This window comes from Microcaecilia unicolor, chromosome 4 (assembly GCF_901765095.1).
Source record: "Microcaecilia unicolor chromosome 4, aMicUni1.1, whole genome shotgun sequence".
Taxonomy (NCBI): domain Eukaryota; kingdom Metazoa; phylum Chordata; class Amphibia; order Gymnophiona; family Siphonopidae; genus Microcaecilia; species Microcaecilia unicolor.
The window spans coordinates 29,135,830-29,424,187 of NC_044034.1; the positions used below are offsets into that span (position 1 = coordinate 29,135,830).

Here is a 288,358-nt window from a genome sequence, read left to right on the forward strand (position 1 = left end):
GCTTCCACCACCGGCTCTGGCACAGACTGTATAAGTCTGCCCAGCCCTAGCCCCGCCTCCCAACCTCCAGCCCCGCCTCCCGATCTTGACTAAGCTCCTGAGGATCCATTCCTTCGGCACAGGATTCCTTTATGCTTATCCCACGCATGTTTGAATTCCGTTACCGTTTTCATTTCCACCACCTCCCGCGGGAGGGCATTCCAAGCATCCACTACTCTCTCCGTGAAAAAATACTTCCTGACATTTTTCTTGAGTCTGCCCCCCTTCAATCTCATTTCATGTCCTCTCGTTCTACCACCTTCCCATCTCCGGAAAAGATTCATTTGCGGGTTAATACCTTTCAAATATTTGAACGTCTGTATCATATCACCCCTGTTTCTCCTTTCCTCCAGAGTATACATGTTTAGTTCAGCAAGTCTCTCCTCATACGTCTTGTAACGCAAATCCCATACCATTTTCGTAGCTTTTCTTTGCACCGCTTTGAAAGGAATTCACTGAACCATTTGATCACAGCTCCTGTTACTCCTATCTGATCCATGCGTTCAAGTACCAATGTGTTGTTAACCACACTGAACACTGCCGTTCTATCGAACTGGAGAAGAATCACGTGGTTGCCTTTGTGTAGGTGTTGTTTGACATGTGTAGTTAAAACTAGCAGCAATGTTTCCATACTATGTGATAATCGGAAGCCAAATTGTGACCAGTGTAATATAGACAAATTTTCCAAATACAGAGTTGTTTACTGATGTAGGTTTCTAATACTTTAGTAAAAACAGGTATATAATATATTTATAAATGATTTAGAGATGGGAGTAACTAGCGAGGTAATTAAATTTGCTGATGACACAAAGTTATTCAAAGTCGTTAAATCACGACAGGATTGTGAAAAATTACAAGAGGACCTTACGAGACTGGGCGGCTAAATGGCAGATGATGTTTAATGTGAGCAAGTGCAAGGTGATGCATGTGGGAAAAAAAGAACCCGAATTATAGCTACGTCATGCAAGGTTCCACGTTAGGAGTTACGGACCAAGAAAGGGATCTGGGTGTCGTCGTCGATAACACACTGAAACCTTCTGCTCAGTGTGCTGCTGCGGCTAAGAAAGCGAATAGAATGTTGGGTATTATTAGGAAAGGTATGGAAAACAGGTGTGAGGATGTTATAATGCCGTTGTATCGCTCTATGGTGCGACCGCACCTTGAGTATTGTGTTCAATTCTGGTCGCCGCATCTCAAGAAAGATATAGTAGAATTGGAAAAGGTGCAGCAAAGGGCGACTAAAATGATAGCGGGGATGGGACGACTTCCCTATGAAGAAAGACTAAGGAGGCTAGGGCTATACAGCTTGGAGAAGAGACGGCTGAGGGGAGACATGATAGAGGTATATAAAATAATGAGTGGAGTGGAACAGGTGGATGTGAAGCTTCTATTCACGCTTTCCAAAAATACTAGGACTAGGGGGCATGCGATGAAACTACAGTGTAGTAAATTTAAAACAAATCGGAGAAAATTTTTCTTCACCCAACGTGTAATTAAACTCTGGAATTCGTTGCCGGAGAAAGTGGTGAAGGCGGTTAGCTTAGCAGAGTTTAAAAAGGGGTTGGACGGTTTCCTAAAGGACAAGTCCATAAACCGCTACTAAACGGACTTGGAAAGATCCAAGATTCCAGGAATAACATGTGTGGAATGTTTGTACGTTTGGGAAGCTTGCCAGGTGCCCTTGGCCTGGATTGGCCGCTGTCGTGGACAGTATGCTGGGCTCGATGGACCCTTGGTCTTTTCCCAGTGTGGCATTACTTATGTACTTATGTACTAGGTATGGGTATGGTCCCTATATCTAACTTTATTGCCCTGCCATTGAGTTTCCATATTGAACATACTCTTTGCCAATGTTTCCGCTAAGGAGTGGCCTGGTGTGAGCAAATTTTTTTTCATGTGAGCAAAAAGTTTTAAAAACCAACAATTTTTGAGCACCAGTATTATCAATGCAATTCCGTATATAGCACAAAAAAGCATTTTTGTAAGCAACCATGTAAAATCTGTAAGTGATGCTCCTACAGTGTATGAACAATCGCTCATGCACTCCGCTTAGAGAGAACATTAGACAAAGTCTTGAAACTCTTTCCATCTATTTCAGAAACCTGGTAATTTCCACCTCATTTTGGATGTGACCTGGAGTGTCTTGAGGTCCACACAAACCAGGGCATGGTCTCAGATTTCCCATGGACCAATCTCAAATCTTACCACTTTATAAAGTACTGACATTGATACAAAAATATAATTTATCCTAGACAAGCTGTCATGGACCTGAGACATGGGTTAATGGCTTTCCAGGGGATGCAAGACCCATCACGGATCTAACAGATCCACAACCATCCATTGGTAGGGCAATCCCCTCCCTGATGCATCAGCTTGGGTAGCCATACCTCCTAATCTACCTAGCTCAGGCCACATGACAGAATTAAAATCCCTGATAGAATTAGGGGGGGTGGGGGGGCTGAAGACCCACTGGATCTATAGCCTCCCCTGAACCTGTGTCGGGAGGACTGGAGGTCCACCGGACCTCCACCCCCCCCCCCCCCACGTCGCTGGGGGGTGGGGGTCTGCTGCACTGGGGGGAATGGGGGCCTGCTAGCAAGCAAATGTATGCTGGACAGGGCTCACCATTCCTCCCCAATGGTCTGAAAACCCTAATGCCAGCTCCGAGCTGGCGTAGGGTTTGCCACCGCCAGCAAGTCAATCTTTAGCGCACTGGTTGCTGATCATTGGGGAGGAATAGGTTTAGCGTGCATGTGCACGCTACTTGCGCTGAGCCCTGTTTTGCATGGATTTGCATGCTAGTTGCGTTCAGAGCCCACGAGCGCGTTGTTTCACGCACTCGGGACCTCAGATCATGGGGAGGTAGCAAACGCAGGTGCTAGTATGGCGCTAACAGCCTCTAGCGTCTGATTCTGATCAATATTAGCACGTGCTAAAAACGCTAGCGCAACTTAGTAGAAGAGGCCCTCAGTAAGGGTGATTGCTTCAATTCATGTCTACATAAACATTCTTAGTCAGACCAAGGTACATTGATCCTGGTATCCTTTCTCTAACAGTTGTCAGTCCGGGTCACAAATATCCAACAGATTCCAAAAAGCAGATGTATGTTGCTCATTTCCAGTGATAAACAACAGCTTTCCCAAGACTGAGGCAAATTTATTTAGGCACCGTTCCTCCAGGAATTTGCTCAAACCTTTTTTTGTATCCTGCTATATTAGTCATCTTGACCATGTCCTCCAGCCATATATTTTGCAGCTTAAATGTGCGCTGCATAAAAAGCAAAACAAAACAAAACTTTAATACGATTTGTTTTCAATCCACTGCCCATTAATTTATGGAGTGTCCTCTTGGCGGTCAGCAGCTGTCATTTTGAATCTAGAGCGGTCGATGCAGTAGAACTATCAGCAGTTTGATAATGCTGCTGGCTCAGACAATTCCTCCTTTTTGCCTCCCCCCTACCCCCTAATCAAGATCCTGCCATTGAGTACTACTTTAACTGTTCAGATCTTCTCACTGGAAAATATCTTTTTATTAAACTCTTCCTTCAAACAGCATTTTCCCTCCAAATACTATCCCTCTATACCTACAGATTGAGCTTAATTTTAACTACAATGAATTTACTGACAAATCCCATACATTTTAAAGAGTTTCTTCTGTTTCTCCTTTCTCTCTTGTGAACAAAAACGTAAAGGGGAGCCAGTGACTGCTTAGATTGCGACAGCTCTCCAAACTTGACCAGACTAGTTTCCAAAACGCAGTCAAAAATCCAATGCGGTACCATTCTCAGTGCATTATCAGGCGATTAGTTAATGATGTGCTAAGTTTTACACTGATTTATGCACATATGCAGCCATCCTCATGTAGCAGCAAAAGGCAGAATAATAATAATAATTTTATTTTCTTCCCATTAGGAAGACATAGAAGTTGGCAGTGGAGCTTTGAACAGGATTGATAGGGAATGAAGGCAGACAGACTTCCAGTCAATTCCCTGGAGATTTTAAAGCGGCATCTACGACGATTGCAGAAGAAAAGTTCATGGTGTTAAAGAAGACAGGAATGAGAGAACCTGGGGAAAGGAATAACGTCTTTGATATTGTCAACTCCTAAGATGCATTGTAGATAGCGTTCAAATCCCATTCCAAAACCTCCATGAGGGACTGTCCCAAACTGACGCAGTTCCAAATACCTGTTTTTGTAAAACACAAGGTGTAAATTAGTGCAATGGCAGGCATGGTATAACAAATATTCTCTCTGCTATTTAACATGTCAGCTTAACTATTAGGGGTGTATGGCCAGAAAATTTTTGTGCTCTTTATTTTCTTTGGGATTTCTTCATTATGTTATCAAGATTACGCACTATTCATAAAGGAGGTAATTCAATAATAAGTGCTCAAAATTTGACACGAAGCTCGATTCTATAAATGGGTGCGTGATCTTTATAGAATCACGCTTTGCGCCAATTCCCGCTCCTAACTCTGGGTGCCAGATCTACAACTGCTGAAACCTGTTGGAAATGCTGGCGCTTAAGTTAGGCGTGCTGAGGCAGTATTCTAACTACATGCGCAACTTTTCAGAACTCCCCTGACACGCCCAATATCCCTTTTTGAGTTATGTGCTAGCAGAGTTAGGAATCATGCCTTGTAGAACAGAATGCAGCCAAAAAGAATGCGCAAATTTTAATCGGTGCCAATTAAGGGGTCCTTTTACTAAGCCGCGGTAAAAAGTGGCTCGCAATAGTGTAGGTGCGGGTTTTGGGTACACGCAAAAATATTTTTCAGCGCACGTACCAAAAATGCAGTCGTCCCCCCCTCCCCCCGAAAATGGACGTGCGGCAAAATCAAAATTGCCGTACGTCCATTTTGGGTGTCTGACCTTACCACCAGCCATAGACCTAGCGGTAAGGAATCTGTGCGGTAAGGACCTGCGCGCATCAGATGGCACTTGGCGCACATCCGCTATGCGTGTCCAAAAATAAAAAATATTTTCCAGACTCGCGCCAAAAATTAAATTACTGCAAGAAGCACACGGTAGTCAGGTGGTAAGTTCATTTGGGTCGCGTACAGCCTAATGCGGCTTAGTAAAAGGGGACCTAAATTCGGTATTTAGTTGTTAGCACCCAATTATTGACATTAACCGGATCATTAGCCAATTCATTTACACACCTAAATTTCAGCATGCAAATCTAGGCAACATATATATAGATTGCTACAGCCAATCATATTTCTCATGACTTCTACCTCTTTCTTGCCTAGTTTTCCACTGTTAGTTAATGCTCCCCTTGTATATCCTTTGTTCACTTTATCTGTATCTTCACAATTTGTAATTTTTCCTAATTTTCTGTAAGCCACATTGTGCCTGCATGTGTGGGAAAATGTGGGATACAAATGAACCATAAATAGGAAAGGATAATGGATGATACTATCTTCAGAAACAGAGACCTGTTTTCATTTATTAATTGTGTAGTAAAAATCATAATGAGGAAGTGACTCTAGGATTTCTGATACCAAGGAAACAGACAGTATGGTATGATGTGTCTATTGCAGTCTGGTGCTAGCATGTTCCAGCTGACTGGTTAAGATACACAGATGAGGAACCCGTAGGCCCAAGTTCTAACCTCAAAATGTAAAGTCTGTGGGCAGGGCCCTTGAAAGCCAGGTGGCATTTCTAGCACAGCACTAGGTATGTTGGCAGTAGTAGAAAAACAGCAAGCTGATAACCAGAAGGGATCCAACATCTGAGTCAGTGTCACATAAATTTAGTTATAAAAGTTCTGATGCTAAATTTTTGTACTCCAGCTTTTCTCAGGAGTGGAGGAGTGGCCTAGTGGTTAGGGTGGTGGACTTTGGTCCTGGGGAACTGAGGAATTGAGTTCGATTCCTGGCACAGGCAGCTCCTTGTGACTCTGGGCAAGTCACTTAACCCTCCATTGCCTGCCGCATTGAGCCTGCCATGAGTGGGAAAGCACGGCGTACAAATGTAACAAAAAATAAAATGAATAGGTAAAGAACAACTACAGGTGATGCACCAGGCATGGAAAAAAAAATCTGAAGGCAGCTAGAAACCTTTGCGTGTATTAAATTGGTAGTAGTTATGTCTCTAGACTGTCACAGAATGGGTCTCCAGCACCTGTGAACTACTCACCCATGCGCTCTTTTACAGCCATAGGCATTGGAATGGAGGAGACACAGGTGCCAGGGCACCTCTAAAGTTTTCCTTCCCTCCCTCCCCCATGAGGTGTTATTTTTCTTAACGCTCTCCCTCAGGGCGGTGATGCTACAATCAGCATAACAGAAGAGATATCGCAGCCGGCCAGCGCACATGCTCAAGGCATGCCAGCTTCTGCCTCCTCTGAAACAGGAAGTTCGAAGACTGTGGGAGCCGGCAGGCTTTCAGCATGCATGGATGCTCAAGGCCCCTTGCTGGCTGGCTGTGCTGCCTCTTCTGTTGTTCTGATTGTAGTGTCACGGCCCTGGGGGAGGTAAGAAAATAAACACCTTGTTTGGGGGGGGGGGGGGTTGAAAGGAAGGAGAGAGATGCTGGAGACTATGGAGGGGAGGAAGGGTGGTAGGGAAAGAGAGAAATGCCGAACATCATGGGAGGGGGTGGGCGGGTACAGTTAGGAAGGTGAGAGATGCTGGATGCTATAGGATGGTAGGGGAAGAAATGGGTAATGGTGCGGCTGGGAGAAAACTGTCTGCCAAAAAAAAAAAAAAAAAAGGCGTCCCACTGCCCCTGTTTTTAGAACATCACAAAGTAAAAAGAATCGCAGCCAGAAATTTTCAACCTCACTACCTGGATCTGTCATCCACAGGGACAAAATGGGGACAAATCTTTGCTAAATTGGGGCCTCACTGTTCACTATTGCTCTCACTAATGGGATCAGCAGAACAGCAGAACATTCACATCTTACCATTGGTAGGTATCTAGGAGTCCTAACCTGTTAAAAAGATTAAAAAAACATTATTTCAGTGAATCAAGACAGCTGACTGCAATATATCTAAGCAATGCTATTTTACAAAGGGATAGATTTACAGGTTACCAAACATACACATTTTCCATTAACTCTATAAGAGAGAGCTCATTACAGGTGCTGGTTATGGGACCCATTTTAAGCCTATGGCTATAAAGAAAAGAAGGAACCTACTTTACTTTGTAGAATATTAGCCCAACTGGCTAATATTCTGCAATCACTTACACCAGCCCTATAATTGGTGTAAATATTCACACCTAGGTGTGCAACAGAATCCACCTAAATGACAGTATTCTATAATTTATACTGTACCAGTGCGCCCTGCCCACTGGCAAAGTATGCCCCCTCAAACCATGGGGTGTACCAAGCTGGTCGTCTAAAAGAGGCCATTTACGTGTGTAAAGGACTAGAATACTGTCACTTATGTACCTTTTTGTTGAGTACAATGAGGTAGCCCCTTATAAAATTACCTTCTTTGGGGGCGATTCTGTATAAGAGCACCCTAGAAAGAAAAAGCACATAGGCGCAAACTGAACTGGATAATAATATTCGATGCTTACACCCCCCCCCCTCAACGTTCAGGCCTGAAGCCTGCAGTAACCTCCCCCCACCTATAATTTTGATAATTAAACTCAACAATCATGATGATCACATAAGCATCCTGTAAACAAATGCAAGTTAAAGTGTGTTCCAGTGATTCTTTGAGTTTGTGTGACTGTCAGGATGTATCTGCAGCTGCTCTTCCCCCCCCCCCCCTCCCAAAAGAAGCTGTTGCCCTAGATAACTGCCTAGTCTTACCTGATGGTTAGGCCAAACCCGCTGACAGTGTAGCTCTAAATTCCTACTTTTCTAAATGACTTGAACGGGTAGAACAGCATTGTACATGCTCAAGTGTGTGCTTCTAAAACTCTCTCAGGAATATATATTTTATTTTTTATTTTTATTACATTTGTACCCTGCGCTTTCCCACTCATGACAGGCTCAATGCGGCTTACATGGGGCAATGGAGGGTTGAGTGACTTGCCCAGAGTCACACCAATGTGGCCGCACAGGCTTCTGCTTCTGTGAGTCTGACGTCCTGCACGTATCTGCAGGACGTCAGACTCACAGAAACAGAAGCCTGCGCAGCCTTCTACATGGAATGTTGCTTGTGGAATAGCAACATTCCATGTAGAATCTCCAATAGTTGCAACATTCCATGTAGAATCTCCAATTGTACCCCACACTTTCCCACTCATGGCAGGCTCAATGCGGCTTACATGGGGCAATGGAGGGTTAAGTGACTTGCCCAGAGTCACAAGGAGCTGCCTGTGCCTGAAGTGGGAATTGAACTCAGTTCCTCAGGCCCAAAGTCCACCACCCTAACCACTAGGCCACTGACATCCTGCACGTATGTGCAGGACGTCAGACTCACAGAAACAGAAGCCTGCACAGCCTTCTACATGGAATGTTGCTAGTGGAATAGCAACATTCCATGTAGAATCTCCAATAGTAGCAACATTCCATGTAGAATCTCCAATAGTCTCCAATAGTATCTATTTTATTTTTGTTACATTTGTACCCTACGCTTTCCCACTCATGGCAGGCTGAATGCGGCTTACATATTATATACAGGTACTTATTTGTACCTGGGGAATGGAGGGTTAAGTGACTTGCCCAGAGTCACAAGGAGCTGCCTGTGCCTGAAGTGGTAATCGAACCCAGTTCCCCAGGACCAAAGTCCACCACTCTAACCACTAGGCCACTCCTCCTACAGAATCGCCCCCAAAGGTAATTTTATAAGGGGCTACCTCATTGTAGTCAACAAAAAGGTTCATAAGTGACAATATTCTAGTCCTTTACACAAGTAAATGGCCTCTTTTAGACAACCAGCTTGGTACACCCCATGGTTTGAGGGGGCATACTTTGCCAGTGGGCAGGGCGCACTGGTACGGTATAAATTATAGAATACTGTCATTTAGGTGCATTCTGTTGCACACCTAGGTGTGAATATTTACAGGGCTGGTGTAAGTGATTGTAGAATATTAGCCAGTTCTTCTTCCCATTATTTGCATGACAATCAGAGCCGCAAGCCATTTTTCAGTGCACCGAAGTAAAAGGATCCCTTAGAATTCTCAGTCTCCACCTGCTGGTAGGAATGCGTAACCCATCAGTCTGGTCTGGTCTAGCAGGATGATAAGGAAACAAAACAAACAAACAAACAAAAAACCCTTTCCCCAAATAAAACAGTGACTTGGCATCAGATGATTTTCACAAAAACAGACACTCGACTAAATATATAATTTTTATTTTCACCTGTCCAGGCGTGACTGCAGTATGTGTAACCGCTCCTCTCTCAGGCTGCCTCCATACAATTCTCCTACCTCTGGCACCAGCAGATCAACAGCTGCAACCTTGTGATCATGTGTACCATTCGCAATATACACAGACAGTGAAAAAGAGAGACTCTGATCAAAAACTTCAAACACAAGTAGCCAGTATCACCAGCCGTTAACAGGTGAGTCACCATGTAAGTTGACAGTCAGTACCAACTCTGTCCTCAAATATTCCACCTAAATTGTCAGGTGATTTAATAGATTACTCATAGGACCCTTTTTTTTTTTCAAACAAGTGTATTATTACTATTATTAACACTTCACATTCTTACCTGTTGACCACTGTAATAAATTACACACTGGGGGACATAATTGACCAAGTTTTCCTGGGGCTGTCCTCGCAGGACGGCCCCGTGAAGGGGCAGGGAAACCCGTATTATCGAAACAAGATGGGCGTCCATCTTTCCTTTTGATAATACGGTCGGACACGCCCAAATCTCAACATTTAGGTCGACCTTAGAGATGGTCATCCCCGGTTTTTGGCGATAATGGAAACCAAGGACGCCCATCTCAGAAATGACCAAATCCAAGCCATTTGGTCGTGGGAGGAGCCAGCATTCTTAGTGCAGTGGGCCCCCTGACATGCCAGGACACCAACCGGGCACCTAGGGGGCACTGCAGTGGACTTCAGAAATTGCTCCCAGGTGCATAGCTCCCTTACCTTGTGTGCTGAGCCCCCCAAAAACCCACTCCCCACAACTGTACACCACTACCATAACCCTAAGGGGTGAAGGGGGGCACATACATGTGGGTACAGTGGGTTTCTGGTGGGTTTTGAAGGGCTCACATTTACCACCACAAGTGTAACAGGTGGGGGGGGGGGTGAGCCTGGGTCCGCCTGCGTGAAGTGTACTGCACCCACTAAAACTGCTCCAGGGACCTGCATACTGCTGTCATGGAGCTGGGTATGACATATGAGGCTGGCAAAAATTTTTAAGTTTTTTTTTTTTAGGGTGAGAGAGGATTGGTGACCAATGGGGGAGTAAGGGGAGGTCATCCCTAATTCCCTCCGGTGGTCATCTGGTCAGTTCGGGCACCTTTTTGAAGCTTGGTCGCAAGAAAAAATGGACCAAGTAAAGTCAGCCAAGTGCTCATTAGGGACACCCTTCTTTTTTCCATTTTAGGCCGAGGACGCCCATCTCTTAAGTACACCCCAGTCCTGCCTTCGCTACATTGCCGACACGCGCCCGGTGAACCTTGGTCGTCCCCGCGACGGAAAGCAGTTGAGGGCGCCCAAAATCGGCTTTCGATTATACTGATTTTGGCGACCCTAAGAGAAGGACGTCCATCTCCAGATTTGTGTGGGAAGATGGGCACCCTTCTCTTTCGAAAATAAGCCTGATAGTGGTTTATATCAATAACACCAAATACATTGATCAAATACCAAAGACAAAATAATAAGAGTACAATAAGCCCCCATTAAAAACCCCACCAGTAAACTAAGCAAATGCCTTCTGAAAAAAAAATTAGCCTTCATCATTCTATGAAAATGTTTTTTTAAAAATCTGTTGCCAATCTGAGGGGTCCTTTTACTAAGGTGCGCCAAAACGCAGCCTGCGCTGATGTAGATGCATGTATTGGATGCGCACAGTTCCATTTTTCAGCGCACTTGCAAAAAAAGGCCTTTTTTTTTTTAGCCGAAAATAGACGTGTGGCAAAATAAAAATTGGTGCGCGTCCATTTCGGGCCCGAGACCTTACCGCCACCCATTGATCTAGCGGTAAAGTCTCACGTGTTAACCGAGTGGTAATCGTCAGCGCGCGCCTACAATGCTGATTACCGCCCGGTTAGCGCCCTGCGCCAGAAAGTTTCCGGGGTGCGTAGAAAATGAAATTACCACCCGGGTCATGCGGTAGCCGGGCAGTAGTTTAAAACTGACGCACGTACGTGCCTGCGCAACTTAGTAAAAGGGCCCCTTAATCCCACAGGAACAACATTCCACAATTCTACAGCAGCCACTGAAAATACTTTCGAATGAAGACTTTCAAACGCTGAATTCAGATTACAATCTGTGTTGCCTTAGTCTTCCTCTAACGCTTGAAGAGGTTCATCCTATGGGAACTTCCAGCTTCAAGCAGGAATGTGAGCTAGATTCCTACAAGTGGATTCAGACGTAGGAAAAGCTGCATACTCGTACTTGTTGTGTGAACATTTCTCTTTACACTTTTATGTGCTAGTTGCTCTGTCAGTCACTTTCCAAAACTCGTATTTGTACTGACCTTTAGGAACTTTGACTGATTTTGTTTCCGTAGGGACCATTTTTGCTATCCCAGCAAAACCTCTCAACAACATTAACTGAACATAAAACACTATTAAAACGATGTTTTGGGTGGGATGTATAAAGGCAGTATATTTCTTTAACACTGTCTACCTTCAGTGTAAGTACTGTATTTCCCTATTCTGGGGGAAAGGGGGCACTAGGGAGTAGCAAAGTGCCATTGTACCCTGTCATTTTTGATGAACCCTTATCCCAGTAAGAAATAAAATATTCCACAATATTTGTGTTCAGTTTTAGAGGCCGTATCTTGCTAAAGATGTGAGAAGACTGGAAGTGGTGCAAAAAAAGCTACAAAAATGGTATGGGATTTGTGTTGCAAACTGTACGAGGAGAGACTTGCCGACCTGAACACGTGTACCTTGGAGGAAAGGAGAAACAGGGATGACATGATACAGACGTTCAAATATTTGAAAGGTATCTCCGGACTATATGATAAATCTGATCGACCTCCCAGCAAGAAACATGTCTGTATCCTCGCGAAAGTACCTCAACCTGCACTACCCCAACTGTAAAGGTCTCAAGTACAAAACTTATTATGGATCCAATTTCTCCTTCCTGGGCAGCCAACTCTGGAACGCTCTCCCTAGACCTCTCCGAGCAATCCATGACCACCTACCATTCAGGAAAGCACTAAAAACCCAATTATTCAAGCAAGCCTACCCAAAGGGCCCAGATTAATCTTATGAACCCATCTACCTTACATATACCAAAGAGAAAACGACATTGAGCCAGACTCTATCTCCCACCTTACCTTCCTCTCTATCACCTGTCTCTACCTACCCATCCATCCTATTACTACGTTATACTTAATTTCCTACTTTACATAACAAAATGTTTGAATTCCATTACCGTTTTCATCTCTATCACCTCCTGTGGAAGGGCATTCCACATATCTACCACCCTCTCCGTGAAAAAATACTTCCTGACATTCCTCCTGAGTATGCCCCCCTTCAACTTCATGTCCTCTAGTTCTACCACCTTCCCGTCTCCAAAAAAGGTTCGTTTGCGGATTAATACCTTTCAAATATTTGAACGTCTGTATCATGTTACCCCTGTTTCTCCTTTCCTCCAAGGTATACGTGTTCAGGTCAGCAAGTCTCTCCTCGTACGTATGGTTTGCAACGCAAATCCCATACCATTTTTGTAGCTTTTCTTTGCACCGCTTCCAGTCTTTTTACATCTTTAGATGGAAAACACATCTATGCCTTTACTTACAGTATGCTGAGGTCCATCTACATTGTCCCGTGCATAGAAGGGTTTGAGATCGTACGGATAATTAATAACAAACACAGGAATGTTAGCGCAGTGTTTCACCAGGTATTTTTCGTGTTCTTTTTGCAGATCACAGCCCCACTGTAAAATTTAATAGAGAAATACAGAAACTGATTCTATGTTCCATACAGATATGGTACAGGTTACTGGTAGGATGATCAAGGAAAACAATAAAGCTTTTGGGGTCGGGACCTGATTCACTGAACCATTATTGAGAAAGAGAGAGGGTGAAGAGTGGAGAGAGAGAGAAAGCTGGAGGAGGGTGAAGGTTGGGGGGGGGGGGGTTTGAGAGAGAGAGAGAGAGAGAGACCCATGAATCAGGCCCTTGGCGCTTAATTCAATATAAATATAAAGCCAGACATTTAGGGGAAGCTTTGAATGAGCCACTCCCTTATTAATGAAACTTCATTGGCTTCCCATCAAGGCCAGATCATCTTTCAAGTTGTGTATCCTCATTTACCAAATCCTACAGGGGATGTCTCCAGATTACATATAACAAAGTCACAGCGAAGGAGACAGAGAAGATGATGTCCAAAAAACTTCCACTGGACTCAAACAGGTTCACAGCAAACGTTTATTGAAACAATCTGGACTCGACACGAGTCGTGTTTCGGCCACTCTGGAGTATATCATCTAATAGAGATATCTTCTTTGCGAAAAGCCTCACTTCATGCCAGAGATTCCCTTCTACTCTGTCCACCAAATTTTTAAAAAGTAACATAGAAATCTATTCTTTCTACTGACTTCACCTATATTAGAACCAAATACTGGAATCCAATTCCCAAATCTATTAGATCTCATTCAGATTATCTACTATTTTGCAAATTATTGAATTCACGCTTCTTCTCAAACTCATTTCAAAATCCATCTCACTAAATTCTACACCAACAAACTTAATAGTTTTTAATCTTTGAAGTTCACTTACTATATATATATTTTTTTTTTTTTTCTTTCTATAAAGTGTCATTATCTCTCTACCACTGTAATATGTTCTTTATGTTCAATTCTGGTCACCGCATCTCAAGAAAGATATAGTAGAATTGGACAAGGTGCAGCGAAGGGTGAGTAAAATGATAGCGGGGATGGGACGACTTCCCTATGAAGAAAGACTAAGGAGGCTAGGGCTATTCAGCTTGGAGAAGAGAAGGCTGAGGGGAGACATGATAGAGGTATATAAAATAATGAGTGGAGTGGAACAGGTGGATGTGAAGCGTCCAAAAATACTAGGACTAGGGGGCATGCGATGAAACTACAGTGTAGTAAATTTAAAATAAATCGGAGAAAATTTTTCTTCACCCAACGTGTAATTAAACTCTGGAATTCGTTGCCGGAGAAAGTGGTGAAGGCGGTTAGCTTAGCAGAGTTTAAAAAGGGGTTGGACGGTTTCCTAAAGGACAAGTCCATAAACCGCTACTAAATGGACTTGGAAAAATCCAAAATTCCAGGAATAACATGTATAGAATGTTTGTACGTTTGGGAAGCTTGCCAGGTGCCCTTGGCCTGGATTGGCCGCTGTCGTGGACAAGATGCTGGGCTCGATGGACCCTTGGTCTTTTCCCAGTATGGCATTACTTATGTACTTTATTGTTTGTAATCATTGAGTGAATTCCTTCAAAAAGCCGGTAAATAAATCCTAATAGATAAATGAATAAATCTGAATCTCTAAACAAAATATGTAAGCCACATTGAACCTGAACATACTTTTGGGATAATGTGGGATTATAAATGTCATCATAAGAACATAAGAGTAGCTATACAGGGTTTTTGGGGGTTTTTTTTATTTGTACCCCGCGCTTTCCCACTCATGACAGGCTGAATGCGGCTTAGGTACTTATTTGTACCTGGGGCAATAAAGGGTTAAGTGACTTGCCCAGAGTCACAAGGAGCTGCAGGTGCCTGCAGTGGGAATTGAACCCAGTTCCCCAGGACCAAAATCCACCACTCTAACCACTAGGCCAGTCCTCCACTAGCCCAGTATCCTGTTTCCAACAATGGTCAATCCAGATCACAAGTATAATAATAATTTCTTTGGATTTTTCAGAGGAGTTTACCCCACCCCTTCACATTATTGCACATCCTCTACCTCAGATATTTGAGTAAAATGGTTCCCTATAAAATGCAGTACAAAGGTAATTTTTACCCTCTCTGTACTGGAGTAAAATTCACAGATACTTTTAACCCAAGGACTTTACATCTGTTTTAGAAAACACACGAGGATGCATTTACTTTGAAACTTTCCATGAATACATTTGGGTTTTTTTTTTTTTTTTATCTGTGGATACTTTTTTATTTCATGGAAAATAATGTGCAATCTACAAGCATTGCTTCACTCTCCTGACCTAAATACACCCACAGGAATGTTTAATCTCACACGTTTTGCTGCATTGAAAAAGAACTATTTTCAAACAATCAAGTAATGTAAGACATTTTTTTTATCCACATAAATCAATGGGGGCTCCTTTTACTAAGGCCAACACGGGTTTACCACTCACTATTTATGAAGTACCGCTTGGCTAACTGAGCAACCCGGCGGTACTTCCCACCCCTACTGTGCCGTTGTTTCTGGCACTACGCAAATTTGTAGCGCTAGATACTACCCGGCGGTAATCGGGCAGTGCCGCGTGCTGCCCATTACCACCGGGTTCGCATAGGAGCCCTTACCGTCACCTCAATGGGTGGCGGTAAGGGCTCCGCCCCCCCCCCCCCCCCCGAAATTGCCGCCGCCTGGCCATTTCCTGAAGGAAAGTGAGACTGGCCCTTTTACCAGCTTGGTAAAAGGGGGCCTATTTGATTTATTTATTTATAACATTTACAACTTGCTTATCACAAATTTAAGTGGGTAATAACCAAATTCACAATCAATGGCATATTAACATTAAAAAATTTAATAATAAAACAGTGCCAGTAACAGAATAAAACTACAAAACAGATTACATTTCTTGCACCCGAACTCCAGTTCTTCGTTCGGAACTGTCTTTTTCTCGATTCAAAGTTTTGTTAAAAACCCAGTTTTTTTCTTTGGCATTCGGCTTCCCACCCGTCCAACCTAAACTTGGCTGGCTGGTTAATGATTAGCTGTTATAGCTGTTAGTTTTGTTTGTGTTTACTCTTGTGTGACTGTTCTTTCCTATCGATTTATGGAGTACTTTTTCTGTTTTGCCACTTTTTTTGTTTGTTTGTTTTAATTGTAAACCGCTACGATCTTCTGTAGTAGCAGCGGTATATCTAGCTACTTATCATTTCTATAGAGCCACAAGGCATACGCAGCACCAAATATTTTAACAAACAAACATAAATGGCGCCTAAAAAAAAAAAATCTGTGCCAAAAAAAATAGCGCTCACTGCTATTCTATAAATGGCGCTTAAAGTTAGGCCAACGAAACCTTGGTGTAAATCCCCATTGCCTAAATTAGGCATGGATCCCCATTACTCTATATCATCGCCCATAAATTGTGGGAACACCCCCAATCTGCCCCAGTGGTGTAGCTACGTGGGGCCAGGGGGGCCTGGGCCCCTGTAGATTTGGCCCTGGACCCCCCTGTCGACGACCCTCTCGACCCCCCCTCCCACCCTCCCCCGCCATCGGCAACTTTGCTGGCGGGACACCCCAACCCCCGCCAGTCGAGGTCCTCTTCTTCTGGCGCAAGGCTTTGTTCTATTTCTGTGAGTCTGACGTTGCAAGGCTTCGGTCTGTTTCTGTGAGTCTGACGTCAGACTCACAGAAACAGAACGAAGCCTTGCACCGGAAGAGGAGGACCTCGGCTGGGGTTGGGGTCCCCCGCCAGCAAAGGTAGCCGACGGCGACGGTGGGGTCAATAGGGTCATCGGCAGGGGGGTCAAAGTTGTTGGTGGTGGTGGTGGCGGCGGTCAAAATGGCGCGGGGGGGCACCTCGGGCTTTGGACCCCCCTCCCGCCGAAGTCTGCCCCTGATCTGCCCATGAACCCTCTCCATGGTTGCGCCCTCTTTTCGGGCTCGCACTTAAAATTCTTAATGTCTCTCTTTATATGGAGAAAGCAGTATCGCTCTTTTTTCTTTTTTTTAAACATCTGTACTCATTTTGTTTCTGCAATCTTCTGAATAGGTTCAAACCTTTTCTTCAACAGACAAAATGCTGTTTTGACTACTTGTGATTTTACTGAATCACCACGGGGTCAAACACTCAGCCGTGACATTCAGTGCTTTTTAAGCTGCTTACACAGCCGCAGAGACTGATATTGAATGCCGGGCCATGTCCAGGCACCAGCACTGAATATCCGAGTTACAACGTTCATCTGGAAGGTAACCGATTATTGGCCGATATTCAGATTGGTGCAAAGTTAACTTGGTGGAAAAAGTTCTAACTTTATCTTCTTACTTAGGGGCCCTTTTAAAAAGCCGCGGGAGGGCACGTGCCAAATCGGCAGCACCACCAGGGTAGCGCATACACCAGTTGGTAATTCTGAGTTTGGCGTGCGCCGAATCCCGCGGTAGAAAATAATGTTTCTATTTACTACTGCGGGGGCATTCCCGGCGGTAGTTGGCTGCATGGTCACATTGGTAAGCAAGGGGGGAAACCCACCAATGGGAACAGAGCTTACCAACTGGCAACAGCTTAACCAATCATTTAACAGTTCTAAACAGTCAGGCAAGTGGAATCACACTGCCCTATAACTACACCCACCATAATGCATTGCTGATGTGATGTGACTTTACAGTGAGCATAACAGAAAAAGTGTCACACTCACCCCAGAGCCACATCACAACCAAGGAAAGGCTGTCAGAGGACAGAACACTCCAGTCTGGTTAAACCTTTTTGAATTTCAACACCTGTATGGATTTATGCAAACCACTGCAGGCACAAAACCCTCCATAGTAACAGCAGCTTTCAAAAAAATATTCCGCTGAGAACGCCCTTCACAGGAAAGGTGACGTACAGTCTTAACAACAAAAAACATAAGCCTATTGGTGCCTAAAGTTAATCCATGACAGATACTAACCTCTGGTTTAAACGAGAACACCTCTGGAGCTTTCTTCAAAACCTCGATGGCCTCGGAGTAAGACATTCTGAAAAATTATGGGAGAGTGTTGCTGAGGAAGGTGATTTCCTCACTTCTCACTATTACTATTTCTAAAATGCCATCAACGTACACAATGCTGTATACGGCATATTCAGGGAGTGCGAAGAGACAAAAATACAATACATTAGTTTAAACTATAGCAAACAATGAAAGAGGCAGGGCAGGGAGAAGCCCCCTCTCGAACCTGGTGGTCATTTAGCCACCTGGTACGTATTGGAAGAAAAAAGGCTCTACAATTTTCTTCTGCCACAGTACCACACAACTGTCATGTAGCCACCTGTTAACAGAACTGGTGGAGAAAATTGAGTGGTGGTCCTTAATCAAAGAATCCTTACTTCAGGAAGCCCAGCTTACACCATGTTAAAATTAGAGCAAAAAGGAATTTCTTTTATATAAATCTAGAATTTTGAGTCTAGGTGGCTTTTTTGTGTTAAAATTTCCTTGCAAATGTTATATATCTTTTGAATCTGTTAATTATGTGTTTTATACCCCAAAGAAGTTGTTGGAATTTATTGTAAGTAAAGAAAAAGAGAGAAGACCCTTGGAAACACTCCCATAGGAAGTGCTGTTAAGTCGGCTATCGGCTTCTGTTGTCCTCTCCAGCTCTGTATTTTTTTTTCTTCTAATTTTCCTCTATTTTTAATCTTAGTATCTTGATTCCAACCTGATATTGTGGACAAAATTAATAGAATATTTCAATAACATATTTACAATATGTAAAATATTTTATTTATATATTTCTTTATAGTTTTGCTGGATTACCAATGCATTTAAGTTTTGTATATATAAATGTAAAATTAATAAATATTAAAATTAAAAAAAAAAAATTAGAGCAAAAAAACAAAAAAGACTAGGGGCCCTGTTTATAGGCACGTTCGTTTATTTATTTATTGCATTTGTATCTCACATTTTCCCACCTTTTTGCGGGTTCAGTGTGGCTTACAATATGAGTTGAATGTTGGAAATACAATTTGTTATAGATTGGTTACAGATTACATTGTGCAGGGTTAAGCGGAACAATTGAGGCGTCGTTAAGGAATGTAATAATGGAACATAGACATTGCAACTTTGGAAGGAGACAATGGGAGCTCAGAGGGCGGTAAAAAGGCATGAAGGCGTATGGTATATATCTTTCTGTGAGTAAAGGTATGAGTGATGTGATAATACGGGAATGGGAGTTCCGAGGTGAATGTATGATGCATTAGTGATCAGTAAGTCTTTGCTTAAAGCCCACCTCTTCAATGCTGCGTTCGGCACCTAACCCTTACCGTTCAGTGAATCCAGACTGCCCCAATTTGACTGCCCCGATCGGACCGACCGTTCACTTGTCTATTAGATTGTAAGCTCTTTGAGCAGGGACTGTCTCTCTTTGTTAAATTGTACAGCGCTGCGTAACCCTAGTAGCGCTCTAGAAATGTTAAGTAGTAGTAGTAGTAGTAGTAGACTTTATGTGTTTTGTTTCTTTCCGTAAATTTTTTCAAAAAGATGGGTCTTCAATAATCTGCGGAAGGAAGCTTGCTCGTTGGTTGTTCTTAGGTTGTGCGGCAGTGTATTCCAAAACTGCGTGCTCATGTGAGAAAAGGTTGACGCGTGTAGCGCTTTCTATTTCACACCTTTGCTATTGGGGAAGTGGAGGTTAAGGAAGGTTCGGGATGATCTTTTGGCATTTCTGGGTGGTAAGTCTATCAACTCAGACATGTAGGCTGGGGCTTTGTATCCCACATTTTCCCACCCTATGGCAGGTTCAATGTGGCTTACATATTGCTAAAAAGGCAGTTACAAAATTTAGATTTGTAGAAGTCTAGTACAAATGTACATTCTCTTCTTATTTCCACTATCCATGATGTATTGTAAGCCACATTGAGCCTGCAAAGAGGTGGGAAAATGTAGGATACAAATGTAATACATAAATAAATAAATAGAACACAGAAGTATATTAGCATATTGTGAGAGAGGTTAATATTGTTTTCCATTTCTGAACTCCTATTCAATCAGGACAGCTCACACACTCAAAATTCTCTGCAGGACGCTGGAGGGCATTCCCAGGGTCTCAGGCTACAATCCAAGGGCCCTGTTTACTAAGCCACGTTATAGGCGCGTTAGAATCTTTAACACACATTAACCATGTACATGCATTAACCGTATGTGTGCCTACAATATCCTTATAGGCACCTACATGGTTAGCGCGCGCTAATTGTAGGCGCGTTAAAAATGCTAACAGTGCACTTAATGATAATCTAAAAAAAAAAAAAAAATAGTTACTTGATTTTTCTACTCGGATATCAGTAGAAAGCTGATTCCACAATTCCAGGTCTCGCCAAAAAAGGCACTCTCCCTAGTTGAGACCAATACGTTTCTGTGTGTCTACCTATTATACATATATACCCCTGAACAGTTGTTTAAGAACCATTTTCTGCATGTAAACATGCTTTAACATAGTAACATAGTAGATGACGGCAGAAAAAGACCTGCACGGTCCACCCAGTCTGCCCAACATAAACTCACATGTGCCATTTTTTATGTATACCTTACCTTGATTTGTACCTGTCTTTTTCAGGGCACAGACCTTTATATGCCAAGAATACTTCATAAAACTATCCCCATAAATTTATCATATAAATAATGCTCCTCAGCTCCTCTGACAACGACCAGAAAACTTTCCTAATGTGTAGACGCTTGGGGGGTAATTGTTTTATCTGCAAAAAAGTGCATGCATAAAATTACCCCAAGGATTCCACACGTATAACATAAGCGCAGAGAATGTTTACATCTCTTATGCCACCAAAGGGTAGGCTTGGTGAGGGAAGGAGTTTGGGTGGAGCATGGGTGAGGTCATGAAGCATGCCTGTAGTTTATAAAATATGTCCCTGCACACATTTATACCCAATCCTGAGCAGGTGAAAATAAACGCAGGCACATTTATTCCATAATAATGAGGTGCTTCGAATTCATTGTCAAGGTTTGAATCTCATTATTATGCACCCCGCGGTGACTTTATCATGCATTACATAAGAATAGCCATACTAGGTCAGACCGATGTTCCATCTAGCCCAGTATCCTGCTTCCAGCAGTGGCCAATCCAGGTCACAAGTACATGACAGAAACCTAATAAGTAGCAACATTCCATGCAGAATCCCAAAGAGTGACAAGATTCTGCAATCCCAAACAGAATTCCAAAGAGTAGCAACATTCCATGCAGAATCCCAAAGAATAGCAATATTCCGGAATACCAAAGAGTAACCAAGATTCCATACAGAATTCCAAAGAGTAGCAACATTCCATGCAGAATCCCAAAGAATAGCAATATTCCGGAATCCCAAAGAGTAACCAAGATTCCATACAGAATCCCAAAGAGTAGCAACATTCTATGCTACCAATGTCAGGGCAAGCAGTGGCTTCCCCCATGTCCATCTCAAGTTGGGCAGACTGGATGGACCGTACAGGTCTTTATCTGCCGTCATCTAATATATTTACTCGTGAGTGTTGCAGGTTTTGTATGAGGCTAACGATACAAAGAAGTCTATCCCCCTAATTCTATAAAGCATGTGCCCAAATTTGCGACTGGCATGCAAATTTATGCATGCAAGTTATAGAATAAGATCAACTGTGTGCATAAGTTAATGAGATGATAATTGGTGTTAATGAGCAATAGACTATAATTAGCACCAATTAGCAGTAACTTCCTAACTGCCCCTAATCAGAATTCTATTAGTTGCATGCTCAAATTCCAGAGTTGCATAGTAACTAAGTAAATGTAACTAGTTACTGTATTAAGCAAATGTTTTGCCACTTTTACTTATAAAGTAGTACAACACCGAGGTAATATACATTTTGCCAATTTTTACTACTTTTACTCAGTTACATCTAATGTTTGCAGGTAAAAGTAAAAGTGGAAGTGAGATGTAAATGCCTCAGCAAAACTGGAAACAGGATTTTGCAATTGCAAACCTCATCACACAAACAATGAATCTTCTTATCTTAAATTCTGATGCTTAGTGAAAACAGGCTATAAGAACAGTGGAGTTGCCTGTGTTTGTTGAACTGGTTACTGGTCTCTAACCAAACAGAACAGTGCTGAGTTGGGTCCTTTTAAACCAGAGATTAAGCTGAAGCTACCCTGTTTCCCCGAAAATAAGACCTAGTAGAGGTTTTGCTGAATTGCTAAATATAAGGCCTCCCCCGAAAGTAAGACCTAGCAAAGTTTTTGTTTGGTCCCGATGGGACATGGACACAGAAACCTTAATTTTTTTTCGCTGCAACCCAAAGACGAAATAACATTAAAGAAATGCAAGAAACAAGACTGAGGTGGAAAATCTATCGTCCAGCGGACTCCTACCATCCTCCTTCACGCTTTTGTGAAGATCAACTAAGTGAGCCCGGAAAGAAAAAAAACATCCCCCTTGCAGAAATAATAAAAGAAAAGAAAATGAGTAACCGAGCCCTTTTGGCGCTGCTCCATCGCCCAAGGGCTAAGTCAGACTAGAAGGATGGAAAGTGTTGCGAATGTACAGGAGGAGCACATAAAGCGCCACCAACGGGGAACGGAGCTACCGTAGAATTTCTTTTTTAACGTTTGTAATACAGTAGGGATGATCCTGCGCCCTAAGCCCTCTCACAACCTCCCGAGACCCCCAGCCAGAGCGGCCCATCCCCACATTCCATTACCTTCCCTAGTGCATACCCCTCCTCCATTCCCAGCCCAGCCAGGGTGGCTCTGCTCCACTCGAGTCCTGCGGTTACTGTGGGCAGATAGGCGAGCCACGGCCTACTCCTGCAGGACACCGCCCCCCACTTCAATACTGTTCCCGACCACCACAGTCCCCCTACTACTCCCGAATAAGACATCCCCTGAAAATAAGACCTAGCGCATCTTTGGGAGCAAAAATTAATATAAGACACTGTCTTATTTTCGGGGAATCACGGTAGTAGCAATTCTTGGTGAACAGACTTGTCTGTGCTACCACAACAGACTGATGGTTATCCAATGAAAAATTTTACATTGGGCCGACTGTCCACTGGATTGATAAGAGTCTTTAGAGAGGACGTCTGCTTGTCTGCCCTTAAGATTGATGGATTCCCACACATTTGAGATTCATGGATCAGTTCTTGAAGATATTCAAACAGCGTTTGCCATCAGATGAAAAATTGTTAGAACAACAACAGACAATGATTTCAACTTTGTGAAAGCCTTCTCTGTAATTGGACAGCATGACAGTGATAACAGATGAAGGTGCAAGTGATGAATTAGACAGAACTACTTTTAAAGCAGATGATTAATGATAAAGTATTCTTCGCTATACAGAAGTCAAGTGTTTTAGACAGAGATTCTCTTGATCAATACCTGCAGACCCAGTCAGAAGATATCTGTAATATTGCAGCCTGGCCTGATTTAAAAGGAACTTTTTATCGGACTGAACAATCCACTTCCTGCTAGTACGGTTGTTGAACACCGTTTTAGCTATGCTGGTTTTAATAATGACTCAAGCACATTCGCACGAGCGATAGTCATTTTCAAAATTTTAGTTTTACTACACGCAAAGTGGACTGAATTATAGAGCAATAAAAACATTAACAACGGTTGCATTCATTGTAGTTACGGTAGATACTCAAAAAGTATTATATCAGGCAATAACTTTTTTTACTTTCACTTAAGTACTTTTTTTGTGTGTGTTCTTCACTGTACTTTAACTTTTATTTAAATATTAAAATATACATTTATTTTCACTTTTACTTAAGTGCTTTGACCTAGTACTTTGAACAACGCCAGCAACTTCCAGGGGGATGTCGACCTAGGAGAGGCATGGGTGGATCAGGCAGTTACACATGTGGATTATAGAATACCAACATTTATTTATTACATTTGTATCCCGCACTTTCCCACTAAAAGCAGGCTCAATGCGGCTTACATAGTAATAGGTAACACAGAATTGTGTTATGTAAAGTAGGAAATTAAGTATAACATAGTAGTAGGATGGATGGGTAGGTAGAGACATGTAATAGAGAGAGGAAGGTAAGGTGGGAGATAGAGTCTGGGTCAATGTCGTTTTCTCTTCAGTATATGCACCTAACAGTCTACAATTAGGTACAACCATTTACGCCGGCCATACGGCAAATGTAAGTGCTCATGTCTAAGGTTAGGCACATAAACATTGACTTTGCTAGTACTCTATATAGCAGTTGTACCCTATATAATTCATGCTTCGGGCACATAAGTATTGCCATTCTGGGACAGACCAAAGGTCCATCAAGCCCAGTATCCTGTTTCCAACAGTGGCCAATCCAGGTCACAAGTACCTGGCAAGATCCCCCAAAAGTACAATACATTTTATGCTGCTTATCCTAGAAATAAGCAGTGGATTTCCCCCAAGTCCATTTTAATAATGGTCTATGGACTTGTCCTTTAGGAAGCCATCCAAACCCTGCTAACTGCTTTTACTACATTCTCTGGCAATGAGTTCCAGAGTTTAAATACAAGATGAATGAAGAAATATTTTCTCTGATTAGTTTTAAATTTACTACTTTGTAGCTTCATTGCGTGCCCCCTAGTCCTAGTATTTTTGGAAAGAGTAAGCAAGCGATTCACGTCTACCCGTTCCACTCCACTTATTATTTTATAGGCCTCTATCATGTCTCCCCTCAGCCGTCTTTTCTCCAAGCTGAAGAGCCCTAGCCGCTTTAGCCTTTCCTCATAGGCAAGTCATCCCATCCCCTTTATCATTTTCGTCGCCCTTTATCAAGCCACTCCTTAGTAGGCATACTGCTTCATATTGTACTACTACTTATTTCTATAGCACTACTATACCTCATTTACTGTATTATACTTGGTCATTTTACTATTGTTATGCTGTTAACTAAGTTTTATGTTAAACTGTACCTGCTGTACACCATCTTGGGTGAATCTCTTCATAAAGGCGGTTAATAAATCCCAATAAAATAAACAAATAAAAAAAATACTATAAGTTACATGCATTATCTCTGACATTTAGCACAAGCATGTACACCAGCTTTAAATTATAGACACATATTTTAGCAGTTATGCTACTATTCTATAAAGGAAATTAGGCTCCTACTTTCCATCAGAGAACAGGTGCCTAAATATAGACAAGAGTTATTGAATTACCCCCCTTTACTACTACTATATTGTCCTAATAGCTTTTATGTCTCACACCCTCTCCTTTTCGGCAGACAGCTTCACATCTCTAGTGCAGTTTTTTATCAATCTTTCTGTGGCTGTGACCCTGTTCACGAAGCCATAGAAAGCGCATGACCTTGGGCATTCTATGGAGGCCCCGCCCAGGATGTGACATAAAATGTAGGCTTCGTGGCCCCATTTGGGGCCCTGATGCACAGTTTTGGAAGTTCTGTTGTAGGGGATAAGCCTTCATTGCAGTCTTCCTTGAGACAGTTTGAAATACATTCCACGTTTGTATTTGAAGCTCTAACGAAAAGCTTTCCAAGCTGGCCTCAGGAAAGGCTAAAATGTGGGGCTAGCCTTGAGGGTCTAGATTTGGATATAAAGCTGGTAATTAAGACTGAAATAAAATAAATAAATAAGTGGAGGCACAGAGTGAGCAGCAGGGACAGAAAAATATTATAAAAATCACCACAAAGTGCTTTGAAATAAACAATTCACAGAAACACAAAATTCCAGCAATCAATGCAGTATGTCTCTCATTAATCTGATGAAACAGTCTTAAGCCAAATACCAAAAACTATTTGCTTTTAGTAGAAACGCAGTCCACTTTTTTTTTTTAACTGTCTTTTATTACATCTTTCATGCTTCTCTTTGTTGTGACTTTTTGATGTGAACACAGTACAGTGAGTGGGAGGAACGGGCAACCCAATCAAGCAGAAGTCATGAAGAGACTAAAAACTCAAAGCATATGTAGACAGCTACAACCACCACTCTCCCCTACAAAACGCACCGGGTGAAGTCAATAAATCAGCACGTTTCACGCCAGCCATCGGTGATTTCAAAGCTAATTGTTCACATCACTGCGAACAATGAAAACAGGGGAGGGGATGGAACACAATGCGTCAAGCCTGGCGCTGCTTTGCCAGTACAAGCTTATGGAGAAACAAAGAATATCCTTTTATGTTTGAAAGTCTGAAGCGCTTGGAAAAAGGAATCCAAACAGTTACCAAAAGGGATGTTCACTGTATGGATGGGTGTAGTGTGTCGTGATGAACTCGTTGGGATAAAAATAATTGCTAAAACTCAAGCCCAGTCATGGAATCAGGTCTTTGGTTAATGTAATGGATGTGGTGGATCCACTGCAAGCGGCGTGTCCCTCTCTTTATTCTCAAAGGAAAAGTAAGCCCTGGGTTTCAGAGCATCTCCAACTGTTAAAGGGGGGATGGGAACGATATACTGCAGTGGGAATTGAACCCAGTTCCCCAGGATCAAAGTCCGCTGCACTAACCACTAGGCTACTCCTCCACTCCTCCGTCAGCTTCATCATTGGGAGAGAAAATGGAAGAAAACCAAACTGGAGGATCATAGGGACAAAAATTTGGGGAGGCTTCTGTTCACTATAAGCAACAGATCTGTATTTCTAAGAAACAGTTTTATTTCAACTGTATTGCTAGGACTTCTAATACAAAACAATCATATACAGTTATCCAAGACTTAATTTCCCCTGACCCAGCTTATTCTGGTCCTTCAGCCCTCTCAGATGCCTTGGCTGGATTCTTCTCGGATAAGGTGACTTTCCTGCATTCTGCCCTGGTTCCAGTTCCTCCTTTTCCCCAGTCTGCTTGTTCAGATGTCCAGGTTCCTCTGCCATGCACCCTCTCCGACATCCCTGATTAGTCTGCTTGTTCAGATGTCCAGGTTCCTCTGCCGTGTACCCTCTCCGACATCCCCGATTAGTCTGCTTGTTCAGATGTCCAGGTTCCTCTGCCGTGTACCCTCTCCGACATCCCCGATTAGTCTGCTTGTTCAGATGTCCAGGTTCCTCTGCCGTGCACCCTCTCCGACATCCCCGATAAGTCTGCTTGTTCAGATGTCCAGGTTCCTCTGCCGTGCACCCTCTCCGACATCCCTGATTAGTCTGCTTGTTCAGATGTCCAGGTTCCTCTGCCGTGTACCCTCTCCGACATCCCCGATTAGTCTGCTTGTTCAGATGTCCAGGCTCCTCTGCCATGTACCCTCTCCGACATCCCTGATTAGTCTGCTTGTTCAGATGTCCAGGCTCCTCTGCCATGCACCCTCTCCGACATCCCTGATTAGTCTGCTTGTTCAGATGTCCAGGTTCCTCTGCCGTGCACCCTCTCCGACATCCCCGATAAGTCTGCTTGTTCAGATGTCCAGGTTCCTCTGCCGTGCACCCTCTCCGACATCCCTGATTAGTCTGCTTGTTCAGATGTCCAGGTTCCTCTGCCGTGTACCCTCTCCGACATCCCCGATTAGTCTGCTTGTTCAGATGTCCAGGCTCCTCTGCCATGCACCCTCTCCGACATCCCTGATTAGTCTGCTTGTTCAGATGTCCAGGCTCCTCTGCCATGCACCCTCTCCGACATCCCCGATTAGTCTGCTTGTTCAGATGTCCAGGCTCCTCTGCCGTGCACCCTCTCCGACATCCCTGATTAGTCTGCTTGTTCAGATGTCCAGGCTCCTCTGCCGTGCACCCTCTCCGACATCCCTGATTAGTCTGCTTGTTCAGATGTCCAGGCTCCTCTGCCGTGTACCCTCTCCGACATCCCTGATTAGTCTGCTTGTTCAGATGTCCAGGCTCCTCTGCCGTGTACCCTCTCCGACATCCCTGATTAGTCTGCTTGTTCAGATGTCCAGGTTCCTCTGCCGTGTACCCTCTCCGACATCCCCGATTAGTCTGCTTGTTCAGATGTCCAGGTTCCTCTGCCGTGCACCCTCTCCGACATCCCCGATTAGTCTGCTTGTTCAGATGTCCAGGTTCCTCTGCCGTGCACCCTCTCCGACATCCCTGATTAGTCTGCTTGATCAGATGTCCAGGTTCCTCTGCCGTGTACCCTCTCCGACATCCCTGATTAGTCTGCTTGTTCAGATGTCCAGGCTCCTCTGCCATGCACCCTCTCCGACATCCCCGATTAGTCTGCTTGTTCAGATGTCCAGGCTCCTCTGCCGTGCACCCTCTCCGACATCCCTGATTAGTCTGCTTGTTCAGATGTCCAGGCTCCTCTGCCGTGCACCCTCTCCGACATCCCTGATTAGTCTGCTTGTTCAGATGTCCAGGCTCCTCTGCCGTGTACCCTCTCCGACATCCCTGATTAGTCTGCTTGTTCAGATGTCCAGGCTCCTCTGCCGTGTACCCTCTCCGACATCCCTGATTAGTCTGCTTGTTCAGATGTCCAGGTTCCTCTGCCGTGTACCCTCTCCGACATCCCCGATTAGTCTGCTTGTTCAGATGTCCAGGTTCCTCTGCCGTGCACCCTCTCCGACATCCCCGATTAGTCTGCTTGTTCAGATGTCCAGGTTCCTCTGCCGTGCACCCTCTCCGACATCCCTGATTAGTCTGCTTGATCAGATGTCCAGGTTCCTCTGCCGTGTACCCTCTCCGACATCCCTGATTAGTCTGCTTGTTCAGATGTCCAGGCTCCTCTGCCGTGCACCCTCTCCGACATCCCTGATTAGTCTGCTTGATCAGATGTCCAGGTTCCTCTGCCGTGTACCCTCTCCGACATCCCTGATTAGTCTGCTTGTTCAGATGTCCAGGTTCCTCTGCCGTGCACCCTCTCCGACATCCCTGATTAGTCTGCTTGTTCAGATGTCCAGGCTCCTCTGCCGTGTACCCTCTCCGACATCCCTGATTAGTCTGCTTGTTCAGATGTCCAGGTTCCTCTGCCGTGCACCCTCTCCGACATCCCTGATTAGTCTGCTTGTTCAGATGTCCAGGCTCCTCTGCCGTGTACCCTCTCTACTATCCCTGATCTTTCTGCTTCTGCGGTGTCTCATGCTTTAAAAAAAAAGACTCGGCCCACTACAGCACCCCATGATCCATTTCCCACTCTGATACTGAAACGGAACAGTACACGTTTTCTTCATTTTCTCCATATTATGATCAAGGACAGTTGGTCCTCGGGACATGTGCCGCATGCCTGGAAAAGGGCAAATCATTAGACCACATCAGAAAGACCATAAAGATCAATAAAGATGTGCTTTCTAATTATCGACCTATCGCACACCTTTCCTTTTAGCATGAAGGTCACTGAATCTCTTTTAGCTATCTTAATTCCTTTATAGAGGAGCAGGCTATTTTTCACCCTCATCAGATGGGTTTCCGCCTAGGTCACCAAAATTCAAGAGGCTTTGCATACTGGGAAGATGGTCCTTTTGTTATATTTGGTCATCTCACCCCATGCTTGGAATAAACTCCCTGAGCCCATATGCCAGGCCCCCTCCCTGCCCATCTTCAAATCATTGCTGAAAGCCCACCTCTTCAATGTCGCCTTCGGCACCTAACCACTACACCTCTATTCAGGAAATCTAGGCTATCCCAACTTGACATTTCGTCCTTTAGATTGTAAGCTCCTTCGAGCAGGGACTGTCCTTCTTTGTTAAACTGTACAGCGCTGCGTAACCCTAGTAGCGCTCTAGAAATGTTAAGTAGTAGTAGTAGTAATCTCGGCTGTGTTCGATCTGGTAGACCACCATCTTCTTTTGGATTGGCTATGCAGTATAGGGGTTTCAGGCACTCTGCTCATATGATTTCAGTCTTATTTGTTTGACAGAACCTACCAGGTACTGTGGGATTCAGTATAGTCTCTCAGCCTTTTTCTCTACCAAATGGTCAGCCGCAGGGACCCCTGCTGGCCACCACTTTAACATCTTTTTGACACCTCTGGCAGCCTTGATCCAGTCACTGGGACTGGTTCCTTTCATCTATGCAGATGATACCTAGATGTTAGCTCTTTTTGATTCTTGAGATGCTGATACTTTGCATATTTTGGATTCTTATTTTTCACATTATTTATTTATTGCATTTGTACCCCACATTTTCCCACCTATTTGCAGGCTCAATGTGGCTGCCCTATTATATCCCTCAGCAATAGCTTCAAGGGAGTATCCTTTAGACTGGAACCGGTAGGTCATTTCTCTGGCCTGGTTTTCAAAGAAGCAATCCTTAGAGCACAGCAGGGGCGTAGCTACGGGTGGGCCTGGGTGGGCCCAGGCCCACCCAATTTCAGCCCAGGCCCGCCCAGCGCCAGCTCCCATTGCCGGCCACTGCTGCTTTTCCTGATGAGCAGCAGGGCCGGCGCTACAAAAAGAAGAAGCGCTCAGCTGACTGAGCTGAGTGCCAACGCAAACGACGACTCGACGAGAAAAAATGTTTTTAAAGAAATGCGGCACCGCAGGCAGCCTCGAAGCATTGGCTGCTGGCTCTGCAGGCTCTGCCCGTTTCTTACGTCACTGCCCCTGGAGCGAAGCAGGGGCAGTGACGTAAGAGACGGGAGAAGCCTGCAGAGCCAGCAGCCAATGCTTCGAGGCTGCCTGCGGTGCCGCTTTTTTAAAAAAAACATTTTTTCTCGTCGGGTTAGCGTTGGCGCTCAGCTCAGTCAGCTGAGCGCTTCTTCTTTTTGTAGCGCCGGCCCTGCTGCTCATCAGGAAAAGCAGCAGTGGCCGGCAATGGGAGCTGGGGCTGGTGGGCCTGAATGGGAGAGGGAAAATGGATGGCAGGATGGGGAGAAAGAGGAAAAATGGAAGGATGGGGAGAGAAAGAGGGAAAACAGATGGGAGGATGGCAGAGAAAGAGGGAAAATGGAAGGATGGGGAGAGAAAGAGGGAAAACAGATGGCAGGATGGGGAGAAAGAGGGAAAATGGAAGGATGGGGGGGAGAGAAAGAGGGAAAACAGATGGCAGGATGGGGAGAAAGAGGGAAAACAGATGGGAGGATGGCAGAGAAAGAGGGAAAATGGAAGGATGGGGAGAGAAAGAGGGAAAACAGATGGCAGGATGGGGAGAAAGAGAGAAAATGGAAGGATGGGGAGAGAGAGGGAAAATGGAAGGATGGGGAGAGAAAGAGGGAAAACAGATGGGAGGATGGCAGAGAAAGAGGGAAAACAGATGGGAGGATGGCAGAGAAAGAGGGAAAATGGAAGGATGGGGAGAGAAAGAGGGAAAACAGATGGGAGGATGGCAGAGAAAGAGGGAAAATGGAAGGATGTGGAGAGAAAGAGGGAAAACAGATGGCAGGATGGGGAGAAAGAGGGAAAATGGAAGGATGGGGAGAGAAAGAGGGAAAACAGATGGCAGGATGGGGAGAAAGAGGGAAAATGGAAGGATGGGGAGAGAAAGAGGGAAAACAGATGGGAGGATGGCAGAGAAAGAGGGAAAACAGATGGGAGGATGGCAGAGAAAGAGGGAAAATGGAAGGATGGGAGAGAAAGAGGGAAAACAGATGGGAGGATGGCAGAGAAAGAGGGAAAATGGAAGGATGTGGAGAGAAAGAGGGAAAACAGATGGCAGGATGGGGAGAAAGAGGGAAAATGGAAGGATGGGGAGAGAAAGAGGGAAAACAGATGGCAGGATGGGGAGAAAGAGGGAAAATGGAAGGATGGGGAGAGAAAGAGGGAAAACGGAGGACGGGGAGAGAAAGAGGGAAAACAGATGGGAGGATGGGGAGAGAAAGAGGGAAAACAGATGGGAGGATGGCAGAGAAAGAGGGGAGATGGATGAAAGGATGCAGAGAAAAAGGGGAGAGACTGGAAGGATGTGGAGAGAGAAGGGACACTAAACAGAAAAGGGTAGAAAGATAGACACTGGTTAGAAGGAGGGAGAGAGACATTAGATGGAAGGATCAGGAGAGAGGGTAGATGGGTGGAAGGATGGGGAGAGAAAGAGGGAAGACGCTGGATGGAAGGGTAGGGAGAAAGAGGTGACACGATGGAAGGATGCAGAAAGAAAAAGGGGAGACTATTGGAAGGATGGGGAGAGAGAGGAGAGAGACTGGAAGGATGGGGAGAGAGAGGGGAGAGACTGGAAGGATGGGGAGAGAAAGAGGAGAGCTGCTGCATGGAAAGGGGGAGTATTGAAAGATTGGAGAATAAGAGGAAGGGGCATGGGGAGAACAAGGGTGAGAAAAAGATGAAAAGCCATAAGTAGATGAAGGAAATTAAAGAATGGATAGTAAGAATGAATTAAATCTGGACACAGAGTGAGGCAGAAAAATATTGAAGAAAGCAAAGAAAAAGGAGAGAAAAATGACAAATGGCCAGGAAACCCTGGCAGAAGAGTCAAGCGAAAACGAAGGAAAGCAGAATCTAGAGACTGGGAGCAACACAATGAGAAAAAGTAAATGGCCATACAAGAAAGGTAAAGAAAATAATTTTATTTTTAATTTAGGATAAAGTAATATGGTACCTGTGTTAATGAAGTTTCAGAGACCAATACTTCCTTCCTTAGGTCAGGCGAGGATACCGTAACAGCATTACCTGAGGCAGGAGGTTTTGGCCTCTGAAAGCTCACTGAAAAGGATTAAGCTATTAAATAAATTGTCTGAAATCGGATGCACTGAAAAGCAGCACTTTACCCTGTATGACAAATGCATCTGAGTGTGACTAAATTTTGCTGGGGGGGGGGGGGGGGGTAGAGAGAAAATTTTGTGCCCACCCACTTTGGGTTCAGGCCCACCCAAAATTGGCAGTCTGGCTATGCCACTGGAGCACAGTCTTTTACTCCTTAAGAACTGACTACATGCGAGGTTCATTTTCAGTAATCATTTGTTCCAGCTTCTAAAATCTAAATACTTATTGATGTCTTGTTATTGATTGGCTGCAGAGTCATAAGCTGCAACTAAATATACAGAAGACAATGGTGCTATCTTTTTCAAAAATGACCCCCTTATTGGAGTCTGTTTCTCTCAATCCGTGGTCATCAGATTCCCCCTTTGTATGGAGCTCAGAGTGTTGGGTGTCCTGTTGGACTCTGATTTATCGTTCCACCCTTGTGTGTCAGTGGTGGTGAATGGTTTTTTTTTTTTTTTTTTTTTTTAGATTAAGCCAGATTTGTTCAAGTTACTAACCAGAGGTGTTTTGCGAATTTTGTTGCATGCTTTTTGTACATTCCTATTTAAACTATTGTAATTCCCTGCTCCGAGGTCTGAGACAGAGGGATCTTAGACGACTCCAGTTGATTCAGAATACAGTCGTGAAATACAATCACGTAACCCTGCTTTTGCAAGCTGAACGATGGCTGCCAGTATGGTACCATATTGCATTTAAGATTCTGACTCTAGTATTTGGCATTCACCAGAATGGCATTCCTTTTTTTTTTTTCTGGCACGCCTGCTTCTCCCCTACATCCCTCCAATCAGCCCAGAGATGCCGGCTGGTGGTGCTTTCATTTCAACGTGTCTCGCCAGTTTCCATGCGCAATTCTATGTTTAATAAAGTGGGCCCTAAGCTAAGGAACCAGTTGCCAACCACTCTGAGGTTAGAACCTTCTTTGGCAAATTTTAAGCGATTACTTAAAGTCCGTTATTTTCGGGACGCCCTTCTAGTTAACCTGTGATTTGGTTTTCCTGGGGGGAATACTGGCAGGAGGTTGGAACTATATACCGGGGTCTGGAATTTCAGGGGGGGTTTTTTTCTTCTTCTCCTTTCTCTTTTCTGTTCTCATATGACTTATTCTAAGGGGACAAGTTATCAGCGTAGGCTACTGTTAAGATGTGCTGTTTTACATTTGTGGGGAGTAGTGCGGAGACGATGGGGGAGGAGAGAGGGGGTATCCTCCTTAGCTTCCATTTGTTGGGAGCCTCGGTTTAGAGCAGGTAGAGAAAAAGCTACATTTGCCAGATGGGAACGGAAGGGGTTGGTGTGCTTTAGGGATGTGCTGCATGGGAGTCTGATGTGGCGTTTTGGGGAGCTGTGTGCTCGATATGGGATATCGGAGGGAGATAGTTTTGCCTACAGGCAATTAAAACATTTTGTAGCCACAACCGGATGGGAGAAGGGAGAACATACAAGATAGGGAAAGTTTAGAAAATCTGTGGGTTACTGTTGGGGAAAGTCCCGAAACCTATATCAGTGATATATATTTTCGGGGGGATGATCCTGGGCCTTAGCCATTTCAGGGGGCATGGGAAAAGGATTTGAACTGCCTATTCAGTGAGAGAGAATGGGAGGGGATCTGTGGGGAAGTTCAAAAAGCATCAGTCTGTGTGTTGGTACAAGAGAATGTATACAAGGTACTTACATGATGGTATTATACACCAGAGAGATTGAAAAGGATCTACCCGGGGACAAAGGATGTGTGTTGGAGGTGTAATATATAGGGGGGAGGGGCACTTTTATGCATATCTGGTGAACCTGCTCAGGAGTGGTGCCGTTTTGGCAACAGGTGATGAAAGCATTGGCTCGAATAATGGGAGTTTCTTTGGTGTGTAGTCCTCAGGTATGCCTATTGGGTATGCATAATGAACGGGAGTGCTGGGAAGAGAGTAAAATGATGAGATGGGGACTGGCGGCAGCTAAATGCCTTATAGCAAGCTGCTGGAAGGTAGCTGCTTCACTGAGTCTGGGAGATTGGAAACTTAAAGTGAGACAATTATGGTATATGGAACGCTTGACGGTGTATAGGAGAGAGGGAGAACTTCGGCATAAAAGGGGATGGACAAAACTTCAGCACATGGTGGAGGAGTTGTGGGGGGGGGGGGGTTGGGAATATAAATGGGGGGGTGGGAGGGAGGGGGGGAGATGAGTGCATAGAATAGGGGAGATTTTGGGGTGGGTGAAGACGGAATAGCATGGAGTTGCGAGATACGGAGGGTGGAAGGGGAGAAAGGGATGGGGTAACAGAAGGGTTTGGGGAGGAAATGCATTTTGAGGATCTAGGTCAGTTATTTTAGACAGGTATGAAATGGTTTTCAGTTAAAATGGGGAGATTTAGATTTGTGGAACATTTTGAGGGAAACTCGTGGGGGGGGGGGGAGTAGGGAAACTGTGCAACTGAAAAGTTATTCTTTTCTTATGTATGAGGATAAGCAATATATGCATTTTGATGTTACTGTTTTTGGATGGCTTAAGATACTCAATAAAAAAAAAAGATGTGCTGTTTTAGCACAGGTTCCATTTTATGCAGTGAGACCTAGTTACTAATAATTGGGGTTAACAGTAAAACAACAAGTCTTAAAGGTAACCCATATTAATAATTTCCCTCTTAAATTAAGAAGAAATGTCTCTAGAAATCGAAATCACTGCAGTATGTAATAAAAGTGAAAGCACGCTGAAACAAGCGAAGAACCAGTATGGAAAAACAGCATTTAATGGTCAACAACAGTCCCAGTGCGGCCACGCTTTGGCAGTTGCCTGCATTAGGGGGTAATCTCTGTAACCGACAGTTTGTGTAACTGCCGACTGAGCTGTTCATCACTACTGTTAAGACCGTGGTCTTGTTTAATCATCTAGCACGTTAAGTCCTTTCTGTGTGCAAAGCTGAAATTCTACCCCAATGATGGCAACTGCCAAAATGTGACCACGTCAAGTCTGTTGTTTATTTATTTTATTTTGGTACATTTATACCCCGCATTATCCCACAAGAGCGGGCTCAATGTGGCTTACAAAATTACAGATGGTTACAATTCCGGGAAAGTACAGATTCAATAAAGTCAAAGGGAGGGGTAAGTATATGTGGATAAGAGAGGGGATGAGGAAGACTAGGTTTTAGAATTGTCAGAGCGATAAGCAATCTTGAATAAAAATGTCTTTAAGGATGTCTTGAAGAGCTGGTGGTCAACAGTCTCTTTCAGCTGCCGTGGTAGAATATTCCAATATTTCGGGCTGACGTATGAGAAGGTTGATGCAAAAAGCAATTTATATTTTAACATGCTTGCAACTTGGGTAGTGTAAACTGAGGTAGGATCGAGCAGCCACAGAAGCATTTCTAGAAGGTAGATGTATCAAATCAAGCATGTAGGCAGGGGCTTCCCCATAAATAGTCTTGTGGGTTAACAAACAGATTTTGTAAGTAATACGGTCTTTAATGGGAAGCCAGTGTAGAATAAAACGAAGAGGGGAAGCATGGTTGACTATTAAACGCTATTTTGCTTTACCGGTTCTTCACTATTTTCAGTGTGCTTCTATTTCTCAACTGCTCTGGTATTTTTTGCCTCTCCTTTTGTTCATGTAATAAAAGTGAGCCAAGCATAGGGCAAATAAGCCATTTTGACATCACTAATGAGGTTGGCTCTTTCTTAGGCATTGATGGAATAAGGCACTATGACATCACAATATCAGCTCTGGTTACCAGAAACTCTTCCTACTAAGGGGGGGGGGGGGGAGGGAGAGTTATCAATATGGACTACTATTAAGATGGGTTATTTTAGCACAGGTCTCATTTTATGCAGTGAGACCTAGTTATTAATAACTGGGGTTAACAGTAAAATAACATGTCTTAATAGCAGCGCACTTTAATAACCCCCTCCCCCCATTACAAGTACTCTGGGGATAGGGCTATTTTTTCCAACTACAAAGTCATGGTGAGGTGAGTAATGCAATCCAGAGTTGGTTTGATTTGATCTACTGTACTTATATGCCAATTATATGCACTGAAAATTTCACTTACATTACAAACTTATTCTTCAGCATGTGATCCAACTTGTCCTTTGATTAAAAGATAAAGAAGACAATTAAAAAATAGCAGCTTAGCAAAAAGAAAAATGCTTTCAAAGGAAAAACCAGAAGCCTCCCTAATCCATACAGGAGATGCCAGTGAAACATATAGGTCTATATGGGCAGGAGACAGTGCAGAGATTCTTCAGGGCTGACCCTATGCACCAGTGGAAAGTGTTCTTTGCAGACAAGCCACTCTGCTGCCATTTCCAACTTCTTGTTGTAGCAGGTGTCGGCGTTTCCTCTCCCATGCAGTTCAAGTGTTTGAACCCGCAGTCCTCTGTAGCCGTACTGAACATATGCAGTAAAAACACGGTAAGAGGAAGCGCCACTGAACACTACAAGTTGTTAGGTTTTATTAGGATTTTTCCCCTTATAGTAACGTAGTATGGTCCATCCAGTCTGCCCAACAAGAGAAAACTCATAGCATAAGGTATAATACGATACTACATATGCATACTTGATCTCAATTTGTCCTTGCCATCTTCAGGGCACAGACTGTAGAAGTGTGTCCGGCACTGGCTTTGTTCTCCAATTACTGAAGCTCTCGACCCCCACCCCCTCCCGCCGCCAACCCGCCGCCACCTACCTTTGCTGGTGGGAGACCCCAACCCCCGCCAGCCGAGGTCCTCTTCTTCCTTCGTTCTGTTTCTGAGTCTGACGTCCTGCACGTACAAAGTGCAGGATGTCAGACTCAGAAACAGAACGAAGGAAGAGGACCTCGGCTGGTGGGGGTTGGGGTCCCCTGCCAGCAAAGGTAGGCGAAGGCGGGTTGGCGGTCCAGAGGGTCGGCGGCGGGTGGGGTCAAAGTTGGTGGTAGTGGTGACGGCGGGTCGGCAATGGCGGGAGGGGGGGGGGTTGGTGGCGCCGGGGGGGGGGGGCGCTAAAATGTGCCCCCTCGCCTCGGGCTCTGGACCCCCCTCCTGCCGAAGTCTGGCTATGCCCCTGCTGAAGCTGTCACCGAAGCCCCACTCCAGTCCATCCAAATCTCTCCAGCCACAATCAGGGCACAGACCGTAGAAGTCTGTCTGGCACTGGCCTTGCTTCCCAATTACTGGAGTTACTATCTAATCACCGCTAAGTTTGTTGAGTTCCATTCTTTCCATATAGGATTCCATTATGTTTACCCCACACATTTTTGAATTGTGTTCCCGTTTTCATCTCCAGCACCTCCCGATGTTCTTCCTGAGCTGGCCCCCTGCAACCTAAATTCATGTCCTCTGGTTCTACCACTTTCCCCATCTCTGGGAAGGCATACAAGTCTTCCCTTATTTGGTAGTTTGGGTGGAGACTACCAAATAAGGAGAAAAAAAAAGCCCACATTTTGCAGACTGGCCCTGCATGGGATCAGGAGCCACCATTTTGAACGATGGTGGCACCAAGGCAGGAGTGAATGGACATCGCTTCTGCTTCTGTCAAGGTACTGGGTTTGGGGAAGGGGTCTGGAGGAATGCACTAGACATCATGGAATATTTTTTTAAAGTATCATATTGGGGGCAGGGAAGAGGGGAGGGGGGTGGTGTCGGGGTCATCGGTTCAGGGGGAGGGGGTGAGGCTGCTCCAGGGTCAATACAAAAAAAAAAAAAAAAGCGGTGTGTTTTAAAAAGTCACCCTACAGATTGTTCATGCATTGACAGGTAGGGTGACATTTTGCAATGAGCTGTGCCAGTAATTTGCATGCCCACTGAACACTGCATTCTGTGGGTAATTTTTTCAGAAAACTCACGATAGAAGTCACCTGGTCAGTGGCTCTATCACGTAGCTTTCTGCATTGGCTCCTGGAGGACTAGGCGTGTGTTGGGTGAACAGCAGGACTGATCCCGACCTATGATGACATCCTGCACAAAGTCCCATTACCCCTGACAGACCATCTTTCCAGCCCGTGACAGAAAGTATGCATTCATGACTTTCAGGGCCCTGAACACAACAGATTTTGAGACATCTTTCTTAAAAAGATGTACAAATGCATTTCTTAAAACTGTAAGCAAACACCATGTGCAAAGCAGACTTTCTACTAACTTGGCTCTTCTGCACCTTCCTGTGTGGTTTGGGGAGGCCCTGTAGTAGATTCTATGCTTCTCTGCCCAAGTCGAATCAGTTAGAGACTTCCACCACTTCTAGGTAAGCAGAATTTGACAGGGAGTTGGTAAGACGATCTTCTGAAGGGAACTAGGTTGGGGCTAACCTGGAACCCTGGACAGCAGCCCATGGGGTCTTTTACTAAGGTGCGCTGAAAAATGGCCTGCGCTAGTGTAGGCACGTGTTTTGGGTGCGTGCAGATCAATTTTTCAGCGCACCTGTAAAAAATGCCTTTTTAAAATTTTTGCCAAAATTGGAACGTGTCCATTTTGGGTCTGAGACCTTACCCCCAGCCATTCACTTAGCAGTAAGGTCACTCACGTTAACCATGCAGTAATCACTTACATGTGTCAAAATCGGAGTTACCGCTCGATTTTTGTCGTGTGCCAGAAAATAAATTTTCTGGCACGCGTATCAGACGCGCATCAAAAATGAAATTACCGCACAGGCCACGCGGTAACTCAGAATCGATGCGCGTTGGGCAGGCGTAGGGTCTACGCGGCTTAGTAAAAGGGCCCCCATGTTTCTTAGAAGCTGCCCAAGACAGCATCGACGACTGAAAAATCTCTAGTGCCACTGGAAGCAAACTGGTGTGCGCCATCAGGAATCTCAAAGGTATTCCTGAACTCCAGTTTCTGATGTGGAAATGAAATTCTGGGAACATGGGAACCATAGAACCACTTATTTTTTCCAACAAAACTCAATACCTTGTGACCAGGAGCAACGTATTTATGAAAAAGTTCCACATCCTCATGACATCTGGACAAGATGGCAGCAGTTGCTACCTTGAAGAGATTCTCCATCTCCTAACAAAAGAAACATTAGAAGTGTAACAGGAGCAGAAACCATTTTAGTTAAAATTAAAAAAAAAAAATAAAATAACAAGCAATGTAATATGAATTACGCAATAGGTTGTAATCAGGTTTTAATGATTCTACAAAATTTTAATACTTGCCTTTAGGGGTAGATTCAAGAAAGTGCACGAAAAATATAGGTGCTAAGTGCCAATTCTACAATAGTAATTGCACGTGAAACTAATGTTATAGAGGGTACGAGCGACATGCGCGCATTTAACTTTAGGCTTCAGTGCTTATGCCATGTCAAGGACTTGTGTAAATCTTAGCACATAAAGTTGGCAGTTGTGTATGTAAGTGATAGCATTCTATAAATTACACATGCAACTGCAAGACACGCCCATGATCCACCCATGGACACGCCCACTTTGTGGTTGCATGCTATAGTATTTAGGCACTAAGAGCCCAATTCTATATATGGTGCCTAGAATCTAGGTGCATTCTCTAAGACACGCCCAGATTTAGGCGCGGTACGTAGAATACGCCTGGGCCGGATGGATGCGTCTAAATTTAGGTGCGTCCATTTACGCCAGTGAAAGCTGGGGTAAATGCGTGCGCCTCAATCTACGCGTGTTGGCCCAAATTCTGTAACCGTGAATGTAGATGTGATCGATAGGCCCGACATGTCCACCCCCCCCCCCCATGACCGCACCCCCTGTTTGGCTGCACGCATTGGAATTTATGTGCACCACTTTACAGAATACACATAGCAAAACGATTTAGCCAGCCGCTGACCGGTTAAATCATTTGGTTGGGGCTACCCACTGATATTCAGCAGCACCTAGAGGCCCTTTTACTAAGCCGGGCAGGCGTCTATGCGCGCTCAACGCGTGTCAATTTGATGTGCGTCCGCTACGCACACAGGAAAATAAACTTTATTTTCCAGCGTACTGCTGAAACCAGGCGGTATTAGTCATTCTACGCACGTAGACGATTACCTCACAGTTACCGCATGAGACCTTACCGCTAAGTCAATTGATGGTAAGGTCTCAGACCCAAAATGGATGAGTGCCAAATTTTCCCGTACGTCCATTTTAGTCAAAAATTTTAAAAATGACTTTTTTTTTTTTTACAGGCGCGCTGAAAAATGGATCTGCACGCGCCCAAAACATACGCCTACACTAGTGAAGCCCAATTTTTCGGTGCACCTTAGTAAAAGGACCCCTTAACTGGCTAAGTGCTGTTGAACATTGCGGTTAGTGCCGAACAAACACAAAGCCGGCTTTGTAGGAGGTGTTTCGTGGGTGAAGTCAGCCCCTGGCGCTTAAGTGCTGATAGGAGCAAAAAAAAGGAGTGGGAATGACCAAATCGATGAAGCAGGTTGTTGAATCAAATCCTGTTTTGTTTTTTGGCTCCTATGCCTTTTGTGAGATTGTTTTGTCTTTTTTTTTTTGGGGGGGGGGGGGGGGGGGTTGGGCTTAAGTGCTGATATTCAGCTCTTAAAGCTGTCAGATTTACCGCATAATTGGGACTGCATACAAGTCTGTCCTATTTTGATGCACTAGCCCATGGCCGCTTAAGTGATGAGTATCGACTTAAGCGGCTATGTGTTAGCCGGCTTAATAATAACCGGATTTTCCAAGCTGAAGACTACACAGGACGTGGCTTTGAATGACCGGGAATAATGCCATCAGTGGTGAGCAAAACACTCACTGCCGACGGCTGAATATTGATCCCCCTGATCCTTAAATTTCAATTCTGAATTAAGTCAAACGCCCAAGCCTCAGGCTAAGGACATTACCGGAATTTGAAAGGTGTCAAACTTAATAATAATATTTGCTTGCCTGTTCCCCCAATCCATAATGCCTCCATCTCCGTCAATGTTCAACTTTAATGTATGATTGCAAACCATTTCTCAACCGGCTCTACAACTACTATCATTTTATTCATTGGTAATGAATCACTACTAAAAAATCAGAAACAAGTCCAGGCACCATCTGTGAAAATATAAAATCACTAGTAAAAAAGGCCCGTTTCTGACACAAATGAAACGGGCGCTAGCAAGGTTTTCCTCGCAGTGTGTATGTTTGAGAGAGTGTGTGTAAGAGTGACTGTGAGAGAGAGAGAGAGAGTGAATGTGTGAGTGTGACAGAGAGTGTGTCTGTGAGAGAATGAGTGTGTGTGTGTTTGAATGAGAGTGTGTGCGAGTGCGTATGTGAGACAGTGAGTGTGAGAGTGTTTCACACACATGCACTGTGTGTGAGAGAGTGTGTGAGACCGAGAGTGTGTGAGAGTGACTGTGTGACACATAGAGTGAATGTGATACAGTGTGAGACATAGAGTGTGTGAGAGACATCGTGTGAGAGTGAGAGAAAAAGACACTAACTGTGAGAGTGTGTGTGTGTGACAGAGAGTGTGTCTGTGAGAGAATGAGTGTGTGTGTGTTTGAATGAGTGTGTGCGAGTGCGTATGTGAGACTGTGTGAGAGTGTTTCACACACATGCACTGTGTGTGAGTGTGAGACCGAGAGTGTGTGAGTGACTGTGTGAACATAGTGAATGTGATACAGTGTGAGACATAGTGTGTGAGAGAAAAAGACACTAACTGTGAGAGAGAGTGTGTGTGTGTGACAGATACCTCCCCCCCCTACCTCTGTAGTCTCAGGCCCCCCTCCCCCCTCCCTGGTATGAGGTCCCCCTCCCCCTCCCCACCCTCTCAGGTCTCAGGCCCCCCTCCCCCCCCCTCAGGTCTCAGGATCCCCTCCTCTCCCCTCTGGTTTCAGGATCCCCTCCCCCACCCAGCAACCTTCTGTTACTTTATAGGGGAGTCTGTCTTTATGGCGGCACAGGTGCCTGCAGGACCTTGTTTTTCTCTTGCTAGTATATGTGGAGAGGGTGGTTGCGATGTTTGAGGGTTGTTGTGGCAGCGTGGGAGTCGTGGAAGTTGTTTTTGCGGCATGGTTCTTGATAGTTTCGTTGTTATTTATTCTCTGTTGCTTTTCGCTCTCGTGTCTCGTCACTCATTAACCAGGAGGGCGGCTAATTCGCAAGGCAGGCAGGCTTGAGCCACACGGTAAGTCGGGAGGGCGGCTGTTAACCGCATGGTTTTTTTTTTTCCGTGGGTTCTGATGTTGACTTCATAATGGCTACAGTGACGTCAGCCTGTGCTACGGAGTCTAGCAAACCAACTCCGAAGAAGTCACAAACACAGGCAGCCAGACCCATAGAATGTTGGAGGTGAGAATTATTATATAGGAGAATCCCCTCTTGTAGGCAGCCCACCTAACACTGCAAAAATATTAAAAAGAATGAGAATGGCAGGTGGACACCACCGTTTTTTTTTGACTACAAGCACTTTATTCATGAATAATTGATTAAATGTATCAAAGGCAGCAGATATATGTTTTTTTAAAAACCCTCAAAACAAAAAAGCTATGATCGTCACTGCCTGACTTCCTCAACTCTCAATACAGGTTGTCCAAAACTGAAATCAACCATAAGTCTCTGTAGCATGTTGTTGCTGAAGGCCTGACTGGAATAAATCTAACTCCTTTCCATCTGCCAAAAAAATCTGCTAATTTGGTTGAGACAAAGTTTTCAAATCACTTTGCCCAAAAATGGCAAATTAGATGTTGGCCTACAAAAGAAAACAATCCTTGGAACGGAGTTGCATTCAAGATATAGAGACCTTTCCACTAAAGTGTGTTAAAATCTGGACTTAACTTGTTGTAACGCAGGAGTTTACCACACGCTCAGCCCAGATTTAACATGGCACTATTAAAAAAAAATTTTTTTTATTGCAGGCCGTGTGTTAATGTAACCATTAGTGCGTGGTAGATGCAGGACAGTAACCCAGGACCACTTACCACCTTCAAGTATTACTTGCTAGCTGGCTAATACCTTCCCATGTCAAGACCCTCGGAGAAAATTTCAGAAAAATGTAACAAGACTTTATTTAATGCATGGCAATGGGAAAAACACAGCGCAACCCCTTAATGTGTTTGTGGGGTACCTTGTTACCACGCGCTGACCACGCATTAAGTGCTTAATGCCCTTTAGTATAAGGGTCACAGAGTTTACATTTCAAACCTTCCTGAGCTACAAACTTCGATGATGACATGGATCCAACAAGGACATTGTGATACTCATAGTAGCCGACTCTGTGGGTGCTGTGGGTGCTTGAGCACCCCCAATATTGAGAAACTTCCTTGTATGTGTCCAGGGAGGGGTTATTTCCGCTGGGCTTAGCACCCCCAATAATTTTGAAAAGTTGGCTCCTTTGGTGATACTGACCCTCTGAATAATTTCCAAAAAACTTTCTCAACTGATATTGGCTCAAAATTTCATCCACATAGCCTGGCAGATTTTCTGCATTCTAGAAACTCCAGTTTGAGGCCTATCAGTAATCCTAACCTATAGCCTGTTCACAGTCTAGCCAAATGGTATTGGCCTTTATTTTAAAGAATTTAGAAGGCACTCAATCTCAGTCCTAAGTAAATGCATTACACATGAAAACAACTTAGGCCTATTTGCTGACTGATTTATTAACTGAGCCAAGTAATTTCAATTAGCTTCCTTAATCTTATTACCATATCACTTGGCAAGCGTCTTCAATTTCTCTTGTTTGCTAATTACTTATGCCTACGCCACTGGTTCTCCAAACACCAGTAGGTACATTTTCAGTCCCATGGCTGCTGTACAACTTTAAACGGTTAAGATTTCTGGGAAGATCGTCAGTAGTGCCGCATAAAGTCCACGTATAACTAAACAGGGAGCTCATCTGTTTAAAGTTACATCTACTATTTATGTATTTACTAGGAAAAAAGGCCCGTTTCTGACACAAATGAAACGGGCACTAGCAAGGTTTTTCTTGGAGTGTGTGTGTTTTACAGAGTGTGTGTGAGAGTGAGTGTGTGATACAGAGAGAGTGAATGTGTGAGTGTGTGTGACAGAGAGTGAATGTGTGAGTGTGTGTGACAGAGAGAGTGAGACTCTGTGCGAGAGTGTGTGTGTGTATGTGTGAGAATGAGAGTGTGTGCCAGGGGCCCCCTTCCTCCCTCCCAGTTTCATGATCCGCCCGCCCCCCCTCCAAGTCACATGGTCCACCCTCCCACCCAATTCCAGGGTCGTTCCCCCCTCTCCCCCTCCCTCCCAGTTTCAGGGTCACCCCCCTTCCTCCATCCCAGTTTCTTGTTCCGCCTGGCCCCCCTCCAAGTTCCAGGGCCTGGCCCCCTCCAAGTTCCAGGGGCCGCCCTCCCTCCCACCCACCCAGTTCCAGGGTCATTGCCCCCCCTTTGTCCCTCCCTCCCAGTTCCAAGGTAGTTGCCCCTTCTCTTTCCCTCCCCTCCAGCCACCCACCTGCAACGTTGTGAAGCTGACTCCTGGCTTCATTGAAGTGAAGGGTTCGTAAGTTTCGTCAGGTTCGTCGCTCTGTAACCATGTCTCAGCCCCGCCCTCGTGCTTCTGATAGGTCCGCTGCCCTCGACGTCAATTCGTTATGACGTCGAGGACGACGGACCTATCAGAGGCGCGAGGGCGGGGCCAAAAAAGATGGTTACAGAGCGACGGACCTAACGATCCTTACGAACCCTTCACTTCAGTGAAGCCACGGAGTCAGCTTCAGAACGTTGAAGGTGCCTTTTATTATAGTAGAGATGTATTTATTGGTAACCTTTATCTTGTCTTCCTCTCATCAGTAGTCCCTTATCCCTTTGTATCCTGTCTGTCTGTCCTACCCTTATCCCTTATTTGTCCTGTCTGTCTGTCCTGACTTAGATTGTAAGCTCTCTTGAGCAGGAACTGTCTCTTCTTCATGTTCAATTGTGAAGCGCTGCGTACGACTGGTAGCGCTACAGAAATGATTTGTAGTAGTAGTAGTAGTAGTAGTTATGTGACGCCAAGTTTTCTCAATATTGCCTGACCCCATGCTGCTGTTTCTAGCTTGAAACTTAAAATATTGCCCCTCAATGTTTTGGGACCATAACATGAAGATTTAAAAATGTAAAGCCGGCCACATATGCACATTCTTGTTTTTATCTTACAGAATTTGCTAAATCTTTTCAATGGATTATGATAGATGCTCTTTGAAAAAGCCCACTTAGCCAACCCATGGTCCACACTGGAGCTCACCTTTCTGGATGATTCCTGAGCTCCTGATTTGCAAAGATAAGTTATTAAAGACATTATTTTGATACTGATTACATGAATGCTTTTTTTTTTTTTTAGCATATAATGACTAAACAGCTCTGCTTCGAGTCTTGCATGGATTCACATTGCTCCTAATAAACAGCAGATAAATATATCAGTTTCAGTCCTCTAAAGTGATTCTTAGTTAGCCTGCCCTCTGGTAAATTATAAATAATAAAAGTGCAGGAGTGGCCTAGTGGTTAGGGTGGTGGGCTTTGGAACTGGGGAACTGAGGAACTGAGTTCGATTCCCGGCACAGGCAGCTCCTTGTGACTCTGGGCAAGTCACTTAACCCTCCATTGCCCCATGTAAGCCACATTGAGCCTGCCATGAGTGGGAAAGCGCAGGGTACAAATGTAACAAAAATAAAATAGATACTATTGGAGATTCTACACGGAATGTTGCTACTATTGGAGATTCTACATGGAATGTTACTACTATTAGAGATTCTGCATGGAATGTTGCTACTATTGGAGATTCTACGTGGAATGTTGCTATTCCACTAGCAACATTCTATGTAGAAGGCTGCGCAGGCTTCTGTTTCTGTGAGTCTGACGTCCTGCACGTACGTGCAGGACGTCAGACTCACAGAAGCAGAAGCCTGCATGGCCACATTGGTGATCTGCAAGGATCGACTTCTACATGGAATGTTGGAATAGCAACATTCCATGTAGAATCTCAAATAGTAGCAACAGTGGAGGAGTGGCCTAGTGGTTAGGGTGGTGGACTTTGGAACTGAGTTTGATTCCCACTTCAGGCACAGGCAGCTCCTTGTGACTCTGGGCAAGTCACTTAACCCTCCATTGCCCCATGTAAGCCGCATTGAGCCTGCCATGAGTGGGAAAGCGCGGGGTACAAATGTAACAAAAAAAAAATTTGTGTTTACTAGACTAACATTTCTGTCTAATGAATTTAGTCATTATTTTTACTTTCTGTTCTTTTCCTTGCATCAATAAATGATATGTCAAATCTATAGATAATCAAGTTCTCCCCCGAGATCAACATGGCTTATAGAACTCTGTATTTTTAAGCTGGACAAATTAATTTCTCCCCGCTAAATTCTAAACAGCAGCTTCGGTATCCTCATTCAAAAAAAAAAAAAAAAAGGGGACATCTGCACAAACCAGTTTCAAAATGTGCTTCCATTAGCTAAAAATACAGGATTAAAATGATACTTCCCTTTTCTTGGAAATGAGCTTGAACTCATGACAGAGAAATGCAAACTATCCAGTAAGCATTATTGTCAAACCTCAGCTAAACAGTCAAACAACCATCTGCAGATTTCACCTGCACCAAAACAGCTAGACAGTTTGAGAACAAGATGCCATTTTGCTCTGGGATTTATTTTTTGACTAGTAAATAAGGCCCGTTTCTGACACAAATGAAACGGGCGTTAGCAAGGTTTTCCAGGGAGTGTGTATGTTTGAGAGAGTGTGTGTGAGAGTGACTGTGTGAGAGAGAGAGTGAATGTGCGAGTGTGTGTGTGTGACACAGAGAGAGTCAGGGTGCGAGTGTGTCTGTGAGACACAGAGAGTGTGTGCGTGAGACAGAGAGTGTGTGCGAGTGCGTATGTGAGAAACAGTGACTCTGAGTGTATTTCACACAGATACACTGTGTGTAAGAGAGAGTGTGTGTGAGACAGTGTGAGAGAGTATGTGTGCAATACACAGACTCTCTGTGAGTCCGAGAGAGTGTATGAGAGCGAGCGTGTGAGACCGAGAGTGTGTGTGAGACCGACTGTGTGATACATAGAGAGTGAATGTGGTACAGTGCGAGACACAGTGTGAGAGACTGTGTGAGAGAGCGTATGTGACAGAAAAAGTGTGTGTGCAACAGAGATACCTGCTCCCTCCCTCTGTGGTCTTAGGACCCCCTCCGCCCCTCTCAGGTCTGAGGACCCCCTCCCCCTCCTGTGGTCTCAGGACTCCCTGCCTCTTCCCCCTTCTGCGTGGTTAAAAGCACCCTGCGAGTGTGTGTGACTGAGAGTGAGGCTGTGTGCGAGTGTGTGTGTGTGAGAGAGAGACTGTGTGTGATTGTCCTCTCTCCCCTGCCCCCCTCCAGCCACCCAGCGATTCTCCTCTCTCCCCTGCCCCCCCCGCCAGCCAGACAGTGATTCTCATCACCCCTGCCCCCCCTCCAGCCACCCAGCTATTCCTCTGGCCCGCCACCCAGCGATTCTGCTCTGCCCCCTGCCCCCCCTGCAGCCACCCAGCGATTCTGCTCTCTCCTCTGGCCCCCCCTTGCAGCCACCCAGCGATTCTGCTCTGCCCCCTGCCCCCCCCTGCAGCCACCCAGCTTTAAGCACCTCCAACGTTCCGAAGCAGCTGACTCCGTGGCTTCCTTGAAGGTTTCGTTAGTTCATAACGGTGTTTAACCCACCCTCGACATCATGACGTTTTGACACGAGGGCGGGGCCCGCCCTCGACGTCATCACGTTTAGACACGAGGGCGGGGCAGAGAGACATGGGCAGAGAGCGATCTACACCGTTACGAACCCACGAACCCTTGAGTGAAGCCACGGAGTCAGCTTCAGAACGTTGGAGGTGCCTTTTATTATAGTAGATTGTTCAGGAGGGCTTTCTTTCCTGTTTTTAACCATTATTCCACAGTGAGCAAGGATTTTTGTACTTCTACTAAGGGAGCATGTCATTCAAAAATGTATATTTTGTTAAAGCCTTTTCGTTGGTAGATTAAGGCGAGTTACATTCAAGAATTTTCCTGGGCCCGGAGGATTTACAATTGGTGTCCTATTTACTAAGCATTTTCCCCCACAGATATCAAATGGGAAAAACCCTTTGCAGGCCATGTTCAGTCTGTGACTGTCAGTCATAGGCTGACTTACTACTATTACATAGTAACATAGTAGATGACGGCAGAAAAAGACCTGCACGGTCCATCCAGATAAACTTATATGTATTACTTATCATTTCTATAGCGCTACTACTACTACTACTTAGCATTTCTATAGCGCTGCCAGGGTTACGCAGCGCTGTACAAGTTTAGACAAGGGGAAGGACAGTCCCTGCTCAAGAGAGCTTACAATCTAGACGTACGCAGCGCTGTACACTTGAACATGAAGAGATAGTCGCTGCTCGACAGAGCTTACAATCTAATTAGGACAAACAAGAGATAAGGGAATAACTAAGGTGGGAATGATAAAATACGGGTACTTAACAAGTGAGTAAGGGTTTAGGAGTTAAAAGCAGCATCAAAAAGGTGGGCTTTTAGCCTAGATTTGAAGACGGCCAGGGATGGAGCCGTCTTCAAATCTAGGCTAAAAGCAGTGGCCTGGATGGCCCCGGGCCGGAGTGCCGATGCGCCCCCCCCCCCCCGCTAGATGACACTCCCCCCCCCGGGTGCACGCCGCTGGGGGGGTGGGGGTGCCACGGCACACGCCTGCTCCTCCGAGCTCGCTAAACTTCGTTCGTTCACTGCAGCTTCCTCTGCCCTGCTGCAGCGAATGAACGAAGTTTAGCGAACTCGGAGGAGCAGGCGCGTGCCACAGCAACCCCCCCCCCCCGCGGCGTGCACCCGGGGCGGACCGCCCCCACCTTGGTACGCCACTGGCTAAAAGCTCACCTTTTTGATGCTGCTTTTAACTCCTAAACTCTTACTCACTTGTTCAGTACCCTTACTCACTTAAACCCAGATATCAGTGCTGGCCCACAGCTGGCTTCCAGCTCTAAATATCATGGACTTGAGAGGCTGCCAGAAGTTATCCGGGTACCACTGATATTCAGAACCCACACCTGCGTAGCTAATTGGGCAAATTAGGATTGCCGTTTATGCTGTCCTACCTGTTTGGATAGCTGTCCGGGCAGGCACTGGCACCGAATATCAGCTTGGCAGTAACCAGAGAGTCCCGAGGTGGTTAGACATTGCGGCAATTCTGCATTTCTCTCATTGTTTCGACCATGTTACTCCTCTTCTCCGACTGGAACGTTGGCTTCCAATCGTAGCCCATATAAAAGTTCAAGATTTTTTTTGCCTAACCGGGTCAATTTTAGTAGCCTAGTGGTTAGTGCAGCGGACTTTGATCCTGGGGAACTGGATTCAATTCCCACTGCAGCTCCTTGTGACTCTGGGCAAGTCACTTAATCCTCCATTGCCCTTGGTACAAAATAAGTACCTGAATATATGTAAACCGCTTTGAATGTTGTTGCAAAAACCTCAGAAAGGCGGTATATCAAGTCCCATTTCCCTTTCTCTATTTGAGATTCTACATGGAATGTTGCTACTATTGAGATTCTGTTGCTACTATTTGAGATTCTAGGTGGAATGTTGCTAGTGGAGGAGTAGCCTAGTGGTTAGTGCAGTGGACTTTGATCCTAGGGAACTGAGTTCGATTCCTACTGCAGCTCCTTGTGACTCTGGGCAAGTCACTTCACCCCCCTCCATTGCCACAGGTACAAATAAGGACCTGTATATACTATGTAAACTGCTTTGAATGCAGTTGCGAAAGCCACACAAAGGCGGTATATCAAGTCCCATTCCCTTTCCCCCTTCCCCTTTTATAAACTAGGTGCCTTCCTGCCTCAGCCTTTGTTATAAAATTACCTCCATGTCTCTATTACTGTATGTCATACAATATATGAGTACACTGGATAAAGAAAGGGCAGAGTTGCCCACACCTGACCTGCATATAATGCCCGGCAATTTTATAAAAAGCCTTTTCCTTGTGTTAAACAGCCTTTACAAGCAGAAAAAGCTTAAAAAAATTACTCTCTGGCAATGGAGAGAGAGAAGTGACTTGCTCAAAGTCACAAGGAGTATCATCCGTATATGAACCGCTGATTCCCCTGTTTGTACACTTCTATCACCAGGCAAAACCATTCGATTAAAACAAAATTAAAGTAAAACATTGTGCTCTGCTCTGCATGAGAGTAAGTTCGTTTCCTGATCTTGGCTTCTACTCCCTGGATGGGTGCGCAAGCAGACTGATGTGGGTTGGAAATGACGTGACCAACAGGCCAGACTTCTGTGCAGGGATGACCCTAGAAGGAATCAACTAGTGCAAGGCTCCCTTAGCATTTTTATATTTGACCCTTATGACCTTCTCTCCTCTCTCCCCACTCCCCCTGAAAAAGATACACTCATACCTACCTTCCTTTTCTATTCCACTATCCCCTATCCCTTGTCTTGCTATCCCACATTCCATCTTCATTCCTCAAGACCCCATTCTCCCTCTCCACCAGTCTCATCCCTCAGTCACCACTCTCCCTTTCTCCCAACCACTGTCCTCACCACTCCCCCCCCCAACCTCATCCCTCTGTCCTCCTATTTTTCTCCCCAATAACTGAAAGTTGCTCTATTTGTCTCCTGAGGGCTTCTCGTCCCTCCTCACTTTCTTCCTGCAGCTCGTTCAGTAGGACTCCAAAGTTGCTCTAGCTGCTCCAGGCTCTTCTGCTTCCCATATGGGTCAGATCAGCTATTTAACTGGTGTAGGGGAAAAGCCAGCAGCAGCAGGAGTGGGTCAGAAGTGCTGATCACCAGCCAGTCTCTCCTACTGACCAGACTGTGGAGGGAGGCAGTACCACCTCTCACGTTCCTGGCTCCAATGGGCCACAGCCCAAGAACACAGAGAACGGTGACAAGAAGTGGTTCTGAGGCCTTGAGGGGAGCTCGGAAGCTTTGTATTTGCACCCGGCCCTCATTGAGAGGAGGGGGCACTGCCCAATGATATCACGCCAAAGCAAACTCTTTCTCTTGCCTCTAAAATAAAAAAAAAAAAAAAAAGAAAGAAACCCCAGTACCTGCATAATATCTTGAATGCTCTCTGTGAAGGAAATTTCAGCTTCTACCATGTAAAACTCTGCTAGGTGTCTGCGACTCTGAGAGTTCTCAGCTCGAAACGTAGGACCAAATGTAAACACCCGTGAGAAAGCACTGCAACCGAAAGAGAAAAAAAACAAAAAACAGGAAAAAATGGCTTTCAGAAAAAAAAAACCAAACAAACAAAAAAAAAAACCCTGCTAGCAATGCATTTAAAAATCTCCCTTTCTTCCATTACACATTGTGCAGTGTTCTTATTTCAGTAGTCTCCAACATGCAGACCCAGAAGTCCTCTGTTGCAGCCCTTAAACAGCCGGGAGAAATGGTCTACACCCCCCCTCACTCTCAGCTCCATCTACCTGCCCATCTCAGCCCTCCAAACTTGCTTTTAACACTACCGCCCCCTAAAGGCATGCTATTTCTCTCACCCGCTCGAAGCCTCTCTCTGTAGCGTCCTACCCAGAAACAGGAAGTTCTGTCAGAGGAGGAGGGACGCTACAGAGAGAAGCTTGGGGCAGATGACAGCTGCAGCATGACTTCAGTGCGACAGTGCTAAAGACAAGTTTGGATGACCGAGACGAGCAGGTAAGATGGAGCTGAGAATGAGAGGACGTGAACCGCGGATTTGGTGTGAAGGAGTACCGGGACGTTTCTTTCGAAAATGCCCCTCCATGTAATTTAATGCACAGGTTTTTTGGTATAGTGAAATATTTTCTAGAGTTTTAACTACATTGCAAATAAAGTAGTATTGTCATATATACCCATTATAAAGTGAGCCTCTATAGTGAATTTTGGCTGAAAAATGGGTGCCAGAAAAGATCGGTGCCAAGCATGATTCTATAAAGGGTGTGCGCCCTTTATTGAATCTCGCTTAGCGCCGATTCCCGTGCCCTAGCTTTGGGCTCCAGACTTACGCCTACTGAAACTGGTGTAAACGCTGGCACCCAAGTTGGGTACGCTGACCCAATATTCTGTAACACGCGCAACATTTTGGGAAGTCCCTGACACACCCATGCCCCTTCCCATGGCCACCCACCCTTTTGGATTGCTCGCTATGGGATTTGGGTGCCAGATGCGCGAATAAATCCTAATTGGTGACAATTAACATCAGTAGTTGGTTGTTGGAATCAATCATTGCTTGATAGTCAATTAAGCAGCATGCAAATCTCGGGATCACACCCAAATCTGAGCGTCATATATAGAATCCATGGGTCTGCCACTTATTTGCACCCTTACAGAATAATGTTTAACTATTTTGCTGCCACTTGCATGTGTAAGTGTGCACTTTATCCACGAACATACAGGTATTCTATACATTCACGTGGGCAAATGGCACTAATATGTGGACAAACAAAAAAAGCAACACTAGGCCTTCAAGACTGGGACAACAGGAGTTCTTTATTGACAAGTGACCCGACACGGGCCATGTTTCGGCGTTATACAACGCCTGCCCCAGGGGTCCAAATTTCGCTTCTGCAGTATATAAGTTGTGTAAGTTGCTTATGAACTCAACACTTGAAAGGGTATCTGCAGAGAATGATAGCCGCAATGCGAAGATTAGGCTCCTGTAACAGCCTTCTCATTTGCAAAAATCAATGTGTTGGGTCACCTGTCAATAAAGAACCCCTTTTGTCCCAGTCTTGAAGGCTCAGTGTTGCTTTTTTTGTTTGTATACTTTCTATGTATGCTCTATTACCCTCTCTACTTGTTCTGTACTAATATGTGGACACCCATTTATACAATGTCCTCCGATATGGTCAAAATTACATCTAGTAATACAAAACACAGCGAAGGTGACGAATGATGCAAGGTCCAACACTAAGGTGTGAAAATACACTTTTACCGAGAGGCAGAATCAAGACGCTACATGAAACCGTGTTTCGGCCACAGGGCCTTCCTCAGGAGTCTCTGTGAAACCGCCACTGTCCTACTAAATGACAGCTTAGCGCAAACAGTGTCAACGTAAAATTAAGCGTTGCAAAGCAACGGTAGTTTAACGACTCAGTATAAATAGCTGAAGCCCATCGATCTAGACCAGAGGTTCTCAACCCAGTCCTCGGGACGCACCTAGCCAGTCAGGTTTACAGGATACTCACAATGAGTATGCATGAGATAGTGCATGCCAATTTATCTCGTGCATATCCACTGTGGGCATCCTGAAAACCTGACTGGCTAGGTGCGTCCTGAGGACTACTGAAGCTCTGCAGCAGGTGTAAACATTCAAACAAAATACCCTCGTTAATCATGACTCCATCTGTGCTTTACCCCAAATCCACCCCTGAGCATACCTACACCCAGGCTGCACAAAACTACGCACTTTTCATGTCCATTAAAATGCCCTCACTTTCAAAAATTCCTCTGAAAAATTACCCCCTTAAAAAAAAAAATCTTATGACTTATTTATAGAATTTCAAATCATAGAAAACAAGAGGAAAAACTCTTGCCAGGCAAGTGTATAAATAAACTGAAAAAAAAAAAATACTAATATCTCACAACTTAAAGAAATAAACTACCTTTCAACACCCCCAAAGTCATAGGGGGAGGGGGACAGGAACAGAAACAGATTTAGGAGCCAAATATTAAAAGGAAATTATAACTGTCAAAATAAGCTAGACAACACACATTAACTTCTAGGCAGCCTCAAACTTATTCCTGGAATACCAAAGTGTAAATTATACTGGAGTGGAAGTTCCAGTAGGAACTTTATCACTTAGGAAATTAGGTATCTGGGAGGCCTCAAAATAAAACTGAGCTAACATCTTTAAACTTAAGGAGATGTAGTGCCCCCTAGGTCTCAGCGATGTCCTATTCCTTGGCAGTAACCAGACTGGCCACCGGTCAGGGATGGACTGGTTTCTCCCAGGAACAGGACACACTTCCACCCCCGCACCACAGCTGCTAAAATGAGGCAATGTTGTAACTAGAGTGAGAGTGTCACCACCTTACAAGCAACAGACCACAAACTTCTTAAGAAAACTTAGTTTGCTTTATTGTACAATTTCTTTTGAAATCTTTAGAAACACTTCAAGTAATAGTGGACAAGGGTTCAAAGTGCTGGCAAAGTTTTAAAAAGACATGTTAAAACTCTTAAGAAAAGTTAGTTAAAAATCACAGCTGTGGTTATCTAAATGTGACATTAATGAATAGAGATCACTTTGCTATTTCTGGCTCCCCTTTAAACCAACCAGAAATAAGTGAAGGAAAAAACAACACTCACAACTCAAGGAGGAAAAAAGAAAAACAGATCTCCTCATACTGTGGCAATAAATATCAAAAAACACCGCTCTTTCTGCGGCTCTTTTTGCACACAGTGAAACAAGTAATCAAGGATCAAAAACCTCCTAAAAGATTATAGTAACATATTCAAAAGAACCTTCAAGAAAAATTTTTCAAAGACATTGCAATCCTTTTAAACAAGCACTACTCATTAACAGAAATCACATCAAGTGCTGACCATCAGGGCTGCCGAGAGGGGGGGGGGGGCAGGGGGGACACGGCGCCAGGGTCTCTCTCCTTCTCTCAGGCCGCCAGCGCTGCAGTCCCCCGTCTCACTTGCCTGCCCTCGGCTCTGTCGACAACCCCCCCCCCCTCAGTCTGCCACCGGGCCCCCTGCATTCAAATCAGAAGCGCCTCACCTCCGTGTGAAAGCTGCAGATCGCCTCCCTTCGGGCCTTCCCTCACTGTGTCCCACCCTCATCTAATGTATCTTCATGTTTCCGCGAGGGCGGGGCACAGTGAGGGAGGGCCCGAAGGGAGGCGATCTGCCACTTTTACACGGAGGTGAGGCGCTGCCGATTTGAATGCAGGGGGCCCGGTGGCGGACGGAGGGGGGATGGAGACTGCGGCGCCGGTGGCCTGAGAGCAGGAGAAGGAGGCGACAGTGGTAGCGATGGGGGAGGCGGCGGGAAGGGGGGGGGCAGCCTTGCCCCAGGCCCGGCTCAGTCTCTCGGTAACCCTGCTCACCATAAGGCACATAACATAAAAAGGCTGAAACTTATCCGAGTAGTGCTGCGTTTGTGTATTCCGTGACTCCACCCCAGCAGAAAAGCTAAAGCATTGTGGTCCCGATGAACCCGTTTCGCATTAGCATAATATCAGATAAGTCATCAGGAAACCACACTTGCAGTCGTGCTTATTTCAAGCCAGCTGGAGGGTAGTTGCTCCACTGTCAGCCTCAAGCAAACAGATCAATATGTTCCCTATAAACCATCCTGTAACAGTTAGCATGAGGTAAGTTATTAATTAAAGGTGTAACCCCCCCGAAGCTTAAAATGTACTGGCTGCTGAAATTCTTCTGCTTCCCTTTCAAGCGCCATGGAGTGGACTCTCCGCTAAGCTAACCGCCTTTACCACATTCTCTGGCAACGAATTCAAGTTTAATTACACGTTGAGTGAAGAAACATTTTCTCAGATTCGTTTTAAATTTACTACATTGTAGCTTCATCGCATGCCCCCTAGTCCTAGTATTTTTGGAAAGCGTAAACAGACACTTCACATCTACCCTTTCAACTCCACTCATTATTTTATAGACCTCTATCATATCTGCCCTCAGCCACCTTTTCTCCAAGCTGAAGAGCCCTAGCCGCTTTAGCCTTTCCTCATAGGGAAGTCGTCCCATCCCTTTTATCATTTTCGTCACCCTTCTCTGCACCTTTTCTAATTCCACTATATCTTTTTGAGATATGGTGACCAGAATTGAACACAATATTCGAGGTGCGGTCGCACCATGGAGCGATACAAAGGCATTATAACATTCTCATTTTTGTTTTCCATTCCTTTCCTAATAATACCTAACATTCTATTTGCTTTCTTAGCCGCCGCAGCACACTGAGCAGAAGGTTTCAACGTATCATCGACGACGACACCTAGATCCCTTTCTTGGTCCGTGACTCCTAACGCGGAACCTTGCATGACCTAGCTACTGTCAAAGTTACCATTTTTACCTCTGTATAAGGGGACTCTTGGACAGCTGGTGCAACAGTGGATGCGAATGAGCAACTGTTGTGGCCAACTTTCAGTGACAACGATGTCGAGCAGTTTTGGGCAACTGTATCAAATCACACGGATGCTTCAGGAGATCATGATTTCCTTCAGCTGCGGCATTTTGCACTACGTATGTTGGCTTTACCTTTTAGCAATGCAGCCATAAAAAGAACTTTTTCTCAGATGATCCTTATCAAGGCAAAGATGAGAAACAGGATGCGACAAGGCACTCTGGAAGCCTTGCTGCAAATTCGCAGCTACATGAGGCACAGAAGCATACGTTGCAATGAGTTTATACCGACAGCTGTGATGCCCAGTAAATTCAATGCAGATATTTAAGCATGTGCGAGCGATGGCAACTCTATAACCGAGGAGTATTTTGCAGCTTGCCGAGAGACGCCAGGATTCTATCATGCTCTGAAAAGTGAGTTTTGTGTATAATTGTTTGTTACTGTTCGCACACTGACTCAGAATTCCTGTTCCAGTGCTTCCTGCTCTACCCCCCAAGGGCTCTTTTCAGAGCCACCCGAGCCTCAGCATTCCTGCTCTACCCCAGGCCCTTGTTCACCAGTCAGACCTGCTCCCAAAGGCTCTCTTCAGAGCCACACCAGGTCCTGGGTGTGGAAAAAAAATAATTCAGTAATATCAAGGTTTTGTAAAGTGCTCCTGTTCCTGGCCTGCCACTTCAGGATGTCTACAGGATTGGTGGTAGGTAGTTCTTTTCTGAGGCTTATCCAAATGTCACTGAATTTACTTAAAAAGTAAAATGAGCAAAATAGTGTCAAGGGCAGGCCATTCTGAAAGGTGTAGGTAGTAACTGTCACATCCTTCGCTCCCTCAGGCTGCTCCTCTGCGGGAAGCAAGGGCCGGGAGGAGAGTTCTGCAGTCAGAGAGGACTTACCCGACGGTTCTTCGGATGGCCGGCTATCTCGAGTACAGTCGGGGCCGAGCCGGTATTCCTTGCGGCGATGGCCGGCCATTTTAGAACCGCGGCCAAAAGCCAGGACCCGTCCCGGCGATAGCCGCCCTGTCCGCGGCCGGGTCCGTAGGCCGGCGATCGCGGCTTCCAGGCTCTCAGTCGCCGGCTATGGAGTCCGCGCTTGCACTAGCAGGGAAGATGGCGCTGAGACGCGATGGCCGGCGTCTTCTCCATTTTTGGGCACGGGAACCCGAAGCTCCGCCTGAGAGGCTGAGCGGAACCAATCAGAGGGATCTATTCAGTAGCCGGGTTCCGATTGGCCGGCCATGTCGGCTGGGGCTGGGCGGCTGAATGCTGACAGTATTTAAGGAGCGGGGCTGAAACAGAACATTGCTTCAGGTTCTGTTTCCCGAGGCCAGTCTTCTTGTGCTCCTGTTCCTTGTGCGTTCTTGTTTTCCTGGTTTGACCTTTGGACTGTTACTGGACTACCCTGATTGCCGCCTACCTAGACCTGCTGCCTGTTCCTGGACTTCTCGGACTTTCCGCCTGCTCCCTCTGCTCCCAGTTCCAGTGCTGGGTCAGCCCGTCAACCCCGCGGTTCCGGAAGTCCCGTTGGTCGCCTGCAGCTGGGGGCTCAACCCTCGGTGAACGGCGGTCGCCGCGGGTGAAGACTTGGGGTCGCACGGCTGTCCTCTGAGGTCCTTCGGGGCCTTACGGGACCTAAGGGCTCATTTTCTTTCCAAGACAAGACAGTAACATGCTCTTGCAGTAAACTCAATATAGGAGTTTTCAGGTTTGGTGTGAGAACATCTTGGCTGTTTTTTGTGTAGGTTTAGCCAGGTCATAAACCTGTACAGCAGTATCTTGAAGATGGAAGAAACACTCCCCCACCCCTCCTACATAGTTGTTTTTGGTATCAAAATTGTTGGGCTATTTTTGGGCACAATTTGGGCCGAAACTTTTTTTCGCTATCTGGCAACTCTGACACTCACAGGTTTAAAGTAACAAAACAGGTTCTTATTCACTAAACGTCATGCATAGGTGAAACAAACCTCAACAAAAATAGTGAATATCACAGAACCTGAAAAAATTAAAAAGGAGGAAAAGACCCGATAAACTGTAGCAGCTACTTCTTACTTACCATTACTACTACTACTATTTAACATTTCTAAAGCGCTACCAGGGTTGCGCAGCGCTGTACAATTAACAAAGAAGGACAGTCCCTGCTCAAAGGAGCTTACAATCTAAACGACAAAAAATGCAGTCAATCAAGATTGAGCCAGTCTAGATTTCCTGGATAGGGGTACAATGGTTAGGTGCCGAAAGCTTTGAGCAAGGATTTGAAGATGGGTAGGGAGGGGGCTTGGCGTATGGACTCAGGGAGTTTATTCCAAGCATAGGGTGAGGCGAGGCAGAAAGGGCGGAGCCTGGAGTTGGCGGTGGTGGAGAAGGGTACTGAGAGGAGGGATTTGTCCTGTGAGCGGAGGTTACGGGTAGGAGCGTAAGGGGAGATGAGGGTAGTGAGGGGCTGCAGATTGAGTGCATTTGTAGGTTAGTAGGAGAAGCTTGAACTGTATGCGGTACCTGATCGGAAGCCAGTGAAGTGACTTAAGGAGAGGGGTGATATGAGCATATTGGTCTAGGTGGAAGATAAGACGCGCAGCAGAGTTCTGAACGGATTGAAGGGGGGATAGATGGTTAAGTGGGAGGCCAGTGAGGAGTAGGATGCAGTAGTCAAGGCGAGAGGTAATGAGAGAGTGGATGAGAGTTCGGGTGGTGTGCTTAGAGAGGAAAGGGCGAATTTTGCTGATGTTATAGAGAAAGAAGCGACAGGTCTTGGATGTCTGCTGGATATGGGCAGAGAAGGAGAGGGAGGAGTCGAAGATGACTCCGAGGTTGCGGGCAGGTGAGACGGGGAGGATGAGGGTGTTATCAACTGAAATAGAGAGTGGAGGGAGAGGAGAAGTGGGTTTGGGTGGAAAGACAATGAGCTCGGTCTTGGCCATGTTTAGTTTCAGGTGGCGGTTGGACATCCAGGCAGCAATGTTGGATAAGCAGGCCGATACTTTGACCTGGGTTTCCGCAGTGATGTCTGGTGTGGAGAGATAAAGCTGGGTGTCGTCATGAAACGTTTTAACAGTGGCTCACTGCTGCTCAGTTGAAAAAGTAATCATAGGTCAGAAAAACCTCCTTATAGTGAACTAATGTTTGAAGTCAGATAGCACTGAATGATGTACACATACAGTGAGGTCTCAAGAAGAAACCTGTAGCGAAACAGATCCTTGTTGGGACCTGCACTGTTCTGTTCCTGTACTCAAAATTGTGGCAAGATATAGCAAGTGAAGAATCTGTTTGATGATGAACTACCGTAAGATAAGTGCAAGTTTGTGATATTGGGAACATTTTTTCAAATTATATGTGATGCTTTTGTTATATAGAGAAAAACAGAAAAGATAATTTTTCATGGACATTAATTCACTATAAGGAGGTTTTTATTTATTTGCTGCACTTGTATCCCACATTTTCCCACCTATTTGCAGGCTCAATGTGGCTCACAAAATGTTATAGCAACATGTACACATTAAAAGATAAGAATTTCAAAATATAGGTACAGATGGGTACGTAGAATATCAAACCAATCATAGTAATGGAATAATAATTTTACAATTATTACAAATAAGAGTGCATAAGTAAATCATATTGGATTGGAAGTGGATTGAAAGATCAACATTACATAACATAATGATATCAGGACAAGATATAATATTCAGTCGTGAGGAAGTAATCAGGGTGGACAGATAGGAGGGTTCCTTACTAGTAGTGATTGGAATAATTAGGAAGTCAGATCGTTATGGGGAATCTTTATTGTACGCCTTTATGAATAAGTAGGTCTTTAATAACTTTCGGAAGGTTGTCAGGTCTGTTGTTTTTATGGCCTTTGATTACTTTTTCAACTGTGAGCAGCAGTGAACACTGTTAAAAGGGTTCATGATAAGTAAGAAGTAGCTGCTACAGTTTTATGAGGTCTTTTCCTCCTTTTTAATTATTTCAAGTTCTGTGATAGTCACTATTTGTGTTGAACTCAGACACTCACACAGGCACACATGCGGAGCTCTGCCATACATACAAAGTAAACCCTGCAGCCACAGCTGCCACCAGCAGAACTCATCATAGCAGCTTGGCACCAGAACTGCTTTCCAGCTCTTTCAGCCAGCACTCTCTCATCTCTCAGCAGTACCACTGACAATTAGCCTCCCAATTTGCACCAGGGCTACAATAAAGCCATGGGGACTTTAAACAAATTCAGCTGCAAATGGAGTGCGACTAAGATACAGCCTGCACTCTCACCCTGTGCGCCCATGCATGCGCTCACACAGTGAGCTGCACAGCAGGCTCAACTCCTGACCCACCCCTTGTTGCTGGGTTCCCACTGGGCCAATCAGTGGCTGCTTTCCTTGGCGCTTTTACGCCACGGCACATCCGGGGTCTTTCCCTGCCCCCTCCTCACTTCAGGGTGCTTTCGCGCCCTTTACATTCAGGCAGTCCGAACGCTCTCTTCTCCCCCTCTTCTAACTCTAATCTCACATGCTCGAATGTTGCACTCGCCTGCAGCTCCAAGGCCTTTTGCAGCAATGGCACCAGACCTACTGCTGCTGCCTCATTTCTGCCCCTCACGCACTGCAAAAACTGCCTCTCTGTGATGGGGAATGGGTCCTGCAAGCCCCGAAGCGCTTCCTCTTGACAGCTCGGGAGCACTTCCAGGTTGTGGGCACCCGCGAAGCCGCCCCCAGGCCGGCTCTGACATTGTCTGGACCCCCAGGGCTCAGGTGAGTACTTTCCTTTTTCCCATCGCCTTACACATACATTTCCAAGGGTATAACTAGCAGGTATTTCAAGAGGAACAAATCTAAGGTAAGAATCTGTCAGAGGAGGGAAGCTCAAAAGCAGCCGAAAACCAGGAGGTATTTAAAGAGAGTCATCCTTATTATTCCTTATTACTGAATTGGTTATATTAGAAAAGATTAGGACTGTGTTTTGATTAAATTTTAATCGTGCGATCAAGCATGATTACAAATTTTAATTGACATGCAACCCTAAAAATATTAAGAAAAATTAATGAAAAGATAAAAAATGCAAAATACAAATTGAAAAATTACTAATTAAAGAATCTAAAACAGCAGACAGAATAGTCAAAGGCTTAAGCTGCTACTTTTCAAAGCAAGTTGAAAATCTCTTCCCTTTTATGTGACTTCATATCTTCTGGACACTATTAACTATTCAACGCTTGAAACAATTGTTCCCGTGGGAAACATTTCGCAACCTGGTACAATCAATGGTACTAAGCCACTTAGACTACTGCAATGGAATTTATGCAGGATGCAAGGAACAGACCTTAAAGAAGATTCAGACCGCTCAGAACACGGCAGCTAGGCTTATATTTGGAAAAACACGATATGAAAGCGCAAAACCCCTCCGTGAAAAGCTACACTGGCTCCCAATCAAAGAACGCATTGCCTTCAAAATCTGCACCCTGGTTCACAAAATTATCTTACGGTGAAGCCCCTGGATACATGACAGACTTGATCGACTTACCAACTAGAAACACATCAGAATCACCACGAACGTATCTAAATCTGCACTACCCAAGCTGCAAAGGCCTCAAATACAAATCAACTTACGCATCCAGCTTTTCCTACATAAGCACACAACTGTGGAACGCCTTACCAAAAGCCTTGAAAACGACACACGACCACCTAAACTTCCAGAATTCGCTAAAAACTAACCTATTCAAAAAGGCATACCCTGCCGATCCAACCTAAATGCCTGATCTCTGCGACACAACAAAACTAAAGTACGTAATGGACATAACTCAACTCTTCCGTTGTACAATTCCCTAATTGTGGCTGTGCCACAAGAACTTTATCCTACCACAACATCACTTTGTATTTGTTCTCACCGTGGCCGGCAAACGCCTCTCCGGTACTATGTAAGCCACACTGAGACTACAAATATGTGGGAGAACGTGGGATACAAATGAAACAAATAAATAAATAAAATAAATAAATATAAACAGCCTTACACTCTAGCGTACCTAGGGCGGGGTGGTGGGGGCGGTCTGCCCTGGGTGCCGGCAGTGAAGGGGTGTGAGGCAAGCGTGTGCAGTCAGCTCTGCCGGTCCCCTGTCCCGGAACAGGAAGTTGACATCTGAGGGGGCAGCGGACCGGCTGAGCTGACAATGCGCACTTACTTCGCACACCTCCATACTTGGAGAAGGGGGTGCACTGCCAGCGCTCCAGCCGGGGGGGGGGGGGGGGGGGGAGATGTGCTCTACCCCAGGTGCCATATAAGGTAGGTATGTTGTTACAGGTGTTCTCAGCCTACTTCAGAAAAGCAAGCCTAGAACAGATACACAAGATACATCTTCTTCTTTCTTTGCATTTAAAATAGTCTAAATAAATACTTTGCATTTAAAAAAAAATTAAACAGAAACCAGGCTAATAAAGGACAGGTGTAACAAGAACTGGAACCGTGAAAACGAAACTGCAGTGTCTGACCCGGTCAGGTAAGAGCACATTCCTGAAACATGATGTTCTGTGAGTAAGAGAAGGAAGAAAAATGGCCATTGAGATGAGGAGAGAGAGAGAAAAAAAAAGTGGAAAACACAGTCTTGAATAGAAGTCAATTTATAAAAAAAGAAAAAAAATCTTCAAGGAGGATTTGATGGTAAAGGTATGTTTATTAAGAAAATGAACTATGACTTTGTGACAATACAAGAAGGAATTGTGCCCCAGTATCTACCCACCAGATAGGAAAAAGGAAGTACAGAATTTAAATGTGTGTGTGTGGGGGGGGGGGGGGGGGGGGGGGGGGGGGGGACTGAGATGGAACACTTAGAGCAGGCTGGTAACAAGTATACAAGGAACCTTCTAGAAACAGCCAGGAGGGGCAGTGGAAACAGGAAAAAAAAATCCATAAAACCTTCATAACTCAAGAGAGCAGTGCATATCCAACAGCCTTAAGAAATCCCAGTAACTTCTTCAATGGTCACAACTATTCTCTTTCCAGAATGTCTAGATTACTGGACATTCCCACTATATATGTTACTAAAAATTTTTTTATCAATTTAGCCACGACAACACACATCAAGAATATTCAGGCAAATCTTACTTTATTTAGACTATCTGGTATCCAATATAATTGCTAAAAAATATTATTATATTTTTGGCAATTAATACTAGGGTTGGGCTGTGTTCCTGTTGCAAATGGTCCACACATCAGGTTCCAGCTGGCTATGTTCACTGTTCTCCAGGAGACCTAATCCCATACCTCACTGCCCTATGTATTCATGTGCCATGTTTCAATCTACTTACTGGACTCATAGACTTGTATGGATGACTGAAGTAAGCTTGCCCACTGATCCTTAACTCAGTTTGTCTCGATTTTGTGTCTTGCCAAGTCTAAGTGAAACAGAGGCTGTTTTGGTTTCAACCGAAACTGAATCCATGGCCAAAATTTGTTGCTCGGTTTCAGCTGGCACTGAAGCTGAAACTGTAATCCCCCTCTCCCCCGCAGAGGAGAGGTCCCTCTGGCAAAGACTTGGCCACCTGAGAATCCATAGCGGGCTTACCTTAAGAAGCCCTTGTGGTCTAGTGCCCTCTTTGGGGACAGGAACAAAGGTAAAATTATGTATAATCATACCTGATAATTTTCTTTCCATTAATCATAGCTGATCAATCCATAGACTGGTGGGTTGTGTCCATCTACCAGCAGGTGGAGATAGAGAGCAAACTTTTGCCTCCCTATATGTGGTCATGTGCTGCCGGAAACTCCTCAGTATGTCGATATCAAAGCTCCATCCGCAGGACTCAGCACTTAGAGAATTACACCCACGAAGGGACACTCTGCCCAGCTCACCACCGCCGAAACGGGGGAGGGGAATTAACCCAGCTCATCCCCACACAAGTGGGGGAGGGGAATCCGTCCAGCTCATCCCCGCGGAGCGGGGGAGGGACACCACACCCGCCGATGCGGGGGGATCTGGCTTATCCTGCAACCGCGGGAGGAGCTGACTGACCCTAACACCGCCGAAGCGGGAGGGGTACAAAGCTGCCCTACAGCCGCACGAAGCGGGAGGGAGTGCCGGCAGAATTTATGTCTCAATCCAGCCCCGTAAACGGAGGGGAGAGGAATGCAGCAGCTCACTGTAACACAAACTCGTCTCAACTCTTGAAGAATCCAAGTGAAAGAAGAACTTGAACACGAAGTCCTCCTGAAGTAACTGAAGGCTAAACTTGAACCTAAAATTCAACCAGAATATAAACAGTACAGATATCTGGGAGGGGCTATGGATTGATCAGCTATGATTAATGGAAAGAAAATTATCAGGTATGATTATACATAATTTTACCTTCCATATCATCAAGCTGATCAATCCATAGACTGGTGGGATGTACCGAAGCAGTACTCACCCAGGGCGGGACATAGAAATCCCTGACCTCAACACTGAAGCTCCAAACCGGGCCTCCGCCCGTGAAGCCACAGTCAAACGGTAATGCTTGGAGAATGTATGAGCCGAAGCCCCCGTTGCCGCCTTGCATATCTCTTCCAAGGAGACGGATCCGGCCTCTGCCATCGAGGCCGCCTGAGCTCTCGTGGAGCGAGCCTTCAGCTGGATAGGCGGCACCTTCCCCGCGGCCACATAAGCCGCTGCAATGGCTTCCTTGACCCATCTTGCCACTGTAGGCTTAGCAGCCTGCAGACCCTTACGAGGACCTGCAAACAGGACAAACAGATGATCCGATTTCCGGAAATCATTGGTCACTTCCAAGTATCTGATGATGACTCGTCTCACATCCAGATATTCAAGAGCGGAGTACTCCTCTGGGTAGTCCTCCCTACGAAAGGAAGGGAGACAGAGCTGCTGATTCACCTGGAAGCGAGAAACAATCTTGGGCAGGAAGGAAGGCACTGTGCGAATAGTCACTCCTGCCTCAGTGAACTGCAGAAAAGGCTCTCGACATGAGAGCGCCTGGAGCTCGGAAACTCTTCTGGCTGAAGTGATAGCCACCAAAAAGACTGCTTTCAACGTCAGGTCTTTCAGAGATGCCCTCGACAAGGGTTCAAAAGGCGGCTTCTGCAATGCTCTTAGCACCAGGTTGAGATTCCACGCAGGCACCACTGAGTGCAGAGGAGGGCGCAGGTGATTAACTCCCTTGAGAAAGCGCACCACATCTGGCTGCGAAGCCAGGGAAGCACCCTTCAGGCGGCCCCTGAAGCAAGCCAGAGCCGCTACCTAGACTTTAAGGGAACTGAGCGACAGGCCTTTCTCCAGACCTTCTTGCAGGAACGCCAACACTGAAGAAATTGGAGCAGTGAAGGGAGAAAGTGAGCCTGCTTCACACCATGCTGCAAAGATACGCCAAACCCTGGCGTAAGCAGTAGAAGTAGAGCGCTTCCTCGCTCTCAGCATAGTGGCGATGACCTTGTCTGAGAAGCCCTTCTTCCTCAGACGCTGCCGCTCAATAGCCAGGCCGTAAGACCAAAGGGAGAGGGATCCTCCATCACCATGGGACCCTGATGTAACAGGCCCTGCTCCACTGACAGCCGCAGAGGATCGTCGACTGAGAGCCTGATCAAGTCCGCATACCAGGGACGTCTGGGCCAATCCGGACCCACCAGGATTACCCTGCCGGGATGCTTTGCCACCCGGTCTAGCACCCTGCCCAACATGGGCCAGGGCGGGAACACATAGAGGAGCTCTTGTGTCGGCCACTGTTGGAGAAGAGCATCTACTCCCAGGGATCGAGGGTCCCGTTGTAGGTGGTTATATATATATTTTGTAAGAGGCCAATTCCTACCTATGTACTCGCTTATGTCTAGGGGGCGTGGCCTCTGCCCAACCTTAGCTGCATGGAAAATAACGGACAGACCAATGGAATATATTAGTTTATTTATACAGCGTTATATACAAAAATATAGAAAACTCTTATCAGCCTATAGCATCAGCAATTCCTGATTGCATGCACAATGATACCAAAATATAGAGAATAACTATGATTATCCTATGGGCTAAAATCTGTAATAACAGATAAACACAATACCAAGATCCTAATGATTACCACACAAATCTTATACTAGGCTAACAGCAACTAGATCATAAATCCTGACGTCACACATCTGATGGGTCCGAGCACAGACTAATTATCTAACCCAGCCTGAAGGAAGTAAACTATGATCTCACCGTCCCGGTCACCAGATCAGATTCCTTCCGATTCCTCAGCCGAATGTCTCAGCGAGGTCCCACAAGCTCAGGTGATGCACTTGTCTTGATCAGCCACAGATGATACAGACGCAGTATAGATCCTGTAGACAGCTGTAACCTGGGGAAAAGCTTTGCCAGGTATTATCAGTAAGTCTCTCAGGTAAATCAGGTGCTTGCAGAAAGGCAAGTGTTCTCCTCTTCTGTTCTTCTGTTCGGTTCTTCAGCAACTAACTTGTTTCTGTTCCCGCTTCTCAGACCAATCAGTTTTCTGGGAGCCAATCAGAAATAATTCCCCCATGTACTCCCAGCATCTGTATGAAGCTTCCTTTGTCCGTCTTATCTCGTACGCTCTCTCTCTCTCTCTCCCTCAGGGACATGCATTCTCCCCCGATACAGAGTGACCTTGGAGGTGGTGCAGGCTTCAGTAAATCTATTACAAGCTGAAATGCTGACTTCTGCACAGTTGGTAGTCAGACATATAGGTGAAAGGTTGCAGCGTCCATTTTGGCTGTAAAGGTGCTCTCATATGCACACAGGGTGGGTGAGATCACAGCAAATACTCCTACACCGTCCTCTGCTGAAAAAGCGCGGCACTTGGCAATTGGCCGATGACGCCATCAGATCTAGGCTCGGCTGGCCCCAGCGCTTCGTGATGTCCAAGAACGCCTGAGCAGATAGTTGCCACTCTCCGGACTCCAAGGTATGGCGACTGAGAAAGTCCGCCTTGACATTCATGACTCCGGCAATGTGGGCCGCTGAAAGCTGCTCCAGGTTCGCTTCCGCCCACTGGCAAAGACTCATAGCCTCCTTGGCTAGAGGGGCGCTCTTGGTACCTCCCTGGCGGTTGATATAGGCCACAGCCGTGGCATTGTCCGACAGGACCCGTACAGGCTACAACACCAGTACCGGGATGAACTCCAATAACACCAACCGAATGGCTCTGAGTTCCAGGAGGTTGATAGACCACTTGCCTCTGCAGGAGACTAGAGCCCCTGCGCTGTCCTTCCCAAGCAGTGGGCTCCCCAGCCCATCAAAGAGGCGTCTGTCGTGACGACAATCCACTCCGGGGTCACCAGAGGCAATCCTGCAGACAACTTGTCTGTCTGCGTCCACCAGCTCAGCGCCTTGCGCACTGCTGGGTCCACGGGAAGGCGCACAGCATAATCCTCCGACATCGGAGTCCAGCGCAGCAGCAGAGATAGCTGTAGTGGTCTCATATGAGCCCTGGCCCAGGGCACTACTTCCATCGTGGCCGTCATAGAGCCCAACAGCTGCACGTAGTCCCAAGCCCGAATAGGAGAGGCTACTAGGAACTAGTCCACCTGAGCCTGAAGCTTGACAATCCGATTGTCTGGCAGGAACACTCTGCCCACTTGGGTGTCGAATCGAACTCCCAGATACTCCAGGGACTGAGTCGGGCGCAGCTGGCTCTTCTTCCAGTTGATGATCCATCCCAGGGAGCTCAAAAAAGCAATCACCCGGTCCACAGCTTTGCCGCACTCTGCATAAGAGGGGGCTCGGATCAACCAGTCGTCCAGATAAGGATGGACTTGTACTCCTTCCTTTAGCAGGAAGGCCGCTATGACCCCCATTACTTGGAAAAGGTCCGCGGAGCAGTAGCCAACCCGAAAGGGAGGGCTCTGAACTGGAAGTGTCGTCTCAGGACTGTAAAACGCAGAAAGCGTTGGAGAGGAGGCCAGATGGGAATATGCAGGTACGCTTCCTTGATGTCCAAGGAAGCCAAGAACTCTCCTGCCTTCACTGCCGCTATAACAGAGCGGAGAGTCTCCATGCGAAAGTGCCTCACTTTCCAGGCCCGATTGACCCCTTTGAGGTCGAGGATAGGCCGGACAGAACCTCCTTTCTTTGGAACCACAAAGTAAATGGAGTAACGTCCCTTGCCAATCTGATTTTTTGGCACCGGAACGACCGCACCCAGGCGGATCAGGTTGTCCAAGGTCTGCTGCACTGCCACAGCTTGACCGGAGACTTGCAGGGAGAGAGTACAAACCCATCTCTTAAGGGTTGGCAGAACTCTAGCTTGTAGCCGTCTCTGATGACTTCCAGCACCCACGCGTCTGAAGTTATAGTGGTCCACTCGCCCAGAAACGAGGACAGCCGTCCTCCAATCTGCACTGGGGCGTGGACCAAGGCCCCGTCATTGGGTACGAGACCCTGGGGGAGGACCGGAGGGAGCACCTCCGGGACGGCGGTCTCTGCGAAAGGAATGCTGCTTGGGGGAGAAATTCCTCTTGAAGGAAGAGGGGGCAGAGGAACCCGACTTGCCCGGGCGGTACCGACGGGCTTCCAGCAACCGTCCTCTGGAGGTACCGGGACGAGTACTAGCCCGAGCCCTGACCTCTGGTAATTTCTTGCCCTTAGACGTGCCGAGATCGGTCACGATTTTGTCCAGCTCGACCCCAAAGAGCAGCTTGCCTTTAAAAGGCAATCTAGCCAGGCGGGATTTAGAGGCGTGGTCAGCAGACCAATGTTTCAGCCAAAGCCACCGCCGCGCAGAGACTGTCTGAGCCATGCCTTTAGCTGAGGCTCTCAAGACATCATACAGCAAGTCTGCCAAATAGGCTAAGCCCGATTCCAGGGCCGGCCAATCAGCCCTCAAGGAAAGATCCGAGGGGGAAGCCCGCTGCACCATAGTCAGGCACGCCCTGGCCACATAGGAGCCGCAAACTGAGGCCTGCAAACTTAAAGCAGCTGCCTCAAAGGACGACCTTAAGGCCGCCTCCAATCTTCTGTCTTGGGCGTCCTTTAGGGCCGTGCCACCTTCCACCGGCAACGCCGTTTTCTTAGTCACCGCAATGATTAAAGAATCCACGGTAGGCCACAGATAGGCCTCACATTCACTCACAGCCAAAGGATAGAGGCGGGACATAGCCCTAGCCACTTTAAGGCTCGTTTCCGGGACATCCCATTGAGCCGCAATTAAGGTGTGCATGGCATCATGCACGTGGAAGGATCTAGGCGGGCGCTTCGTCCCCAGCATAATGGCAGAGCCAACAGGGGCTGAGGGAGAGACGTCCTCCGGAGAGGAAATCTTCAAAGTGTCCATGGCCTGTAACAACAGGTTGGGCAAATCCTCTGGGCTAAAAAGCCGCGCTGCAGAGGGGTCATCCGCTCCATCCGAGCGGGGATCTATCTCCTCCAAGGAATCCGCAAAGGACCGTTGGGAGACCTCAGACACGCTGCCCTCATCTACATCGGAGGAGACAAAGTCCTCCAAGGCCTGGAAATCAACCCGAGGGCGTTTACCTCTGGGAACCTCAACCTCTTTATCAGAAGAGGGAGCAGGGGCAGCGTTTGCATGAGGAAAGCCTGATGCAGCAGCAAAACAAACTCGGGGGAGAAACCCCCCAGACTGTGCACTTCCGCAGCCTGGGCAACAGCCCTAGACGCACTCTCAACCGGCGCTCGCAATAGCGGGGGAGAGACATGCTGCGCATCCAAAATGGCGTCCGGCGCGAAACTCCGCGAAGGAGCCGCGCGGGAAGAACGGCGCTTAACTTTAGCCGCTTGGTGCCGTCGCCCAAATTAAGGGCGTTCATGGCATTAATGTCTCCAACCTCAAGGGCGGCCCACGAAGAAGCCGTCCGAGCCGCGTGGCCGGCCAAGATGGCGGAGGCGAGGAGCGGGGGATGGGCGTTTATGGCGGGAAAAAACCGCCACGCCGGAGGAACGACCGGGGACATTCATCGGTCACTAAACTGTCACCCATCAAGGGCGAATCAGGTTGTAAAACCCCCGCATCCCCTCTAGAAGCGCTCCAGCGATCCGGGGAGCGACCCTTTGCGCCCTCGCCCTCCGACGCCATATGCCACGAGGAGAAGAATCGGGGAACCCCCTGCCCGCTATAAAAAGGTAAAATTACCTGCTTGCCGCTCCGAGCTGTAACGAACTGGTGTCCCAGTGAGTAGCTGCAATGAACGTTTAAAGAAACGTCGAATTAAACGCCTCTAAAGACGTTTAAAATTTTTTTTTTTTTTTTTTTTAAACGTAGCCAGCGGGAGGGGGGAGAAAAGGAGGGACCTGGCACCACCAGGTTTGCACTTGCTCAAAAGAGCCCTCAACCCCAGGCCTCAACAAAACCTAAGGATTAGGCTTGGAGGCCTAGCCAGAGCTGCTGCTGTGTGTGACCACCACCTGCTGAGATAGAGAACATACTGAGGAGTTTCCGGCAGCACATGACCACATATAGGGAGGCAAAAGTTTGCTCTCTATCTCCACCTGCTGGTAGATGGACACAACCCACCAGTCTATGGATTGATCAGCTTGATGATATGGAACCCCACTTGTTCCTGCCTGGTGCTACTGCTCAGTCACAATGGGTTCCGAGACTGCTGCTGGAGTTCCCGGCAGCCATGTTGAGACTAGAACTGGCATAAGCAGGAGCAAATCTCAAAATGGCTGCCGGGACCTCCTGCGGCAGTCTCGCAAGACTGCCACGGGAAGTCTCAGCAGTCATTTCTACTGAGTAGCGGCATGAGTGGGCCTTGTTCCTGCACCTGAAGACACCACTAGATCACCATGGTTTCTTAAGGTAGGCTTGGGGAGGGCGCTTGGGGAGGGCCTATGGGTGGTGGGTGGTCTGAGGGGGGTGGGGAGCAGAGAGTGATCACAGGTGGGGAGGGGGAGAGCTTCAGTTTCAGTTAAAAACGCACTAGCATTTTCAGGGAGGAGGAAAGAGGGTAGAAGCAGAAATATAAATTAACCAAATTTGATCCTTGGTTAAGTGCTGGAGGTTAACACTGCCTCTGGAAATGCTACGTGTGAGAACAGGTATATACGTGGATAAAATGTAAGAGATGAATCATATAAAACAAGCCCCTAAAGGGACAGGATAGCCAAAATGTTATAACTAAAATTTTAAATACTGCTATCTCTGAGCAAATGACATCCAACGTTTACAACACATTAATTGATTCAAGAAGCAGGGAAATTTGTATAATTTGGCTACCTGGAAAACCCGATCTGCTTGAGGAACTTTAAACCTAGCATACAGGATCCCTTGTTGGCTGCTAAATGTACTTCCTGGTTTCTGAGAATCTATTTACTCATTCCTGATGACATGCATAAACTTCAGGCAAGGTTTAAAGGCAATCAAGACTAGAGGAGGGTCATTATGAGTTTTTATCTTGGAGATACCTACTGTACTTGAATGTAACGTGCCTTGAGATACCAATAAAAAAAGCATGAGTTAAATCTAAACAATAAAATAAATGCATAACCCAACTTCTCCTATCCCACCCAGATGTGCATATAGCTTAAAAAACAAAACACTAATTAGAACGACAGAACACTTGCAGCTACGTGCTGGTAATTAAATTACACACATCTCGGGGGGGGGGGACTGTGGCACCCACCCCTGGGGTGCAAGTAATTACACCTCACACACTCATATCCTGTCTAATTGCATAATTAGTCCTCTGCCAGGTTCCTATGGTCGCAAAACATGTTAATGTAACTGTAGTCTAGTCTAGTCTAATAAACAGTCATCAGTTGACGCTACATGAAATCATTCCAATTCCTCTCGTAATACTGACTTGTCTTTATTCCAGAGAAGAAATAAGTAGTACAGTTCCTAAAAGGATCTCCACGTGCCTTACTTTGGACTGGTTTGATCTCCTTCTGAACTATGCTTGCTCCTTCTGTTCTTCCATGAGAACAATGAAAGGACGATGCAGAATATTAGTTCAAGGCTAAAAGCAGCTAACCCTGATGCTGGTAGCAGTTTAAAACTGTTATTCCAGTTTGATCCTTGAGGATCACAAATGCGAATACTACAAATATTTATCAAACAAAATAAAACATGGAAAAGAAAATAAGATGATACCATTTTTATTAGACATAACTTAATACATTTCTTGATTAGCTTTCCAAGGTTGCCCTTCTTCGTCAGATCGGAAATAAGCAAATGTGGTAGATGACAGTATATATAAGTAAAACATCCAAGCGTTTCATTGACAGTCTAACAGGGTGGGGATGGGTAGGTGAGAGGAGGGTGATAAACATAGCAATACAACTTTATGGTTTATAATGGGCTAGAAAACCCAGATCTTTGTTAAGTCCTGTCTGTTGGGTGTCAAAATATTCAATCATTCTGACTTCAAAGGTCTTACGTTCCTGTATTGTTTTAAAGTTACCTTTCAGGATTCTTATTATGAAGTCACTGGTACAGTGATCTGGTTTTGTAAAGTGCTGACCCACAGGGGTGGGAACCAGGCTGGCACTACACTACCCACCCCCACCCTGTTAGACTATCAATGAAATACTTGGATGTTTTACTTATATATACTGTCATCTACCACATTTGCTTATTTCCGATCTGACGAAGAAGGGCAACCTTCGAAAGCTAATCAAAAAAATGTATTATGTCCAATAAAAAAGGTATCATCTTATTTTCTTTTCCATGTTTTATTTTGTTTGATTTCTATTGATTACCTTTAAAAGTGGACTAACACGGCTACCACACCTCTCTACAAATATTTACGTCGTCACATCTGGACATTGTTCACGGTATCTGGACCAGCTCTTTGGAATACATTGTTGAAATTAGCTTCATTTCTTCTTTGTTGACCTTTCAGAAACACCTGAAAGATTATACTACTACTAATAATCATTTCCACAACGCTATTAGACATACGCAGCGCTGTACACGTTATATGCAAGTGCTTTCTCTGTCCCTAGAGGGATCACAATCTAAGTTTTGGGGTTTTTTGTACTTGGGGCAATGGAGGGTTAAGGGCTCCTTTTACTATGTGGGTAAGCCCAACGCGGGCTTACCACTCGCTATACAAGAAGTACTGCCGGGCTACCGCAGCAGCCCGGCGGTACTTCCCACCCCTAGCGAGCCGTCATTTCCGGCACTACAAAAATTAATTTTTGTAGCGCCAGAGTGTACCCGGCAGTAATCGGGAGGTACCATATGCTGCCCGGTTACCACCGGGTTAACGCGGGAGCCCATACCACCAACTCAATGGGTGGCAGTAAGGGCTTCCCCCCTGAAATGGCCGCACGGCAAGTGATTTACTTGCCGCGCGTCTATTTCCTGCAGGAAGGCGAGACTTCCCTTTTACCAGCTGCGGTAAAAGGAAGCCTCGGCGTGCGTGTAAAACATGCACCAACGCCAGCAACAGCCCCCTTTTGCCACAGCTTGGTAAAAGGGGCCCTAAGTGACTTGCCCAAGGTCACAAGGAGCTGCAGTGGGAATCGAACCCAGGTTACCAAGATCAAAGCCTACTACACTAACCATTAGGCTACTCCTCCATATCTTTTTTTAATTAGCTTTTTTTTTTTTTTTTTAAAGCGATGTCCAGTGATTGTCTATTTATAGTATATTTTTATTTTATTCTTGGTTTACAGGTGTGATAATTTATGATGCTTGTGTAATTATTTGTGTATATTGTAAGCCATATGTAAAATTTTAAAATAAACAACAAAACAAAACAGCTATTCCATTTTGATCTCTGAGGACCACCAATGTGAATACTTCTACAGAAAGCTACAATGACACATCTGGCCCAGAAGCCAAATTAATGGACTTTTAACATCATTTTTGAAGAAGAGACCTATTTGGGGCCCTCAAGGGTCTGAACACCACAAAGTAGTGGTAGACTATTCTGGCCTTCAAGGGCAGTAAAAAAATGGGAAGAGATAGATGGATAAACACGGAACAGGAAAGGGACCTCATGGTAATGGTGTCCGAGGACCTGAAGGTGGAGAAGCAATCTAAAAGGCTGTGGCCAAGGCCATACGGATGCTAAGCTTCACAGAGAGAGACATAACCAGAAGGGAGGAATTGATAATGCCCATGTTCAAGTCGTTGGTGAGGCCTTATTTGGAGGTCATTATTTTGCTAAGGATATAAAAGACTTGATGCGGTTCAGAGGAAGGCGATCAAAAATGTATTGGGTCTGTGTCAGAAGATGCATGAGAAGAGGTTGGAAGACCTGAATATGTATACCCTAGAGGACAGGAGAGACAGGGGTGATATGATACAGATGTTTAAATAGTTGAACGTTATTAATGAGCAAACACGGAGAGGGTGGTGGACACATGGAATACCCTCCTGCGGGAGGTGGTGGAGATGAAAACGGTAACGGAATTCAAACATGCATGGGATAAACACAAACGAATCCTGCTTAGAAGGAAAGGATCCATGGAATCAGCGGAGATTGGGTGGCAACACCGGTAATTGAGAAGCAAAACCAGTGATGGGCAGACTCCTACAGTCTGTGCCCTAATTGTGACTGAACAGATATAGATGGGCTGGCTGGAGTGTAAATTTTAAGGGGCTTCGATGTTAACTTCAAAAAATTTTAGTACAAGAACAGTGTTGGGCTTATTTTGTTGGGCAGACTGGACCGTAGAGGTCTTTATCTGCTGTCATTTACTATGTATGTTACTATGAGACTGCTCAGCGGCAATTCTTGGCTCCTCAGCAGGCGTGCGAGAGATGGCTCACCCCCATCATGCACTTGATGCCATGGATTTCTGTCCCCGAAGGCAGGACTGCACTTTATTTCTGCTTTTTATCTTAAATTGTCAGATTCTTAACCAGTATCTCTAAGGAAAACTTTCAAATGTATCCAGTCTCAAATGTGATGATCATTATCAGTGCAAAATCTGTTTTACTAGGGTGATTTTTTGTTTGTTTGCTTGTTTAGAAAATACAGCTGAATTAAGGGGCACTTTTACTAAGGTGCGTAGGCACCTAAGCAACCAAGGGCTGCGGAACCCCTTTTTCTATAGGGACGTCCAAGCTCTGTTCCCCAACCCCAGCCCTCCCCCTATAGTGTCCAGTATCTATCTCCCTCTCAGCCACCCCCCTCCCCCATAGTGTCTAGCATTTCTCTCCTTCCTTACTGCCTCCCCTCTTTGGCCTTCGGCACCTTTCTTCTTTCCCTCCTTCAGCATCTCTCTCCTTCCTTCCCCCCCCCCCCCCCCATAGTCTCCAGCATTTCTCTCTTCCCCACCTCCCTTACCCATAACCCATGGTCTCCAGCATCTCTCTCCATTCCTTCCTCCCTCCCTCCACTCTTCAGCATCTCTCTTTGCCTCCCCATTTCTGATCTTCAGCACCTCTTTCCTTCTTTCACTCCCCCTTCAACATCTACTACTACTACTAATCATTTCTATAGCGCTACTAGATGTACGCAGCGCTGTACACATTATATGTAGGTCCCTAGAGGGCTCACAATCTAAGTTTTTGTACCTGAGGCAATGGAGGGTTAAGTGACTTGTCCAGGGACACAAAGAGCTGCAGTGGGAATCCAACCCAGTTCCCAAGGATCAAAGTCCACTGCACTAATCACTAAACTACTCCTCCACTCCATCTCTCTCCTGCCCTCACCCTCACGGTCTCCAGGAGAAGATGCTGGCACATGAGGACTCCGAGGTGGTGGTGGGGGAGAAGAGGAAGTAAAAAGGGTGAGATTCGGCCAGCAATGTGAAAAAAACAAACAAAAAAAACTTTGGTATAGTGTGCTCATGCAATATAGTTCACAAGGGGGGGGGGGGGAGGGTGTCTCTGGTTCTGTAAAAATACATATCACGTGTGTGTCATACCCCAGATTCTATACAGCATTACTTTATTTATTTATTTATTAGGATTTACCGCCTTTTTGAAGGAATTCACTCAAGTTGCACGCGCAAATCTGGTCATATTCTGGATTTGCACAAACTTAATTAGCCAACAAGCCCTCAGCGCTAATTGCCAATTAACAAGCAATTATTGACTAGCATTAATTAGAATTTACGCGCAAAACTGTCTAAGTGCATTCTGTAAAGTGATGCGCGTAAATTTTAAGGTGCACAGCTGAAAAGAGGGCATGACCATGGGTGGGTCGTGGGTGTTTCTAAAATCAATGCACGTCGTTACAGAATACACCTAGTCTGCGCCAAATTTAGGCGTCAGCATTTATACCAAGCTTTACTTGGCGTAACTGCCTGTGACTAAATTTAGTCACGTAGACGGGCACTCGGCGTATTCTATAAACCACGCTGAAATTTAGGCGTATTCTACAAAGTACATCTAAATTTAGGTGTACTTTCCAGAATACGTCTAGGCATATTTTTTTCGGTGTCGATTTTTTTTTTTAGGCACGATACATAGAATCTAGCCCTATGTGTGTGAAAATACATCCATGCATGGCTCTACCATTGGCGCCAGAAAGAGAAGACAATAGAGAAGGGTGTTTACCCTGCTACCACTTCCAAATGGAGCTGTCCGGACACAGTCAGGAATGCAGGAACATCGAAGAAATGCGAGTTTCCACCAGGTTCACTGGGTTTGCTTGGAGTCTGTTAAACAAAAAATAAAACAGTAATTACCACATATACATCTGTGAGATAATTCAGGAGGGAAAACACTTCTCCGGGTTTTTATTCAGCCTTAACCCTCATCTGACCAACATGTTTTGCATACAGAAGTGACCATGAGGACCCCCTAGGGACCTCACAATCAGTGCTTGCATAAACTATCAAAAGTGTATGAGAAAGAAATCACAATCTTAATTTTGCACAACTTATTGAGTGTCTGAGTCAACTGCTGTTTTAGTATCACTGTCTAGAGACTCTTCTGACACACAGGACTCGATATTCAGACCACAGTAGTTGACCCAGCTAAATCCCACAGTTGGCACTGAGACCGGATATTCAATGCTGGACCATTTCCAGTGACCAGAATTGAGTATCCGGTTTATTTTTGACAGGTTTAAACTTAACCGGCCAAGCCAATATTCAGCACTGGCCAGTTAAGTTTGAATATTCACACGGCCAAACATGGCCACCAAACTTGTGCTGAAAATCGGCGGATAGCCAGTCATGTTGTGCGATATAACCAGCTATCTGCTAGCCACTAACTTTCAGTCACTTTATCAGCTGAGCTCTTCCTGGACTCCATGCTTCGGCTTCTACTTTGGTAGGCGTTACTTGCTCAGTAGTTTGCTTCTTCTCTACTTTGTCCCTCGTTGTGACTTTGCCTGTACCTGGATTACTCTCTTGACCGGCTGCCTGCCTACTGACTTTGCCTGTACCTGGATTACTCTCTTGACCTGCTGCCTGCCTACTGACTTTGCCTATACCTGGATTACTCTCTTGACCTGCTGCCTGCCTGGCCGATACGTTCACCACCCCGCTTCCAGCTCCGTCTCATAGGTCCTGCAGGCCGCCCGCACCTAGGGGCTCAACATCTGGGGAACAGCAGTCAGTGCAGGTGAAACCCGGAGTTGTCCGGCTGCCAAGCAGAACCTGGTCTGAGTACCGGGCTCGGCAGCGCTCTAGTTGGTACAAGAACTCACAAGTCTGACATAGTCTGCCCAATGCTGGCTTTGCTTCCCAATTACTGGTGTTGCCACCTAATCACGGCTAAGCTTTTTTGGTTCCAGCTTTCTATACAGTATTCCTTTGTGTTTATCCCACATATTTTTGAATTCCATTACCACTTTCATCTCCATCACCTCCCATGGGGAGGGCATTCCAGGTATCTACCACCCTCTCTGTGAAAACGTACTTCCTGACATTGTTCCTGAGCCAGCCTCTCCCCCCCTCCCCCCGCAACCTCAAGTCATGTCCATTAATTCCACTTTTCCATCTCTTGAGTGTCTTATAATTTTGAAAGTGTATAGACTTGTGCTTTTTTGAGAGTATTTTCCTTTTGTAATAGTTCCTAGTTATACGACACTTTCCTAAGCAAGATGTTTCTTGTAAATATTGTTTAAATGAATAAATAATAAATAAAATAAATAAATAAATAAAAAAAAGGTTTGTTTGTAGATTTATACCTTTCAAACATTTGAATGTCTGTTACATCATTTAAATATCTTGGAATCATTATAGATTCAGCATTATCTTTCTCTCCTCAAATTTCCCATGTAGCCAAAAGTAGTTTCTTTTTTCTACACAGAAACGCCCACGACCCACCCATGGTCATGCCCTCTTTTCAGCTATGCACCTTAAAATGTACGCGCATCACTTTATAGAATACGCTTAGACAGTTGTGCGCGTAAATTCTACTTAATGCTAGTCAATAATTGCTTGTTAATTGGCAATTAGCGCTGAGGGCTTGTTGGCTAACTCAGTTCATGCAAATCCAGAATATGACTAGATTTGCGCGTGCAACTTGAGTGAATTCCTCAAAAAGGCGGTAAATAAATCCTAATAAATAAATAGGCATGCTGTATAGAATCTGAGGTGTGCACGTGATATGTATTTTTACATAACCAGAGGCACCCTCCCCACCCCCCCCCACCCTTGTGAACTATATTGCATGAGCACACTATACCAAAGTTTTTTTTTGTTTTTTTTCACGTTGCTGGCCGAATCTCACCCTTTCCCTTCCTCTTCTCCCCCACCACCACCACCTTGGAGTCCTCATGTGCCAGCATCTTCTTCTGGAGACCATGAGGATGAGGGCAGGAGAGAGATGGAGTGGAGGAGTAGCTTAGTGATTAGTGCAGTGGACTTTGATCCTGGGGAACTGGGTTCGATTCCCACTGCAGCTCCTTGTGTCTCTGGACAAGTCAGTTAACCCTTCATTGCCTCTGGTACAAAATAAGTACCTGAATATATGTAAACCACTTTGAATGTAGTTGCAAAAACCTCAGAAAGGTGGTATATCAAGTCCCATTTCCCTTTCCCTATTTGAGATTCTACATGGAATGTTGAGATTCTGTTGCTACTGTTGGAGATTCTACATGGAATGCTGCTATTCCACTAGCAACATTCCATGTAGAAGCCTGCCCTTGCAGATCAGCAACATGGCTATGCAGGCTTCTGTTTCTGTGAGTCTACGTGCAGGACGTCAGACTCACAGAAACAGAAGCCTGCGCGGCCGCATTGCTGAACTGCAAGGGCAGGCTTCTACATGGAATGTTGCTAGTGGAGGAGTAGCCTAGTGGTTAGTGCAGTGGACTTTGATCCTGGGGAACTGAGTTCAATTCCCACTGCAGCTCCTTGTGACTCTAGGCAAGTCACTTAACCCTCCATTGCCCCTGGTACAAAATAAGTACCTGAATATATGTAAACCACTTTGAATGTAGTTGCAAAAACCTCAGAAAGGTGGTATATCAAGTCCCATTTCCCTTTCTTAGAACAAAAGGTCTAGAGTACGATTTGGACTTGGAAGACCACCTGTGAACTAACAAGCTAGTTTGGGATCAGAAAGCCATTTAGAAACTAAATTTAGGCATCTCGAAGAGGCCCAATAGTATGAGAATATGGGTTGGTGGGAAAAACAAAAATCGACAATATATCATCCGCATAAAAATGAAATGAAATGCCAGTAGACGGAATGACAGTAGTGAGAGGACTCAGAATAGAGCCCTGGGGAGCACCATAAGTTAAGGAGCGAGGGGAAGACAGAGAAGAAGTTGTGATGGAAATTTAATGACTTGAGTTTTAAATCACGTTGGGATTTAGTTTGTGATTTACTTTGAAAGAAAGGTAGGACAGGAGAGATATGCTAATGACATTTAAACACTTTCAAGCAGTAAGTGCAAATGAGGTGGGCCTCTTTCAGTGAAAAGCAAGCTCTGGACCAAGGGACTTTGCCAGTGGTGTGGTACAGGAATCAGCCTTTCTGCAGTATTGTTTATAGAAAGGTTGAATAGAACTGGCAAGGAACTATTAGGAAAAGATTTGTCTGTGTATGGATAAAGCCAAAGCCTGCAATAGGGTAGACAACCTGGAAAGCAGTTTAGAACAAGGGGGTCACAGTAAAGGGGAGAGGCTCAGGAGTAACTCAAGGAAACATTCCTCTACAGAAAGATTGGTGCATGCATGGAACAGTCTTCCAGAAGAGGATGAGGAAGAGAGGGAGGCAGTATCCAAATTAAAGAAAGCACTGGACAAGCACAGAGGATGTCAAAGAAATTGTACAGCTTAGTGATCAGTTTGAACAGACTGGATAGGCTGTAAAGGTTTCTAAGCGTCTATATAATGTTTTCAAATCTTAACATAGTAAATGACAGCAGATAAAGATGTGTACAGTCCAGCCAGTCTGCCCAACAAAATAACTCATTTTACATGGTATGTGATACTTTATATGTATACCAGAGTTTGATTTGTCCTTGCCTTTCTCAGGGCACAGACCGTAAACGTCTGCCAAACGCTGTTCTTGAACTTTCCATATCTATTCAGTTACGTTCAGGGCGTAGACCGTAGAAGTCTGCCCAGCACCGGTTTTGCTTCCCAATTACCGTAGTTGCTACACAATCTCCGCTAAGATTCCGTAGATCCAGTCATTCTAAACAGGATTCCTTTGTGTTTATCCCACACGTGTGTTTGAATTCCATTGCCGTTTTCATCTCCACCACCTCCCGAGGGAGGGCATTCCACGTATCTACCACCCTTTCTGTGAAAAAATAGTTCCCGACATTACCGAGTCTGCTTTCTTAATGAACTGCTGATGTTATGCTACCTTGCATGACTTCCAAAATTGCTTTCATTCTTTAAGAGTGTGGAGTCAACTCCTATTCAGAACAGAAAAGGCTACACTGTCAAATTTACACTTGTACGCCTTCTTCTCCTGCTTTCAAATACATACTTTCATAGATAAGCACCAGCAATGACATTCCCAGTCTAGGCTGCTAATCTGTCATTTTCCTGTCCACAATGAAATGCAGGCATCTACAATTATCAGCAAACACCCAGGCCAGAGATAGAAACAGTTTGCTTTTCACATGCTTTACCTTGAAAGGAGATGCTCTGGCAAGATTTGGGTACAGTTGTAAAGTCTATCATTAGCATTTGAGATTATAACATAATGGAAAAAGCATGCAGTTTTGTTTTTCTTTGGTTGAGAGGATTTCTTTCCCCACCACTACTGGAAAAAGGCAACGACTCACAAGGTACTCGGAAACATCATTTGTGCTCCAAGTAACTACTGTGAATATCAAGGTTAATGGAGATTATGTAGAAGGACATGATTTTGAAAGAATGGGTGCCCAAGAACACGGGAGGTAGAAAATCCCTGACAGATCTGTTAAAAAAACACACACACACAAATTGCTTGTCATGCACAGGGTAGTTATCCATTAGCTGACACCAAAAAAAAGAAAAGCATGTGGAGCATGGTCCATGGAATTCCTTCTAAGCCCTGTGACTGTATGTCTCTCTGACCTGGAACCGAACTCTTGTCACTTGAATGACTAACCTCATTGCTATTAATGAACAAGCACTAACACGTTAATCCTTATGCCGAAAATGATTTCTCTATAATTGATGACCTAACGAATGTTACAATCCAATCTATCACTCAGGAACCTACATGCAATACCATAATGTATTCTTCTTTACCATGTATGCATGCACCTTAATGCAATACCATTTGTACAGTGGCGTAGCTAGGGTAGTTGACACCCGGGGCCGGTCATTTTTTAACACCCCCCCCCCCCCCAAATCCAGTACTAGGCAAACCGAGAATACAAAACACTCAGGACCTATAGCGCAATTCTACCATACCATAAGCAGTAATTTCTACAAGTCACACAAGCATCTTAAACGCTACAGTGAGCCACATTGAGCCTGCAAATTGATGGGAAAATGTGGGATACAAATGCTACAAATAAAATCTATATATATAAAAGGCAACCCCAACGTTCTGAAGCCTCCACGGAAGTTGAGGCGCCCGAGATATCCGGTGTGCCCTGGAGTGTCTGCACCACCCTCACGTCAAAACGTCATGATGTCGAGGGCAGAGCTATTGACACTCGAGGGCCAAAACGGCCCACAGCGAACAAGGCAGCAAGTAGCTTCGAGGGACAGAGGGAGGGCGAACAAGGCAAGTACCTTCGACGGACAGAGGAGGGACGGAGGGAGGGCGAACAAGGCAAGTACCTTCGAGGGACGGAGGGAGGGCGAACAAGGCAAGTACCTTCGACGGACGGAGGGAGGGGGCCCCTTGCTAGCGCCCGTTTCATTCCGCTCAGAAACGGGCATTTTTTCCTAGTAAATAAATAAATAAATAAATGGAGATTGAATGGAACAGTGTCCATCCATCCTGTTGGTTTGGAAAGATAATAAAATAAAACAAAGTGTGATAAGATATCTAGCCATTACATAGCATTGTCCACAGATTTCAAATAACGCACTGTACATTTAAAGCACAGGGTGCAAAATAAAAGGTATTGCTGTGCTTCACCAATAGGAGGCAGTATTCACAGGTTCTCATAGCAATCGGTTCAATCACCGAGTGTCATCTACATATCAATCATTAAGAAAGTATTATGGTTTGGCCACCAGTTTTCACAGTAGAATTTACAACAACAAAAAGAAATACAAATCTGAATCACTAAGAGCCGGCTCATTGGTGATAGGGGTGAGGGCAGCAGGGGTGAGTAGTGGAGAAAACACGTGGACCATGTTTCATGGAGTTATTTCAGTTCCACGTATGTCTGTGCATGTACCCATGTGTGTGTGTTTTGTTTGCACCTGTGTCGGTTCTCTGTTTCCGTGACCAGGAGAATGCAGAAGATGGTGGGGGGGGGGGGGGGGGGTGGAGGTAGTAATTCCTTAACTGCTTTGTTTCACTATATCAAGTTCCTATACTGTAGAACAGGGGTGGGCAACCTCGGTCCTTGAGGGCCGCAACCCAGTCGGTTTTTCAGGATTTCCCCAATGAATATGCATGAGATCTATTTGTATACAAGGTAGGTAGTCCATGTAAATACATCTCATGCATATTCAATGGGGAAATCCTGAAAACACGACTGGGCTGTGGCCCTCGAGGACCGAGGTTGCCCACCCTGCTGTAGAATCTGAAACTGCTTCTCCTAAAGAAATGCATTGGAGCTTTTCCTTTTTTTTGGGGGGGGGGGGGATTTATTTATCTGGAACCGTCTGACTGATCTGGCTCAATCTGGAAGTGCATCTTTTCATTGGTTTAAACCCCATGCCAAATTTGGCCCTATTCTATTAAATTTTTGAACAGTTATATTGCTTCCGACAGTCATTCATTTTCCTCCAATCATACAGCTTAAATCGCTAAGGGCCCCTTTTACTAAGCGGCAGTAAGCCCAATGTGGGCTTACCGCTCGCTAAACAGGAAGTACCATGCGGCTACCGCAGCAGCCTGGTGGTATTTCCCACCCCATAGCGTGCCATCATATCTGGCACTACAAAAATATAGTTATTTTTGCCAGCGAGTGTACCCGGTGGTAATCGGGCAGTGCGGTTACAGCCGGGTTAGCGTGGGAGCCCTTACCGCCACCTCAGTGGGTGGCAGTAAAGGCTGGCACCCCCCCCCCCCCCCCCACCGAAACGGCCGCGAGGCAAATGCTTTACTTGCCGCACAGCCATTTCCTGCAGGAAGGCGAGACATCCCTTTTACCCGCTGCGGTGAAAGGGGGCCTCGGCGCGCATGTAAAACACACGCCGATGCCAGCTTGGTAAAAGGGTCCTTAAATATGTAAACTGTTCCTAACTCAGGTTTTAGTATTCTAACATTATATGATGTATTTTACTTTCTATTAATATATTTTGCACATGTTCATGCTTTTCTAATTGTTATGTAAGCCATATTGAACCCGAGTTCTACTCGGACTAATGCAGGATATAAATGTCATAAATAATAATAATAATTCTTGACCCCTTAGCTGTTGGAAAAAAACTCCCCCCCCCCACACACACACTTATTCAGTTCTCATCAAGTGCTAAACACATAAGTGCTTTTCAATATTGACCTGACGGGTGATGTAAAGGAGAAACAACATCATAGTTGCCAGCTGTCACTCACAGATGATCGATGATGATTAACAAGGAGTAGCCCAGTAGTTAGAGCAGCAGACTGAGAACCAGGGAAGCTAGGGTTCAAATCCCCGATGACACTCTCAGGCTCATTTTCGAAAGAGAAGGACGTCCATCTTTCGACATAAATCGGAACATGGACGTCCTTCTCCCAGAGACGTCCAAATCGGTATAATCGAAACCCAATTTTGGATGTCTCCAACTGCAGTCCGTCGCAAGGACATCCAAATTTCAAGGGGGCGTGTCGGAGGCATGGTGAAGGCGGGACTTGGGCGTGCCTAAGACTTGAACGTCTTTGAGCCATAATCGAAAAAAGCAGGGACGTAACTTGGACGTTTTCACCCGGACGTGTTTTTATTACGAATAAGGCACAAAAAGGTGCCCGAAATGACCAGATGACCACCGAAGGGAATCAGGGATGACCTCCCGTTACTCCCCCAGTGGTCACTAACCCCCTCCCACCCTCAAAAAACATCTTTAATAATATTACGTGCCAGATTCTATGCCAGCCTCAGATGTCATACTCAGGTCCATGATAGCGCATGCAGGTCCCTGGAGCAGTTTTAGTGGGTGCAGTGCACTTCAGACAGGTGGACCCAGCCCCATACCCCCCTCCCCCACCTGTTACATTTGTGGAGGAAACAGCAAGCTCTCCAAAACCCACCACAAACCCACTGTACCCACATCTAGGTGCCCCCCTTCACCCGTAAGGGCTATGGTAGTGGTGTACAGTTGGGGGCAGTGGGTTTTGGGGGGGCTCAGCACACACGGTAAGGAAGCTATGTACTTGGGAGCAATTTATGAAGTCCACTGCAGTGCCCAGTTGGTGTCCTGGCATGTCAGGGGGACCAGTGCACTACAAATGCTGGCTCCTCCCACGTCCAAATGGCTTGCATTTGGACGTTTTTGACATGGACGTCTTTGGTTTCGAAAATCGCCAAAGTCAGACATCCATCTCTAGGGATAACCAAATCCAAGGACTTCCTTGGTATTTTCGAAATCAAAGATGGACATCCATCTTGTTTCGAAAATACGGTTTTCCCCGCCCCCAGATTTGGACGTTTTACAAAGACGTCCAAATCGCAACTTGGATGTTTCATTCGAAAATGCCCCTCCACATGACCATGGGGCAAATCACTTCATCCTCCATTTGAGGGCAAAACTTGTTACTGCAGAAACGAGCACAGTAACTGTTACCATGACGGCATGACACCACGGGCTAATTTGTGCGTTAAATTCATGCCGTATTGGGGGTGGGAACTGAGTGGGTTATGGACGTAGACTGCATTGAAGATATTACTGTTAGTTTTTAAGGTACTGAATTGTCTTGTATTCCCATCACTAGCTCCCACTTTGAGACTATAATAACTACATCAACCATCATGGGACTTGAGATCTGCACAGAAGGGTTTATTGGATGTTCTATCTTTCCACAGTGTGAGGCTTGATATGTTTAGGGTCACTGTCTTTTGCATTTCAAGCCCAAAAACTGTGGAATAGCCTACCCTCTGAGGTACACAACTTAAGAAGGCCTTGAAAACCTTACATGTTTTCACAAGCCTTTAATCCAGTGGTTCCCAAAGCTGGTCTTGGAGGCAGCCCAGCCAGTGGAAGTTTTCAGAGTATCCACAATGAGATAAATTTGCATTCAAGCTATATTTCCACATATTTTTTGTTATATCAGTGGGTCATTGTTTTTGATTTATTTTCTGATATGTAGTATACTATGCCATACTTTCCTTTGCATTGTTGTTTGAATATCTTTACTGCTGTAAATTATCTATTTCTTATGCTTGACTACTTCTTCTTCTCGACTTCTTGTACACCGCCTTGAGTGAATTCCTTCAAAAAGGTGGTAAATAAATGCTAATAAATATCCATATCATACTAGATTTATGTCTATCATGCCCAGACAGCATATCACTTCCTGTCCTAACAGTTTTTGAAATACGTTTCATGATAGCAGAAATTACCTATGACTCAAAAGCTTTTGCAGAAAGATAACAATCAGACCACAGCACTCCTTTCTGCCTGCTTGGGGCCTTCTTCCAGTGGTAGAAAACAGAATCGCTTTAATTTAGCTCTCCGCTCTGACAGTACACTCATGAACTGCTGCTAAGTGAAGTACTGAGAGACAGACAGCCAGTGCTTGATATACCGTCAGGGAGCAGAAAGGCCATAAAAAAAGCTACTGGGGGGGAGAAGGGAAAGATGAAATTTTTGTTTTCTGAACTAGACACTGTGAAATTGCGCTTTAATTAAATAACTGCTGTTGAGATCATCTTAGGATTGGAACGTTCAATGGTAATCAGAAGCACTGAGATCAAGGTACTGTCCGCTGCCAAACAGACTGGGTAGATGACTTTGCTAGCAGAAATCATGTACTAAATACTGTCCGTTCTAAAGCCAATTTATTTAAACTGAATGACTTAAAGAAAAAACTGCATTTACCTAATACAGGTATTTTTTTTAATTAAACAAGGAGTGGCAACTGGATCAGGCTCTTCAAAAACAGACTCAGGACGCCGGAATGGAATTATAGATGTTTACTTAAGTTGACTCGACATGGAACCATGTTTCGGCACATGCGTGCCTGCTTCAGGAGTCTTGATGCGTATACTTGATCACATTTATCGTTGATGAAGCTTCTTGTGAAAAGAGCATGAGCTGGTCTTTAGAAAGACCGGTGGTGTTGAGTAGCATGTAAAATGCCAATATTGCCCTTTTTTATTTATTTTATTTATTTATTTATTTTCAGGACAATATTGGCATTTTACATGCTACTCAACACCACCGGTCTTTCTAAAGACCAGCTCATGCTCTTTTCACAAGAAGCATCATCAACGATAAACTTGATCATCAACTATACGCATCAAGACTCCTGAGGCAGGCACGCAACATGGTTCCATGCCACAGCTTAAATAAGCATCTATAATTCCATTCCGGTGTCCTGAGTCTTTTTTTTTTTTTTTTTTAACAGCCTGATCCAGTTCCCTCTCCTTGTTGTTTGATTCTATCCACCTCGTGGGATCTTTGTGCTCTTTCCACTTTTTGTGGTTGTTTTGTTAATTGGTATTTTTTAATCAACCATTTTTTCCCCCATCACAAAAGACAAGGAAACATACAGGAGCATTTTCGAAAAGGGACGTCCAAAGTGATTTGGACATCCTTGCAAAACATCCAAATCTAGGGGCGGGGAAACCCGTATTTTCGAAAAAAGATGGTCGTCCATCTTTCGTTTCGAAAATACCGTTAGACGTCCAAATCCTTAAATTTGGCCGGCCCTAGATTTGGACGTCCCTAGACATGGACGTTTCTGACTTTCGGCGATTTTCGAAACCAACGACATCCATGTCAAAAACGTCCAAATGCAAGCCATTTGGTCATGGGAGGAGCCAGCATTTGTAGTGCATTGGTCCCCCTGACATGCCAGGACACCAACCGGGCACCCTAGGGAGCACTGCAGTGGACTTTATAAATTGCTCCCAGGTACATAGCTCCCTTACGTTGTGTGCTGAGCCCCCCAACCCCCTCCCCCCAAAACCCACTACCCCCAACTGTACACCACTACCATAGCCCTTACGGGTGAAGGGGGGGACCCAGATGTGCATACAGTGGGTTTGTGGTGGGTTTTGGAGGGCTCGCTGTTTCCTCCACAAATGTAACAGGTGGAGGGGTATGGGGCTGGGTCCACCTGTCTGAAGTGCACTGCACCCACTAAAACTGCTCCAGGGACCTGCATGCGCTGTCATGGACCTGAGTATGACATCTGAGGCTGGCACAACATATTTTTAAAGATGTTTTTTAAGGGTGGGAGGAGGTTAGTGACCACTGGGGGAGTAATGGGAGGTCATCTGGTCATTTCAGGCACCTTTTTGTGCCTTATTCGTAATAAAAACACGTCCGGGTGAAAACGTCCAAGTGTTCATCAGGGACGTCCTTGTTCTTTTCGACTATGGGTTAACGACGTCCAAAGTGTTAGGCATGCCCAAGTCCCACCTTTGCTACGCCTCCGACACACCCCCTTGAAATTTGACCGTCCTTGCGTCGGACTGCAGTTGGAGACGTCCAAAATCGGGTTTCGATTATACCGATTTGGACGTCTCTGGGAGAAGGACGTCCATCTTCCGTTTTATGTCGCAAGATGGACGTCCTTCTCTTTCAAAAATGAGCCCAATAACGACCTGAGAGAAATAAAAGCCTAGTTTGTACTCTATACTTGCGCTGCAATAAAACATTTAAAGGATGAGGAAAGCAGAACTAAGTATTAGTCCAGGGTATACTATGCAGATGAATCCAATATAAACAGGAGCAGTAGACTGCAATCACTTTAAGGGAAACTTGGGTTCTGCTGTTCTCAGCTCCATTTACTGCTCCCAGTTCTACATATTAAAGAGAGGTCAAACTTCTTTAAGAGAAATGAGCAGGCAGCAGGTCACAGCCTCCCAGCGGCTGAAGCAAGATGTAAGCCGACCTGTTCACTTCGGATTCTCATTATTTTCCTCAACAAATCCAGGGTTGCCTGTAAACGCTGTAAGCCAAGGTATCAGAAGCTGTAAAAGTGATACTTACTGGAAAGTATCCCCTCTTCCATCACCATCTGTTAAAAACTATACGAAAACCGTTCTTTTACAAGAAGCTTCCCGTATAGAGAGCCTACTGTCTGGGACGTGCACACAAATGGATAATTAATCAAAACAAAAATGGTAACTCACCATATGTTTAAAACGCTTATTTTAATTATTTATAATATATTTTATAAAAAGGTCATATTATATAATACTGGTTATAACTAAATTTCCAAATTTTTTTTGTCCAAAAGTAAGGAATAATATATTGTAGAGGAATATATTCGAGTTATTCCCCAAGGTTTCCACGTCATCACTGTGGTGAGTTACCATTTTTGTTTTGATTAATTATCCATTTATTTTCAAATTACTATATAATAATATATGAGAATGTTAAAATATTAAATGCTTTAGCTGTTTATATAGGCTTATATATGTATGCTTGATGAGTCTAAATATTAATTTTTGGTTTTATTCATTACTAGTAAAAAAGGCCCGTTTCTGACACAAATGAAACGGGCGCTAGCAAGGTTTTCCTTGGAGTGTGTATGTTTGGGAGAGTGTATGTGAGAGTGACTGTTTGAGAGTCAGAGTGAAAGTGTGAGTGTGTGAGAGAGAGTGAGTCTGGGTGTGAGTGTGTTTGTGAGAGAGTGTGTGTGAGAATGAGAGTGTGTGCAAGTCTGTATGTGAGACACAGTGTGAGAGAGTGTGTGTGTGTGGGCAAGAGAGAGAGTGTGTGTGTGAGACACAGATTCTCTGTGAGAGTGAGTGTATGACACCAAGCGAGTGTGTGTGTGAGCCGTGCCCTCCCAATCCATGGCCATCTGTCCCCTGCCCCCTCCATTCATCCTTTTCCAGCAATTCCCCTCTGTCCCTGAGTCGTGCCCTCCCAATCCATGGCCATCCATGTTTGTCTGTCACCTGCCCCCTCCATTCATCCCTATCCAGCATTTCCCCTCTCTGCCTGAGGCCTGCCCTGCAATCCATATCCATCCATGCCCATCTGTGCCCTCCATTCATCCCTATGCAGCAATTCCCCTCTCCCTGAGTCCTGCCCTTCCAATCCATGCCCATCCATGCTCATCTGTCACCTGGCCCCTCCATTTTTTCCTATCCAGCATTTCCCCTCTCTGCCTGAGGCCTGCTCTGCAATCCATATCCATCCATGCCCATCTGTCCCCTCCATTCATCCCTATCCAGCAATTCCCCTCTCCCTGAGTCCTGCCCTTCCAATCCATGCCCATCCATGCTCCTCTGTCACCTGGCCCCTCCATTTTTCCCTATCCTGCATTTCCCCTCTATGCCTGAGGCCTGCTGTGCAATCCATATCCATCCATGCCCATCTGTCCCATCCATTCATCCCTATCCAGCAATTCCCCTCTCCCTGTGTCCTGCCCCTTCCAATCCATGCCCATCCATGCTCATCTGTCACCTGGCCCCTCCATTTTTCCCTATCCAGCAATTTCCCTCTCTCCCTGAGTCCTGCCCTCCCAATCCATGCCCCTCTTTCCCCTGCCCCCTCCATTCATCCATTTCTAGTAATTCCCCTCTCTCCCTGTGCCCTGCCCTCCTAATCCATACCCATCCATGCTCCTCTGTCCCCTGCCGCCTCCATTCATCCTTTTCCAGCAATTCCCCTCTGTCCCTGAGTCGTGCCCTCCCAATCCATGCCCATCCATGCTCCTCTGTCCCCTGCCGCCTCCATTCATCCTTTTCCAGCAAGTCCCCTCTTGCCCTTCCATGCCCCCCCCCTCGCATCCATGCTACTCTCTCTCCCATGTCCCAGCCTGGCCCGCCCTCTTCTCCCCCCCCCCCTTCGCATCCATGCCTCGCATCCATGCCCCCCCCTTCGCATCCATGCATCCCCCCCCCCCGTTCGCATCCATGCTTCCTTTTTTTTTTTTCTTCTTCGTTTTAACTTTACCTCCGTGGCGGTTCGTGCAGCGAAGCGTCAGGGAAGGAGGCGGCGCTCCCGACGTCTAGCTTTACGTCGGGAGCGCCGCCTCCTTCCCTGACGCTTCGCTTCCCGATTTGTTTGGTTTGAGGCGAGGGCGGGGCAGAGACGGCTGGCTGGCTTGAAGGCTTCACTGGGAGTGACGTCAGATGGCTTCAAGGCTTCAAGGCTTCAGCTTGAAGCTTCCGGCTTCAAACTTCCGGCTTCACAGAACGTTGTCTTCAGAACGTTCACGGTGCGTTTTATTATATTAGATATGTTAAAAAAGTTTTTAAAATATATTATTTTTGTGTTTTGTATTCTATGTAGACCCCTGACGCAGGTGCTAGTCACCGAAACACAGCCCGTGTCGGGTCTTTTTGTCAAGGCTCATTCATTAAAGAACTGTGTTCCACTGGTGCTGTTTTTTTGTTTGGTCCTTTAGGTCCACAATCCAGTTGGGTGTTCAGGATTTCCCCAATCAATATGCATGAGATCTATTCCTCAATCTTCACTTCCCAAATTCCTCAATCACTTCACATTCCTCAATCTTCACTTCCCAAATTGCAAAAGGCCTAAAATATAAACTAATGCACGCATCTACCTTTTCCTATATGAGTACGCAATTCTGGAACGCATTGCCATGTAACCTAAAAGCGACCTATGAACTGACCAACTTCCGAAAACTGCTGAAGACACATCTTTTCGAGAAGACATACCACAATGACTAAAACATATGAAAAACCCACTTATATCTAAGTAAGCACTGTTAACATGCCCCATATCATATCTTCATCATACTTTCCATTACCCAATATACTTCTGTTACACTAATATTAACTCTCCTCTCATTTCCACTTTCCACTATATATTGTAAGCCACATTGAGCCTGCAAAGAGGTGGGATAATGTGGGATACAAATGCAATAAATAAATAAATAATAAATAAATAAATATTTGCATACATTGAGGCTCGACCTTGAGGACTGACATTGAGCATCCCTGACCTACAGTATGGACCAAATACTATAAATAGCGCTGAAAAAAAATAATGCCCTAACTGCTATTCTATAGATGGAGCTGAAAGTTATGCGCCGCGTCTAACTTTAAACATGAGGATTTACAGCAAGTAAACCCCGTTGTCAATCCTTGCGGATCCCCCTTATTCTCTAACAACGAGCATAAATTCTAGGAAAGCCCCTAATCTGCCCATGACCCTCCCACGGCCGCCCATAAATTTTGTGCACGGATCCGCTTCTAAAAATGCGCATGTAAATTTCAATTAAAGCCAATTACCGCAGATTAAGCATCCAATTATCGGTCCTAATTGGCTTGTTAATTAAATTGCGCACACAAATTGGGTGCACAATTTTAAGTGTCATTTATAGAATTTCGGGGTATGTGTGTAAGAAGTAGGCATGTATTTTTACATGATCTGGGGTGTAGTCTGAGCTAAGTATAGGCACAGTTGCAATAAATGTGCCTATTTTATAAAACAAGTGGGTACGTAAGTACCTAAAAATATAAAAGAGAAGCCATACTGGGTCAGACCAATGCTCCATCTAGCCCACTATCCTGTTTCCAACAGTGGCCAATCCAGATCACTTGTGCCTTGGCAGAAACCCAAATTGTGGCAACATTGTGGTTCTGAGATTTTGATAACATATCGTTTCAGGTTTGGCAAAACTGTTCTTCTAATTCCTGGTCTGTATGCTAATTTAGTTTGTGTCATTTTGGGTATACTGGAGCTGTAACAGCTTACAGAAATTATTTATAATGAAAACAAAAAAAACCACAAGTTATTTTTCTTCTCCTATACTGGTGTAATATTTTCAATGATGCCTGTTTATATGTGCCGTGGCTGGTAAACGGGGTGTGGCTACTGTGGGTGTGACTACTGTAGGGGCAGAGCCATAGTGATCCCGCCCCTGGATGGGTAGGGGTGCCAACTAATAGGCTGCAGGAGGGCGCCAGAAACCCTGAAATCCATTTTTTTTACTCATTCCAAAATCTTTTATTTTACCTCATCACAGTGGCGCCAGTGAAAGCAGCAGGCTCTGGGTCGCCTCTAGCTTTCCCTTCCCTCTCAATGTCCCATCTCCCGCACTTGCGGAAAGAGGAAATTACATCAGAGGAGGGCGGGACACTGAAAGGGAAGGGAAGGCTAGAGGCGAGCCGGAGCCTGCTGCTTTCATTGGCGCCGCTGCAACTTGAGGTAAAATAAAAGATCTATTTAAAATGAAAAAAACTTTATTGTGACTGTTGTTTGTCCAATGTTCATGCTCATGTTATTGGGATTAATGGTTGGAGAAAGACATTTTGTATGTTTGTTGGTTGTATTATTTGACCAATAAAAATTATAAATAAATAAAAAAAAGATCTAAACCCCCCCCCCCCCCCAGGGCGGCAGGAACGAAAGGAGGGCTGTCGGGGAGCTGAGGGCAGTCAGGTGGGATCTGAGAAATGCCTGCAGGTGAGCGGCGGTAAGTATGGCTTGTGGCGCCCTCTAGAGGTCCACGCTTACCGGGTTCCACCGGCCCCGATCGATTTACTTCTACTTGTTCTACACCACTCAGGATTTTGTAGACCTCAATCATGTCTCTCCTCATCTGTCTCGTTTCCAAGCTGAAGAGCTCTAACCTCTTCAGCCTTTCTTCATATGAAAGGAGTTCCATCCCCTTTATCATTTTGGTCGCTCTTCTTTAAGCCTTTCTAATTCTGCTATATCTTTCTTGAGATATGACAACCAGCACTAAATGCAATACTCAAGGTGTGGTCGCACTATGGAGCGGTACAGATGCATTATAGTATTTTCATTCTTATTCACCATCCCTTTCTTAATAATTGCTAGCATCCTGTTTGCTTCTCTTGGCTGCCACCGCACACTGAGCAGAAGATTTCAGCGTATTATCTACAATGACATCTAGAGCTTTTTCTGGAGTGCTAACCCCCAAGGTGGACCCTAACATTCAGATTATTCTTTCCAATGTGCATCACTTTGCATTTGTCCACATTAAATTTTATCTGCCATTTGGATGTCCAGTCTTCCAATTTCCTAAGGTCTTCCTGTAATATTTCACAGTCCACAAGTGTTTTAACAACCTTGAATAGTTTTGTGTTATCTGCAAATTTAATCACCTCACTCGCTGTTCCGATTTCCATGTCATTTATAAACTAGTAAAAAAGGCCCGTTTCTGACACAAATGAAACAAGAGCTAGCAAGGTTTTCCTCGGAGTGTGTATGTTTGAGAGAATGTGTGTGAGAGTGAATGTGCGACTGTGTGTGTGTGACAGAGAGAGTGAGACTGGGTGCGAGTGTATATGTGAGAGAGTGTGTGTGTGAGAATGAGAGTGTGTGCGACTGCGTATCTGAGACACAGTGAGTGTGAGAGAGAGAAAGTGTGTGTGAGAAAGAGAGTGTGAGAGAGTATGTGTGCAATACGCAGACTCTCTGTGAGACCAAGAGAGTGTATGAGACCGAGAGAGTGTGTGAGAGGGACTATGTGACACATAGTGAATGAGATACAATGTGAGACATAGAGTGTGTGAGAGTGAGAAAGAGAAAGACACCAACTGAGAGAGAGAGAGAGAGAGTGTGTGTGTGTGTGGAAGACAGAGTGTGTGCGTGACAGAGATGCCCCCTCCCTCTCTGGTCTCGGGACCCCCTCCCCCTCTCTCTGATCTCAGCACCCCCTTCCCCCCCACTCTCTGGTCTCAGGTCCCCCTCCCTCTCTCCCCCTCCCCTCTGGTCTCAGGACCCCCTCCCCGGACCCCCTCCACCCCCCCTCTCTGGTCTCAGGACCCCCTCCCCCGCTCTGGTCTCAGGACTCCCTCGCCCCCTGTCTGCTCTGGACCCCCTCCAACTCCCCCCTCTCTGGTCTCAGGACCCCCTCCACCTCCCGCCCTCCGTCGTTGACTGTCTGCCCTCTGCAATGAAATCGCAGTCTCACCTCCATGAAAGCAGCAGTGCAGGCAACATAACGCCTTCCTTCGGGCCTCCTTCCCTTCCTGTGTCCCGCCCTCGTCTGACGCAACTTCCGCGAGAGCGCTGCTTTTGCGGAGGTGAGACTGCGATTTCAATGCAGGGGGCCCGGCCGGGTGGCGGACGGAGGGGGGGGGAGCGGTGGCGACCTCGGGGGGGGGGGGGGCGTGGTGAGGGCGGGGCCTCATGCTGCTGTCGTGCGGTTGGTCAGTGCTGCGTGTGACGTCAACCTGTGCTACAGAGCCTAGCAGACCAACTCCGAAGAAGTCACGAACACAGGCAGCAAGACCAACAGAACACTGGAGGTGAGAATTATTATATAGGATATGTTAAACAGCAGCGGACCCAGTGGCACTCCACTGTTCACCCTCCTACATACAGAAGTGTAATTTTATAATGGGAGAGGAGGGGAAAGACACCTATTTCCATGCGTACATAACTTTATGAAATACTAGGAGGCAGACATTGTGGCTAGATTGAAGGTGTTGACATTTATGTGCGCTCAAGAATAAGCACAAAATGTTTAGTGTGTTAAGTACTTGTGTTATTTTGTAAACTACCTGCGTAAATCGCACATCCCCCCATTCTCCACCCCAGAAACGGGCCTACACGGGTTGTGTAAAAGTTGTCTTTGCTGTCACCGCACACGTTTTATAAAATCACCCTATGAGTTACAGCCATAAAAGTTGTTTTACACCCCGAAAAAGCTCATAAAATTACCATCTTGGAGGGTAATCCTACAACTGGGTGCCTGATAGAAGTCTATTCTACAAAGATGCCACACTCATCAAGTCATGATTAAATCAACAGTGAACATGAGATTATATACTTTTGATCATGGTCTTTCTTTGGTGTTTCTGAGATATGGAACCTAAGGTCAGAGCCGGGTGGACTTCTACTACTGGCGTTTGCCATCAAAACCCACTCCAGCCTATCCAAATCCATCTCATCATCTGTGGGACCCAGACCATAAAAGTCTGCCCTCGGTTCCGGATACTGAAGTTGTCAATGAAGCCCTTCCAAGCCCATCTTAAAATGGACTGCCATATACAAACACAAACCTACAAAGTCTGCCCGGCATCGGCCTTAGTTCTTCACAGCTGGAAATGGGAGGGAGAGATACTGGACCCACAGGAGAGGGGGGGGGGGGGGGGGAAGAGAAGGGAGACGGAGATTCCAGCGGGCGGGAGCGGGGAGAGAACAGAGGAGGTGGCCTAATGCATGTTTCTGCCGCATCTGCACCACCTGCTCTTCCCCCTCCCCAACTGTACTGCCCTATTGGGTGGAAGAGCCGGTGGGGGGGGGGGGGGGGCTGGTGGTTGGGAGGCGGGGCTAGTTCTGGGCACACTTCTACGGTCTGTGCCGTGAAAATGGCAGATACTAATCAAGGTCAGGTATACACAAAACGTAGCACATATGAGTTATCTTGTTGGGCAGACTGGATGGACCGTGCAAGTCTTTCTCTGCCGTCATCTACTATGTTATTGGTCAGGCTGGCACTGGATGCACTGCCTGAAACTAAAGGGGAGGAACAAAGGGGCGGCCACCCCTTAGTGATGCTTATGGTTTGTGCTGTGGTGTCTTGTCCTCCCCTCCCTGCAGCTGTCAAGCACAATATTCTTGCGGCATGTTTGCATCTCACAGGCCTCAGCAGACCTCAAAGCTAGGTTTTCTGAGGCATCAGGCAGCGTTTCCACCGAGCTACACGGCTGGCCCAAATCTTTGACAGTACCAACTGTTTCCAGTGATGTTAAATTTTAAACACATACCTCCACCTGGAACAGCTCCCCAGCGCCTTCGCAGTCATTTGAGCTGATTACAGGGGTGTGGATGTGCACATACCCATTATCCTACGAGAAAGCAGGTCAGAATGAGCTGAGAAAGGCACAGACTTAAATTCAGAGAATAAAATTCAGGTTTGGATTTGTTGGGAGGAGGGGGGGAAGGTAAATACTTATGCAATCTATGTGTGTAAACACAGACCCCCCTCCCCCGATATTTAGCACTATGTAACTAGTCAGAACGGCTGGCGACCAGTTAAACAGCACTTAACCAGCTATCTGCCAATATACAGCAGGGGATAACCGATTATCCTCCGCTGGATATCAAGTGATAAGCGGCTACCGTGCCGGTTATATTGCTTGACAAAACAGCTATCTGCGGATTTTTAAACTGGGTTTCGCAGTCATATTTGGCTGTGTGAAAACCTGGTATATCTTTGGTCAATTTAAAAATAACCAGCTAAGCCTTAATATCGACCTAGCTGGTTATCTTTAAACTGTCCAAAAATAAACCGGTGCCCAAAAATGGCCCGGCAATCTGGGTTGGCGCTGACTGCAGCATTGGCGGGTCTAACTCCCACAGTCTGAATATCGGCCCCAGAATCACCAAACATAGCACAGGGGTGTGCTTCCACGGGCACGCACTCTGCCCTCAAGAAGCAGTGAAGACATGAAAAGAGAGGCTTAAAACTCTCAAAATGCGCAGACTGGATGAAAGGAAACAGGGAACCGTCAAATTATAGCAAATTAAAATTTTACACTGGAATGGAAATGCAGGACTGAAGGGTCGCACTGAGGAAGACTGAGATAAAACATGAGAAAATACTTTCTTCCTGAGGTCTGGACATTATATTGGGCTTTACATGTAAACATTTGTCCACCCTTCCTAGGACACTTATTTACTTTTCTCTGTTTCCCCCTTCCAAAAAAAAGTCACATTCACTCTCTCTCTGCGGCCACCTCTCCAGGATTTTTATTTCATGGTCCTCCTCCCACACAACTCTCCAGAAGCAGTATGGGGAAAACTGAGGGGAGACGTTCCGAGTGTGGCAGGGGTTGCGACGTGGAGGAGCATTTTCGAAAGGGACGGCGAAATCCAGGGTCAGGGAAACCCGTATTTTCGAAACAAGATGGACGTCCATCTTTCATTTCGAAAACACCGCCAGGGACATCCAAACCCTTAAATTTGGACGTCCCTAGACATGGACGTTTCTGACTTTCGGCGATTTTCGAAACCACACACGTTCATGTCAAAAACGTCCAAATGCAAGCCATTTGGAAGTGGGAGGAGCCAGCATTTGTAGTGCACTGGTCCCCCTAACAAGCCAGGACACCAACCGGGCACCCTAGCGGGCACTGCAGTGGACTTCATAAATTGCTCCCAGGTACACAGCTCCTTACCGTAAGTGCTGAGCCCCCGAAAATCCACTACCATAGCCCTTACGGGTGAAGGGGCACAACATATTTTGAAAGATGTTTTTTTGAGGGTGGGAGGGGGTTAGTGACCACTGGGGGAGTAATGAGAGGTCATCCCCGATTCTCTCCGGTGGTCATCTGATCATTTCGGGCACCTTTTTGTGCCTTATTCGTAATAAAAACACGTCCGGGTGAAAACATCCAAGTGTTCATCAGGGATGTCCTTGTTTTTTTCGAATATGGGTCAGACATCCAAGTGTTAGGCACGCCCAAATCCCACCTTCGCTATGCCTCCGACACACCCCTTGAACTTTGGCCGTCATTGCAACAGACTGCAGTTGGAGACGTCCTAAATCGGGTTTCGATTATACCGATTTGGACGTCCCTGGGAGAAGGACGACCATCTTCCGATTTATGTCAAAAGATGGACGTCCTTCTCTTTCGAAAATGAGCGCAAAGGTGACCTAAATCTGCTTTGGAGGGAATATTAAACGCTGGAGAGTACTGGTTGGAACAGTTACTGTATTTGATGTAATGGAAGGAAGTTGTAGTGGGTGAGTCAAGGAAAAAAAGTTACCCTGTAACAGACAGACTGTATTCAAAAAGTGGTTAGCTAATAGTTGTGACAAAGAGGCTTGTGTTCGATTCGCTTTCTCCGGTTAAAAGTGGTTAAGGATTTCAGTCTTATAAAGAATTGGGTGCTTTTTGAATTATATTCGAATAGTCATTTCTTTTTGCCGTAGAAATGGCGTGTTTGTAAGAGTGTGTTGTACTCCTATAGAGAGATAAAGTGGTAGAGGAAGGATAATGTCGCCATTTCCTTTCTGCTTGACGTACATGTCATTGGTGATGGTGAAGATTGTAAGTGTACCAAGGGTTGTAGGCGTTGCGTTTTGTACAGATTGTACAGAACTGTAACGGCGCCACTATTTCAAGTGCCGAGATCATCTCATTGTTCCATGTCCGATTTTGGTCGGTTAAAGAAAGATCCTTAAAAGAATGTAAGTTTAAGTTGTAATTAGATAGTAATGACGTTAGCTTAAAATTGGCGAAGTCTCAGTAGGGAATACGTTTAGGTAATAGCAAAGAGGGTGCCGAGTGGATATAATAATTAAAAAGAATTAGAAAGTGGTTGAACCGTAGTAAAGGAAGAACTGCAGAAATTTAAATTATATGTAGTGGGCTAGGGATGGTCACAATAAGATCAAGAGTGTGGCCCCCTTTGTGGGTCGGGCGGGAGACATATTGAGTGAGCTGTAAGTTCAGATGTAAGAAAGGAGGTGTTGATGCCCCTGTACAGGTCGTTGGTGAGGCCCCACCTGGAGTATTGTGTTCAGTTTTGGAGGCCATATCTTGCTAAGGATGTAAAAAAAAAAAATTGAAGCGATGCAAAGAAAAGCTACAAAAATCGTATGGGGTTTGCGTTACAAAACGTATGAGAAGAGACTTGCTGACCTGAACATGTATACCCTGGAGGAAAGGAGAAACGGGTGATATGATACAGATGTTCAAATATTTGAAAGGTATTAATCTGCAACCGAACCTGTTCCGCAGACGGGAAGGTGGTAGAACTAGAGGACATGAAATGAGATTGAAGGGGAGAAGACTCAAGAAAAATGTCAGGAAGTATTTTTTCACAGAGAGAGTGGTGGATACTTGGAATGCCCTCCCGCGGGAGGTGGTGGAGATGAAAACGGTAACGGAATTCAAACATGCGTGGGATAAACATAAAGGAATTCTGTTCAGAAGGAATGGATCCTCAGAAGCTTAGCAGAGATTGGGTGGCAGCGCCGGTGGTTGGGAGGCGGGGCTAGTACTGGGCATATGAGTTTATGTTGTTGGGCAGACTGGATGGACCGTACAGGTCTTTTTCTGCCGTCACCTACTATGTATGTTACTAGTCAGAGAAAAGGTCTGAAAGATCCTGTGAAAAAGGGGCCACCAGAGAATCTAAATGGAGGTTGAAATCTCCTAAGATGATTGGATGAGATGAATGGAGGCAAAAATCTGTAATCAGTGACTGCAGAAAATAATAGGGCATTGAGGAGGGAGGAGGAAGTCTAGTGTTGGTGAGGTATTAATGCAAAATTTAAGGAATTCTAATAAAGATTGGGAGGAAGGGGTAAAGTTGGATATTGATTAGGTTGCTGAGTAACAATTGACTCTGAAGAAAGGAAGAACACCAACTGAAAATCAGTGCCAGAGAAAGAGGGAAAGAGAGACAGACATTCTCAAACCCTTTTGCATAATCCTTTCCAACTTCCTTTAGGATGAAAAGACTGATTCTATTTAGGGAATGATACAATGATTCTCTGTATGGAAACAGCGCCATCAAGTGGTCAGGATGAAGTAAGTTTCAGAATGAAGTCAGTGGATTGGTACTGCACAAAAAAAAAAGAGAAGCTGGTGATGCGGTAGAGACTAACAGATTTATTAAAAGTATAAGCTTTTGAGGACAATATTTCAACATACATTTATTAAACATTAATGAAATCTTCAACGAAATCAATCAAAGTCTACACATCATGAACACATGGGCAGATGCATTTCGTCTGAAATTAAAAGCAGAAAAAACTCAATGCCTGATACTCACCTCCCAATACAACACAAAGGAATTAACCGCTATAAACACACCAAACCTAAACCTTCAAATCTCAGAAATGCTAAAAATCCTTGGAATCACTATCGACCGCCACCTAACGCTCAAAACTCACGCTAACAACACAACTAAAAAGATGTTTTACAGCATGTGGAAACTGAAAAGGATAAGACCATACTTCCCAAGATCCGTCTTTCGCAGCCTAGTGCAATCCCTCGTACTCAGCCATCTGGATTACTGCAACTCACTATACGCAGGTTGCAAAGAGCAAACACTGAGGAAACTTCAAACAGCCCAGAATACGGCAGCCAGACTCATCTTTGGAAAGCCAAAATATGAAAGTGCAAAACCATTACGAGAGAAACTGCACTGGCTTCCACTCAAGGAACGCGTCACTTTTAAAGTATGCACATTAGTCCACAAAATCATTCACGGCGAAGCCCTAGCCTACATGTCTGAGTTAATAGACTTACCACCCAGAAACGCCAAAAGATCATCCCGAACCTTCCTTAACCTCCACTTCCCCAATTGCAAGGGCTTGAAATACAAGGCGCTACACGCGTCAACCTTTTCTCACATGAGCACGCAGTTTTGGAATACACTGCCGCACAACTTAAGAACGATCCACGAGCAAGCTTCCTTCTGCAGATTATTGAAGACCCATCTTTTTGAAAAAATTTACGGAAAGAACCAAAACACATAAAGTCCATACTTACTGTTCATTAATGCATCATACATCCACTTCTGAACTCTCATTCCCGTAATATCACATCACCCATACCTTTACTCACAGAAAGATATATACCATATGTCTTCATGCCTTATTATCGCCCTCTAAGCTCCCATTGTCTCCTTCCAATGTTTCAATGTTTGTGTTCCATTGTTACATTCCTTAACGACACCTCGATTGTCTCACATAACTCTGCACAATGTAATCCATAACCAATCTGTAACAAATTGTATTTCCATCATTTAACTCATATTGTAAGCCACACTGAACCCGCAAAAAGGTGGGAAAATGTGGGATACAAATGCAATAAATAAATAAATAAAGAGTATGTTTTACCTTGAAAGTACATGCCTTAATAAATCTGTTAGTTTATAAAGGTACTATCAGCTTTTATATCTTTTTTTTTTTTTACTACAGACTAATATGACTATCCCCCCTCTGGAAGTTTTACCACAAAGGGTAAAAATATTTCTCCGTACATAGCAGCAATCATGAAGCATAAGCCAATGCCGGGTGAAGGAATGACAGAGACTGCAAAAATAAAAAATATTAGGTCTCAGTGGTTTACAGCTTAACCAATTTAAAAGAAAATTAGCAAGATGAATTATAGGTACAGAAGAAGTCCAAAAATCTGGACTGCACGGGGATTGGGTTAGGCCAGTTTTTTTGGATTCTCCGGCAGTACTTTTAAATTCAAATTTAAGGAAGAATAAAGAGATGAACAGGTAAATTTTGTTGATTTATGCTTCATCCAGCGTGCCTCTCTCTCTCTCTGAATGTCTCTCTTCCCCATCCATCCAGCTTCTCTCTCTCCGTCTTTCTTCCCCATCCAGCTTAATTTTTCTGTAATGTTTTAATTTTGTTAGCCGCTTTGAACCACCATCTGGTGGGAGCTGGAGGTATACAAGCAAACATATCGTCATCATCAATAAGAAATTTAATTTAAAAGCAATCTTAATGTTACTGGAACTGATGGGAATTGTTTAGACTCATTTCCTGCAGAACCTTTCTGAAATGCCTTTGCTCAACAGCTGATTTTGTTCAGGCCAAGCTCCCTACGGCTGAGAGTAGAGAATCTGGCTGTATGAGTACTGGAATCAGACACAATGCACAAATTATAAAGACTGCCAGGCCAGAGGTGTAGCAAGATGGCCGATTGTGAGAGGGTACAGAATTCATCCCCCCACCCAAAATATTAAATATCTGAGATGGTGGGGATCCTCATATCCTACCAGCTGAAGACTTCCTCTTCCTTGGCAGCAAGCACTCTTCCCAACAGCGGCTGTAGCATTTATCCCAAGCCGACGCCACCGCTGTCAGTGCTTGCACACGTATGAAAACTGACGATGCGCAGAGGGACTGGTGTCGCCATCAGCTAGAGGCAAGTGCTGCTGACTGCTGTTTGGAACAGCGCTCCCTGTCCGAGGAGATCTTCAGCTGGCAAGGTTTTGGGATCCCTGACAGCCACAAGAGTGCTACAATTCTGGGTAGGCCCGAGTCCAAATTGGGTGGGCTCCGGCCTACCCACGGCTATGCCACTGAAGACCTCAGCACAAGATCAAGACAGAAAACCATGAACAAAGAGCAAAAGTAACCCTGAAGATGTGGTGAGGGCTCCAGACAGAATCATTTAAGAACACTAAGGGACAAGTTCATTTTTAATGCCTCTGTTTCACTAGAGTTTTCAGCTCAGGATTGTAGAGATAGTACTGGGTCAGCTGCACCCCGGGTGAGAACATCCAAAGGGGGGGGTCTAGAGGAAGGTTTGGGAACATATGAAGTCATTCTGATCAACTGATAAGAACCAAGAGCCCTGGTGAGAAAGACTGGGGTCCATTGAAATGAATAGGGCCAAAATTGTATATAAGCAGCAGTTTGAGGGGTATTAGATCAGACGAGAGGAGAAGAAGACCAGAGAAGGAAGACTCCAGAAGGCTAGAGAGAGAGAGGACGTGCCATGATGTGCTGCTCCATTATGTGAATGTTTAACTTGCCTGTACTACCATTGGTAAGATTGTAATAAACTATCTTATTATATCTACTACATACTGGGTTCCTTTCTAATTACAAGGCTCTATACTGCCTTGACGGTGTAAGCCTGTCATGAGCAGATTTAAGGTTGGGGTAATTAAGCATCTAGAAGGGATTTGCAGTTCTCTCTAGGATAGTACAGAGAGCCCATGGCTTCCGCTGCCCAAATGGGTGAGGCAGACCTAATTATATACAGGATCTGTCAGAATGACAACTGTAAAAGTAACCTGTGGTAAGTGCACCCAGGGCCATTAATATGTCACTAATGTAACCTAAGCCACCTTTTGCAGGGGGCATGGGAGCTGGAAAGGGGAAGAAGATCCAGGTCACAGGAACCTGGAAGTTACCCATTTGTCCTAGACTTTCCATTACATTTGTCTGAACACCCATTTTGCTGCTCACCCTCACACCCCTATCATTCCAGCAGCTGTCATCTGACCAACCCCCAGAATACCACTCCTTTAGCCATAGCTTTGATGCCTGTTTTTCATTTTCTCTTACTACTACTACTACTACTACTACTACTATTTAGCATTTCTATAGCGCTACAAGGCGTACGCAGCGCTGCACAAACATAGAAGAAAGACAGTCCCTGCTCAAAGAGCTATGTAATAAAAGTGAGCCAAGTATAGGACAATCAAGCCATTGTGACATCACTGATGAGGTTGGCTCTTATTGGTGGCCTGAGGCATTATGACATCACAATATCACCTCTGATTACAAGAGACTACTACTACTACTATTTAGCATTTCTATAGCGCTACAAGGCGTACGCAGCGCTGCACAAACATAGAAGAAGGACAGTCCCTGCTCAAACAGCTTACAATCTAATAGATGAAATCATCTACATTCTCCATTAGGATCTTTAACTTCCGCACTGTGTAAGGAGATTGGAGGGTCTAAGCAGCTCAGGAGGAGGTATGGGGCCAGACTACATTCCCCACAAGGCCCTGAGAGAAGGGAGCGGGGTGGTAGGTCCCAAAACCCGGTATGGCCCCCACGTGGAAGGGAGGGGGAAAAGGACTGGAGAGAGCAGCTGCGATGGCAGGCGAGGGCCAGAAGGGGGAGCCGTGATGACAAAGCTCAATTCTCTTGGGTTAGAAATCAGTACAAGATTCCTTCCACCTGGGAGGGGGAGAAGGTCTCTAACCAACAGCCTAGCAGAGAAGCAGAGTTAATGGAGTGTTTGGAGGAAGGGGAGGCTGGAGAGACCAACACACCAGGTTTGGAGGAACCAGTGGACATGGACTGTAATTGTACTTTGGGGCAGAGTTGCAGGGACTGAAGGCAGTGGGTGGTCACAGGAGTCAATTAGCTGTGTTGTGGGCAGTGTACTGCCATTCTGCAACCACCCCAGCGGAAAGACTTTTAAAACTGAAACCCAGGCTGTTGAACTGGGGGAGAACTTGGATTTAAAGGGAAGTTTTTTTTCTTGTTGCTTTATTTTGGAAACTGAATGGGACTTTAACCCCTTGAACTGAGATTTTGTGGAGGCGGGAAAATAAACTGTTTGGAACTAAAAGCTGTGTTGTCTGGAAGGACTTTGTTTATGGACTGCTAAAGGGAGCCTACCACCCCTGAAGGTTTGCTACCGGGATTACAGTTATTACAACTGATGACCCCCCTCTCACTCTCACGCCTTAAGTTGTTTGCCAAAATCTTCTTATTTGATATCCAAATCGCACCCACTCTCAAGAAGAGACACCACCGTGATCTACTCTTAATTGCTCTGTCAACGTTTTTCTCTCTCAGTTGTTCCCTTCTCTGACCTTCATCTCATTAACTTCTACATTTAAATCCACATACGTAAAAGCCGAAAACGGTTCACAAAAATAGTCCGAACAAAAACAAAGAATCTTCTAAGAACACATTGATGTCAAGTTTTCAGTAATGAGGTATTAAAGAGTTGGTGGTGGGAGTTGGTGGGGGAGGGGTAATTTCCTTAAAGGGCACAGACACTTAGGGGAAACTTCTATGTATGGCGTTGAACGTTAGGCGCTACTTCTGCACCGAATTTTCAGGACAAAGTGTTCTAACAGATGCAAGGTGCCAAAACGGGGCAGAAACAGTTCAGACTCCTCTTATTGACCTATAAGTGCATTCACTCTGCAGCTCCTCAGTACCTCTCCACTCTCATCAATCCCTACATTCCTCCCCAGGAACTCCGTTCACTCGGTAAATCTCTCTTATCTGCACCCTTCTCCTCCACCGCTAACTCCAGACTCCGTTCCTTTTATCTTGCTGCACCATATGCCTGGAATAGACTTCCTGAGCCGGTACGTCAAGCTCCATCTCTGGCCGTCTTCAAATCTAAGCTAAAAACCCACCTTTTTGATGCTGCTTTTAACTCCTAACCCTTATTCACTTGTTCAGAACCCTTATTTCATCATCCTCACTTTAATATTCCCTTATCTCTTGTTTGTCCTGTTTGTCTGTCCTAATTAAATTGTAAGCTCTGTGGAGCAGGGACTGTCTCTTCATGTTCAAGTGTACAGCACTGTGTATGTCTAGTAGCGCTATAGAAATGATAAGTAGTAGTAAGTAGTAGTAGTAGAAACGGCATTTCCACATGAAAACACACTCACCCGCCCATTTATAGAATAGCGTGCAAATGTTTCCGTGAGGATTTGAAAAAGGGGTTATGGCCATGGGAGGGCCAGGGCAGTCCCTTAGATTGAATGCAGTGTTATAGAATTCTGGGCATCCGCACCCAACTTGTGCGCTGGGATTTACATGTGGTTTCAGTTTGTGTAACTCCTCGCGCCCAAAGTTGAGCGTGAATCATAGAAACATGACGGCGGGGGAGAGCCAAATGGCCCGTCCAGTTTCCCCATCCTCAGCAACCACTATCTCCCTCTTTCCCCGAGAGATCCTACGTGCCTGTCCCAAGCTTTACATAAGTACATAAGTATTGCCACACTGGGACAGACCAAAGGTCCATCAAGCCCAGTATCCTGTTTCCAACAGTGGACAATCCAGGTCACAAATACATGGCAAGATCCCGAAAAAGTTCAACACATTTTATGCTGCTCATTCTAGAAATAAGCAGTGGATTTTCCCAAGTCAATTTAATAACAGTCTATGGACTTTTCCTTTAGGAAGCTGTCCAGACCGTTTTTAAACCCCCCCTAAGCTAACTACCTTTACCACATTCTCTGGCAACAAATTCCAGAGTTTAATTACACGATCAGTGAAGAAAAAGTTTCTCCAATTAGTTTTTCATTTACTACTTTATAGCTTCATCACATGCCCTCTAGTCCTAGTATTTTTGGAAAGAGTAAACAAACGATTCACTTCTAACCATTCTACTCCATTCATTATTTTATAGACCTCTATCATATCTCCCCTCAGCCGTCTTTTCTCCAAGCTGAAGAGCCCTAGCTGCTTCAGCCTTTCCTCATAGGGACGTCATCCCATCCTCTTTATCATTTTCGTCACCCATCTCTGTACCTTTTCTAATTCCACTATATCTTTTTTGAGATGCAGTGACCAGAATTGAGCACAATATTCGAGGTGCAGTCGTACCATGGACTGATACAAAGGCATTATAACATCCTCACTTTTGTTTTCCACTCCTTTCCTAATAATACTTAACCTTCTATTTGCTTTCTTAGCTGCCGCCGCAGCACACTGAGCAGAAGGTTTCAACATTATCATCAACAGCAACGCCAAGATCCCTCTCTTGGTCGGTGACTCCTAACGTGGAACCTTGCATTCAGACAACATCCTCGTCTCCACCACCTTCACCAGGAGGCAATTCCACGTGTCCACCGCCCTTTCCGTAAAAAACTATTTCTTTAGATTACTCCTGAGCCTAAAATCTCTTAACTGTTAATCCTGGAGCTATGCGCTATTCTATAAAAGGGACCGATCCTGGAACACCCGTTATAGAATACGGTTCAGTGCCAGATTTTGAGGGCGGTTTATAGAACTTTCCCCCATAGGGTGTAATTAACTGTGCACCGCAAACAAAATGAAACAAATCCTCCCATAAGGAGCCAAACTCCACACGTCAGGATGTCATTGATTGGCTCAATTTATTAACAAAGCGTCTACAATATCTAATTTACATATACAATGGTCTGAATTGATGGAGAAGGAAGTCCTGTACATCTTGTATTCTCCTACCAACCAGGAATTCTACTAAATTATCACGTACGTTCCTGAATCTCCATTACCCCAACTGCAAAGGACTAAACTATAAATCAACATATGCAACCAGTTTCTCTTATATAAGCACGCAAATATGGAATGAATCACCAAAATCAATAAAAACAACACACAATATAAATAATTTCCGAAAACTACTTAGAACTAACTTATTCAAGAAGGCTAACCACAAAGATCCAGCCTAAATACCAATAACAAAATTTACACCAGAACTACACAGAACGTAACTCTTTAATCCTGATTGTTCAAGTCTAATCTACTACGATTGAAGTTTTATCCGATTATCTTTTTTCTTATTACGAAATGAACTTTATTTATTTGAATAACTAATTCCACTCTGTCACCTCCATATTTTAACTATGTATTTCTCTTTTCCGGAATTGGTGATCACCATTACGGAACAATTGTAAGCCACATTGAGCCTGCAAATAGGTGGGAAAATGTGGGATACAAATAATAATAATTATTCCTCTCCCTTGCAGTCATCTCCTCCATCTGTCACATTCTCGAATCAATCGCTTCCCACCACTGCCTTCATATATGCTGTGATTAAGTTCCAAAATATTAGGACTACGGGGCACACAATGAAGATACAAAGTAGTAAATTTAAGATGAATGGGAGAAAATATTTCTTCACTCAACGTGTAATTAAGACTCTGGAATTCACTGCCAGAGAATGTGGTAAAAGCAGTTAGCTTAGCAGGGTTTTAAAAAGTTTTGGATGGCTTCCTAAAGGAAAAGTCCATTGACTATTATTAAAATGGGGAAAATGCACTGCTTATTTCTGGGATAAGCAGCATAAAATGTATTGTACTTTTTTGGGATTTTGCCAGGTATTTGTGACCTGGATTGGCCACTGTTGGAAACAGGATGCTGGGCTTGATGGGCCTTCAGTCTGTCCCAGTATAGCAATACTTATGTACATCACTCCTCAAAAAAACAAATATTCACTGGTCCCTGATTTACACCTAGCTTATTCGACCATAACATAACCTGACTTGGCGAACGCCTTTACTGTACAATGTAAGCCACATTGAGCCTGCAAATAGGTGGGAAAATGTGGGATACAACTGTAACAAAAAAATAAAAAAAAGAAATAACTATCTTCTCATCTCTCGCCTCCTTTTTGCATCCAGGCTACTTGAATATGTCCTTTAGTACTGCAACATATTACTTCCTTATCACATATCTGTAAAACAACATAGTCTGTAATCCCTTATTAAAGACATCATAACTGGATGTAAGTCTTAGTTTAAAAGGAAGGGAATTCCATAAACTAATTGTGTGATTATATGCAAATAAACAAGTAAACAGTTTCTTTCAAAATAATCCCTCGAGGACTGGAGAAAGAAAATGAGATCATTTCAAGTACTGTAACTAGGGGCGACCCACGGCAAGATGCCACCTGAGGCAGGGCTGAGACGCCACACCCCCGGGCCAGGGTCTGGAATCACCCCCCCCCCCTTCCTTCCTCCACATCCTTCCCCAACTTCACCTTCTTTTCCCATTTTCCAAAAGGTGACAGCAGCCTCTTCTCTACTGCGGCCCACCTCTGAGGAAATAGGAAGTTACATCAGAGAGATGGGCCACGGTAAAAGAGAAGAGGCCGGTGCCGGCAGAAGGGCAGGGCATGGGAATCACTGCCGCCGCCACCTTTTGAAAAATAGACAAAAGAAGGTAAACTCGGGGAAGGGGGGTGGAGGAAGGAAGGGGGAGATGCCGCACCAGGAAGAGTGCCGCCTCAGGTGGCCTAATGTTAGGGCCGCCACGGACTATAATGTCGTCCTGATAAGTGACTACAACAGATCCCCCATCTCCTCACATACGAAGTTCAAGCTTCCCTTACTCACCTCAGTGGCGTAGCCAAGGGTGGGCCCGGGTGGGCCTAGGCCCACCCACTTTGGGCTGAGGCCCACCAAGTAGCAGCACACCTATGATGGGACTGGCAGGGATTCCCAAGCCCCATCAGCTGAAAACTCCCAACGACTGTTCCTCCTTCATACCTTGTAAATACCAGATCTTTGCCTGCAGCAACTGATATATACTGCTCACACCGGCCCCACAGCCTTCCCTCTAATGTATTCCCACCTGTGCAAAACAGGAAGTTGGATAAGTGGGAAGGCTGTGGAGCCAACATGAGCAGTGTGTATTACTTGATGCTTGCTGCATGCAAAGATCTGCTATTTACAAGGTATGCGGGAGAGGGGGGATGTTTGAAAGACCATATGGCATGCAGGCGAGAAAAGGAGAGCCCAAATCACCTGTGGGATGGGGGGGGGGGGGTTCTTCTGCCCACCCATCTTGGGCCCAGGCCCACCCAAAATTGGGTGTCTGGCTACGCCCGACTCACCTACAAATGTGTTGAACCTCCCAAACAGTAACGCGTGGCCGACACACGCAGATGTGAAAAGCTGAAGTGCGCTACCTGGAAATATGAGTGGATAGCCGCCGTGGCTTCGCTGCGTATCCTCAACAGAGAGCTGAACCTGTTGGTCTTGCATCGCAAATGAGGGAACTGCCTGACATAGTCTGCGGCATGTCTCTCTTTTAATTTAAAAGGAAAAGCCTGCAATTAAGAAAAATACCTATTAAATGTTTTGAAATCAGGAGATCTGGTGGGCGGTTTTATAACAGGGTTCCTAAATAAAGGGGGAAATTCTATATATGGCGCCTTAAAAATTGGTACCGTAAAACCATGCAGTTAGCGTGATTCTATAAACCATGCCTAAAGTTCAGCGTAGTTTATAGAATATGCTCATGCACTGTTCTTATGTCTGGAATAGACTTCCTGAGCCGCTACATCAAGCTCCATCTCTGGCCGTCTTCAAATCTAGGCTAAAAGCCCACCTTTTTAATGCTGCTTTTAACTCCTAACCCTACTTGTTCAGAAGCCTTATTTTATCATCCTCACTTTAATATTCCCTTATCTCTTATTTGTCCTGTTTGTCTGTCCTAATTAGATTGTAAGCTCTGTCGAGCAGGGACTGTCTCTTCATGTTCAAGTGTACAGCGCTGCGTATGTCTAGTAGTGCTATAGAAATGATAAGTAGTAGTAGTCTTTGGGATTCCGGAATCTTGCTGCTCTTTGGGATTCCGGAATCTTGCTACTCTTTGTCCTTATCCCTTATTTGTCCTGTTTGTCTGTCCTAATTAGATTGTAAGCTCTGTGGAGCAGGAACTGTCTCTTCACGTTCAAGTGTACAGCGTTGCGTACGTCTAGTAGCGCTACAGAAATAAGTAGTAGTAGTAGTAAAATTTAGGTGCACCCATTTAGGAAACCTAAAACCAGGACTAAGTCAGACGCCTAAGTCAGACACAGATCGGGTGTATTCCATAATAGTGTGCATAATGTTTTGAATCCCACAACCCACCCATTCCACGCCCACAGTTGTATACACCTAGAATGTTGTGTGATTAATTCTAATTAAAGCCAATTAGTCACTAATTGGTTAAGTAAATTAATGGCACTGATTGGCTTGTTAATCAATTAAGCTGTGTGCACAATTTGGCCATGCGGCCAAATTAGCACGCACCACTTAAGGCACCATATATAGAATTTGGGGGAAAGGGCATATGTTGCTTTATAAAAGAAGAAAACACCCAGAGCCAGCTCCAACCGTGCACAAATTCTCACATACAAATGTACATATACATTAAGACAGGTGTCAATGTGTACACACAGTGTCCGATATTCAGCTGGCGGCGGGCAGCACCTTTGCTGTCTGCTGGCGGTGTTAAACCCAGATATTGAATGTCAGACTCCAGTGGAGGAGTGGCCTAGTGGTTAGGGTGGTGGACTTTGGTCCTGAGGAACTGAGTTCGATTCCCACTTCAGGCACAGGCAGCTCCTTGTGACTCTGGGCAAGTCACTTAATCCTCCATTGCCCCATGTAAGTCGCATTGAGCCTGCCATGAGTGGGAAAGCGCGGGGTACAAATATAACAAAAAAAAATATATATATATCTACCTAATGACCGGCACTGAATATCTGAATTTATTCTGACCACTAAAAGGTTAACCGGCTATGCTGATATTCAGCGTTAACTGGTTAATTTTTTAACGGTCAAAGATAGGCCTGCTATTTAAGTGGCCTATTTTGACCGCTCAACATAGCCAGCTAGGCACTAACCGGCTATATCACATGATATAGCAGCGAATCAGGATATTCAGCAGGAGAAAGTCGATCATCTCCCACTGACTATCCACGGTTAGCCGCTTAAATGCACTTATATGGAGTTAAGTTAACCCATGCATTTATTTAAACTGAAGTGCAAAGAAATATTTAGTTCACTGGAGGTTTTTCAGGATCAAGGGGAAGAGAAAGCAGGGCAGGCGATGTAGCAGCGGCGCCAGAGACCTGCGTTGGACAAAGGCTTCAGCTGGCGAGGGTTGGGGACCCCTGCCAGCCAAACCAGGGGCCCAGAGCAAATTTGGGGGGGCCCAGGCCACTGTGACTACACTCTGTAGCTACACCACTGACATGGACACTTTGAGCATTCACAGTGACTGCGAAATTTTGACACATTGTTAACTGTATCGTGAACAGCAGAGTCTGACGGTTATTCTTTGTGATTTCCTTAAGAAACGAAAACCTGTTTCTTCACTTTGTATATTGTTACTTTGCAACACTGTCCATTTCCCTATGTGTAGGATCGGATGAACAATATACATTAGCATACACCAGGGGTAGGCAACTCCGGTCCTCGAGAGCCGCAGGCAGGTCAGGTTTTCAGGAAATCCACAATGAATATGCCGGAGATAGATTTGCATACCATGGAGGCAGTGTATGCAAATCAAGTTCATGCATATTCATTGTGGATATCCTGAAAACATGACCTGCCTGCGGCTCTCGAGGACCGGAGTTGCCTACCCCTGGGCATACACCATACTCTCAGACACCTGAGGCATGCACCTATGTGCCGAAACACAGCCACCGTGTTGAGTCTTTCGGTGTAAAGAGCCTACCCACCCTACTCTTCGGTGTTCAGCCCAGACACCTTTCAAGGAACTGTAGTGTGAGAATTATTGGGACAGCACGCAGGGAGCATGGGTACCGGGCCCTGCTTTATCCCCTCACCTCTGAAAGGCCAGTGTGAACAGACATTTTACAGAGTGTCTGAACAATCTGAATGATTCACTACTCCAGTGAAACAGACCTGCATATATGTAAAGGCTTTTATGTCACTATTAAGCAACCACACTTTTTGAGAAGGTTCTAGCAGAAGCAGTTATGAAAAATGAAGTGAATGGCCAGGAACGCAAGACTGCAGGTGTTGTGCCAAAAACAGCTCACCCCAAAAGCCTGCTGCCCAGAAATTTCTGCCAACCATCAACGTTAAAGTAGTAGGTTAACGTACTATGGAGTCACAAGAGCCCACGACTCTAATATCTTCAGCTTGCAGCTCCACATTTTGCTTCCTGTGGTGGCTCTTCACCAGCTTTCCTTGAACGTCCACAGAGCTGCCGAAACACAAATCCCTGAAACAAAACCATTAGCAAAGGGTTACCGTCTAGTCAGAATATGCCTCCAAATTGTCTGGAATTCACGCGAGAAAACACGCGCTTGGAAATTCTTTGAACAGCTGCATCCGTTTGATGAGGACCTTGTGCGCAGAGGGTGCAGCAAGAAACATTACAGCATTCACTGGTGATGACCCATCACATTACACTGTCACCCTTAAAGTGTATCAAACCTGCAGAAGCAGACTGGAAAGATTTTTTTTTTAATATATAGTTTATTTATTAGTTTATAACAAGTTTCAGCAAGTTTAACAACTCTCTTCCCTCACCCCTTCCTCAGTGCTACACATTACTAATTGTATCCGATATCCTGTTAAGACAATGTTATCAAATCTATGTAAGTGATCAGTCACCACATCAAGGCAAGATGCTCCGAAAGAAGCCTTTATTGGGACCCAACACGGTCCGTGTTTCGGCTAAAACGCCTTCATCAGGGGTCTGAAGTCGCCGACAAACAATCCCACAGCTTTCCTTCTCATACAACTTCTGTCCCTCTATATCGCGCGGCCGCCCCTTGCTGGAAGCAGGAAGTTGTTTCCAGCAAGGGGCGGCCGCGCGATATAGAGGGAGGAGTGGCCTAGTGGTTAGGGTGGTGGACTTTGGTCCTGGGGAACTGAGGAACTGAGTTTGATTCCCGGCACAGGCAGCTCCTTGTGACTCTGGGCAAGTCACTTAACCCTCCATTGCCCCATGTAAGCTGCATTGAGCCTGCCATGAGTAGGAAAGCACGGGGTACAAATGTAACAAAAATAAAATAGATACTATTGGAGATTCTACATGGAATGTTGCTACTATTGGTGATTCTACATGGAATGTTGCTATTCCACTAGCAACATTCCATGTAGAAGGCTGCGCAGGCTTCTTTCTGTGAGTCTGACGTCCTGCACGTATGTGCAGGACGTCAGACTCACAGAAGCAGAAGCCTGCGTGGCCACATTGGTGTGACTCTGGGCAAGTCACTTAACCCTCCATTGCCCCATGTAAGCCGCATTGAGCCTACCATGAGTGGGAAAGCGCGGAGTACAAATGTAACAAAAAAAAAAAAGAAACACGGACCGTGTTGGGTCCCAATAAAGGCTTCTTTCGGAGCATCTTACCTTGATGTGGTGACTGATCACTTGATACCGGTTTCCTTTCCACCCAATTTTTGTTTGTGTTCCGTTTCTGTGGAAAGTGTGAACCCCACCTGGTTGTCTGTCTATCAAATCTATGTGAGCCTGCAAATAGGTGGGGGAATGTGGGATACAAATGCAATAAATAAATAAATAAATAAATAAATAAATAAATAAATAAATAAATAAATAAAAAGTACAGAACTTGAATTAGGTAATAATACAGCAAAGAAAATTCTCCATCAAAATTGAAACAATAATATATCTAAGGAGAACAGTTATGCCCTCTTTAGACCACTAAAAAGTTTGGGGAGGGGCTACTGTAATCCGTTGGGTTGGTTGTGAGCCCTTGAGCCCTGGCCAAGGCCAGCAGGGCGCCGACCCAGGCCAAGGGGAGACCGACCCACCACCGCACACCACAGCTAAACAATGATTGAGTTTAAACTTGAACGTGTTAGCCCAATTGACCATGATGGCAAGACTGTCCTGAATTTCCGCTGAGATTTCGGCTATGGAAGACCGAAAGGGGATGTAGATGGTCACATCATCAGCATAAATGAAGGGATTCAGGCCACGGTTGTGAAGGGCCGTTGCTAGAGGCATCAGCATGATGTTGAACAGGGTAGGTGAGAGGGGTGAGCCTTGAGGAACCCCACAGCAAGATTTCCAGGAAGGTGAAAAAGAGGACTGGACTTTGACCCGATAGGATCGGCAAGACAGAAATTCCCGGAACCAATCCAAGACGGTACTACCAACACCATTTTCAGCTAGCAACATGAGGAGGAGATCGTGGTCAACCATGTCAAATGCACTTGACATATCAAACTGAGGAAGTAGGATGTTTTTTGCCATTATAGTAGACTTTTATCTGGTCAAGTTTGATATGACTTAATGTAACTATATTTAAAAATATTGTTATTTCCCATTAAGTATGTATGTGGTTTATGTTGATGCAGGGCCAGCTGTTGGGCAGACTACTTAGAAATCCATCATCAAGTGTATTCTAAGGCATTATTTTGTAGTATCCCAAGAAACACTACTCATACATAGTGCCCACCCATACTAGCTCGGAGCCCACCCAAAATGTCAGGTCTGGCTACGCCACTGCCCAGGACTCAAAATGGAACAAACTTATCCGTGAAAAGGCAGCACTGTAAATAGTACCCCGGGCCCTAAAACAACAGTACACCATCTAGTCAGAAAATAGAACAAATGGGACCACAATAAGATCTCTAACACATACACTACATGCTAGCAGAATATCTTGCTCACAAGCACAAATCAAAGACCCTCAACAAATATGAAACAAGAGACCACAGATCAGTAATAGAGATACGAAAGCATTAAAAACAGTGGAAACTTCAGGAAGTCAGATTCTGCATATACAGCAAACAAGAGAAACACAAACTGAAATGCAAAAGATATCACAGATGTGCATTCCCCAAAATTGACATATTCTAATGAATTCAAAATAAATATTTTTTCTACCTTTCTGTCTGAACATGGTAAGTTGCATGATAGGCATCTGTATGGTTTATTTTTTATTTTATTTTTGTTACATTTGTACCCCGCGCTTTCCCACTCATGGCAGGCTCAATGCGACTTACGTATTATATACAGGTACTTATTTGTACCTGGGGCAATAGAGGGTTAAGTGCCTTGCCTAGAGTCACAAGGAGCTGCCTGTGCCTGAAGTGGGAATCAAACTCAGTTCCTCAGTTCCCCAGGACCATAGTCCGCCACCCTAACCACTAGGCCACTCCTCCATTGTTGCTACTATTTGAGATTCTACGTGGAATGTTGCTATTCCACTAGCAACATTCCATGTAGAAGGCTGCGCAGGCTTCTGCGAGTCTGACGTCCTGCACGTACGTGCACAGAAACAGAAGCCTGCGCAGCCTTCTACATGGAATGTTGCTAGTGGAATAGCAACATTCCATGTAGAATCTCCAATAGTAGCTATTTTATTTTTGTTACATTTGTACCCTGTGCTTTCCCACTCATGGCAGGCTCAATGCAGCTTACATGGGGCAATGGAGTGTTAAGTGACTTGCCCAGAGTCACAAGGAGCTGCCTGTGCCTGAAGTGGGAATCAAACTCAGTTCCTTAGTTCCCCAGGACCAAAGTCCACCACTCTAACCACTAGGCCACTCCTTATAAGGGTATATGAAAATGGTACAGGAGTGAGTTACTCTTTCTATTTACCATTTGGTAATCGATTCTAAGTTTACAGTTTACTTTCATTGTAAGTTCATTTTGGTTCGTACTTTGTACCCAAAAAGATAGGTCTAGGATGGGATGACATCCTCCCAAGGGCCTTGAATAGATATCTGATCAGAGAAAAAAAATTCAGAATGATTTCACTAGGCATCCTGCTTCTCGTGATTCAGGCAAACGACTGGTTATGCTCTCTGGACTGACACCTACATTCAGACACATCCCAGTCACAAGAAGTGTCTAAGTGTCTATCACACATTAACCTTACTCGACCAGAACATCACTTTGTATTTGTTTCTCTACCGGAGATGGTGAACGCCTTTGCGGTACTATGTAAGCCACATGGAGCCTGCAAATAGGTGGGAAAATGTGGGGTACAAATGCAATAAATAAGTAAACATTAAGGGCCCCTTTTACTAAGTCACACTAGTGGCGCATTAGTGCTTTTAGCGTGTGTTAACTGTGTAGGCGCCCACAATATTCCTATGGGCGCCTATACAGTTAGCGTGTGCTAATTTTGTGCATGCGCTTAAAATGCGCTAACACACCTTAGTAAACAGGGCCCTTCATTTTGACATTTGCTTTGGTCCCTGTCTCTCAATTTCTGTTTTTTTCCTGTTTTTGCAGGGTCTCCTTCTATTTGACACTTCTTCTCTTTCTCCATGACCACCATCCTTCTTCACACTACACCCCCTATTTCTCTAGGGGACACAGGGGGGCAGACGCTCGACATCTTCTTCCCCCCCCCCTTTTCCAGCATTGTCCCTTGTGTCTCCCATCTCCCCCCTTTTCCAGCATTGCCCCTTGTGTCTCCATCTCTCCCGTCTCCTGTTCCAATGATCCTACCTGCCCAGCATCTCTCTGCCCTTGTTTCTCCTCATATTTATCTTCTCCCTTCCCTTCTTCCCGCACTATCCTGCCCTGCCCACTCTACCCAACTTCAGTGCCACATCTCTTTCTCCCTTCCCGGGCTGCCCATCCCCCCCCCCCCCCCCCCCAAGTACTCTGACAGCTCTCCTCTTCTCTTTTCTGTTGGAATGTAATTGTATTTTACATGCATTGCCTGTCACCTATTATTTCTCTGTGATTACTCTGTGACCTCTGATGTGAATTACTTAGAGAGGTCACACTGCTATGCAACTTCCTGTTGGGGGTTAGATGCAGCACATGCAGCACATGGAGCACATGGAGCTCATGATCTCTCCTAACCTGAGAGGATCTATGGTGGTGTGAGCATCCATTACCATCTAAGCACATGGAAGGAGCTGATAATACAAATGTATAGTAATATGTATATATAAGTCTGTCTGATTATAATCTAACTACAAACTGTGAGTAAACAGATGTTTTGTTACTTCAACTTTAAAGTGACTCAGCAGTGAATTATTCAGGGGTGAATGAGAGAGAGATGAAGAAAGAAATTAACATTTCTAAAGCTGAAGCTGTGTGTACTAAAATCTGCTAATTATTTACTACAAATAATCCAACAAAAGGGTTATGGGCCCAGGGCCAGGAATTGAAAAAGAAGAGAAATATTACCAGGCAGAAAAAAGGCCACATTTTTTCTCTTAAGTTTTAAAGGAAAGATTCAGTCTGTCTCTCTCTCCCCCCACACAGCAGACAGAAGGCTAAGAAAATGGCTGAGGGAGGAAATTCACCATTGTTCTATTCTCTCAAGGTGCCTAGATTAACTGAGTTTAATTATCACCAGTGGGAACTAAGATTCATATGTCTCCTTCGAGCAAAAAGATTAGATATATGCTTAGACCAAGACAGAACAGCTGAAAATATGGCTGAATGGGACAATGCAAACTATTATGTGAAGTGCATGCTTTTGGAAGCTCTCTCAGAGAAACAAGCCATATTAGTGGAGGGAAAAGATACACCAAAGGACATTTTATATAAACTGAGAACTATGTATGCAACTACATATGCAAAGCAGCAACCAATTTGGCTGGCAGAGTTGAATGAAACCAAATTAAGGGATAAAAGTAAATGTAATGATCACATTATGTATCTTATGTCTTCATTTCAAAAGCTAGAACTTTCTGGAATTCCCATGTGTGATGCATTGAAAAGAGCATTTCTTTTTACCTCACTATCAAAGAAGTTTGATGTTTTTAGGTCTGTAAATGAGGCCATTGAAGGGCAATCTTTTGAACAGGCAACATCAAAACTAAGGCAGGAATGCATAATAAATGATTCTGAGGAGATGTGTTCTCAAAGTCAGTCAGAGAGAAATGAAACAAATTTCTTGGCAAAGAACAGAGGAAGGCGGAGCTATGGGAAAACTCCACCCAAGGGCAAGCTGATTTGCTACTCATGTGGAAAGGAGGGACATGTATCTAAATGGTGTAAGGAAACACAAAACACTCCCTCTAGCTCACCTAAGCCAATGGAACTAAAGAATTTTCAAACCAGGAAATGTATGAAGGACAAAGATAAACACAAGGGTTTTCTAATGGCAGAAAAATCTTTGACTATGGTAAATAATAATTCAAATGAAAGTACTTGGATTTTGGATTCGGGGAGCACATGCCATTTAACCAATTGTAAGGATTTCTTTCAGGAAATGTGTCCAGAGGAAGGTATTCTTAAAACTGCAAACTCAGGGACTGCTAAGATCCAAGCAAAAGGTATTGGATTCTTAAAATGCAAAGTGTCTAATGAAGTTAAAGAAATTCCTGTAAGTGATGTCTTGTATATTCCCCAAGCAGTTTGCAATATGCTTAGTGTATCTACATTAGATAAGAAGGGATTTGTGATTCATTTTGAAAACAGTAAGTGCACAATCTCTAAAAATGATGAAGTGTATGCTGAAGCTTTTATGCATAATGATGTTTATAAGCTGAACATTTCAGGTGAAGCCTCACATATGGCGCAAGTAAGGAAGAATGCTGGTAAAATGGAGAAATGCATAGACTGTGTTACTCAAAAAGGTATGAGACCCTCATTTCCTGCATACACAGGAAATAGGAGTAATAAAGTGCTGGACTTAATACACAGTGACTTATGTGGACCGTTTAATATCCCATCATTGGGAAATAACAGATTTGTGCTGATATTCTTGGATGATTTCTCTAGATACTGTGTGGCCTATTTGCTGAAAGAGAAAAGTCAAGTCACAGACATGCTGAAGAAATACGTAGCCATGGTGAGCAATAAATTTGAAAGAAAACCAAAGGTTCTTCAGACCGACAATGGTGGTGAGTTCACTTCGCAAAGCATGCGCACATTTCTAGAACAAGAAGGCATTCAGCATATCACAACAGTAGCTTATACACCAGAGCAAAATTCTGTTGCAGAGAGAAAATTTAGGTCAATTGTGGAAATGACCAGATGTATGCTGTCAGATAGCAATCTCCCTAAAAGACTATGGGGGGAAGCCATTCTCACAGCAGTGTACCTACAAAACAGAATGCCAACTAAAGGCGCTGAGCGCACACCACATGAGACATGGCATGGTAGGAAGCCAAACCTGTCACACATAAGGACATTTGGAAGTACAGCATATGCTCATGTACCAAAGCAAAGAAGGCATAAGCTGGATTCCACAACAGAAAGGGGCATTTTAGTTGGCTATGCTCCAGGGCACAAAGGATATAGAATTTTGAATCTGAAAACTGGCATTGTTGGCATAAGACATGTTACATATTTTGATGAAAACAAAAGGGTTGATAAAGGCTGGATTATCCCAGATGAGCCTTATCATCCAGAATATGAAACTAGAACCATAATAGACATGCCAGTGTATATAAATGCCATACCAAGGCAGATGTCTGAAAGCAACTCATCTGTATCTAACGAGGAACAGGCAGAGGAAGCAGACACAGAAAGGATCATTGAAGAAGACAGTACAGTTGGAGAAGGGGAATCAATTGGAGAAGGACTCTCAGATTTAGAGGATGCGGAAAGGTCAGACCAATCTGTTGTCAGACGCTCATCCAGGGAAAACAAAGGTGTTCCACCCCCAAGACTGTCTTACCTAACAAAGTCAGCAGAAGCTCAAGAGCCCTTAACATGGGATGAGATTGAGAAAATGCCAGCAGAAGAAGCTGCTGAATGGCATAAAGCTGCACAAGAAGAAATTGATGCATTGGATAAAATAATACTTGGATTCTTACAAAATTACCTCCTGGCAAGAAAGCTATAGGATGCAAATGGGTATTCAAGTTAAAAAGGAATGCACAAGGAAAAGTGGAAAGGTATAAAGCCAGATTAGTGGCAAAGGGATATCTTCAAAAATATGGAGAAGATTTTGATGAAGTGTTTGCACCTGTAGTGAAACACACGACAATCAGAACACTTCTGAGCATTGCAGTCTCAAAAGGCATGCAAGTCAAACACATTGATGTGAAAACAGCATTTCTTCACGGAGATATAACTGAAGACTTGTACATGGAACAACCAACAGGTTTCATAAATACAAAACAAAGACAGCTAGTGTGTAAATTAAACAAAGGTCTTTATGGATTAAAGCAAAGTGCAAAATGTTGGAATGAAAAATTGCATGAAATATTGACAAATTTAGGATTTAAGCAAGGTGAAGCAGATAAATGTTTGTACACTAGGTGCACAAATGGACAATATGCATACATTTTAGCTTTTGTTGATGATCTGCTCATTGCAAGCAAAAGTGAGCAAGAGTACAAGGACATTGTAAAGTGTTTAAACCTCAATGTTGAGATAAAAGAACTGGGTAATGTGTCATACTATCTTGGTATAGAAATTGAGAAACAAAATGATGGTTCTTATCTTCTAAGCCAGAAGCAGAAAATAAATGAGCTTATTGAAAGTTTAGGTATGCAAGATGCCCAAGTTGTAAGCACTCCCATGATCACTGATTTTCTGAAGGATGAAACAGTAAGAGAACCTTTACCAGATAACATCCAATATAGATCAGCCATAGGTAAGCTTTTATATCTAGCTACCACATACAGAGCTGATATAGCAAATGCAGTAGGAATTTTGAGCAGAAGGGTCAGCTCACCTACCAAATCAGATTGGACTGCAGTTAAAAGGATGGTAAGGTATTTAAAGGGTACCATTGATTGTAAATTAAAGATTTCAGCCAATAGTAATCCAAAACTAATATGTTACTGTGATTCAGATTGGGCAGGGGATCATTCTGATTATAAATCCACAAGTGGATATGTGTTTATGTATGGAAATGTACAAATTTCATGGGCCAGTCATAAACAAAGTATTGTGAGTTTGTCTTCTACAGAAGCTGAATACGTGGCTGTATCGGAAGCGTGCAGAGAACTGATGTGGATTGAAAAACTTTTGCTGGATTTTGGAATAGCTGAACAGAGACCAATCCAGATAATGGAAGATAATCAGAGCTGCATCCGACTGTCACAGAATGACAAGGTTCAGTCACGCACCAAGCACATCGCAACGAAATACCACAACGTGCGAGAGTTGGCGAAAGAAGGGGTCATCAGTCTACACTATTGTCACACCAGTGAGATGACAGCTGACATCATGACCAAGCCGTTACCCAGAGAACATTTTGTGAATCTGCGTATAAAGCTTGGACTTTGTATGAATAAATAATTGCATGACAGTTATGCATGAGAAGGGGTTTGTTGGAATGTAATTGTATTTTACATGCATTGCCTGTCACCTATTATTTCTCTGTGATTACTCTGTGACCTCTGATGTGAATTACTTAGAGAGGTCACACTGCTATGCAACTTCCTGTTGGGGGTTAGATGCAGCACATGCAGCACATGGAGCACATGGAGCTCATGATCTCTCCTAACCTGAGAGGATCTATGGTGGTGTGAGCATCCATTACCATCTAAGCACATGGAAGGAGCTGATAATACAAATGTATAGTAATATGTATATATAAGTCTGTCTGATTATAATCTAACTACAAACTGTGAGTAAACAGATGTTTTGTTACTTCAACTTTAAAGTGACTCAGCAGTGAATTATTCAGGGGTGAATGAGAGAGAGATGAAGAAAGAAATTAACATTTCTAAAGCTGAAGCTGTGTGTACTAAAATCTGCTAATTATTTACTACAAATAATCCAACATTTTCCTCCTCCAGTCTAGTCTCTCTTTCTTCCCCCTGCAAGTCCTGCATCTCACCCTCTCCCTTCCGCCAGGTCCCTATGTACCTGTTCAGCAGCAGCAATTGAAACAGTTTTCTGCCAGCGTCAGGTCCTCTTCTCAGATGCATCCCGGCTATGCGGAAAACAGGAAGTTGCATCAGAGTAGGCGGGACATGCCTGAGAAGAGGCCCTGACATGGCTATGCCTGCAACGTAGGTGTGATCTCTGCAGAATTTATACTAGCACTAGCCGTTGAGCCCGTGAAAACGGGCTACTTTTGGAATGGGGGTGGGGGGTTCCGAGCCCCCCCCCCCGGAGTCGCCGCCACCCCTCCACCCAGGCCCGAGCAGCACTGTAAACTTGCATCAGCACGCAGCAGCAGGCACATCAGCAAAGCTGCCGTCGGGGCGGGCTTCCTTCTCTGCCTGTGTCCCGCCCTCGTGTGAGGTAACGTCGGCGAGGGCGGGACAAAGGCAGAAAAGGAAGCCCGCCCTGACGGCAGCTTTGCTGATGTGCCTGCTGCTGCGTGCAAGTTTACAGTGCTGCTCGGGCCGGGTGGAGGGGCGGCGGCGACTCCGGGGGGGGGGGGGGAGCAGTTCCGACGTCTGCAGCATGCCAGTAGAGACTTCCCTCTCTGTCCCGCCCCCATCATCACGTATTGAAGCGGGGGCGGGGCAGAGAGGGAAGTCTGTACTGCGCATTTGCGAGTGAGTACGGTCACTCGCCGTTTATATGTTTGATTTTACAATGATGCAGAGGTGCCTTCCAGCCCACTTAACCTAAGCACCCTCCTATAAAATTACCTTCTTTATAATTACACAACACAGCAATGATTTTGCTACTGACAGAAAAACATGTGATTTATACTAAATTGAACCCGCCGATTCCAAATATGAAATCCGAATTTCCCTGACACGTCTAGATTTTAAGTTATACATGCAAAGCCTATTCACTCATAATATTAATGCATTATATATTGGAAACATGGAGAGAGGTTTCATAAAGACATTTCTACAATGGAGAACAGATATCAAGGCCGCTGGAATCCCAACATGATGGGGGACCTACTGCTGGTTTTTGCAACAGGAAAACATGACCGGTCACAAACGCAAAAGCAGATGCCTGAAGCACTTTTAACAGTACTGGGCCTTTGCTGAAGTAAGACTTTTAAAGTGGAATACGAGACTTTTTGGAAATTTTGTTATTCCATTCCATTTTTATATACTGTTTACTACGAAAACTTTGATGTAGCTCAGGTAATTGTTGGAGTAAAACTCGTTCTGTAAAAAATTATTCAAATCTTTCCAAGCGCTTAATTCATTTGGGCAAACTTATGCATAACAAAATTTCCTGACGTGTTGCAAGAATTCTGACTTCGGATTTGGAATACGCACAGCGAATTTAGTATAGGACAACCGGTTTTTGCCCAGTAGCACACGGAAACTCCTGGAGAAGATTGTTGAAGTGGCTTTTTCTGCTGTTGATCCTATTTTATGGAATTTCTTGCCTGCTATCAGATGATTTCCGTTTCAGAAGCACCTTAAAGACCTATTTTTTCACCAAGGATTCTTATGGATGATGAGACAGCAGGTTTATAGATGCCTTTTTTTTTTTTTTTTTGCTCCAGCTTCTTCTGTTTTTGTGGGTGGGGTCTTTTAAGAGTGTTTTCATTTTTTTTTTTCTGTTTATTTTGTATGGATTCTATTGTACCTCGTCTAGGCATACAAATATTTAAATAAAGCCCACTAACCTGCTCTCTAACTTTGGGTCAGCAACAACCTGGAGATTTTGTAGTGAGGTACCATCATTGATATCCAGAAATAAAACTTCCTTCTGGGACCGAACGGAACGAACCCAACCCTGAAAGAAAATACAAAATTGTTCAAAACCTACTAAAAAAAAAAGTTGTGTTATTTGTCTGAAATGCACATTTGAACTGAAGCAGAAGTGTTAAGCTTTCTACCTCCAGCATATTTCTGATCACAGACAGTTTAAACATGGTTTTCATTGACACAGATATTGGCTAATGAGGACCCCCTTGGTCCACCCAGTCTACCCATTTGTATCTCACCATTGTATTACCAAAAAAATACTACTAAATCTAAGAACATAAGAAAAGACATGCAGAGTCAGACTACAGTCCATTGAGCCCAGCGTCCTGTTCCTGATAGTGGCCGTTATTTTTTTTTTTTTTGTTACATTTGTACCCTGCGCTTTCCCACTCATGGCAGGCTCAATGCGGCTTACATGGGGCAATGGAGGGTTAAGTGACTTGCCCAGAGTCACACCAATGTGGCCGCGCAGGCTTCTGCTTCTGTGAGTCTGACGTCCTGCAGGACGTCAGACTCACAGAAACAGAAGCCTGCGCAGCCTTCTACATGGAATGTTGCTAGTGGAATAGCAACATTCCATGTAGAATCTCCAATAGTAGCAACATTCTATGTAGAATCTCAAAGAGTAGCAACATTCCATGTAGAATCTCCAATAGTATCTATTTTATTTTTGTTACATTTGTACCCTGCACTTTCCCACTCATGGCAGGCTCAATGCGGCTTACATGGGGCAATGGAGGGTTAAGTGACTTGCCCAGAGTCACACCAATGTGGCCGCGCAGGCTTCTGCTTCTGTGAGTCTGACGTCCTCAGACTCACAGAAACAGAAGCCTGCGCAGCCTTCTACATGGAATGTTGCTAGTGGAATAGCAACATTCCATGTAGAATCTCCAATAGTAGCAACATTCCATGTAGAATCTTCAATAGTAGCAACATTCCATGGAGAATCTCAAATACTAGCAACAGAATCTCAATAGTAGCAACATTCCATCTAGAATCTCCAATAGTAGCAACATTCCACGTAGAATCTCCAATAGTATCTATTTTATTTTTGTTACATTTGTACCCTGCGCTTTCCCACTCATGGCAGGCTCAATGCGGCTTACATGGGGCAATGGAGGGTTAAGTGACTTGCCCAGAGTCACACCAATGTGGCCGCGCAGGCTTCTGCTTCTGTGAGTCTGACGTCCTCAGACTCACAGAAACAGAAGCCTGCGCAGCCTTCTACATGGAATGTTGCTAGTGGAATAGCAACATTCCATGTAGAATCTCCAATAGTAGCAACATTCCATGTAGAATCTTCAATAGTAGCAACATTCCATGGAGAATCTCAAATACTAGCAACAGAATCTCAATAGTAGCAACATTCCATCTAGAATCTCCAATAGTAGCAACATTCCACGTAGAATCTCCAATAGTATCTATTTTATTTTTGTTACATTTGTACCCTGCGCTTTCCCACTCATGGCAGGCTCAATGCGGCTTACATGGGGCAATGGAGGGTTAAGTGACTTGCCCAGAGTCACACCAATGTGGCCGCGCAGGCTTCTGCTTCTGTGAGTCTGACGTCCTCAGACTCACAGAAACAGAAGCCTGCGCAGCCTTCTACATGGAATGTTGCTAGTGGAATAGCAACATTCCATGTAGAATCTCCAATAGTAGCAACATTCCATGTAGAATCTTCAATAGTAGCAACATTCCATGGAGAATCTCAAATACTAGCAACAGAATCTCAATAGTAGCAACATTCCATCTAGAATCTCCAATAGTAGCAACATTCCACGTAGAATCTCCAATAGTATCTATTTTATTTTTGTTACATTTGTACCCTGCGCTTTCCCACTCATGGCAGGCTCAATGCGGCTTACATGGGGCAATGGAGGGTTAAGTGACTTGCCCAGAGTCACACCAATGTGGCCGCGCAGGCTTCTGCTTCTGTGAGTCTGACGTCCTGCACGTACGTGCAGGACGTCAGACTCGCAGAAACAGAAGCCTGCGCAGCCTTCTACATGGAATGTTGCTAGTGGAATAGCAACATTCCATGTAGAATCTCCAATAGTAGCAACATTCCATGTAGAATCTTCAATAGTAGCAACATTCCATGGAGAATCTCAAATACTAGCAACAGAATCTCAATAGTAGCAACATTCCATGTAGAATCTCCAATAGTATCTATTTTATTTTTGTTACCCCGCGCTTTCCCACTCATGGCAGGCTCAATGCGACTTACATGGGGCAATGGAGGGTTAAGTGACTTGCCCAGAGTCACAAGGAGCTGCCTGTGCCTGAAGTGGGAATCGAACTCGGTTCCTCAGTTCCCCAGGATCACGCAACAAATCACAAAAAGAAGATTTATTTTTCACAGTTACTTTCCAGGCTCTCCCGAGTCTAACTGGCCAATAATTCTTAATGGACTTTCCTCCAGGAACTTGTCTAATCCTTGTTTTGAATCCTGCTATGTTGGTTGCCTTGACCACATCCTTCAATAACCGATTCCACAGCTTAACTGTATAATGCATAAATTTAAAAAAAAAAAAAAAAAAAAAAACTTTGTATGATTTTTTTTCAGTCTGCTGGTCATTAGTTTTATGGAGTGTCTTCTTTTGTTTTGCTTTGTTTGACAAGTTGAACACGTTTCACTTCACTTATAATCTGCGGCTTTCTCCTTCCCTTCTTTCTCTATCAAGGTTTCTGTTTTTCAGATCCAAATCCTGCTGCCACTTTTGGTTTTTCATTACCTTCACTGGAAGTCTGTTCCAGGTGCCAAAAAGTATTTCCTTGCATGTCTATTGAATCTCTTTCCCTTCATCTTCATACGATGACCTCTTGCTCTTAAGCTTCTCATTCTAAGGTACCTTCCTGAAGCCTGCTGGATAACGGAATCTGGAATCATATCTCCTCTTTACTTCCCGTCTTCCAAAAAATGTATTTTCAGCTCCTTCAGCCTGGGCAGATCTTAAAGCAGAGTTTGTACACCATTTTGGTAGCCCTGCTTTGAACTGTCACCATCTTGTTAATGTCTTTGTATATTTATTTATTTATTACATTTGTACCCCTCGCTTTCCCACACACGGCAGGCTCAATGCGGCTTACATAGTAACAATATAAAGAATTACAAAAGTCGTAAAAAAGAATATACAATTTGTAGTAAACACAATATTAATGGGGTTAACGGATAAATAAATTGAACATAGGAGAATTGGGTGCAGAAGGAAATGAGCGTAAGGAGGTAGGCGTAGGAAGATGGAGAGGAATGGATATGGGATAGCAATAAGGATAACGGGAAACATGGTCAATGTATAACAATCGTCTGTAAGAATCATGTGGTCAGGCTTTGGTTGAATCGTTATACATCTCCAGAGTTGGCCACGGCCAGGGCTTTTTTTCAGGGGATGAGTACTGGCACTTTTTTTGATTGCCTGCTAAAATTAACTCATAGACAGTCCCCAAGTATTAATGAAACAGCCCAGGCTCTGCACACCAATTTTGCCTTGTCATAGATTCTGTGGCTGGTTGCAGGAGGCCTGGCTATTGTGGGGCAGATCCTTCATTGATTACCCCACACCTGACGGATGGCCTGACAGTACCGGCACCTTTTTGGTTAGAAAAAAAAAAATGCACTGGACATGGCAGAGTCTCTTCCAACTAGTGACCCGTCTTCTGATACATCCACACTTCCCCAATGGCTTTGTTCATGTTGAGGCAAACAAAAAAAAGTCTTCCAATATAGTGCAAAGGAAATGTCCAAACTTTATTCACAAAAACGGAAAAACGTCCACTTCTATATATATGAGAAATGCTATAGTGAACAACAAGTTTGATTCCCACTTCAGGCACAGGCAGCTCCTTGTGACTCTGGGCAAGTCACTTAACCCTCCATTGCCCCATGTAAGCCGCATTGAGCCTGCCATGAGTGGGAAAGCACAGGGTACAAATGTAACAAAAATAAAATAGATACTATTGGAGATTCTACATGGAATGTTGCTACTATTGGAGATTCTACATGGAATGTTGCTATTCCACTAGCAACATTCCATGTAGAAGGCTGAGCAGGCTTCTGTTTCTGTGAGTCTGACGTCCTGCACGTCAGACTCACAGAAGCAGAAGCCTGCGCGGCCACTTTGGTGATCTGCAAGGGCCGACTTCTACATGGAATGTTGCTAGTGGAATAGCAACATTCCATGTAGAATCTCAAATAGTAGCAACAGTGGAGTGGCCTAGTGGTTAGGGTGGTGGACTTTGGTCCTGGGGAACTAAGTTTGATTCCCACTTCAGGCAGCTCCTTGTGACTCTGGGCAAGTCACTTAACCCTCCATTGCCCATGTAAGCCGCATTGAGCCTGCCATGAGTGGGAAAGCGCGGGGTAGATAACAAAAACATAAAATAAATTTCCACAATGCATTCTTATCTATACGAGCACTATTTACACATGGATATAATTGCAATGTTTAATAAAAGCCCTCCACAGGATGTGAAACATTCTTACATATGGAAATTCTTTAATTGTCCTTCCCCCACCACCAAGTTCAATAATTAGCTCAAACATCCCCCCATACCCTAGAACTCACAATTGTTTACATTTTCAATGAATAATAGTAGTATTATTGTACAGAATGGGAGATGCATATTCTGAAGCATGACGGGAGTGCTAAAACATCATTACTGTATATACGCTTGCACTAAAACAAAGATTTTTAATAGAAATAAATGCGATGACCCGGAAAGGGGGGGGGGGATCTCTGTCGTATATGCCGGATGGTCAGATTAGCAAAGGTCAAATAACTGAGACTGTTTTATACTCAAATTAGAGCAGAATGAAAAAGGTTACATAAATACTGCATGAGGTTTTTGAACACAAACCTTAAACTGAGTACAGGGCAAAATGACAGGCCCTCATTTTTTTGTGCATAAAACTGGATGCCTCTGCATGCAGTTCTGGAGACCGCACCTATGGAAGGATATAAACAGGATGGAGTCGGTCCAGAGTTCGGCTACGAAATTAGTAAGCGGTCTTGAATGCAAAAAATATAGGGACAGGCTTATGAACCTCAACATGTATACGCTGGAAGAGAGAAGGGAGAGAGGAGACATGTTAGAGAAGTTTAAATATCTCAAGGGCATTTATGTACAGGAAGTGAGCCTTTTTCAACTGAAGGAAAACTCTGGAATGAGGGGGAATATGACGACGTTAAGAGGGAATAGACTTAGGAGTAATCTAAGGAAGTACTATTTCACAGAAAGGGTGGTAGAGGCATGCAATGGCATCCTGGTGGAGGTTGTGGAGTCAAGGACTGTTTCAGAATTTTGAAAGGCATGGGATAAGCATGTGGGATCACGTAGGAAAAGGAAGTTACGGGTTACAGACTGGATGGGTCATAAGGCCTTTATCTGCCGTCATGTTTCCATGTTTCTGGGCATAAATTTGTACATATCCTGTGAAATAGCACCAGAACAATCCTCTTCAATTTTCCTTCATTGTGCTAATCTCTGTCACCCCCATCTCTTTCTTCTCTAGCTCTAATTGTTGCCCTCAACTAGCAGTCAGGTAATGCAAAAGAGCAAGCATTGATAAATCACACTTGCAACAGAGGAACTAGCACACCAGCCTTTATAAATGCTAGCCACCAGAAATGAGTTAACTTTTTACTTCACCGCAGACCAATTCAATTCAAATCAATTCTTGTATAACCACTAATATCCCCTTTTCCACGGTTTACTGCAGTTTACATTTTAGGTGAGACAAAAGCAAATAGTGTTAGTGTGAGGCATGAGAAACATTAGAGACCATTGGTGTAATATGGTTCCCAGACTAATAAGAATTGCTCTTTACATTTGAGAGATGGAAAAATTTAGTGGTTGCCTATTAACATCAATTGACGCATTCTATTATGCCATTTCCAATATGCTAGAAAATCCCCAGATATGCATAACTCTAGTATTCTATAACATGCATCCAAACTTTGAGAACGCCTCTGACCCGCCCATGCCCCTCTCACGGCCAAAGTACCTTTTGAGATGCATACAAGACAATTTAGGTGCATGTTATAAAGTAGCATGTAAACAGATCCGCGAAGTCCTATTAGAGCCAATGTCAATAACTGAATTGTTAGCAGCTTGTTAACTAACTAGTTTACACAAAGATCTAGGCTGTACGCCCAAATTTGGGCGACCTATAAAGAATAAGAAATTTGATTCCCAGCATTAACAACATGCTACGCAGGACTTCCCAAAATTGAATATGCATGAGATGAATTTGCATATACTAAGCCTCCAGTGTATGCAAATTTATCTCATACATATTCTTTGCATAGACTAGCTGTGGGGTGCCCAGGTCAGGTTTGGGAGCCCTGCATTAGGAACTTGTGTGTACTTCCCTGCACTACGGAGCAATAGCTAATACCTTCATTTATATAAAATCTAAAAAGGGTAATAAGGTAGGCACACTTTTTCTGTATATGACATCTTGCACAGCCACGCATTATGGTCCGCACAAGCCTTAGCAGCCTTTTACAACCTCAAAGAATGTTAGGGATTATTTGGACATAAGAGAAAGAAAACTGAGGCTTTGAAGAAATCTATGATGCAAATTCATATGGCAGAACTAGGGTGGCAAAAATGGCAAAAGGAATGGAAGGGAGACAGGAATTTGGATGGGGCTCACACCTTTACAGCAGAAGTTCAAGCAAGTGACATTCAAGAATAGCAGGTAAGTCCCTGTGGAGGGTCTTTTTTTTTTTTGTTTTGTTTTGTTAAAGTGGGATATCGGTGCTACTTCTCTCTTTCATCCTCATTAACACGAATGCACAAGACGTCACCTCAAACCAGGGCTTTTTTAGAGGGGGGTACTTGGGGGTACTGAGTACCGGCACCTTTTCCACTGTCTGCTAAACTTGACCCATGGTTCTCGTATTTTAATGAAAGAGCTCAGGTTCTACATACAAATTCTGCCTTGTCATAGATTCTTGCAGGGGTCCTGGCTATTGAGGTGCGAGTCCCTCAATGATCATTCCACCCCTGAAGGGTGACCTGGCATTTGAGTACCGCCACCTTTTTTGCTAGACAAAATGCACTGCCTCATACTGACACCGAGTTAACAGACATCCAGTCCTGGCTTTACCCCAGGGACCTACGCTTCTCATGTCCCTATTTATTTCCCTGGCCTTGGGACATGGGAATAGCCAAGAAGAACCATCTACTGGGTTACAGTAGGCAGCAGCAGCAGCAGAAAAGTGACAGCGCAGCGCGAGCCCACCTGCACGCGGACGTCACAGCCCTGCGGCTGCGCAGACAGCGCCTCCCGCACGCGCAGCCTTCCGCCCCGCAGCAAGCGCTTCTGCAGGAACTGAGGCGGGTAACGCCGCAAAAGGCGTGAGAGCGAAGCGCCGGCTCCCAGCATTACGCGTTTCCCTCCGATAGCGGCGGCTCAGCAGCAAGAGACAGGGAACATAAAGACCAGGCGCTTCTTCTGACGCAATTCTTCCACCAACGATGCCGAAGCGCGAACTTCCGTCCGAGTCGAGAGCCAACAATCATTATCTAACCTCCTTGTCAGCCAATACAATAGCAAGGTTGTACCGACTCCTCCCTCCAATCTGTAGTCAAAGGTCATGAGAGGCGGGAGCTCTCCCATTAAGCCTTTCTATTGGCTGATTCTAAAACAAGTACTGTACCGTATGGCGGGAGACGAAGCAGCCGGTCATCACAGTCAGGGACAGGTGCTGCTGCTCTGCAGCTTCTGGAAGTGGAATATGTGATCTCTGTAATGTGTTGAAAAGCATGAGATGTAAAAAAAAATTTCCGTATATCGGTAGAAGGGTGGGGGGTTATTATATAATGAACATGACCTGAAATTGGACATGCTAACAGATCTTATGTATATAAAAATTACCAAGGACTTGCAGCCTCGTGGTTTAAGCTGGCTGCTTTGGTGTCGCATATTTTGTAAACTGATGGCACCTAACCACCACACCTATACTCAGAAATCTAGACTACACCAACTTGACATTTTGTCCTTTAGATTGTAAGCTCATCTGAGCAGGGACCGTCCTTCTTTGTTAAATTGTACAGCGCTGCGTAACCCTAGTAGCGCTCTAGAAATGTTAAGTAGTAGTAGAAAGGTACTGTTTTAGAAAGGTCTCTGATCATTTCTAATATCTTTTGAGTTTATTGTCTTCCCACCCAAACCCTGTTCTCCTCTCCCTCCACTCTTGAGAGACTGTGTGTGAGAGTGACTGTGTGACAGAGGAGTGAATGTGTGAGTGTGACAGAGAGTGAGACTGGGTGCGAGTGTGTCTGTGAGAGAGAGAGTGTGTGTGTGTGAGCATGAGAGTGTGTGCCAGGTCCCCCCTCCCTCCTGCCCTCTGAGTTCCAAGGTCATCCCCCCAAGTTCCAGGGTTGTTGTCCCCCTCCATCCCTCCAAGTTCCAGGGTCGTCCCCTCCCTTCCTCCCTGCCTCTGAGTTCCAGGGTCGTCCCCTCCCTGCCTTCCTCCGAGTTTTAGGGTCCCCTCACTCCCCTGCATTATGCTCTGTCCCCTGCATTCATTCTTATGCAGGCAATGTCCTCTGTGCCCTGCCCCATCCATCCATCCATGTGCAGCATCTCTCCCCTGCCTCCTCCACCGAGCTCCAGGCTCCCCTCCCTCCCCCCCCCCTCCGAGTTCCAGTGTCCCCCTCCCTCTGGCCCTCCGTCCCTCCCTCCCAGTTCCAGGGTCCCATGGAACTGGGAGGGAGGGGGGGGGGGCGGAGAACATTGGAGGAGTGACGTCAGCAGGTAGTTAGGATCCCAGTGAGACACATTGGAATGTTGGAGGAGCAAATTATTATATTAAATGCCCTGGTCCGTTTGGAGCTTGGTTTACTAAAATTCAGGACAGGGTTTGTGTTGGTCAGAAAGAGCAAATTTGGTGAGAAGATCAGAAATGGCCAAGTGTGCAGACAGAATCCAGTAAAGAAAGGAGTGCTGAACAAGCACATTAAATATTTACTGCACTTCCCTACTCAATAGAAATGTCTTCATAGCTTACTAAGCATATCGATCCGCATTTCTATTGTACTTGATGTATCCTAAATTAATCTCGGTGGAGAACAACATATTACAATACATACATTAATGGAGTGCTCCAAGGTAACTCCACTGCCTACTCTACACAACCATTCTTTTTCTCCAGGGAGAAATCCGGATCCCTGTCATAGTACTAGAGGAGTTCTTTTCAGAGAGAAATAGAGATGTCGTGGATCGTTCTTGTGAGGCTAAATGAACAATGTCAGTTTAATTGGGAACACGAGCCTTTAGTAAGTCTTTAACGGCCATGTAGAGAGGGTACAGTAATTTTATAAGTAGGCGCCTAAGTAGAAGAGCAACACAGATGCCTATATATTGCATCTTTTTCTTTTTAATGAAGAGAACATTATGTGGTCCTTTTACTAAGTCGTGCCAAAAAAATGGCCTGCGCTGGTGTAGGAGCGTGTATTGGACGCGCGCAGGTCCATTTTTCAGCACGCCTGGAAAAAGGCCCTTTTTTGTGGCTGAAAATGGACGTGCGACAAAATTATAATTAGCACGCGTCCATTTTCGGACTGAGACCTTACTGCCATCCACTGACAGCGGTAAGGTCTCGCGCGCTAACCAGGTGGTAACTGTCAGCACACGTACACTGCCAATTACCGGTTAGCACTGGTGGACTGGTAGTGCAGTGGTCCCCCTGACATGCCAGGACACCAACTGGGCACCCTAGGGGGCACTGCAGTGGACTTCATAAATTGCTCCCAGGTACATAGCTCCCTTACCTTGTGTGCTGAGCCCCCCCAAAACCCACTACCCACAACTGTACACCACTACCTTAGCTCTTACAGGTGAAGGGGGGCACCTATATTTGGGTACAGTGGGTTTGTGGTGGGTTTTGGACATCTCGCTGTTTCCTCCACAAATGTAATAGGTAGGGGAAGCATGGGCCTGGGTCCGCCTCTCTGAAGTGCACTGCAGTAGCCACTAAAACTGCTCCTGGGACCTGCATGCGCTGTCATGGACCTGAGTATGACATCTGAGGCTGGCACGAAATATTTTTAAAGATGTTTTTTTAGGGTGGGAGGGGGTTACTGACCACTGGGGGAGTAACGGGAGGTCATCCCCGATTGCCTCCAGTGATCATCTGGTCATTTCAGGCACCTTTTTGTGCCTTATTCGTAAAAAAAACCCCACATCTGGGTGAAAACGTCCAAGTGTTCATCAGGGATGTCCTTGCTTTTTCGATTATGGGTCAAAGACGTCCAGGGGTTAGGCACGCCCAAGTCCCGCCTTCGCTATGCCTCTGACACGCCCCCTTAAAATTTGGACGTCCTTGCGACGGACTGCAGTTGGAGACATCCAAAATCGGGTTTCGATTATACCGATTTGGACGTCTCTGTGAGAAGGACGTCCATCTTCCATTTTATGTCGAAAGATGGACGTCCTCTTTCGAAAATGAGCCCGCTGGTGTAAATTCTTGTGCTCAAAATCGGACATGGATCACAGCACTAAGCCGTTTATAGACTGGCGTTTAGGGGTGAATTCTATAAATCGCGTCTAAAACATCAGTGCCAAAAAAAATGCTTAAGTGCTATTGTATAAGCTACGCCTAAAGTTAGGCACAGTTTATAAAACAGCACGTAAGCAAAGGGATCCATGTGCACCAATGAAAATGTACAAATGCCTTAACCTAAATTTACATGCACAAAAATTGTGGAGTAACTGGAATCCACGCCCACACTCTGCCCTGAAATGCCCATGACCCTCCCATTTTTGTGCCCCTTTTTCCGGGACATGTGCAAAATTTAGGCGTGGATCCACATGCAGATCGTTCTGTGAGTCTGACGTCCTGCACATTGTACGTGCAGGATGTCAGAAACAGAAGGAAGCCTTTTGCAGGAAGAAGAGGACCTCGGCTGGCGGGGGTTTGGATCCCCCGCCAGCAAAGGTAGGCGACGGCGGGTTGGCGGCAGGAGGGGGGTTGAGAGGGTCGACGACGGGGGGGGGGGCAAAGTTGTTGGTGGCGGCGGGGTCGGCAATGGTGGGGGTGGGTTGGCAGCGCCAGGGGGGCTAAAATGTGCCCCCTCACCTCGGGCTCTGGACCCCCCTCCCGCCCAAGTCTGGCTACGCCCCTGGTTTAAGGGTGGAGAATGGGTGTGAACTGCACACTACAGTTACTGCACGGTGCCTTCTGTGCACTATCACACATGCAGTTAGCATGTGGTGCATTGACTGCCCCCTCAAGAGGAGGTGTAAAGCACATTTACGTTAATTACAAACAGTCTTAACGCATGGCGTAGAACTTTTCAGTGCAGTATCTGAGGCGGAGTATGCGCCCAACGATTATCACACAGCCTTTGCACTTACCATGCATTCATTTTTGCTCTTAAAATGTGGTACGTGCAAAAACCTACGCTGGTTGGGAAACTGCGATAGAGGCACAAGAAATAAAACACAAAATGAACTGTAAAACAGGTCCATTATTTATATACATTGATTATTCTAGAATGAACGCTTACTCCGTGTTGCTAATAAATAAATTAATTAAAGAAACACAATAGGACAAATCATTAATTTCCTTTCTTTTCTAGGTTGCCAGGAAGATTAGGGCTTGGACACTGCTAATTAACTTAATTGGAAGCTATATATGTTTCAAGTATTAGATTGACATTTTCAGTACTGTGCATGGAGAGTTTTCCAATTACACAGATCTCCCATGATTAAGTATTTCAACGATTTCTGACTTACAAGTGGCCAAAACAAGGGTAGTTTTATAAAGGGGGCATATACCTTAAGTGGTAAAGTATGCATGCACTTTGGAGTATTTTAGTCATTTTACATGTAATCACTCTTAATTATATATCTTTTTATCATTTTTATCTCTTATTTTCCTGATCCGCAGTGGATATCTCTATATATAAAAGGCACCACCAACGTTCTAAATGAAGCCTCCAGCCGGAAGTGTGAAGGGGGAGAGATATCCGGTTTCCCCATGAGTGTCTGCCCCGCCCTCGCTCTCTCTGTAACACAAACAGTGAAGGAAAACACAGGAAAGCACGAAATCAAATCGCTCTCTCTGTAACAGTGAAGGACTCAGAGGGGGAGGGGAGAGAGGGCAGAAGCCCTCACTATCTCTGTAACACAAACACAACACAGCAGGAAACAACACTGAAGGACTGGACTCCGAGGGGGGAGGGGACAGACAGCACAGGGTAAGGGAGAGAGGGCAGAGACACACACACTCCCACATGCACACAGAAGAAAACCTTGCTAGCCCCCGTTTCATTTGCATCAGAAACGGGGCTTTTTTACTAGTAGTATATAATTAAGAGTGAGTAAAATGATCTTTTGACCGATGAGGAGGCAAGACGAACCATGAGCAGAGTGGTTCATGTGAAAAAAAATTGCCACGGAGGTCAATTAATAGATGTTGTAGCCGTTGAGCGTGCAGAGCGAATCTTTGTTAGGTCATTATAATGTCACAAGCATCACCAGCACCAATACAAAGACATGAAGAGTAATTCTGTAACTGGGTATCTTCATTTACACACCCCTTGCACATATAAATTTATGGAGGACTGGCACTTATGCCTGTAGGTATATATTTACCCATGAGGCAGGGCACCTAAACACCAGGGCTGCTGACAGGGGAGGCGGGAGGGGGGGGGGGAGGGAAGATTCCCCAGGCCTGGTCTTCCAGGGGGGTCCAGCACCGGTCTCTGTCTATCTCCTGATCCTTTCAGGCATATTTTCAAAGCACTTAGCCTTCCAAAGTTCCATAGGTTTCTATGGAACTTTGGAAGGCTAAGTGCTTTCAAAATATGCCTCTATGTGTCAGGACCCGGGTGATTGCGTTATTGTGATAACCTGGGTCCCGGCACACAGAAGCAGAGAGAGAGACAGACCGAGGGAGGAGAAGAGAAGATACAAGACGTAAGGAGGATGCGACTGCCCGAGGGAGGGGGAGGAGCAGGGGATGGAGGCAGCCCGAGTAGGGGAACGGGGTGGGGGGGGGCGGCAGCCTTGCCCTGGGCCCAGCTCTGCCTCTCAGTGGTCCTGCTAAGCACTATTCTGTATTGGGGTGTGTACATGGCATACCACGTAAATGCAAGGGAGGCGTGCATGGATGGGCAGTACTACTACTTATCAGTTTCACTTACATGTTAGGTATTATTAGGAAAGGAATGGAAAACAAAAATGAGGACGTTATAATGCCTTTTTCCTCCACGACCCTCCAGACCGGTCAAGACGCGTGGGTTATGTCCTCCTACCAGCAGAGGGAGACTGAGAAACACTGAGCTTTTGAATGCTGTATATATAACCTGTGCAGTACATCCACTAGCCAGTATTTTCTCAGTCTCAGCAGAGGTAGAAGGACAGCCTGTGCAGTCTTCAATAGTCTGGTGAGGTACTTTGGATACTAGGTCACGGGGTCTGGTGGGTTTCCTGACCATTTTCTGTTTCTTGGCATACCCTGTACGTGTGATTAAAAAAAAAAAAAAAAGCAGAATAATAAGTGCTTCGGGGCCCTGGGTCCGGTGGGGCCCAGTGTTTTCTCCCTGGGGTGTCACACCTATTTTGGGTCCCTCCCCCTGTGCTGCTCTCTGTATGAGAACTTGGCAGCTTTGTGCCTCGGCTGCTTTCCTGGTACTGTAGCCTTGAGTGCCTCACAATTCTCAGCTGCCAATTAGATGTTACTGTCTCTTTAAGGGCAACAGTGAATTTTCTCCTGCTCAGAACGAACGGAGGTTCAGTTCGTTGGTAGAGCGTGAGAGCAGCGCGAGTGTGTTGAGTGAGTGAAAGTTTTTTGGATCCGGCTCACGCGACATTGTTTTTTGGTTTGCCCTCGTGTTTGGATGGCGGGTAAACTGCTCCGGTGTCGCGCGTGCGCCGCGGTGTGGAATCCCCGGGAGCTCAGTGCCGTCTTTGCGGCGAACCGAAGCAGGCGCCGGTGGCAGTGGCTCCCCCCGAGTTAACTGCGGAGGTCCCAGCAGTTTCGGGAGTTGCTGGGGCAGTGGGGACGTCGCTCGGGACAGCGTCGGCGGTTCCGGTTTTGGCGGGAACGGCCGCCATTTTGTCAGCGGCGCGCACTGCGGAATCAGCGGTTTTTGGGCCCGCTTCCCCCATTTTGGTCGCAAAAGGCCCGTCTGAGGCTCCTGGAGGGGTTGGTTTCCCCCCTGAGTTCGTGTGGACCCTCTATCAGGCATGGAGGACGGGACCCCCCCAATTGGAGGAGGGGGCTAGTACCTCGTTGGCTAAAAGACCACGGGTGGATTGGTCAGAGGACGGGGAGTTTTTTTCTCCGGGTGGTTCTGACGGAGCGCTTAGTGAATTGGGGGACCCAGAGGGGTTTGAAGGTTCGCAGGATGCGGAGTGCCTAATTCCTGGTGAGGATCCCTCGGTGGTTCATATTTTTCACAGGGATGAGCTGTCTGAGCTTATAGATCAGGTGTCGGCCACCCTTAAGTTTGATCAGCCAGAGGTAGCCATGGGGGAGGCTAGACAGGTGGATCCCTTAGTTAAAGGTATCCAGAGGAAAGCCCGGTCCTTCCCCATGAACAAGGACCTCCGGGATATGGTTTTTCAGGAGTGGAATGTTCCGGATGCGCCATGTAAAGTAGCGAAAGCCATGGCGAGGCTTTATCCTCTTCCGCAGGAAGATAGGGATTCCTTTAAGGCTCCCACTGTGGATGCCGTGGTGACAGCTGTTACTAAAGCCACGGCGATCCCGGTAGACGGAGGTACCGCTCTCCGTGACCCCCAGGATAGTAGGCTGGAATCATTTCTCAAGCGTAGTTTTGATCTGTCAGCTCTCGCCTTGCAGGCCTCGGTGTGTGGGGGCCTGGTAGCTCGGGCGTGTTTTCGCTGGGCCGAGAAGCTTCTGGATGATTCGGTGGATGTTGGTTCCTCGGGGGTCCAGGAGTTAGCCAAGCTGGAGATGGGATCGTCCTTTTTGTCGGATGCTCTTTATGATTTATTGCGGGCTTCGGCAAAGAATATGGCTATGGTAGTGGGAGCGCGTAGGGCCCTTTGCTTACGCGGTTGGGTCTCTTCCCTTCAAGGGGTCCATGCTTTTTGGTGAGGAATTGGATAAGTTGGTGAAAGGTCTCAGTGATGCCAAGGCCCCTAGGCTTCCAGATTTTCGTTCCAAGGCGGCTTCCAGGGGCACTTCCTCCCGAGGTCGGTTTAAGGAGGCTCGTCGGTATAGGCCAGGGAGGTCTAGTGGGGCTCCTAGGGGTCGTTTCTTCCAGCGCACCCAGTCCTTTCGTGGGAGTCGTCGCGGAGGGCGTGACTTTTCCACGGGAGGTCAGGTCTTGGGGCGTAATGCACAATGAAGGTGTGCGGGCCCAGGCTCTGGTTCGGGTCGGGGCTCGGTTGAGTCTTTTTTACCAGAACTGGGCCCAAATCACTTCAGATCAGTGGGTTCTCGAGGTGGTGCGAGACGGCTATGCCCTGGAGTTCGACAGTTCACCTCCCGAAAGGTTCTTGGAGTCCCCTTGTCATTCGAGGCTCAAGCGGGCAGCTGTGCGGGACACGTTGGCTCGTCTGATCAGGCTGGGAGCGGTGGTACCGGTTCCCCTCGCTCAGCGCGGCTCGGGCTGCTATTCGATCTATTTTGTGGTCCCAAAGAAGGAGGATGCCTTTCGGCCTATCTTAGATCTAAAGAGGGTCAATGCAGCTCTCATGGTTCCCTCGTTTCGCATGGAAACGTTGCGGTCGGTCATTGTCGCGGTTCAGGACGGAGAGTTTCTAACGTCTTTGGATTTGACGGAAGCTTATCTCCACATTCCTATTCGTGCTGCTCATCAGCGATTTCTTCGCTTTTCGGTGTTAGGGAAGCACTTTCAGTTCTGTGCTCTACCTTTCGGACTAGCAACGGCTCCCCGAACGTTTTCCAAAGTTATGGTAGTAGTGGCAGCGGCCTTGCGGAGGCAGGGTGTTCTGGTGCACCCGTACCTGGACGATTGGCTGATTCGGGCCAAGTCCAGGTCGGAGAGCGAGATGGCTACTGCTCGAGTGGTTCAGTTTCTTCAGTCTCTGGGCTGGGTAGTGAACTTCGGCAAGAGTCATCTGGTGCCGTCGCAGTCACTGGAATATCTGGGGGTGCTTTTCGATACCAAGAAGGGTCGAGTATTCTTGCCGGGTCCCTGGATTCGCAAGTTGCAGGGTCAGATTCGTCGGTTTCTGGCGGACTCAGCACCGACGGCCCGGGAGTATCTGCAAGTCCTGGGTTTGATGGCGGCCACCATAGAGGTAGTTCCGTGGGCCCGGGCACACATGCGGCAGTTGCAGTCAGCTCTTCTCAGTCGTTGGTCACCACTGAGTCAGGAGTTGGACAGTCGTCTTCAGCTGGCGGTAATCCCACGCCTCAGTCTCCGGTGGTGGCTAGACACAGACAATCTGGAAAAGGGAATGCCGTTGGAGGCCCCGCAGTGGGTGGTCCTCGTCACAGATGCCAGTCTACAAGGCTGGGGAGCTCATTGTCTCGGGCAAGTGGCTCAAGGTCGGTGGACTCAGTTAGAGGCTCAGTAGTCCATCAATCGTTTGGAAACTCGGGCCATTCGGCTCGCGCTTCAGGCTTTTCAGAGTCTCCTGTGCCGGAAAGCAGTCAGGGTGTTCTGCGACAACGCCACCGCCGTGGCTTATGTCAACCGTCAGGGGGGCACAAAGAGTCAGGCGGTCGCGGAGGAGGCGGCGCTCTTGTGCCAATGGGCGGAGAGTCATCTGCTAGCGCTCTCCGCGGCACATGTGGCCGGAGTGGACAATGTGGACGCAGATTACCTGAGCAGGCATACTCTAGACCCCGGAGAGTGGTCTCTGCATCGGTCGGTGTTCGAGCGCATTGTGTCGGTCTGGGGTCTTCCCGAGGTGGACCTGATGGCAACGGCCCACAATGCTCAAGTGCCGAGGTTTTTCAGTCGTTGGAGGGACCCTCGAGCGGAAGGGATCGACGCTCTGCTGGTGCCCTGGCCTCAGGAGTTGCTGTATGTTTTTCCTCCATGGCCGTTAGTCGGACGCGTAGTTCAACGCATAGCTCGGCATCCCGGATGGGTGATTTTGATAGCCCCGAATTGGCCGCGTCGGCCGTGGTTCGGAGATCTGGTACGGCTGGCGGTAGCAGACCCTCTTCCATTGTCAGATTCAGTGGTGTTGTGTCAGGGCCCAATAGTGATGCCAGATCCGGCTCGGTTCTCGCTTACGGCCTGGCTCTTGAGAGGCACAGGTTAAAGAAGAAGGGTTTTTCAGCCAGAGTTATCGCCACCATGTTGAGCTCTCGTAGGCAATCCACTTCGTTGGCTTACGTCCGGGTTTGGAGAGTTTTTGAGCATTGGTGCGCAGGTAGACAGGTTCTTCCTTTTCGTGCGTCTGTGACTGATGTATTGGAGTTCCTACAGGATGGTATGGACAGGGGTCTGGCCTTGTCCTCTTTAAAAGTACAAGTGGCAGCTTTGTCCTGTTTTCGGGGGAAGGTTCAGGGGAAGTCTTTAGCTTCTAGTCCTGATGTGGTTCGTTTTTTGAAGGGCGTGAAGTTGCTGCGACCGCCTCGGCGGCGGATGGTGCCTCCGTGGGATTTGAATCTCGTTCTGGATGCTTTGGTTAGGCCGCCGTTTGAGCCCTTGGTTGCTGTTTCAGACAAGGACCTTTCATTGAAGACGGTTTTCTTGGTGGCCATTACTTCAGCTCGGAGGGTGTCGGAGCTTCATGCTTTGTCTTGTAGAGAAAGATGTTTCTATAATAAGGATCATTAAATCCAAAGAACACTTGTTCAAGATAGAACACCACTGATTGAGGAAGTCCTCATCATCAGTAAAGAGCCTGGGTTCTTTCATAACTCTCAATCCCCTCGGGATCTTTTTATTTCTACAATATTGTAACAAAGTAGCATAATGCAATTCATTCTGTATAATGGATTTATTAACCTTAACCATATTCATCCACATATCTGTAAGAGATTCAGTAGGATCTTCTTCACCTTCTAGAGGTGTAAAGTCTTGCATTAACCTTTGTAATCTCTCTCCACTGAAGCTGAGGACATCGTCCCATGGCTCAAAAGCCATGTTGTACCTTCGATATCAAACACGCCAACACACACAGAAGGTGTTCTCTCCACGAAAGAGCAACGAAGCAAAGCAAACAGTGGATACAAAAAAGTCCTCTCTTAAGTGGTGTCTTCTGAAACAAGTTCTTTATTGCAAAACAATTAAAACAACGTTGTTTTAATTGTTTTGCAATAAAGAACTTGTTTCAGAAGACACCACTTGAGAGAGGACTTTTTTGTATCCACTGTTTGCTTTGCTTCGTTGCTCTTTCGTGGAGAGAACACCTTCTGTGTGTGTTGGCGTTGTCTTGTAGAGAACCCTTTTTGATTTTTTCCAAGGAAAAGGTTTCATTGCGGCCAGTACCGTCCTTTTTGCCCAAGGTGGTCTCAGAGTTTCATGTTAATCAAGTCATTTCCTTGCCAGTTTTGGGTAATTTGGCGGGGGATACGGAGCAGCGTCGTCTGGCAAAGCTAGATGTGCGGAGAGTCTTGCGCTGTTATATTTCCAGAACTCGGGAGTATAGAGTTTCTGATCGTTTGTTCGTTCTGCATGGTGGTGCAAAGAAGGGCGCGGCAGCTTCCAAGGCAACGATAGCAAGGTGGTTAAAGGAGGCGATTGTTTCGGCTTATTTGCTAAAAGGTCGCTTGGCTCCTAAGGAGTTTTCGGCCCATTCTACCAGGGGAATGGCGGCCTCTTGGGCGGAATGTAGCATGATTCCTCCGTTGGATATTTGTCGAGCGGCGGTTTGGTCTTCTTTGCATTCCTTTGTTAAGCATTATAGGATTGATGTGCATGCCAAGGAAGAGGCAGGATTTGGGGCTGCAGTGTTGACCTCTGGCCTTCGTGGATCCCGCCCGTAGGATATTTACTGCTTTGGTACGTCCCACGCGTCTTGACCGGTCTGGAGGGTCGTGGAGGAAGGTGAAATTAGATCTTACCTGCTAATTTTCTTTCCTCTTGACCCTCCAGACCGGTCAAGGCCCGCCCTGTCTATCTATCTGTCTGTCTGTATTTTAGGTCAGGAGGTATGGTTGGTCTGTTGTTATTTCTTGGCAGCTGTTGATTGTTGTGTCTATGGATTCAGACTCTGGTTTACCAGTTTTTTGTTGGTTGGAGTCTGGACAGGTGTGACAGTGTTTGGTAGTCCACCTGTGGAAGCACACACGAAAAAGGGACACAGTAAGAGAAATAAAGAAAGTGTCCAGTTGGCAGTGACCACGTACAGGGTTGCTCTTTATAGTTAGTGTTATGGTTTCTCTGCTTTGTTAGTATTATACTGGCTAGTGGATGTACTGCACAGGTTATATATACAGCATTCAAAAGCTCAGTGTTTCTCAGTCTCCCTCTGCTGGTAGGAGGACATAACCCACGCGTCTTGACCGGTCTGGAGGGTCTAGAGGAAAGAAAATTAGCAGGTAAGATCTAATTTCACCGTATCTCTCCATGGTGCGACCGCACCTCCATTATTGTGTTCAATTCTGGTCGCCGCATCTCAAAAGAGATATAGTGGAATTAGAAAAGGTACAGAGAAGGGTGACAAAAAATGATAAAGGGAATGGGACGACTTCCCTATGAGGAAACGCTAAAGCAGCTACAGCTCTTCAGCTTGGAGAAAAGGCGGCTTAGAGGAGATATGATAGAAGTCTATAAAATAATGAGTGGAGTTGAAGGGTAGATGTGAAGCGTCTGTTTACGCTTTCCAAAAATACTTAGGGGGCATGCGATGAAGCTACAATGTTGTAAATTTAAAATGAATCGGAGAAAATTTTTCTTCACTTAATGTGTAATTAAACTCTGGAATTCATTGCCAGAGAATGTGGTAAAGGCGGTTAGCTTAGCAGGGTTTTTAAAAGGTTTGGACGGCTTCCTAAAGGAAAAGTCCATAGACCATTATTAAATGGACTTGGGGAAAATCCACTATTTCTGGGATAAGCAGTATAAAATGTTTTGTACTTTTTTGGGATCTTGCCAGGTATTTGTGACCTGGATTGGCCACTGTTGGAAACAGGATGCTGGGCTTGATGGACCTTTGGTCTGCCCCAGTACTTACGTAGCTTGCAGAATACCATAAGTTACATGTATCTCTGCTGTATTTACATGACTGCAGGTCAATGGCTGGTGTAGCTTCGGACACATAGTATTCTATAACAAAATCTGTGGGGTCTTTTTACTAAGGTGAACTGAAAAATGGCCTGTGCTGTTGTAGGCGCATGTATTGGATATGCGCAGGTCCATTTTCCAGCATGCCTGCAAAAAAGGCCTTGGGGGGGGGGGGGCGAAAATGGATGTGCGGCAAAATAAAAATTGGTGTGCATCCATTTTGGGCTTCAGACCTTACCGCCACCCACTGACTTAGCGGTAAGGTCTCACATGTTAACCGGGCAGTAATCGTCATCACACGTACAGTGCCAATTGCCGCCAGGTTAGCGCCACGTAGTAGTAAATAAAAAATATTTTCTGCTGTGCGTATTGGACATACTTCAAAAATGGAATTACTGCCCAGGGCACACGGTAGCTGGGCGGTAGTTCCAAATTGAGGTGCGTTGGACCCGCATAGGCGCCTAAACGCCTTAGTAAAGGGCCCCTGAGTGCCCAGATGCCATTATACAGGGTGAGGCAAAAAAAAGTAACCCTCCTACAGTTTTTGTGGTTTTATCAGCAACTGCTTTGAATTTCAATGAGAAATTTTACATACTTATTTACTCATCATGCTCACATCCTGCTATATAAATGAGCTGTGACCGATGTGCCGCGCATGCGCAGAACAGTGCAGCTGTTCTGCGCATGTGTCACTTCACAGGTCTCTCCCGAGCCACCCAGCGATTCTCCTCTCTCCCCTGCCCCCCCCCCCAGCCACCCAGCGATTCTCCTCTCTCCCCTGCCCTCTCAAGACACCCAGCGATTCTCCTCGTTCCCTTGATTACCTCCGTCGACGCGGCCGTCATTGAAAGACCTGCCCGTCTCCAGCCTTCCCTTCGAGTTCGTTCCCTCAGAGTCCCGCCTTCTGACGTCATTTCCTCTTTCCGCGAGGGCGGGACTCTGAGGGAATGAACTCGAAGGGAAGGCTAGAGACGGGCAGGACTTTCAATAACGCGGCCGCTTCAACGGAGGTAATTAGGGGAGCGAGGAGAATCGCTGGGTGTCTTGAGGGGGAGAGGGGAGAGAGGAGAATCGCTGGGTGGCTGGAGGGGGGGGCAGGGGAGAGAGGAGACTCACTCACACTCTCTCTCTCACAGACACACTCGCACCCAGTCTCACTCTCTCTGTCACACTCACACATTCACTCTCTCTCTCACACAGTCACTCTCACACACACTCTCAAACATACACACTCTGAGGAAAACCTTGCTAGCGCCTGTTTCATTTGTGTCAGAAATGGGCTTTTTTTACTAGTATTATTAATAAACAACATTTAATTATCTTAAGCTGTGTTGATACTACTGACATTTTAATGTTACTACCTAGCTATTTTTGCGCGTTAAAAATATTTGAGCAAAAAAAAAACCACAGTAAAACAAAGTCATTCAAATGATATAATCAACAATTTACTAAGCTGTGTTGCAGGCGCGCTAGCGTTTTTGCACACCCTAAACATTAGCACACGCTAAACACAGCCGTAGGAATCTACGTAAGAAAAGCCTCTGAAGCGCGGTGTACGAGAAACCAGCTGGTTGCATCCAAGCTCATTTAGAACGTTCTGTCGTCCTTGCTGGCTAAGCTCGCCACCGATCTACAGCCTCTGTATTTCATCAAGATGGGTCTCAAAGGTTCAGTGACCAAATCTCTGGGCTCTTTCGGTATGGAATTTTGTTAATTACACATAATTGGAGATGCAATTAATGGACAGGGTTACACTCGTCTGCAGTTTCTGGAGCATCGTATCAACTCTTGCCAGATATAGTGGAGGGAAGAACAGATGTTCGATACCGACAAATGGAACTTTGAAATAATAACATGAATAATTGGTTGAAAAATAATAAGCACACGGTGCTGAACATACTGCCTCTCGTAAGATGTGGTATTCTGCACCATTGTATAGGAGGAAATTACTGGTAATATGCAATTTGAGCCAGCAAATTCACTTTAATTAATGTCCTATGTGCCTGATGCCAGACAATAGCTTTTATTATTTATCTGGCCCCTGGAGTAATAGCATCATCACAACAAGCACACACATCTTTCCGCTGCCCCCCCCCCCCCCCCCCCCCCCCCCCCCCACTCCCAATGCCCTTTTCTCATTTGGAAAGCCTGACTGCTGCTCTGCTGATAACAAGCAGTCTGGAGAAAGACTTTTTTCATGCAGGACAAGTGACAGAATTAACATACTTATAGGAAGGTTGGTTTTTTTTTATTTTTTTTAATCTTTTTACTTTAATTGGTTTTTTCATTTTTTTTAACCTGAGCCAATTTCTTTTGCTTGGTCTTGCTACTTTCATCTGCTTGTTGCACTAACTTTGGACTTCTCAGCTGGTCATCAGAGTAGCCCTTTATGGGAGTAATTTCCAAAAGGTCACCTAAAGATAGGCACCTAAAGTATCAAATTCTATAAAAGCAATTACAGAACACTAGCATAAGTCTGCAGCTATGAGCACTTATGACCTGCCCATGCCCCTCCCACATCCACACCCTCTGGCAGTCGGGCGCTAAAGGAATTACATACTAAGGGACCCTTTTACCAAGCCACGCTAAAAACTGGTTTATGCTAAGGCCACTTTTAGCACGGCAGTCCTTTGTGAAAGGACCCCAGTGTGCGTTAAATAACATTAATATATTGCTATAATGTACATTAATTTAAGCTACTGCAAAGAATGCAAAAGCATGCAAAACTCCTTGCTATTATATAAATAACTTTACCAGCAGAAATAGGAAAACTGGAGACCACAGCAAATCCAAGCATACAAAGAAAAGTCTCCAAGTAAAATGCAAAAACAAATGTGCAAATTGTATTCACCAGAATGAAGAAACTCATCCACATATATTCAAATAGGAAATTAGATAGTACACAACACTCCCACAATGCAAAATATAGCATCAGTTTTGAAAGCGCCTGTGGCATTTAAAATTCAAAGCACAAGCAGGAAAAACGCGTTTCGACAGCGCCAAGCCACTCCGAAAAAAACTGCATTGGCTACCAATCAAAGAACGTATCACTTTCAAAATCTGCACGACTGTTCATAAAATTATTTACGGCGAGGCACCGGGATACACGACAGACCTCATCGACCTGCCAACTAGAAACACCACAAAAATCTACACGATCATACCTAAACCTCCACTACCCAAGCAGCAAAGGACTCAAATACAAATCCACCTATGCATCCAGCTTCTCCTACTTAAGTGCACAACTATGGAACGCACTACCAAAAGCAATAAAAAACACGTTCGACTATCTAAATTTCCAGAAAGCACTAAAGACAGACCTGTTCAGAAGAGCATATCCCACTGACCCAACATAAAAATACCTAGATACCTGCGACACAATGTAACCAAAGACCGTAATGGACTCTTCCTTACCCTCTCTAAGTTCCCCCCAATTGTACCTACCATACATGTACCTCATTCTACCTAATATCATCTTGTATTGTTCATATCTTGTATTTGTTTCAGACCGGAATCAGCTAACGCCGTTTACGGTACTATGTAAGCCACATTGAGCCTGCAAAAAGATGGGAAAATGTGGGATACAAATGTAACAAATAAATAAATATATAAATATTCACAACACACTGCTGTGGAAATATCCTGCTTGCACTTTGCGCCTCTACCATGCACCTGTTATATAGCTAATGCGGAAATGTTATTTAGGGGGAGGGAACAGGAAGGGGGCTATTCATTACAGTTAGCACAGAGGTTTTTACTGAGTGTTAACTGTTTAATGCAGAACAGGTAATGCCACCTCAAGAGGTGCAGCTATAGTTAATGCAGAGATGCTGTTTCATATTGATTTAGTTCAGAAAAATCCGCAAACAAGTGGAGAACTCGAACGCCCCACGGGAAAACACAAATGCAGGTAAAAAGTGGGATGTTTGACCACGGAAATACAAATCCTGGAGACAATACCTTAAAAACTTCTTTATTGATGAAAAGACTCGACACAATTGTTGTGTTTCGGCCTACAGGCCTGCATCAGGAGTCTATAAAAACATATACATAATCAAATAAATCATTGAAACAAATACATATATATAATCAAATAATCAATGAGAGGTCAAAAATACAACAATAAAAAAAAATAATAAAAAATATATAATGATGAAAGTAAAATCTCTTAGTCACATATACGCAAATTATGTATATAAGGGATATAGTAATACATTACATTAAAAATCCGTATATTATTTCATTCGTTCTTCCTTCTGCTTTTTACTCTTCCTAGATATGATGTTGGTCTTATGATTTTTTTTCTATACATGAAGTTGGGTCAATGATTTTTTCTTAGATTATATGTATTTCAGTATGAAAACGTGTCTATGCAATACCTTATGGATTTTTAATTATCGATTTTTAATTATTGTCCTTTTCATTTGTATTCTTAAGACAGCATGTTTTGCCTCTATGTTTTTCCTTGTTTAAACATAAGCTATGTATGTTTTGTATGATGGTGTTTTAATGATATTTTTCAGTATACATAGGTTTCCATATTATGCCCCATGGTTTTTATCGTTCCTCATATATGCATGTATGTTAAGATAGCATTTTTACTTTTACATGTTTTGAATGTTTAGTCCCTCCTACAATTATTCATCTATACGACCATCTCATGTAATGTATTACTATATCCCTTATATACATAATTTGCGTATATGTGACTAAGAGATTTTACTTTCATCATTATATATTTTTTATTATTATTTTTTATTGTTGTATTTTTGACCTCTCATTGATTATTTGATTATGTATATGTATTTGTTTCAATGATTTATTTGATTATGTATATGTTTTTATAGACTCCTGATGCAGGCCTGTAGGCCGAAACATAACAGTTGTGTCGAGTCTTTTCATCAATAAAGAAGTTTTTAAGGTATTGTCTCCAGGATTTGTATTTCCGTGGTCAAACATCCCACTTTTCATTTTGATTTACCTCACATCTTTTCATTAGTAGCTCCGTGCATTAATATTTGCAATTACAGCATGATACCTGCAGAACCATTTTGGTAAAAAGGAGCCTTTGAATGAGTTAAAGAAAACTCCTGTGTACGTAGAAATACAAGGAGGTTCCATTCAGACACAGAGCACTGGTCTCGTGAACACAGGGTTTAAATCCAGTTTCTCACACTTATTCTCCTCGTGACCTTGGAAAAGCCACTTCACCCTTTAGTGCCAAAAGCACAGCTTCGATTATCCCCCGGATTCTATATATCACGCCTAGTGTTCCACTCTGAAATCCAAGCGTATTCTACAAAACCATGCATAACTTAATTGGCTTAACAAGCTAATCAGCAGGTCTTATTGAGCAGTAATGAGCACTGGAGGAAAGGAGAAACAGGGGTGATATGATACAGACGTTCAAATATTTGAAAGGTATTAATCCGCAAACAAACCTTTTCCGTAGATGGGAAGGCGGTAGAACTAGAGGACATGAAATGAGATTGAAGGGGAGGGGGGGGGGGGGCAGACTCAAGAAAAATGTCAGGAAGTATTTTTTCACGGAGAGAGTGGTGGATGCTTGGAACGCCCTCCCGCGGGAGGTGGTGGAGATGAAAACGGTAACGGAATTCAAACATGCGTGGGATAACATAAAGGAATCCTGTTCAGAAGGAATGGATCCTCAGAAGCTTAGCGGAGATTGGATGGAAGAGCCGGTGGTGGGAGGCGGAGCTAGTGGTTGGGAGGTGGGGCTAGTGCTGGGCAGACTTCTACGGTCTGTGCCCTGAAAATGGCAGATAAAAATCAAGGTCAGGTATATACATAAAGTAGCACATATGAGTTTATCTTGTTGGGCAGACTGGATGGACCGTACAGGTCTTTCTCTGCCGTCATTTACTATGTTACTATCAGGCTTATTTTCGAAAGAGAAGGACGCCCATCTTTCGACAAGAAAATGTGGTTTAGCATTAGAGGGGAAGCAGATGGTGTTGAAAGAAAACAGGATGATCTTTGAGGAAGATAACTTCTAAACCTATGTGAAGTGTTGTTTAAAATAAAGGTATATAAGCAGTTAAATCAGTACAATACTTTGGAGAGACAGTGGCAGAGAACACCTATGTGTAGCAGCGCTGTTCTCCCATGAGAAACTATTAATTGTATCTGGACACTGGTAAGTAATAAAAATTGATTTTCTCATATGTGGCCTTGGTATTTTATCACTCCAAATTGTGAGTGGCTGGTACCAAGGGCATAGCCAGACTTCGACGGGGGGGGGGGGGGTCCAGAGCCTGAGGTGAGGGGGCTCATTTTAGCCCCCCCCCCAGTGCCGCTGAACCCACCCCAGCCATTATTGACCCCCCCCCCCGCCGTCAACCCCCCCCGCCATTGCTGACCTCCCCCACTGCCAACTTTGACGACCCCTGCCGACGACCCTCTCGACCCCTCTCCCGCCGCCAACCCTCCCCCGCTGTCGCTTACCTTTTCTTCCTCTTCTTCCCGTGAAGTCTTCGTTCTGTTTCTCACGTCCTGCATGTTGTACATGCAGGACGTCAGACTCACAGAAACAGAACAAAGCCTTCATGGGAAGAAGAGGACCTCCTTGGCTGGTGGGGATTGGGATACCCCGCCAGCAAAGGTAGCCCATGGTGATGGCGGGGGAGGGTTGGCAGCAGGAGGGGGGTCGGGAGGGTCATCAGCAGGGGGTCCAGGACCAAATCTATGGGGGCCCATGCCCCCCTGGCCCCACGTAGCTACGCCACTGGCTGGTACATAATTAGTTTGGAGTGGTGGTAAAAGGACTAGAATATAACAAGAGGTAAAAGGAAAAAAAGATAAAAACATTTTTCAATATCTTCTCACAGTGGGGCAAGTGGAAAAAACAATTCAAATGGACAAAAAGTACTTTAACTCATAAAAATGGATTGAAAAATATATAAACTAAGAAAGCTGAAGAGCCAACAATAAAAATTATATTACAGAACTTTAAATTAAGTAATTTTACTAAAAATATAAGGACTAAATAAAGAACAAACCATAACCGACCGAAAAGTGAACAGGCAGCATTTCTAAATACTATCACTTCTATGCTCGAAAGAAGAGTGAGACTTCGGAGTGGTCGTTTCTGATGATCTTAAGGTGGCCAAACAGGTAGAAAAGGTGACGGCCAAAGTCAGAAGGATGCTTGGTTGTATAAGGAGAGGAATGGTCAGTAGGAAAGAAAGGAGGTGATAATGTCTCTTTATAAATACCTGGGGAGGTCCCATTTAGAATACTGTGTACAATTCTGGAGAGGCACCGACAAAAAGATACAAACAGGATGGAGTCAGTCCAGAGGGCAGCTACTGAAATGGTCACTGGTTTTCATCGTAAAGCATATAGACACAGACTCATTGACCTCAATATGTATACTTTGGCAGAAAAATGAGTGAGAGGAGATATGATTTAGATATTTAAATATCTCCACGGTATAATGCACAGGAGGCAGGTCTCTGTCAACTGAAAGGAAGCTCTGGAATGTGAGGGCATAAGATGAAGTTGAAGGGGGTGTAATAAAAGGATTTTAGAGATTGCTTTTCAACTCTATCTGCCTTGACTAACAAGTGCACTTGGGGTCTGTATTGTTGATTAGAAGTAATTCTGTTTAAAAATGATTGTTTAACTTTGATTGTGTGAAAATAAGTTGGAATGCAGAAGATAAGACACAGCTCTAATTAATTTGGTATGTGAAGAGGAGGATGGTGCTTGTTTTCGAAGTTCAGACTGGCCACTTGGACTTGGAAACATGTGACCACATTCCCACAGTATGGCTTGTTTACCTATTCTCAAGCATTCTGTAATTTTCCTTGGCTCTGAAAGTAAGCTTTAGCTTAATAAAAAGGGGGACTTGTTGCAGCAGAGCTTTGAGGCTCATCTGTGGGTGGACGCATCATGCAGAAAAGACTTGTTCCTGGTCATAAGGAGACTTCGGGCTTTTGTTGCAACGGGCCTCCCGGCTGATGAGATAAGGGCCTGAAATTCCTGACCAGTGATGTTGTATGTATAATATGTCTATATCTGTCTTATAGCTTTCTTTTAGTTCGATGATTTAACCACTGTATATACAAATATAATAAATAAATATCTTAATCATTGTAGATTTAGGACCTCTAACAAAGGTCTCATTTACCTAATACGAATCCAAAAGAATCCACAGTAATTATTGAGTAGCCTGTGTCAGTGAGACAGGCTGTAAATCCATAGCAGTACAGTGGGATAGACTCAAAAGAAATCTAAAGAAATACTTCTTTCTGGAAAGGGTGGTGGGTGTGTTGAACGACCTCCAGGTGGAAGTAGTGGAGACAAGTGCTATGGGGTCCCTGTACTAAGCCGCGTAGGCACCTATGTGCACCCAACGTGCGTCAATTCAGAGTTACCGCCCAGCTACCGTGGGGCCCGGGCAGTAATTTCAAATTTTTACATGCATCCGCTACGCGCACCAGAAAATAATTTTTATTTGCTGGCGCATGGTGGAAACCGGGTGGTAATCATCATTCTACATGCGTAGACCATTACCGCCCGGTTAACATGTGAGACCTTACCACTAAGTCAATGGGTGGCAGTAAGGTCTTGGTGGTAAGGTCTCAGGCCCAAAATGGATGCGGGCCAATTTTTATTTTGCCGCATGTCCATTTTTGGCAAAAAAGGCCTTTTTTGCAGGTGCGCTGAAAAATGGACCTGCACGCATCCAATACATGCATCTAATACACGCATCTGCACCAGCGCAGGCCATTTTTCAGTGCATCTTAGGAAAATGACCCCTGTATCTGAATTCAGGAAAGCCTGGGACAGGCATGTGGCAATGTAGCATCTCTTAGGGGGAGGAAAAGATAGAGGATGATATGGATAAGGTCAAATGGCCTTTATTTGACATCATTTTCTCTGTTTCTAAGAAAAGAGCTAAAAGTAATTCCACTCAAGAATTTAATCAATATGCTTAGAACTAGCATCTTAAATTTCCTGAAAAGAAATAACCAGTCCTTTAATTAACATGTCTCTAGTTTAATCATTTATCGTGTTGAAAAGTTAGCTACGAATTAAAAAAAAAAAAAAACCTCTACTAGTCTGTAAAAGAAAAGCATCTTCTGTTCATGAATTGAAGCAATAAAACAGCATAGGTTGTTGATTGTTAGACACGAGATTAAGGACTGTCTGTCTCTGTCGTACAATAACACCAAGATTTAATGGTTGCTACCTGCAGTGAAATATCTTTCCTGCTTTAATTTCCTAAGCCAAAATTGGTTGCTTTTTATTTTCTTTGCAAAATTAAAAGTCAAGTCAAATTCCCTCCAGTGGCGTGTTATGTAAATAGCTGATAGTCTTTTCTTGGTTTCTCTTTTTAATCAGCAAAATAAATGATTTTGTTTTCAGTTACCTGGAAATCATCTTGCTTGATAATTTAGCAACAGCCATTTTATAAAGATAGCCCTTAATATGAGAACAACAGGCTTTATTCACCTCTATTAGGGGCTTAGAAGAATTTCCAGGAAAGATATTTTCTGTGTTGGGTAGGTAAAAAGAATTCTACTGTATGGGGATCTTTTACACAGGCGAGCTAGCGTTTCTAGTGCACGCTACAAATTCATGTGCGCTAAACGCTAAGATACCCATAGGAATATAATGGGCATCTTAGCATTTAGAGCATTCTACGTTTTAACATGCACAAAACGCTAGCGTGTCTTTGTAGAAGGGACCCTATGTTTGGAAGCACTGGTGTTGATGCCCCTGTACAAGTCATTGGTGAGGCCCCACTTGGAGTATTGTGTTCAGTTTTGGAGGCCATACCTGGCTAAGGGTGTAAAAAGAATTGAGGCGGTGCAAAGAAAAGCTACAAAAATGGTATGGAATTTGCGTTACAAGATGTATGAGGAGAGACTTGCTGACCTGAACATGTATACCCTGGAGGAAAGGAGAAACAGGGGTGATATGGTACAGATGTTCAAATATTTGAAAGGTATTAATCCGCAAATGAACCTGTTCTGGAGACGGGAAGGCGTAGAACTAGAGGACATGAAATGAGGTTGAAGGGGGGCCGACTCAAGAAAAATGTCAGGAAGTATTTTTTCATGGAGAGAGTGGTGGATACTTGGAATGCCCTTCCGCGGGAGGTGGTGGAGATGAAAACGGTAACGGAATTTAAAAATGCGTGGGATAAAGATAAAGGAATCCTGTTCAGAAGGAATGGATCCTCAGAAGCTTAGCAGAGATTGGGTGGCAGCACCGGTGCTTGGGAGGCGGGGCAAGTACTAGGCAGAGTTCTACGGTCTATGCCCCGAAAATGGCAAGGATAAATCAAGGTCAGGTATACATATAAAGTAGCACATATGAGTTTATCTTGTTGGGCAGATTGGATGGACTGTACAGGTCTTTATCTGCCGTCATCTACTATGTTACTATCAGGCTTATTTTTGAAAGAGAAGGACGCCCATCTTTCGACATAAATCGCAAGATGGGCATCCTTCTCACAGGGTCGCCCAAATTGGCATAATCGAAAGTCGATTTTGGCCGTCCCCAACTGCTTTCCATTGCGGGGATGACCAAATTTCCCGGGGGCATGTCGGAGGTGTAGCGAAGGCGGGACTTGGGCATGCCTAACACATAGGCATCCTCGACCCATAATGGAATAAAAAAGGGTGTCCCTGACGAACACTTGGACGACTTTACCTGGTCCTTTTTTTCTTATGACCAAGTCACAAAAAAGTGCCCAGATGACAACTGGAAGGAATCGGGGATGACCTCCCCTTACTCCCCCAGTGGTCACTAACCCCCTCCCACTCTCAAAAAAAATATTTTTTGCCAGCCTCAAATATCATACCCAGCTCCATGACAGCAGTATGCAGGTCCCTGGAGCAGCTTTAGTGGGTGCAGTGCACTTCAGGCAGGCGGACCCAGGCCCATCCCCCCCACCTGTTACACTTGTGGTGGTAAATGTGAGCCCTTCAAAACCCACCAGAAACCCACTGTACCCACATGTAGGTACCCCCCCTTCATCCATAAAGGCTATGGTAGTGGTGTACAGTTGTGGGTAGTGGGTTTTGGGGGGCTCAGCACACAAGGTAAGGGAGCTATGTACCTGGAAGCTTTTTCTGAAGTCCACTGCAGTGCCCCCTAGGGTGCCCGGTTGGTGTCCTGGCATGTCGGGGACCAGTGCACTACGAATGCTGGCTCCTCCCACGACCAAAGGGCTTGCATTTGGTCATTTCTGAGATGGGCGTCCTTAGTTTCCATTATTGGCGAAAATCAGAAACGACCAAGTCTAAGGACGACCATCTCTAGGAGCGACCTAAATGTCAAGATTTGGGCATCCCTGACTGTATTATCGAAACGAAAGATGGACGCCCATCTTGTTTCGATAATACGGGTTTCCCCGCCCCTTCGCTGGGACGTCCTGCGAGGATGTTCTCAGGAAACCTTGGGCGCCCCTTTCAATTATGCCCCTCCAAGTTACCTCTAGGAAGTTCACCAAAACACCTTTTACATAGGGTTACCATACGTCCGGATTTACCCGGACATGTCCTCTTTTTGAGGACATGGCCGGGCGTGCGGTCGGATTTGGCCAGCCTGCCCTTTTGTCCGGATTGCTGGACAAACGGGCTGGCTGGCGGGGGCGGGTGCGGGACTCCCCTACTTTACTCTACTATCCCTGGTGGTCTAGAGGTACCTCTTCGGGGCAGGAAAGAGCCCCCTCTTTCCTGCCCGGAGCGCTGCTGCTAGCTGCCCTGCATCCTATGAGTCCGGCTCTCGGCGTTTCAAAATGGCTGCCGAGAGTTGAAGCAGCCTCGCAAGACCAACTCAGTTGGTAGTAGAGTAAGGGGAGGGGAGGTTGCGGGGGGGGGGGGGGGGGAGTGGAGATGACAGGGGGAGGGAAGGTGATGGGGGAGGAGGGGGTGACCGGGGGAGGGAAATATGCGTCAGGGTTGGGGCGAGGACGTGAAAGGGGCGGAGCAGGGGTGTGAAAGGGGCAGGGCAGGGGTGTGAAAGGGGCGGGGCAAGTGTCCTCTTTTTATGACAACCCTAATGGTAACCCTACTTTTACATAGATTTCTAGGTTAACTGTCATTGTCCAGCACACATGGCATTATTCAGCTCATTAGACAGTGCAATGGTTCTAGACATTCTAGGCAGTCAGCTTTGTGATCTCCCTGACCCACCATGATGTGATGCCCAAGATCAGCACAAGCCACAACCTTGCATTTTGAATGTGCTTTTAGTTCCAGTCTTAAGGAACAGGAAGGAGAGTTATGAGGAGCCACAGCGCAGGCTTACACTGCCCTCCCCCCTCTCTGAGGCTGACTCAATTGTCTTTTCAGCTGAGAGGGCATGGGGATCTTGCCAAGACTAAAGCACTGGCATGGAAACAGCATCCTCTGGATTCTATACAGGTTGCCCAAAGTCGGGCACTCAAATCTGGGCACCCAGGGCAGTTGTGTGCTCAAATTAATTAGTTAACGAGGCATCAACAATCAATTATTGAAGTTAATTGGCAACAATTTGCATTTTGTTGCCAGTTCTGGGGTTGTTGTATGTTTTCTGCTGTCTAGCTTGTTGTATTACTAGTAAAAAAAGGCCCGTTTCTGACACAAATGAAATGGGTGCTAGCAAGGTTTTCCTCGGAGTGTGTATGTTTGAGAGAGTGACTGTGTGTGTGAGAGAGAGTGAATGTGCAAGTGTGTGTGTGTGTGTGTGAGATAGAGAGAGTGAGTCTGGGTGCGAGTGTGTCTGTGAGAGAGAGAGAGAGTGTGTGTGTGAGAATGAGAGTGTGTGCAAGTGCATATGTGAGACAGTGTGAGAGAGAGAGTGTGTTTCACACAGATACAGTGTGTGCGAGAGAGAGTGTGTGTGTGAGACACAGACTTTCTGTGAGACTGAGTGTATGAGACTAAGAAAGTGTGTGAGTGACTGTGTGACACATAGAGAGTGAATGTGATACAGTGTGAGACATAGAGTGTGTGAGAGACAGTGTGTGAGAGACAGTGTGTGAGAGAGAAAGACATTGACTGTGAGAGAGAGAGTGTGTGACAGAGATACCTCCCCCCCTCTCTGGTGTCAGGCGCCCCTTCCCTCCCTCTCTCTGGTGTCAGCCCCCCCTCCCCCTCTCTCTCTGGTGTCTGAGCGTTACTGTGCAGGACGCTGAGCTCTGGCTGTGCTTCAAGGAACTGACCAATCCTATTTAATAGAATGCACCTCCAACATTCTGAAGCCGGGAAATCTCGTGTGGTTGGTCACTTCTGCTTGTGATGAACCCGGAAGTACGTGATGTCAATTCAGGAGATGGATACAGACAGCAGGAATGCCTCAGCCATGCAGTCAGCTTCAGAATGTTGGAGGTGCGTTTTATTATATAGGATATGTTTTCATTTTGTTTTATTTTGTGAGTGTATGTTTTAACCTGCTTAGATGTATTGGATAGGCGAGATATAAATTTGATAAATAAATAATCACTGTTCTATAACATTTGCACCTAAATTTCATAGCATGCAACTCAAAAGAGGTGTTGCCATGGGAGGAGCATGGGTAGATCAGGGGGCATTCCCAGAAATTAGGCACAGTGGTATACTAGTCCAATGTGGTAAATTTTATAGACCAGCAGTAGCACCCTGTTTGAAATACGAAATATGACAGGTAACCAGTGCTCCTCAGGAATGTTGTAATCTTTCCCTCTGCTGGTAAAGAACCCCTGCCCCCCTTTCTAACAGAAAAGAAGTGCGGGGGCTCATGTACCAAAAGGGACGGAGACTTAGAAACGTCAACTGATGAAAGAACTAAACCAAACAGTAGCAAAATGCGTTTTTCGGAGCATAGCTTTCAACATTTAAACGACAGAGTTAGGAAACAACTAAATACCTCTTACACATACATAGCTTTTAGGCTGGTTTGTTTACTGTGCAAAGTGCACAAATTACAATGTGGTTGATAGCAATACAAATCTGAACATTTGTATTGCTATCAACCACATTGTAATTTGTGCACTTTGCACAGTAAACAAACCAGCCTAAAAGCTATGTATGTGTAAGAGGTATTTAGTTGTTCAGAACGTATACAATGTGAGAGCCTGCTTAATGCATGACTGCATCCATTAAAACCTGAATATTGTTGCATCACTATAACCATATGACTTGTTCCTTCGCACACCCAGATAATAATCATAATCTATCGTAAAGCAAGTCACTCAGCAACTCATATTACAATGGAAAGAGCATTTCAGAGTGCACTGCCAGCATTGTTTGCAGTAGTCAAACCCAATGTGTTTTTCACTTGCCGCCTACAAGCTTTGTGTTACCGTTTCAGCTGCTGCCTTTACACTGTGTGATTGTGAAGGTCGTACTTTCTTCTAGGAAGGCAAATCCTGTTGCAGTTTATTTTTCCTGACTTTTTATTCCTGGGAAGGGTAGTTCCGTAACTGGGAGTCTGCATTTATGCACTGCGTTTGTGCGTAAATTTGCCGAATACTAGCATCTTCACAAGTGTACACTTACGTTGATGAGTGGTTGATGAGTGCTTGCTGGGTGCCTGGGTATGTAAACAGCATAGCAGGGAATTCAATAAACAGTGCCAAAACGTAGGTGCTGAAAAAAAATTCAACGCAATGCGCTATTCTCTAAAGGACACATGCCTTGTATTATTTAATCTTCAATCTTTATTCACATTTACTGTACTACACAAATCTGACAAGCAGGGGTTCCCAAACTTTTTCGGTTCGCGGCACACCCACCCCCAGCCACATGGGTCTTCGCAACCCCCACGTGGGTCTCCCTTTCCCTGAAGCCCCCTCCTTTCACACCAGCACACCTCTGCCTTCCCTAAATCGCTCGCTACTTTCCTTCCTGCAGGTCCAGGTCCAGGTCCAGGATCGCTGCCACTTTCTTCTCCTTCCCCCGTCGCCGCTGCAGTGCTTGCAGCTTACATTTTCAGGCTGTCCGCAATTCACACAGGCACTCCAAGGCCTTCCCATTCTACCATGTCCTGCCTTCTCTGATGCAACTTCCTGTTGTGAGGGCCGGACATGCAGAGAGAAGTCCCCGCAGTGCCTGGGTGAATCGTGGATGGCCCGAAAATATAAGCTGCAAACATCGCAGCGGTGACGGGGGAAAAAGCAGGAAGCGGCAGATGACGGACCTGTGGGAGGGGAAAGTAGGGAGCAATGCGCTGCGGTACCCCTGAGAGTTCACTGCGGCACACCAGGGTGTCGCGGCTCACAGTTTGGGAACCGCTGGCCTAAGGCACATAGGACTAGATTCTTATATGGCACCTGAAAAATCAATACAGAAAATATTTCCGCTTGGGCGTATTAGATTCAGGCATAGTTTATAGAATACACCCAGCTGGTTTAAAGAATATGCCTAGCGAAAGAATCTTAAGTTTATTCTTTGTAATTACTTACGTATTGTCACATGCCTCCCAAGTTGTGGACTATAGATGAATAATATACTGAGTTTGAAAAGAGAGAAAGTAAATGTTAACCTTTAAATATGTTATTTCTTCTTTTGAAGTTTTCCTCTATTCTCTTTTCAATGTAAGATGGGAAATTATAGAATTATGTTTCTAATTATTTTCTTCTGTTAATCATCTTTGCCAATCAAAATGTACTCTTGAAATTAATGTAAAATTGTAAAAAAAAAAAAAGAATATACCTAGTGGCCATGCCTGCGCCTAACTATAGGCGCGTCCATTTATGACAAGTAAAACTTGGTATTAATACCGGCACGTAACATAGGCACAGAGCAGGTGCATTCTATAACCATGCACAATAGATTTTCAGCAGGCCCACGGTCTGCCCATTCCATGCCTATGGCCATGCCCCCCTCTTGGCAGCATGCATTAGAATTTACGCGTACCATATTACAAGTGTGCGCGTAAATTCTAATTAATGCCAATTAGTGTCAATAAGATTGCTTGCTAAGTGGCAATTATCAGCACTGATTGGCTTATTAAGTAATTAAACTTCAGGTGCAAATCCAGAATACAGCCGGATTTGTGCACACAATTTCAGTCATGCGATTTAGAATCCGGGGGATAAATTGAAAGGAACTAAACGTTACGGATAGGAAATAAGTACAAACACTCAACCAGAAAATAAGTGGGAAAAAAAACTGGGAAGAGCAGAGGGAAAAGAGAGGGAAGGAATGAGGAGAGGAAGAACATGAGGAAAGTGTCAGATTCAGCCCACATACTACTACTACTATTTAAAATTTCTAGAGCGCTACTAGGGTTACGCAGCGCTGTACAAATTAACAAAGAAGGACGGTCCCTGCTCAAAGGAGCTTACAATCTAAGAGACGAAATGTCAAGTTGGGGTAGTCTAGCTTTCCTGAGTAGAGGTGTAGTGGTTATGGGGAGGGCGTTGAACAGGGCCGCCGAGAGGGGGGGGGGGCAAAATTCCCCGGGCCTCCATCATCTGCAGCGACGCCTGCAAGGCACCTGGGACAACAAACAGCAACCAGACGATAAACGAGCTTTGTACTCACGCAGAGTTCCCCTGAGGACGCATAGTGCGAAACATGCCGAGCATGTAGGGAACCAGGAACATCAAGTCAGGACTTCAGTCCCACATAAAGGAAATAAAGGAATTACAGTGGTGGAAATAAGTATTTGATCCCTTGCTGATTTTGTAAGTTTGCCCACTGACAAAGACATGAGCAGCCCATAATTGAAGGGTAGGTTATTGGTAACAGTGAGAGATAGCACATCACAAATTAAATCCGGAAAATCACATTGTGGAAAGTATATGAATTTATTTGCATTCTGCAGAGGGAAAATAAGTATTTAATCCCTCTGGCAAACAAGACCTAATACTTGGTGGCAAAACCCTTGTTGGCAAGCACAGCGGTCAGACATCTTCTGTAGTTGATGATGAGGTTTGCACACATGTCAGGAGGAATTTTGGTCCACTCCTCTTTGCAGATCATCTCTAAATCATTAAGAGTTCTGGGCTGTCGCTTGGCAACTCGCAGCTTCAGCTCCCTCCATAAGTTTTCAATGGGATTAAGGTCTGGTGACTGGCTAGGCCACTCCATGACCCTAATGTGCTTCTTCCTGAGCCACTCCTTTGTTGCCTTGGCTGTATGTTTTGGGTCATTGTCGTGCTGGAAGACCCAGCCACGACCCATTTTTAAGGCCCTGGCGGAGGGAAGGAGGTTGTCACTCAGAATTGTACGGTACATGGCCCCATCCATTCTCCCATTGATGCGGTGAAGTAGTCCTGTGCCCTTAGCAGAGAAACACCCCCAAAACATAACATTTCCACCTCCATGCTTGACAGTGGGGACGGTGTTCTTTGGGTCATAGGCAGCATTTCTCTTCCTCCAAACACGGCGAGTTGAGTTCATGCCAAAGAGCTCAATTTTTGTCTCATCTGACCACAGCACCTTCTCCCAATCACTCTCGGCATCATCCAGGTGTTCACTGGCAAACTTCAGACGGGCCGTCACATGTGCCTTCCGGAGCAGGGGGACCTTGCGGGCACTGCAGGATTGCAATCCGTTATGTCGTAATGTGTTACCAATGGTTTTCGTGGTGACAGTGGTCCCAGCTGCCTTGAGATCATTGACAAGTTCCCCCCTTGTAGTTGTAGGCTGATTTCTAACCTTCCTCATGATCAAGGATACCCCACGAGGTGAGATTTTGCGTGGAGCCCCAGATCTTTGTCGATTGACAGTCATTTTGTACTTCTTCCATTTTCTTACTATGGCACCAACAGTTGTCTCCTTCTCGCCCAGCGTCTTACTGATGGTTTTGTAGCCCATTCCAGCCTTGTGCAGGTGTATGATCTTGTCCCTGACATCCTTAGACAGCTCCTTGCTCTTGGCCATTTTGTAGAGGTTAGAGTCTGACTGATTCACTGAGTCTGTGGACAGGTGTCTTTCATACAGGTGACCATTGCCGACAGCTGTCTGTCATGCAGGTAACGAGTTGATTTGGAGCATCTACCTGGTCTGTAGGGGCCAGATCTCTTACTGGTTGGTGGGGGATCAAATACTTATTTCCCTCTGCAGAATGCAAATAAATTCATATACTTTCCACAATGTGATTTTCCGGATTTAATTTGTGATGTGCTATCTCTCACTGTTACCAATAACCTACCCTTCAATTATGGGCTGCTCATGTCTTTGTCAGTGGGCAAACTTACAAAATCAGCAAGGGATCAAATACTTATTTCCACCACTGTATGACTGAGATTTTAACTTCACCAAGGATGGGGATCCTCACAGGACATTAACATCTACAGAGTCGAGCAACACTGACTCCGGAACGAAGTTAAGTAGTAACATCTAGCATAAACACGTTATATGTTAACAATAATGAGATAGGGAGGAAGGAGGTGTGCAATGATGTTTACTAAGGGGTCTGAGCAGTGAACACTGCACGTGAGTCCTGTGGACGATACCCCCGCCACTGAGCACAGCATATTAAATATAAAAAAATCAGTTTTGTACAGTGCACTGAGATTAGGTATAGTTAGTTTTTTTTAGAAAAAAGTAAAAAAAGGTTTCATGATGTAGGTCTTAGAAACAAGTTGGTAGAAACCGGACAGCATTTAGCTACCCAGGAAGAGTGTATTTGAGTTAAAATGTAATGCCAAGAAGTGTGGAGTGATGCACGTGGGGTGCAGAACACCAAACGAGAGATACCGGATAGGAGGGGAGGAATTAGTAAGCTCGACTCAGGAGAGAGACCTTGGGGTGTTGGTGTCTGAGGATCTAAAGGTGAAGAGACAATGTGACAAGGCAACGGCCCTGGCCAGAAGGATGCTAGGCTACGTAGAGAGGGGCCTAACCAGCAGAAGACAGGAGGTGTTGATGCCCCTCTACAAGTCGTTGGTGAGGCCCCACTTGGAGTATTGTGTTCATTCTTGGAGGCTGTATCTTGCTAAAGATGTAAAAAGACTGGAAGCGGTGCAAAGAAAAGCTACAAAAATGGTATGAGATTTGCGTTGCAAACCGTACGAGGAGAGACTTGCTGACCTGAACATGTATACCTTGGAGGAAAGGAGAAACAGGGGTGACATGATACAGACGTTCAAATATTAGAAAGGTGTTAATCCACAAACAAACCTTTTTCGGAGACGGGAAGGCAGTAGAACTAGAGGACATGAATTGAGGTTGAAGGGGGGCAGACTCAGGAGTAATGTGAGGAAGTATTTTTTACAGAGAGGGTGGTGGATATGTGGAATTCCCTCCCGCGGGAGGTGGTGGAGATGAAAACGGTAATGGAATTCAAATGTGCGTGGGATAAACACAAAGGAATCCTGTTTAGAAGGAATGGATCCACAAAATTTTAGCATAGATTAGGTGGCGACGCTGGTAATTGGGAAGCAAAACCATTGCTGGGCAGACTTCTATGGTCTACGCCCTGATCGTGACTGAATAGATATAAATGGGTTGGAGTGTAAATTTTAAGGGTTTTCGACATTAGCTTCAGAACTTAGTACAAGAATAGTGCTGGACAGACTTCTACGGTCTGTGCCCTGAGAATGACAAGGACAAATCAAACTCGGGTATAAAGTATCACATACCATGTAAAATGAGTTTATCTTGTTGGGCAGACTGGATGAACGGTACAGGTCTTTATCTGCCGTCATTTACTATGTTACTATGTGGAAGTCAAGATGGTCCACTGTGCTTCCTCTTTTCCCCTCACCCCCTCCATTTCAGCTGCTTTAATACTGTTTTTGACAAGAGACCTGGAAGGGCATTTTTGATATGATGTCTAAGTCCGACTTTGGACGTTTTGCGAAAAACATCCCAAATCCAAATAGGAAAGAAGGTCTTTTTCGAAAGAGAAAAAGGTCTGTTTTTTGTTTTAAAAAATACGGTTGCGAACAACGCTTTGTGATTTGGATGGGGTTTTTAGCCCATTTTCAGGGGGAAAAAACACATCCAAGTGCAAAACTCACAAAATGAAGCCATTGGGATGTAGGAGGAGCCAGCATTTTTAGTAGACTGGTTCCCCTGACATCCCAGGACAGCAATAGGGCACCCTAGGGGGTACTGCAGTGGACTTCATAAAATGCTCCCAGGTACACATCTCACTACCGTGTTTCCCCAAATATAAGACACTGTCTTATATTATTTTTTGCTCCCCAAGACCCGCTAGGTCTTATTTTCAGGAGAGGTCTTATATTTCAGGGAAACATCGGTCGCCCCCCCACCCGAAGTCGCCGGGCCCCCCTCCACCCGCCCTCCGTCGTCGCCCCCCCCACCCGAGGTCGCTGGGTCCCCCTCCACCCGCCCCCTCCGTCGCTCCAGAAACTAACCTCCTTTCACTTTCGCAAGTTCGCAGCAAGCACAAGCAGCAGCAGTAGCAGGGCAGACCTCTCCTTCCTTCTGTGTCCCGCCCTCGCCTGACGTAACGTAATGTCAGGCGAGGGCGGGACACAGAAGGAAGGAGAGGTCTGCCCCGCTACTGCTGCTGCTTGTGCTTGCTGCAAACTTGCGAAAGTGAAAGGAGGTTAGTTTCTGGAGAGACAGAGGGCGGGTGGAGGGTAGGGGGGGTGCGCGGGTGCGGCTTTGTCTGGCTCTCGGTGGCCCTGCTAGGTCTTACTTTCGGCAGATGTCCTATTTTCGGGGAAACACGGTATTGCTCCTTTACCTTGTGTGCTGAGCCCCCCTAACCCCCCCCAAAACCCACTACCCCCAACTGTACACTGCTACCATAGCCCTTACAGGTGTAGGGGGCACCTATATGTGAGTACAGTGGGTTACGGGTGAGTTTTGGAGGGCTCACAGTTTCCTTCACAAATGTAACAAGTAGGGAGAGATAGGAGTCTGGGTCCACCTGTCTACAGTGCACTGCACCCAACACTAGACTACTCCAGGGTCCTGCATGCTGTTCTAACGAACCTGAGTATAACATCTGAGGCTGGCACAGAGGCTGGCAAGTAATGTTTTTCATCACATTTTTGGGGGGAGGGAGGGGGTTAGTGACCACTGGGGGAATAAGTGGAGGTCATCCCTGATTCCCTCCAGTGGTCAGGGCACATTTTTGTGCATTATTCATTATAAAAACAGGTCTTAGTTTTAGCCCATTATGGCTGAAAAACTAAGTCTTAGGAACGCCCATGTCTCTGCCTGAACACACCCCTAATATGCCCCCTTGAGATCTGGATGTACTTCTGACCAACTTCATATAAAAACGTCTACAAAATGGGTTTTGAAAATATTGATTTAGACGCGTTTGTGAGAAAAACGTCCAAATGTTGCTTTATGCCACTTTTTAGACGTTTTTCTGTTTCACAAATGTGCCCGAAAAGCACCAAGTCAAAGGTGGAAGGGAAAAAAATGTTTCAAAAAGACACAGGCAAAAGCTGAAGTTCAGACTTAGAAATAACAGTTTACTTTCCAAACTTCACAAGCAATTGCCCACTAAGCAGTGAAAAGATAAACCAAGTGACCCTACACGGGCAGTGTTTCAGCACAAAGCCTTCCTCAGGGGTCGCTGAAGCCAGATCAAAGTTCTTCACAACTTGTGGATAAATGTGAACCAGGTGAATCAGAAAATTCCAAACTTGAAAGAGACGCCTGCATAGCGTTGCGAGCCATTCATTGGGCTTGACATAGACAGCCACTTCTATCCCTTTTCTGCCCTCTCTATCCTTCCTAAACAGGTTCTGGTAAATTCCACTTCTATCTTTAGGGATTTGAGATCTTGTAGAATTCTGTGCAAATAATGTACAATTCTGTGTACAATCTCCTAGATAATAATTCCTCAATCTGCGTCCCTGGATGGCTGGCTGGGTTCGTTACCTTATGCAAATGAGGTATACGTAATTTGCTCACCTCCAGCCTTCCCTTCCCTCTCAGTATCCCACCCTCGCGGAAAGAGGAAGTTACGTCAGGGGAGGGCGAGACACTGAGAGAGAAGGAAAGAGAAGGCTGGAGGCGAACCGAGCCGAGCCTGACGCTTTGACTGACGCCGCTGCGACTTCAGGTAAAATAAAAGTTTTAAAGGAAAGGCGGCAGGAAGGAAAGGAGGGCTGTTGTGGGAGAAGAGGATGGGCAAGTGAGGGCTGGGGTTGAACTGGAACTCGGGTGCTTAAAAGGGGGGCAAGTGGGAGCTGGGGTGAGTCACTGGACATGGAGGGGAGGGGAGAATCGCTGGACATGGATGGGATGGAATGGGAGAATCGCTGGACGTGGATGGGAGAGGAAAGCAGCGCAGGGCAGGGGAGAATAACTGGACATGGAGGGGAGGGCAGGGGAGAGACAAGAAATCGCTTAGATGAGAGCCTTCCTAGGGCCTGTTTCAATTTTGGAGAAACGGGCTTTTTTTTTGCTTGTATTTTATAATTCTAGTTGTGAGACAAACCAGATATTCAGTTGCCTTTACACAGACCTGACACTTGCAAAGCTTGGGGACCTAGGTGGCCTCTAGACCTACTCTCTCATTTACTTCTGCCCCTTCTTCAATTTAACTGTTCTTTGCCAGTGCATAGCCCTGGAACCAGCCAGGATAAATCTGTCTCCTACTGGAAAGCCATAGCCCAGAATTTCTAGTACAACACTCCTGATAATCCAGTCTCTATGGTACCCATAATGAATTTCTGCTCTCCAGTGCCCTCTACTGCACTCCAGTGCCCTCTGCAAGTTTATATGCTTCCTTCACTTTTGCTGTCACATTTGAAGAAGAGACCACTGACTGTGCTTTGGAAAACACAGGTACGATGACATATTTGGATAACACTTGATAATGCAATTCAGATATGCAGAAGTAATCTAAAAAAAATTTAGTATTGTTATGATTGTCTATTTTGCAAGAAATATTCTTCCAGTTTGTCAGTTTGGAAAGTTTTGATCTTGAACCTTTAATTCCAAAGCCGGCAGTCTGCATATGTGATAAGCATTTTAAATCCCCTTTCAGTGCAAGGAATATCAAATTAGTAATGCTATCAAGGATATTTGGTAGCTATAGGATACCTCAAACTTAAACCAAGATTTGTAGGCCCAAAGGAAGGCAATTGAAATGGATCATGCCCTCCAAAACTCTTCTGGGCGTTTTTGTGTAAAATATATAGATTTATCACACGTTTTAATTAAAGGGTGGTTTTTTGCCCCTTAGCTTAATTTCCAAAGCCGCAGAATTATACGGTACAAAAGAAATAAAACTGCAGTCAGCTGGATGATAGTAAAAGAATAAAGAGAAGCAGACAATGAACTCTCCAGAGGTGGAGAATTCAAAAGCGCCAATCTTCCAAGGCATCCTGAGGGGATGAATGAAAGAACAGCACATAATCAGGAAGCAAGAGGGCCTGCAATTAAAAGAAAGAAAACCCGCTGTACTTAAAAAGTCTCTTTCTTTCAACAGCATGGTTTAAACATTTCTTGCAGGCATAGCCATCCCCCCTTGTGGAAAAGAGAGATTGTGCAAGAAAAAACGGAGGCCTATTGGCAAATCAAAGACCTATTTAGTACAGCGAGTTAAAAGCACGTGTTAACACGTGTTTGTGATACATCAGGTTACAGCACATTTAACCTGCGCTTCACTAAATGGAATAATGTCTTTAATAAAAAGAGTTTTGAAAGCACGTTCAAAATCACCTCCTCATGCGTCCTTCTTCAGCACAGATATTTTAACTGCACCTGTAGAGGCGTAGATAAGGCTTTGCCTTAACCAAGGTTGCCAGGTGGAAAATTTTTTCCCCACCCAAACCAGCCCAAAACCCGCCCAAAGTCAAACCCCGCCCCCCCGCCGTCATCATCCCGCCCCGCCATAATCGGCCCCGCCTTCCCTGTCATCGGCCCCGCCCAGAAGATCACTAACCCCGCCCAAAATGTCACTAACCCCGCCCAAAACGCCACTAGCCCCGCCCCCCACGGCAAAAAAAAAAAAAAAAAAACACTTAAAAAACCGCCCAAAAGACCCAAAACAAGCCCAAAAAACCGCAACCCGCTGCGGGCAAAAATTTCCCGCGGCGGGTCGCGGAAAACCGCCCAATTGGCCGGTAAAACCGCCCACCTGGCAACACTGGCCTTAACGGCAGCATTAACACTGATGCAAATTACAGTGCATTTAAATGAGCTGCTTTGCATAATTGTGCATGTTACCTGGTCATGCACATATTTGCAGGGTAATTTCCAAAGCTATTTCCACAGGTAAAATGGTGCTTTACTTGTAGAAATGGATGTTCTGCCCCCCCCCCCCCCCCCCCCCCCCCCCCCGGCAGCCTTATACTAGGTTTTATAGTGTAGTGCTAAAATGTGTTTAATGCCTTTACTGTTGTTCTGGCTTCTAAGGATTTTTACTGCTGCAGTCACTCACTGCAAAGGTATAAGAGCAATGCATTTTGGGTAATGTAGTCTCACATGTAATGCAGTCACTCCTGCTTAGGGTTACCATATGTCCAGATTTACCAGGACATGTCCTCTTTTTGAGGACATGTCCAGGCAACCGGGCGGGTTTTGCCAATCTGCCCGTTTGTCCGGATTTCTGGACAAACAAGCAGATTGCTAGCCTCCCCTCCCCTTACTTACTACTACCCTGGTGGTCTAGTGACCTCTTCCGCCTTCGGGGCAGGAAAGAGCCTCCTCTTTCCTGCCCGGAGCGCTGCCCTGCATGCATCCTTCCTGTTCCTGATCTTGGCGCCAATTCAAAATGGCCGCTGAGAGTTGAAGTGACCTCGCCAGGAAATGTTACGTCAGACGAGGGCGGAACACAGGGAGAGAAGGAGGGCCGAAGGGAGGCGTTCCGCTGCCTACAGCGCTGCTTTCACGGAGGTGAGACTGCGATTTCAATGCAGGGGGCAGACGGTCGACGACGGAGGGCGGGTGGGACTGCGGCGCCGGGCCCCCCTTGGAGGCCCAGGCCCGGAGAATTTTGTCCCCCCTGCCCCCCTTCTCGGCGGCTATGCTGCTTAGTAAACAGGGCCCCCTGGTAATTTAGGGCACCTTTTTTTTATGGCTTATTTGTTAATAATAAAACAGGTCTAGACCAAAACATCCAACTTATAGCCCTGGATATTTTTCCTTTGTTCCATTATGGCAGAAAAACGTCCAAGTGTTAGGAATGCCTGGATCCTGCCCTTAACACACCCCTGACACGCCCCCTCGTGATTTGAATGCACTTCTGACGGATTTCATAGAAAAAATGTCTAAAAATTGGTTTTGAAAATACCAATTTGGACGCTTTTGTGAGATAAGTCCAAATGCAGATTTATGCCACTTTTTGGAAATGTTTCTCTTTTGAAAATGAGCCCCATGGTAACCTATTGAACTTTTTAAGTCTCAGTGCATTTAAAATATCCCTCCATCTCATTATGAATGTCTTTTTGTGTGTGCATGCATACACATTGCCTTGAGCAGAAATATCCACAGAGGTGATTAAATCAAATTAAATATGTGAAATAAACTCCCTTGAAAGGAAAGTATACTGTAATCAAAGTACCTGTGTGTGTCCTACAGAGGGGTTGGGGGATCATCTCCTAAACCTTTCAACTGAAGCTGCATTGAGCAGACGAAAATGGGAGAAAGGCCAGTACTCCTGGCAGGAAACACATATGTAGTGGGAATTATGGCTTAGACTATTGCAACTTGCTTCTCACAGGTCTCCCACTTAGCCATCTCTCTCTATTTCAATCTGTTCAAAATTCTGCCGCACGACTAATATTCCGCCAGTGTTGTTATGCTCATATTAGCCCTCTCCTCAAGTCACTTCACTGGCTTCCTATCTGTTTCCGCATACAGTTCAAACTCCTCTTATTGACCTATAAGTGCATTCACTCTGCAGCTCCTCAGTACATCTCCACTCTTACCTCTCCCTATATTCCTCCCCGGGAACTCCGTTCACTGGGTAAATCTCTCTTATCTGCACCCTTCTCCTCCACTGTTAACTCCAGACTCTGTCCCTTTTATCTTGCTGCACCATATGCCTGGAATAGACTTCCTGAGCCAGTACATCAAGCTCCATCTCTGGCCGTCTTCAAATCTAAGTTAAAAGCCCACCTTTTTGATGCTGCTTTTAACTCCTAACCCTTATTCACTTGTTCAGAACCCTTATTTTATCATCCTCACTTTAATATTCACTTATCTCTTGTTTGTCCTGTTTGTCTGTCTTGATTAGATTGTAAGCTCTGTCGAGCAGGGACTGTCTCTTCATGTTCACGTGTACAGCGCTGCGTACATCTAGTAGCGCTTTAGAAATGATAAGTAGTAGTAGTAAAATACACTTTGTTTTCCAGCATGGCCATTTCAAGATATAAAATGAAAGGCTAAGTCAGTGTATCCTTTGTCCCCCTTCCCACCACCTCCGCCTCTCACGTCTGAGACTACTGTTTCTGTAGTTTGACTTTGAACCCCTTGCAGAGTTAAAAATGAGGGGTTATTACTGCCATGGAGACTGGAGATGAAAGCATTACTCAGTGCTTCTGAAGCAAGGTGATTATGCCTAGCCTGGAAAAAAAAAACACGAAGAGCAAATTCCTCTTTCCAGCTTTTTACCTGTGGCACTCAGTCATCAGGTTTTCTACTGCTGCATAAAATTAGAATTCCATCAGATGGCAGTATTGTATTACTTTTCAACATCAAAGCTGCCTGTCTCAAATGGCTGCAGTGGAAAACTATAGGGTTGTCAACACTGACTTTTTTTTTCCCACTGGAGAACAAATTTGGATTTAATAGTTTGCCTGTTTATCTCTCCCTGACCTTTACCCAAGCAAAGTTTCAATGTGCCAATTACAGTTTTTCCCAGGTGTTTCAGACGAATATCACGTTAGGGGGTGGGGCTTGAAGGAGGAAGGGCTTGTAATCAGTGTGCATTGAAATGGAACATTTGTTGGACGGATGACGCAGACAAATCGGAGAGAGGGGTGCTTTGAAACAAGGGACTTCTGTTCCTTCTATAGAGTGAGTAGAACTGCTTTCATTAGTAACATAGTAGATGATGGCAGAAAAAGACCTGCACGGTCCATCCAGTCTGCCCAACAAGATAAAACTCATATGTGCTACTTTTTGTGTATACCTTACCTTGATTTGTATCTGCCATTTTCAGGGCACAGACCGTAGAAGTCTGCCCAGCCCCAGCACTAGCCCCGCCTCCCAACCACTACCCCGCCTCCCACCGCCGGCTCTGCCACCCAATCTCGGCTAAGCTTCTGAGGATCCATTCCTTCTGAACAGGATTCCTTTATGTTTATCCCACGCATGTTTGAATTCCGTTACCGTTTTCATCTCCACCACCTTCTGCGGGAGGGCATTCCAAGTATCCACCACTCTCTCCGTGAAAAAATAATTCCTGACATTTTTCTTGACTCTGCCCCCCTTCAACCTCATTTCATGTCCTCTAGTTCTACCGCCTTCCCATCTACGGAAAAGGTTCATTTGCGCATTAATACCTGTCAAATATTTGAACGTCTTTATCATATCACCCCTGTTTCTCCTTTCCTCCAGGGTATACATGTTCAGGTCAGCAAGTCTCTGCTCATACGTCTTGTAACGCAAATCCCATACCATTGTTGCAGCTTTTCTTTGCACCGCTTCGATTCTTTTTACATCCTTAGCAAGATACAGCCTCCAAAACTGAACACAATACTCCAGGTGGGGCCTCACCAACGTCTTATACAGGGGCATTAAAACCTCTTTTCTTCTGCTGGTCACACCTCTCTCTATACAGCCTAGCAACCTTCTAACTACGGCCACCGTCTTGTCACACTGTTTCATCGCTTTCAGATCCTCAGATACTATCACCCCAAGATCCCTCTCACTGCCTAACACATACGTCTCCGTGCATCACTTTGCATTTCTTCACATTGAATTTTAATTGCCAGACCTTAGACCATTCTTCTTTATATCAGCCTCAAACTTAGGGCAGGTCTAGTTTAAGGCATTTCTTTGTTTCCTTCTCATACATACTGCTGTCTTATCATATTACCGCATTTGGCTGGTAATAATAATTACAATGGCTCGTAGAACGTCTTGAGTGTGGATTCACCATCCTTCATGGTCACCAATAGGACACTGCTTTGCTTTGGGTCCACCCACACACCCACCCAAAGATATTTCATTCATTAAAATTTTGCAGGTATATAGAACAAAATTGTGTTCACCTTTTATTATTTGGATTTTGCTGACACCTTTTTCAGTATGTTCAGGTACACTGGGTGTTTCTCTGTCCCTGGAGGGCTCACAATTTAAGGGGTCCTTTCACTAAGCCGCGCAAGCGTCTAAATGGACTTGCCGCCGAACTACCACGTGGCTCTTGCGGTAATTTCATTTTTGGCGCGTCTGAAAAATATTTTTTATTTTCGCACGCACATAACAGACACGCTCCAAGTGCCATTTGACGCATGTAGGTCATTACCGCCAGGATTCTTTACCGCTAGGTCAATGGCTGGTGGTAAGGTCTGAGACCCCAAATGGACGTGTGGCAATTTTGATTTTGCAGCACGTCCATTTTCAGGACAAAAAAAAGGCCTTTCTCACAGGCGCACTTTAAAATGGATTGGTGCATGCCCAAACCCATGCAGCGTGCCTTTGTGAAAGGACACCTAAATTTGTACCTGAGGCAATGGAGAGTTAAGTGCCCAAGGTCACAAGGGGGCAGCAGTGGGATTTGAACTGGTCACCTCTGAATAGCAAGAGTGGTGCTCTAACCACTAGGCCACTCCTCCACTCCATATCTTTTGTGTTGGCCAACAGCCACACACCTTCCCTCCAGTCCCTTCTACAGAAATCTCTCTTCTGTAAGCCCTAGGATTATCACTCGTTTGTAATAGTAGGAAGGCTGGCAGCAGATCAGCATGCTGACACATTTAGGTGGAGTGCTGCTCAGTACGAGCATTTTTCTGAAACCTAGATATCCTAGATAGCAGATGATAATCCCAACATCAATTTGTTAAGACATAGATATGGGAATAAATGTTCATATTTTTTAGGCCTGCAACACACCAAGGGCCCTGTTTACCTAGCCGCATTGTAGGCGCGTTAACATTTTTAACGCACGTTAACCGTGTACACGCCTACAATATCCCTATAGGCGCCTACACAGTTAGCGTGCGCGCTAATTGTAGGTGCGTTAAAAATGCTAACGCGCCTTAGTAAACAGGGCCCCTAAATCTTATTCTATTTACACGCTCTTCCGTTTTAGACATTTATATGCTAGTTTTGTACACAGAGGCCGGCCGAAACTGCCACCGAAACTGTCTGGAAGCTTTTGGGTGAAAGAGAAACTGCAGCTGAAACTTATCACCCGGTTTCAGCCGGCGACCAAAAACGAAAATTCAAGTTTGGTTGTGTGAATGTGAACCAGCTGGGAATTGTCAGAGTCTGCACCCTTCTGCTAAACCCACAGTATCCAAGCCAGATAATTTAAACAACAAAAGACCGTATTTTACCTCCAAGCGAAACAGCCTCCACACTCATGGACCGCAGCTAATGAAAACAAGCTAAAAACCATGGTGCTTTTAGAGTGGCAGACTTTGTGCCACACTCGGAGTGACAGCTGACATCATAACACCACAGAGAGGCTAATTCCTAAGGAGCTTATCTCAGATTTATGGACTTAAATTCGTACTACAGTTTTATATCAAAAGCATTTATTTGTAACACTCTATTTACTATATAAACTATTATGCAAGATCATAACTGCAGGACTGGGCACTGTCTACACCTCTAGACCATCAGGGATTGTAAAAATATGTGGAAGGGGGAGGATCTTGGGGGGTCAGGAGGAGAGACAACTCCTGTTTGGGGGGGAGGGTGGGAGACAAACAGGACAAAGCACAAATTTTCGTCTTCCACTGAAAACACATGGTAATTTTGGGCTGAAACTGAAAACATGGCTGAAATTTAAAATAAGTTTTGGGCTGAAACCTGGCAGAAAATGAATTGTAGGCCGGTTTCAGCGCCATAACCGAACCACAGCCGGAATTCAGTTGACCTCTATTTGTAAAATTGTAACTTGGACATTTCAACTATTTCATGACAGTTTTTGCACATCTAAAACATGAATGGAGAATCTGAAATACATGTATGTTAGCCTCTGTCTTCTATAAACTTCAATTGATCAGAGGATTGAAATACATGTTGCCTACGTCAAATTTTAGAATTGTTGTGTAGTCAATGGTGTTGAACTGTATTGGTGACATCCATTTTCTTCGAGCAGCTCAAATGCAGCAGCTCGGCTGGTTTCTGTGGGTGTTCTATATGCAAATGTTTCTCCTCGGCTTAAGCCCTTTCAGTGGCTACCGTTAATTCATAGAATCAAATTTAAGGTGCGTTCACTAATTTTGGTTTGATTTGTGCCACAGGTTCTGATGCAACACAATCTATCACAGGTCCTATGTTGATTGGATGCTACCTTACTCACTTTTGAAGATGGCTAGAATGTCCAGTACAGGATTAAGGCATAGGCAAACTAGGCATCTGCCTAGGTCCCAAATGCTTAGGAGGGGTTCTGTTAGATGGGCCAATTCGATGGCTTCCAAAGTAAATTTTGACCCTTATACGTTAGCTGGTGGCAGAAGGAAGAGAAGTTGCCAAGGTTCAAAGTTAAAGGTAAGGTACATAAGTACATAAGCAGTGCCACGCTGGGAAAAGACCAAAGGTCCATCAAGCCCAGCACTCTGTCTCCGACAGCGGCCAATCCAGGCCCCAAGAACCTGGCAAAAAACCCAAAATTAATAACGATCAATGGATTTTTCCTTCAGGAATCTGTCCAGACCCCCTTTAAACTCAGCAAGGCCAGCTGCCGTCACTACCTTCTCCGGCAATGAGTTCCAGAGTCTAACCACGCGCTGAGTAAAGAAAAACTTTCTCCGATTTGTTTTAAACCTACCACATTCTAATTCTAATGGTAAACAGTCACAAAAAAAGCAACGATGACCGAACAGGTATGTCTTGAAGCCCTTCCAAAATGTCCATATGTCTCTCACGGTACATAACTCACTAGGAAACTTATTCCGTTATTTAGGTAAGTAGATTGAGAAAGCCCTCATTCCAGTCATTTGATTCCTACCTGCACTCAATGGTGGAATAACATATGTGCTTTGCGAACATGGAATAAATAAATAGAACCAAATGAACTAGGGCATTTCTGGTTTGGTTCCTTCAAATGGATGCATGATCTGAAAATTGTTTTCATTCATTACATTTATTATAATCTAGGGGGCCAGGAAAGCAGACCGTCTCTCTGCTGAGCTGCCTTAGGGAGGTACAACAAAGAAGAAGAATCACTTTATCAGTCATGCTGAATTTTTGACAAGCAGGCAAACATGCCTATCTGAGTCTCACTTCTTCCAAATCCCATGGCTGATGATGTCAACGGGAAATTAGAAACAGAAAACATTTCTTTCCTGGGATTCAGAAGGATGGGAAGGCTTGCTAGTTGCTGGCTAGGAGAATTAAAGAAGAGGTAAGCATTGAAAAATATCTGTCTTAGAAACTAAGTGCTCAGGCAAAGATAGAAAGTGGTTAGGCTGCTTGATTCAGTCTGTATTGTCAGAAAAAAAATTCGGAGGCTGTGTTTGCTGCAGCAAGAGATTTCTTACAGGATCTTATTGCAGGACATGATTTAAAGGAAGTGGAGCATTCATGTAATGGTATAACACCAAAATTTGCAACTGTTGTAAAATAAAGTGAAAATGGGAAAAAGGTCTCAGAGCCATTAAATAAAATGCCATGCAAGGTACCCACTGATCTGAACCAACAGCAACCTTAGTGGCTCCAGGGGTTTGGATCTCAATCAAGAACTAACTCCTCCCACTGAATTTCTCTCTATAGCTTTACACTTTCGTTTAAAGCGTAATGGGCTTCAAAAGCGTGCACTGCACCGAAGCAAAAGTAAGAAATTTCCACAACATTAATTACCATCAACTTCTGTGACTGCAGTGGAACTGTAATTACTGCCAACTTCATTTAACTGTGGTATCAGAAAAAAAAGTAATGTGTTACTTAGCTTCAAATAATCAGTCCACAAGGGCTCAGAAAGACCAGATTTATGCCAAGTTCTGTTATGATAACTGCTTCAAAGTCTGGGGACTGCCAGACTATGACTTCACGCTAACGGGGGCGTAGTGTACCTAAAAGTGCTTTGATTTGCCTGTTTACACATGGTAATTGCGTGTTGAAAATATTTTTCTATTTATTTTTAGGAGGGGGCATGGCATGGATGATTAAACCAGGAGGCAGGCCTTGTGAAAAACACAGACTTTATTTGTAAAATAAAAGCTCCCAGGAGTTCAACATTAAGCGTTTGACATGGCCATGCATGACGTGGAGGGGCATTTTCGATATGACGTCTAAATCCGACTTTGGACGTTTTGCGAAAAAATGTCCATAGTAACATAGTAACATAGTAGATGACGGCAGAAAAAGACCTGCACGGTCCATCCAGTCTGCCCAACAAGATAACTCATATGTGCTACTTTTTGTGTATACCCTACTTTGATTTGTACCTGTGTTCTTCAGGGCACAGACCGTATAAGTGTGCCCAGCACTATCCCCGCCTCCCAACCGCCAGCCCCTCCTCCCAACCACCGGCTCTGGCACAGACCGTATAAGTCTGCCCAGCACTATCCCCGCCTCCCAACCACCGGCTCTGGCACAGACCGTATAAGTCTGCCCAGCACTATCCCCGCCTCCCAACCACCGGCTCTGGCACAGACTGTATAAGTCTGCCCAGCACTATCCCCGCCTCCCAACCGCCAGCCCCTCCTCCCAACCACCGGCTCTGGCACAGACCGTATAAGTCTGTCCAGCACTATCCCTGCCTCCCAACCACCAGTCCCGCTGCCCACCACCGGCTCTGGCACAGACCGTATAAGTCTGCCCAGCACTATCCCCGCCTCCCAACCACCAGCCCCGCCTCCCACCACCGGCTCTGGCACAGACCGTATAAGTCTGCCCAGCACTATCCCCGCCTCCCAACCACCAGCCCCGCCTCCCACCACCGGCTCTGGCACAGAAAGTATAAGTCTGCCCAGCACTCTCCCTGCCTCCCAACCACCAGCCCCGCCTCCCAACCACCGGCTCTGGCACAGACCGTATAAGTCTGGCCAGAATGTGAATAGGAAAGAAGGTCATTTTTGAAAGACGTTTTTTTAAGATGTTGAGGCTTTTTGGGACACACTCGCATCATGTCTCTTCAAAAGAATGAGGGGTGGTTCCCCCTTTAAATTGTCAACCGATAGCGTCATTCCTGAATTAATGAGCGTCCGTATAAAAGGGCGCCATCTTTAAATGGGTTGTCACAACAGCCAGGGTAAGAGACGCTGCTCCTGAATACGTAAGTTATCATAACAGAAGGAGCTTCAGTATTTTGGCGGTTTGAATAGGATTGAGTGGTTTCAATAGCACACTGCGCAGCTTGATAACAAAATGAATAAGGATGAGTTAGTCAATCTAATGTGATCTCATTTACCTTACAGATATTAAAAACTCAAGAAGGCATAAGCACGAGGTTTACCTTGATAAAGCTGACATGGCGAAACAGGACCCCGTCGGAAAATAAAAGATAAGTGCTTTATGCTGTAAGGCTTTGAAAACACAGTAAAAAAAACTATAAAAAAACGAATTAAGGAATTATAATGTTAATTCAAACCACAGAGGTTTTGAGCCAATGAAGAGTCCAGTCCAGGGGCGTAGCCAGACAACAGATTTTGGGTGGGCCTAGGGAAGAATTGGGTGGGCACCAAGTGTTCTGCCCCCCCCATTAAAAAAATATCTCAGCTGGTGGGACAACGCTTCTTTCTACCTTGGCAGCAGGCATGCACTGAAAACTGAGCATGCGCAGGTGCCGGTGTCGTGCAGAGTAGCGTTTTCGTTACCATCATGGGAAAATCTTCAGCTGGTGGAGCTTGGGATTCCCACCAGTTACCACTAAACGTGCTACTGTTGGGTGGGCCTGAGCCATAAATGGGTGGGCCCTGGCCCACCCAAGCCCACCCGTGGCTACGCCACTGGTCCAGTCCATGCGTGTCACATGATATTTCAGATAGTGACCTGGGACAAACAGAGGCTTTCCTCCATCATATGAATGAATGAGTTTCACGTTATAAGATCCACTAAATAGACATTTAAAATAGGATCTGCCAACCTAGAGCCTGATCTAAAATATATGCAGGAATGGATGCCTCTGAGCCAGTTACATGCAGAGGGAGCATCCATTTTGCAAGCCTCAATGTCTAAAATATTAACGGGGTCAGCATAGCAAGAGAAAAGGGTATATGCCGGAACATGTATTACGTAAGTCATCCATTTCAGAAGCATACACATCTCTGTTTTTCCAAAGCTTTCGCAGAGTCTGATATCCTTTGCCAGAATCACTTTTACATTGAAGGTTCAAGGTCCAAGGTTACATTTCTATGATTATCTACGCATCAAAGTGGATTACATACATTAATATTAAATGAAAAAAAAGAAAAAAGGTTACAATCTGAAAGAAGTAGCAGAAAATATAAAAACACCAGAAAACTGCTGCGTTCCACAAAACACACTGAGGGACATAGGCGCCGACTCCGTGGGTGCTCGAGCACCCCCAATATTCCACCCACCAGAAGATATTTCCCTCCCTCCCTCCTCCCTTCGAGTTCCAGGCCCCTTCCCTCCGAATTTTAAAAGTCATCTATTTTACCTCGTCGGGGTTAGGGCGGCAGCAGCGGTAAAAAGCATGCAGGCTCAGCTGGGTGCTTAGTTCAGTTTTCCCTTCTCTCTCTCTCAGCTCTGGTCCCGCCCTCATTTCCTGTTTCCACAAGGGCGGAGCCAGAGCTGAGAGAGAGAGAAGGGAAAACTGAACTAAGCACCGAGCCGAGCCTGCATGCTTTTTACCGCTGCTGCCGCCCTAACCCCGACGAGGTAAGATAGACGACTTTTAAAATTTGGAGGGAGGGGGCCTGGAAATTGGGGGGGAGGGAGGGGGGCCCTGGAATTCGGGAGGGGGGGAGGGAAAGGAGAGAGAGAGGGGAGGGAGGGAGGGGGCCTGGAAATCGGGGGGGGGGAGGGAGGGAGGGGGCCCTGGAACTCGGGGGGGGAGGGAAAGGAGAGACAGAGGGGAGGGAGGGGGCCTGGAACTCGGAGGGAGGTGGAGGGGGGATGAGGCAGGGGGGACAGGAGAGGGGGAGGGGGATGAGGGGGAGGGGGGAATGCACCACCTGTAAAAAAAAAAATTCAGCACCCCCAATCATTTTGAAAAGTTGGCTCCTATGCTGAGGGACTAAGGAGCAGATCACCCCTAACCCCTCTAGTGGAGATCAGCACAAATTGAACAACTTTCTAAAACCTAGATTGCCCTGAAAGCAGATGCAAATTCCAAATTCATGCTGGTGGACTTAAACATACATTTCCCTTCTAAAACTGGAAATGCACACGTATCTATGGCTGGTATAAGTGGTCGCACCTAAATGTTAGGCAAGATAATACCCTTGTACTAAAATTCTATAAGGGAACATAGGTGCCTACTTTCCTTTATAGAAAAGGCTCATACTTGGCACCTTGTTATACAACTGTTCTTCGTGCATGCAAATACTAAAATACCACTAATGTGCATTCCTGCCACCTAACACTAGGTGGCTCCACATAGACTTGTGTTAATATGGGGTCCTGAAACAAACGGTTACATATTCATTGTGAAACCCGTCTGGGTTGCACCCTTCGAGGACCAAGTTTAGGGACCCCTGTTTGTAGTACTTTGACAACATTTGTACAAATGGTCAGACTGATAAAGTTTCATGAATTTGAATATAGTAGCAAAGTCAAATTAAGGTGGCAAGGAAAAGAAAGAATTCAATCATGAACACGTGGGAGATTATTTTGAGAGGTGTGAAGGATAAGAAAAAATATACTTGAATGAAATGAGAAAATCATTAAGACTAAGACCCAAAGAGGAAATATTTTTTCACTCAATGAATAATTAAGCTCTGGACCTCTGTGCCAGTTAGCATATCCGGGTTTAAAAAAGGTTTGGACAAATTCCTGGAGGAAAAGTGCTTAGTCTGCTATTGAGACAGACATGGGAAGCAACTGCTTGCCCTGGGATTTGTAGTATGTAATGTTGCTACTCTTTGAGATTCTGCATGGAATCTTGTCACTCTTTAGAATTCCAGAATCTTGCTATTCTTTGGGATTCTACATGGAATGTTGCTACTCCTTGAGATTCTGCGTGGAATCTTATCACACTGTAGAATTCCAGAATCTTACTGTTCTTTGGGGTTCTACATGGAATGTTGCTACTCTTTGAGATTCTACATGGAATCTTGTTACTCTTTAGGATTCCAGAATCTTGCTATTCTTTGGGGTTCTACGTGGAATGTTGCCTCAATTTGGGTTTCTGCCAGGTACTTGAGACCTGGCTTGGCCACTCTTTGGAAAACACGATACTGGGCTAGATGGACCATCGGTCTGACCCAGTATGGCCACTCTTATGTTTAAGCACAAGGTTATAGTACGAAGACTACAGCCAGTCCTGTTTGAACTCACAAACTATCTCTTTTTCTTTTCAAAACTAGGCTTTATTTTCCCTGGCAACAGCTGCAATTATAGCTGTCTCTGCCGTGCCGTCATTTCTGCACAGGCATGGAGATTTGCGTTTCACTATGCATTAATGACAAATTGCAGGCAAAGGCTAACGAAAACAAATTTCGAGCAAATACCACACATGCTGTTTGTTTTGAGGAAATGTCACATCTGCTAAAGTATTATACCAGCAGCGATGTTTATATGAAATACATATTTCGCTCCCTCCGCCCCCCCCCCCCTCCAATGTTTATAGTGTTAAACCACTTCAGGACAACCTAAACCATTGTCGCGGAGCAGTTAAGTGGAAAAATATAATTGAATGATCCCGTGGCTCTGAAGAGTAGCTGCAGGGGAGGTAGTCTGGTGCAGGACAACAGTAAACAACATGTTGCACCAGGCTTCTGTTGTCTGGCAGCGAATACACAATTAAGCTGGTAAATGTGTCTTTCCGTTTTGACCTCCACAGAATCCAACTGTACTGCAGGCATGCCGGAGCTCGACAAGAATGATTTTGTGTAAACATGTAGCGTATCAGATGCCCGTGTAATGAGCGCGGTGCCCTTTTTTATTTATTTATTTCTTTGTTAGGATTTATTTTTACTGCCTTGTTGAAGACATTCATCCGAGCTGGTGTACAGCGGGAACAAGTCAAACATAGGCGACAGATAATTACAGCAGTAAAAATAGCCAAATAGGGCATAGCATGGCAGAGTAAGCTGCTTACAACAGCGACATCATACACAATAAGCATCTTAATACGCAGGGTGGGGGGTGTAAGCAGAGCTGGAACGTATAGATAGAGAACAGGAGTTAGAAAATAAGGGAACTAACGTAAAGAAAGTTGGCACATGAAGTTGGAAAGGCACTGTTGAGATAGTTCTTGTCAAGTGTCCCTAAATTTCTTGTTATGGATTTTAGTTTATTAAAGGGTCCTTTTACTAAGCAGTAGCAAAAGTGGCCTTAGTGTGCCCTTATGTCAGTTTTTCCCATGGTGTCTTCAGGGACTCAGCAACGGTCCCTTGTGCCTTCGGGCCTTCTTCAGTCCAGCACCCAGGTTTGGGGGGTTTTGGGGGGCTCAGCACACAAGGTAAGGGAGCTATGCACCTGGGAGCAATTTGTGAAGTCCACTGCAGTGCCCCCTAGGGTGCCCGGTTGGTGTCCTGACATGTGAGGGGGGCCACTGCACTACAAATGCTGGCTCCTCCCATGACCAAATGGCTTGGATTTGGCCGGGTTTGAGATGGCTGCCATTACTTTCCATTATCGGCAGAAACCAATGGCGGCGATCTCTAACGCCGGCCCAAATGTTGAGATTTGGCTGGCCTCGGCCTGGGTCCGCCTGTCCGACCGTATTATCGAAACGAAAGATAGCCAGCCATCTTGTTTCGATAATATGGTCAGGTATGCCGCTTTACGGGGGCCGGCCTTAGAGATGGCCGCCCATATAGATGGCCGGCCCCATTCGATTATGCCCCTCTATGTTGATTTCTGACTGAGGGTTTTACCCTATGTCAAAATTTGCTTGCATTTTACATTGCCGAGCAGAATGATAAATGCAATGGAGTCTCAACCACGTAAGTTGTTCTTCTCAATGCTTTGCAATACAGGGTAGCTACCAATTGATTGCCTTCCTTGATATTTACTACTACTACTACTACTACTATTTAGCATTTCTATAGCACTACAAGGCGTACGTAGCGCTGCACAAACATAGAAGAAAGACAGTCCCTGCTCAAAGAGCTATGTAATAAAAGTGAGCCAAGTATAGGACAATCAAGCCATTGTGACATCACTGATGAGGTTGGCTCTTATTGGTGGCCTGAGGCATTATGACATCACAATATCACCTCTGATTACAAGAGACTACTACTACTACTACTACTATTTAGCATTTCTATAGCGCTACAAGGCGTACGCAGCGCTGCACAAACATAGAAGAAAGACAGTCCCTGCTCAAAGAGCTTACAATCTAATAGACAAAAAATAAATAAAGTAAGCAAATCAAATCAATTAATGTGAACGGGAAGGAAGAGAGGAGGGTAGGTGGAGGCGAGTGGTTACAAGTGGTTACGAGTCAAAAGCAGTGTTAAAGAGGTGGGCTTTCAGTCTAGATTTAAAGGTGGCCAAGGATGGGGCAAGACGTAGGGGCTCAGGAAGTTTATTCCAGGCGTAGGGTGCAGCGAGACAGAAGGCGCGAAGTCTGGAGTTGGCAGTAGTGGAGAAGGGAACAGATAAGAAGGATTTATCCATGGAGCGCAGTGCACGGGAAGGGGTATAGGGAAGGACGAGTGTGGAGAGATACTGGGGAGCAGCAGAGTGAGTACATTTATAGGTTAGTAGAAGAAGTTTGAACAGGATGCAAAAACGGATAGGGAGCCAGTGAAGGGTCTTGAGGAGAGGGGTAGTATGAGTAAAGCGACCCTGGCGGAAGATGAGACGGGCAGCAGAGTTTTGAACCGACTGGAGAGGGGAGAGGTGACTAAGTGGGAGGCCAGCAAGAAGCAGATTGCAGTAGTCTAAACGAGAGGTGACAAGGGTGTGGATGAGGGTTTTGGTAGAGTGCTCGGAAAGAAAGGGGCGGATTTTACGGATGTTGTAAAGAAAGAAACGACAGGTCTTGGCGGTCTGCTGGATATGAGCAGAGAAGGAGAGAGAAGAGTCAAAGATGACCCCAAGGTTTCGAGCTGAGGAGACAGGGAGAATGAGAGAGCCATCAACAGAAATAGAAAACGGGGGGAGCGGGGAGGTGGGTTTGGGGGGGAAAATGAGAAGCTCGGTTTTGGTCATATTTAATTTCAGGTGGCGTTGAGACATCCAGGCAGCAATGTCAGACAAGCACGCTGAAACTTTGGTTTGGATGCAAGGTGAGATATCAGGGGATATTTAGGGGCCTTTTCATTAAGCTGCAGTAACAGAGGCCCTGCACGAGTGGCAGTAGCCGTTTTTGCCATGCACCAAGGGCCCCTTTTACTGCAGGGAGTAAAAAGGCTGAAAAAACGAAATGGCCGTGCAGTAAGTTCGCCCTTGCCACATGACCATTTTGGAGGGGCGCACTTACCACCACCCATTGAGGTGAGGGTAAGGGCTCCAGCGTTAACCCGGTGGTGGTGCTGGAAATGGTGCGTTCTGGGGGGGTGGAACTACCGTCGGCACCCGCGTTGGGCCAGCGGCAACCCTTTAGTAAAAGGGCCCCATAGACTTCTTAAAAACCACAATCTTGTGAAAATCACTCTCATATTATTTATTATTATTAGTAGGATTTATTTACCGCTTTTTTGAAGGCATTCACTCAAGGCGGTGTACAGTAAAAATAGAACAAACATGAGCAATAGACAATTACAGCAGTAAAAATATTCAAGTAACAATACAAAATATGGCATAATATACTACTTGCAATGACTGCACAATATGTAATAGAACATTATAATTGGTAGTGAAGGGTAAGGCAAAGTCGTAACATATAGATGAGTAAGAAAGTAGGAAGAATTTGAAAGTAAGGTGACTGATTTGAAGAAAGTTGCACATTCAGTCAGAGAGATGGTTAAATATTATCCCAGCTAGGGTGGGAGTGGATAAACATATCCTGCTGCAGTATGTGCAGCCCGAGTCAATCCTTGTGTGTGTGAGTTAGACTAGCAAGATAGTTACTTCTTCCATTAAAGGCTTGGTTGAAGAGCCAGGCTTTCACCTGCTTCCTGAAGTAGAGATAGTCTTGTGTTAAGCGGAGCCTTTCAGGCAGTGCATTCCAGAGTGTGGGGGCTACTCCGGAGAAGGCTCGCTTGCGGGTATTGCATCGTGTAATGTCTTTTAGGGAGGGTGTAGTTAGTGAAAGTCCTTGTGAGGACCTTAGTGTCCTTGGCGGTGTGTGGAGGACCATCCTATTCTTTAGATACTCGGGGCCATTTCCTTTCAGGGCCTTGAAGATCAGACAGAGAGTTTTAAATTTAGCCCTTTATTGTACTGGTAGCCAATGAAGTTTTTGCAAAAATGGTATGATGTGATCACGTCGCTTGCAACCATCTATGAGTCTTGCTGCTGCATTCTGAATCAACTGGAGCTGGTGCAGGCCCTTTGTAGTCAGACCATTGTATAGTGCATTGCAGTAATCCAGTCTTGATGTTACCATGGCATGCACAACTGGGATAAGATTTACCTTCTCGATGTAAGGAGAGAGGCAGCGTAGCTGTCGCAAATAGTAGAAGCAGCTCTTGAAGGTTGCTTGGATTTGGGGAATCAGAGTTAGTGTTGAATCTAACTGTATTCCAAGGTTCCTGACTTGTGATTTGAGGGGGGAGTTCATACTTCCCAAAAGGGATTTTGATGTTAGGTATGTATCCACTTGTGTTAGGGACCCAGAGAAACTTGGTTTTACTTGGGTTCAGGCAAAGTTTGTTGTGTTTAGCCCATTCTTGAATTGATGTTAGACAAGTAATCAGTTTATTCAAGGCTGTAGGTAAGTCAGGTTCAATGGGTATGAGTAGCTGCACATCATCTGCATAGATGTAGAACTGAGTGGCCATTGACCGAATCAGCTCAGCTAGTAGCTTGAGGTAGATATTGAACAGAACAGGTGGCAGTATCGATCCTTGTGGTACCCCGTAGGGGACGCCCAAATCCTGAAATTTAGGTCATCCTTAGAGATGGTCATCCCTAGACTTGGTCATTTCTGATTTTCGGCGATAATGGAAACCAAGGACACCCATCTCAGAAACGACCAAATGCAAGCCTTTTGGTCATGGGAGGAGCCAGCATTCATAGTGCACTGGTCACCCTGACATGCCAGGATACCAACCGAGCACCCTAGGGGGCACTGCAGTGGACTTCAGAAAAAGCTCCCAGGTACATAGCTCCCTTACCTTGTGTGCTGAGCCCCCCCAAACCCACTACCCACAACTGTATACCACTACCATAGCCCTTACTGATGAAGGGGGGCAACTAGATGTGGGTACAGTGGGTTTGTGATGGGTTTTGAAGGGCTCACATTTACCACCACAAGTGTAACAGGTAGAGGGGTGGGTGGGCCTGGGTCCGCCTGCCTGAAGTGCACTGCACCCACTAAAACTGCTCCAGGGACCTGTATACTACTGTGATGGACCTGTGTATGACATTTGAGGCTGGCAAAAAATATTTTTAAAGATGTATTTTTAGGGTGGGAGGGGATTAGTGACCACTGGGGGAGTAAGGGGAGGTCATCCCCGATTCTCTCCGGTGGTCATCTGGTCAGTTCGGGCACCTTTTTTTGCCTTGGTCGTAAAAAAAACAGGACCAGGTAAAGTCGTCCAAGTGCTCGTCAGGGACGCCTTTTGTTTTTCCATTCTGGGTTGAGGACATCCATGTGTTAGGCACACTCAAGTTTCGCCTTCGCTACGCCTCTAACATGCCCCCTTGAACTTTGTTCGTCCCCGCGACGGAAAGCAGTTGGGGACACCCAAAATCGGCTTTCGATTATACTGATTTGGGCAACCCTGTGAGAAGGACGCCCATCTTCCGATTTGTGTCAAAAGATGGGCGTCCTTCTCTTTCGAAAATGAGACTGATAGTAACATAGTAAGTGACGGCAGATAAAGACCTGTATGGTCCATTCAGTCTGCCCAACAAGACAAACTCATTTACATGGTATGTAATAACTTTATATGTATACCTGAGTTTGATTTGTCCTTGCCATTCTCAGGGCACAAACCGTAGAAGTCTGCCCAGCACTGTTCTTGTACTAAGTTTTAGAGCTAACGTCGAAGCCCCTTAAAATTTACACTCCAGCCCATCCCTATCTATTCAGTCACGATCAGGGCGTAGACCGTAGAAGTCTGCCCAGCTTCCATTTTGTTTCCCAATTACTGTCGTTGCCACCCAATCTCTGCTAAGATTCCGCGGAACCATCCCTTTGTGTTTATCCCACGCATATTTGAATTCCGTTACCGTTTTCATCTCCACCACCTCCCGCGGGAGGGCATTCCACATATCCACCACCCTCTCCGTGAAAAAATACTTCCTGACATTAGTCCTGAGCCTGCTCCTCTTCAACCTCAATTCATGTCTACTTGTTCTACCGTCTTCTTGTCTCCAGAAAAGGTTCGTTTGCGGATTAATACCTTTATTCATTATACTTTTATAAAAGTTCTTTACTATGCTGTCTATGAACAGATGGCCAAACGTTCTCCCTAAGATATTTTTGAGACAGTGCAGAACTTGTGGTTCCTTCAATAATAACAAGCAACTCCACATCATTACACTACACTACCACCACCACCACCATGTTGGACTGTTGTATAATGTCCTCACATGGACTTTCACTAACTACACCCTCCCCAAAAGACATTACACGATACCCGCAAGCGAGCCTTCTCTGGAGTAGCCCCCACACTCTAGAATGCATTGCCTGAAAGGCTCCGCTTAACACAAGACTATCTCTACTTCAGGAAGCAGGTGAAAGCTTGGCTCTTCAACCAAGCCTTTAACGGAAGAAGTAAGTAACTTGTTAGCCTCACTCACACACACAAGGATTGACTCGGGCTGCACATACTGCAGCGGGACATGTTTATCCACTCCTCCATGTGCAACTTTCTTCAAATCAGTCACCTTACTTTCTAATTCTTCCTACTTTCTTACTCATCTATATGTTACAACTCTGCCTTACCCTTCACTACCAATTATAATGTTCTATTATGTATTGTGTTGACATTGCTAGTATACCATGCCATACTTTGTATTGTTTTCGAATATTTTTACTGCTGTAATTACCTATTGCTCATGTTTGATCTATTTTTACTGTACACTGCCTTGAGTGAACTCCTTCAAAAGGGCAGTAAATAAATCCTAATAAATAAATAAATAAATAACTGCTAAACTTATCTGGTTAGGCACCAATATTCAGTCAGTTATGCGCTAACCAGCAGTATTTAGTGGGAGATAACCAGTTATCTCCCGCTGAATATTAGTGGATAGTTGCCGAAATGCTATTTATATGGTCAGCAGCCGTGTCTGGCTGGTTAAATAGCTTTCAGTATCGGGGGAGGGGGGGGGGGGGCTAGAGAGAATGGTCTTCTGGGATGTTTTGTGATTTCCTGGATGAATTGTCGCTGCACCCTTGGAGTAATTTTGGCAAACCGGCCGGTGCCGAGAAGATAAACCACTGTTTCCTCCATTTGGACAAAATGGCTCTCATTGTGCTTGGGTGGAGTCCCAGAGCTTTGAAAATGGCTTTGCAACCCTTTCCAGACTGATATATTTCAACAACTATTTTTTTTCTTATCTCTTCTGCAATTTCTTTTGACTGTGCCATGGCATTCTTGTAGAAATTTTATGATAATTATTTCACATTCATGGTAAGGTGAGGTTTAGAGTCAACCAGGCTGGCTGAAATCAAGCAGTGGTGTTCCTTGGTCAGCTGGGCCCCGGGGCGCAACCCCCCCTCCCAGTACAGTGTCCCCCCCATGGTACATCACCTCAAGAACCCCCCGGGTGCATTGCCTCTTACCTCCTGGGGTGCTTGGAGCAGCCACGTGACTATCGGCTCTGCTAATTCCCTACTCCCTCTGCCCCGGAACAGGAAGTAATATCAGAGGGAGCAGGGAACCGGCGGAGCTGACAGCCGCATGTCTGCTCCCTGCACCCCCCCCCCCTCTACCCGCAGCGTGCACCCATGGCAGACAGCCCCCACCGTCCTTCTCTCGGTACACCACTGCAATCAAGTTTGGCTGTGTTCGATCAGCTGAATCTGATCAATTAGATTGGGTCAGTTGGTTGGTTGATCGAGTAACTAAGGGAGCAGCTACTTTTTCACATGGGCGATATGGGCGTTGGATAATTTTGCTGGCTTGTCTTTGTGAAATAGATAACATTTGCTTGCTAAGAGACTATCTTTTCTTTTCCCTGCCAAATTTGCCACTTGGTTGACTTTTGCTACAGTCCCCAGGGTTTTCGGAGCTGAATGCGATTGCAGATGACAAGTCTAAGTTGTTTGAAAACCCCAGAGGTTTTCTCCTGGATGGAATAGAGAAACACATTTAGATCTTGCTTCTTCTGTTTTCATTATCACAGATGCAATGGCGGGGGGGGGGGGGGGGGGAGGAATATTCTCACTCGCTTAGGAAACGCCACTGACAGGACTTCCCTCCGGGGATTCAAGTAAAATAAAAAAGAAAAGAAATATCCATCCCGGTTTTATTCAGAAGACTTCAGAAGATCTGCTGACACAAATGTAATCAAACCATATAGTAGACTTTTCCCTCTTGAATTTCCTGTTATCATAAGCAGATGTCAGCTGGAGGAAGTACATGGTAAAATAGAAATTTAATATAGAAAGAAGACGTCTTAGTGCCTCCAGCTCGACTCTCAATTCCCTGCAGGACTTGTCCCCTTTTTGGTGCTGTAGGGGAGGTAAATGCTTTTCAGTGTCACTTTGTCAGTCCTTCAAGTCCCTGGGAAAAAAATCTTCCCTGATTTCAAATATTGTCAATTAACATTTTTCCTCATATAAAATTTACCTCATGCGTTAAATTGATGTCAGTGTCCTACTTATCCTAGACATCCTTCATGTAAGCATTTGCTTAATGTTGTCTTAGACGCCTTCAAGCTAGCTGCTGTTAAAAATGTCTGTTTGCAGGTGCATGCTTCTGACTTGGGGCCAATATTCAAGGGCAATTATGCAATTGGAAGTAGGTGCCCACCATATAGCTGCTTTGCTAGAATTTTTATGGCCCTGGTAACTTTCAAACGTCTATATATGATGGAAGGTTATAAAGTAACTGGATAGGATTTGCAGTGCACCATGTGTACAGAGAAAATGTATACAGCCCCTCACTACCTCTCTACCCTTATCTCCCCGTACGCTCCTACCCGAAACCTCCGCTCACAGGACAAATCTCTCCTCTCTGTTCCTTTCTCCACCATCGCCAACTCCAGGCTCCGCCCTTTCTGCCTTGCCTCTCCCTATGCTTGGAACAAACTTCCTGAGCCCATACGCCAAGCCCCCTCCCTGCCCATCTTTAAATCCTTGCTCAAAGCCCATCTCTTCAATGTCACCTTAACCATTTCACCTCTATCCAGGAAATCTAGACTGCCCCAATTTGACTGTCTGCACATGTTGTCCATTAAATTGTAAGCTGACTTCACATGTTGTCCTTTAGATTGTAAGCTCCTTTGAGCAGGGACTGTCCTTCTTTGTTAAACTGTACAGCGCTGTGTAACCCTAGTAGCGCTTTAGAAATGTTAAGTAGTAGTAGTAATAAACACAAACGAATCCTGTTTAGAAGGAATTGATCCACGGAATCTTAGCAGAGATTGGGTGGCGACGCCAGTAATTGGGAAGTGAAACCTGGGCAGACTTCTACAGTCTATGCCCTGATCGTGACTGAATTGATACGGATGGGCTTGAGTGTAAATTTTAAGGGGCTTCGACGTTAGCTGCAGAATTTTTGGTACAAGAAGAGTGCTGGGCAGACTTTCACAGTCTGTGCCCTGAGAATGGCAAGGACAAATCAAAGTCAGGTATACATATAAAGTATGGCATACCATGTATAATGAGTTTATCTTGTTGGGCAGACTGGATGGACCGTACAGGTCTTTATCTGCTGTTATTTACTATGTTACTATGAAAAAAGTCGCCACTGAGGCTGGTATAGCACACATGTAGCCATACTATGTAAGCCACAATGAGCCTGCAAATAGGTGGGAAAATGTGGGACACAAATGCAACAAATAAATAAATTATTGTCCGAGCATTGTGCATGAGAGTTCGGAGCTTTGGGAAATTAGCCAGTTACGTTTCTAAGATCGGAAAGATAACCAGTAATGTGCCGACACATAACCGGTTATCTGTGTGATCTTAGAAACAAAAATCAATTAAATCCTGGCGTTCTAAACGTCTATCTTTTATATATGTCTTTGTAAAATGGATGCTGCATGCACCCGGCACATAAATCTCCAGTTCCTATATTTTGTAACAGCTTCTCCTTCGGCAGATTCTGTTCTTAAAATACAGGTGTAAAGATTTTGTGCCAGCGCCAGAGGCATTCTAGATGGTTTTCCCCGCAGGCCCCGACAGGACAGCTTCTATATCGCGGGAACCTCGTAGACCCAATTTATACGTCCAGAACTGTAGCCCATATGCCAGATGTTTTCCAAAAAATGCCTTGTACAAAGGCAAGACAATGTTCGTGCCCTTTGATCTCATTATACATTTAGGAGTTGATTCACAAAAGTACAGTTACCTGCATTCTCATTAATTAATACAGCCCCATTATTTTTCATAGGGATGATTAATTAACCCTTGTGCATTGACCCATGTTAATAATAGCATAGGTTACTTCATTTTAATGAATCAGCTCCTTATTAAGACGACGTTCAACCATCCCTAGTGGCTGGTAGCTTGCCTTTGTTCATTACTAACTAGCTGCACTACCCCAGGTTTTATTCTGCCTGCCTATTCCTGCAACTTCTGTGCACGTATTTACCCACGTGAATCTTGTCTTACAGAAAATCTGTACCAAGAGCTTGGTGTTGTCAGTGGACATGGATGCATTGAAGCAATTCCCTCTTTTAATAAGAATGGACCTAGTACCAGCCCCCGAGACACTACTGGTCACTTCACAATCAGCAGGAACTGTTTTTCATTGATCACTAATTGCTGTAGCTTGCTCTCTGGCCAGGTTTTGATTTTAAAACAGACTCCCTAAGTTCTGTCTTTACCATGTACAATAGTCTCTCACACGGCCTGGCATTAAAGGCCTCAGTAGCGCTGAAATAAATTGCATCTCCCTTGTCTCCGTTATCCAGGATTCCATTCACTTTGTTAGAGGATCTTCTTAGGCTTGTTTGACAAATCTGATTGCTGTTGTTCCCATGTTGACTGCTTCTTAATCTCCTTTGATCTTTAACATGTCGACATTTCTTTTTACTCTTGGAGGGTCATTAGGACATTATTTTTTATTTATTGGGATTTATTATCCACATTTATTTATTTTATTACATTTGTACCCTGCGCTTTCCCACTCATGGCAGGCTTAATGCGGCTTACATGGGGCAATGGAGGGTTAAGTGACTTGCCCAGAGTCACATCAATGTGGCCGCGCAGGCTTCTGCTTCTGTGAGTCTGACGTCCTGCACGTATGTGCAGGACGTCAGATTCACAGAAACAGAAGCCTGCGCAGCCTTCTACATGGAATGTTGCTAGTGGAATAGCAACATTCCATGTAGAATCTCCAATAGTAGCAACATTCCATGTAGAATCTCCAATAGTATCTATTTTATTTTTGTTACATTTGTACCCCGCGCTTTCCCACTCATGGCAGGCTCAATGCGGCTTACATGGGGCAATGGAGGGTTAAGTGACTTGCCCAGAGTCACAAGGAGCTGCCTGTGCCTGAAGTGGGAATCAAACTCAGTTCCTCAGGACCAGAGTCCACCACCCTAACCACTAGGCCACTCCTCGGATCAGGTTTTCCCAAGGCAGTGTACGCTCTGATTTTGTCAGCAGTCTTTCTGTTATTGGAGCACTTGGGCTTGCTCACGATGGGCAAACGAAAGGGGAAGGTTTGGGGTGACCTCCCCTCCCCCCCGCCACCTCCATCAAGACTCCTGCTTTGGCATTGTCGAGCCAGTGGTTAGTGCACCGAGAAGCAGCATTGCTGAGGTGGAATGACACACTGTGGATATTTCCAAGGGGCTTTCTTCACCGTTGCAGTTGGGGGGTCCATCTCTGGCGATTTTCTCTCCTCCAGATGGAGCTATCCTGAAACACAGAAGTGTCCAGTAGAATTTGACTTTGTTGATAGCTGAACATCAGAGAGGTATTGTGGGAACTGCTTCTTCCACTGGTGGGGTCTAAGGTTTGGAAAGACCAACTGTGGTGACCTTAGAGTCTCTTTGGTACACTGTCCATGAAGTAAATTCTTCTTTGATGAGATATTCTCATAGGTGGTCGGTGGCCAAACCGTTTTGGGAGGTTAAAGGGGCGTATATAGGGAGTAAGTCGGCAAGATGGTTGGGAGGCTATGGTCTAGGGGGTCTTCCTTGATAAAGCTGCATAGCGAAACATGTGCCGTGTCGGAAGAAAACCCCGAGCCGACTACATTTAACTTCACTCTTTAAAGATGAGTACATTCTTAGAAAAATTTGAGACGCTTTAAGTGATGTTACAAAATAATAACCTATATAGAAAACAATCAGTAGTAATTGCATTCCACTTACCAACCAGGAACACAAAAAGATCAGCACGCACATTCTTGAACCTCCACTACCCCAGTTGCAAAGGACTTAAATATAAATCAATATATGCATCCAGCTTCTCCTACATCGGCACGCAACTGTGGAATGCACTACCAAAGGCCTTAAAAATAATGCACAACTTAACAGCCGTCCAGAAGTTACTAAAGACCAACCTGTTCAAGAAGATATACCATAATGAACCATCATAAATGACCTACATCAAAACCCTATCAGAACCAAATAAAGGCGAATTCTTTACACCTGATTGCATCAATCAATTCATCACCAATGAACATTAACGCATTTACCCTTTATATCTTATGCCTGAAATGAACTGTTTATCCAACTTATTTTATAATTTACCTTAACATTTATGAACTTTAATGTAACAATACTTTGTATTTTTCATTCTGGAAATGGTGATCGCCATTACGGCATAATGTAAGCCACATTGAGCCTGCAAAAAGGTGGGAAAATGTGGGATACAAATGCAACAAACAAACAAACAAACAAATAAACAAATGTGCAGCATGCTGGTAGATACAATCTAGATTATGCCCAGTCTGGGCTTTGATTGAGCATCATCTCTCTTTGCCCTTTCCATTATACATATTGACTAATACGCAGTCTATACCACTACTAGAAGATTGGCCTGTACTACGAACTATGGCTCATGTGTTGAAAAAGTTGGACCAAAATCTGCCAGTCAAGACCCTAGATACAACTTCTATCCCTCTTGAGCAATACATTATTTCATATTGGTAACTACCCCTCTCCTCAAGACCCTTCACTGGCTCCCTATCCGTTTTCGCATCCTGTTCAAACTTCTTCTACTAACCTATAAATGTACTCACTCTGCTGCTCCCCAGTATCTCTCCACACTCGTCCATCCCTACACCCCTTCCCGTGCACTCCACTCCATGGATAAATCCTTCTTATCTGTTCCCTTCTCCACTACTGCCAACTCCAGACTTCGCGCCTTCTGTCTCGCTGCACCCTACGCCTGGAATAAACTTCCTGAGCCCCTACGTCTTGCCCCATCCTTGGCCACCTTTAAATCTAGACTGAAAGCCCACCTCTTTAACATTGCTTTTGACTCGTAACCACTTGTAACCACTCGCCTCCACCTACCCTCCTCTCTTCCTTCCCGTTCACATTAATTGATTTGATTTGCTTACTTTATTTATTTTTTGTCTATTAGATTGTAAGCTCTTTGAGCAGGGACTGTCTTTCTTCTATGTTTGTGCAGCGCTGCGTATGCCTTGTAGCGCTATAGAAATGCTAAATAGTAGTAGTAGTAGTAGTAACTCACCCCTCTATTGGGACGTATGGATTAAGAAAGGTATTTTTTTTTATTGTGCAAGATCTACTAGGAACATGTGGTTTAATAAAATTCTCTGAACATCAGGATAAATTTGACCTTCCTAGGGCACAGTTGAAGTTCTTCCAATATTTGCAGCTGAGAACACTTACCCGCTTGCTTGCTTGATCTGCTGCTTCTCTCCGTGGCTCAGTGACTGACTGAAAATAAGAGCCGCTTGCTGCAACATTCACAGGCAGTCAGTTACAGCCAGGCTCTGCCGCCGGAACGGCAGGAAGTGTGTCACAGGAAGAGGTTAACCGCTGGGGAAGGACTGTCTCGGAGCCTTAGGGAGAAAGCGGGAGTCAGGCAGGCAGCCGGTAAAAGAAGAAGTGAGGAGCCGCAAGTGAGGGGTGGGCACCGGCGCCCAGTGGGGAGAGGAGAGGAAGATACAATTTTGTTCCATCCTGCCTTCGAGGAGGAGGCAGCCAAGGGAAGGTCAGGGTTGAGCCTCTTATACGGGGCACCTATAGGTATTCTGCTAGAGTTTCTGGTGACAAGGATTATTTCTGAAGCTGTTATTGCAGAGGCTCATGAAGGCAATCAGAGCTCTGCTAAGTTGGGTGATCTGGATCTCAAAATAAGTGGAGTACAGGAAATAAGTTCTGATGCTGTGAAGGATAAATTAATTGACATCAGAAAGTTGAATATTTGGAGAACCAAGTCTGGAGGAATAACCTACGGTTCCTAAACTTCCCTAGATCCCTTTTGGTACCACCTGTACAAATGGTGAAAAAGTATTTTGTACCAGTTTTGAAGATTCCATTGGAAGCTGTGTCACCATTTGTTAGACTCCAGCGCATTTCCACTCAAGAGAGAGAGAAAGAGACCCCGGGGAAGCTTTAGGGGGAAGATCTGGTAATTTGAATTTGACAGAATTCCTGGAATCCTTGCTGGAAGTGATTATGCAGTGGTCCACAGCGGTTGTGACTTTTGCTTTAGAGCCAGATTGCAATAATATATTACATTTGTATGCGAATGAGTTGGTTATGGATTCAAAGATCTGCATTTTTCTGGCAATAGCTAGAGAAACACATCAGCAGCATCGGGCCTTCCATGCCCTTGGGGTGAGGGTAGTGGCCTTAGGCACCCCTTTTGTGTTAAAATTTCCCTGTGTATGTCAGGGGTGTAGCTAGGTGGAGCCACGGGGGCATGGGCCCCCGCAGATTTAGCCCTGGCCCCCTGCTTTCACCCCCCCCCCGACGACGACCCTCCTCCACCACCTTCAATCCCCCCCCCCGCCTCCGACAGGTACCTTTGATGGCGGGGGTCCCCAACCCACGCCAGCTGAAGTCCTCTTCAGCGCTGGTTTCCGGCGCGTTGCTGATCTGGATTCTGTTTCTGTGAGTCCTGATGTCCTGCAGAAACGGTATTGGGAAGGAGTGGATAGGCAGGTAAAGTGCCTCTGTGTAGGACCTGGAAATAAACAACACAATAACCCATAAACAAGGATAACATGTTTCCATTTTCTTCCACAATATTCAAACTGTTCTCGGCATACCGCTCCTCCTCAACGAGGCCTTTCTTTGTCTCCTGAGGAACTTCCACCCAGTCAGAAGAAAGTTTTTGTTGACTTTTGCTGTTGACTCTCCTCCTTGAATTTCTCTTTCTCACGTTCATTCTCCTGCTCTCTCCCTGGAGCAATGTTCTCTACAAACTGATTTCAGTATATTGTATTTCCTCCTCTGATGTACGCAAACAAGAATCTTCAGTTGAAGAGATTTTATGCATTTGTTCCTCTTTCTCGTTTTCATCATGTTCAACTGACAAAACCTCCTCAAACACCTGTTCTGGCTCTTCTTTTGTCCCCTTCTACTTTACTCTCAGACTTCTTTGAAAGACTCCAGCTTTGAGTAAGTTCTTCGCTTTTCTTTATCCATTTTTCTTTCTTTTCTTCCAGTTGCAAGAGTTTCTCTTTCCACTGTACAGAGCGTTTTCTCAATTCCACACACCCAGCAACACAACATAATCAAGGATCGTACTGGACAACCTACTATCATCATTCCCCTCAACCCAATGACGCCTGAATCGCATCTACCTCATCTGACCACAACACAATCTTGTATTTGTTATCAACCGTAGCCGCAAATGCCTTTATGGTTACTTGTAAGCCACATTGAGCCTGCAAATAGGTGGGAAAATGTGGGGTATAAATGTAACAAATAAATAAATAAATTCTTCCTCCTGCCACACATTCCATGAGAAAGATTCACGTGACCTATGCTGACCAAAATAAAACCCCCCCAAATTTTTTAAAATAATTGAATACCAGAACCCGTCCCCTAGGGACCCATAGACCCCCTGAGAATAAAAAACAAAATTTTAAAACAATTCTAGAAAACCTGACAGAAAAACTGCCAAAATAAAATTAAACCAAACCAAGGTCAGAAGACCTCTTTCCTTGGTCCCCCAATGTCCACCAGGTGGTTCAAATCCTTCTTCTGGGTCTCAGTGGACCCCTGGTGCTCCCCAGACGCCAGCGGCGTAAGGCCACGAATGACCCAGTTCTTCCTGCATTTGCAGTTCAAATAAGCTGTTGGTTGCGCTGGGGATATTAGAGCAAAGGCATTCAGATGTGCCATTGAAACTAATCTAATTGCCAATATAAATCAAAGGGAAACATATTCATATTTATTTATTTATTACATTTGTATCCCGCACTTTCCCACTAAAAGCAGGCTCAATGCGGCTTACATAGTAATAGGTAACACAGAATTTTGTTATGTAAAGTAGGAAATTAAGTATAACGTAGTAATAGGATGGATGGGTAGGTAGGTAGAGATAGGTGATAGAGAGGAAGGTAAGGTGGGAGATAGGGTCTGGCTCAATGTCGTTTTCTCTTTGGTATATGTAAGGTAGATGGGTTCATAAGATTAATCTGGGTCCTTTGGGTAGGCTTGCTTGAATAAATGGGTTTTTAGTGCTTTCCTGAATGGTAGGTGGTCATGGATTGCTCGGAGAGGTCTAGGGAGAGCGTTCCAGAGTTGGCTGCCCAGGAAGGAGAAATTGGATCCATAATAAGTTTTGTACTTGAGACCTTTACAGTTGGGGTAGTGCAGGTTGAGGTACTTTCGCGAGGATGCAGACATGTTTCTTGCTGGGAGGTCGATCAGATTTATCATATAGTCCGGAGATCCTCCGTGTATTATCTTGTGGATTAAAGTCTGGGCTTTGAAGTTGATACGTTCTTTGATTGGGAGCCAGTGTAGTCTTGCACGGAGAGGAGTTGCACTCTCAAAACGTATGGTAAAGCCACCATGTCTGGCAGGCAAGATCCTAGTATGTGTTTTAAAATTTATTCAAGCATATGAATTAAGAAAAGAGGAAATGCTGGCATGCTCTGCACGTACTGGCAGCATGTTGATTTAAAATGCAGCCTATAAAATAATAATGAAAGAAGTGAGCACATCCAGTGCCTGCTCTAAGTCTGTACACCCTTGTATATTTTTCATATTCTGCTATCTACTACTACTACTACTTATCATTTCTATAGCGCTACTAGATGTACGCAGCACTGTACACTTGAACATGAAGAGACAGTCTGTGCTTGACAGAGCTTACAATCTAATTAGGACAAACAGGACAAATAAGGGATAAGGACAAAGAGTAGCAAGATTCCGTGCAGAATCCCAAAGAATAGCAAGATTCCGGAATCCCAAGACTACTACTACTACTTATCATTTCTATAGCGCTACTAGACATATGCAGCACTGTACACTTGAACATGAAGAGACAGTCCCTGCTCAACAGAGCTTACAATCTAATTAGGACAGACAAACACAACAAATAAGGGATAAGGACAAAAGGTAGCAAGATTCCGTGCAGAATCCTAAAGAGTAGCAAGATTCCGGAATCCCAAAGAGCAGCAAGATTCTGTGTGGAATCCCAAAGAGTAGCAAGATTCAGGAATCCCAATGACTACTACTACTTATCATTTCTATAGCTCTGCTAGACGTACGCAGCACTGTACACTTGAACATGAAGAGACAGTCCCTGCTCGACAGAGCTTACAATCTAATTAGGACAGACAAACAGGACAAATAAGGGAAAAGGACAAAGAGTAGCAAGATTCCGTGCAGAATCCCAAAGAGTAGCAAGATTCCGGAATCCCAAAGAGCAGCAAGATTCTGTGTGGAATCCCAAAGAGTAGCAAGATTCTGGAATCCCAAAGATTACTACTACTACTACTTATCATTTCTATAGCTCTGCTAGACGTACTCCAACTGCCCGGTCTTCTGCTCATTCTCTGACCACTAACCACGACCCTACTTTGGCCAAGGTTTCGAATCCTGCATCAGGATCTGTGGTGTCAACCGGCTGGAATTTTAAGAGCTAGATCTCTACTGCTTCATCCCTGGTTAGTGGTCAGAGAATGAGCAGTTGGAAAGATGTTTCTTCTCACTTTCTAATTTAAGAGCAGTTTTGAACAATTTGTGTGAACTTTCAAAAACAATGAAGACAGGAGGTTTTTTTGCCAGTGATGAATGTGTGGGCCTCCCTAAGGTCAATGTAAGGATTGACAACGGAGTTTCCCAGTGTTCGTTTGAGGCTTTTCCTCCTATAACAGTAATTAAGACATCGACATTTGTAGATATCTCAAATTATGGAATTGCCACCCTACCTGCTTTTCCGGAAGGCATTAAAAATCTATTTGTTTTCAAACTCAGTTAATGTTTTATTTTATTTTAATATTGTATTTCCCTCTATTGTTGAGGTTTCTTTACTTGTGATCCGCTCTGAGGGAGTCTTTGACTAAAGATTAGGTTGAGTTATCTGCAGCAGGGCCCATTTTATTCCTATGGGCCCTGCTGCAGATAACTCGAGCTAATCTTTACTAAAAGACCCCCTGAATCCTTATTTGAGGAATTTAGTTGAATATAAGATTGAAATGAAAAACAAATTATATAGTAGAAACAGTCTGCCTCAATCAAGCTGTCCTTCCAAAGTCTGTAGTGATAGGATAAGAACAGTGCGTTTTTTCTAGCAAAAAGGTGCCGGTACTCAAATGCCTGGCCACTCTTCGGGAGTGGGGTGATCACTGAGGGACCCACCCCCACAATAGCCAGGCCCCCTGCAACCAGTCACAGAATCTATGACAAGGCAGACTTGGTGTGTAGGGTCTGAGCTCTTTCATTAAAACTTGTAAATAAAACTTGGGGACCATGGGTCAATTTTGGCAGACAACGGAAAAGGTGCCGGTACTCAGTACCCCCAAGTACCCCCTCAAAAAAAGCCCTGGATAAGAAAATTGTTGAGCAAGGTCACTCTGAGGCCTAATATTCCTTTACAAGCACTGCAAAGACATCTGGTTGAAACTGGGGAAAATGTTCTGTTCAACAGTTTCATGATTACTTCCAAATATGGCCTATATGGGAGGAAAAAAGCCATATGTGAAGTGCTATATAGCTTTCCAAAGAAACACTTAAGAGACATTGCGCTCATGTGGCAGAATATGACAATGAAATGAAATCGGAAATGATCAGTTTCACTGCTAAGCAATATGGCATAAAGGAAACACATTACATAACCCTGCCTAACACAGGGGCCCTCTGCTTTAGCTCAATTCCATTCTTTCTTGCAGGCGTCAGGATTGAGTTTTTACTTATTTGCAGGCAATGCTCAGATCCTTATTGCTCATGACACTTGGCGTTTGCAATTTCAGGCTTACTGTCTAGACTCTCTGTGTTTGGTTGAGAATTGGATTAGTAGCCATAGACTTATTCTTAATCCTGTAAATTCTGAATCTGTTTGGTTTTGTAAGAAAATGTTAGTTCCATCTTTTTCTCCAGTATGGCTGTCTTTCAAAATCCTATGAAGGAATCACCGCACTGTTTGAGGGTCCTGTTGAACAACTCCTTATCATTTGCCTCTCATAGCTCTACTCTAGTTAAGTGCTCTTTTGAGGACCTCAGGCTTACTATATGTGGTCGTGATCCCTCTCTGACTCACCTTATGTCCCGATGGTCAGCTGCTGTGCTGGCTACTGTCTGTAGGGTTTCTTTCCTGTGTGGTTCAAGCCTCTCTTTGGGTTCTATGTAATTCCTTCCTCTGTCCTGTAGGGTTTCCACTTCCTCTGTGTTTCAAGCCTCACTTTGGGTTCTGTGTGTTTCCTGCCTCTGTCCTGTAGGGTTTCCACTTCCTCTGTGTTTTCAAGCCTCTCTTTGGTGTTCAGTGTGTATTTCCTGCCTCTGTCCTCTTTATAAGGAAGTGGTGCACTTTCATTCAGTGCCTTTGCAATGCCAAAGGTCTCCAGGTTAGTCCGTGTGCAGTATAGCACTTCTGCCTTGTTCTAGTCTGTGTGCCTGTGGGCACTTCTGCCTTGATTTCTTGTTGCTTTGTTCATAGCCTGTGTGCCTGTGTGCACTTCTGCTTCTTCTTGGTCTGTTTGTGTGCTAGGTTCAGCCTTCAGCCATAGTTCTGTTGTTTTACTGTGTGGGCCAGATTTGTGTGCTGCCTAGTCTGCCTTGCTTGTTCTAGTCCCCTCTACCTTAGCTTCAGCCTTAGTTCTGTTGTGTGGGTCAGCTTTGTATCCTGCTTGTGTCTGCCCTGTTTGTCTTCAGCTCCAGTCCCCTTCCTGCTTGTCTCTGCCCTGTTTGCTTTCAGCTTCTGTTCCTGCCAAGCTTGTTTGAAAATCCTGAATCCTGCTTGAGTATCCTGAATCCTGTTCCTGCCAAGCTTGTTTGAAAATCCTGAATCCTGTTCCTGCCAAGCTTGTTTGAAAATCCTGAATCCTGCTTGAGTATCCTGAATCCAGTTCCTGTCAAGCCAAGTCCGTCCCAGCATCCGGTTCCAGCCAAGCCAAGCCAAGTCCATTCCTGCATGCACTTCCAACCAAGCTAAGTCCGTTCCAGCATTTGGTTCCAGCCAAGCCAAGTCCGTTCCTGAATCTGATTCCAGCCAAGCCAAGTGCATCCTGAATCCTGCAGAGTCCTGCTTGGGGGGTTTTGCCGCTCAACAACAGTAGGCCAAGGGCTCACGTTGTTCCAGAGTTCGTGACTGTTTGTTTAAAGCCTGGGATCGTGACAACGCAGAATGCACTTTACCAAATACTAGCATAGTGCAGATCATCCTGGCACCTAATTTTGGGTAAACAAAACAAAAAAAAAAGCAAACACTGGGCCTTCAGGATTGAGAAAAATGTAGTCCTTTAATATCACAAATCACCTAATTTTGGGTGCCATTGAATGAATCTAGCCCAAGGTGCGCTCAGTTGTGAAATTTGGCTAAACTGTGGCCTCAGCAGTGATTTTAGTGGGTATTTCCTAACATATGCTAATATTTCTCAAACAGACATAAGTACATAAGTATTGCCATACTGGGTCAGACTGAAGGTCCATTAAGCTCAGCATCTTGTTTCCAACAGTGGCCAATCCAGGTCACAAGTACCTGGTAAGATCCCAAAACAGTACAATACATTTTATGCTGCTTATCCTACAAAGAAGCAGTGGATTTTCCCCAAGTCTATCTTAATAATGGTGTATGAATTTTTCCTTTAGGAAGCCATCCAAACCTTTTTTAAACCCCACTAAGCTAACTGCTTTTACTAAATTCTCTGGCAACGAATTCCAGCGTTTAATTACACATTGAGTGAAGAAATATTTTGTCCAATTTGTTTTAAATTTACTGCTTTGTAGCTTCATTATGTGCTCCCTAGTCCTAGTATTTTTGGAAAGAGTAAACAAGCGATTCACGTCTACCTGTTCCACTCCACTCATTATTTTATAGACCTCTATCGTATTTCCCCTCAGCCGCCTTTTCTCCAAGCTGAAGAGCCCTAGCCGCTTTAGCCTTTCCTCATAGGGAAGTCGTCTCATCCCCTTTATCATTTTCGTCGCCCTTCTCTGTACCTTTTCTAATTCCACAATGTCAGCACCGGCGTGAATTCTGAAGGATTTTTGCTAGTATTTTATAAAAACACACAATAACTTTCCTCACCTCCAAACCTAGGTCCTCTGTTATAATTACCTCCAAGTGGATTAGATACAACTAAGACTGGGAAACGAAGACTGAACAAATCATTAATTATTACTGTACATTCATTTGCTTTCTACCGGCTTAATGAAGAATGCATGAACACACTGATTCTATTACAGTAACTCCAACTGTGCAACTTTTGATTGAAAACAGTTAAATCACAAAGAGAAGCATAATCGAAAGGGGCGCCCAAGTTTTCCTGAGGACGTCCTCGCAGGACATCCCGGCGAAGGTGCAGGGAAACCCGTATTATCAAAACAAGGTGGGCATCCATCTTTCATTTCGATAATACGGTTGGGGACGCCCAAATTGCAAAATTTAGGTCGACCTTAGAGATGGTTATCCTTAGAGAGGGTTGTCCCCGATTTTCTGCCATAATGGAAACCGAGGACGCCTATCTCAGAAATGACCCAATTCCAAGCCAGCATTCATAGTGCACTGGTCCCCCTCACATGCCAGGACACCCTAGGGGGCACTGCAGTGGACTTCAGAAATTGCTCCCAGGTGCATAGCTCCCTTACCTTGTGTGCTGAGCCCCCCAACCCCCTCCAAACCCACTCTCCACAACTAAACACCACTACTATAGCCGTAAGGGGTGAAGGGGGGCACCTACATGTGGGTACAGTGGGTTTGTGGTGGGTTTTGAAGGGCTCACATTTACCACCACAAGTGTAACAGGTAGGGGGGGATGGGCCTGGGTCTGCCTGCCTGAAGTGCACTGCACCCACTAAAACTGCTCCAGGGACCTGCATACTGCTGTCATGGAGCTGGGTATGACATTTGAGGCTGGCATAGAGGCTGGCAAAATATATTAAAAAATTTTTTTTTTAGGGTGTGAGGGGGTTGGTGACCACTGGGGGAGTAAGGGGAGGTCATCCCCGATTCCCTCCGGTGGTCATCTGGTCAGTTTGGGCACCTTTTTAAGGCTTGGTCATAACAAAAACGGACCAATTAAAGTCGCCCAAGTGCTTGTCAGGGAAGCCCTTCTTTTTTCCATTATCGGTCGAGGTGTTAGGCACGCCCCAGTCCCTCCTTCGCTATGCTTCCGACATGCCCCCGTGAACTTTGGTCGGCCCGGAAAACAGTTGAGGACGCCCAAAATCGGCTTTCGATTATGCCGATTTGGGCGACCCTGGGAGAAGGACGCCTATCTCCTGATTTGTGTCGAAAGATGGGCGCCCTTCTCTTTCGAAAATAAGCCTGATAGGGGCCTATCTGCTACAATGTACTACTACTACTACTACTATTTAACATTTCTAGAGCGCTACAAAGTGTACGCAGCGCTGTACAAACACAGAAGAAAGACAGTCCCTGCTCAAAGAGCTTACAATCTAATAGACAAAAAGTAAAGCATTTAAATTTAAAATATTTAGCAGTCAAGCACAAGAGAACAGTCACAGAAGGACAGAAGATGTTGAAGGGTGGTCAGTGTGATTAGGTGTAACTCTGGTTGGAGTAGTGGGAGAAGGTGATAGGAGATATACTATAGGATGTCATTCTGTAATAAGGTTTTGCAATTAATGCAGAGTAATCTATAAAATTAACACACAAATATCACAAAATCTTTGTGTTAACTGGAGTAGGCACAGTTAAAAAGTCACTACTTGGCATTAATTACATGGCCGATAAGGAATTTTGCAGTTTGCTAACTTCTTAAAGTAACATTAACTGCCCTGCGTTATCTGCCATGTTAATGTGCTCTCACAACCTCTACATTAACAGCAAGATGCACATCCTAACCCATTTCCCTCCCCAAAATGGCTTGTTCCAAGGTAGCTGTTTAACACAACAATTATCATGCACTAACAGCTAACACGCCATGTAATCTCCTGACAGGGCACCATGTTGTTATCATACGGTAATGCCTTGATAACAGCAAATGCAACTTGGTAAACAGAAGCCCAAATATTATAGTCTTAAATAAACGGTATTTAATGAAATATTGATACAGGAAAGAGTTGTTTTCTCAGCAGTTAATAATTTGCTGCCAGGTGCTGTGCGATAATAGTTCTTAAATCAGCTGAGATTTCCTAGATGTCACATGACAGCTAAAGGGCTTCTGGGGCACAAGCAATTGTCAATCAAAGCTGGGCAGACTCCACTTCCACAGCGGATGGGACGGCAGCAGAGAAGAACAGGGTGAAGATGTGTGACACGGAAAACCAAGACAGACAGCAGGTGCCTGAGTCCCAGAGGATTTGTGAGACCTGTAGTAACTTTTGCTTCTAAATAGCAGACTTCAGCTGCATAATAATAATTGATGATAGGGCTGCCAGATGTGATCTTTGTTAATGAAAAGGATGCTTATTTTCAGAGAGCTGGAAACCTGGGCTCACAGAAATGCTGGTGTGGCATCTGGCCTTGCCAGCTCATGGGTCTCTGCTCATAAGGGGTCTGCCCTCCCCACAGGAGAACTCTGGGCAGGCTGGTCCTGCTTGTGCTTCTCGCCTCTCTGACAGCATAAAGGGGTTTCCGTGGCTCCAACATGTGCTGTTAGCAGCCACGGAGAACCCCATGCAAATAGTAACATAGTAGATGACGGCAGAAGAAGACCTGCACGGTCCATCCAGTCTGCCCAACAAGATAAATTCATATGTGCTACTTTTTATTTGTACCTGTCCTCTTCAGGGCACAGCCCATATAAGTTTGGCCAGCACTATCCCCGCCTCCCAACCACCAGCCCCGCCTCCCACCACCAGCTCTGGCACAGACCGTATAAGTCTGCCCAGCACTATCCCCGCCTCCCAACCACCAGCCCCGCCTCCCACCACCAGCTCTGGCACAGACCGTATAAGTCTGCCCAGCACTATCCCCGCCTCCCAACCACCAGCCCCGCCTCCCACCACCAGCTCTGGCACAGACCGTATAAGTATGCCCAGCACTATCCCCGCCTCCCAATACCAGTCCCGCCTCCCACCACCAGCTCTGGCACAGACCGTATAAGTCTGCCCAGCACTATCCCCGCCTCCCAACTACCAGTCCCACCTCCTACCACCAGCTCTGGCACAGACCGTATAAGTCTGCCCAGCACTATCTCTGCCTCCCAACCACCAGCACCGCCTCCCACCACTGGCTCTGGCACAGACCGTATAAGTCTGCCCAGCACTATCCCCACCTCCCAACCACCTGTCCCGCCTCCCACCACCAGCTCTGGCACAGACCGTATAAGTCTGTCCAGCACTATCTCCGCCTCCCAACCACCTGTCCCGCCTCCCACCACCTGCTCTGGCACAGACCGTATAAGTCTGCCCAGCACTATCTCCGCCTACCAACCACCAGCCCCGCCTCCCACCACTGGCTCTGGCACAGACCATATAAGTCTGTCAAGCACTATCCCCACCTCCCAACTACCAGCCCCGCCTCCCACCACCAGCTCTGGCACAGACCGTATAAGTCTGCCCAGCACTATCCCCGCCTCCCAACCAGCCCCGCCTCCCACCACCGGCTCTGGCACAGACCGTATAAGTCTGCCCAGCACTATCCCCACCTCCCAACCACTATCCCCGCCTCCCATCACCGGCTCTGCCACCTAAACTTGGCTAAGCTCCCAAGGATACATTCCTTCTGAACAGGATTCCTTTATGTTTATCCCACGCACGTTTGAATTATGTTACCTCATTAGTATTCTAATGAGCTCATTCATAGTCTAATGTGTATTCCAGGGGATGCACAGCTCCAGAGCAGCCCTAATTTAACGAGCAAATTTTATGGCTGCTCTAGAGCTGTCCAAGAGGAGAGAAGCACAAGCAGGCAGCTGCAAAGGCTGCCTGCTAGTACTTCCTACCTCTCACCTCCTGGCACCCCTCCCTCAATTAAAAAAAATTTCCCTGGTGGTCTTGCATCATGTTTTCTTTATTTCCCTTCTGGTCCAGTGGACCCTGACCCCCCCAACCCCCCCCCCCCCCCCCCAATTTTTAAAAAACTTTTCTTGGTGGTCCAGTGGACTACGACTCTCCCACGATCCCCGAACCTTTTAAAAACACTTTCCCTGGTGGTCCAGTGGATCAAACTCCTTCTCCTGCATGTGAACACCCCCCCTCCCATACCCGACCCCCACCCTGCCCTCCCTGTACCTTTACAACAAGGTGGAGGCAGGAGGGCTGGAGCAACGGCTCCTCCCTCCTGCCATGGGCCAACACGGAACAAAATGGTGGCGCCCAGGCCCTGCTTAGCGCATGGAGATGTTCTTGATGGAACAGGCTGAGACAGAAGATTGTTTTAGGAGGGTCTCAGAAATCCAGAAGGAGAAACTAAAACCTCAGCAAGATACTCAGGGAGCCCTCTATTGGGAGGGGATAGATTCACTGGTTCAACCGTGGCCCATGCTAGGTCTCCTATATTTCTTCCTCCCATGGCCCTTGTTGGGCAGGGTTAGTCAGAAACTAGAGAGTTATCAGCTTTTAGTGGTGCTTGGTAGCTCTAGAGTGGCCAAAGAGACCATGGTGTGGAGATCTTGGGAGACTGTTGGTAGAGTGTTCTTTTCTGCTTTTCAACATGGGACTTCTTTTAGTTTGAGGCTTGATTCTGATGCAGGGTGCAACTCAATTTGCCTTTCAGCATGGCTATTGAAAGGGCAAGGTTGTGCCCTTAACTCTTCACTTCCCAAGTTGTAAAAGCCTGAAGTATAAATCAATATACGCGTCAGGTTTCTCTTACATATGCACACAGCTCTGGAATTCTCTACCAAAACACCTGAAATCTATGATTAATCATCTAGAATTCCGAAAAAAACCCCTAAAAACTCACCTATTAGAGAAGGCATACCCCACAGTATCTGACATAAACACCGAATAATGAAATATGGCATTTTAATCAGGAAACAGACAGTTTTCAACCCCAACGCATGATCACACCCTAACATTTTGTTTGAATCACCCCAATCTATTTACCGATACTACTTTACTGTACTTGTCACTGTAATAGTACCCCTATACTGTATTTGTTCACACTGGAGTCTGTAACCACCTCTCCGGAACTATGTAAGCCACTTTGAGCCTACTAATAAGTGGGAAAAGGTGGGATACAAATGTAGCAAATATAGAGTTTGATGGTCCAAGAGTAAAGCCTTGAATTTCAGCCTAAAAGCTATGGTCACTCAAAGGGGAGAAAAGCATCATTAAACTTTGGACATAATATAGAAGCTTAACTTGCTATATATTGTACAATTTGAAATCATTTCAAAGCTACACCCTTCAGACCATTGTACTAGGTATTACAGTAATCTGTGGTTCAACATGAATGCATGAAGTAACAATTGAAGATCTTTACTCTCTAGCAAGTTTCTAATAGAGTAAACTTCCCCTGAGCAAAGGAGGAGGATCTGAGAACTGTAGAGATCTGTGAATTAAATGTGGACAGAATCAAAGGGTAAAGGGGCCATGGATTTGACAAACTGCCTCTCTGTGGTGCAACCAAAATGATTTACATATGCAAGTACTTTCCCTGTCCCTATTGGGCTCACAATCTAAGGGGTCCTTTTACTAACCTGCAGGAAAAAGGGCCCTGAGGCAGTGGCGTACCAAGGGGGGGGGGGCAGTCTGCCCTGGGTGCACGCCGCTGGGAGGGTGCCGTGCGCCTGTTGGCCGAGTCCGCTCGTTCCCTCCCTGCTTCTCCCTCTGTGCGGAACAGGTTACTTCCTGTTCTGGGGCAGGGAGAGCAGCAGGGAACGAGCAGACTCGGAGCCAACAGGCACGCGGGCCCCCCCAGCAGGTAAAAATGAACCCTGGGGGGGTCGTGCTGCACCGGGGGGGTGTAATTTCGCCAGGGGGGGGCGCGCATTGGCGATCCGCCCCGGGTGTCAGCCAGCCTAGGAATGCCACTGCCCTGCGGTAGCAGTGGGGCCTATTTTTCCTGCACGCCAGGGCCATTTTTTACCTCAGTGGGTAAAAAGCTCCCCTCCTCCCCCCAAAGATGGCCATGCGGTAAGAAAACTCTTACCACGTGACCATGCGGCAGGGAGCCCTTGCCACCACATACTGAGGTGTCAGTAAGGGCTCTCATGGTAACCTGGCGGTAACCGGGTAGCACATGGCGATGCCGGATTACCACCGGGTTACCGCTACACTAACCATTTACAGGAGTTTTTCTCCCAGAGATGGCGTGCACTTGACCCAGAACTACCGCCGGTGGCTGCATTGGGCTGGCGGTAGTCCCAGAATAGTGAGCCGCTCTGTAAAAGGACTTCTAAATTTTGAATTTAGAGTAATGGACTGTAAGTGATTTGCCCAGGGTCCCAAGTAGCAGCAGTGGGAATTAACCTTGCTCCCCAGGTTCTCAGCTCACTGCACTAACCGTTAGGATACTCCTCAAGAGAGACATCCTTCAGGTGAATCACATGCCCTTGAACATGTCACTAATACTGAAGGCCAGAAGGAGGATTTCTTTTGAGCTTAAAATAATCTATTCACAGATGATATCCAGATTTGCCCCCCCGCCAGATATTTGCACCCAAAAAGCAGAATATTGTAAACACTTACCTAGCTAAGATTTTGACATGATTTATTGTGCATTGGTTGAAGATCATCCTCCAGAAATCTGAGGTTCTTTGGATAAGTTGACTTGGTAAATTGACTCCTTTGGTTGACTTGAAAGTTAAGGTGGATGGATTTTCCCCTCCCCACCAAGAATGTCATTTGAGATTTGGGAGTTTTAATGGATTCTAAGTGGATTTTTACTGCATGGATTTTTCAGGCACCACATATAGAATCTAGCCCTATATGCACCTGTGTACTCTTATAAAATAGGCACTGTTCTGTCCTCTGACAGCCTTGCACTAGTTTATAATGTGATTCTAAAATGTGTGTAATGCCTTTACTGTTATTCTCATTTCTAAGGACTTTTACTGCTGCAGTTTCCACTGCAAAGATACGGGAGCAGTGGCGTTCCGAGGGGAGCTGACACCCGGGGCGGATCGCTGCAGCGCCCCCCCCATGCAGCGCGCCCCCCGGCGAAGGTACACCCCCTACCCCGGCGAAAGACCCCCCTCGGGTGCACGCCGCTGGGGGGGGGGGGGTGCTGCGTGCCGGTCATGCTCCCCAACCTGTTCCGGGGCAGAGGGAGCATGGAAACCAACGACACTGACCGGCGCGCGGCACCCCCCCCAGCGGCATGCACCCGGGGCGGACCGACCCCCCCTTGGTACGCCACACTTGCTTATCTGTACAAGAACTGGTATCACTGGTTGTGCTACTGCCTAGACCTCTTTTCTCTCTCAGCCAAGCTTGGCTCCTGTGTCTACTTGCTATCATTTCCTGGTCAGTCTTACTATCTCTGTCCTGAGAGGTCAGCCAGGTATGACCTTTCCCTCCAATCGAGAGCCGTCCTCTAGGGCCACCCCTTGCTACCCGATGGCAGGCTCTGTCCCCATTGGTCTTTACCTGCTCCTCCCTGAGCCTGTGTGAGGCTTCAAGACCTCTTTGTCCCTTCAGCCATGAGGCATTCCCCATCTCATTCTCATCGCTGTGAGTAAATTATCTGTGATTTATTCAACTAAAAGAGACTTCAGAAAAATATTAGAGACTTGAGGTGTGATTGGTGTGCCAAGGTTATACTCCAAGATATCATAGACTTTACGGCTTGAACAGGCACAGGCATTAACACCAGTGACCCTTGAACAAATTTCCCCATTCTACTTTACACTACTCTGCATGTTAGAAGTACTTGTATAAGTTGCAAATCTGCCCCAAGAAGTACCTATGCATGTGTCACATAAATGTGGTGCCTATATAAAAACATATAAAATGACAGCAGATAAAGACCGTATGGTATGAGTGCCTACTTTAGCGTTAATGCTGCTCAACATACAATTAAATACAAATTAAATACAAAACCTCCTATGCATCTAGTTTCTCCTTTTTGGGCAGCCAGCTTTGGAACGCTCTACCAAGATCCATCCGAACAATCAACGACTATCTACCCTTCAGAAAAATGTTGATGCTCCATCTCTTCAAGAAAGTTTACCCTAACGACCCAATTTAACTTTTTAAGCCCACCCACATGACTCCTGTCCTTTTATCATACCTTAGACCATGTCTCCCAATCTCCTTATGCTCATCCCCCAATCTTTTCTTCTCCATCCTCCCTACACCATACCCCTCCCAATCTCTTTTCCTTTTGCTCATCCTATCTTTGTTTACCTCTCCATGTTCAATTTACATATCTTCAAAACACCACTACTACTGTTTACTACAATTTGTAATATGCTCCTTCAAGACTTTGTAATTCTATTTACTATGTAAGCCGCATTGAACCTGCTATGTGTGGGAAAGCGCGGGTACAAATGTAATAAATACTCAAATGAACCCCTATATGGGCTATTTGAAAACTGAGCTCTAAAGTTTTGAAGAGTCCATCAAATTTACCCAGTTTTACCATTTTTTTTTAAAAACAATCCACTGTACCCTTAAAGAAAGGATAACACTTTAAACACAAAATATTCTTTTATTTGTCACCGAAGGCTACACAGGATCACTTTTTTGTTTTCTAGAAGGTATCTACATCCGCACTTATTTACAGCTTTGTATTATTTACATGGTCAAGAATACAGTGTTAGAAACACAAAATGTTGAGAAAATAAAATTCTCAAAATTAGTTCCAGACATCAGGAAAACAAAATATTACACATGGTAACAACAGTCTCCAGTGTTGTCCTAAAAGTTGCAGCGTTGCCAGTAAAGTCCTTCTGATAGGGCTGCATTGACAGAAACTGATTTATAAAAGTGTGGTTGTCAATGAGTTTGCTCTCTGCTTCCCTTGTTTCTGTAATATTAGTAAAACTGTCATAGATTTAAGCTGTGTGATGCCACAACAGTTCATAGCTGTGAAGATATATTGACATGCCACTGGTCTAGGCTCCTCTGACCACGTAACCGTTTCTCTGAACACATTAACACTTTGCCTATGTGGAATCTGCCACGACTGGAGACTGCTCTGCTGTGGGGTAAAGGTGTTTGAAAATGCAAGAGCTTTGCTCCCTCTTTGATATGAGTTAACAAGAAGTCTGTGATTGGACTGTGACTGTTACAGAATCCTCGTGACAGCAAGTCACAAAGCAGACCTCAGTAAGGACCAAAGAAACACGATATTGTTGTGAACTGAAAGGTACATCACAAGAGTGTAGTGCTCTCATAAAGACGCAAGGTAGATGATGTCATGACTAAAAAATACGAGGCAGCAACTGAAATAATGAAGTAGAATTTTATCAATGATTTATTTGTCTTGAAAATGAATTACGCATGTCTGTGGCAAATTTCATTTCTGTCCCTCGTGACTGGCAAGCATACATGTCAAACAGATAACAGGAGACTCTTTTTATGAGGACTGGACAATTATGTGGTCACAATTAGAGCGAAATCAAGGGCAAGGTTGGATGGGCAGCTGCTACAGGTGCTCCTCTGATGGATGCGCTAAATGTCCTGTAAACCGAAACTTGTAATAATATTAATTCAAGTTGTGATATTTTACATTTGAAAGGAGGGTAGCCATTAGACACCTGGTCCAATCTCCCCAAATGCCTCACTATGGTCCTGGTTGTTGCAGACTAACAGGGACAAGACGAAACATGGTGAAAGGCAAGAAGCAACACACGGATCTCTGCCCTATTGGCCAGGATTTATGTTCTGGGATCACTGTAACACTAAAGACGCTGAGTTAGCGAAACAATATTCCAACACCTAGAAACATTTTGTTTGTTTTGCAATCATGGAAAAGACATTCACAGCTAATGAATACAGGCAGAAAAACACTTGATTTTCATTGTGCATTGATACGAATCCTTAACATTTGGGAAATTATTTTAATGCTGTATGAAAAGCTCTCACAAAAAATGATAAAGATCTGTCAGTCCTAGCAAAGACAATGAAATAGGGGTTGGAGGTTGGCCCTGATCTTTTCTTTCTGTTTCTTTGTATGTACGTTATCTTTGTTTGCCCAATTCACCAATCGCCTTCATATACAAGTATGCATGGTCCCGTTCCTCTGTTTTTATATCTCACTTCCAAGACAGCCAAGCTATCACAGCGGCAGACCCTACATCAGAAGTCACAAACTGCAGCTTCCCATGTCTAAGCCCTGAATCTCTTCATCTGGGTAACATCCTCAGCTCTGGCTTGGCCAAGGATTGAACCCAAGTCTTTTGCATGGCAGTGCACACTTGCTGCCTAGCTGGTCCCAGTTACCACTTTTTAACAAATTTCATTGTATAATAATTATACAGTATCAAGAGCATTCACGGAATCAGACTGTTTAACAAATCTATCCCTCGTCACTGATTGATCTATCTCGGACACTGGATATTGTTTTACTGCAGGTCATGGAGTGGACAGAGACAAATTACCCATTGTTTCAAAAGACATAATTATAAAATAACTCTGAATGAGAAGTCTGTAGGCACTTTATAATACATTTATATAGGCTGCATGGGTTACACTTGTTGGATTAGAAGTACGGTACTGCCATGCATGAACTCCTGCTTGTCCGTCATTCTCTCATATACACACGTGTGGTAATACCCTTCATGAAGAGCTTTGCACAACACAATGAAATCATCTTTGTAGAGTACAGCTCTGACTTTCTTGTGATGCATTTGAAAAACATTTCCTTACTAGTTTTAAATAAGTTCTGTGAAGGTAAAGAACAGTTCATTTTGGGTTAAAACTGGTTTGAAATTAATTGGGTAGGAAAGGCAAAATACAAAGACTTCTGTTTCCCCAACACAAGGACGGTACACAGAGAACCGAGATTCCTCTGTTCGAACATTTCACAACCTGTCTCCAGGCTTCCGAGTGTGCCCTTTGTTTTTTTTCAGAAGGATAAGTGGTTACAAATGCATTCTGCAATTAATATATATATATTCCTGGTTTTTGTTAAAAGAAATCAACTGCTAGCCATGAACAAATCAATGAAGTCAAGTTTCCTGAAGGTTATTTTAGTGCCAGCTGTGTCATGCAATTATAATGTTTTTGCTGTAGTTCAAGGATTATTTTGCTCACAATTCTTTTATAAATGTAGATACAATATAATTAAAATATACTAAACGGAAATGTTTTTGTGCAGTGTGATGTATTTGTTATCAGGCCCCTAAGGCAATTATATATGCTCAGCCCCCACATGGAATTTATCAGGCTTGCAAATAATGTTGTTTTCTGTCCTAACTTGGAGACATTTCTGCTTTATTATGTTTTTGGGGGCTTGGTAGTGGATAAAATGATTTGAGCCTTACACACTGAAAAACCCTTTATCATCCAATATTTTGGCCTAGATCAGGCAGCGAAACGTTTTGCTACCAAAAGGGGGAGGGGGTGGATTGCTAATTGACAAGTTCCAAATTTTACACTCATTTTGCCATTTTCAGGATTAATAATAAAGTAAAAACCTAGATATGTAAAACATTATTGGCCCACCCTCACTTATCACCCCTACCACTGCAATTTCCCCACCCCTAGCTGTCTGTTCGTCTGTCCAATTTAGATTGTAAGCTCTGTTGAGCAGGGACTGTTTTTTCATGTTAATTTGTGCAGCGCTGCGTAAGTCTAGTAGCGCTATAGAAATGTTTAATAGTAGTAGTAGTAGTAGTATTGAAAAGCAAAGTGGTTTTATGTTTTTACTGATTATTTTTGTATTAAAGATACTGTTTTGATTGGGATTTTATTATGGATGTTGTTTTGGTAAACCATCTAGAGTATAAGAGAGAGCGGTCTATAAACTGTGTTATAAAATAAATAAATCAATAAAATAAAACAAACTCCAGCTACGCTAATAAGCACCGCTAACTGGGGCCATTCATTGAATTTTAGCTCCATTATCCAGAGCTAAGGGTGGAGCAGCGGATTAGCTGAATAGTGGCCACATTCAGTGGCACAGCAAGGATTATGTATTTGAGGGACCCTTTTTCTAAGCCGTGTAGGCGCCTCCATGCGCCCAACGTGCGTCAATTTGGAATTACTGCCTGGCTACCACGTGGCCCAGCCGGTAATTTCATTTTTCACGTTTATATTTTTATTTTCTGGCACGCGGACCGTAACTGGCATTTGAACGCACGTTGGCCATTACCACCTGGTTAACGTGCCAGACCTTGCCGCTAAGTGAATAGGTGGCGGTAAGGCCTTAGACAAAAAATGGAAGCGTGCTAATTTTCATTTTGCTGCACGTCCATTTTCGGTCCCTCCCCCCAATAAGGCATTTTTTACAGGTGCGCTGAAAATGGATCTGCGCGCAACCAAAACACGCGGCTACACTAGCGCAGGCCACTTTTCAGCATACCCTAGTAAGAGGACTCCTGAATAATTTAGTCCAGAACAATTGCTATCCTCCTTTATGCTGCTGCTTATCCAGGTAATACCGCTGAATCTTGCTGTTTCTCGGATAACTCCAGTGATCGATAGTATACTCAAATATTTAATACCACTATCCAGAGAGTGGCCGGCAGTGAATATTTTTAAATGTTACAGAGACCTTCTAAGTATCGACCACCAAAGTGGAGCAACGAGGACCACTACGCACAAGCCAAACAATGAAGTAGCGTGGTCAAGAGGACACGTCCAATCCCACCAGGAAGATGGTAGCAGTTACACGCATCCATTTGCACCAATGCCGACACCTAAATTTAAGCAGGTAGCCCAAATTGTGCGTGTAACCCGAATCTATGCCCATGCTCTGCTCTAAACTTCCCATGACCCTCCCACTGCTGTGCCTCCTTTTCCGGGATGCAAGTAAAATTTAGGCATGGATCACACACCTAAATTTACACGTGCATATCTTCATAGATTCCAATTAGCGCCAATAATTGCTTGTTAAAAAGCCAACTATAGATGCTTATTGGCTCATTATTCAATTAAGATGTGCGTGCAATTTGCGTGCGTGCCCACATTTGCACGCACATCTTGAGGTGCATGAACTAGGGGGATAGTTTATTTGCTATACTGTCTTTGTTAACTTGCAGATCAAGGGAGTTTACAATCTAAAAACACAAAATTTAGTGAGAAATGAATTACAAATTCTGATAGGAAAGAACAAATTCCATTTGCACAGAACCAATTAGCCCTAAAGAAGGAGGAGTGAGGAGAATAGAGAAGAAATGACAGTGAAGGCAGAGAGGAAGATACAAGTTAGGATGGGGAAGTAAGAACTGGGGACAGGGAAGAGGGTAAACGGAAGAAAGTTGGAGGAGCGTAGACCCAGTGATAAGAGACTGAGTCAGCCTAGGGAGGAACAAATGCAGGATGGAAAAGCCAGGTTTTTAGGGCAGATCTACATTCTTTAACAGATGGTTCAACTCACATGGAAAGGAGCAAAGAATTCCATAGGGATGGAGCCAAAAAAAAAAAAAAAAAAAAAAACCACGTCTGGTTGAGTTAAGAAGGGCTTGTTTTGGACCAGGCAACACAAGGCGGTGGTCATTTAAAGAGCGCAGTGAATACAGAATTGTGAGCGATGCTAGATACAGAGGGAGACCTATCCTAAGTGACTTAAAGTAAGGATAAGAGTTTTGAATATTATATGCTGTTCGACTGGAAGCCAATGGTGATCTTGGATTAAAGGCGAGACGTGATCAAATTGTTGAGCATGACACGGAAGTCTAATGGCAGTATTCTGAAGAGACTACAGTTTTTTCAGATGTGAACGAGTACAATCTACGTAAACTATACTACAGTAATCTAGACTGGTACTCAAAAAAGAGAGAATGAGTGAGTGGAGTGTGTCACGGTCAAAATACCATTTGACCGAACGCAACCATCAAACCAACTTTACATAGGTAGGGCAGAGATCCTTCTAAAAGCATGGATTCAGGCATAGTTTACAAAACTGTGGAAACATGAGTTGACTGTATAAGGGGAGACCCAGAAAGACTTTGCAGTAAAACCAGACACGTACTGTACAGCATCCATGAGAGGCAAGGGTTCATGACTCATCACTTCAGTTATAGTATATACAAGGGGACTAAGGCCCTATATGAGTGGGTTATCTTGTTCTTAAACAGAAAAGGCACGGGGCAAACAATCTTAAGGCCCCTCCATAGTTTGAATGTAAATGAACCACTTGATAGTGAAGTAGTAACTTGCTTGGTCTCCTGCTCCTATGCCTGGCCCTCTGCTGCTTCCCTGGATGTGAAAGGAGGCTTCCAGTGGCAGGCAGAGGGTTGGCTCGGTCTCCTGTGCCGAGTTATCGTGTTAATTCAGCCACGGGTCCTTCTTCACAGGAGATGGGACACAGCAGGAAGGATCTATGGTCGGCAGAGCAGAATTAACACCACTCAAGTGGTGCTTCCGCCAACCACTGCTCTCTTCTGCACCTCCCCAACCCTTTCCCAGTTCAGTCAATCACAGTGTCCCTTTAACCCACAGAGGTTAAATGAAAGGAATAGGCAAATAAAGTCGTAGGTGAGATCCTGGGGGTGGGGCTTGTGCTGGAGAAGGTTCCTGGGGCTTCCGCACCAGTGAGGCAGGGTAGGGTTTGTTGTCCACTTTTCATTATCACTGATATGCTGGGCATGAGTTGCAAAACAAAACAAGAATCTGGTTGTGTGAATTAAGACATTTTAGAAAGATATTCACGTGTAAATGGCGGTATTTACAGTACATGTGTATGTAAATACTGATTTTAGAATGCCCCTATTTACACTTGGATATCCATACCATACAGAGATTTCAAAGGGGCATGATTTGGGTGGAACTAAAATCTAAATATGTTCTCCTCCCACGGACAGAGTATGGGATGGTCAGGTGTGTGTCTCTGAGATATGCACTTAGGTAGGGTTACCATATTTTGTCCCCCCAAAAGGACACATGCCCCGCCCCCTTTCACACTCCGCCCCGCATCACATTTTCCCCTCCCCCATCACTCCCCTCCCATTACCTTACTACTGCCCTGGTGGTCTAGTGACCTCTTTGGGGCAGGAAAGGTGCTCTTTCCTGCCCTGCATGCATCCTTCCTGTTTGTGATCTTGGTGCCGATTCAAAATGGCCGCCAGTTGAAGTCTCGCGAGGTCCCGTCAACTCTCGGCGGCCATTTTGAATTGGTGCCACGATCACGAACAGGAAGGATGCATGCAGGGCAGCACTCCAGGCAGGAAAGAGGGGGCTCTTTCCTGCCCCGAAGGTGGAAGGTCACTAGACCACCAGGACAGTAGTAAGTAAGGGGAGGGGAGGCTAGCAATCTGCCCATTTGTCCGGACTTCTGGACAAACGGGCAGGCTGGCAAAACCCGCCTGGTTGCCCGGACATGTCCTCAAAAAGAGGACATGTCCGGGTAAATCCAGATATATGGTAACCCTACAGTTAGGACTAGATTCAGTAAATGGCACCCAAATTCAGGGGCTGAAAAAATGTGCATTGAGCATTATTCTATAAATGGCGCTCTGAGTTGAATGCTGTTTATAGAAGTGTGTAGTGATGTATCCTCATGAGTAAATTAGGCACAGAGCCCCCAAATATCTATGGTGAATGCCACTGACCCGCCCATGCCCCTCCCATGGTGCCAAGATGCCATTATAGAATTGACCCTAAGCACATGACATTGGGGCACCTAAATCTTGGCGTTGGTTAGCGTATCTGGGTTTTAAAAAGGGTTGGACCGCTTCCTGGAGGAAAAGTTCATAGTCTTCTATTGAGCTAGACATGGGGGAGCCACTGCTTGCCCTGGGATTGGTACCATGGAATGTTGATACTATTTGGGGTTCTGCCAGATACTTGTGGAAGCAGGATAATGGGCTTGATGGATCATTGGTCTGACTCAGTATTATGCTCTTAACGTGATAACTCGGCACAGGAGCAGGAGACCAATCAAGTAGAGGCCGGGGGAGGGGGGGGGGGAAGACACTGGAGGCCAGGCCATGGGGAATTTTGCCCTTCCTCTCTGCAGGGCCTGGGCATATTAGCCCTACCCAGTTCTCATCCTTCGAGTACTCCTGGTGCTACTACTGGAATATGAGTCAACAGTGGTCTACAGAGTCCTTGAACTAGTTTATCCACATTTACCGGGGAATGGCTAGAACAGTTAAGGGGATTAGGGGACATGGATTTAGCTCATGCTTTCCCAGTAGATTAAGATGAGTTACATTCATGTACAATAAAAGGGATTACAATCTATGTTTGTACCTGATGCAAAAGAAGGTTAAGGGTTTCCAGAGGTCAAGAGGCACAACAGTAGGATTTGAACTTGGCTTCTCTGGTTCTCAGCCTGCTGCTCTTATTATTGGGCTACTCCCCCACCCTCACGTTAAGGGATCACTGGGCAGCAACCTTTCTTGGGCTGTGGTTTACCTCTGCAGAAACCATGCCTATTGTTTGAGCTGCTAGAACTAACCTATCATCAGTGCATTTTTTCTAGCAAAAAAGGTGCCGGTACTCAAATGCTAGGCCACCCTTCAGGGGTGGGGTGATCACTGAGGGACTCATCCCACAATAGCCAGGCCCCGGCTGCAACCAGTCACAGAATCTATGACAAGGCAGAATTGGTGTGTATAGTCTGAGCTCCTTCATGAAAACATGGGGTCCATGGGTCAATTTTAGCAGTCAATGGAAAAGGTGCTGCTACTCAGTACCCCTTCAAAAAAAGCCCTGCCTATCATAGACCAAAGAGCTGAGTTCTTTCATGACATTAGAATGCCTTTTGCTGCCCTATAAGTGTCTTTGACTGGCTTGGAAAACAGGTTTCACAGGAGAGGAAAGCCCACTCTTTGACGTCAGCAAACCCATCCCCCCCCCACCCCCCCCAGCAAGGTGAGACTCTACAGGCTGAAGATATTTGAAACACAAACCTTGTTAGAAGAAAAGAGGAATCAGTAAAAGCTGGATTTCATTGAATCCAGAGCAGCAAATGCATCTGCTGCAGGATAGACAGCTGACTGAGCAAATTATGCATACCTGCTGGCAGCTCACATCTCAGGACTGGGGGGGCAAGTAGAGGCCTCTTTCGGCAGCACGTGTTTACTTTTGAGGCCAGTTCATTCTGTCAAGATCTCTTGGATGGGGCATGAGTAGCTGGCTAAGGGGGGGGGGGGAGGACTGTGTTGCCTACCAGAGAAGGACTGGAAAGCAAAATCAGAAGCTAAATGCCATGTTGCCAGGTGGGCGGTTTTCCGCGGCCCGCGGCGGGTTGTGGTTTTTTGGGCTTCTTTTTTGTGTTTTGGGCGGTTTTTTGGCGGTTTTTTCGGCCGCGGGGGCGGGGTTAGTGACGTTTTGGGCGGGGTTAGTGATGTTCTGGGAGGGGCCGATGACGGGGGCGGGGTTGATGACGGCGGGGGCGGGGTTGATGACGCGGGGGTGGGGGTGTCAGGGGCGGGGTTTGAGTTTGGGCGGGTTTTGGGCTGGATTTAGGCTGGTTTGGGTGGGAAAAAAATTTTCCACCTGGCAACCTTGGATGCCATGCTTGTGGCTGAGATTACACAGCACATAGGAGCAATCTGCAAGTCTATCAGGCAGAAGCAGGGTCAAAGCCAGGCTGAGTTCATCAGAGAATACAAATAGACCAGGATACAGGCAGAACAGAGGAGTTGCAGAGAGGCTGGAATCACACAATGAGTCAGCCATGACTATAGCCAATCAATCTGAGCTAGCTCCTGCTGGATCAGGGACAAAATAATATATTAGTAGACACAAGTGTGGTTAGCTGAAGGCATTCCCTCTAGACAGAAGATAACTTGCTTAGAAAGAAGGAGCTTTAAAAGCCTACAGGGCACTGGTTCAAGTAGAGAACAGCAGAGTGTGTGATCAAGGCACGGATCTTACGACTATTAAGTAAGGCAGGTTTTAGGATGAAAAAGGTAAAAGTCAGATTTGAGATGATCAAATAAATTGGTAGTGATGGAAAAGGAGACTTGAGCGTAACCTACTTTCTTAAGAACTTTGAAGAGCAAGGACAGTGGTTGACCTTAAGGGGAAGAGCGAAAGGAAACAACAGTTGGTGGAAACAAAAAAGTAAGATCAAGGGTAGACTCCTTAAAGCTGTGAAAACAATACGGTATCGTCAATGGCAGAGAAACTGAAGGATAGTTGGAAGATGGGGCAGATAGTTTGTACGATTAGAATCTGAAATATATGAAAGGCAATAACTTGAAAAAGAAGCAAGAGAGGAGGCAGATTACACTTGGAAGGCAAGTCAGAGACCAAGTGAGCCTAGTCAAGGGTTAGCAATGTGCAAGGTTTAACCTGGTGTAGGACCGACAGAAGATACTGACTTTATAAGTGTTTTTTTTATTGAGCAAGTGAGAAGTTGTAAAGAGATAAACAAATTAAGGAAAAGTGGTAGCTGAAGAAGTATCTAGAACTATGCAGAACCACCCGGAGTGGAGGAGTGGCCTAGTGGTTAGGGTGGTGGACTTTGGTCCTGGAGAACTGAGTTCAATTCCCGGCACAGGCAGCTCCTTGTGACTCTGGGCAAGTCACTTAACCCTCCATTGCCCCATGTAAGCCACATTGAGCCTGCCATGAGTGGGAAAGCGCGGGGTACAAATGTAACAGAAATAAAATAGATACTATTGGAGATTCTACATGGAATGTTGCTACTATTGAGATTCTGTTGCTACTATTGGAGATTCTACATGGAATGTTGCTATTCCACTAGCAACATTCCATGTAGAAGGCTGCGCAGGCTTCTGTTTCTGTGAGTCTGCAGGACGTCAGACTCACAGAAGCAGAAGCCTGCGCGGCCACATTGGTGTGACTCTGGGCAAGCCACTTAACCCTCCATTGCCGCATTGAGCCTGCCATGAGTGGGAAAGCGCGGGGTACAAATGTAAAAAAAAAAAAAAATCAATACATCTTTCTACAATGTTTACCATCACATGTATTTCAGAAATACAATTCCTCAAGTTTTCAGATAATCTCACAACTGTTATTTACAACAGTTTCTTGATTTAAGAAAAATAACAAACTGCATGTAATTTGGAGTCCTACCTTTAATTTCTTAGGTTTTCTAATCAGGTTTCCTAGCTTGTGATACAACCGTTAAGGTTTCCGTGATTTATAAACTTATAGAAGAATTCTAACTTTCCCTTGTTGCTTTCTGTCCCTGGAAGGCCCTGCTGTGGCAGTGAAGTAGGATAAGGCAGTTGTCGGAAGTCGGTTACCCAGGGAAATGCCTTTCTAGCTATGTAAACCAGTTGTATGAGAATTGCTCACCCTTTTCAGGTAGAAATATAAGTGGGAGTCCACCATGCACTTTGACCTGTGGAAAAAGAAGGCAGACTCAGGGGGCAGTGATTCGACTGGGGGAGGCGACAACTCATGTAGTTGTCCATTTTCAAGACTACAGGGCGTGCCTACTAGAGTGTGATAGGCAGTACAAGGGCAAATTCTATAAGGTGCACCTAAAGATAGGCACCAATCAAGCACACATATAGACCACCACCACTTATGTGCATGATTGGAACTAATAATTGGCGATTGCGTGCGTAAGCACTAGGTGCTACTCTAGAAATTCTATAAATGGTGCCCAAAATTGCGCATGAGATCCTGAGATCCACTTGCAAATAAATTACTTAACGAGCAGTTAACAATCAATAGTTGGCCATTATTGACGTTCATCAGCTCTAATTTGGATTTGTACATGGATCTGGCTGCACACGATTCTGTAAAGATCCACATCCAAATCTTCTTACGAGCAAACCAAAAGGGGGAGTGGCTATGGGCGAGCCAGGGGCAGAGTTATAGAATTTGGGGTCTGGGTGCCCAAGTTGCGCGCCAGAACTTAGCCCTGCTTTGGGTTGCTGGAAGTCCCTGCGCCCAAAGCTGGGCACTGGAATGCGCGCTAAGTGATATTCTATACAGAGTGCTCAGCGTGGAGCAGCCTTTATAGAATTTCCTCGGCACCTATTTTACAGTGCATTTACTGAATCTAGTCCTTAGTGTGCAAATGCATTGGGGGGGGGGGGGGGGGGCATTAACATTAATAGAGCATGGGCATGTCACAGGCATTTTGCCTACCAACACACACAATTTACAGACTAATATAAGTTGCATGTGTGGCCATGCTCACTTATGCCTACCATTAAGTTGACATACATGACCATGACTATATTTCGGCCAATGCTGCCTGGCTCTATTCTACAACAGCTTATGCACGCCCAAGCACCATTATATAAACTTTTTGTGGCACTTAATCTATGAAGTCCACAAAGAAAGGGAAAACCAACACTTCCACAAAACATAGCAAAAGAACCCAGGAGTGGGAGCGACCACAGGATGATCCAAGATGACAATAAGTAGAACCTTTATTCACAATCGCACAGTCCGAGACCAAATCGGACCCAACACAAGCCGTGTTTTGGCTCTCAAGCCTTCCTCTGGTGCAGGGCTGGCGTTATGGGGTGGCAAACAGGGCAGTTGCCCCTAAGTCCCCATACCATTAGGGGCCCAAAGTCTGCCTTGTGCTGAAGGCCAGCTTTTGGGCCCCCCCTCCCCGGTTTATGCCCTGGGCCCTGAATGTCTAACACCAGCCCTGCTCAGGTGAGGAAGGCTTGAGGGCCGAAACACAGCCTGTGTTGGGTCCAGTTTGGGCTGAGACTGTGCATCTGTGCGACTGCGAATAAAGGTTATCCGGTGGCTTAATTTATAGCACCGATTTATAAAACTGCCACCTTAGCATGGATCTTAGCCAGTGCTAATGGCTACTGCAAATAGCCAGTGCGTTTACGGGTCCTCTTAAAAAGGTGTGCTAGCGTTTTTAGCGCATGCTAAAAATGAGCCTGCGCTGAACGTTAGAGACACCTATATATTTCTACGGGTGTCTCTAGTGTTTAGCGTGCACTAAAAACGCTAGCGCGCCTTTCGAAAAGGACCACTAAAAATGCTACGCTAAATGCGGGACGGGCAGAGACGGGAACGGACTGCCCATTGCACATGAGGTGCTAAGTTCTTCTATGCTAATTGGGAATGAATTTAAAGTGGTGAGGAACTTTCCTCAGCGATAAGGGCAGAGGACGCGGTGGACACGCCCCCAACAGTTCCTGCGCAGCCTTTGCACTTCTGCACGTTATTTTTGGCTGCTGCAGTATGGTAAAAGCAAAATCTTACTGTACCTTAGTAAACAGGGTCCCTGTGCGTGTTGCTCTGAAATAAAAAGGTACCCACAGAAAAGGGAGAGGAATCTCCATACTGTAGGTACATTTTCACAGGCAGTATTTCAAAGGGGAAAACACGCCTGGACTTTCTTTTTGCAGAACTGGTGCAAAGACCTTATGGTAAAGGTACCCTGTGGACACTGCAACTCCCCCCCGCAGACATTTGAAAATTGCCCCCTCTACACTTAAAATGATCTCTTAGTGTCAGCCTGAATCATAGGTACAGATTCCGTAAAAAAATGCTGTAGCCTTAAATCACTGGTGTTTCTTTATATGCAAATTTTCATCAGTCTTTAAGTAAATGATACCTCTAGAGCCTTTTGTTTTACCTAAAATCGGAAAGTTTTATTATCCAAGGAAAAAAAACAGTACTTAGCAAGATAAAAGTTTCTTGAGATATCATTAGACTGTCTGAAATTTGGAAAAAAGAAAAAGGCCAATAAAATAAGTTTGGACCCTGCACTAGAGAGGGTTAATACTAATTGGAACAGTACATTAAACCACATTACAAGTTACCATTTGTTTTTCTCTTTCTACGGTAACCACCCGGACAATTCCACAATAGTTACAATTAGCGTTCCTTCCTGTTTATGATAACACTCAAGTGACACGTTCAGTTTCAACCCAATCATAATACACTGATACAATCGTAGGACGTAATGTTCCAGGAAAAGCCGCTAACCATCAGAGTGACGGAATCAATACTTTATGTTTGCGTATTTCTTTTTTTTTTTTTAATTTTGAAAAATATCTTAAAAATCACTAATCTGAGACACTCGCTTGATTCCTGGAGATGACCCCTTGACCATGTTCACCAGTGCCCATAAATACCTCAACCAGTACGATGCTGAACATCTCTGTTTCCAGGTTAGGAAATGTTATAATAAAGACAGAAAATATAAGTTCAGACCTTCTTGGTAAAAGCAAATCTGCAAAGCAACTCTTGAATGAACTGCCTTCTTTGAGGCAAGACAGTGTGGGTCACCGCGGGGGGATGGAACCAAGTCAATAGAAATACTTAAAAATGAACGAGGGGGTGTGCGTGTTAACAGGTACTGAAATCCATTTGCGGTTTTATCTGACATAAGAGATTGCCATCAATAAAGAATCATCTGTGCTCTATCTAGAGTTGTAGGGCTATCCATTAACTATAAAGAAGTTTGCAAAAAAACTAAAAGGCTATCTGTAAAAAAGATAAACAATTTTTTCCACCTAGTGCAGAAGTGGAAAGAGTTAATGTCAGTTACTTCTTGTAACTTTGGTATAGAAGCTTCATTTTCCCAATGCAGCTGTGCAGTAGGAGCCCCAAACCTTTTACTTTTAACGTCCCAAATGAAATACGGGACAGAGCTCTCTGTATACACGCATCGTCAGACTGTTGCCTTATGAGACCAGGAATCAGGTTGTCTCTATGCATCTTCCAGTTGAGCCCTATAAGACACTTTAGTCCCAAGTCCCACTCAATCTTGCCAAAATATTCTTTTCATTCACTGCCCAAACTTGGCGAGACCATAGAATTGGGACACAAAAGGACCGACACCTACTCCTGTCATATATGATTAAGGGCAGCAATTTGAAAATAGTAATAACTGACTATGAAGGAATGATAAAGACTTCCCATCAGACCAAGGCAAAAATTCAGTTCTCTACGTGACGTTGTATGAAATTTCTTTTTCATTTTTCTTTTTTTTTTTTTTTTAAAAAGAAAACAAAAAAAAAAAATCTAATTCTTTTTCTGGAAGGCTAGCTGTCCCCTGCCCCATGTAAGAAAGAGTTAAAATGAGACAAGTTATTATAGACATCCATTTCTCACTTCACACTGAGTACTTGTTAACATACGTTGACACTCCTTACTTAAAATTCCTCACGAGGGAAAAGAAACAAGAAACAGTAAATTTCACTGTGCTCACATGGCAGCAAAAATGACTTCTGTTCATTGCAGAATGTGTGAAGGCCAAATTAAAAAAAAAAAAGGATGTTGCATGAGTTACAGTGCAACCGAATATCGTCTTTCAATCTTTCCTTGTTCTTTTTTTTTTATAAAAGGATTCAGTCCAACACAGTCAAGTAGGTGGCCACAAAAGTAGCTGTCTTTGGCAAGAAGTCAACACATTGACCTTTTATGTCACCTTCTGCCCATTTCACTCTGTCTCATAAAATGGATGTTGTTGATGCTGTCCGATAGTTCTGGGTATTGCTCCACTGAGATGATGAAATAGCCATCGTAGCCCTGCACCCGGCCTATGCTTAGCAGTTGCTGCTTTTCCCCTTCCGTCCATGAGCGACTGCCCTCCTCCCCATCCTGTAGTCTCTGTTGCTCCCTAGCCCAGGCTTGGGATACAGCACGCTGTCTGGCTAACTCCAGGACTCGGGCCTTCTCCTCATCTAAGCTGGTACCGTACCGTGTGTTTAAGCACAGAGCACCATACTGTAGTTGGATATCAATGTACCGTCTAGTCCTTCCGTTGAGAACTGTGTTGATTTGGGACACTGTAGCGTTCACACCGTTTTCTAGGGTTCTCCTCCCACCAGTGAGACCCAGTATGGATAAGTCACTTTCTGATGGCCCTTGCTTGATGAAATAATGTGTGTCTACTCCATCAATGGTGAAGTGCAAGTTGTCCAGGTAGAGGGCATTGTTCAAAATGGCGGCAATTCTCCTGCCGTCTTCGTTTGCCATGCTGATGAAGTCAGTGGTGACCCTCCCATCTTTAAGAGCAAATTTAACCCCTTTGCCAAAAATGGAAGCGCCTGATGCAAATATTTTGTTATCCTTGAGCAGCTGACAGCCGGCAATGCTGGATCCATAAATCTGGTCAAAGTGTTCCATGGTGACGAAAGCTTTCAGCTGCTTCTGCACTTCACACTGTACTCCCAGGATGGACTGGCAGGGAAAAGAGAAGAGATACACATTAGATAAAAGGTGCATTACAAACCACTAAACATAACGGTCTAGTGAAGAACTGCCAAGTTTAATTGGCTCAGTGATAATGCTGTACCTTAGTTACTGATTTGAACTTTTTGATAACGAACATACCCAGGGTCATCAAGAAAGCACACATTTTAATTTCATTTGTACTTTGCACTTTCTGATTATTTTAACTTATCTTGACTAGATCTCTGCCATACAATTCTAGGAATTGAGATTCAAAAACATTTCTCTGAGCAGAAGCAGCTCCCACCCATATATATATGCTGGTAAGAGGGATATTCAATGACATTATGTAGGGGGTAAAGCCCTCTGCCACAATATAACCTGTACTAGCCGTTAAGCCCGTTAAAATGGGCGAGATTTCCAGCTACTCTCCTCGCCGCCGCTCCCTCCCCCCTCCGTGCCGGGCCCCCTGCACTGACCTGACAGTGCCTCTCACCTCCGTGTGAAAGCGCTGCAGGCGGCAGCAGATCGCTCTGCTGCAGCTGCCTGCAGCGCTTCCACACCGAGGTGAGAGGCGCTGTCAGGTCAGTGCAGGGGGCCCGATATGGAGGTGGCCCGGAGCGGCGGCGGGGATGAGGGGGGAGGTTGGTGCGCGCGATGTTGGTTTCCAGGCTCCAGCGGCCGACTCCGTTTCCCTCTCTGTTCCGCCCTCTGACGTCATCATGTCTTGACGCGAGGGCGGGACAGAGAGGGAAGTCTCTACTGCGCATTTGCAGGTGAGTCGGTCACTTGCCATTTATATGTTTGATATCACAGAATTTAATCTGACCAAGCTTGTGATGTCACATGGATGTTCTGTGCTAAAAGACTTTTGCTCTACCTTGTATCAGATAAGGGTAATGGCTATGACCCTGATGAAACTGTCTATCCGGTGAACCATCTAAGACTCAGTCTGGAAGAATGCAGACATCCTTGGATAAGGACTATTGTTTATGCAGCCCCCAGACTACTTGGAGCCCCAAGTTTTGAGGATAGGTATAGAAACACGATGGCAGATAAAAGCCAATGGCCCATCCAGTCTGCCCATCCACAGCAACCACTATCTCCTCCTTTCCCTAAGAGATCCCAAGAGCCTGCCCCATGCTTTCCCTAAATTCAGACATATCCCTCACCTCCACCATATCATGCAGCAAAAGTAAGAAGCTCACTTCCAGAAAGCATCTAATTATAAAATCTTTCAAAAAATCTATCTATTTCATAAGTATGTAATATCAAGGATTTAAACTGGTTTGATAAATGTATTATTGTTAAGTTCCCAGCTATGCCTAGTTATTCTTATTGTTAAAATGCACTGAGTTGTAAAAGGTATATGCGCTATATAAGAAAGGGGAGGAGGGGAGGAAGGGTGTGAGAAGGAGGAGGGGGAGGAGGGGGGAGGAGGAGGGGGTGGGCAGGAGGAGGAGGAGGGGAGGGTCTTGGAACTCGGAGGAGAGGGAAGGGTGTCTGGAACTCGGGGGAGAGGGAGGGAGAGAGGCAGGTAGGGGGCATGGAACTCAGAGGGGAGGGGGGGGCCTGGACATTGGAGGACGGAGGGAGGTAGGGAGGGGGCCCTGGAACCTTGCTAGCGCCCGTTTCCTCTCTGTTGGAAACGGGCCTCTTTAACTAGTATAAGATATTTTATGCAATGTAATATATGTAATGGATATCTGAAGACATTACTGATATCAAACTGTATAAAGATGCAGATACAAAGGCAGAGAGGTCATCAGTATAGTCATCACCATTAACCTCAAGAACATGGACAACAGAAGAACAAATGTGAGAGCACCATGTCCTGCACTGCAGTATCCTGCTGTTCCAGCTGCCTTCATGAAGGAAACAACTCTACCACCATAAAAAGGTTGTATGTTTTAATTTCTGTGATCACTATCACAGCTGGGATTATCAGGGGCCTTTTGCCTGTAGGGAACATGTGTTATAATCATTTGATTCCTGCCTATTTTACTATCTGAGGTATCTGTCTTAGGAAATAGTATTAGGGTTCTAAGAACTGTCTTATAATCTTTATTTTCGTTTGCACTTTATCTGTGTTGCTTTGCAGAATAAATATTCTTTTCATTTTCATGTACTTTCAGTGGTTCATATTGCTTATCAGAAGATAATAAAGAGGAATTTTTGGATCTCTGGGCCTCTGCCTAAGTGTGTCTTTCCCTACATCCTGGGTGTACAACTCTTTCCCTCATAACATATATGGTGCCCAAAGTTGCACGTCCAACTTTGGGCACGCTTCCGAGATGTGTGCGCAAATACATTCTGATAAAGAGCTCCGAACCACCAATAACAGCCTGCATGAGTGGGAAAGCGCGGGGTACAAATATAACTAAAATAAATAATAACCAATTATTGATGTTAATTGGCACCCATTAAAATTTGTGTGCACATCTGGATGCGCACTATTCTATAAGGCATGACGCCTAACTCCTGTGGTGCGTATCTCAAGGGGGAGTGCCCATGGGCTTGTTGGGGGGCATTCTGAAAAGTTGCGCACGGAAATACAGAATACTGTCTAACTGCATGGTCAATCCAAGTTACAAATACCTGGCAAGATCCCAAAACAGTACAATACATTTTATGCTGCCTATAAGCAGTGGATTTTCCCCAAGTCCATCTTAATAATGGTTTATGGACTTTTCTTTCAGGAAGTTAACCAGACCTTTTTAAACCCCACTAAGCTAAATGCTTTTACCACATTCTCTGGCAACAAATTCCAGAGTGTAATTACACATTGAGTGAAGAAATATTTTCTCCCTTTTGTTTTAAATTTACTTCCATGATAATCACAGGCTAGCAGGCATCTAGGTGGCAGACACGGTGGCTGTGCAGTGATAGTGTTATCAGTCCTTATCAGATTATTATACCTTGCCTTTTCTAGAGTTAGGGAAATCTTGGCTATTTGTTGGAGCATTAGGACTATGGGCAAGATGCACTCAAGACTCGTTAAAGCCCTTTCCTTACCGATTCCCTTAGCGAATTGGTAAGGAACGGGCATGCATCAAGGAATAGGAATGCAAATGAGCTGCTCGATGTAGCTCACTTGCATTCTCTATTCCGTCGTTAAACAGTTGGCCAGTCGGCCGGTCAAGCATGCGCATGCCAAATACGCCTCCCTGTGCCGCCCGAAGACGCTGCGCTGCTCACCCCCTCCGATGCGGCTGGACAGAGGACAGTGCAGTTGAGGACGCCCATCCAAAAAACCCGTCCATTTTGGCCGTCATTCCCCCCTGCAATAATAAAAACGTCTTTTTTGGCAGTGCTTCACTCAGCTGAGACCTGGAAGTCTCTGAGCCAATCACAGCGCGTTTAGCTCAGCTAACTGCGTTGTGATTGGCTCAGGGACTTCCAGGTCTCAGCTGAGTGAAGCACTGCCAAAAAAGATGTTTTTATTATTAAGGGGGCCAAAATGGACGTTTTTTTTTGGATGGGCACCTATTTTGGCCACCTTCTCCCCTTGCAATAATAAAAACGTCTTCCCTGTTAATAAACTGCTTCCGGGAAAACTGACATTTATTTTATTTATTTGTTACATTTGTATCCCACATTTTCCCACCTGTTTGCAGGCTCAATGTGGCTTACATAGTACCGTAAAGGCATTCGCCAATTCCGGTATGAACAAATACAGTAATGTTATGATGTTTCCAATTGTGATCCCTCTTTATAATGGGAATTATTAAAGATCACGAGATAACTCTCCAGAGTTTCTGAGGGAAGGTTTCTGAGGCTGTGGGTGGTGAAGGATCCAGCCCAAGGATTTGGGTTCCTGGGTCAGCTGCAGATGAAAATGTTTCTGGTTGATGAGTGACAGTGTGGAAGGAGTTAGGAGTTAATAAATAATGTTTATGGGGAGTGTATGAGGTCTTTGGTTGCCTGTACCCCATCACCGAGATCCTTGGAGGAGAGGGGGAGTCCTGGATGGGTTCAAGAAACTAAGGCTGACCAAAGAGGTGGTTTCTGCAAATTCTAGCATCAACTGTGAGAAGTGGAGGAGTGCTCCAGGTGGGAAAGAGGGGATCCTAGCCTGGGAGCAGCTGTTCAGAGTCAAAAGTGGTAGCTCAGAGAAGTACTCCTTTAGAGGAGAGGGTGGACAGACAGGGAGGTCTGGTCTAAAAAGGATGATCTGCTTGCTAGATGACTTGACGCTACACCTCAACTACATGCTTGGTAAAGGCAAGTTTCCTACAAGCCATGGTAACATCTTGCTTACCCCGGTTCCTAAAGACGCTAAGAAAAAAACGTAGTGATCTGTCCAATTACCGGCCAATAGCATCCATTCCCCTGTTTGTAAAACTCATGGAGAGCCTGGTGAATAGGCAACTTAGTGAGCACCTGAATAAATTTAATATTCTACATACTTCGCAATCAGGATTTTGACCGCTCCACAGTACTGAGACCGTACTTGTCACTCTCCTATCTAACTTCAAGAGGGAAATAGTTGAAGGGAAGAGTATCTTACTTCTGCAGTTCGACATGTCCAGTGCCTTTGATATGGTGCACCACGGAATACTTTTGTGGCTTCTTGACTATTTTGGTGCTGGCCTGGCTGAGAGGTTTTCTTACATCCAGGTCCTACCAAGTACACGCCAACTCTAATCTATCTTCTCACTGGAAAGCAGACTGCGGTGTGCCACAGGGCTCCCCGCTATCACCTACCCTCTTCAACGTGATGTTGATCCCTCTGGCAACTGCTCTCTCTAAACTGGGAATAAACCTGTTTATCTACGCAGATGATATCACTATCTTCATCCCTTTTGAAAAAGACCTAACTGAAATAACCTGTAGGATTCGGCAAGGCTTTAAAACCATGCTCGACTGGGCCAATTCTTTTCAATTTAAACTCAACGCAGAGAAAATGCACTGCTTGCTCCTCTCCTCTCCCTTTAACAAACACAGGCCTCCTAAATTAATTACTCCCGAGCTGCCTATCTCGGCATCCCTAAAAATCTTGGGAGTCCTGGTTGACAGATCTTTGACATTGGAGCAGCATGTGAACTCTACAGTCAAGCATATGTTCTACTCTCTTTGAAGGCTTAAGTGTATCAAGCCTTTCTTCCCTTGAGACGTATTCCGCAATCTAGTCCAGTCCCTGGTAATTAGCCATCTTGATTATTGCAACAGTATCTACGGGGGATGCACTAACCTGCTCCTAAAAAAATTGCAAACCGCTCAGAATACAGCAGCTCGACTCATCTTCGGCAAATCGAGATTTGAAAGTTCGAGACCACTTCGAGAGCGGCTGTATTGGCTTCCTGTGAAGGATCGCATCGCGCTCAAGATCTGCACATTGGTGCACAAAATCATCTATGGAGAAGCCCCTTCCTATATGGACACTCTCATTAACCTGCCGCCCATGAATTCCCGACGGTCGGCCCGCTCATACCTCAATCTCTACTACCCGGCTCCTTGTGGCCTCAAATATAAGACCGTCTATGGTTCCTCTTTCCCTTATCTCAGCACTCAATTGTGGAACGGGCAGCCTCGAGAGATTAAATTCACTCCTGATCACCCGACCTTTAAGAAGCAGCTCAAGACCTTCCTTTTTCGCAGAGCATATGCCGTGGGCTCTTCTGGTGCCACGCCCTTTTAACCCACGGCTCTCTCTGTGATAATTTATCACCTCCCCTCTCTTCCTTTCCTCCTCAGTTATTTCTTTCTCCCTCTTTTGACCTTGTGTTTTGTACTATTGTCTGCATATTAACTATTGTACACCACATTGAGCCTGCCCTTGGGTGGGAATATTGTGGGATATAAATGTCATAAATAAATAAATAAATAAATTATAAGTAACTTTCAAGAAGATACACCATATCGCTAAGCTTGGCTCTGGATTTATAGTTCATATCTGATACCAAGTTGGGTTATAAATTGTCTGTTTGCATTTGAGAGGATTTGAACTGCCTGTTAAGGAATATTCAATAAAGTTGATTATTTTGCATAACTCCCCGGACTGGAGTCTTTTCTTGAGTGAGAGTGAAACTAATGTACTCCCAGACTGGTAAAAGGAAAGAAAGAAAAGAGTAAAGAGAAATAAAGCCCCAGCTCCGAAAACCTACAGCTTTCCGAATTTTTATCTGGTCCAAGCCTCAGAAGTGACTAAGAGAAATCTTTGGTTTTTATGGCCTTGGTCTCGGGTGCTGACCTACGAAGAGCTAGCTGGTGCACGGACTGGTGAGACCAGGGTTACACAATCATGGATCTCTTTTCTAAAACAAAGGGGTGACCAGGTCTCTTTTTCCAAGGTTATGAGGAGAGACTTCCCGACCTGAACATGTATACCTTGGAGGAAAGGAGAAACAGGGATGACGTGATACAGACGTTCAAATATTTGAAAGGTATTAATCCGCAAACGAACCTTTTCCAGAGACGGGAAGGCGGTAGAACAAGAGGACATGAATTGAAGTTGAAGGTGGGGGGGTGGGGGCAGACTCAGGAGTAATATCAGGAAGTATTTTTTAACGGAAAGGGTGGAGGTGTTGGAGATGAAAACGATAATGGAATTCAAACATGCGTGGAAGGGATCTACGGAATCTTACTACTACTACTACTTATCATTTCTATAGCGCTACAAGACGTGTGCAGCGTAGTACACTTGAACATGAAGAGATAGTCCCTGCTCGACAGAGCTTACAATCTAATTAGGACAGACAAACAGGACAAACAAGAGATAAGGGAATTACTTAAGGTGGGAATGATAAAATACGGGTGCTGAACAAGTGAGTAAGGGGTAGGAGTTAAAAGCAGCATCAAAAAGGTGGGCTTTTACCTTAGATTTGAAGACGACCAGAGATGGAGCTTGACGTACTGAATTAGGGAGTCTATTCCAAGCATATGGTGCAGCGAGAGAAAAGGAACGGAGTCTGGAGTTAGCAGTGGAGGAGAAGGGTTCAGATAAGGAGATTGGGTGGTGACACTGGTAATTGGAGAGTAAAACCAGTGCTGGGCAGACTTCTATGGTCTGCGCCCTGATCATGGCTGAATAGATATGGATGGGCTTAAGTGTAAATTTTAAGGTGTTTTGTCGTTAGCTTCAGAACTTTTAGTACAAGAAGAGTGCTGGGTAGACTTCTACGGTCTGTGCCCTGAGAATGGCAAGAACAAATCAAACTCTGGTATAAAGTATCACATATCTCAAATACACAAAAATCACTCCTTTTATACAATCTGTAGATGAGTGCAAGACCCTGAACTATAATAACAAATACGTATGAATAAAATGGCCTCAATAGCCCAGGGAACCTATATTTAGGACTCCACTGAATTGGCCAACATCATGGGCTCCTCCTGCCTTCCGAAAAAACTCACAGACAACAAAAAAACTCCCTAACTCAGGGAGAAAAAGGTTCTGTGAATAAAAAACGGAAAGCGGAGTATTTTCAGCTATTAAAGAACAGTCAAAATCTATGCACCCCACTACAGAGAGTACTTAATGGATGTAAAGAACTTGTAGATGCCCTTCATTGACCTCTTAATAATATGAACTGGAAAAATTCAAAAATAGAGCACAATTACATTGTTTACTATTCAACAAGGATCTGCCACAACATTCAAAAAATCAATCTCTTAGCTTGAAGCGCTGGTTTTTGCCTCTTCTGAAATCAGAGCAACCTGATTCTCAAATGTCGACAGTGAAAGAATTTCTACTAGCTGATGCGTTACTTCCAGTCAAATGTTTGCTCCGGTCATGAAGTTAAATCGAAAAATTTTTTTTTCAAAGTGGGTGGCGATAAATAATCTTCCTCACTCGCAATGTCTCACAAACTTTCCCGACAGCAAGGGACCCCACTGTTTCGCAACCTTCATCAGAAGAAATGTCAAAAAACAGCAAAATGCTTTTTTCTTTTTCAATCCATCGCGAACAATGTTTCAGAAAATGGCGGACGTTCAAATAGGACGCCAACAACATAGCTCCACCCATTGGAAGTTGCATCACAGACTGTTGTATCCAATTGTATTACTTGAATTACTCGATTTGAAAATGACATGCCACAACTGCTTCAGAACTTAAAAAGATGATGTCAAAAAGTGCAAGAAATGCAGAGTCTTGATGTGATAGAAATGCTAGCATTAAATGAAATGGAAAGATTTAAGGATGAAAACGGGAAAAATTTTTTAAAAAATGCTTCCCATTCCATAGGTCCATTCAATCCATTCAGATGGATAGTTTGTAAATAATAAATCCATTTTTGTTCTTTTTGATGAAGAATACGTGAAACATCGCCTCTTCTGTTGTTATTTTTAAGCTGTTCTATAACTAAACATCGCAATTCTCTGAAATCGTGATTCTTATCTAAACAATGTTTAGCCAAAGGCATATGGATTTTTCTAGACTGAATAGCGTGCTTGTGTTCAGATAGTCTTACTTTGATCATACGTTTAGTTTGCCCTATATAGCGCAAACCACAAGGGCACGTGATCATGTAAATCACTGCTTTGGATGTGCAGGTAGTATCCCACTTAAAAAAAATCCATTCCTGTTTTACCTTATCCCAAAATTTATTGGTTTCTTCCATCACTGCACACATAACACATTCCCCACATTTCTTGTGACCGAGCATTTCATCTTGATTACAATCAAGAGCTGTTCTAACATCCGGATGGCATAACACCTCAGATAAATTTGCTCGTCTAGAATATGATATCATACATTTCTGCCTGGCAAAAACTTCATGAGTAGATAATATTTTCCAATTCTTGTAGATGATATTAGCAACTCTAGGCGCCAATGATGTATATTGTATGATGCAAACAATTTTTTGATCTTTCTCTTCTTGGTGCTTCTGAGGTTTAGATTCCAATAGATGTTCACGATGATTGTAAAGAGCTCTTTTATACGCATGCTTTACAATCTTGGTAGGATATCCTCTCTCAATTAGTTTATCTTTTAATCGACCACCAGAATGTTTGTATTTCTGTGGGGTATCGCAAATCCGTCTATAGCGTAAAAACTGCGCGAATGGAAGATTATTCCTTATATGTTTGGGGTGCATGCTCTCATAAGACAGAAGAGAATTGCGATCGGTGGGTTTTGTGAAGACATCAGTTTCAAGTTTATCTCTGTTTTTGGTGATCTTTACATCAAGAAAACTGATTTCACTTATATGGACTGTATGTTGAAATTTGATGGTAGGATGACATGCATTCAAATCTATCACGAATAAATCCAACAAAAGTGGGATACTACCTGCACGTCCAAAGCAGTGATTTACATGATCACGTGCCCTTGTGGTTTGCGCTATATAGGGCAAACTAAACGTATGATCAAAGTAAGACTATCTGAACACAAGCACGCTATTCAGTCTAGAAAAATCCATATGCCTTTGGCTAAACATTGTTTAGATAAGAATCACGATTTCAGAGAATTGCGATGTTTAGTTATAGAACAGCTTAAAAATAACAACAGAAGAGGCGATGTTTCACGTATTCTTCATCAAAAAGAACAAAAATGGATTTATTATTTACAAACTATCCATCCGAATGGATTGAATGGACCTATGGAATGGGAAGCATTTTTAAAAAAATTTTCCCGTTTTCATCCTTAAATCTTTCCATTTCATTTAATGCTAGAATTTCTATCACATCAAGACTCTGCATTTCTTGCATTTTTTGACATCATCTTTTTAAGTTCTGAAGCAGTTGTGGCGTGTCATTTTCAAATCGAGTAATTCAAGTAATACAATTGGATACAACAGTCTGTGATGCAACTTCCAATGGGTGGAGCTATGTTGTTGGCGTCCTATTTGAACATCCGCCATTTTCTGAAACATTGTTCGCGATGGATTGAAAAAGAAAAAAGCATTTTGTTGTTTTTTGACATTTCTCCTGATGAAGGTTGCGAAACAGTGGGGTCCCTTGCTGTCGGGAAAGTTTGTGAGACATTGCGAGTGAGGAAGATTATTTATCGCCACCCACTTTGAAAAATTTTTTTTTCGATTTAACTTCATGACCGGAGCAAACATTTGACTGGAAGTAACGCATCAGCTAGTAGAAATTCTTTCACTGTCGACATTTGAGAATCAGGTTGCTCTGATTTCAGAAGAGGCAAAAACCAGCGCTTCAAGCTAAGAGATTGATTTTTTGAATGTTGTGGCTGATCCGTGTTGAATAGTAAACAATGTAATTGTGCTTTATTTTTGGAATTTCTCCAGTTTATATTATTAAGAGGTCAATGAAGGGCATCTACAAGTTCTTTACATCCATTAAGTACTCTCTGCAGTGGGGTGCATAGATTTTGACTGTTCTTTAATAGCTGAAAATACTCCGCTTTCCGTTTTTTATTCACAGAACCTTTTTCTCCCTGAGTTAGGGAGTTTTTTTGTTGTCTGTGAGTTTTTTCGGAAGGCAGGAGGAGCCCATGATGTTGGCCAATTCAGTGGAGTCCTAAATATAGGTTCCCTGGGCTATTGAGGCCATTTTATTCATACGTATTTGTTATTATAGTTCAGGGTCTTGCACTCATCTACAGATTGTATAAAAGGAGTGATTTTTGTGTATTTGAGATATATTATTGCACTCCGGGCAATTTGAGAATTTTTGATTATAAAGTATCACATACCATGTGATATCTGTGCAGCTGTTTCAAACGATGACCCCTCCCCCACACACCCTGACAGACAGAAACTGATGAACTCCCAGCAATTACTCCCCTTTCAAGAAGAGAAAAGGGAAGAATGAAACTGAAGTCAGGCGCTGGAGCTCCTCTGTCTGCTAGAGGTCAAGGGGTCAGGCAGGAGTCCCCTGCTGGCCAATAATACCAAACTTGTTCAGCAAACAATTTAATGGCAGCCTCAGAGTCGCAGGGACAGAAAGTGCTGCACTGCGGAGGGCTGGATTGCAAATGTCACTCAGGAGCAGCGGGGAGCATAACAAAGCTAAACCAAACGCTGTGAAAGGTTTGTGCTAGGCCAGCTAATTGCACACCGACTGTGATGTTTTTTCGACTTTACCAACATGTCTGTCTAAGAACACAAAGGTAGCAGCTGATAATAAAATCCATCTGTGCCACTCAGGTATAAGTACTGAAAAATACACAGAACACACATGAAATTGTTTTGTTTTTCCTTCTCGGTTTCACCTTCTCTTCTCTTTCCTGCTCTTTTGAACAGTTCCTTAGCCTTTGACGGTTCTAACAAGACGTCTTCAAAGCAATGAAGTTTGGAGACAGATTTCAGGCTCCTGGATAAACTGTTGAAAACTAGATGAAGCTCTACCCACTGAAGGAAGATCTCCTATTTGCCTAAACTGAGCTGGCCGCTTACTCTAACAGGCAGATGATCGAAAGCGAACGTGGGCGCTAGAGGTCAATAGCACCCTCTAGCACCCACGCTCGTTTCCGCTCAATGATCGGAGCTGGCCAGCGCGTGAAACAATGTGCTCGCAGGCTCTGATCGCTAATCGCATGCAAATGCATGCAAATGAGGGTCTCTCGCATTCCTCCGTAATGATCAGTGGGCAGTGTGCCAAACAACAGCGCTGCTCCCGCTGCAAACCCTACTCCAGCTTGGGAGCCGGTGTAACAGTTTGCCAGCAAGAGAGGAATGGGGGAGACCCACTGAAGAGGTCTGACAGGTCCGAGATTTTCTCCCAGACCTGTCAAACATAAGCCTGCCCCCCCCCCCCCACTCCCAAAACACAAAACTCTGATGGTCCAGTAGGGAAGCTATCTCCCCCCCCCCACCCCCCCACCCCCACATTGAACAGAAATGCCTTGGTGGTCCAGTCGGACTGCTATCCCTTCCCTGCGGCCTATTTCGTTGTAGGCTCCCCTTTGGGCGCCTCTTCAATATGGCGGTGCCCTGCCCTTCCCGGTGCACCCTGGGATGCGCTGGGTGAGGCTTAACTTCCATATAAGGTCTGATGGATATTTTGAGAATATTTTTCAATAAAATTAAGAAGGAACTGAGTTCAATTCCCACTGCAGCTCCTTGTGACGCTGGGCAAGTCACTTAAACCTCCATTGCCCCTGGTACAAAATAAGTACCTGAATATATGTAAACCGCTTTGAATGTAATTGCAAAAACCTCAGAAAGGCGGTATATCAAGTCCCATTTTTCTTTCCCTATTTGAGATTCTACATGGAATGTTGCTAGTGGAGGAGTAGCCTAGTGGTTAGTGCAGTGGACTTTGATCCTGGGGAACTGAGTTCAAGTCCCACTGCAGCTCCTTGTGACGCTGGGCAAGTCACTTAAACCTCCATTGCCCCTGGTACAAAATAAGTACCTGAATATATGTAAACCGCTTTGAATGTAGTTGCAAAAACCTCAGAAAGGTGGTATATCAAGTCCCATTTCCCTTTCCTTATTTGAGATTCTACATGGAATGTTGAGATTCTGTTGCTACTGTTGGAGATTCTACATGGAATGGTGCTATTCCACTAGCAACATTCCATGCAGATCAGCAACATGGCTGCGCAGGCTTCTGTTTCTGTGAGTCTGACGTCCTGCACGTATGTGCAGGACGTCAGACTCACAGAAACAGAAGCCTGCGCGGCCGCATTGCTGAACTGCAAGGGCAGGCTTCTACATGGAATGTTGCTAGTGGAGGAGTAGCCTAGTGGTTATTGCAGTGGACCTTGATCCTGGGGAACTGAGTTCAAGTCCCACTGCAGCTCCTTGTGACGCTGGGCAAGTCACTTAAACCTCCATTGCCCCTGGTACAAAATAAGTACCTGAATATATGTAAACCGCTTTGAATGTAGTTGCAAAAACCTCCGAAAGGCGGTATATCGAGTCCCATTTCCCTTTCCATTCCCTTCATTGTGCTTGCGGCTTACAAGACAGACTCAGCTTATGGTTAACTCTATCGGACCCGGCTGCACACTTGCCTGGGTTCTGTTAGGATTAGTACTGGCTACCCTGGTGGCCCAGGCAGCCATACATTTGCTGTGCTGAGCAATCACCTTGGAACAAACGTCCCTCCAGGCCTGAAAGACAGCAAAGGATTCTATGTGGTTTGGAGTGAAGGGATTAAACAGGGGGAAGAAGAAAGACATGGAAAGATTATTAAAAACGGTTTTTCTTTTTTGTCTACTGTCTTCTTCCTAAAATGGTAGCTGTCGGCAGGGGCGTAGCCAGACAAAAGACTCTCCCCCCCTCCCCCACAAACCAAAAAAATATCTCAGCTGGCGGGAAAATGCTTCTTTCCACCTTGGCAGTCTACAGCAGGCATGCGCTGAAAACTGAGCACGCGCAGGTGCCGGTATCATGGAGAGTAGCATTTTCGTTACCATCGGGGGGAAGTCTTCAGCTGGCGGAGCTTGAGATCCCCACCAGCTACCGCTAAACGTGTGCTAATGTTGGGTGGGCCTCAGCTCTAAGTGGTTGTGCCCCGGCCCACCCAGGCCCACCTGTGGCTACGCCACTGGCTGTCGGTGGCTATAATTTTAGATTTAAAATATATAATTCTGTTTACTTCAAACAGGATGGGTTGAAGAGTTGTTATCCGAAAATTTCAAAACTGGCTTTGACAAAACATTTTCTTTATAAAGTGAAAAACAAAATGACTCTACTCTGTCCAACAGTCACTTGAAAAATCAAAGACAGGACTTACTGTACACAAAGAAAATGTCAGGAAGTATTTTTTCACGGAGAGAGTAGTGGATGCTTGGAATGCCCTCCCGCGGGAGGTGGTGGAAATGAAAACGGTAACGGAATTCAAACATGCGTGGGATAAACATAAAGGAATCCTGTTTAGAAGGAATGGATCCTCAGGAGCTTAGCCGAGATTGGATGGCAGAGCCGGTGGTGGGAGGCGGGGCTAGTGCTGGGCAGACTTATACGGTCTGTGCCGGGGCTGGTGGTTGGGAGGCAGGGATAATGCTGGGCAGACTTATACGGTCTGTACCAGAGCTGGTGGTGGGAGGTGGGACTGGTAGTTGGGAGGCGGGGATAGTGCTAGGCAGATTTATAGGGTCTGTGCCAGAGCTGGTGGTTGGGAGGCGGGGATAGGGCTGGCCAGACTTATACGCTCTGTGCCCTGAAAATGACAGATACAAATCAAGGTAAGGTATACACAAAAAGTAGCACATATGAGTTTATCTTGTTGGGCAGACTGGATGGACCGTGCAGGTCTTTTTCTGCCATCATCTACTATGTTACTATGATTTGATTCCTCATTCCTGTGATGAGGATTTTATCTATTTTCAGTCTGAATTTAACCAAGTTTCGCTGGGACAAGTCCCAGTCCCTGGATCAACTGCTAGAAAAGTTTTAATACCCAACACAGTGGGTGGAACACACGTGTGTATATTGTGGAGTTACCTTGCTGTTGTCCCACTCCTGGCTTTTCATATGAGTGTTGATAAGCTCATAGGATGGCTCCATTGTGTCTATATCGGGTTTGGGATATCCAGGGATCACATTGTGCAGCTGGAATCCAAAAGTAAGCAGCCAGTTGTTGACATCTGGAACAGGAAACAAAAAAAGCACATTTCACAGAATTGCAATGAGTAAAGTCTCTGGTATAACCAAAGGGTTTCTTAACAAAATGTGACACCAAGCCCAGGATTCCTTAGAGCTTAGACTCGTTAATACCTACATTTCACATTTGCTAAGTTAAAGCAATTGAGCTGAAGTTGTTTTGTGCAAAGCGAGGTGAAATATAATCAAACTGCGTTTTAGTAAGGCTTCTGAAGTCTCGTGGACGCTGCTGTGCTGTTTACAGTAATCAACTGACTGTTTAATGGCTTGTACATCAGAAGTCAACTATTTCGATTCAGCTATTTGATAAGTGTCCCCTCAACCATCTCTTCTCCAAGCTGAAGAGTGTAACCTCTTAAGCTTTTTCTCATATGGAAGGAATGATGGTTGAGTAATGAAGGGCCAGTTACACTATTTGGGGATGGTTCTGGCCAGTTTTTTTTTTTTATAGTGACAGTAAAGGTTGTTGGAGTCATTAAATCTGCCTGTTGTAGGTTGTGGCTGTTGTGTAGGCTTTGATTGAGTGGGATTTTCAAACAGCTGTCCAGGCTCTAATGCTTTCCAGGCTAGACTACTGTAATGCCACATACAGTCTACTCTGCATTAGAGAGTTGCATGGGGACAGAAATTTCACCTATCCCTGGCCATCCCCAATGGAATCTAATCCATACCCACCTGTACCCACTAAGATATATTCCATCCCCACCCATCCCCACAATTTATCTCCTCCATCCCCACCCGTACCTGCAGGAGTCAAATGCTATTATTTACTTGCTCACAGCCCTCTGTTTCCTCCCAACCCCAACAGCCTCCTGTGGCTTTTTGGATGGTATCAACCAAAAAGTGTTCCAAGCCTCAGTCTGATATTCCAGGTGCCTCTCTGGGCATTCCAAGCCTCATTCTGGAGTCAACAGAGATTTTGACTACACTCCTGCGGGAATCCCACGGTAACTTCTTCTATCCTTGCAGAAATCCCATGGTAACTTCTTCCATCCCTATGGAAATCCTGAGGCAGCTTCTTCCATAACTGCAGGAATCCCGTAATCTCCATTCCCATGCTGCTCTCTACTCTGAACGCACTAGAGCTTATTCAAAATTTTGCTGCCTAGATAATGGCACTCAGATAGATCATATTACCCTGCATTTGAATACTTTGCACTAGCTACTAGTTATGTACATGTTGCATTTTGAAGTGCTTTTTAAAAAATGTTCCAGGCCTTTCAAGGAGACGGGGCCTCTTATTTGGTCTTGGCATATTGGCCAGTCTGAGCTTTGCATTCAACAGATAAAGATAGTTGGTCATTCCTCCACCTTTTTTTGTATGGCTGATGCGCCTTTTCGGTGTATGGTCTGGTTCTTTGGAATGCTCTACCTCTGGACTGGCAGGAGGAGAAAGATATATTATCTTTATATTATTATTATTTTTAAAATAATTTTTATAGTTTATTTTTCTGTTTTATTATTTTACTAGACTTTGAGCCCGTAAAAACGGGCTATTATAGGAAGGGGGGGGGGGGGGGTTGAAAGGCCTGCCCCCACCGCTGAGTTCGCCGCTGCCCCTCCCCCTCCGAGTTCACGCCCCCCCACCGAGCCGTCACCACCCATCTTCCTCCCGGCCGGGCCCTCGCTCCGCTATTGAAACAGCGAGGGTCCGGGAACGCAGCACTGAGCTTTGCTGAGCTGCCGACGTCGGCCTTCGTTCTTCTTCTCTGCCTGTCCCACCCTCGTGTGATGTAACGTTGTCGAGGGCGGGACAGAGGCAGAGAAGAAGAAGGAAGGGCGATGTCGGCAGCTCAGCAGAGCTCAGTGCTGCGTTCCCGGACCCTCGCTGTTTCAATAGTGGAGCGAGGGCCCGACCGGGTAGAAGGTGGGTGGCGGCGGCGACTCGGGTGGGGGGAGCGTTAGACGGCGGTGTCCCTCCCTCAGCAATGCGCAGTACAGACCCTCTGTGTTCCGCCCCCCTGTCATCACGTATTGACGTGGGGGCGGGGCAGAGAAGGTCTCTACTGCGCATTTGCGAGTGAGTACGGTCACTCGCTGTTTATATGTTTGATTATTATGCTTTTTAGAGAAGTATTTGGAGGTTTATGATGTTTGCTGGGGAGAAGGGTTCTACTTATTTTTTGTAATAATTTTTCTGTCTGGATTACTTTTGTCATGCTAAGAAGCATATTTTCAAAGCATTTAGACTTACAAAGCTACATAGAGGGGCATTTTCAATACAACGTCTAAGTCCAACTTTGGACATTTTGAACAAAACATCCAAAATCCATATAGGAAAGAAGGCCACTTTCGAAAAAAGAAAGACGTCTATTTTTTTTTTCCAAAAATATTGTTTCGAACAAGGTTTTGTGCTTTGACCATTTTAGAAAAAAAAACATCCAAGTGAAAAACGTAGAAAATCAAGCCATTGGGATGTAGGCAAGGCCAACATTTTTAGTAGACTGGCCCCTAGACATCTCAGGAGAACAATGGGGCACCCTAGATGAACTTTCATCCGTGTGCTCCCCCCACAAAGGAATGTCTCAAGGCCCTCCTCATCTATGTCCAGCATTTCCTCTTCTGTTCTGTACCCTTCAACAATCCAGCATCTCTCCTCTTCCCTACCTACCCTGTCTAAGGTGTCCATCATCTCTTCCCTGTTCTACCTCCCTTCAAGGTGTCCAGCATCTCCTCCTCCTTACTTCTCCTCCCCAAGTTGTCCAACATCTCTGTGTAACAAGTCTGTGCTGAAGCTCTCTTCATTCTACCTTACCTTTAGTCACGGTTAGCCAAGTGCAGCTCTTACCTCAAGAGTGTTATTAAGCCAGAAGAATTTTAAACAACATGGTAGTCATTTCATAAACCATTTTTGCATCCACATGTCTTTATAAAATAGGCAATTTCCTACTAAGATAGGCATTTTGTTATAAAATTACCCTCCACATGTGTATCAAGCCCAAGAAGACTGGAGATTTTTTTTTGTTACATTTGTACCCCGCGCTTTCCCACTCATGGTAGGCTCATTGCGGCAGGCAATGGAGGGTTAAGTGACTTGCCCAGAGTCACAAGGAGCTGCCTGTGCCGGGAATCGAACTCAGTTCCTCAGGAGCTGCCTGTGCCGGGAATCGAACTCAGTTCCTCAGGACCAAAGTCCACCACCCTAACCACTAGGATACTCCTCCACTGTTGCTACTATTTGAGATTCTACATGGAATGTAGATCACCAATGTGGCTGCGCAGGCTTCTGCTTGTCTGACGTCTTGCACGTACGTGCAGGACATCAGACTCACAGAAACAGAAGCCTGCGCAGCCTTCTACATGGAATGTTGCTAGTGGAATAGCAACATTCCATGTAGAATCTCCAATAGTAGCAACATTCCATGTAGAATCTCCAATAGTATCTATTTTATTTTTGTTACATTTGGACCCTGCGCTTTCCCACTCATGGCAGGCTCAATGCGGCTCTTACATGGTGCAATGGAGGGTTAAGTAACTTGCCCAGAATCACAAGGAGCTGCCTGTGCCTGAAGTGGGAATCGAACTCAGTTCCTCAGGACCAAAGTCCACCACCCTAACCACTAGGCCACTCCTCCACTGTTGCTAGTTCAGGAGCCGACAAGAGAAGGAAAAATACTAGACTTAGTCCTTAGTGGTGCTCATGATCTAGTGCAGGGGGTAACGATACGAGGGCCGCTTGATAACAGTGATCATAATATGATCGGTTTTGATATTGGCATTGAAGGAAGTGAAACTAGGAAATCAAGTACGCTAGCGTTTAACTATAGAAAAGGTGATTACGACAAAATGAGAAAAATGGTGAAAAAAAGACTGAAAGGAGCAGCTCGCAGAGTAAAAAACTTGCATCAGGCGTGGATGCTGTTTAAAAACACCATCCTGGAGGTTCAGGACAAATATATTCCACGTATTAGAAAAAAGGGAAAAAAGACTAAACGTCAGCCGGCGTGGCTAAACAGTAAGATAAAGGAAATCATTAGAGCCAAAAAACAATCCTTCAGAAAGTGGAGAAGAGAACCAACTGAAAGTAACAGGATAGATCATAAGGAATGCCAAGCCAAATGCAAAGCGGAGATAAGGAGGGCAAAAAAGGACTTTGAGAAGAAATTAGCGTTGGAAGCAAAAATACATAGTAAAAATTTTTTTTAGATACATTAAAAGCAGGAAACCGGCCAAAGAGTCGGTTGGGCCGCTGGACGAAAATGGTGTTAAAGGGGCGATCAAGGAGGACAAAGCCGTAGCGGAGAAATTAAATGAATTCTTTGCTTTGGTCTTCACCGAGGAGGATTTGGGGGGGACACCGGTGCCGGAAAGAATATTTGAAGCGGGGGAGTCGGAGAAACTAAACAAATTCTCTGTAACCTTGGAGGATGTAATGGGTCAGTTCAGCAAGCTGAAGAGTAGTAAATCACCGGGACCTGATGGTATTCATCCCAGAGTATTAATAGAACTAAAAAATGAACTTGCGGAGCTACTGTTAGAAATATGCAATCTGTCCCTAAAATCGAGTGTAGTACCGGAAGACTGGAGGGTAGCCAATGTTACTCCGATTTTTAAGAAGGGTTCCAGAGGAGATCCGGGAAATTATAGACCGGTGAGTCTGACGTCGGTGCCGGGCAAGATGGTGGAGGCTATTATTAAGAATAAAATTGCAGAGCATATACAAAAACATGGACTGATGAGACAAAGTCAGCACGGATTTAGTGAAGGGAAGTCTTGCCTCACCAATCTAATGCATTTTTTTGAGGGGGTAAGCAAACATGTGGACAATGGGGAGCCGGTTGATATTGTATATCTGGATTTTCAGAAGGCGTTTGACAAAGTGCCGCACGAAAGACTCCTGAAGAAATTGCAGAGTCATGGAATCGGAGGTAGGGTATTATTATGGATTAAGAACTGGTTGAAAGATAGGAAGCAGAGAGTAGGATTGCGTGGCCAGTATTCTCAGTGGAGGAGGGTAGTTAGTGGGGTCCCGCAGGGGTCTGTGCTGGGTCCGTTGCTTTTTAATGTATTTATAAATGACCTAGAGATGGGAATAACTAGTGAGGTAATTAAATTCGCCGATGACACAAAATTATTCAGGGTCGTCAAGTCGCAGGAGGAATGTGAACGATTACAGGAGGACCTTGCGAGACTGGGAGAATGGGCGTGCAAGTGGCAGATGAAGTTCAATGTTGACAAGTGCAAAGTGATGCATGTGGGTAAGAGGAACCCGAATTATAGCTACGTCTTGCAAGGTTCCGCGTTAGGAGTTACGGATCAAGAAAGGGATCTGGGTGTCGTCGTCGATGATACGCTGAAACCTTCTGCTCAGTGTGCTGCTGCGGCTAGGAAAGCGAATAGAATGTTGGGTGTTATTAGGAAGGGTATGGAGTCCAGGTGTGCGGATGTTATAATGCCATTGTATCGCTCCATGGTGCGACCGCACCTGGAGTATTGTGTTCAGTACTGGTCTCCGTATCTCAAAAAAGATATAGTAGAATTGGAAAAGGTACAGCGAAGGGCGACGAAAATGATAGTGGGGATGGGACGACTTTCCTATGAAGAGAGGCTGAGAAGGCTAGGGCTTTTCAGCTTGGAGAAGAGACGGCTGAGGGGAGATATGATAGAAGTGTATAAAATAATGAGTGGAATGGATCGGGTGGATGTGAAGCGACTGTTCACGCTATCCAAAAATACTAGGACTAGAGGGCATGAGTTGAAGCTACAGTGTGGTAAATTTAAAACGAATCGGAGAAACTTTTTCTCACCCAACGTGTAATTAGACTCTGGAATTCGTTGCCGGAGAACGTGGTACGGGCGGTTAGCTTGACGGAGTTTAAAAAGGGGTTAGATAGATTCCTAAAGGACAAGTCCATAGACCGCTATTAAATGGACTTGGAAAAATTCCGCATTTTTAGGTATAACTTGTCTGGAATGTTTTTACGTTTGGGGAGCGTGCCAGGTGCCCTTGACCTGGATTGGCCACTGTCGGTGACAGGATGCTGGGCTAGATGGACCTTTGGTCTTTCCCAGTATGGCACTACTTATGTACTTATGTACTTAAGTCGGCCATTGCACATCACCAATGTGGCCGCGCAGGCTTCTGCTTCTGTGAGTCTGACGTCCTGCACGTGCAGGACATCAGACTCACAGAAACAGAAGCCTGCACAGCCTTTTACATGGAATGTTGCTAGTGGAATAGCAACATTCCATGTAGAATCTCCAATAGTATCTATTTTATTTTTGTTACATTTGTACCCTGCGCTTTCCCACTCATGGCAGGCTCAATGCGGCTCTTACATGGTGCAATGGAGGGTTAAGTGACTTGCCCAGAGTCACAAGGAGCTGCCTGTGCCTGAAGTGGGAATCGAACTCAGTTCCTCAGTTCCCCAGGACCAAAGTCCACCACCCTAACCACTAGGCCACTGTATGGATCAGCCCAAAGGCTGTATCACTACCTTCTAGCACAGAAAAAAGTATATACTTCTGAAAGGATTCCACAAATCTTTGCTTGCTGCTTACCAGAAGCCTTACTTCTAAACATGACGAGAAATAAATGAATGACATTTTCTTCTGGGGGGATTAAACAGCAGAACACCACTAATTCACCAGGAGGCAGTGACAACTTTTTCTGACAGAAAAGCACATTTCACTTCACACAAATTTTTTTTTAAGCTACGGTAACCTGCCAGCACATTTCACAGGAAATTCATTTGACGGCACAGGGAAGGGGTGCTTAATACAGACAGATGTAATGGAAAATGTCACTTCAATCCATCAGCTTCCAAAACTAGTGGCAAGGATCTGCGCCTTAGAGCGTAGAATCTCTAAAATATTCATTTGACAACAGGCTTTTCCAACATCACTATCTTCCTAACCCAGCCTACCTGATTGGCACATTCAAGGGCATGTATCACATGCCTAGAAATCCTATCCCATGTTTTCCTAAACTCAAATCAAGAACAGGTTTGTATCTTGCGTTGCAAACCATACGAGGAGAGACTTGCCGACATGAACATGTGTACTTTGGAGGAAAGGAGAAACGGGGGTGACAGGATGCAGACGTTCAAATATTTGAAAGGTATTAATCCGCAAATAAACCTTCTTCGGAGACGGGAAGGCGGTAGAACTAGAGGACGTGAATTGAGGTTGAAGGGGGGCAGACTCAGGAGTAATGTCAGGAAGTATTTCTTCACGGAAAGGGTGGTAGATACGTGAAATGCCCTCCCGCGGGAGGCGGTGGAGTGGAAGACGGTAATGGAATTCAAACATGCTTGGGATAAACACAAAGGAATCCTGTTTAGAAGGAATGGATCCATGGAATCTTAGCGGAGATTGGGTGGGACCACCGGTAATTGGGAAGCAAAACCGATGCTGGGCAGACTTCTACGGTCTACGCCCTGATTGTAACTGAATAGATATGGAAAGTTCAAGAGGAGTGCTGGGCAGACTTCTACTGTCTGTGCCCTGAGAAAGGCAAGGAAAAAACAAACTTGGGTATACGTATAAAGTATCACATACCATGTAAAATGAGTTTATCTTGTTGGGCAGACTGGATGGACCATACAGGTCTTTATCGGCCGTCACTTACTATGTTACTATACAGCTCATTTTCGAAAGTGATCGCCGGCCATCTTCCGACACAAATCGGGAGATGGCCGGCGATCTCCTGAACCCGGCCAAATCGGTATAATCGAAAGCCGGTTTTGGCCGGGCTCAACATCAAGGGGGCGTGTCGGTAGGGTAGTGAAGGCAGGACGGGGGCGTGCTTCGCCTGATAATGGAAAAAAAAAGCCAGGCTTGACGAGCAATTCGCCGGCTTTACTTGGTCCCTTTTTTCTCCCGACCAAGCTTCAAAAAGGAGCCGCATCTGACCAAATGACCACCAGAGGAAATCGGGGATCACCTCTCCTTACTCCCCCAGTGGTCACTAACCCCCTCCCATCCAAAAAACAAACAAACAAAAAAACTGTTTTGCCAGCCTCAGATGTCATACCCAGCTCCGTGATAGCAGTATGCAAGTCCCTGGAGCAGTTTTTAGTGGGTGCAGTGCACTTCAGACAGGTGGACCCAGGCCCATCCTCCCCTACCCGTTCCACTTGTGGTGGTAAATGGGAGCCCTCCAAAACCCACCGTATCAACATCTAGGTGCCCCCCTTCACCCCTTAGGGCTATGGTAATGGTGTAAAGTTGTGGGGAGTGGGTTTTGGGGGGGCTAAACAGCCAAGGGAAAAGAGCTATGCCCTAGAAGCTATTTTTTTAAAATTAGTGCCCCCTAGGGTGCCCGGTTGGTGTCCTGGCATGTGAGGGGGGCCAGTGCACTACAAATGCTGGCTCCTCCCACGACCAAATGCCTTGCATTTCGCCGGGTTTGAGATGGCTGGCATTATTTTCCATTATGGCCGAAAACCGATGCCGGCCATCTCAAACCCGGCGAAGTCTGACATTTGGCCGGGCCCAACCGTATTAGAAACTAGATTACCACAGTTCCACAACAAACTCTACCACCCTACCTGATACAGGGGAAAGTAGAGCAGTGGAGGGAACTTTGGAGGCACAGAATCAAAAGATAGAACTTTCACAGCAGTTTAGGCTGCTCATTCTTTTTAAAAATAATACTGGGCACGTAGACTGAGGCCTGGAGCGGGGTGACATTTTATTTTTTTGTGCCCTCTTTTTTTGTCTCCGCAAATATGGTAACCCTACCCTAGCGGCTGACTTTCCAAAATGGCTACTGAGACCTCTAGAGGCAACCTTGCAGTACTCCGGCAGCCACCTCCACTGCAATCAGCCCTGGATATTTAGTTCTAGTGCCCGAACATGGCCCAGCACTGAATATTCAGGACAAATTTAGCTGATGATGGTCAGCGATTTAAAAAAAATACTGACTGCCCCCAGCATACTGGCCGGATAAACTGTATGGCATAATTTTAAAAGCAGAAGTATATGAATATTTCTGCCTTGAAAATCTAACAAAACCAGGGAAAATATGTCCAGAACAGGGACGTAGCTACGGGGGGACCATGGGTGCCTGGGTCCCCGCAAATTTTGTCTGGGCCCCTGGTTTGGCTGGCGGGGGTCGCCAATCCCCGCCAGACGAAGCCTTCTTCAGTGCGGTCTCTGGCGCAGCCATGTTCGCTGGCTGCCTCCTGCTCTTCTTTCTTCTTACTCCTCCTGTGCACGCTGACGCTCAGCGGTCTCCGGCGTAGCCACGTTCGCGGCCTGCCCCCGCTCTTCTCTCTTCTTGCTCCTCCTGTGCACACTGACGCTCAGCGGTCTCCGGCGTAGCCGCGTTCGCGGCCTGCCCCCGCTCTTCTTTTTTCTTACTCCTCCTGTGCAGGAGGAAGAAGAAAGAAGAGCAGGGGGCAGGCCGTGAATGCGGCTGCGCTGGAGACCGCGCTGAAGAAGGCTTTGGCTGATGGGGGTTGGGGACCCCCCGCCAGCAAAGGTATTTGTTTGTGAGGGGGTGAGGCGAGGCGGTGGGGGGTGAGGAGGCAAGGCATGGCGGTGGGGGGGGGGGGGGCGGCACGGCACTCAAAATGTACCCCCAACCTCGGGCTCTAGCCCTCTCCCACCGTGAGGTCTGGCTACGCCCCTGGTCCAAAAAGCACCTATATTATAAAGGCAACAAATGCGCCTATGTGCCCCCCCCCCCCCCCAAAAGGAAATCCCAAGGAAGATACAAACCAGATCTGTGGTCCCGTGTTCTTGTAGCCCAGACCCCAGAAGAAACACAACCTGAAATAAACACCGCCCCCCCCCCCACTGAGCCCATCCTCCAGACTCATCCGCAAACCCAGTTCAGTTTGTCATTTTATACATGCAAATGACTTTATAACACCTCTCCCCCCCCCCCCCCCCAAAAAAAAATGTTTTGATAAATGGGGAAAAGGCTATCTCTGCTTTCTGAATAGCCTTCTTCTCATAAACAGAGGAAACACCTGATAAAATATTAATTGCTTATTAACCAGAGAAAGCATAAACAGATTAAAAGGCAGAAATGAGATATCATTGAAAAAAAAGCTGGCAAGGAGGTAAAGGCGGTGGGCAGGGGGAGGGAGCAATGAGAACCAAACAGCTACTACATAAAGACTGACCTGTCATATAGCATTTGGTGTCCTGAGCATTGCTGACGGGATTGTTGTTTTTGAACATATACAAGTTGAAAGGCATTACATTGGTACTACTCAGGCGCTTCCACATGTCATGGTCAGGGCTTGTCCAGCGTCCAGCTAGCACGTCATATTCTCGCCGCCCCATGTGCATGAGCTTGGTGAGAGGATCGTAAAGGCCTCCGTGGTAACCTATCATGATCTGAAAGCCAGGATTAGTGTCCATGTAGATCTCTCCATAGGCTGTGTACAAGATCTGCTTGATCATTAATCCCGCCCCGCTGAAGACTGCCAGAGGGGTTCCAATGTTATCACATGCTATGTAGAATTCATCTCCACTGCTGAGCTCCATGGCAAACAGGTGGCCTTGGAGGTCGTAATAGAGGGAAGCAATCTCGGAGCTTGAATGATTGTAAAAGTGAGTAACTCTGGTAGGGTTTGTAAGGTCTGCATAGAAGAGCTGCAAATGATGGCCATTGTTTGTTTTCCTGGACACTCTCCTTCCCAGGCCATCATAACGATATTTCACGCTCCATCCACTGGCTTTATTGTACGCTTTGATTAGAAGACCAGCAGAGTTGTACTCAAACATATCGCTTCCCCTTTGTTTCAAGAAGCCATCCTCATCCACTTTGTACTGGACATCACCCAGTCTCGTAATCCTGTCCCTCAGGTCGTATCTTAGCGGTGTAAGTCGGGCACTGTTACCGGGACTCACCAAATGGAGATTTCCATTAAGGTCATAACTGTAACGCCACAGTGGTTTTTCATTAATGGACACAGTCTGTAACTGACCATCAGCATCATATTCGTAAGAATACCTCGTAGTATTTGCATACGGTCCCACCTTAAGTTCTTTTTTCACCACTCTACCCATGTTGTCATACTGCACTGTCATCCAATACATGAGTGATCTGAAGATCTCATATTGAACTTCTTTGACTCTACCATATGTATCAAAGTGCTTTGTGTGAGTCATGACAGTGGTGGTTATAATTTGGTTTATGTCGTAATAGATGACTCCAAATTTTCCAAACTGTTCAGTTTTGCCTGACACATCATCGTATCTGTATAGATCTATGGGCAGTGGTGTCTCATTGATGACTGCCTGCATGCTGGTGACCCTGAAACTGTTGTCGTAGTTATAGTCAAAGCGTGCATTAACCATGCCCTCCTCTGTGAAACGGAAGATCTGCCTGTCAACAAGAGGGCCTATTTGCCTGTATCGGATAGTACAGGTGAATCCTTCATTTTGCAAGTTTATCGTCTTCAACATGCCAGCAGTTTCATCGTAGGCGAAGTTAATCTTAGTGGTATCATAGAGGATTTCTGCCAGCTTGGACAGCTTTCCATATTTGTAGATCACACGCCTTCCTGTCCCCAAATACAGGTTGTGAAGCAGTTGCCCATCCTCTGTGAAATCCTGAATGACTGAAGCATTACCCTCAGGAGGTCTGTAGATGTTCCTGTAATATCCAATAGAACGAATGGTTTCCAGGGTCTGCCGTGCTACATTTGGCATGGTCACAGAAGACAATCGATCGTTCTTGTCAAACTCAAAGATGTACTGTCTCTGGCTGTGAAGAAGCAGGACCATGGACTATGGATGAAAGAAAAATAAACTAGATAAACATTTTTGCCTTAGTTCGTAACCTATCTTTTCTTTTCAGTTATGTGAGCTTTCTATATGGTATTGTTTCCTCCCTGTGTCTCTACCCCACACATGATCAGCATTGCCCCTGAATCCCCATTCCTCACCCTGTGATCAGCATTGCCCCGAATCCCTATCCATCACCCCTTGATCAGAACTGCCCCGTGTCCCTATCACCTCCTCTCTTACCCAGCATTGTCCCTGTGTGTTCCTATTTCCTCTCTGTCCAGCATTGCCCCTTTGTGTACCTGTCCCTATGCTTCCTCTAGTGGCATAGCCATGGATGGGCCCAGGTGGGCAAAGGCCCACCCAGCAGCAATGTGGCTGGTGGGGATCCCCAAGCCCCCCAGCTGAAGACTCTCAGCATCTCTCCCTCCACATCAACGGTCACAACTCAACTCCTCCAACTCTCCTGTACCTTCAAATCCTATAGTTCTTCACTGTCAGCGAACAGCAACATATTCCTCCTGCTCGTGCTGGCTTGAACCTTTCCTCTGATGGAACTTCCTATTTGTCGGACCAGGAAGTTACGTCAGGGGGAAGGCTTGGAGCTGGCATGAGCAAAGGGAATGAACTGCTGCTTGCTGCCAGTGAAGACCTAAAGGATTTAACGGTACCAGAGGGGGCAGGGATCAGGGGAGTGGAGTTAAGTGCCCCCCAATCGCCTGAGGGTGGAGAGAAAAATGCTGGGCGGAGAGTGGTGTTGTCATACCCACCCACTTTTGACTTAGGCCCCTCAAAGTTAGGTTTCTGGCTATCCCCCTGTCTTCCTCCATGCCCAACATCTCTTCTCTATCTCCCTGACGCTCACCATTCTCTTCCCTTCCTCCTGCACCCCCAACCCTGGGGCCAATATGTCTCCCTCTCAATTCCCACCACCCTTTCATGGTCCAGGGTCTCTCCTCCTTTCTTCCAGTCCACATCTATAATTTCCCCCCCCCCCCCCCCCCATGGTCCAGCACCTCTTCCTCTCTGTCCATCACCTTCCCAAAGGTCAAGCAGAGCAGCACCTGCACCTCTCTCCCTCTATCCTATAGGTTCCCTCCCCTCTGGCACAGTTCCAGTGTCTCTCTCTTTCCCTCCCTCACAACAGTCTGAAGATCCGTTACACTTTTGCTTTTGCTCATATATCGGGCTTTTTTAGGGAAAATATCTTTTCATTAGAATATTAGAACATAAGAATAGCCATACCGGGTCAGACCAATGGTCCATCTAGCCCAGTATCCTGTTTTCCTCAAGTCGCTTTTCTACCATACTGCAAAAGAATGGCAATTAACTCAAAAGACATCATTACTATAGCGTAAGGTGGTCCTACCACATGAACATTACCCTATCACAACCTCACCTTGTATTTGTATACACCAGAGTCTGCAACTGCTCTCCGGCACTATGTAAGCCACATTGACCCTACAAAGAGGTGGGAAAATGTGGGGTACAAATGTAACAAATAATAATATTTTCCTTGAAGAAGTCCAATATATGAGCAAAAACGATAGCCAGGATTGGATATGGATATTAAAGTTGAAAAGTGGTAGCGGCAAGTTCCTTGACACTGGAAAGGGCTTTGGAAATTATAATTATCAAATTTGTCTTGAGACACTCAATGGACATGGATGTTTTGATGATACTTGGGTTTATAATACCAAGAGTAGATGAGTATGGGGAGTGTTCACAAGTTTTAAACACTCATATCTTTGTAGGAGTTGAAGAAATATATTAATTAAAATGAGGATCTCAGTGCTTTTGCTAGTTTTAATTGTTAACACCATTAGCTAACGTGGGCAACCCACCTACTTAACTGTCCAGAGATCCAATTAAAAAAGACAACAAGACAGGCAAGAATAAAAGAACAGAAGAGGTTAATTGGTGGCAGATACAGAAAAAGATCATTATTATCCAACATGCCTTTTCAAGGTAGGTGTAGCTCCATGTTTTTCCATCAGCAAAGGTTCTGGATATGATCCTGCCAGCCTGATCATACTCCATTCTCTCTGACATGGTTCCCCGCTGGATGCCTGCAACATGTCCACCAGAGGAATAGGTCACGTTGACTCCATTCAGTCTGCTGCTGGGAGACCAGAGGCTGGGTCTTCCGGCCTGGTCGTACAGAATCCGCAGGGTGAACTTCCGATGGTCATCGTAGATCTTTTCTGTTCTGGTGACACGGTCAAAATCAAGGGATAGCAAATTTCTGTTGTGGACCTAAAGAGGCAGCAGTTAAAGCATTAGTTGAATCAGAAACACACAGAGGGGGGTAATTCAATAAGGAGGTGCGTAGATATAGATGTCTAGAATTCACATAAATGCCAGTGTTCTAGTTATTTGTGTGTATGGGAATACATATGTGTGTAAATGACCATGTTCTGGCTAGTGCTATTCTGTACTTATGCACCAATACTTGATACTGGGTGCTTTTCAAGTGGGTGTGCATATGGGGTGGAGCCTGGGCAGAATGTGGGCCTTCCCTCCCTGTGTCCAGCCCTTGCGGAAACAGGAAGTTGCATCAGACGAGGGCGGGACACAGGGAGGGAAGGCCTGAAGGGAGGCGATCTGCTGCTGCGCTTTCACACGGAGGTGAGGCACTGCCGAATCGATTTGAATGCAGGGGGCCCGGTGGTGGACGGAGGGGGCTGTCGACAGAGCTGAGGGTGGGCAGGTGAGACCGGGGACTGCAGTGCCGGGCCCCCCTGGAGGCCCGGGCCTGGGGAATTTTGTCCTCCCTGCCCCCTCCCCCCCTCAGCGGCCCTGTTGTATAGAATAGGCTTAAATTTCCAGGTGGTAATATAGACTAAATTAGGCGCGGAGTGAATGTACTCTATAACAACGCGTGTAGGTTTTATAAACTCTCATGACCCGCCAATAACTGTGCCCGCTTTTCAACTATGCAACTTAAAATTTACGCTCAGCACATTACAGAATACGCTTAGACAGCAGTGCACTTAAAATTAAAATTAATGCCAATTAGTGCTGATAATTGCTGGTTAACCTCCACATGGCCACGTGGTAAGAGACACCTAGCCAGTCGGAAGACACCTAGCCAGTCAGGTGTTCAGGATACCCACAATGAATATGAATGAGATACATTTGCATACAATGGAGTTTCTGTATGCAAATTTATTCACTGCAGGTATCCTGAAAACCTGGGCTAGGTATGTCAAGAGAACTGGGTTGAGAACCCCTGCTCTACAGACAGGGAAATACTGTACCTGAATATAATTCTGAGGTACCAATGACAAGGTGGGAGCTAGATCCAAATGAACAAATACTCACTCTGAGTCTGCGTCCAAAGACAGTAACCTGCCCTCTGGTCTGTTCCTTTCGCTGCCTCCACTCCACCAAGTTGAGGCCATTGTCGATAGGCAGCGTAACATTCCTTTTCCCCACTGTTGGGTTTACAGTGCCGGCCAGTAGGTGCGGCTCAGTCTGCAGTACCACCTCCATTCCATTAGCCAGCATGAGCCTGAGAGAGCCATCTGCCCCAACATAGTAGCTGTTTCGTACTTGGTCTAAAGAAGGAAAAATGGAAGCCAGTGACTGCAATGAACATGAATGTATTTCCCATGATTAACTGTTCTTGAAGCCTTAGCGGTAGGATAAGAAAAGCAAAAGAGAAGGATCAGTGGAAGCACAGTATGGCCGGCCATCTTTTGTTTCGATAATACGGTTGGGGCCGGCCAAATGTCAGTGATGGCCGGGTTTGAGATGGCCGGCATCGGTTTTCGCTGATAATGGAAACCGATGCCGGCCATCTCAGACCCGGCCAAATCCAAGGCATTTGGTCGTGGGAGGGGCCAGCATTTGTAGTGCACTGGTCCCCCTCACATGCTAGGACACCAACCGGGCACCCTAGGGGGCACTGCATTGGACTTCAAAAATTGCTCCCAGGTGCATACCTCCCTTACCTTGTGTGCTGAGCCCCCCAAATCCCCCCCAAAACCCACTCCCCACAACTCTACACCATTACCATAGCCCTTATGGGTGAAGGGGGGCACCTACATGTGGGTACATTGGGTTTTGGGGGGTTTTGGAGGGCTCCCATTTACCATCACAAGTGTAACAGGTAGGGGGGATGGGCCTGGGTCCACCTATCTGAAGTGCACTGCACCCACAAAAAACTGCTCCAGGGACCTGCATACTGCTGTCAGGGAGCTGGGTATGACATTTCAGGCTGGCATAGAGGCTGGCAAATAAGTTTTTTTTTTTTTTTGGGTGGGAGGGGGTTGGTGACCACTGGGGGAGTAAGGGGAGGTGATCCCCGATTCCCTCCGGAGGTCATTTGGTCAGTTGGGGCACCTTTTTGAAGCTTGGTCCTGGAAAAAAAAGGGACCAAGTGAAGCCGGCGAAATGCTCGTCAGGGCCGGCTTTCTTTTTTCCATTATCGGGCGAAGCCGGCCATCTCCTGACCACGCCCCGTCCCGCCTTCGCTACCCTACCAACACGCCCCCTTGAAGTTTGGCCGGCTCCGCGACGGAAAGCAGTTGGCGCCGGCCAAAATCGCCTTTCGATTATACCGATTTGGCCGGGTTCAGGAGATCGCCGGCCATCTCCCGATTTGTGTCGGAAGATGGCCGGCCATCTCCTTCGAAAATAAGCAGGATAGGTGCCTGGAGCGATTAAGACTGTTGCAAGGAAATGTTAACATTAGGTAGTTACATATGACTGCTATGAGAGTTGAGTGTTTATGCTGCTGTCTACGGTATGAAAGTTGTTTGTTCTTCCCTGTCATTCAATGGAATTCCTAGTTTAAATTAGTCTGTGTGTTATTGTACAATTTTGCCTTGCAAACTGTTCTAACTTGCTATGCAATTTTTATTTATTTATTTATTTGTAGCATTTGTATCCCACATTTTCCCACCTATTTGCAGGCTCAGTGTGGCTTACATTTGCCGTAATGGCGATTGCCATTCCGGACTACAAATATGCACATGGTTTTACAATCAGGTGCGTACATACATGGTAGAAGAATACATTGTGATCTTGTGTAGGTGTCGGCATTGTGTAGTTGCTCAGGTGAGGACATTAGGGTGAGAGTGTTAGCGTATGGCGGTGAGGTTAGTCAGCATTTTGTGGTTGCTTAGTAGTCAATATTAGATTAGAAGTGGTATTATTTTTTCATTAAGGTCATTGAGTTTGCTCGGTCGCGTGATTGGGGTCGGACCAATCTTAATCTTCATTCTTATTGTTTGGTAATTAGGACGGTTGTTTGTTGTATGCCTTCTTGAATAAGTCAGTTTTCAGTAGTTTTCGAAAGACGGTTACCTCTTGCGTTATCTTTATGGTCTTCGGAAGCGCGTTCCATAGCTGCGTGCAAATGTAGGAGAAGCTGGTTGCGTAGGTGGACTTGTATTTTAATCCTTTGCATTTGGGGTAATGGAGGTTGAGGAACGTACGTGCTGATCTTTTTGCGTTCCTAGCAGGCAGGTCTATAAGGTCTGTCATATAGGCCGGAGCATCCCCATGTATAATTTTGTGGACCATGGTACATACTTTCAGTGGCATAGCTACGTGGGGCCTGAGGGGGCCGGGGCCCCTGCAGATTCACCCCAGGACCCCCCTCCCGGCGAACCCGCCCCCGCCTACCTTTACTTTTGCTGGCGGGGGATCCCATTCCCCGCCAGCCGACGTCTTCTCAGTCCTTCCTGCTCTTCAATTTGTTTGCTGACGTCCTGCACGTTGTACGTGCAGGACGTCAGACTCAGAGAACAGTTCTGTTTGCGTGCAGGACGTCAGCAAACAAATTGAAGAGCAGGAAGCGACTGAGAAGAAGACGTCGGCTGGCGGGGAGTGGGATCCCCCGCCAGCAAAAGTAAAGGTAGGCTGCGGCAGCGGCGGGTTCGCGGCGGGAGGGGGGGCGGCAATGTCGGCGGTGGGGGGGGGGGGGGGCGGCGCCGGGGGGAGGGCTAAAATGTGCCCCCTCCCCCCGGGCTCTGGACCCCTCCCCCACGGAAGGCTGGCTACGCCCCTGCATACTTTGAACGCAATTCGATCTTTTAGAGGGAGCCAATGTAGTTTTTCTCTTAGGGGTTTGATGCTTTCATATTTTGTAACATAGTAGATGACGGCAGAAGAAGACCTGTACGGTCCATCCAGTCTGCCCAACAAGATAAACTCATATGTGCTATTTTTTGTGTATACCTTACCTTGATTTGTATGTGCCATTGTTAGGGCACAGACCGTATAAGTCTGTGACGTTATGGCAAATAAATAAACGCTGAACGATTAAATGCCCCTATTAACGCTCTGTCCCGTCCAGTTAAATCCTTTTAAATATCAGGTTCTAAATTTTATTCTCCCAAGTCAGTGCTGATTTGTAAACTGCGATGTCAGGAAATGATTCAGTCAGTAACAGAAGCTGTTTCTAAGCAGTGCATCCGCTTTCTGATTCAAGCTGTATAAAAGAACAATGAAAAATCCTGATTTGAGTCTCTAAAGTGCTGCGGAGCTCAGCACCTGCTCATCCTCCTCCTGCTTTTAGCCAGGTAGACAGAGGGCATTTTTCAGACAGCCCAGGGGCGTAGCCAGATGGACAATTTTGGGTGGGCCTGAGCCCAAGGTGGATGGGCATAGAATTCACCCCCCCCATCCCCCTCTGGTTTGCTCCTCTCTCCACCCCTCCCTGCCCACAAACCCCAAATATTAAATACTTGAGCTGGTGGGAATCCCCAAACCCTGCCAGCTGAAGATTTTCCCCTGGAGGAGCCAGCACTCTTCCAAACGGCAGCCAGCAGCACTTGCCTCAAACTGATGCTCCTGCCAGCAGGCCGTGCATGCTCAGTGCTTTTGTATGTGCAAAACCTGAGCATGTGCAGAAGGGCCGGTCTCAGCGTCAGCTCAAGGCAAGTGCTGTTAGCTGACATTTGGAAGAGCGAGGGCTGCCCAAGGAGAAAAAATCTTCAGCTGGCAAGGTTTGGGGATCCCCACCAGCCACAGCAAGAATGTCACAATTTTGGGTGGGCCTGAGCCCAAGGTGGGTGGGCATAGAATTCACCCCCCCATCCCCCCCTGGTTTGCTCCTCTCTCCACCCCTCCCTGCCCACAAACCCCAAATATTAAATACTTGAGCTGGTGGGAATCCCCAAACCCTGCCAGCTGAAGATTTTCCCCTGGAGGAGCCAGCACTCTTCCAAACGGCAGCCAGCAGCACTTGCCTCAAACTGATGCTCCTGCCAGCAGGCCGTGCATGCTCAGTGCTTTTGTATGTGCAAAACCTGAGCATGTGCAGAAAGGCCGGTCTCAGCGTCAGCTCAAGGCAAGTGCTGTTAGCTGACATTTGGAAGAGCGAGGGCTGCCCAAGGAGAAAAAATCTTCAGCTGGCAAGGTTTGGGGATCCCCACCAGCCACAGCAAGAATGTCACAATTTTGGGTGGGCCTGAGTCCAAAGTGGGTGGGCCCTGGCCCACCCAGGCCCACCTGTGGCTACGCCACTGATCCAGGAAGATGGCTATGTACCTGTTTGAAAACTGTCCTCAAAATGATCTGTTTCGTTTTATGAGTTTTTAAAAAAACTGCATGTTAATGAAAGCCTCCAGGGATACTAATGTCACTTACTTATCCCATGCAAGCTATAGCAAGGGTTTGTCAGCACTGCAAAGAAATGGTATTTAGATTTCCTCTGTCTCAAACAAACAAAAAAAAGCGTAACCTAGAGGAACCAATCGCAGCTGAAAAGCAATGAGAAGTGCTTCTGCTGGGAGCAGGGGTATAGGCGGCAGAAGTCCATTTTCGGGGGGGGGGGGGGGGGGGGGGGGGGAGGGCAAATGTGGATTGAGGGAGCCAGGTATTTTCTCCCTCCCCCACCCTTGTCACTGCAATAAAGAACACTTTTGCTGGCAGGGATGCCAAGCCTTGTCGCTTTGGGGAATCTCTGCACGTGTTCTATCATTCCCACCTTAGTAATTCTCTTATCCTTTATTTGTCCTGTTTGTCTGTCCTGATTAGATTGGTCGAGATCAGTCGAGCAGGGACTGTCTCTTCATGTTCAAGTGTACAGCACTACGTACGTCTAGTAGTGCTATAGAAATGATAAGTAGTAGTAGTCTGTGGGATTCCGGAATCTTGCTGCTCTTTGGAATTCTACACAGAATCTTGCTACATTGGGATTCCGGAATCTTGCTACTCTTTGTCATCCCTTATTTGTCCTGTTTGTCTGTCTTGATTAGATTGTAAGCTCTGTGGAGCAGGGACTGTCTCTTCATGTTCAAGTGTACAGTGCTGCGCTTGTCTAGTAGTGCTATAGAAATGATAAGAAGTAGTCGTAGTAGTCTTTGGGATTCCGGAATCTTGCTGCTCTTTGGAATTCTACACAGAATCTTGCTACATTGGGATTCCGGAATCTTGCTACTCTTTGTCATCCCTTATTTGTCCTGTTTGTCTGTCTTGATTAGATTGTAAGCTCTGTCGAGCTGGGACTGTCTCTTCATGTTTAAGTATACAGCGCTGCGTACGTCTAGTAGCGTTATAGAAATGATTAGTAGTAATTAGCATTGATCTTTGGGAAATTAATTCCCTGCGCTGTTCCGGTGCTATTTTTTAGGGTGCTGTTTTGGAACAGAATGGGGAATTGATCTTCAGGGCCTCTGTGTCTCGTGATGGCTCCTCATGAAAATGTGTCTCCCTGAATCTGACCACTAGGTTTTGCTGTTCTGTATTGGCTGCGATTTCTGTCCCCTCTTCCAAGTTGCTGTGAACACCGGGGAACAGATCTGCAATGGCACTGCTCAGTCTTGATGGTAAGGTACCCAAGGCTAGTCTGCTGACATGCATTTTAACTACATCTAGCAAGAGCGCTTTAATTAAACCTTCCCCAGGTTCACAATTAAGTTAATTTAACTATAGGCTTAATTTGCAGACTTGCAGTCTCAGGCACAAAGCAAAATCCAGTGTGTGACAAACAAGTGAATTATTGTGGTTCAACAAAACTGCACATGTTTATCTAATTTGGCACATATTAAAATTGCAAGGAAACAGTAATTATGGGATTCATTTCACGACGTATCAATATTTTGTTAACAGAACACCACAGACAAACTATGGCAGATGCAGAGCACAGTTAAGTACTGCAATAGACTGAATTTTCTGCTTCCTCGAGTTGATCTGTTGGGTATAAATTTGTCTATATTAGTTTGCTGGGAGTACTGAGTATTGTTGGATTATTAAAGCAGAGGTAATCAAGCTGCTTGAATTTCAGCAATATCCTGGGCATTTCTTTACCTACTTTCCTTCGATGACCACCCATGGGAAAGTACCTGCACACATATGCATTTGATTTTGGAACAGGCATATTTTCAAGCAAAAGCTGTGCCCCCCAGATATTCAAAAGCAATTAATTGTCCAGGATCGGCCCTGGCCGGTCAAATGCCCCATAACCAACTACCCTTCGATATTCAGCGGGGTATAACCGGCTGTGGCTATCAGATAGCCAGTTATATCAGCCAACATAACCGGCTAGCTAGCGATTTTCAGCCCCACTTTAGTGGCTACATTTGGCTGCGTGAATATGTGAGATATCTTTGGTCAGACTGGGGGAGTTAGCCTGGCATTGAATATCCAGTTTATTTTGGGCTGGTTAGAAGAAAACCGGCTATGTTGATATTGACGTTTCGTCGGTTTTCTTCTAACCAGCCAAAAATAAACTGGATATTCAATGCCAGGCTAACTCCCCCAGTCTGAATTTCGGCCCCTGTATGTATAGTGTTTTACATACAGAAGAGTACATTCAAAATGTAGGCGCTGGGATGATGTGTGCTACACACAAATTTTATAGAGTACTAGTCTAAGTCCGCAGTTTTGCGCCTAACTTTAGGCCCAGCACTTGCGCCGTGTCAAAGGTTGGTGTAAGTGCTCATGCCTAACTGTTGGCAATTAGGCACGTAATTCCTTCATTCTCTAACTTGCGTGCCAAACTCCTAGGCAAGTCCCTGATCCCCCCTCCCCCCATGCCCCTTCCACATCCATGCACCCCTGGAATATGCATGCAAAGGAATCAGCACATGCAATGTCTAGAAAAGTGACTAAGGGCACTTGCATGTGCAAATGTTAATTGGTGCCAATTAATGCCATTTAACCTCAATAATTAACAGCTAATTATGAAATAAAGGTGTGCATGCAACTGGCGTTATTCTATAACTTGAGCACACAAATTAGCATAGTAGGGATACATTTCAGAGCATAGGTTTATAGAATCTGGGGGAGAAAGACTTAGGGGCTCATAAGAATTGCCATACTGGTCCATCTAGCCCAGTATCCAGTTTCCAACAGTGGCCAAGCCAGGTCACAAGTACCTGGAAGAAACTCAAATAGTGGCAACATTCCAGAATCCAAAAGAGTAACAAGATTCCGGAATCCCAAATAGTGGCAACATTCCAGAATCCCAATAGTGGCAACATTCCAGAATCCCAAATAGTAACAAGATTCCAGAATCCCAAATAGTGGCAACATTCCAGAATCCCAAATAGTAACAAGATTCTGGAATCCCAAAGAGTGGCAACATTTCATGCTACAAGTGGTTTTTTTTTTTTTTTTTTTGGTTTGGTTGGGTTTCTATTAGTGCACCAACTAGGTTTGAACCTGGGACTCTCAGATCCAGAAGAAGCTACCTTCCCATTAGACCTATGCTATGCTTCATTTTCAAAGTACTTAGACACACAAAGTACTGTAGGTTACTACTAGTACTTTGTGTGTCTAAATGCTTTGAAAATAAGCCCCTAAGTATCTCCTTTCCTGTGTTTGTTTCTAAAACAATAATAAAAAAAAATTCTGTTGCCCATACCAAGCACTGCTAAATCACTTTTTTCTTTTTTTTCAAAATCAACTAAAACCACCATGGCGCTCACCTTGCAGCAGAGTATAGAATGCACCGGAGGCAGACAGGTTGGTCGTTATTGTAACGTCCTCCTTGCTTGACGTTTCTACTTGGACACGAACAGTGCTGTCAGTATCGCTACGGAAACTGGTGACTTGGCCTGTGGGAAATGTGACGTTGGTCAAGCGGCCAAAGCTGTCATACCTGAAAATGAGGAATACAGCTGAGCAACTGAGAAACAGCAACTCAATGCATGGTACACATAAGAGGTATTTCTGGAAAGTCAATTAAAAAAAAAAACAAGAAGAAAACCTTGAGTCCTTCTAACGGAAAGAAAATACAGTTAAGGTTTGTAGGTTTTCTGTAAACAAGCATCTTTTGTTTGACCATCACAAGAATTATCCAAAGCTGATGTTGTACATGAGCTTTCACAATACTCAAGGTTCTTCATCAAAAATGTAGACTTGAAAGCTTGCCTCATCGTTATATTTTGGCTATCTCTTATACAGGTCAAGTATCAGCAGTGGAGTTAACTTTTCCAAATGATTAGAGGTGCTCAACTCAAATGCATTACTGTGACCACATATTAAAGGACAAGAAAGCATGGCAACTCATGGGCACACCTGATCAGGCTATATTTAAATTAAGAGAATAGTAGGTGGTGCACACACGGGGAGGACTCATGTGGCTAAAACAAGAACTGGGGAAGCACTGGAAGTCCCACTAGTCTCTCTTCCCTCTCCAACCCCAGCTCATCCTCACTAGTTTACCTCCATCTCGCTCTTTGCCCACAGCCCAGCTGCATCCCACTCTCTGCCCCTTCCAGTCTAGCCTGGCCCATTCATACCACCCTTTCGCCCCCTCTTCAGCAGTCTCGCTCATCTATACCACACCTGTTTTCCTAGATTACCCCCACTTCTTTGTCAACCCCCCTTTCATCTCTTCTTCTTCCTCTCCCCTTCTTATCCTATTTCCCCCTGGCTTTTTACTTCCTATGCATAGTTTGACTTGTGTTTGCAGGTAGCAGGCTCAATATCTCCCTACCTTCTCCACTCCATCATCTTAAACTTCTCTGCTCTCTACTTTCTGCTGACCAGACCTGCTTTGCTCTCCCAGTATCAGTCCCTCTCCCTATCAGATTTTATCTCACGTTAGCCTGTTTCCGTCCTCCTGCTCCTGGTCCCCATCTCTCAGCATATTCAGCTCACTTCTCTATTTTATTCTCTCTTTCCTTCAAGCGTAGCTGGTTTTCCTGCTCCCCCTTCCCATAGCCTCAGTACATCTGTTCGCTGGAAACATTCCTGTCTTCCCATCTCCCGCAGCAAAGCCGACCCTACCATTGAGGAACTGTGCTTTATGCACACGATCATGCTTTTCTGCTCATACCAATTTCTGAAGCAGACAAGGTTGGAAGATAAAACAAGAACTTTATTAGTATGCTGTCTGAACAGAGATTCCCCTGGAGTCTGGAGGTTCTCTACTACCATTTGGTAAAGTGATCAATACATGGCATAAGCTATGTTTTGCCCCTGAAGCAGCCCACGCCGTGTGAAACATGGCCGTGTCAGACATCATTTTACTTTTAACTATTAATAAAGTTCTTGCTTTATCTTCCAACCGTTTCTGCTTCAACGGTTTCTTTCCTTCTGGAAGTAGCAGGCCACCTGCCTGTTTGTTTTTTGGGACCTACTGATTTATGTAAAGAAGGCCCCGCATTGAGTCTCTGTACATGACCCCACATTCCCTTTCTCTGCAGCACTTCTCCAAGAATACCCGAGGCATTCAAGCACATAGCTTAGTGCCTAGAGTTAAAGGTATCATCGTCCGCAAAAGAACTGATTTTCTCCAGAACTAAGCTCGCTATTGGTAATCTGTATATTTAGATTTTAAAGGAGAGCCACCATGCTTTTTTCTAACTACTTTCACCAACATCTGCTGTTAGCCTTGACGAGAAAAACAAAACCAAATCACAGTGTTCTAGGTTCCCCTAAACTAACCAACACATTGCATGTTAAAATGCAACATCATGGAAATGACTGTAAAAACTGACATGATTCAACTGACTTAAACAACAGCAAAATCAGAATTCGATTAAAACCGTAAAGAGAGAAAAGCGGGTATGTGCTTAAATATCATTACTCATAGGCTAGATTGCGTGTAAGTAAATTTAAGTTTTTTCATTCGGTAGAACGAGAGGACATGAAATGAGATTGAAGGGGGGCAGACTCAGGAAAGATGTCAGGAAGTATTTTTTCACGGAGAGGGTGGTGGATGCTTGGAATGCCCTCCCGCGGGAGCTGGTGGCGATGAAAACGGTAACGGAATTTAAACATGCGTGGGATGTGCATAAAGGAATTCTGTGCAGAAGGAATGGATCCTCAGAAGCTTAGCTACAATTGGGTGGCAGAGCAGGTGGGGGGAAGAGGGGTTGGTGGTTGGGAGGCGAGGATAGGGGAGGGCAGACTTATACGGTCTGTGCCAGAGCCGGTGATGGAAGGCGGGACAGGTGGTTGGGAGGCAGGAAAAACTGCTGGGCAGACTTATACGGTCTGTGCCCTGAGAAAGACAGGTACAAATCAAGGTAAGGTATACACATGAGTTTATCTTGGGCAGACTGGATGGACCATGCAGGTCTTTTTCTGCCGTCATCTACTATGTTACTATGTTCTGACTGTTTACCAGCTACTGATGAAAAAACTGTAGTCTGTTCTGAAACTCTACAGTCTGCCAACATCTGTACACTGTTAGCGCTATGAAAATGATAAGTATTACTAGTAGTAGTACTCTATATGTCAACTGGGAATGCAGTAATTCAGCTTTAACATGGTTTCCTTCACTTGTCTGGAGCAGGATCTGAATCTCCAGGTCTCAGAATAACCATTTCCTCTTTCCAGGAACAATCTGCAATCCATCACTTCACCTCCTAGTTCAGAACACCACTGCGCTGGGCTGCAGACTAGATTAGAATCCAAGGGAGAAAGAATTCTGAAAAGTTAGCCTGGTGCTTGAAGACTGAGGCCTGATCCACTAACATACCCCTGGATTCTATAAACTTGCGTGCCCAAATTTACACTTAGCGCAGAAAGTTGCACGCGCAAGTTACAGAATAAGGTCAGTCGCGCGCTTAAATGAACTTTTATGTTTAAATCTTTTTTTACTAAAAACTCTGCAGACACAAAACATTCATAAACTGTTCACAAGGACAGGAATCAATATAATATACAGTGTTCATCCACGGCATATGAAGTATAACTAATTTTAATCCCCCCTCTCGTATATGACTTTATTAAGTATTAAACTGGAATGCTAAGATTGCAGCACGACTATACAACTGTCATTCATTAAACTGAAATAAAATGTCCGTGAAACACAAAACAGTGTCTGTATGTTTATTGAACCCTACCGCCCCCCCCCCCCCCCGGAGTCCCCTCCGCCACCCCTCCACCCGGGCCGGGTACCTGGCTTCACTATTCAAACCGCCAGAACCCAGCACACAGCTCATCTGAGCTGCCATCGGCCTTCCTTGTTCTCTGCGTGTGTTCCGCCCTCGTGTGACGTAACGTCGGCGAGGGCGGGACACAGGCAGGTAAGGAAGGCCAACGGCAGCTCAGATGAGCTGTGTGTTGCGTTCTGGCGGTTTGCATAGTGAAGCCAGGTACCCGGGCCGGGTGGAGGGTGGGTGGCGGTGACGACTCCGGGTGGGGGGAGCGGTAGCGGCAACCCTGGTGGGGGGGGGAGCGGTGGCGACGGCGGTTCCCTCACTCGCAGGTGCGCAGGTTCCCTCTCTGTCATGCCCCCGTCATCACGTATTGACTCGGGGGCGGGACAGAGAGGGTCTCTACTGCGCATTTGCGAGTGAGTACACCTCTTGCCATTTATATGTTTCATATACAGGTATTTATTCGAAGAAGAAATCACAACCTCCTCAACCTAGAAAACAAATAAGTTTTCAAAGCTTTTTGTTAACGAATTAAGTTATGCGCATTATTATGAAATACGCTTTGATTTCCATGCAGACATCTCGGCGCGAATCTCGGGGTATATGCACGCCATGTCGCACCTGGCACTTATGCATGCATTTGCCAATTCAGGGTGCCAATCTCATGTGTAAGTTATTAGTATTTTGTAAACAATAGAACGTCACTGGCTCTATAATTTAGGCACCTTATATAATTACCCTTTTAGTGAAGGGCAATACAAAAAATCCTTCAGGACTGGAACAATCAAGAGCTCTTTAATCAAAAGACCCAACACAGGCTGTGTTTCGGCCTTCAACTGCCTGCGTCGGGGGTCAATTGGAGTAATACTGCTCAAATGAATCACAAATATAACTTACCTTCAGATAAGTACATAAGTATTGCCAAACTAGGAAAGACCAAAGTATCAAGCCCAGCATCCTGTTTCCAACAGTGGCCAATCCAGGTCACAATATACCTGGCAAGATCCCAAAACACTACAAAACATTTTATACTGCTTATCCCAGAGATAGTGGATTTTCCTCAAGTCCATTCAATAACGGTCTAAGGACTTTTCCTTTAGGAAGCCGTCCAAACCTTTTTAAAACTCCGCTAAGCTAACCGCCTTTACCACTTTCTCTGGCAACGAATTCCAGAGTTTAATTACATGTTGAGTGAAGAAAGTTTTTCTCTGATTTGTTTTAAATTTACTACATTGTAGCTTCATCGTATGCCCCCTAGTCCTAGTATTCTTGGAAAGTGTGAACAGACGCTTAACATCTACCTGTTCAACTCCACTCATTATTTTATAGACCTCTATCATATCTCCCCTCAGCCGCCTTTTCTCCAAGTTGAAGAGCCCCAGCCGCTTTAGCCTTTTCTCATAGGGAAGTTGTCCCATCCCCTTTATCATTTCCGTCGCCCTTCTCTGCACCTTTTCTAATTCCACTATATCTTTTTTGAGATGCGGCGACCAGAATTGAACACAATATTCGAGGTGCGGTCGCACCATGGAGCGATACAAAGGCATTATAACATCCTCATTTTTGTTTTCCATTCCTTTCCTAATAATACCTAACATTCTATTTGCTTTCTTATCCGTAGCAGCACACTGAGCAGCAGCTTTCAACATATCATCAACGACGACACCTAGATCCCTTTCTTGGTCTGTGACTCCTAACGTGGAACCTTGCATGACGTAGCTATAATTCAGGTTCCTCTTTCCCACATGCATCACTTTGCACTTGCTCACGTTAAACGTCATCTGCCAGAAAGCAAAAGTTCAGTCAGGCACAGCTTAGAAACGTGTTTTGGAGGACTGCATCTGTGTTTGTTTTTCTTTTTTTGGGTGGTATCCACTAATGAACATAGACGCGTTTCTAAGCTGTGCCTGACTGGACGTTTGCTTTCTTACCTGAAGAAACGTTATACTTGTGATTCATTTGAGCAATATTAACTGAATTGACCCCAGATGCAGGCATTTGTACGCTGAAACACGGCCTGTGTCGGGTCCTTTGATTACAGATCTCTTGGCTGTTCCAGTCCTGAAGGCCTTTCTGTGCTTTTTTGTGTTGTCTTTGTTCGTTGTACATCATGACCCTCTCTTTTGCTATGTCTTAGTGAAAGGCCTCACATGGAAACACAAAAGTTCATTTGAAGAAAGTCAAAGTAAATGCATTTCAGTCATTTTTCTGCCCTCGCACGCACTGCGCTCTGAATTCCTGCCCCTCTTTTCCAGTCCAGTTATGGCCCTGTTTCGCTCTTGGGTTCTCTCCTATTTTTTTCTTTTTAAATCTCTGTTGCACGAAGACGATAGGCCTAATCCTACCTTGCATGTGAGCTCTGGGATCCTAAGGTCTTCACATTTTTACAATACCCTCGTATCATGATGCATTCCTACTATGCCAAAAAAACTGAAAAGCTCAGGCAGTGCTGAAATAACACGTGGACGCTGACATGAGCTACAATGCTTAGTGGAACTGCTGTTATTCATCTCACAGATGAAAGAACTTACGTTCACGAAAACTGTAACACTGGTAATTATTAACAGCTGAAATAAGTTACGCTTGACTGGATGTTTGTTTAGCTTAATATCAGTATTCCGAACAAACCCAAAAGGGTATTTTGTGCTAAACCTTATCGTAATGAGACATTCTGTGTTGTGTAGAAATTTGTTATCAAGAGCCTTCTTTTGGAAGGCTCTTGATTCCTCTAGCTGCATCAGGGTCTTCAGCTTGAGGCTGCTGCTGTTAACATTTGTACCGTCATTTTTACAAAAGAACTTAAGTGCCAACTAAAGGGCTTTTTGGCATCGGGAACCCTGTCAATCAGAACTGTGTTGGTCCATTTCATCCATCGATCAACGGCAGCCTGAGCATTAAAAGAAACAGAAGAGAGAAGTTTTGGCAGTTTCAGGATGATGGGGGTCACTAAATTCCCATTTTTGTTATAACCATTGTGTTTCAGTGTTCACACGCTGTGCTTGCAGTGTTATTATTATTATTAGCATTTGTATAGCGCTACCAGACGCACGTAGCGCTGAACACCTGACACAGAGAGACAGTCCCTGCTCAATAGAGCTTATAATCTAAAAAATACAGACAGACAAGACAATTAAGGGCGAGGGAAGTACTGGGTGAGAAGGAACAAGGGGGGAGGCAAATGAGTAGTGGCTAGGAGCCAAAAGCAGCAGTGTAAAGGTGGGTTTTCAGCATAGATTTGAAAACAGGTAGAGATGGAGCTAGACGTACAGGCTCAGGAAGTCTATTCCAGGCATAAGGTGCCGCCAGGGAAAAGGAACAAAGTCTGCAGTTAGCAGTGGAGGAGAAGGGGGACGACAAGAGAGATTTGTCCAGTGAGCGGAGGTCACGGGGAGGAATGTATGGAGAGATGAGAGTGGAGAGGTAATGGGGGGCTGCAGAATGGATGCATTTAAAGGTCAGTAAGAGAAGTTTGAACTGTATGCGGAAGTGGACAGGGAGCCAGTGAAGTGACTTGAGGAGTTGGCTAGTGTGGGTATAACGATTTTGGCGGAAAATAAGTTGTGCTGCAGAATTTTGGACAGACTGGAGGGGAGAGAGATGGCTGAGTGGAAGACCAGTGAGAAGCAAATTGCAATAATCCAAGTGAGAGGTGACAAGGGTTTGGATAAGGGTTCTGGTAGCGTATTCAGAAAGGAAGGGGCAAATTTTGCTAATGTTGTAGTGTGTGTTAGAAAAGGAGTGGTATGCTAGGGATTGTGTACAAGGGAAGATGTAGGACCATTGCTATCATTAGGTGAATGTAGGGAGAGAGAGAGAGAGTGAGAGAGAGAGAGTTAAGGATGTACAGAAAGAATCAGGTAATGATTCACAGATTACTTTCAGTTACGAACTTCCAAGAGTGGTATGTGACTGAAAGTACCTTGCCTAAACAAATCAGATACCGTGTTTCCCCGAAAATAAGACACTGTCTTATATTAATTTTTGCCTCCAAAAATGCGCTAGGTCTTATTTTCAGGGGCTGTCTTATTTTTCGGGGAAACATTAGGGTTGGATCGGGGTTGGCCCACCCGCCCTCCATCACTCCCGGAACTAACCTTAAACGCCTCCTTTCACCTTCGCAGCAGCAGAGCAGGCCGCTCCTTCCTTCCGTGTCCCGCCCTCACCTGACGTAACGTACATGAGGGCGGGGCACGGAAGGAAGGAGAGGTCTGCCCTGCTGCTGCTTGCTGCGAAGGTGAAAGGAGGCGTTTAAGGTTAGTTCCGGGAGCGACGGAGGGTGGGTGGAGGGGGGCCCGGCGACCTCGGGTTGGGGGGGGGGGGGCGGCCCGGGGGCGGCCTTGTCTGGCTCTCGGCGGCCCTGCTTTCAAACAAAAATTTGCTAGGTCTTACTTTCGGGGGAGGCCTTATATCTACCAATTCAGGAAAACCTCTACTAGGTCTTATTTTCGGGGGATGTCTTACTTTCGGGGAAACAGGGTAGAAACACAAACTTCTGTTTGTATAAAACTCATGTATAAATCAAAGCCCCACACCTAGAAGTGTAGAGTTTCACCTTGGACTCACTACGGAGTGCCAGGACCAATGTGATCACTGCTTCAAGAACCAGGACATACACTCCTGGTTATGGGGCTTCCTCGACTGATTATTTGTGTAAGAGAATACATCTATGGACCTGCCAAGTCTTCCACTTTCAGCGGGAGACTCCCGCACTCCCGCCAGGGAGCCGGGACCTCCCGCTGAGCAACTTCGTTTCTAGGGACATCAGGAAATGCCGTCATTAAATGACATCTCCTGCTGCTGGGGTCGTGGCAACAGGAAATGATGTTTTACAAGGCGTTTTCTGCTGTCGCTGGAAGGGAGGCTGTGCCAGGGCGGAGCTGTGGGCGGTTCTGGGTGAAGCTGTGGGCATGACTGGATAGGTGGTGACATAGGAGTCAACTTTTCAAAATGATTGGGGATGCTAAACCCAATAAAAATTACCTCTCCCTGGACACAAAGGGTTTGCTCAATATTGGGGGTGTTCAAGCACCCATACAGATGGAGCAGATCAGTGTTGGAGTTTTTTTTTATAGTGGAAGAGGTGAAGAAAACAGAAGAAGAGAAAAAAATGACACATGGACAGGGTTAAAACAATAATCTCTCTTTTGATTCATATTACCCATGCAATGATCTCTAGAGAAAATGTATATATTATGCATATTGAGTGCTGTAATCCTACCTTTTTCTCTTTACATTTATAATTATTCTTTTATTGAAAAGGGATTAAAGATCAATAACAGATCCTCATGACAAAAATACCCAACAAAATATGTAATTTTCCATTTTCATCTTCTCTTTCTCCCCCTTTTCTTATCCTCCCTTATGATACGTCTAATGCACTTAGGACTAAATTCTATATATAACGCCTAAAAAACTGGTGCCGAAAAAACACGTGCTTAGCGGTATTCTATAAACCTCGCCTAAAGTTAGGCAGAGTTTACAGAATACACTTAGCAGCCATTCCTGCAACTAAATTTAGTTGTTATTCCCACGCCTAATTTAGGCACAGATCAGGCATATTCTATACCACTGGGTGTAAACTGTAGGAACGTCCATGATCTGCCCATGCTACTCCCATGGCCACGCCCCCTTTTGAGATTCACTTGGTAGAATCTACGCAGACTACCTTTTAGAATACACTCAGCGAGTGGCGCACATAAAGTCTAATTGATTCCATTAGTGCCAATAATTGCTTGCTAGCATCCAATTACTGGCACTGATCGGTTCATTAATCAATTAAGTTAAGCGTGCAAATCGGCTACTCGTGCCAATTTCTGCACGTAACTTTACTCACCAAAAATAGAATCTGGGGATTAATATGTGGTAATCTCTATCCTGTGCATTAACCACATGGACAAATGCTGGCCTTGCCCTCAACAGTTACCACACAGGCTTTGCACATATATGAAAGCCTGACCCTTAGCGGTAATACCTTGATATTACTGCCAGTCTGCCCAACAGTCACATTCATTCTCAATTCAAGATTAAATCAACAATGAACGTGGGTGGGAATACTGTGGGATATAAATACTATAAATAAATAAATATTATATACTTGATCATGGTCTTTCTTTGTTGTTTCTGGGACATAGACTGTAGAAGTCCGCCCAGCTCTGTCCTTACGTTTCAACTACTGGAGTTGCCGTCAAAGCCCACTTCTTCAGTCTATCCAAATTTATCTTGTCATTTGCGGGACACAGACCGTAAACGTCTGCCCAACAGTGTCCTCGCATTCCAAATTACTAGCGTTTCCGTCGAAGCTCTCTACAGCCCATCCTAAACCGAACTGCTACATGCAGGACTCAGACTGTACAAGCCAGCCCAGCACCAGCCTTAGTTGATACAGCCAGAGTTGCCATCTAAACACCACTTGACAAGAAAACACATACATATGCAACCCTCTTTCAGTTTTGTTTATTATACCATTCATCTTCTAATTAGAGATTGAATAAAATTAGTCTCTAAATTGACCTCGTATGGCAATACAAGGTTAGAAGATCCTCTGTGTTCATCCCACGCCTTTTTGAATTTCCCTCTCTGTGAAAAAGAATTTTCTGACATTACCCCACAACCTCAGTTCAAGTCCTCTATTTTACCATTTTCCATTCTCTGGAAAATATTTGTTTCTATATTAATACCTTTCAAGTATTTAAACATTTGTATCTTATCTCCCCTGTCTCTCCTCTCCTCTAGGGTCTACATATTCAAGTCTTCCAGGCTCTTCTCATATGTCTTTTGACGCAAGCCCCATATCATTTTTGTCACCTTCCTCTGGACCGCTTCAAGGCTTCTTAAATCTTTAACAAGATACGGCCTCCAAAACTGAACACAATACTTCAGGTGGGGCCTCACCAATGACTTGTATAGGAGCATCAACACCTGCTCTTTTCTGCTGGTTACACCTCTCTGTCTACAGCCTAGCATCTTTCTGGCTAAGGTCACCGTCTTGTCATACTGTTTCGTCACCTTCGGATCCTCAGATACTATCACCCCAAGATCCCTCTCCCTCACTGTGCATGTCAGCATCTCAATGTCTAACACATGGCTCCCTTGGATTTCTACTCCCTAAGTGCATCATCTGCATTTCTTTGCACTGAATTTTAATTTCCAACCATTAGACCATTCTTCTGACTTTTGCAGATCCATTTTCATGTTTTCCACTCCCTACGGGGTGTCCATTCTGTTACAAATCCTGGTATCATCTGCAAAAAGGCAAACCTTACCTTCTAACCCTTCAGCAATGTCACTGACAAATATATTGTCATGATTGTGGCCATGACCTCCCCCAGACTTACCTTATTTCTGGGGGTCAGCTTCTTAGCTGGCTTCTGTTTCTTCTGTCTGTCCTTTCTGAGCTAGCTCTGTCTCTGTGTGCTGGCTGCTCCCAGCAAAGCTCTAATTGCTTCACTATACTGCAGCTGTGCGGGTTAAGCCTCTTTGAGTTTCAGTATGCTGGCTGCCTGTGTCTGGTAGTTGTTGGCAGGGCCTTGATAAGGAAGTGGTGTTCTTCCCTTCAGGGCCTTTTGCAACGTTTGCTTTAGGTAGGGTGGTGCAGTTTGCACTTCTGACTTTGTGTCTAGCTTCCCTGCTTGCTTTTGCTAAAGGTCCAGGTTAGTGTAGGTGCAGTGTGCACTTTTGACTCGTGTTTAGGTTTCCTGCTTTTCCCTTGTGGTTCCCCTGCTTTCCCTTTTGGTGCTGTTAGAAGCACTTCTGTTAGTGGAGTGCTTAGGAGCCTCCTGGTAGCTTGGTGCTTAGGGGCACCTGTGTTAGTTTAGTGCTGTGGAGCACTGCGGTAGCTTGGTGCTTGGGAGCACCTTTGGTAGTTTATGTGTTTGGCTTCCCTGCTTTTCCTTGATTAGTTTAGTGCTGTGGAACACTGCTGTAGCTTGGTGCTTAGGGGCACCTTTATTAATTTTTGTGTTTAGCTTCCCTGCTTTCTCCTTGTGGCTCCCCTGTTTCCCCTTGGTTAGTTTGGTGCTGTGGGGCACTACTGTAGTTCAGTGCATAGGTGCACTGTGTTTAGGAACACTTCTGTTAGTTTAGTGCTTAGGAATTCTCCTGTTAGTTTAGTGCTTAGGAGCACTTATGTTGGTTTACTGTTAGGAGCACTTTTGTTGGTTTACTGTTAGGAGCACTTCTGTTAGTTCAGTACCTAGGAGCACTCCTGTTTCAAGCTTGTTCTAGTATCCTGGTCCCTGTGTTATCCTGTATCCGGTAAGTCCTGCCGGCCACTCAAACTCAGGAGCTCAACTCCTGGGGGGTCAGTGGCTAAGTGCAGGTGAAGCTGTGCGGACCAGTCCGGTGTACTCCAGTCCAGTGTGTTCCGGTCCAGTGTGTTCCAGTCCGGTGTGTTCCATTCCAGTGCGGACCAGTCTGGTGTCCTCCAGTCCATGTGTTCTGGTGGGTTGGTGGGTTTTGCCTGCTGCTGTCGCTCCTCGTCAGCAGCCCAAGGGCTCACGTTTGCTCCAGAGCCTGTCCCCGCGGGCTCTGAACCTGAGAACCTGACATATATTGAACGGAATTGGCCCTAGCACCGATCCTTGAGGCACTCCACTACTCCACCTTTCCTTTCTCCAAGTGAATTCCATTAACCACAACACTCTGGCATCTGTCTGTCAACCAGTTCCTAATCCAGTTCACCACTTTGGGTCCTAACTTCAGCCTGTCAAATTTATTGACGAGCCTCCTATGAGGAGCTGTGTCAAAGGCTTTGCTGAAATCTAAGTAGATTACATAGTGCACATTCTTGATCCAATTCTCTGGTCACCCAGTCAAAGAATTCAATCAGATTCATATGGCACGATCTACTTTTGGTAAAGCCATGTTGTCTCAGATCTTGTAATCTATTGGATTCCAGGAAATTCACTATCCTTTCCTTCAACATCGCTTCCATTACTTTTCCAATAACCGAAGTAAGGTTTACCGGTCTGTAGTTTCCAGCTACTTCTCTGTCACCACTTTTGTGAAGAGGGACCATATCCTCTCTTCTCCAATCCCACGGAACCTCTCCTGTCTTCAAGAATTTATTAAACAAATGTTCATGAGAACCCACTAGAACTTCTCTGAGCTCCCTCAATATCCTGAGATGGATCCTGTCCGGTTCCATGGCTTTGAAATTTTCAAGTTGCTCATAAACACTTTCTTCCTTGAATGTTGCTATATTCACTCCATTCTCATATGTACCTTTGCCAGTCAATCATGGTGCTTCTCCAGAATTCTCCTCCGAGAACACAAAATAGAAGTATTTGTTTAGCACATTTGCTTTTTCCCCTCATCATTATCTACATAGCGGTTCACAGCATCTTTCAGTCTCACAATTCCATTTTTAGTCTTCCTCCTTTAACTAATATTCCTGATCCAGACAAATACACAAATTCCAAATACACGGAGGAAATCAACTAAGGCAGCAGAAATTAAATGAAAACAAAACAAAACAAAAAAGAACCAAGGACTCAGCAAGATAAATAGGAATAAAGACGGGTTTTTTCTGACCTGCCTACAACAATTTCAGATCTCTAGATACTTCTGGCCAGCAAAGATAAGCCAATTCTCAGATTACAAATGAACAACCAGCTCATTTTTGAAAGTGATCACCGGCCATCTTCCGACACAAGTCGGGAGATGGCCGGCGATCTCCGGAACCCGGCCAAATCGGTATAATCGAAAGCCGATTTTGGCTGGGTTCAACTGCTTTCCGTCGCGGAGCCGGCGAAACATCAAGGGGGCGTGTTGGTAGGGTATGAAGGCGGGACGGGGCGGGACTGGGGCGTGCTCACGAGATGGCCAGCTTTACCCAATAATGAAAAAAAAAAAAAAAAGCATTTTGCCGGCTGTACTTGGTCCCTTTTTTTTTCACAACCAAATGACCACCGGAGGGAATCGGGGATGACCTCCCCTTACTCCCCCAGTAGTCACCAACCCGCTCCCACCCAAAAAAAAAAAAAAATTAAAAAACATTTTTTTGCCAGCCTCTATGCCAGCCTGAAATGTCATACCCAGCTCCATGACAGCAGTATGCAGGTCCCTGGAGCAGTTTTTAGTGGGTGCAGTGCACTTCAGACAGGTGGACCCAGGCCCATCCTCCCCCTACCTGTTACACTTGTGGTGGTAAATGGGAGCCCTCCAACCTCCCCCAAAACCCACTGTACCCACATGTAGGTGCCCCCCTTCACATAAGGGCTATGGTAATGGTGTAGAGTTATGGGGAGTGGGTTTTGGGGGGATCTGGGGAGATCAGCACCAAAGGTAAGGGAGCTATGCACCTGGGAGCTATTTTTATTATTTTTTAAAATGTTTAGAAGTGCCCCCTAGGGTGCCTGGTTGGTGTCCTGGCATGTCAGGGGGACCCAGAGGCGTATCTGGACTTCGGCAGGAGGGGGGGGGGCAGAGCCAGAGTGAGGGGGCACATTTTAGCCCCCCCCCCCCCGGTGCATATGACACAACTCAGATAAGTGTAAAAGAACAAAAAACTAAAAGCGTGATGATTAAATGAAAAACAATTTATACAGCATATCTTTAAAATTACAAGGAGGTTTTTTTAGACGACGACTCTGCACCTTATCCTAAGTAGAGTAGTCAATCACTGGCAAAGGAGAGGAAGCAGTCTGCAAATAGAAATAGTGCGAGAGCACTGTGCAGAATTTCCTCCATTAGAAAGTGAAAGTTTCCTAAGAGAGTATAACTTGCATTCCAGAGTACTATTTGAAAAAACATACATAGGCAAGTTCCAACATAGAGATTAAAAGTGTATATATTACCATTCGGAGCACAGTATTGAACAAAATGTTCTAAAACCAATTATTACAATTTATATTGTCCCGTGGAAAGCTGCCTCTTTTCAATTAATTCAGTCTGCACAGTCTAATTGTTTTTTTAAAATTATTATTATTTTAAATTCACACTGCCTGTCATACAAATACTACACCAGGAGGCAAAGAACACAAAAGGATGGCGTGCTGAATCTCTAGCAATGCGGTGTGTACTCCACTGTCTCAATTATAAACTCTCCTAAGCTATAACAGAGGTTTCTTGGGAACTGGGCTAAAGCATTGCTGATTTTGCTGGAATCTTACATACAGGTCATGAACTGTGAGGTGTTGAGGGTGCCAGAGATAGCAGAATTTTGGCAGTTCAGTGATTGTACAGAACTACTACTGTACATTGTATGAAAGGTTCGACACGAGACACTAAAGTAATAGATGGTGAAATGACTTATTTTAATTAATGCTTGATAAGATGGCACCTCGAATATTGTGTTCAATTCTGGTCGCCGCATCTCAGAAAAGATATACAGTGGTGGAAATAAGTATTTGATCCCTTGCTGATTTTGTAAGTTTGCCCACTGACAAAGACATGAGCAGCCCATAATTGAAGGGTAGGTTATTGGTAACAGTGAGAGATAGCACATCACAAATTAAATCCGGAAAATCACATTGTGGAAAGTATATGAATTTATTTGCATTCTGCAGAGGGAAATAAGTATTTAATCCCTCTGGCAAACAAGACCTAATACTTGGTGGCAAAACCCTTGTTGGCAAGCACAGCGGTCAGACGTCTTCTGTAGTTGATGATGAGGTTTGCACACATGTCAGGAGGAATTTTGGTCCACTCCTCTTTGCAGATCATCTCTAAATCATTAAGAGTTCTGGGCTGTCGCTTGGCAACTCGCAGCTTCAGCTCCCTCCATAAGTTTTCAATGGGATTAAGGTCTGGTGACTGGCTAGGCCACTCCATGACCCTAATGTGCTTCTTCCTGAGCCACTCCTTTGTTGCCTTGGCTGTATGTTTTGGGTCATTGTCGTGCTGGAAGACCCAGCCACGACCCATTTTTAAGGCCCTGGCGGAGGGAAGGAGGTTGTCACTCAGAATTGTACGGTACATGGCCCCATCCATTCTCCCATTGATGCGGTGAAGTAGTCCTGTGCCCTTAGCAGAGAAACACCCCCAAAACATAACATTTCCACCTCCATGCTTGACAGTGGGGACGGTGTTCTTTGGGTCATAGGCAGCATTTCTCTTCCTCCAAACACGGCGAGTTGAGTTCATGCCAAAGAGCTCAATTTTTGTCTCATCTGACCACAGCACCTTCTCCCAATCACTCTCGGCATCATCCAGGTGTTCACTGGCAAACTTCAGACGGGCCGTCACATGTGCCTTCCGGAGCAGGGGGACCTTGCGGGCACTGCAGGATTGCAATCCGTTATGTCGTAATGTGTTACCAATGGTTTTCGTGGTGACAGTGGTCCCAGATGCCTTGAGATCATTGACAAGTTCCCCCCTTGTAGTTGTAGGCTGATTTCTAACCTTCCTCATGATCAAGGATACCCCACGAGGTGAGATTTTGCGTGGAGCCCCAGATCTTTGTCGATTGACAGTCATTTTGTACTTCTTCCATTTTCTTACTATGGCACCAACAGTTGTCTCCTTCTCGCCCAGCGTCTTACTGATGGTTTTGTAGCCCATTCCAGCCTTGTGCAGGTGTATGATCTTGTCCCTGACATCCTTAGACAGCTCCTTGCTCTTGGCCATTTTGTAGAGGTTAGAGTCTGACTGATTCACTGAGTCTGTGGACAGGTGTCTTTCATACAGGTGACCATTGCCGACAGCTGTCTGTCATGCAGGTAACGAGTTGATTTGGAGCATCTACCTGGTCTGTAGGGGCCAGATCTCTTACTGGTTGGTGGGGGATAAAATACTTATTTCCCTCTGCAGAATGCAAATAAATTCATATACTTTCCACAATGTGATTTTCCGGATTTAATTTGTGATGTGCTATCTCTCACTGTTACCAATAACCTACCCTTCAATTATGGGCTGCTCATGTCTTTGTCAGTGGGCAAACTTACAAAATCAGCAAGGGATCAAATACTTATTTCCACCACTGTATTACCATTCGGAGCACAGTATTGAACAAAATGTTCTAAAACCAATTATTACAATTTATATTGTCCCGTGGAAAGCTGCCTCTTTTCAATTAATTCAGTCTGCACAGTCTAATTGTTTTTTTTTTTTAATTATTATTATTTTAAATTCACACTGCCTGTCATACAAATACTACACCAGGAGGCAAAGAACACAAAAGGATGGCGTGCTGAATCTCCAGCAATGCGGTGTGTACTCCACTGTCTCAATTATAAACTCTCCTAAGCTATAACAGAGGTTTCTTGGGAACTGGGCTAAAGCATTGCTGATTTTGCTGGAATCTTACATACAGTACATGAACTGTGAGGTGTTGAGGGTGCCAGAGATAGCAGAATTTTGGCAGTTCAGTGATTGTACAGAACTACTACTGTACATTGTATGAAAGGTTCGACACGAGACACTAAAGTAATAGATGGTGAAATGACTTATTTTAATTAATGCTTGATAAGATGGCACCTCGAATATTGTGTTCAATTCTGGTCGCCGCATCTCAGAAAAGATATACTAGTGGAATTAGAAAAGGTGCAGAGAAGGGCGACGAAAATGATAAAGGGAATGGGACGACTTCCCTATGAGGAAACGCTAAAGCGGTTAGGGCTCTTCAGCTTGGAGAAAAGGCGGCTGAGGGGAGATATGATAGAGGTCTATAAAATAATGAGTGGAGTTGAACGGGTAGATGTGAAGCGTCTGTTCACGCTTTCCAAAAATACTAGGACTAGGGGGCATGTGAAGAAGCTACAATGTAGTAAATTTAAAACGAATCGGAGAAAAGTTTTCTTCACTCAACGTGTAATTAAACTCTGGAATTCGTTGCCAGAGAATGTGGTAAAGGCGGTTAGCTTAGCGGAGTTTTAAAAAAGTTTGGACAGCTTCCTAAAGGTTAAAGTCCATAGACCATTATTAAATGGACTTGGGGAAAATCCACTATTTTTGGGATAAGCAGTATAAAATGTTTTGTACATTTTTGGGATCTTGCCGGGTACCTGTGACCTGGATTGGCCACTGTTGGAAACAGGATGCTGGGCTTGATGGACCTTTGGTCTTTCCCAGTATGGCAATACTTATGTATTTATCTGTTCCCTGAGTGCTAAAGGTCGCCGAGCTATTTCTACCGTAAAATGTTTTGCTGATCCCAGCAGAGTCCGCAGTCATGGAGAACTCTAAAGTTCTCATGAGGAAACACAAGCAGATAAAAGTAAGGGGTGGGAGATGGACCACAGATGCCAGAAACTGGACAGACTTAAATCTTGATTTAAGATGTTTTTTTGGTAAAGAACTTGACACAGCGTTGTGTTTCGGCCGTTAGGCCTGCATCAGGAGTCTAAAAATGAATGTACATTACATTTAGTTTTAAGTTTTTTAATACGCCTTTTATATTTATTAAAATGTGTCATTATAAATATATTCATATATTTTGTTAACTGAAAATGTAGTTTTTATGTTTTATTTATGTATGTACATTCATTTTTAGACTCCTGTTGCAGGCCTAATGGCCGAAACACAACATTGTCTCAGCAGTAATAACTTTGATTTATAAACACTGGAATATATTGTCTGTCCGTTCATGTTTTCAAGAAACTCCACGTATAACTTATCAGAGAGGCAAAGCTACTCTTGAAATGTTAACGTACAAGCATATTGACTACACTGGCCCTCAGGATGTTACATCAGGTCATAAAAAGTGTGGTAGTTGTCAATGATGCAATGCCACGGAAGAGGGAGTCTCTTGGTCAGTTCCTAACTCTAGTAAAAAAAATAAAAAATACCTAGATCTAACACCGACTGTAATTCAATGAATGTAATCTATGTCATCAGCTGTCCGTGTCAGTTGATTTATGTAGGGAGAATTTCGAGGGCTATGAAACGACTATTAAATGAGCATAAATCGCTCATAACATGCCAGGATAAAATGTCCACTTTAGTCGTGCATGGGCTTGATACAATAGAGGATCTCAAATGGTGGGTAATAGATAAAAATTGAACTGGGTTGGGAGGGAGGTGATATAGATTGGCTGCTTAATTAGAAAGAACCAAAAGTGGATTTTTGACCAGGACATAGTGCATCCATTAAGATTAAATTTAGAAGTAGACTGGTATTCTTTATTGTGAAATGCGTACACAATGGCCCTTTAAGCGTAATCCAATCAGCTCATTGGTTGAAATAACAAATTTTAGTCTATTGTTGTGAAGCAAAAGTGGAAGAAATTTATTATCCTGCAACCATGGCTTATAAACGTAACCTGGAATTTGGAGGAAACAGGCCTCTGCTAGTTTCACCCATTTTTTTAGGGGTTTAACTTTGGCTAATATAAAACTAACAAATTTCATCCAACGGGGAATCCTCAGACTGCCGATGAGTGTTGGGCTGCAGTTACATTTCCCCTTTTTTTGGCCTGGCTCCAACAAAAACCTAATTTTGCTAACTGCTCCCTTTTATAACTTTGAAAAAGATAAGCACAAACTTTATTACTGCCACATTAAACCCGTGTAGGTCTCCAATAAAACAACTGGAAAATAAATATCACACAGATAAATAATACCAGCTCACATTTCATGCACACTAATAGTTCCCAGGGCCTCAACTACTGTATACCCTGCGGTTCCCCACGGTGCTGTTCCAATATCATAAACCACGTCTGGAACATTTATTTATCTTTGCAATTAGTGGCATATTGCTTTAGCTTTTTCTAAGGAACCTAGGATTTTCCTGCACAAAAGTCTTTAATTCGGTGATATTCTAAGAAATGATTTAAGCAGCTTAAGCATGTGGAAAATAATGCTACACCTCACAATCTAATCATTCAAGGGGTAGCTAGTACTGTAGCTCCATGTGTTGTATCAGCTATTATACTTAATTCAGGGGCCCTTTTACTAAGGCGCACTGAAAAATGGCCTGTGTTGGTGTAGGCGTGCGTATTGGACGCGTGCAGGTCCATTTTTCAGCGTGCCTGGAAAAAAGGCCTTTTTTTGGGGGGGGGGGGGCTAAAAATGGATGTGCGGCAAAATAAAAACTGGCGTGCTCTTTTACGCGCCAAACAGGATTATTATATCCAACTGACCAACTCTCTTGGCTCTAACCCTCGACTTCTCTTCACCACATTGAACTCTCTCCTCAAGGTGCCCCCTCCCCCAACTCCCCCTTCATTATCTCCTCAGACCCTTGCTGAATTCTTTCACAACAAGGTTCAAAAGATAAACCTTGCTTTCTCTACCTCACCACCTCTCCCTCCACTAGTCCGTTCCCCTCTCTCTCCTTCCCCTCATTCCCTTTCCTCCTTTCCTGAAGTTACTATTGAGGAAACTACACTTCTCCTTTCTTCCTCAAAATGTACCACCTGTTCCTCTGATCCCATTCCCACCCACCTTCTTAATGCCATCACACCTGCTCTTATTCCTTTTATCTGTCACATTCTCAACCTCTCACTTTCCACTGCGACTGTCCCTGCTGCCTTTAAACATGCTGTGGTCACACCTCTCCTTAAGAAGCCTTCACTCGACCCTACTTGTCCCTCTAATTACCGACCCATCTCCCTCCTCCCTTTTCTCTCCAAATTACTTGAGCGTGCTGTTCACCGCCGCTGCCTTGATTTTCTTTCCTCACATGCTATTCTTGACCCACTACAATCTGGTTTTCGCCCTCTCCACTCAACCGAAACTACGCTTACTAAAGTCTCCAATGACCTATTACTGGCTAAATCCAGAGGTCAATATTCCATCCTCATTCTTCTTGATCTTTCCGCTGCTTTTGACACTGTCGATGTACACTGCCGATTACCTCCCGGTTAGCACCACGCGGTACAATATAAAAAATATGTTCTACCGCGTGTAAAAACGTAGAATTACCGCCCGGGGCATGAGGTAGCTGGGCGGTAGTTCTAATTTGACACGCGTTATACACACGTAGGCGCCTACGTACCTTAGTAAAAGGGCCCCTCATTTAGCAATACTTGTTGATAACGCAACTATGGAACGCATTACCGAAAGCCACAAAGACAACGCAGGATCACCTCAATTTCCAGGAATCACTAAAGACCGATCTGTTCGAAAAGGCATACACTACTGATACAACTTAAGTAACTGAACTCAGCAGCACAACGAAGCCATAACCTGCAATGAACAATATATCACTCGCCTTCTCTTGATTCTTTAATGTTCTGTAACAACATCACTCTGTATTTGTTTCATCTCCGGAGGGGCTAACACCTCACGGTACTATGTAAGCCACATTGAGCCTGCAAAGAGGTGGGAAAATGTGGGGTACAAATGCAGCAAATAAATAAATAAATATCCCTCATTTCACATCCTCACTCAGTCTCCAAACCCATCAATATACCCCCATGTCTAAAACTGCCAAGTATTCACTATCCCCCTCAAATCCCCACTCAATCTCTCTGATTCATAATTCCCTGCACTGTTCCTCTTCCTTTCCCTTCCATTCACACCTCCTAGCCCTATCTATCGTCCGCTCTGTTCCCTTCTCCTCTACCCATACCTCCCAGTCCCATCCATCTCCTGTTCCTTCCCTCCCACACCCCCTAGCTTCATCCATCTGCTACTCTTTCCCCCCAGACCCCTTGCCCCATCTTCTGCTGTTCCCCTCCCCTCTGCCCATATTCCCTAGCACCATCCTCCCCTCTACCCATACCCCCTAGCCCCATCTATCTCCTGCTCATTCCCTCCGCCCCCCCCCCCCCCCGTCCTATCCATCTGAGCTAAAGACAGAATCTTACTGGTATTTTGACTGGTGCTATGTGCCCAATATGGCGGGCGGGGGGAGGGGGATTTACTATCCTGACCAAGGAGGTTTGATTGAGAACAGGAAAAGTCATGATGTCAAAAAGTTGAAGTCACTTAGGTTAGCCTGTGTTTCCCCTTCCCCGCACAGCCGTAGTTCTGCATACACTCAAAACAAAGCAAACAAACCTATAAGCTACTAAATCCACAATGCAGTTCTTTATTGATGGTAACATTTTTATTTAATTTCACTTATATTTTCAAATACGCCAGCTTATGCACCATATGGATGAACATAGAAGAAGTATGATAATGGAATAACTTTTCATAGGTAGAGTAGTAATTTGTTATAAATTGTAATCGGTGTGTCATTTGGAGGGGCTGGTTATAGAGACTCACTGGCACTTGCTGTATTCGTGCAGACATTTTTTTTATCCTGGTAAAGCACCACTAAAACAAACATCATGTTATAAAAATCAGGTGCATAACATTTAGAGTTTCTATCTATTTATTTCTTTACTTATTTATGACATTTATATCCCACATCAAACAGTAATTAGGTTGAACCCTGGGGGCATTTAAAACGTTTTGGTTTTTTATTCTTCCTGTGCCTAGATCAAAAGAGAAAGATGGTTTGTGGGAACTTGCTCCTTTAGTTTTGTGGAATGCAGTGGTATATTATAAAAATGCACTTAATATTGTTTATTATTACTATTTATAAGACAGATATTAAATAATGTATCTAGATGTGTCATGGGAATAATGAAGGCTAAGGGAAATCATCAGTAAAACTCTCATCCACTCTCTCATCGCCTCTCGCCTTGACTACTGCAACCTACTCCTCACTGGCCTCCCACTTAACCATCTATCCCCCCTTCAATCCGTTCAGAACTCTGCTGCGCGTCTTATCTTCCGCCTGGACCGATATGCTCATATCACCCCTCTCCTCAAGTCACTTCACTGGCTTCCGATCAATTACCGCATACAGTTCAAGCTTCTCTTACTAACCTACAAATGCACTCAATCTGCAGCCCCTCATTGCCTCTCTACCCTCATCTCCCCTTACGCCCCTACCCGAAACCTCCGCTCACAGGACAAATCCCTCCTCTCAGTACCCTTTTCCACCACCGCCAACTCCAGGCTCCACCCTTTCTGCCTCGCCTCACCCTATGCTTGGAATAAACTCCCTGAGCCCATATGCCAAGCCCCCTCCCTGCCCATCTTCAAATCCTTGCTCAAAGCCCACCTCTTCAATGTCGCTTTCGGCACCTAACCATTATACCCCTATTCAAGAAATCTAGACTGCCCCAAATTGATTGACTGCACATTTTGTCCTTTAGATTGTAAGCTCCTTTGAGCAGGGACTGTCCTTCTTTGTGAAATTGTACAGCGCTGCGTAACCCTAGTAGCGCTTTAGAAATGTTAAGTAGTAGTAGTAAAAGAGTTGGAGCTGAATGATAGCAACAAATCTGGTGGACTGGAAATGCGTCAGCATGAGTTCAGCAAACAAAATCTAGGCTTAAAACTATTAGCTGGTTGATATTCAGCAGAAGTTAATACGAGAAAACCAATGGACTGCATTAGGAGCTTATAGCCCATTTAGTTATGTTTAAACAAATGAGAGATCTGCATGAAAGAAAATATTTATTTTTTATTATTTTGACTTATGAAAACCACTTGTCCCTCAAACATACTCAAAGCAGAATAATCCATTTGTAGAAAAAGAGATGAGGGGAAGATGTGATTCCATGCGCCCCAATGAAAGCTGAAATTGGGTGGCGGGGGGGGGGAAGAGGGGTTGGTGGTTGAGAGGCTAGGATAGGGGAGGGCAGAATTATACGGGGTCTGTGCCGGAGCCGGTGATGGGAGGCGGGACTGGTGGTTGGGAGGCGGGAAATACTGCTGGACAGACTTATACGGTCTGTGCCCTGGAAAAGACAGGTACAAATCAAGGTAAGGTATACACATATGAGTTTATCGTGGGCAGACTAGATGGACCGTGCAGGTCTTTTTCTGCCGTCATCTACTATGTTACTATGTTACTTTGAAAGGAGAGTTTCTGATCTTTATAACACCAGGCTTCCCAAGGAAGATTACAACAACATTAATTAAGATGAACCCATCAGTAAAACAGGATATCCTCACTGAAATTTGGCCATGTAGTACTGTATTGTACAGAATAGTGTAGAAAAATGAGCACAAAATACAGCCTTTATTAGTGCTGTTTCCACTAGCTACAATAATTTTGGAAGCTGTTTTAGTGATATTCAATGTTGATTTCATGACACTTATATCTACATATGGCACGCTTTCAAAATAAATTAACAAGCTGTCAAATAAGTAAAAACAAAAAAAAAAAAAGAAAAACAACTTTTGTCCTTCACCTTTTAAGGCGTTGCTTCTCCATCTGGAACTGCTTTTGTCTTTTTACCATCAGACTACTACTACTATTTAGCATTTCTATAGCGCTACAAGGCATTCGCAGCGCTGAGGCAATCCAATATTTCTAATAATCTTGTACTATTGCTTTCAATAGCATTTGCTATTGTTTTGGGTGTACTTGTGACTCCGCCTACTGCCAGCAAGCTACGCCTACTGGCTTCAACCCATATAATGGGCTAGATAGCCTCATACCAGTGTTGCCAGGTGGGCGGTTTTCCCGCCCAATTGGGCGGTTTTCCGCGACCCGCCACGGGAAATTTTTGCCCGCGGCGGGTTGCGTTTTTTTGGGCTGCTTTTTGGGCTTCAGGGCGGTTTTTTGGGCGGCTTTTTCGGCCACGGGGGGCGGGGTTAGTGACGTTTTGGGCGGGGTTAGTGACGTAGGAGGCGGGGGCCGATGACGTGGGAGGCGGGGCCGATGACGGGGGAGGCGGGGCCGGTGACGGCGGGGGTGATGACGGCGGGGGCGGGGGTGATGACGCAGGGGTGGGGGTGTCAGGGGCGGGGTTTGAGTTTGGGCGGGTTTTGGGCGGTTTTTGTGCTGGATTGGGTGGGAAAAAAATTTTCCACCTGGCAACACTGCCTCATACCATCTCCTGTTCTCAATCTAACCTCATTGATCCTGACACCCAACAGCACTAAGGAAAATCATGCGTGTTATGTCTGGGTCAAAGCAGAAGGATTAAATCTCTTGAATTTCTTTTTTTAAGTATCTTATAAATGAATATTGTTTTAATAATTGATAGTCACAGTGAGTATAAGGCAGGTGGCGGTAAGTGCTCCCCCCCCCGAAATGGATGCATGGCAAGTGCTTCACTTGACACATGGCCATCTCTTAAAAAAAAAGGTGGGTTTTCCTTTTTTTTTTTTTTTAAGAGATGGCCATGTGGCAAGTGAAGCACTTGCCATGCGCCCATTTCGGGGGGGGGGGGGGGGGAGCACTTACTGCCACCCATCGAGGTGGCGAAGGGCTCCCATGCTAACCCAGCGGTAATCAGGCAGCGCGCTGTACTGCCCAATTACTGCTGGGTACACACCGGCGCTACAAAAAAACCAGTATTTCCGTTTTAGCGAGCCACCGTTTTGTAAAAGACTCCCCTAGTGCAGTAAATAACACATGCTAAGTAACGTGGAATGGGGGTTGGGGACTGGATAGGGTGGAGGTGGAGATCGGGCTAAATCCATTAGTGCATCGTAGTAAAGGGACCGCTTAGTGTGGAAACTTAAGGGTAAATGCTGGACACCCCCCACCCCCCAACAGTTACTCTGCAGCCTTTGCACTTCTCATGTGTTAATTTCGACTGTTAACCTAGAGTAAGTGCAAATGTTTAACGCAGTTTAATAAATGTGCCCCTTAGCTTCTTTTGCAAGGATTACCCTAAAACCTTTTGCCCAGTTCTTAGTTACAGTGCCTTGTAA

General features: G+C 45.1%; 2 protein-coding genes across 4 annotated transcripts in view; both read right to left on the bottom strand.

Moving 5' to 3' along the window:
• Positions 1–2,951: 2,951 nt before the first annotated feature.
• Positions 2,952–131,794, bottom strand: NARS2 (asparaginyl-tRNA synthetase 2, mitochondrial). Of its 3 annotated transcripts, XM_030200087.1 has the most exons (14): positions 131,538–131,794; positions 124,204–124,313; positions 112,896–113,016; positions 109,964–110,104; positions 96,581–96,661; positions 76,786–76,886; positions 51,390–51,522; positions 39,365–39,463; positions 36,532–36,569; positions 17,912–17,978; positions 12,878–13,015; positions 9,305–9,402; positions 6,950–6,976; positions 2,952–4,225 (listed from the first exon to the last, which is right to left on the bottom strand). In XM_030200087.1, the coding sequence occupies exons 1-14, from the start codon at positions 131,679–131,681 to the stop codon at positions 4,081–4,083; spliced, it is 1,443 nt and encodes a 480-aa protein (XP_030055947.1). In that variant the 5' UTR covers positions 131,682–131,794; the 3' UTR covers positions 2,952–4,080. The 3 variants fall into 3 exon arrangements, with proteins under 3 accessions (XP_030055947.1, XP_030055949.1, XP_030055948.1); XM_030200089.1 differs by lacking the exon at positions 12,878–13,015; XM_030200088.1 differs by lacking the exon at positions 6,950–6,976.
• Positions 131,795–225,486: 93,692 nt separating this feature from the next.
• Positions 225,487–288,358, bottom strand: part of TENM4 (teneurin transmembrane protein 4) — a 1,172,733-nt gene continuing 1,109,861 nt past the window's right edge. Inside the window, 6 exon segments of the mRNA XM_030200091.1 lie at positions 225,487–226,365; positions 240,666–240,808; positions 250,901–252,515; positions 254,472–254,768; positions 255,837–256,072; positions 263,399–263,571. Of these exon segments, the coding sequence (XP_030055951.1) occupies positions 225,607–226,365; positions 240,666–240,808; positions 250,901–252,515; positions 254,472–254,768; positions 255,837–256,072; positions 263,399–263,571 (3,223 nt within the window). The 3' untranslated portion in view covers positions 225,487–225,606.

Coding starts and splice junctions, on each gene's coding strand:
- NARS2 (XM_030200087.1), bottom strand. CDS start 131,681: ATGCTGGGAGCCGGCGCTTCGCTCTCACGCCTTTTGCGGCGTTACCCG. Junction 39,464..51,389: donor GCATTCAAGATATTATGCAG/GTACTGGGGTTT, acceptor TTCTTTTGTTAG/GAGATGGAGAATCTCTTCAA. Junction 4,226..6,949: donor CTCCTAGATACCTACCAATG/GTAAGATGTGAA, acceptor TTACAAAAACAG/GTATTTGGAACTGCGTCAGT.